The sequence below is a fragment of the Vidua macroura genome, chromosome 20, assembly GCF_024509145.1.
Source record: "Vidua macroura isolate BioBank_ID:100142 chromosome 20, ASM2450914v1, whole genome shotgun sequence".
Taxonomy (NCBI): Eukaryota; Metazoa; Chordata; class Aves; order Passeriformes; family Viduidae; genus Vidua; species Vidua macroura.
In genome coordinates, this window is record NC_071590.1 from 6,975,987 (window position 1) to 7,205,140 (window position 229,154).

At 51.1% G+C, this 229,154-nt stretch overlaps 18 protein-coding genes, 2 long non-coding RNA genes and 2 other non-coding genes across 35 annotated transcripts; 9 read left to right on the forward strand and 13 right to left on the reverse strand.

Annotated features, from left to right (window-relative positions):
* The first annotated feature begins 9,744 nt into the window (after positions 1-9,744).
* FOXN1 (forkhead box N1) lies at positions 9,745-46,355 on the forward strand. Its single transcript, XM_053995655.1, is given in 11 exon segments — positions 9,745-9,789; positions 28,077-28,222; positions 30,370-30,873; positions 33,321-33,431; positions 37,198-37,325; positions 38,091-38,187; positions 43,085-43,292; positions 43,902-44,122; positions 44,124-44,198; positions 44,200-44,431; positions 46,086-46,355. Coding segments are annotated over 10 exon segments (1,962 nt in total). The 5' UTR covers positions 9,745-9,789; positions 28,077-28,102; the 3' UTR covers positions 46,352-46,355.
* On the reverse strand, positions 42,978-52,982 carry LOC128817270 (uncharacterized). The gene is made up of 6 exons (XR_008440144.1): positions 52,273-52,982; positions 50,495-50,570; positions 47,820-47,955; positions 47,184-47,293; positions 43,561-43,659; positions 42,978-43,265 (listed from the first exon to the last, which is right to left on the reverse strand). It is a non-coding gene; the product is annotated as an uncharacterized LOC128817270 (long non-coding RNA).
* Positions 52,983-54,446: 1,464 nt separating this feature from the next.
* Positions 54,447-73,655, reverse strand: UNC119 (unc-119 lipid binding chaperone). Of its 3 annotated transcripts, none has more exons than XM_053995656.1 (5): positions 73,538-73,655; positions 63,933-64,046; positions 62,936-63,038; positions 62,038-62,210; positions 54,447-61,067 (listed from the first exon to the last, which is right to left on the reverse strand). In XM_053995656.1, exons 1-5 carry the CDS (start codon positions 73,653-73,655, stop codon positions 60,955-60,957), a joined length of 621 nt encoding a protein of 206 aa, XP_053851631.1. In that variant the 3' UTR covers positions 54,447-60,954. The 3 variants fall into 3 exon arrangements, with proteins under 3 accessions (XP_053851631.1, XP_053851633.1, XP_053851632.1); XM_053995658.1 differs by lacking the exon at positions 73,538-73,655 and adding an exon at positions 66,157-66,178; XM_053995657.1 differs by lacking the exon at positions 73,538-73,655 and adding an exon at positions 64,450-64,868.
* A 566-nt stretch (positions 73,656-74,221) lies between these two features.
* PIGS (phosphatidylinositol glycan anchor biosynthesis class S) lies at positions 74,222-78,200 on the reverse strand. The gene is made up of 12 exons (XM_053995902.1): positions 78,120-78,200; positions 77,895-78,034; positions 77,710-77,821; positions 77,170-77,259; positions 76,942-77,033; positions 76,604-76,802; positions 76,193-76,335; positions 75,986-76,100; positions 75,670-75,815; positions 75,459-75,559; positions 74,909-75,119; positions 74,222-74,811 (listed from the first exon to the last, which is right to left on the reverse strand). Exons 1-12 carry the CDS (start codon positions 78,160-78,162, stop codon positions 74,536-74,538), a joined length of 1,668 nt encoding a protein of 555 aa, XP_053851877.1. The 5' UTR covers positions 78,163-78,200; the 3' UTR covers positions 74,222-74,535.
* A 442-nt stretch (positions 78,201-78,642) lies between these two features.
* On the reverse strand, positions 78,643-82,470 carry ALDOC (aldolase, fructose-bisphosphate C). The gene is made up of 9 exons (XM_053995872.1): positions 82,361-82,470; positions 81,310-81,432; positions 81,014-81,225; positions 80,869-80,923; positions 80,605-80,765; positions 80,049-80,132; positions 79,792-79,966; positions 79,512-79,711; positions 78,643-79,134 (listed from the first exon to the last, which is right to left on the reverse strand). The coding sequence occupies exons 2-9, from the start codon at positions 81,419-81,421 to the stop codon at positions 79,039-79,041; spliced, it is 1,095 nt and encodes a 364-aa protein (XP_053851847.1). The 5' UTR covers positions 81,422-81,432; positions 82,361-82,470; the 3' UTR covers positions 78,643-79,038.
* Positions 82,471-84,361: 1,891 nt separating this feature from the next.
* On the reverse strand, positions 84,362-93,480 carry SPAG5 (sperm associated antigen 5). Its single transcript, XM_053995913.1, has 23 exons — positions 93,259-93,480; positions 92,966-93,061; positions 90,504-92,743; positions 90,228-90,420; positions 89,589-89,675; positions 89,351-89,479; positions 88,945-89,067; positions 88,612-88,704; positions 88,348-88,482; positions 88,131-88,224; positions 87,954-88,047; positions 87,786-87,867; positions 87,232-87,365; positions 86,772-86,937; positions 86,443-86,620; positions 86,259-86,330; positions 86,010-86,133; positions 85,622-85,733; positions 85,340-85,420; positions 85,112-85,255; positions 84,888-84,962; positions 84,621-84,701; positions 84,362-84,539 (listed from the first exon to the last, which is right to left on the reverse strand). Exons 1-23 carry the CDS (start codon positions 93,280-93,282, stop codon positions 84,432-84,434), a joined length of 4,665 nt encoding a protein of 1,554 aa, XP_053851888.1. The 5' UTR covers positions 93,283-93,480; the 3' UTR covers positions 84,362-84,431.
* A 150-nt stretch (positions 93,481-93,630) lies between these two features.
* RSKR (ribosomal protein S6 kinase related) lies at positions 93,631-97,896 on the reverse strand. 4 transcript variants are annotated; one of them, XM_053995882.1, is made up of 12 exons: positions 97,330-97,896; positions 97,033-97,242; positions 96,253-96,336; positions 96,099-96,167; positions 95,876-95,945; positions 95,135-95,242; positions 94,951-94,991; positions 94,824-94,851; positions 94,630-94,719; positions 94,468-94,556; positions 94,288-94,398; positions 93,631-94,197 (listed from the first exon to the last, which is right to left on the reverse strand). In XM_053995882.1, exons 1-12 carry the CDS (start codon positions 97,552-97,554, stop codon positions 93,976-93,978), a joined length of 1,347 nt encoding a protein of 448 aa, XP_053851857.1. In that variant the 5' UTR covers positions 97,555-97,896; the 3' UTR covers positions 93,631-93,975. The 4 variants fall into 4 exon arrangements, with proteins under 4 accessions (XP_053851857.1, XP_053851856.1, XP_053851854.1 ...); XM_053995881.1 differs by having other exon boundaries at positions 97,033-97,896; XM_053995879.1 differs by having other exon boundaries at positions 94,468-94,719; positions 94,824-94,868; positions 97,033-97,896.
* Positions 97,897-97,976: 80 nt separating this feature from the next.
* BLTP2 (bridge-like lipid transfer protein family member 2) lies at positions 97,977-112,012 on the reverse strand. The gene is made up of 39 exons (XM_053995875.1): positions 111,914-112,012; positions 111,091-111,220; positions 110,775-110,821; positions 110,335-110,497; positions 110,137-110,255; positions 109,732-109,792; positions 109,322-109,520; positions 109,047-109,170; positions 108,547-108,671; positions 108,394-108,461; positions 108,152-108,300; positions 107,795-107,913; positions 107,426-107,589; positions 107,035-107,299; positions 106,708-106,913; positions 105,457-106,552; positions 105,039-105,230; positions 104,758-104,960; positions 104,562-104,680; positions 104,267-104,487; positions 103,962-104,152; positions 103,777-103,876; positions 103,501-103,703; positions 102,919-103,213; positions 102,643-102,800; positions 102,346-102,552; positions 102,140-102,239; positions 101,763-101,945; positions 101,469-101,590; positions 101,236-101,391; positions 101,041-101,162; positions 100,596-100,776; positions 100,432-100,518; positions 100,219-100,329; positions 99,998-100,133; positions 99,378-99,502; positions 98,928-99,029; positions 98,713-98,847; positions 97,977-98,530 (listed from the first exon to the last, which is right to left on the reverse strand). The coding sequence occupies exons 1-39, from the start codon at positions 111,982-111,984 to the stop codon at positions 98,348-98,350; spliced, it is 6,738 nt and encodes a 2,245-aa protein (XP_053851850.1). The 5' UTR covers positions 111,985-112,012; the 3' UTR covers positions 97,977-98,347.
* Positions 112,013-113,257: 1,245 nt separating this feature from the next.
* Positions 113,258-115,219, reverse strand: SDF2 (stromal cell derived factor 2). Its single transcript, XM_053995883.1, has 3 exons — positions 114,934-115,219; positions 114,641-114,837; positions 113,258-114,092 (listed from the first exon to the last, which is right to left on the reverse strand). Exons 1-3 carry the CDS (start codon positions 115,205-115,207, stop codon positions 113,805-113,807), a joined length of 759 nt encoding a protein of 252 aa, XP_053851858.1. The 5' UTR covers positions 115,208-115,219; the 3' UTR covers positions 113,258-113,804.
* On the forward strand, positions 115,153-141,140 carry SUPT6H (SPT6 homolog, histone chaperone and transcription elongation factor). 2 transcript variants are annotated; one of them, XM_053995878.1, is made up of 37 exons: positions 115,153-115,225; positions 120,567-120,698; positions 121,141-121,293; positions 121,457-121,527; positions 122,046-122,241; positions 122,922-123,006; positions 123,405-123,678; positions 124,865-124,966; positions 125,216-125,329; positions 125,800-125,889; positions 126,350-126,492; positions 126,736-126,887; positions 127,366-127,464; positions 127,638-127,767; positions 127,869-128,019; positions 128,408-128,562; positions 129,041-129,236; positions 129,451-129,590; positions 129,669-129,786; positions 129,883-129,959; positions 130,088-130,223; positions 130,624-130,761; positions 131,076-131,243; positions 131,897-132,024; positions 133,014-133,221; positions 133,658-133,805; positions 134,050-134,192; positions 134,935-135,075; positions 136,153-136,348; positions 136,482-136,720; positions 136,955-137,068; positions 137,181-137,305; positions 137,745-137,857; positions 138,248-138,325; positions 138,414-138,580; positions 139,762-139,946; positions 140,101-141,140. In XM_053995878.1, exons 2-37 carry the CDS (start codon positions 120,590-120,592, stop codon positions 140,285-140,287), a joined length of 5,169 nt encoding a protein of 1,722 aa, XP_053851853.1. In that variant the 5' UTR covers positions 115,153-115,225; positions 120,567-120,589; the 3' UTR covers positions 140,288-141,140. The 2 variants fall into 2 exon arrangements, with proteins under 2 accessions (XP_053851853.1, XP_053851852.1); XM_053995877.1 differs by lacking the exon at positions 115,153-115,225 and adding an exon at positions 115,251-115,384.
* Positions 141,141-142,880: 1,740 nt separating this feature from the next.
* PROCA1 (protein interacting with cyclin A1) lies at positions 142,881-145,151 on the reverse strand. The gene is made up of 4 exons (XM_053995676.1): positions 144,801-145,151; positions 143,736-143,868; positions 143,518-143,652; positions 142,881-143,440 (listed from the first exon to the last, which is right to left on the reverse strand). The coding sequence occupies exons 1-4, from the start codon at positions 144,970-144,972 to the stop codon at positions 142,936-142,938; spliced, it is 945 nt and encodes a 314-aa protein (XP_053851651.1). The 5' UTR covers positions 144,973-145,151; the 3' UTR covers positions 142,881-142,935.
* An 851-nt stretch (positions 145,152-146,002) lies between these two features.
* LOC128817333 (adenine phosphoribosyltransferase-like) lies at positions 146,003-147,332 on the forward strand. 2 transcript variants are annotated; one of them, XM_053995767.1, is made up of 6 exons: positions 146,003-146,096; positions 146,224-146,373; positions 146,507-146,600; positions 146,685-146,831; positions 146,912-147,007; positions 147,108-147,332. In XM_053995767.1, exons 2-6 carry the CDS (start codon positions 146,251-146,253, stop codon positions 147,233-147,235), a joined length of 588 nt encoding a protein of 195 aa, XP_053851742.1. In that variant the 5' UTR covers positions 146,003-146,096; positions 146,224-146,250; the 3' UTR covers positions 147,236-147,332. The 2 variants fall into 2 exon arrangements, with proteins under 2 accessions (XP_053851742.1, XP_053851743.1); XM_053995768.1 differs by having other exon boundaries at positions 146,715-146,831.
* Positions 147,333-147,552: 220 nt separating this feature from the next.
* Positions 147,553-150,649, reverse strand: RAB34 (RAB34, member RAS oncogene family). Its single transcript, XM_053995764.1, has 11 exons — positions 150,580-150,649; positions 149,605-149,709; positions 149,430-149,521; positions 148,999-149,064; positions 148,714-148,815; positions 148,580-148,644; positions 148,443-148,494; positions 148,218-148,299; positions 148,047-148,137; positions 147,850-147,960; positions 147,553-147,763 (listed from the first exon to the last, which is right to left on the reverse strand). Exons 2-11 carry the CDS (start codon positions 149,656-149,658, stop codon positions 147,696-147,698), a joined length of 783 nt encoding a protein of 260 aa, XP_053851739.1. The 5' UTR covers positions 149,659-149,709; positions 150,580-150,649; the 3' UTR covers positions 147,553-147,695.
* Positions 150,650-150,778: 129 nt separating this feature from the next.
* On the forward strand, positions 150,779-152,782 carry RPL23A (ribosomal protein L23a). Its single transcript, XM_053995766.1, has 5 exons — positions 150,779-150,871; positions 151,282-151,462; positions 151,697-151,873; positions 152,241-152,310; positions 152,721-152,782. Exons 1-5 carry the CDS (start codon positions 150,847-150,849, stop codon positions 152,733-152,735), a joined length of 468 nt encoding a protein of 155 aa, XP_053851741.1. The 5' UTR covers positions 150,779-150,846; the 3' UTR covers positions 152,736-152,782.
* LOC128817506 (small nucleolar RNA Z17) lies at positions 151,556-151,626 on the forward strand. Its single transcript, XR_008440219.1, has one exon. It is a non-coding gene; the product is annotated as a small nucleolar RNA Z17 (small nucleolar RNA).
* Positions 152,104-152,169, forward strand: LOC128817505 (small nucleolar RNA SNORD42). The gene has a single exon (XR_008440218.1). It is a non-coding gene; the product is annotated as a small nucleolar RNA SNORD42 (small nucleolar RNA).
* A 2,682-nt stretch (positions 152,783-155,464) lies between the features above and the next one.
* On the reverse strand, positions 155,465-157,514 carry TLCD1 (TLC domain containing 1). The gene is made up of 4 exons (XM_053995598.1): positions 157,298-157,514; positions 157,072-157,154; positions 156,664-156,746; positions 155,465-156,231 (listed from the first exon to the last, which is right to left on the reverse strand). The coding sequence occupies exons 1-4, from the start codon at positions 157,492-157,494 to the stop codon at positions 155,836-155,838; spliced, it is 759 nt and encodes a 252-aa protein (XP_053851573.1). The 5' UTR covers positions 157,495-157,514; the 3' UTR covers positions 155,465-155,835.
* Positions 157,515-158,490: 976 nt separating this feature from the next.
* NEK8 (NIMA related kinase 8) lies at positions 158,491-169,782 on the forward strand. Of its 4 annotated transcripts, none has more exons than XM_053995594.1 (15): positions 158,491-158,776; positions 159,507-159,712; positions 160,665-160,897; positions 161,512-161,643; positions 161,830-162,038; positions 162,441-162,520; positions 162,790-162,971; positions 163,182-163,332; positions 164,389-164,465; positions 165,644-165,761; positions 166,041-166,191; positions 166,306-166,469; positions 166,672-166,830; positions 166,937-167,095; positions 168,679-169,782. In XM_053995594.1, exons 1-15 carry the CDS (start codon positions 158,640-158,642, stop codon positions 168,705-168,707), a joined length of 2,187 nt encoding a protein of 728 aa, XP_053851569.1. In that variant the 5' UTR covers positions 158,491-158,639; the 3' UTR covers positions 168,708-169,782. The 4 variants fall into 4 exon arrangements, with proteins under 4 accessions (XP_053851569.1, XP_053851571.1, XP_053851570.1 ...); XM_053995596.1 differs by lacking the exon at positions 158,491-158,776 and adding an exon at positions 158,786-158,807; XM_053995595.1 differs by lacking the exon at positions 158,491-158,776 and adding an exon at positions 159,000-159,233.
* A 3,893-nt stretch (positions 169,783-173,675) lies between these two features.
* TRAF4 (TNF receptor associated factor 4) lies at positions 173,676-179,421 on the forward strand. Its single transcript, XM_053995914.1, has 7 exons — positions 173,676-173,841; positions 176,637-176,688; positions 176,997-177,101; positions 177,176-177,337; positions 177,600-177,761; positions 177,835-177,990; positions 178,356-179,421. Exons 1-7 carry the CDS (start codon positions 173,699-173,701, stop codon positions 178,986-178,988), a joined length of 1,413 nt encoding a protein of 470 aa, XP_053851889.1. The 5' UTR covers positions 173,676-173,698; the 3' UTR covers positions 178,989-179,421.
* A 4,668-nt stretch (positions 179,422-184,089) lies between these two features.
* Positions 184,090-220,359, reverse strand: FAM222B (family with sequence similarity 222 member B). Of its 3 annotated transcripts, XM_053995671.1 has the most exons (3): positions 220,286-220,325; positions 194,393-194,520; positions 184,090-188,294 (listed from the first exon to the last, which is right to left on the reverse strand). In XM_053995671.1, the coding sequence occupies exons 2-3, from the start codon at positions 194,472-194,474 to the stop codon at positions 186,730-186,732; spliced, it is 1,647 nt and encodes a 548-aa protein (XP_053851646.1). In that variant the 5' UTR covers positions 194,475-194,520; positions 220,286-220,325; the 3' UTR covers positions 184,090-186,729. The 3 variants fall into 3 exon arrangements, with proteins under 3 accessions (XP_053851646.1, XP_053851648.1, XP_053851647.1); XM_053995673.1 differs by lacking the exon at positions 194,393-194,520 and having other exon boundaries at positions 220,286-220,359; XM_053995672.1 differs by lacking the exons at positions 194,393-194,520; positions 220,286-220,325 and adding an exon at positions 209,172-209,344.
* Positions 220,360-220,472: 113 nt separating this feature from the next.
* LOC128817070 (uncharacterized) lies at positions 220,473-221,548 on the forward strand. Its single transcript, XR_008440094.1, has 3 exons — positions 220,473-220,513; positions 221,155-221,244; positions 221,463-221,548. It is a non-coding gene; the product is annotated as an uncharacterized LOC128817070 (long non-coding RNA).
* A 74-nt stretch (positions 221,549-221,622) lies between these two features.
* On the reverse strand, positions 221,623-226,761 carry ERAL1 (Era like 12S mitochondrial rRNA chaperone 1). Of its 2 annotated transcripts, XM_053995166.1 has the most exons (11): positions 226,674-226,761; positions 226,343-226,495; positions 226,127-226,254; positions 225,961-226,038; positions 225,780-225,826; positions 225,350-225,411; positions 224,846-224,958; positions 224,045-224,425; positions 223,459-223,608; positions 223,144-223,224; positions 221,623-222,881 (listed from the first exon to the last, which is right to left on the reverse strand). In XM_053995166.1, the coding sequence occupies exons 1-11, from the start codon at positions 226,759-226,761 to the stop codon at positions 222,759-222,761; spliced, it is 1,404 nt and encodes a 467-aa protein (XP_053851141.1). In that variant the 3' UTR covers positions 221,623-222,758. The 2 variants fall into 2 exon arrangements, with proteins under 2 accessions (XP_053851141.1, XP_053851140.1); XM_053995165.1 differs by lacking the exon at positions 226,674-226,761 and having other exon boundaries at positions 226,343-226,635.
* Between the last annotated feature and the right edge of the window lie 2,393 nt (positions 226,762-229,154).

Consider the following 229,154-nt stretch of genomic DNA (forward strand, 5'->3'; position numbering starts at 1 on the left):
TCCTGTCACAATAAAACATCGGGGTAGGGGACAGAGCTGAAGAGTGTCCCACCTCTTTAACTCCTCAAACCAAAGTACAATTCAGTAAAATCCATTTGCATTAATTGTAGCAAATTTCTGTGTCTGGTTTTACTGAATAGGATTGTTTGATATTCCTGGGCAAATGGAGAAGAAGAGAGGGGTATCTATGAAAAGAATAAATTAATTTTTTCATCAGAATAAATTAAATTTTGTCATGAGAATGACAGAGAGAGTTGCTTTGTGTTTGTTAAGACAGCAGCCACGTGAGTAACAACAGCTCCTGCTGCAATGTTGATGGAATCCAAACAGGGAATCACGGAATTGTTTAGGTTGGCACAGACCTTTAGGATGACCCAGTCCAACCGTTAACCCAGCACTGCCAAAGCCACCACTAACCCCTGTCCCCAGGTGCCACATCCACACTCTGGTAAATCCCCCAGGCACGGTGACTCCACCACTGATGGCCCTTGCAGTGAAGATGTTTTCCCTGAGATCCAATCTCGCTGAGGCTGTCCCAGCTCCTCACCCAGACCACTGATGAAGGTGTTAGCCAGGACTGGCCCAGTCCTGAGCCTGGGGAGCAGCACTGGTGACCAGCCCCAGCTGGGTGTGACCCCATTCCCCACCATCCTGGGCTCCAGCCAGTGTTTCACCAGCAGTGCACCCATCCAAGCCATGAGTTTCCCCAGGAGAATCCTGTGGGAAGAGGTGTCAGAGCCTTTCCTGACGTCCAGGCAGGCCCATCCCAGATTTTCCCTCCCCCTCTGAGGGGTGACCCTGCCAGGAGGAGATCAGGTTGGTCAGGCAGGACCTGCCCTTCGTGGCTCTCTGCCAGCTGTGCAGGATCACCTGGCTGTCCCATCCGTGCCACGTGATGGCATTCCAGGGGGTCTGCTCCACAGCCTGTCCTGGCACCAAGGTCAGCTCTGTCACTCCCTGGATTACAGATTTTTTTTTTTTGGAGGTGGGTGTCACATTTGCTGACCTCCAGCGAGCTCCAGGCAGCCTGAGCTGCTGGTGGATGATGGAAAGGGGCTCAGGGAGCACTTCCAGCAGCTCCCTCAGTGTCCTTGGTTGGATCCAGCTTCCTCCTTGTCTGTTGTCACTGTGCTTCCCCCTACAAACAGTAAAGGAGGGAGAATCTCCTTTGCTCTTCCTCTGTTACTGATGTTGTATTCATAGGAACAGTTTTATTGCCTTTTACAGCAGTGGTCAGATTCAGTTCTAGCTGGACTTTGGCCCTTCTAATTATTGTCAGTTGGGCTATTGAAACCATCAGTGAATAAATCAGTTTTATTTCTCTATTGCTTTTGAATTCACTTCTCTTTAGAGGCAGTGTAAGGTGAAATCATCCAGGATTTACTGGATAAACAGTGTGAAACTGCTTTAAGAAAGTATATTTTGCCACACAATACCAGAAGAGTGCATAAGGCACAAATTACACAATTTATCATGGAATAATGGAGTGTTTGAGGCTAAAACCATTAAAAACCATCTCATCCCAACACCCTGCCAGGGGCAGGGACACCTTTCACTGGATCAGGTTGCTCAGAGTTTTATAAACTGCTCTGCACAGGTAGCAGTGGGTAGAACTGGACTGGGCTGCTCAAGAGGGATATTAAGGTATTGCACCAGCACAGAGTATTTATATCATTCTTATGTCTTTAATCTGACTGTGTGCAACCCCACGGAGCAGAGAAAGTCAAATCTCTGTGTTCAGGAACCCAGATCTTCATTGGGAAAGGGATATTTAGTATTCTTAGGCAGTGATTAACGTGAACTCTGAGTTAGAGTTTATAAATATGATGAGTCTTTAATTTGCACAACAAGGAGAGTAATAAAGATTAGAGGAAAGAACTTGAGAGGGAGGGAGGGAGAGAAATCTCCATATCTAACCTAGGCTGCTAACACACTCTAATTACAATTGGTCTCACAACAAAATCTTTCAGGAGTCAGGATGTTTAAACTTGAGATTTGAAAATAACCAGGACACCACATTAGTGCAAAGAATTATCCAGCACATACAACAGCAGAGCACCTGGTCTTCCTTTAAATCTTACCCAGGTTATTTTTTCATCATGAAAGAAGTACCTGCATCTTTGGCAGTTGTAAAAATATCATGCATGGCACCACCTGCCAGACTAATAACAATAATTAGAAATGTAATAAACTGTTCATTGGCAAGGGAACAAATTGTCTTATCCTTTGAAAGTCACACTGGCCCGAGGCAATTCCTCACAGACATTCGCCACTGATGTCACAAGAGCCAGAGTGAAAAGCACACAGTGCAGAAAAACAACTGAGGAGGGCAATGAGAAAGGGAAAAAAAAAAAAAAAAAACACTGACAAAGACATTTCAGCAGTGTGGAGTAGCTGCAGAGTATTCCCATTTCATTGGATAAACCATTAAAAACTCAGGACTTCCAGAGGGTTGGCAATGAGGGAGAACTGATCCTGTTGCTTCCTGAGGAACTTTTTGGACTGGAGCCTTTGGAGAATCATATGAACTCAAAACACTTGTTTTAAGTTGAAAGATTTTAAACTGAATTTAGAATGGAAACCTCAGGGTTGCAATTACTTCCTTTTTATCGTCCTTGGGTCTTTTCATCTTTTGTACAATGATTTTTCACAAAATAATTAGGCTCTTCCACTGCATACTTTGCACTGAATACCTTCTAGAGTGGATTACTCTGACTCTTGTATCTCACACACTTAATTTTAAATCTGGCAATCTGAGATCAATATTTCATTCTAACTGAAGCTCCTCTAAGTGCTGAAGCAATCTTGGTTTGGCTGCCAGATAGGAATTAATGGCCTGCTGAGGATTTTTACCTCCCATTAAAACTCTCCATTTGAACAGACCACAAGATTTCACATTGCCTGTTTTCTAAGAGCGTGTTTAAAATCATCCTCAGCAATAAAAATGTGGTTTCATATTTTCATGACCTTTATAATGTTTATGCCCCTTCCTCCATGCAATGTTTTAGCTCTAAAAAACCCATTGTCAGCCTCTAAAATGTAAAAAGCATCCAGAATTCAGTGAGCAGTAAATATTTGCCTTCCTCATCCACCTCCTGGACAAGAAGCAGGAGAACACAGTGAGCAGGTCCACACTCACAGAGGACTGAAGAGAAGAAAATCAAGTTATAAACGCTGCCTAAGCACTTCTTTCTGAGGCTTCTGATGATTTCACAGTCCCAGTAAGTCATCTAGGAGGGGCCCATGCCAGGCAGCAGCCTGCTTTTGTTCTTTGCTTTGTACTCAGAAGGGAGGGACGTTGCTGAGGTACAGCACTCGGGGTATTTACGTGATTCACTCCTTCTTTCATTGAATCATTTTCTCATTTTTAAGATAATACCTCTGGGATGATTTCAGTGGCTCTTTGAGGAAGCACAAAGTATTTGTGTTTTCCACTATTGGGGGTGAAGGGGAAGATGAAGATGGTCCAAGAAAGATGGGGAAATGGTTTGGACAGGACGGGGAGAAGCTGGGAATTCTGATTATTGACCTGATGGCTGCAGAGCCCTGAACACTGGGAGGTCAGCTCAAAGCCTGACTACAGACAGCTATAACTCCATGACCTTCCTGCTGCACATGCTGCTTATTTCCCTAAATCCAGGCACTCCTCTAGTCTAGGTCAAATAATTCATCCCAGGCTGTGTTTGCATTATAATTGGTCAGGAAAACCCAAGTGCTTTCCAATGTCCCAGGTCAACTCTTCCCAGTTCTCCTTTCTGTTTCAAAATCAATACAATAATGGCTGGTAGGATTTGAGACAACACCTTGGAGGGGTGATATCACACACCTGTCAGTCCTGCAGGTATAACTGTGTTCTCTTCATGAGCTCACAAGAAATTCACATTTCAGCCTGGTTAATGTTTGGGTAGGGCTTGGAATGGGATGAGCTCTAAGGTCCCTTCCAACCCAAACCATCCTGGGACTGTGATGATGAGAGCTAAATTTGAGCTGTGCTCCTAAACCAGTTTTTCTGCAATACAACCCAGTTCTGCTGATGCCTCTGTATTTCTCCCATTGATACTTTGGAAAGCTTGGAAAAAAATTCCCCCAGATTCTGTGGAAGTGGAGAAACACCAAAAAAAAAGGGTGTGCATGTATTGGCACTGGCTCCTCATGGAGCAGTCAGGAACATCCAAGCACATACTCCAAGAAGGAAAGAAGACAGACCAGTTGTTCTGGTTATTAGACATGGTTAAGGGGCTAAAAAAAAAAAAAAAAAAATAAAAGAAACACCAAACCAACACACACACACACACACACGTTTCTGCCAAGCCAGTTATAAGAAGATAATCATGTGCTAACCTAAGCCTCTGGCAGGAGTAAAACACTGTTAGCTGGCTTCTAGCTGGCTAAATATTAATCATCCTGTTTAGAACCAATCATGTCACTAACTGGAGAGAAACTTGGTTAAAGGTTGTGGTACCAAGAGGGTTTAGTGTCTTATCTCGAGCTGAAGGATTCCCTGACTTCTACAGAAAATATGTTGAGCAAGGCAAAATCCAGAGCAATAGTCCTGAATTCATATATTTTTTTTTTTTTTTAAGGGATTTAGGAGGCTCTGCAAGCTGAGGATATGGAGAGACAGACCTCAATTCAAACAAGATTCTCTTCTGCTGCTGTAGAGGAACAGTGCCAGAGCACAGTGTTTCACCTTGGGTTGTGAAGTGCAGTGAATTGCAAACATTTTCATCTGAACCACCGAGCAACATCTTATTCACAAACTAATTCTGCTTCTGAGCTCTGCCACAGCTCCAGAAATGATGCTGCATGTTCACCACAGAGCATCAGCAAGGAGGAACAGGGAAAAAAAAAAAAACAAAACAAAAAAACAAGAACAAAAAGGGCATAACTGGGGGAAGGTGTGAGCTATTCAACACCTCTGAACTCACCACTCAGCCTAAAATAAGTGGAAAATAAAAAGAGCGGGCAGCAAGCCTTAGGAACACCAGAATGAAGTCATGGATGAGTGATCATTTCCCTGCTCATGCCTGGGCACTAAGTGGCCAAACCTGCATGACATATCCAGAGTCAGGAGTGTGACAGGACTGGGTTGGGAAGACTCATGTGGTTCAAAGGTCTCCCTTTGGAGATCCACATGTTCTTGAAACTCCCACAGTCCCTCAGGGCCTTAAAACCAGGATGCAGCAGCAGCATTCTCCTCTGAGTCTCCTGTGGTCTGACCTTCAGCAGATCCTGCTCAGACAGAGGAACAACCCCTCCAATGTCAGCAGCACTGCTGGGATTCCATCATTGTCTGGTGACATTGGCCACATTCTTCTACACCCCTGGCTTTGACATCCATCCAATTCCCATGCTCTGGAAGCTGGTGGAAGGCAGGATCTCTCCTTTCCTTGTCATGTCACCAAAACTCCCCCGACAGCCTCGCTCCGCACAGCTCTGTGATGTTGGAAACAGCCTGGCAGCCAAAAATGCAGAAGCCATAAGACCAAACAAACAAAGACAGCCTGCCAAGCTACCACTTATCCAGCAGCTGCAGGCTAGGAAAGCCTGCTCCCTTTCTGTTAACCTCGTAACAAAAAAAAAAAAAAAGGGGGAAAAATCACAAAAGGTTTTTTCTGAAGTGCAGTGTCAACAAAAAAGGGAAAGTTGACAGAATGCTGCCAACTCTTCACTATTGAGGTTCTGTGAGGAGAGAAGGAGGTTTATGATCTGTTACAGAGCATTCCAACCTGGTTCTGAGGCCTGAAATTTTGTATTTCTACAGTGATCAGCTCCAAGGAGGAACGGGAATTCCTCCCTGAGGACAGGAGAAGGATCCAGCTCCAGCTACCCTGGAACAATGCAGGGTCCTGCTACTGAATATAGAAGGACCAAATAACTGAGCGCGAGACAAAATAAACCTGTGAGGGCAACCAGAGATTATTACTCCCAATTATTAGCCCAATCTCTCTCTCTCTTTAATTAATTATCTCTCTTCTGCACTGAAAGCTGCACACTAAGAGCAGTCTTGTCAAAAATGCTAAGCAAAGCCCAGTGCTGGTGACACAATGACTGTAACACATGTCTAGATCACCTTCCTGAATTTCACCTAGAGCAGAAAGGCACAGAGTCAAGTCTAACACCATCTTGAGCTCAGCCTCATTTCCAAAATAACAAAAGAACACCTTACAGTGGCTGCCACACTGCTCCTCACGCTGTGCTTTATGGGCAGCACTAAATCACTGGTCAGGAAATGATATTTCGTGTGTAATGATGGTTCTTTGTATTTTAATTTAAGATTGAACAATTAGCAAGCTGAAAGTTCTGCAAATGCCAACAAAAGAGCAAAATCTGGGTGTGCCAGATTTGGAGGCTGTAATTCAGATCTCCCTGGCGAATTTTATCCTTCACTCTTCCAGCTCACAGCTCCTCTATAGCAATAACAGGGCCAAAGTCAGATACATTTTGCCAAAAGAAGAGGGAATGAGAACTGTACTCTCTTAAATCCTTGGAATTGTTCAAGTCCACGTTGGAGCAACCTGGTTTAGTGGAAGGTGGGACAAGACGGTCTTCAAGGTCCCTTCCAGCCCAAACCATTCTCTGATTTGGTGAAATATTTGGGATGCTGCCATTGCCAAGCTCAGTTTAACCAGTGTGTTTTTCTTGACACATCAAACTGCCAGATAAATGCACTTGTGATTACTTCTGAGGGACAGAAGTGGACTGAAGTGTATGTAGGTTAAACCAAGGTGTGTATTCCCTAGGGATATCTCAGAAGATAAAAAGCAAGTCCTAACTACTATTTAAAGGCAGCCCAGCAGACGGGTAAAGTTACACCCAGGTGTGTCTTCCCTCAGGTGATCCCAAGGGAGAGATGCTGGGCCACTTTTCCTATTTAATGGTGGCAGAATAGCTGGTTAGATTACGTCTTAAGTCATTTTGTAAGCTTATCATCCAAATGTTAGGATACAAAAATTGTAAGCCTACAAAGCTATTTATGATAACAAATGCTGCTGCCATCACTGCATAATAAAATTTAAACAATGTATTAAAAATAAGCAATTATGCCACTGCTAAATTAAGCAGGAATATTGAATTAAAGGGATTAATTTATGCTTTGGCTGGGCAAAAAAGTGAAGTTCATAGGGAGAACTACTGGTTGACAAATTTCCAGATCAACAAGACTGTTCTTGTCAATTATAAATAGCAGGAGGGGTTTATAATGAGGTCAGCAGTGCTTTTCCATGTCAAGGAATCAAAGAATATTTAATGTTAAAATTGATCAAACGCTCTGAATTGCACACATGGTGTCATGCACAGCTTTGAGCTCAGCTTATCCTCTTCCTTTGGAAAGCAGAAAGCACCAGTCCAGGGAAAACTTCTGGGACAAAGCTCAAACTGGGGAAAGCAAGGAGCCCTGGTGGAAGAAGATAGGAATTATTTCCACCTGACATTGTTACTTCAGACTGAAGACACAGTCAGACAGCACTGAATTGGTTCCACTGACTCGCATTTTGAATATTTATTTTACAACTTTAATGGCTGCAATTTTAATTCCCCCCCCCCCCCCCTCCCAAAATTAAATATCAGATTAGGGAACAGAATTTAACAGTTTAGCATAGCTGCCAGTACAGCAAATCAACAGCTCAGTCTTTCCACAAGAGCCCAGACCTAGGAGAGATATAAAGTTATCACATTACAGTAGTCTAGTCTGCATCTGACAAAACCAAGGTTGTTCTGATTTAAACATCTTGATCTCTCCTGTCGTTCAACTTCATCTCCAGAAGAACAAACTGCCTTAAACAAAACTCTCTAAGGGAAAAAAAATGACTGATTTTAAATGCCACAAAACTGTTTTGCCACTGGAAAGGAAGCAGTGCTGGGCTGTGCTCCTCATATCCACAAAAGTGGGTGTTGATCCAAGGCTGTGACCCACGCTGGCAAGAAAGAGAAAAATCTGCAGCAAATTCTGACACCCTGCTTTCCTCTAGGTGTTTCCTCCTGATACTTGTCCCGGGAATGAAGAGATAATGCTCTCCAGTCAGTGGTTCACTTTCATTCCGGCTCTTATCTCTGCACTGCAATCAGCTGGAGGGAACACACCCACCAGGGTGATGTTAAAACAGCCAGCTTAGGGACCAGCAGCTCCCTGGCTGCAGCAGCTGCACCCCAGGAGCCTGGGGGGACACCCAGGCCAGGGGCTGGCTTTGCCTCTGGGCTGTCAGCACAAAAAACATCTCAGATTTGTCTGTGCCAGCCACGGCAGCGAGAACTGGAGATTAAAGGTGGTGCAGAACCTGGGAACAACGGAGTGGAGATGTGGGGTGTCATCCCTGCCCTCTCAGAACCTTCCCTGACAGCTTTAGACACACAAATCTGAGGAACTTCAAACGTGGAAAAGACAAATCATTACCCAGCACTATCTTTGGGATCTTCCAGACAGGAAAGAGCATATCCACCAACACTCCACATTACTAGAAGATTCAGCAGATAAATTGACAAAGTCTTCATTTCTAGTACCAGAAGTCTGATAGATTTAATAAAATCAAACTGGCAAATTCGTGAGAGGAAATAATTCAGCACAGGTGAAAACATGGATTTTCCTCCACCTGTTTTCATGGTGTGTGGATGCCCTGGCAGAGCTTTTCTATCTCAAATCAGTGTAAAATATTCTCCAACAGGCATCACAAATAAACGCTTCAGGAATAACATGAACTTAACATGAATTTAAATACATCCTCCAGAGCAGAGAGGGAATTTTTATCAAAGTTTCAATACCTTGTTCAGTATCTGACCATAATTGTGGGAGATAAACATGGGTGTACCTATACAATGACCTGGGGGCCATGGAGATGTTTCTACTGTTTTGTGGAATGACGATAATTATATTTAGCACTCATTCAGGGCTTTTCATCTTCAAAGCACTTTACAAACATTAATTAATCCCCACAACACCCTATGAGGTAGGTGAGTATTATGACAGTAGGTGTGATCAGGGGATTGGGAGAGTGTGCACAAAGCCAGGTAAGGGCAGCAGGAACACACATTCCTGCAACTGCACATTTCAATTCCTGTTCCTCTCCACGGATCTGCACGCAAAAAGGCCTCTCCACATAAATGTATGTACAAAACCAGGCCCACACTAACCTGTTCCTCTGATTTAGTCCTGGTTTTATGACTGTGTAAGGCACTCTGGTTTTGGGAAGGAATAAAATCTTGAGTGCCCTGGTTTTGTAGTGCTCCTCTGATGCTTTAAACTGTGCGAGATGTTTTGACATTCCAACGTGGAGCCACGGCTCCTTTCCATGCTGAGAGTTCAGGCTGAACAAATGCAAGAAAGGCACCTATTTCTGGGAGCTGGAGGCTTTGGGATCCTCTGGCAAACTCCGTGCCAGGAAAGAGTGTTTTTAATAACCACAGGTGGATAATAGGTTTGCAAAACACGGTAACAGATGGGTATTTTAAATCAAAAGGAAAACAGAGAGGTGGAGAGGGAGCGCTCTCTTTCCAGACAGTTAGAGCTCAATACCTGCCCAACTTCTCTGAGGAATTACCAAGAGAACAAGGAAAAAAAATGCAGCTTAGTCATATTTGTATTCTTATTAAATGCAGGACTGCCTGAGGCGAGCAAGAGCTGATATCATAATTATTGGCTTGCCCAGCCAGCTGCCTTCTCTCACCTGATGTAAGATCAGATCTTTCCAGCCTTTGGAGCCTCTGTACCGCTGAGCTCCACTCTCTCTGCAGGGCTGTTTGAATGACCTAATCCTGTCCTGGAGCAGCACCACGCCGTTGTGCTTCAGTAAAAAGGTAAGAGGAAACCTCTGACAGCTCCATGCAGCTTTTTAGAAGTCAGCCGTGAAAGCCAAACGGAAGGGGGAGCAGAGCTCTCCTGCCTTGGCTCCTCTATTTAATGTGAAGTCCCTGAGGCTGACTTTGAAGAACTCCAGGCTGAGGGAAGGGAAGGTCAGCACCTCCATCCTGTTCCTCGGCAGCTCCTGTAGGTATTTACCAGTCACCAACACAGAGGAGCAGGAGAAGGAGCCAAGGAAAGTCCAGGTAAGTTCATGGATCCATTGGTGCTGGGAGAAAGGAAGATTGGAGGTGACTTCCCAAAGGACAAAAGTCGCTTTTCTCGTCTCGGGTGAAGCTTAATCCAATCCTTCTGCTCCATAATTATAAAGAAAGCTGGAAGTGTTTTCATTGCCTGAAAGAAAAAAACAAACAGGGGGAATCAAACAACAAACCAAGAAAAGTATTGCTGAAAAAATATGGGAAGCCTCATGTCTCACCAATTCTTGAAAGATTTGTATCAAACTTTTCCAGTGGTGAATCAAAAACTTGGGAAGGTCTGTGTTTTGAAACCAAGCTTGTTTTTACTGCTGTTTTAAATCTGGTGCTTCTGCCTCGTGTGGTTGGTAGCAGAGGATGAAAACTTTGTTTAGATCTATTCCCATATGGAAAGGTGGCTGAAGTGACATCCAGAGAGAAGCCAGGATGGGTTAAGGGCAGGAATGGCTGAATTTGAGCACTGCAAGTAGAAACTGAATTCTTATTTATTTATATCACTTTCTTTTCACTTTTTCATTTCAGACTGTTAGATTTACAGCAAGAAAGGGACTGTTTGTGTTACAAACACAATAATTATCTAAACCTATAAATAACAACCATCTGTCATTCAACTCTTGACCCTCTTGCCTTCCTGGACAGCAGATTAGATTTGGGGGAATTAGACTTTATAAATGTTTCAGTTTGGTTTATCAGGATCATATGTTTCTAATTTGAATACTATATGAGACATGTTGAACTGGGTGAGGTGTAGGCTGAAAATGCATTTATTTTGTTAATAACTAATTATGGATATAAAGGGAAAAATATTGGATAGGTAAAGTGTATTTCTGAAGGAGCAAAGGATTGTGAAGTTTTCTGTCAGATATAATATATGCAGCCAAAGAAAATGCACCATTAAAGCAGATTGTTTATCCTGGTGAGGGGAGATGGGCACTGGCAGAAGAAGGGTGAATATAAATCAAATAATCTGAGCTTCAAATGTAAAAGTAGAGTGTAAGAAAGTCCTGGCTTGTACAAGAAGACAGCTTGTGGTGTGATATTGCTGAGTTCCTGGGTGTTACTGCAGCCACGTGCCAGAGACAGGAGTCAGTCCAGCACTCTGGGGAGTAAATGGAAACAGCTGTAAAATGCCACTGTGGTTGGTGCAGCACAGGAACCTGCCAGGAACACATAAAACATTTGCTTTTACTGGCCTGAAAGAGGAAAGTGTAGAGAGAGGGAAGATTCACCTACATGGAGCAAAATCCTTCAGATCCATCCCTGGTCACAACAGGCTTTCCTTTTTTAGGACAATAGTTTGCAGCTCAGGTACAGGGGATAATGAGAAAAATACATTTAAAAAAACATAAAATGTCCTTTCAATTCTCTGTCCTTTCAGAGCATCAGTGTTGTAAAACAGAAATTAAAAGAAAACACCATTTTTTAGGATTTCTGGAAACTACACACTAACCACAACAACAATATTCTAATATTTTTGGCCACAAAGTTCCAGATATTTCACACAAGAAGTGGTGTCAGAACTACTTTCACTCATGAAAGCACTCCCATAACCTGATTTCATGTGCTGGTAAATGACCAAGGACAGGGAGGCAGAGATAAGGCCTCCAAAAAAACCTGAAATAGAAATTTCCAAGCCCGTGTAAAAAATATTGATAATTGATTCATGTTAGAACCAAACTGATCCTTTGGTTACAGCCTAAAGTGACCACGATAGGTTGGGAGGCAGAAGCCCTGCATTAGTCCATGCAAGACATTTTAAAAAGCATAAAATTTCAAATAAACCCGAAGAAAGTGAAAAAAAAAATTAAAACCACTACATGTATTTACCCTTTAAAAAGCAGGGACTCAAAGCACTGAAGTGTCTCATGAAGGATTTTTGCAGCTACTGCTTACAACCCAAACAATTACACATGCAAATCACTCCAGCCTGGCTCCTGCTCCAGTTTTGGAGCTGGTTCCTGCTGCCTGTGCCCCCTGGAAAGTCTGGAAAATTTGGGTTGGATGTGAGGAAAATTTGGTGAAGCAGCAGTTGGGGCTCAGTGTCCCTAAGGCACAGGAAATGTGGATTTTTTTCCAAGCAGAGAGGATTTGCTGGTGGTGGCCTTTGCCCCTTCTCGTTCCTCAGACAGCCCCAGCTCTGAGATTTGGGTCAAACACACCTCCCTGCTCTCCTGCACCTCAAAAATCATTAGCTCCAAAGACAAAGAGATTAATTATGGAGATAATGCAGATTAGGAGGGAGCTACAAATCACATCCTCCTCTGCTGCCTCCAGCCTCCCAAGGAATTCTTCATGGTGGAATGCTTGAGAGCAGGGTGGGAGCTGCCAGAGTAAAGTGATTTACCCTGAGTAAATCACCACAACCTGCTCTGGGGGAAGGTTTAAGCTTTAAGGTCCTTCCCCACCCCAACAATTCCATGGATTTGTGGGTCAGCAGCTGTGAGGTGCTGCTCTCCCTCCTGAGTCACTCTGGGATCAATGCCCTGATGTGCTGCCAGCCACAGGATGCTGCTTGGAATATTGGGAACTAAAAGCAAAGTCTTGGACAGTCCTATTGATCAGAGACACTTTGCCACTTCTAATAAGACTGGGGCAATAATTAACTCTTCTGCCACACTTCAGACATAAACCCAAGTCATGCCCTCAGTAGCACATCCTCTGCTACTTCCCCAGCTGTCTCCTCACCCCATATACAAACATCCTGCTTATTTTCTTTAAAATCAATTAAGTCCTGTCCATAACATTGCCCATTTTGGGGTTTTTTTCACCCATCTTGTGCACCCAAGTCTCCTGGTCACACATGAGATAGCAGCAGTGGTTGTTTCCATCATGCCAAGGGAGCTGAGACCTGGGTATGACCCAGAGCTCTGTGCTTGGTGGGTTTTTTTTGCAAGGAAAAAAACCAAAAACAACCCTTTTTGGGGAAAAAAAAAAAGTCCCCCTTCCCAGGGGAATATATGCCACTATTATTCCTTATAAAAGCAATTAAAAGAGCCCACACAGAACCATAAAATCACAGGATGGGTTGGATTGGCAGCAACCTTAAAGCTCATCTTGTTCCATGGCAGGGACACCTTCCACTAGACCAGGCTGCTCCAGACAACTGTGATAGAACATATTATTCTTTATTTTATTCAGGATGCAAGGGCTTGGAGCCATCTGGCTTGGTTCCTCTTTTTTGCATTCTATGAACAAAATAACAACACTTCAGGCACTGGTCATTATATGTCTTTTACTTAAATTCTCTACATTTTCAAACTTGCATTCTCTGGGCCCTGCTGAATGTTTGCTGAGGACTGCAGGGAGCTGCTCAACATGTGGTTAGCAAAGCAATCCCTGTGCAGCCTTTACAAACCTCAGCAGTGCCTTTTGAGGCTCAGTAAATATATGTAAAATCATTTTAAGATGTTTGGATGAGACAGGGCTACTGCAATGCAGAGCATTATTATCTTTCTGTTGGTGAAGTGCTCAGAAATGAATGAAGCATCGAGGGTGAGGTTCCATCAGAGTCATGTAATGAAGCTGAACATGCTGTCATTTTAACCCAATTTGTTTCCCTCTGTACTGCTGCCTCACCAGTTTGTTAGAGCCTCTCAAAGGAGCTCATCCAGTGTCAGCTTACAACTTCCACACCTATCCAGTACTTTACTCCTGGAATGGGTAGGTATCCCTGCCCTGCAAACTCTTAACTGCTGGTTCAACAGACCTGCCAGGACAGGTCCCTGCAACATTCCCCTCTGTGGGCAAATGGTAGGATGCCAGAAATATTAGACAGGAACCTGTTCTCCCAGGAATGCAAGTAATTCATAGAAGGAAATAATTTACTATTTTCCCAGCTGGAATAATTAAACAGCGAGGCACTGTCCTCCTGAGCTGCTGCAAAGAGCAAGTAAGAGGGGGGTGAAAAAAAGAGCTGGAATGTCTTGCAGTATAAATTCTCCTCCAGACCAAACAACATTAATTCTGTGAGCCTTTCCTCACAAGCCAGAATTCCCAGGGCTCTGACCAACCTCCCTCCTCTCCTGTGGACTCCAAACTGGAGGGCAACCTTTTGAAACGCCCTGACCAAAATCCCAAACTTCAGCTGCCACTTGACCAGGAGGATTTGCCTTCCCAGGTCTCACAGAACACGTTTGTGCCAGCACCTCAGCCCTGCCAGCCTGGCTGCCTGCTCCATTATGCCATGATCTGCCTGATTTAGGCTCAGCTTCCAACCCTTTAAGCCCCCAAGATGTTTCCATGCAGAATTGTTGCTTTCTCCTCACTCACTGTCTGCAGGGTTTCTTATTCCTGCCTGGATGCTGAGCTCAGTTATCACTGGACTGTATTTTGCTGTCTGCAGACTCTTTTTCCTGGCTCCTTTTGAATATTAATCCTGCCCTCCACCTAGATAGGCCAAGCCTCCCATCTCCACTTGTCTCCAAATCTGATTAGAGCTCCTCTCCAGCCTCTCACTCAAGTCATTAGTGAAAATACCAAGTAGTGGCAGGCTCTTGAAGAAATCCACTCCAAATACCCTTTCATTCTGACAGCAGCCAGTCTCTAACTCCTGCTAATGCTCTGTTCCACCCAGCTTTACCTCCTCTTTGTTAGAGTTTTATCTCAAATACATTTTCTTAGCTTCCTTATGGGAGCATCACAGGCAAAAGCAGAGCAGCCTCACTAATACCCAGCTGTATAATCTGTATTATTCTGTCCTTGCAAGGTGACTATCCAGGGAAATTATACTGCCAGGACAATTCTTCCTTAGCAAATTCACAATAGCTTCTACTTTTGCCTTTTTTTTCCCCTAAACTTCGGTGAGTTTAAGATTTTGTCCTTTTCTACTTTTGCCTTTTTTCCCCCTAAACTTCGGTGAGTTTAAAATGTTGTCCTTTTCTACTTTTCCCATTTCCGCCCCCCCCCCCCCCCATTAGTTTGGTGGGTTTAAAATTTTGTCCTTTTCTGGGAGTTAAAGTTAAATCTGCCACCTGTAATTCTCTCACCTTTTCTACTTTGATGACAGGGAGTGATTTACCTCCTTTCAGTCTTGTAAATCCACTCGTACCCAGCCAATTCTCAGACCTGCAGCTCTGCAGTAATTTCAGCTGATTCTCTAAAATTCACCAGAACTAAATTAATTGGGGCCACTGAACCTGAAGACCTCAAAAAGCCCCAGCCCTGTCCTCTGGGAGGTGAGAACACAGGTATTCTTCCACAGGAGGGTGAGATCATAGGCAAGCATCATTAATATTCCAGAATTTCTCATCCTCTGACTTGGCAATGCCCCGTTAGTTTTCCACTGTGCTTTAAGGTCAGTAATTAATGTTTGCCCTACTTTTCCACCCAGGAATAGATTTGGGATGGGTTCTTTTTTTGTTTTTTTTTTTCCTTTCTTTGAAATGCAGAGTGTCTAGAGAGCACGTGTTCTACCCTCTGGATTTGGGGTCAGCTTTGTGACACCTGGATTCTGTTTTGGGAACATGCAGCAAATATTATTGTCCAACATCTTTTATAAGAACCTTTCAAAGGACTCAAAAATTATAAACCAGGACCAACTTATCCAAGATTAGCCACTCATGCAAAGTAATTTTTTTTTTTTGATAGTCTGCACACAGTCCTGTGGGGTGTTGAGCAATAATACCACTTATTTAAATCTATGGAAATTTACTGTTTGTGGGTATACATCACTTCAGCACACAGCATAAAATACCTGTATGGAAAAGCTCTTTGCCTCAAAAAAAAAAAAAAAAAAAATTCATTTAATGGTTAAAACACTCTAGAATTCTTCCTTAAAAAATGTAAAATTTCCTAGATTTTTGCCCATCCTCACTGAGGTGAGAGTGCCCTACAGCTCAGTGTTCAGCAAATTTAACAGCTAAAACTCAGCATAATTCTGTCACTTGCTCCTTTTCCTCTCTGACTCTACAAAAATACAGCAGGGAACTGTTTTCAACAGGCAAAATAAGTCAGGTTTATCCATGCAGAAATGCTCAACTGGACTGCAAAGGAGGCTGCAAAATTTGGCTTAAACTGATGATGTTCCTCATTGTTGAAAGCCTCCTCAGAAAAAGCCATTCTTAAAAATCTGTCCAACAAAAATAGTAAAATATCAGGTATACAGAAATAGAATATTTTCCCACACATAAACACATTGTTAAGGTAAAAAAAAAATGAGAAAGAAAGGCAAAGTGGAATTTAAGAGAGAATGAAAATGTGGAATCTGTGAAAACTGAAAGTGAAGGTGGGAAGTGTCAGGAGTGAACTCCATGAAATTAATATGGATTATAAAATTGAACATCTTAAAATTCTGAGAAATAAGCATGTGATGTGTCTATGATTCTTGCCTGTGGTTTTACAAGAAACCTGTAAGAATCAAGCTTTTATTTCTTAACTGCCAATGCAAACATCTGCATTCTTGATGAGATAAAAATTACAATTCTTGCACACTCCCTATTCCAGCAGCATCGAGTTTCCCAAAAAAACCCAAGATACCAGGGATCACAACAAGCAAAATGACAATTGGCATTTTTTTTTAATTTGGAGAGAGAGAAGAAAAGGAAGACTGTAAGAAAAGCAAATGAGAGAACCCATAAGAATTCCTTTACCCTGGCTGAGCAAGTTTGATGTTGGGCTCATTAGGGATGTTAATGCCCAAACATCATGCACAGGTTTGGAGCAGACACAGGGCCTGGATTTCCCTGACAGGAGGAACCAGGCACGTGCTTTTTATTTTTTAACTGTTTTCCTGCTCTTGTCTCCACTTTAACCCAGCTGAGCTGGCACTGAGCAGGGAGAGCTGGACCAGATCACCTCCAGAAATCCCTTCCAGCCCAGTTTTCCTGAATTTCCCCAAGGATATTTCTGCTCTGTAGATCTTGGTATGAATTGGAAACCAAGGCTTTGAAAACCAGACACTTTTTAGCTCTGCTCTAAAGGCTCCCAGCCATGGAGGAAAATGGGCTTTGACCGTGGAGTGAGATCTTCTGTCACCAAAAAAAAAATGTTAACAAAGGAAGCAAAGTATGAGGTTGCTTCCACATAGAAATTTGTGCCTCTTCACCAGCAAAGAGCAGCCAAAGCTGACAAAAATTCACACAGAAATTCCTTTACAACAAACTCAGATAAAACTCACCCCAAGCACAAATCTCCTTGGCTGTAAAACATTTCCCACTTAATAACTGCTAAGCTGCCACAATATAAAATAGTGGGTTTAACAGGAAAAAAAATATTAAATCAGAGGGTGTAAATATGTGAATGCAAAAGGTCTTAAATAAAGACATTTTCTTTAATTTCAAGTTTATTCATTAACTGATGAATAAACATCCACAAAGTCTCTTTGTTCAGGTTTCTACTTTCCCATGTTGACATCTTTTTTCTCCTACTGAATCCATGACTCCTTGTTCTGGTTTCCCATCACTCTCTATAATGCCCAAAATACCATAATATTATAAATTTAGTCCTATAGTTGTTTAGAAAATCCAAGAAAACAAAAACACTGGAACAAGTGAAAATTTGATTACCCACAGAGATCTGTAAGAGGAGGCAAAATGTTGAGCTGTTGCCATTATCAAACTTGATACAGATTTGTGAGCAGATTTTCTTTATATTATTTAATAATATATTAAAATATCTATTCTTTTTTTCTCCTGAAATTGCTTGTCACAGGACCTCGTCAGCAATAACACAAAACTGCATTTCTAGTCTCTTAATGAATATTCTTTATCAGCTGTGCTTTATGTGTTGAAAACAAACACCTATAGAAAGTTTAATTTGCATGATTTTTTTTATGCATAAGAAAACAGAACAACTTTTGTAATAGGTTTAGTTTTATGTCTCGGCCTTTAATGTGGTAATCCCCTTAGATCAGTTAATTATGTTTTATGTATCGCTGAAATTTAATATTTTAAGAGAAGAAATGAGCATAGTTTCAACCTCTTTAGAGCCAGCTGCTCCCCAAAATTTAAGATTCTGTTACAATAAAAGAGTTAATTTTCACACTGAGGAGAGAATGGACAAAATCCATGTTCAGATGGGGAATGAGGTTCCCAGAAAGAATCTCTTGGGCTTCATAAACTGCACAATGGTACAGGAAAATGCAGGACTTGGATGATTCTTCTTTAATTTCAACCATTTTCTTGCTTCCAATTTTCATCTCTATGAAGAATTTTGTAACAGCTTCAAGGTCTTGTACACAATTCAATATTCTTGCTTAAATGATGTTTCCTCAACGAAACAGGGACTACTTATTGAGTGTTTGTTGCAAAAGTGTTTTTGCACACACAGTTTGGGGATGTTTGCTGTTTCTGTGAAATTCCTGTCCCTTATTTCAAGGGTGTTATTGCCTCAGGTTTTGTGGTGAAAGAAATCCCTGGGTTTTTTGGTTTGTTTTTTTTTTTTTTTTTTTTTTTGGTTTTCCTGTAAGTGAGAAGTGTTCATAAATTCACAGAACTGAATTCCTCCTTTGCATTTTCTAGTTAATTTAATCTAGCTGTTATTTCTCTTTATTCACACTTTGCCACAAGATATCTTCAAGAACCATAATTTGGGATGGAAAAAAGTAAAAGCACATTTGTTGTCTCAGTTATCAATACAGGGGACATGCTCAGCCTGAAGGGATTCACTCAGTACAGGGAGACACAAACCAGATGGAATTTGGAATTTGCTCAGAAAGAGTAGAAAGCAGAAGGGCTATTTTGCACACCAACAGAGCTCTTGAAGGATGTTATTGCTTCAGATATTCATTAAGAAGTTGAGATATTTAAGCATGGAAAAGGCTTTTATCATGGTCTCCATTTCTTAGCTACTCTTGATAAAATAATTTCCAGACTGAAGCCCTGAAGAGGTTCATTTATCCCTCAAACAAGGGTCTGCACATCACAAACTTTGACATTTTCCCCTCTGTGGTTCTGCTGAGGAAAAATTAGAATGAATATAAAAGCCTCTGACATTTCACAAGGCTGGAAAAATCCATCCCAGATAAACAAATTTTGCAAAAGTTTTGCTTCAAACATTTCAATCACATTTCAATCATTTCAATCACATTTCAATCCCACTGGCTGGAACAATCTGTTTCCAAACACTCAGGAATGAAGAGAACTGGGGAAAGAACCAGCTTTGTTTTGCTTTTCTTTTAGGAGAAACAACTTTCACAAAGAATTTTCCCAAAAGAGTTAAAGCAGATGAAGAATAAAATGAAATTCTCTTCTAAACCAAACAGCTGTTCTTGGTATTGTTGCTGTTCATGGTGAGGACAGTGAGACAGAAATAGGCTAGAGGAATAAATTAGGCATTGGGAAAACAGGTGGGTGTAGCAGAGGTGGGAGTGCTTGGGAAGTGGGCAGGGAAAAGGGGAAGGACCAGCCTTGGACATTTGGCAGTGAAGGCAGAGAAGGGTAATTGGGGGAAGGGATGATGTGGCCACAACTGACAGGTTTGAGACACTCTCAGGACTGTAAAAACAGATGGGTTTAGCTGTGCCTATTTCATATTTTCCCTCATTTTCAGATCTTCTCCTGAGAATTTCCTTTGTACTTATATTTACAGCAAATATTAAGTTTTCCAATGCTTACAAAACCCTTCCTGGGGAGTTTAATGCCTTTATGCACAACCTCTGCTTTTATCCACAACATAAGATTTGCTTTTCCTTCCCCCTCCCCACTTCTTTTAGTCTTCCTAATTTCAAGTCACTTCTATCTCATCTTCTTCCCAGCAGTTATTCCTCCCTAAAGGATTAACATATTTCTATGTTACTCATTTTGCAAAACAATGTCAGGCTGTATTTTCCCATAAGGTTATTTCATCTCCAAACTGGCCCTCATTTATTCCTCAGCCTGTCTGTCTCGTGCTTCTCCTGGAATCCCAAAGACAATGCTTTAAATTACAAAACTGAGTTCTCAACTTGATGCTGGGGTTGCAATGACTTTGTAATTTTGTGGGGGAAGGGAGACAAGAGTGTTGGGATAATCAGACATTTGCCTTTTTAATTTTTTTTTTTCACCCACAATTTTGTTCTGTCTCTCCCTTTTCCCTAAGCAGTGTTTGCTCCAGCTGTAGCTGTAACTTCTGGGATTATGGCACTTTTTACACTGCAGAGAATTCGTGGCACTGAAATTGAAATATCCTGTGGGTTTATGTGTTTAAATCAGACCTCTCATATCAGAGCTGGTGCAGAACTGCAGCCCTGTTTTGGTTGACAAGGTTTTTTCACTCCTTTTTAACCTGTCAGGTTCATGCCCCATCTATGAAACTCATCTTCTTTTTTTTGCTGTTCCTCCCACTTCATCTTCATCATAACCATTCAGAACAACACCATCACCTGCAAATTCTGTCATGTAGCTTTCCACCTCTCTTTTCCAGCTTGTTTGGGAATACTTTAATCCCTACAAAATCTCAGCAGACCCCCAAAGGTCACCCCAGCACATTTTACCTTCTATTTTCTCTTTCAACCAAGTATTCATCCATGCAAAGAGATTTTCTGTCTATATTCAGGATTTCAGCGGATGTTTGGTTCCTTTAAAACCTGGTGAGGAAGCATCTTGTCCAAAGCTCTTCCTGCTCACCCAAGCAAACCATCAGCCCAGTTTCCCCAGTAAAACTTAACATGAGAACCAGTATGGACCAGTGGGAAAAAACAGCACTGTAGCTTTGTGGACAGAGAGGTTCTTGCTAGGAGTGGAAGGTGAGGAAAAAATGTCCCTCCCCATGACCTGTTCCTCCATTTTTCCTGCTCTAGATGCACCATTTCTCATGCATGCCTAGGAAGAGGTGTCAGCAGAACACATCACTCCACATCAGCTGTGCTCCTGTCAGTGGCTGGATTAGCTACTGGTTGTTGCATGGATGCTGAAAGACCTTTGATCTTCTGAAGTCAGAGCAGGGCTTTAGTCTTGGGGTTTGCGTGGATTTATTTTTTTTCTCCTTTTTCAAAGTTTTCCCCCCAAAAAATAAATGCTTGAAGAAGTGCTGCATTTTTTTTTTTTTTTTCCTGAGAAGTTCAGAGGTTTTTTTCTGAGTTCAGGTTTTTTTTTTTCTGAGAAGCTCAGAGGCTTGTGTAAACTACACTGCACAGCCCAGAGTAAACATGTAAAACATGCACAAGCTGTAGTTTGAGCTGTTTCCATTCAATTCCGTGTAAAACCAACAGAATCTGTTCCAATGAAAACTCCAACTCAGGGCAGCTCTGCCTGCTGACATTGGGAACCCAAAACAGGTGAAATTCTACATGTTTACGACTATTGTAGTCTGACATTTCCAAAGAAAAACTCAAGCAAACAGAAGTTAAACAGCCCCTGAACTTGGTTTTTGGTGTCTCTGATGTTTCTGCACTTAACACATCCCTGCTCTGTGAATCAGCCATCCAAAGGGGGCTTCTTGTGGTTGGGGGTTTTTTTTCTGTTTTGTTTTGTGGGGGTTTTTTTGTGTTTTGTTTTGTTTTTTTTAACATACTCAGCTTACGACCGTGCTGAGTAATAATAAGATTCCCAAATCCATTTCTCAGATCAAATAAAGGTAATTACAGAGCTTACTGTGGGCGATTCCCAGTGGGAGGGTGGGAGTGGCCACGGGTGGGGCTGTACATGCACAACAGAGAAAATGGGAATGTACCACACCCGTCATAAAACATGCTGCCACAGCCAGCAACAGAAACCATTAGGGTGGATCATCATCCCCACCTTCTCATAAAGACAGAAAGATGGCATGAGATCCCAAGATGAACTCTCAAGTCCCAGGGAGATGAGCGTGACTCACCCGGGGAGAAAAAGGAACCTAAAACAAATTAGGAGGCTCCCAAAAGTCCTTCCCCTGTGTGTCCCCCCTACACCCCGTTCCCCAGAGAGGATTAATGGGGTGCATCGTGGCACTCAGAGCCCTTGAGCTATCAATAGGTAATTCATGGGAACAGCTGCTCATTATTCATCTTTTATTACGCACAAGCAGCAAGGAGCAGGGCCACAACTTGTTGTGTTTTGGGTCTGGAGGAGCTGACAATCCCTGACCCACATTATTTATTAGATCATTCAGTGCTGCTCACATTTTTGGAAATGCTAACCAATGTCCACTCGTATCATCTGGTTTTAAAACCAGCTGGTATTTGCCTTTTCATTCAAATGTAGTGGTGGGCTCTAAAAAAAAAAAATAACCTTATACAAAATGTTGTGGATACAGAAAATATTGTGGATAGCCCATCAACTGCTTTGGAAACTAGGAACCAAAATAGCCACAGAAAGGAAAGGGATACATTGGAATACATTAAAAGACTTTATAATGTGGTAGAAGAAAGTAAAGTGACCCAGACTGTCATTGCAGGGAGAGGAAAGGAAAGGATGGATGAAGGAATACGTGGGAGACAGAACACGTAATTATAGGAGAAAGAGACACTGAAGCTCACAAATGATGGTGTGAAACAGGGCTGTAAAAAAGGTAAGAGTGAAGCACAGGTGCAGGGACTGTGAGGGATGCCTGGAGAAGGACAAAGTGCTCATTCCCTGCTACATTCTCCCAGCTTTCAGTGGGATCTGAAAGGTGACGTGGGATCAATCTGCAGGTGATGAATTCCTGAGCCAAAGGAGGCACCTCCTTATCTACCATCCCATTTATTGGCTGTAGCTGCTTTTAGCCTTTCTTCTTCCTAGGAATTTTTTTTATTAGTCACATGGTTGTGTTGATAGCTTTGCTCTGTTTGTGGTATCTCTTCACTGGCACTGCCCAGACCCAAAATTCGGAATTCAGCCCAGAGAATTCAGTTACAGATTTGCTGCCATCAGTGAACGCCGTTATCTCCTGTGCTGGTTTTTCCTGCCAACCCAGCTGGTTATTCATGACAGAATCACACAGTTTCTGTATCATATTAACTGCTCCCAGCCCTTGGAACCGTGTCTGACTTCATGCTTAGATGTCTACAATAAAGCAATGAAATTTCACACCCCTCCTTCAGGAAGCAGCAGAACCATTCATCCAGAAAACAGGACAGGGTATGCAAAGGATTGGGTTTGAAAATACTGCCAGAGTTGCAGGGCTGGCAGGGAGAGCTGACATCTATTTTACAGGTTAACTGGTGGAGTTGGAAAGGTGTTTCAGAGTTTAGGATAAGGAGGGAAAAGGTGAGGGGAAAACCGAGTGCACCTGACAAACTCATTCACCTTCTCAGCTACATTTTTCCATGCCTGGTTTCTGTTCAGGGCTGAGTTCCTTCTTTGCTGGGCTGATTATGCAAGTTCAGCACCTGTGAGGGACTTTTCTCTATTTATAACTTCCCAGATGATGAGTCTGCCCAGTCTACAAGAGGGACGTCCTTACAGTGTTATTTCAGCCACAGTGTGTGAATTTTTGTCAGCCTTTCTACTTCTGCATCAATTAATACTTTAGAACTAGAGGTAAAATCCATTTCCAGAACAAACAGGACCTGCAATGAAGCTGAGAATAAACCCTATAATCTGCTTTTCTCTATTTTGAGGGAATTTCTGTGTACTTGGAGAGCAACCACCATAGTGTGCCTACATCTTATACACCACAGGTGGTTTTGGCCTTTCCATCCCAGAAAGGTGTCAGCAGAGCTAGAATTCCTTCAGGAAATGGCTGCAGTATAATCTAGGGTGTGGAATGGCTTCAGAATGAGAAATTACTACATTTTATCCAGGAAAAAAGTGGGAAAATAAGAAAAATTTATTAATTCACAAAGTTCTTTGCAGGGACAGACATGGCCCTCTGTCCTCACTGTTGGTATCAGAAGTAAAAGTTGCAGGATAAAATATAAGTAAAGAAGAAAACTTAAAATGCTGGTGTAAGGATGGGAACCTGGGCCAAACACCACAGTGAAACACCACCTGTATATTTTCTGCAATGCCAAAAAAAAAAAAATCTGCCTCTAAATTTCTTTTTTCCTATAAAATAGATTTGGGATAAATGCCTTTTAGAGGGTTTATTTTTACAGAGAGTTGTAGTTTTTTATAAATGTGTTCCTAGAGCAGATTAAAAACCTGCTGCAAACACTCTCCCCACCTCATCCAGGAGGCACCTGGATGTTCCAGAGTTCCCAAGCACTCCTGCTGGACAGCACACCTGGACATGGTGGCAATTAGTCCACAGTACTCACCTGGTATTCAGCCTTGCCTACAGGTAGCCCTTAATGAACAAGCCCTGATAGTTCAGGAGTGATTTAATTAAAAATGCCATCCTTCTCTTACAGGAATTCAGTACTTTACTACTTAGCTGGCAGCAAAACACATCCCATGTTGCTGGATGCAGAAATGGTCTTATAATTGCAAATTTTTTTCACTCATCCTTGAGATTGTCACATTAACCTTATTCTTCTCTAAATGTGAAAAATGTAAATAAATATCTAAATATCCAGAGGTGGCGAATTATGGGCAGCAATCACAGCTAACTGTGAGAGAAATTGAGCTCAGAACCCTTGAATAAGAAAGCAAAAATAGCATTTAACTAAATGAAACAAATTCACTGGCACATTTAAATCCAGAAGAAAAGAAATTACAGTCCTTAGAAGCTCTGTAAAGTTATTCAAGTATCCTGTAATCAAGGTCCAATACATCCTGTAAAGAGGAGCAGGGAAGCAATGAGGAATTCATGTGGCCAAACCAGAGTTTAGTGCTGGGCTGTGCAGGTTCCAATCCTGTTCCTGAAAATGTCTCCTAAAAACAGGGCAAGCCTCAGTGACAGGAACGTCAGGGATCAACAAAGCAGTGACAGCTTTGATGAGCCAGCACAACTCCCAGTGTCAACCTGGCAGGAACAACCTTAGAAAAGTCCTGAATTCATTAAAAGGTTTTCAAAAAACTCCTGATTCTTATTAGCAAATCCCTTTTCTGAACGTTTTCCATAATTAATTATGTGTAGAAGTATTCCTGTCTGCATGACAAGTGTTAGTCACAACATTGTGGGCACTTCTGTGATATTTGGCACACGACATCATTGACTGACATGTGATGGATTTTTAACTGTAAAAGGAAAAATGGGACTCTGAAACCTCGTGGCTCCTTTTTTCATAAAGACTTGAGGGGGGGAAAAAAGATCCCACAGAGTTATTTGGGAAACATCAGCATGGTGTGGAGGGGAAAAGGATGATTTAGGGGTTTGGGCAGGGATGTGAGCAGGTCACACAAGCTGGTGTCAAACCAAGCCCAAGGAGCTGCCTAAAGCAGGCACAGGGGATGGATGAGGATCTGGGCAACATCCAAACACCTCTTGTGAAAACCAATCCCAGCCCCAAGGGCTGCAGAGGGCACTCACAGCAACCTCCAGCGAGTTCAGGTGGCTGCAAGAGGCAGAGGAGACACAAACCCAAGGATTGTTCAAGCCATGGATTTCTGCCACGGGGCTCAGTCATGCAGAGCTAATAGATCAGCTGCTGCTGCCTTGCTTACCCCAACACCCAGCTGAGGTTACAGTTTCTCACTCTTTTCTTATTTTAGAGGTACTTATCTTATCACAGGAGCCTGCATGGTCACGCAACATTTACAGCAGCCAAAGTGACATGAAATGGTTCCAGCTGCATCTGGGATAATCAGATACCTCTTTCCAAATCAAAGCATCATTGTTTGCTTTAGCACATCCTACATCCAGGCAACCCACAACTTCTTTAAGCTCTGTCTCCCAGGAACAGTTTGTTGCGAATGATTTATTGTAATCCTGATTATTGGCAACCTCCCCTGGCTGTAATTTCTGCTCCTTAAGAAGATTTGTCAGTGAGTGTTGTGATTTCTGTTTGCTTAAAATCTATATTAACAATGCAAAGTGGTTTTGAGTTGGTTTTTGTTTTGGTTTGGGGTTTTTTGTTGGGGTTTTTTTTTTGTGGGTTTTGGTTTGTTGGTTGTTTTTTTGTTATATGTTCTCTTAGAACATATATATAACATATAACATATATAACATATAACCTATAAACTATAACATATAACATATAGCATATAACATATAACATAGTGTCTCTAAGGGACATTTTAAAAAGATTTAATGAACAGTGACCGCAAAAAGATTTTTCAGTATGTTGATTTGGCAGCTTAAACTGATGTGCATTTGCAACCTGCTGTGAGACACATCAGTGAGGCTGAAGTTGCAAATGGCTTTTGAAGCAAGAAGTTTGGACTCCAAGAATAAAATGAAAATCAGAAGTACATGGCCAGAGGTTTTTCTCTCACAGCAAGACACATCCACAACGTTGCAGGATGAGGAGAACCTGGAGCTGCAGCTCTTACTGAGCTGCTGGTGCCAGTGTGAAAACTGAAAACAGCACTGGGATTGTAGCCTTGGGATTCATCCCCATATGGGAGATCCTCCAGAATGGATTCTTGACAAAGGCATTCAATAACCACCACTGAATACAGATTATCAGCCCAACACTGCTGTGGTATAAGGCTGCTTCTCATTTAACAGTAAAAAAAAAAAAAAAAAGTACTTTCCCTATGGCTGCTTCTCATTTAATAAAAACAAAACAGTTTCCCCACACAGGGGGAAATTTTTATAGTCTAAAATGTGACTAAGACTCCTTTCCTACCAAAATGCAATTCAACAGAACCTGGCGAAGGTCTCAGATGGGACAAGAATGATTTGGTTTTTCTGGACCTTTTGTATTGATTTTCCAAACAACCCTGACAAATTCACTTTGCTTTCAGAAAGGATTTGTAAAAATTCTCTCACAATGCAGAAGCCACCGGCAAGAACTGTACCTGTGCAAAGGCTTTTAATAAAACTCTAAATACTCCAGACCACAAATGAGGCAGCTGGGCTGAAAAATTGCAGTATAAAAGAGAGGTCAGAGACAGCTTGGTATAACCTGAAGATAAGTGGGGAAGCAGCAGTGGGAGGGCAGCCAGTGTGGAACACTTACAAATTACAAGTAGACACTCACACATCCTTCCCAGCTGACAGTTTTCCCACCTGCTTCTTTCAAGATGAGGAATCTCTCTCCTCATCAGCCTCCAGTTAAGCCACTGGGAGAAGAGCCTGTGCCTGAGACACTTCTGAACTCTATCTCACATCATTTTTTTTTTCCTGATGTATTACTACAGGTCTCCTGCTTGATTTCCAAGCCCCATTGTGCTCCATCCCCCCAGGCAGTGCAGTCTTACTCATCATAAATACAGATTTCTCTTTGAACTATAAAGGCAAAAAAAGGTTTCCACATTTTTAGGTGATATGTCTTTGTTAAGCAAACCTAACAAACCCCTTAGATATTTACCTAACAGCTATTTTAACACGTGGCAAAAACCTGGCAGATTAACTCTTGAATTAAAGTGGCTTTTTCTTCCCCTGATTTGTTCACCTGAAATCAAAATTTTGAGAATGAACACCTTCATGCAGCCACAAACTTGGTGCATGACATAAAAGGATGCATGTTCTACTTTTGTTTTACTCTAAGGTTACAGTGAACAAGGAAAATAAAAGACCAGAAGATTAAATTTATTCCTTTTAATCCAAAGAACACCATCAGATATGGCTCCTATATCCAAAGATCAAAGATTGGGAACTTGAGAGGAGATCCAACTAACAAAAAACAGGGATGGAATGATGAAGTTATTTACATATCTCAGATACATTTAAGTCATGCAAAACAGAACAGAAAGGCGGAAGGGATTGGGACTAATAAAAAACAAAAGTGAAAATATAAGTGTGTTGTAACCATTAGTCTGAGTAATGAGAGAAAAATATCCTTTTTTTTAATATAGTCCCTCTGAAAACAACTGGAGTGCATTTATATCCCAATCTCTCAATAAAGTGACATTCCTAAATTTGCATAACCCCAAAACAATACATTTTCATTAATTTATGATCCTAGAGAAAACAAAGAAAGTGCTTAGTTTATAAAATTTGTGTGGTGAATCCATAGAAACCCTGCACCACATCTTCATTGGAATTGCATCTACAGAGCATTTCTTTAGGAGCTAAAAAATAATTCCACTGTATCAGGAATTCCTCAGGATGGCTCCAGCTGCAGATCCAAGCCTGTGCAGTCACCTGCACCCAACAAGGGGTTTGTGTCGCAGTTCAAGTTTTAAGAAGTGCTTATTGTAATTTGATTTTTGCCTTCACAGGATTTCTGTCCTTCGTGGGTTTGGTGATGGTTTCGCTACTCCAGGACCAGTCCAGTATTAAATTTTCTCCTTCGGACACTCTGGAAAGGGACCAGCAGGACCTCATGAAGGCACAGGGGGATTCAATATCCCCAGTTCAGCAGAGTGTGAGTAAACTGGCCCAGGCCTGTTCTCTTTCTTCATGGATCAGAATCAGCATTCAGCTCTTGCTGAATCTCACCAAACCTACTGGTGACAAAGCAAATACTGGAAGTTTTATTCCTGAAGGGTAGAAACCTGAGTTATCCTGCTCAGCTAGTCTTAAACTCCAGCTAAATGTTCTGTTGCATTCCTAAAAATGACTGGGGAAGCTGTGCTGTGTTCCACTGCAGAAAGAACTGGGTTTATCCTGATTTTCCTTGTAGGATTTCTCGGATTTGTAGAGGGAAGGAGGGAAGGGAGCCCTCAATCATCTGCTCTGCCTTTTTGTGGCGCACAGGACATTCCATTTCCCCCCTCCCTGAGCACAGCACCCTGATGTGTGTCCTCTCAAAGGCTTCCCACTAATTACTCGTCCCTGATGTCAGGGAAGGAAAATATGCATATTTTCAGTGCCAGGATCCAGACTGCAGCCCTGCTCCAGCCTTTCTCCTCCAGATTAAAGAGCACTTCAGTAGCTGCTGTTTTCTCTTTGCTGGAGTGCAGAAGGGAGGGGAGGAGATGAGACAGGGAGGTTGGAGTGTCTGCCCAGAGCCTGTCTTGTGTCTCCAAATGAGTGTGGCCACCTTAATGAAGGGAAGTGATGTAACCACCAACAAATCTGGAGCCTGGAAGCCCATCAGGGGATGAGATCAAGCTTATTTGACTAAACTTGCAGGCGACAAGACTTGCACTTATCACATTCCTGCCATTTAACCTTTCATCACTTGATCTTCCTCGGCTTTTCCCTGAAATGGTCGGACCAGAGAGTCAAGGTGTCCTTGTTTTTCAAGGACAGTTCAGTTTTCTGAGTGGTTTGGCTTGGAAGGGACCTTAAAGATCATCCAGTTCTGTGCCACTGACTGCCCCAGGCTGCTCAAAGCCCAGTCCAACCTGGCCTCGCTTTTATTAATTAATTGCTGAATAGTTTTGGATACCAAGCAACCAGAAAACCGCCGAGATCTTTTAAGGGCTTCTCTGCATGAAGGTGGTTAGAACTGGTCATTTCATACTTACCATTAAAAATGCATTTGTAACGTAATTAAAATATAAATTTTATATTTTAAAATGTCTATAAATAAATAACTTAGATAATGAGAATGATAACATATTTGCTCAAACTTAAATCCTAACGTTAAATAAATAAATGTCAATATTCCATCACAACTTTTAACATAATTAAAATATGAATTTTGTATTTTAAAATTTTTATAAATAAATAACTTAGATAATGAAAATAATTACCTATTTGCTCAAACTTAAATCCTAACATTAAATAAATAAATGTCAATATTCCATTGCAGCTTTCAATGTAATTAAAATATAAATTTTATATTTTCAAATTTCTATAAATACATAACTTAGACAATGAGAATAGTAACACATTTGCTCAAACTTAAATACTAACCTTAAATAAATAAATGTCAATTTTAAAATTTGTATAAATAAATTAGATAATGAAAATAATAACATATTTGCTCAAACTATAATAAATAAGTGTTAATATTCTATCGCAGCTTTTAACATAATTAAAATATAAATTTTATATTTTAAAATTTCTATAAGTAAATAACTTAGACAATGAGAATAGTAACACATTTGCTCAAACTTAAATACTAACCTTAAATAAATAAATGTCAATTTTAAAATTTCTATAAATAAATAACGTAGAGAATGAAGATAATAAGATATTTGCTCAAACTTAAAAAATAAATGTCAATATTCCACTGCAGCTTTTAATGTCATGAAAATATAAATTTTGTATTTTAAAATTTATGTAAATAAATAACTTAGACAATGAAGATAATAAGATATTTGCTCAAACTTAAAAAATAAATATCAATATTCCACTGCAGCTTTTAATGTCATGAAAATATAAATTTTGTATTTTAAAATTTATGTAAATAAATAACTTAGACAATGAAGATAATAAGATATTTGCTCAAACTTAAAAAATAAATATCAATATTCCACTGCAGCTTTTAATGTCATGAAAATATAAATTTTGTATTTTAAAATTTATGTAAATAAATAACTTAGACAATGAAGATGATAAGATATTTGCTCAAACTCAACTCCTATCCTTAAATAACTGAATATCAATATCCCATCACAGGATAACCCCAGTTACAGCTGCCCACCCTATGAGGCAGACACCAGGCCAGGAAGGACGAGCTCGGAATCCTCTCACAGCCCCAGCCCCGCTTCCCCATGCCAGGACCCAACCCAGGGCAGGTACCCTGCCAGCCAAGGGATCCCTTGTGGCAAGAACAAATTCAGGGCGTCCTTCAGCACGGAGAAATTCCGGCGGTGCAGCTACGAGGAGAACAGCGCCGGGAGCTACGAGCGCTTCCTCAAGAGCAGCAGGAACCCCTTCCACCCTTACAAGAGGCAGCTCAGCGAGGATGTGTTCCAGGAAGCGCACCAGGCCCTGCCGCCAGAAGCTTCTCCTTTCAAAAGTCACAGGAGCATCGATGGCTTCGAGGCTCTCCCGGGATCTGCGGGCGCTGAGGAGCCGGAGGCGTTTCCCACCCACATCCCAAATATCTCCGCGGAGCAGCCGTGGGGCAGCAGCCTCCAGTACAGCGGCACGGGGCAGGAGCACGGCTCGCAGGTCATGGTCAGTGGGGTTTTGTTGTTGTTTTCCCTGTTTTCAACGGTAAAAATGTGCTTTTGGAAGTATTTTCTCGTTATGGCTATGTTGGTGTTTATCGGAAAAGCAGGTTTAGACATATCCATGTTTATTTGTCCAAATTCTCTGTTTTCTGGGCTTTTCCTCAAAACAATCCTCAGAAAGATGCATAAGGACAAATGATTTTCCATTCGACGGGGTACAGGAATCCCAAATATCCAAATGCTCCCTGACAACAAGATTTGTCATCAGCTGGGGTTTTCTAGAGACAAAAGTTCACAAAAAGGTGTTTTCGAGCATGAGGCTGGAGCAGATCTGGTCCAACACTTCAGCTCTCCTGCACTTTTCTCAGTGCAAATAGAAGAGAAAATTCTAAGACATCAGTGCCACCAAAAATAAAGATCAGCTCTGACATTTGTATGTGCAGTGCAAAGTTACCTGAGCTAATTTCAATACCAGATAGAGGCAACTGCCTATTTAGGGCAGCAGAGAACCCTGAAAAGCAAATTAAATTACCCTCCAGTATCTCCACAATATCTCTGCTGTGGTCCAAGGTGTAAAGTGTATCTTGATCATCTCCTGCAGCCAAAAAGAACAACTCCTCCTGCCAGAGGAGAGCCCTGAGCTGGTTCTAAATGGCTGGGAGAGGAAGAATTCAGGGCTACCAAACGAAAGAGGAGTTTAAAAAAAAAAAAAGTCTTAATTGGATTAAGACCAGGGAATGGAGAGATGTTGTCAGGGAACATACCTGGGGATTGAAGCCATCCAGGTTAAGGAGGAAATTGATCTAAATCTCTTATTTCCTGGATAAACACTCATCTAGGTCAGAGGAGTTCAGTGCTGCAAAACCTATGAGCAGCTGGCAAAAAAAAAATTCCCATTTTCTTCCCAAATCCCTGGGCTGCAGGATGTGCAGGATGCAAAGGCAGCACTGCAGGAGCCCTTTACAAGCAGGTGTAGCTACTCCCTGTTGGGTCCTGCCAGCACCCAACTTCCCACTTTTAAATCACTTCCATGCTGCTGGAAAGTTGGGATTTCTGAAAATCTTCATCTGCTGGTCACCAAGGTAACACTGATAGTTTTTAGTAGTGAATGTCAAACCAAGTCTAATTTGTGCTTCTAATAATATAACATAAAAATATTGAATATTTTTATATTTATTAGATATACTACATGCATGATATATAAAATATATATCATATAAGAAATAATGTGTGTATATATATATTTATTTATTATTATATTTTAGACAGACTAAAATGCCATAAAAGCTGGCCATGTTTTAAAACAGAAGGATAAGTGCTATTGGATTCTTGAAAAAACAAGTTTCTCATGGAATTCCTCCATTTTTACATATTTCCTGCATCTTGGCTGAAGCCAGTAGCCAGCCCAGTCTGATTTTTCTCTGCCACCTCTTTCCTGTACATTACAGACCTCACCCTCCAGCTAATGCCAAAATTCCAGAGGCAGCTGGAGGCACTGCCAGCCAGCAAGATAAAATCAGGGAGAATAAAAAACGAGGGAGACACTTGGGCACACTCAGGAATGAAAGCTGGAGTGTGTGGTTTGTGTGTGCAGGGAGGAAAAAAAATAAAAATATAAACAGAGCCTGACGTTTTCTGAGTTGCTCTTTGCATGGAATGTGGCCTGGGAGCTCCTTTTTTCAAGTTGTAATTACAGAAATGCAGGAGTTGGTTCATGTCTTCGTGGAATCACGGGGGGGTTGGGTTGGAGGGGACCTTCAGGATTATCCAGTGTCACCTCCTGCCATGGCAGGGACACTTTCCACTGTCCCAGGGTGCTCCAGCCTGGCCTTGGCCACTTCCAGGGATGGCTCATCCCCAGATTTGCACCATTAAAACATAAACCAACTTCTATTTATTTTATATATATATATATATATGTATATATATATATGTGTATATATATATATATATATACGTATATATGTATATATGTATATATGTATATATGTATATATATGTGTATATATATATGGGTATATGTATATATGGGTATATATATATATGTATATGTATATATAGATGTGTATATATATGTGTGTGTGTATGTATGTATATATAGATGTATATATATATATATAATATATGTCTATATATATACATATGTATGTATGTATATACATGCATATATTATATATATATTATATATAAAATATTATATATTATATATATTTTAGGGTTATATATTCTAAGGGTTATATATTCCAAGGGTATTCTATATATATTCTAAGGTTTATATATATATATATATATATATATATATATATTCTATAACCCTTACTAAAACCCAATGAAGCCCCAAAAAGTCATCCTAATGAAGGCAAATCCAGACAGCGACTAACAGAATCATCCTGTTTCTATGAATAAATTCAGCTGTTTTCTCTAATGACTCCTTCCTTGCCTATTTTGCAGCAGGATTCAGACATGAAGCTCAGGACATCCCCCCTGGAAGGGCAGCCTGGTTTGTATTGCTACCAGCCCCAGGTGCAGCAGATGTATTGCTCCTCACACCCTTTCCATCAGGTCAGTACAGCTGGTGCACCAAAATCCCTGGATTTTTAGCACCCAAATGGTACAAAAATTGTGGTAATAATCATTTTTTAAAGGATTTTTAAATAGCTTTAAACGTGTGGGTTTGCAGAGCCGTGTTTATATGCCTATATTCAGTTTATGAGGATAAGATCTAAAAAGAATCACAGCTAAATGCAATTTAAGGTGGTCATTAAGAAAAAGAAGGAAAAAAACCCAAAACTTGTGGAAATGGAATCTTAGTACTGCATATTTATATTTTCACCATTACACATGAGAAAATTTGCTTTGGAGCCAGGTAAATTATTAATATAACTCTTGATATTTCAGGATCTTAATTAACTGTGCTTTAACTTCAGGAAAAAAAAACTAAATAGATTGTTAAAATTCAGACAAAATATAGAAAAATATTTTAAAGTAAAATTGGAACAGCAAAATGATGTTCACTTTCCTTGTGCTTGATGGCACACGCATCTCTTTTGAAGCCTTTTGCCTCTTACATCATCCCCAGAGAAAAATCAGTCAGCTGAAGCATAATTGACAAAAATTAAAATAAAAATGAAAATGAAAATGAAATTATAGATGTAAATATAAATATAAGAAATATAAATATAAATATAAATATAATTTAAATATAATTTAAATATAATTTAAATAGAATAAAAGGAAATGTGATCTTGCACTACCATCCTAACTTACAAATCCATTATTGTTATTTTAGAAGAAAATGGTCCCAAAATGGTGCCAAAAAAAAGCTCTGCTGCAGATACAACCCATTGTGGATATATCACAGCTCCATATATCTCACTCACTATAAAAATGCCATTTCTGTGTGCAGAAACCTCACTTAGCTTGTGAATTCATGGAATATTCTTAATTTCTTTATCCATTCTGCAGCAGGCACCTTTCCCCTGTCCCTGCTGATTTGATACCAGCGCTGGTTCTATACTGATCACATTCCAAAAAGCTCCAGGTTTAAAGCTCCTGGGAGCTGCCAGGCAAGATCCAACAGGCAGCAAGAGGAAAATCCTCCATCCACCTGCAGGCTGGCACTGGGACAAATCTCTGAAGTGCAGCAGGTTTCTGTCAGACTTCTCAATACCTGTGCTTAATGTTAATATAGAAAAAGTCTGGCAATGTGTTCTACTGCTCAGGAATAAAATAAAATTTTTAAAAATTATTTAAAAAAAAAATTATAAAAACCCCAATAGGTAAAAGAGGTAGAATTGCTATCCCTGTGCCATGATCACATGCTGGAAAATGAAAAGAGCACAGGATGCAGCTGAGAAAAGTGGAATAACCTCCCCTGCATGGAGCAGCCCCATTATTAACCCTTTACATTTCCAACTGGAATGGGGCAGTGCAAGTTCAATCACTCCAAGGAAGTTCCACTCTGGAGAACGGGCCCTGGAGTGAAGGATGTTCCAACTGAGCCTCAGTTCTCATTAGAGGGATGAGAGGGATTCAGTCCCTTCATTAATTTTGTCCAGATGATAAAACAGCCTCACCTTCCCCTTTGCTGGACACAACAGAAGTGGTGACTCAGAGGAAAAATGAGTGATTATTGACCCGACTGAGCAGCAGACACTGGCTGGAGTCACTCACCCACCCACCATAAAACACCTTTCATGCCATGGGAGACTGTCAAACCAGCTCCAGCCTGTCATTCCAGCCCATTCCCCAGCCTCCCTTCCCTCAAAAAGGACTCGTGGAACCAATAAAACAGAAATAATCCCTAAAACGCCCAGCTCTGGCCTTTCATGCTGACATCAAAACCAGCCCTATCTTAGAGTTGTTTCCTTTCAAAGAGCCACCCAGACCAATAAAAATCAGAATTGTTGTAGGAATTGCCTGGTTTTCTAGTCTTGGGAAAAAATCTGCAGCCAGTGCACAAGGCAGGGAGCACCACACTGCACACAAAAATTAGTTCACAGCTGCTCTGGAGACTCTAATTGTGCCCAATATTTGGTTTAACAAGGCAGGACATGATTAATTATGTACATTTCATTTCTTTCACCATGCAAACAACTGAGTCTATTCAGTCTGGTTTTCCACATTCCATTTGAGGCAGTTCAGTGTTAGAAAGATAAAAGCAAACAGGCAAGAAAAACTCCAGCAGCCAGCATAAAATTACAGAGGAAATTACATTAATTATTCAGAGTACAGAACAAATAAATAAACTGTGAATCTTTTGCTGTTTTAAGGGGACAAAGACCAAGAGCAATCAAAACTATTGATCCAAAAAAATAAAGGAATTAGAATTAGAAACTGAAGAGATGTCCAAGGGATTTTTCCCAATGAGTCTTGAGAGCTACATGATCATTTCCCAGAGGAACCACACAAACCTCATGGCACAGGAGCTGAGCAGTGAAACACCAGGACAGGGCTCAGCAACCTTTGAGTACCAGGGAAGGCAGCCAGGTAGATTTTTTAACAGCAGGTGACAGGACTCCTAATTTTGGCCATGTCCTCACCCCTGGCATCTGGAAAGATTCATCTGGAAGAGGCAGAAATTCCTCTCTCCCAGAGAGCTGATGTTATCTTACCTTACCATCATGTTCCTCTTTGCTCCTGAAAGTCTCTTTGCAGCAGGTTTAAATGTAATTTGAGGGAGAAAAACGTGGAATATTCAGGAAAGAAAAAGACCAAGTGCTGCGTTAAAAAATTGAGAACAAATCTATGGAAACTCTGGTGCAGTCCAGGCTGTCTGTGTGGATCATCTCATCTTTCACCTGGTTTTTTATCCTGGTTATCCCATCACTGTCATGTGTCTTGGGACAGGTTTAGAGATCTGCTGGAGAGTTAGGTCAGCATTCCTCAGGGAGCTTCTGTGGCTGGTCCCAGGGAAGGGCAAGAGTGGCATCAATATTGTCTGATTTTAGGGGTCCTGGCTATTCTTTTCAGCTTTCTGTTAGAGAAAATGGAGTGGAAAAGTCACTTGAGGTGGTGGTTAACAGCACATGAACTCCTGGCCATGTGGAGAAGGCTTTTCCTTGGATTTGACTGTGAAAGGAACAGACAGGGAACAGCCCAACAGCTTCAGCACGAGATAGGCAGTGTGAAACCACCCCAAAAATGTCTCATGTGCTGCTCTCCTGACCCCTGGAATGACATCACTGACTTATTCCATAATAATACATTCATCTTAAATATATTCTGGTGCATCCATTAAAGTTCTTGTTGTTGTTTGATGGTTTTTTCCCTGCCTTGCACAGTAACAGTGATTTTAACAGAGATTTTGGGATGCTATTCCCTTAGGAGCAAATATTATATGCTTTCAGTTTTTGCCTCTCCACCTAAAGAAAAAAAAAAAAAGGAAAAAAAAAAAAAAAAAAAAAAAAAGCACACAAACCCAAATAAGGCTCAGGCAAAACCTCCCTGTTTCTTCCTTCATTTTTAGCAGATTTACTTCCTCAAATGGTTTTTCTAATGTAAACATTGAAGTTTTTTATTCTGGTGGTTTGGGGGTTTAATGTCAATAAAATGACATCATTCATTCTTTGTGTGCATGTTCAGGGGAGGCTGAGCAGGCTGAAATACTTCAAAAGAGATGGCTGGAGGGAGATAAGCTCTAGGGCTATAAAATTAAGAATTATCTGGGGACAATTAATAGGACACAGCTCCTCACAATTTTCACAGAGCAGGCAGTAAAGAAGAAAATACCCTTTCCCATACAATATCCTCAGAAATAACGCTGTTATTAGGGAAGATTTTTGGGAGGTTGTTGCTAAAGTAGATAACATTTCTGCTGTCCCCCCAGTACCCCTCAGGAGGCAGCTACCCCGTGACTTACATCGCTTCCTCGCACTACCCCTACCAAAGGATTGCTCCTCAAAGCAGCCAAGAATCTCAGCAGCCTCTGTTCCCCAAACCCATCTACTCCTACAGGTAATCCAATATTTTTCCAAGCCCTCACCTTACAGGAAATACCCTGTTCACCCCTGGCCTGTTTCCAGCATCGTTTGCAACAACACGTTTGCTCTATTTGTCTTGTTCCCGGGGTGTTCTGTCCTGTCCCTGTGGATCACAAAACGTTCCAGACTCTGGGGCCAGCCAAGGCACAGAGAAATTAAGTGTTGTAAAGCAGGGGAACAGTCTTGATCACTCCCCAAAGAAAGAAAAAGTGAGACGTTTCTCTAATGCAAAATTTTAAGTGTGGCGAATTTTATCAGCACAAGACTGGTGCTGCTTAGTTGTCTATCCTGTATTAAAACTGATTTTTTTCCCTGGTTACTTGAGCAAGGAAATGCCTTGAAAACGTATCAGCTATGGCAGTTTAGCCCCCAAAGTAGATCAGACAATTAAATTGTAATTATCACTCTGTCACTGTCAGTTTGCTTCTCTTTGTGGCCTTCAGCAGTCAAACAAAACCTTCAATAACTACACAGCAGCAGGATTGGAAGGTCTTGATTCTACTTTCTATGTTCTTCTATTTTAAACCCAGGTTGGACCTTCTAGATGAGCTTGGAGAATTACCTGTAGGAGTTAAGGAGATTGTTGTAAACAACAGAGTGGAAACATAAAATCATCTTTGTACTTGTGCTATGGCAGTGAAAGTCAGAGTCACTACACACAGTGCAAAAAATGATCTACTTTTGGTTGTGAGGAGTCAGGCAGAAGAGGCTAAAATGCTTTTTTTTTCTCTCCCTAAAGCATCCTGATCTTCATGGCTCTCAAAAACAGCAAGACAGGGAGTTTGCCAGTCAGTGAGATTTACAATTTCATGACGGAACATTTCCCTTACTTTAAGGTGAGTTCCACAGGGATAGGGAGGGGAATGTCCCTCTAAGCTTATCTGTCAGCAGAGGCAATAAGGGATGGGATTCCAGCTATGAAAAGGGATTATTTCTTGGGAGATTAATACCAAATCAATTACACACTACATACTCTCATGATCACAAGCTACCCAGCCTTTTGCACCTAGGCAGAAATGTGAGATGTGGTCAATATTTAACTCAAAAAGATATGAAGAACTGTTCCAGCTGTGAGCTTGGGCGTGTAACACTGACCATTCCTCACCAGCAGCCCATAAAAAGGGTAAATAATTTTAAAAGCACATTCACTGCTTCCTCTCAGATCTCAAATACAGGCAGAACTGGTCTTGTGGCTTCCTCTGCCACCAGCAGCACCTCCAGACTGTGGAAGCAGAGGATTCCAGGTTATCTCACTCCATCCTGGAGCTGGGATATTCATCTTGGGCAACAGCATCCCATGCATGCCCTGCACAAAGAAAAGTGTCATGTGTGATAATGGCACTAAGCTCATAATGACATGGTGAGCTGGGGAGGGAAAGGGTGGATGGTTTGCAGCAGCACTGCTGAAATTTGGATCCCTGCTAGGAGGGAATGGCTCCTCACACTTGGAATGGCACTGGGAAGTGCTCAGTCAGCACAGGGATCCAAGAGCAGGAGGATTAGTTAGGATTTTTGAAAGAGCTGTAATGGAATCATCAAGTGCTGCTCCACTCAGGGCTTTTTTTCTGCTGATTCTTCAAAAGCACCTCACTGAAGTCCACAGTGGGTGAGCTCAGCTGTGAGCAAGGCCCAGAAATGAAAATAAACCCAGTGAGTCTGTCCTGTTTCCTATTGCAAATAGCCCTGCAGCAATCAAGGCAAATTTAAAACAGCCATAGCAGGGCAGTTCAAACATTTCTAATAAAGGAACACTGAGAATAACAAAAAATAAATGTTCCAATACAATTTTGCAGTGGTTTTGGACACTGAGGATAAATAGAGCACACACACACACACACAAAAAAAATAAAAAATTGAATGTGTCAATAATCAGAGAAAAATACACATTATCACAGAGGAAGAACTGTCAGGATCCACACTCCTGTACTCCCAGGTTTCCTTCCAAAGGAATCACTAACTACTCCATCATTTTTTACAAGCAAGAGAAGGGAGAAAAAAATAAAGAAATCTACCATTAGAAATCCCAGTGGAATCCACAGGAAAATAGCAATAGTTTCAAGCAGAGAGGTGGGAATATTACTGATAATTTTTACAGGCATGTTTATTCATCAGATCAAACTGAAATGAATTCTCGGTTGCCTTACAACACAACTGATTATAAAATTTACCAGCAGCTTTAAACCAAATGCTGCTGCTGCCAGCATGGGCAGAATCCCTCAGACTCAGGACTGTGGCTCTGCCAGGTGTCACCATCCTGGTCCTTCCTGGTTTTTCAGAACCTCATGTATTTTTTTTAAATTCATTTAAAAACTGATGAGAATGAGGTTACTGCTGTAGGAAAAGAATTGTGCAGCGGGTACTACCCAAACATTCCCTATTTTTTAGCACTTTATTTTTGCATTTTACTTACAAATGCAGCCAAATGTATTTGACTGTAACGTCCTTAAAATAACCAGGGGAGAATGAGCAATCAGATATTACATTCACAGTCATCAATCCCTGTCTGCCTCTGGTCTTTACAGCAGAGAATTACCAATATATGGCAAAAAATAATATCAATATCCTCCATCCTCCCTGTTTTTGGAGAATCTTCAGCAAAATAAAATGACATAAAAATCAGGGAAGAACATTGTGCTGCTGCTACCAGTGCTCACTAAAAAGCAGGATACAGCAGGGAGAGGGGAAGCAATTTAGGTTGGAGAGAAAAAGAGAGCAAGTGCACACAGAGCCTTGCTGGGAGACATGACAAGCCGAGTCAAATTAACTGGGATTCGCTGCCACAGCAAATTTAGTTTCTATGATGCAACAATCTCATTTCTAGTTGAAACAGAGCAATCCAACTCCTACGTCCTTAAAAAAAAAAAAAAATCTACGCAGCTAAAGTTGAATTAGTCTTTGATGTACCTCTCCCTTCTCTTGAGACCTAGATTTAAAGAGAAAGGGTTTTGCAAGATCACTGAACTCTCTAAACTTCAAGAGCTGGTCAGGATCAGTGGGGCTGGACAATAATTTTCTCCTTTTTTTTTTTTTTTTTGTAGTGATTAGTGAGTCTAACAGAAAGCTTTAATCTTTTTAATTGGAGTTATTGCCAGTGGGCCAAGGGGGCAGAAAGGTCAGTGGTGTGATGGAAGTGCTCAGGTGTTGTGGATGTGGCACCTGGGGACATGGATCGGTGGTGGCCTTGGCAGTGGCTGGACTCGGTGACCTCAGAGGGCTTTTCCCACCTCAGTGGTTCTGGGATTCCCCAGCTGATTTCATGATTCTGCACTTGCATCCCCACCGTGCTGAACGCAGTGATTGCCAAAATCAGCCACAGCAAGGAGATTCCAGCTACTCAAGAGCAGCCCCAGCAGCCAAAGTTCGTTCATTTAACAATCACACCTGCTTTAAAAACTGGTGGTTTTTTCTCTTAACACACTCAGGGTGTTAAGCCCTACCTGGGCAAATGAATTCTCACAGCTCAGCGATCCCAAGTTTAATGCAAGAACCTGCTCAGCTCCCAGCAGCAGCCTCCAAAATCAATCCATGTACTTTTTGCTTGTACAGTTTCTAAAACCATCTCCTAATTTACACCCCCACACGTTCTGAAAACCTCTGAGAAGCCCGTGCCGCTCCCATCTGAGCAGAAACACCAATTATCCTGTCTAGGTACACAGGGCTGTGTGGAACCTGTGTGCAGGGCAAGAAACAAGAATATTCTTCCAGGTCAGCTTGCTCAGTAGCTAAATACACAATTTACCTGGGAGGAACACTTTTATTCACTTTTGGAACTACCAGAAAGTTACTTGAATATTATCTGCAAGGGAGAAAAAACTGATTTGTCGTGTTCAGTATGACCCTGTGGCAGAAAAGGTTTTAAAGGTTTGAGGTGTTTTTCTTTCTTTTCTTTTCTTTTTCTTTTCTTTTCTTTTCTTTTCTTTTCTTTTCTTTTCTTTTCTTTTCTTTTCTTTTCTTTTCTTTTCTTTTCTTTTCTTTTCTTTTCTTTTCTTTTCTTTTCTTTTCTTTTCTTTTCTTTTTTCTTTTCTTTTTCTTTTTCTTTCTCTTCTCTTCTCTTCTCTTCTCTTCTCTTCTCTTCTCTTCTCTTCTCTTCTCTTCTCTTCTCTTCTCTTCTCTTCTCTTCTCTTCTCTTCTCTTCTCTTCTCTTCTCTTCTCTTCTCTTCTCTTCTCTTCTCTTCCCTTCCCTTCCCTTCCCTTCCCTTCCCTTCCCTTCCCTTCCCTTCCCTTCCCTTCCCTTCCCTTCCCTTCCCTTCCCTTCCCTTCCCTTCCCTTCCCTTCCCTTCCCTTCCCTTCCCTTCCCTTCCCTTCCCTTCCCTTCCCTTCCCTTCCCTTCCCTTCCCTTCCCTTCTCTTCCTTTCTGTTACAATTTGTGTTGTCTCACCCATGAGACAGGATAGTGAAATGCTGACATCAGGTGGGCTGAAATGGAAGAAGCTCTGATGCTCTGAAGGGAAATAGTTTCTCTTTTAGTAAATAGTATGTATTTAATCCCACACCTATTTATTTTTAATGAAGAAAGTGAGTATTAAATTTGACCCTCCTCTCATCAATAAGGCTTTTAGTGCCTTAATCCACACAATAGTTCTTTACAAGCTACAGAACAACAGGTTTTACATTCCTTATAAAAGCATGTACCAAAAAATTAAATCCAGATGAAATAATTTCATCAAAGTATGTTCAGAATTCACAGTCTGCCAGGTGAAAGCCAAAATGGGCTCAGATCCATTAATAAAAGATGGTCTAAGAGGAAGTCTGATGGACTAGGCAATGATTAAAGAAATTATCAAATTATCAAAAATCTGGCTTTCTATGAGGGAAGGATCCTAGTAATAAAAGGTAAAAATGGGGAAAAAAAAAATGAACCTAAGAGGGAAATTCTAATTTTTTACATTTAAAAAAATACTGTGCAAGCCCACATTTATTTCCTGTGCTCTCTGTTCAATAATTCTCTGCTTGATATAAACAGTTATGATGACAAATATTTGCATCCATGAATATGAATCAATGGCCACAGACAACTTCCCCACATTTCAGGAGCTGTTTCATTTCCTGCAATTCTTAGGAGAAACTGAAAAGAAAATACGAGGATTTTTTGGCAAAAAGAAAAGAATCATTTTAATGATCCAGTTTAAGGAACCTTCCAGCTTCTACTGCTGAGTTAAAAGTAAATGCAAAGCACAGAGATGAGTGATCAGCTGTGGAAACCTGTATCTCATCTGGAGGGCTTGTGATTAAACCATCTGGTTATGTAATTGGCCAGCACACAAAGTTACACCTACAGTAGCATGAGAAATCCCTTTGAAGTCTGCCTGGACACTGAATTTGAGCCCAGGTAGGACACAGTACTTTAATGAAGAGCTGGAAATATTTCTAGGTGTTCTAAAATAGATTCTGATCGATTTCTGGTTAGTTCCAGAACACGAATTTTTACACACTTAATTCTTGTGATGTGCAAATTCACTTTTAAAGATCCAGCAGGTCTCTGACAACCTTTTTTGCTTAGAAGATCAGTTACTATTTTAATCTGATCCCTCTCTTCCCACACAACATGACTGTAACATTCTTGTGGCTTCCCTCTAACGTACAAGTTTCTCACTGCAGAAGGTACAAACTTAAACAGCATTTCTTGTAACCTCACCAGTCAAAACAGAGTTATATTTATATATACGTACATTTTTAATTCTATTTTCTTTTTTAGCTTGAAGTTCTGTTCTTACATTGGGTTTGTTTCTCCAGACAGCTCCAGATGGTTGGAAGAATTCCGTGCGCCACAACTTATCTTTGAATAAGTGCTTTGAGAAAGTTGAGAACAAGTCAGGGAATTCTTCTCGAAAGGGCTGTTTGTGGGCTCTGAATCCAGCCAAGATTGACAAGATGCAGGAGGAGCTTCAGAAATGGAAGAGGAAAGACCCAGTTGCTGTGAGGAAGAGTATGGCAAAGCCAGGTCAGTCATTTGTTGGTGTTTTAGCTCTCAAACAGTTCTCCCCAGAATTTTTCCTTTCACCAAGATCCGTAAGAGAATTTAAACATGATTTAGGAAAGCATTTAAGGATTTTTTTTCCTGGTTAGCAAGACAAGTAAAAAAATTAAAAAGCAGAATTAAAGTAGGCCTAGTTTTGTAGGTGTTTCCAAATTCACCAAGAAAATATTCTCTCTTGACATTTCATTAAACTTTAAGATAAAAAACAAGGTTGGATGGGGATTGGAGCAACCTGGTGTCGTGGGAGGTGTTCCTGTCCATGGCAGGGGGGTGGAATGAGATGATCTTCAACACTCCTTCCAATCCAAACCACTCTGTGACAAAAAGAATGCTGAAATACAGAATATCAAATAAAATCTGAGATTAACTGCTAAGTATCCAACCTTTAAACCAAAAAGTGGAATTAATTATATACTCATTTGGCAACGATAATTTAAAAGAAACCATTTCAGGCTTTGGAGCTTTTAATATAGAAGAACTAGCACTTCTGTTTGCCATTTCCTGTGACACCACAATTCCTGCTGCAAGCTTTGCAGGGATAAGTCAGCCACGGACTTTCCCCTTGTTTTCCAGAAGAGCTTGACACCCTGATAGGCGACAAGAGCGAGAAGCTGCGGTCCTCCCTGGTGTCCTGCAGCCCGACGGGCGCTGCAGGTGCCTCCCTCTCCAGGCAGATGGCAGCGCAATCCCATTCCTTGTGCGAGCCCTCGCTCTCCTCGGGGATCCCGCAGGGATTACACGGCATCCACGCCTCGGCATCTCTGCACGCCAAGAGCCCCCTGCCCGCTTTGCTGGGGGGGGCAGCAGCCCGGATGCTACACATCCCCCCAGGGCTTCCCCCAAATCCCCACCGCGCTGCTGCAGCACACGCCCCGACCCTCCGAGCCTGTTCCCTGCTGGGGAGGCTCAAAGCCAGCTCCGGACTCAGCCCAGCATCCCTCAGGATTCCCCAGTGCCGGCTCAGAGCCCCCCGAGCTGCGGGATGAAGATGCTGCCCGAGCATTCCCCGGCCAGGACGGTGCAGGACACGCTGCTGCAGGAGGGAGACCTCAGCAATGACATCGATGCTCTTAATCCATCCCTCACTGATTTTGATCTCCAAGGTATGTGCTTGAGGTGTTTTTATCTTGGTTCGTTACCTCCCATCCCATCCCATCCCATCCCATCCCATCCCATCCCATCCCAACTTCCACAGGATCCATTTCAGTCCCTTTTTTCACATCTCCACGCCGCTGTTACAAGCCCCACCTTCTTGGGTTACATTTTATATAAACACGCAATTTTGCTTTAAATCTTTAAAAGGTTTCCCAAGGAAGCTACAGATTTGCATCCAGGAATGTAAAAAACGTTCCTGCTTCCCCCCCCCCCCCCCCCCCCCCCGGATAAAATTGCTGATATTAAATACTGCAATACAGTTTTTAGAATGTGTTCTTTAAATTCAGACCTATTTTCACCTGAAAGCTACTCAACCACAACTATTTAGTGTCATTGTTATAAGAGAATCGTGGAGTGAAAGGCACCAGGAGAAGTAAATTTGATTCAATTAACATGTTAGCATTTTTCTTTATCAGTATTGACTCCACATCTCTGCTAAAAAGGATGCTCTTATCCTCTTCCCAAGGCATCTACACCCCAAACAATTATATTTCCTGAGGTGTCTTCTTATATTCTTCATAAATACACATTTCTAACAGAATTTTAGAAAGAACTTTCTTGAGTTAACGCTGTTTTCTCCCAGATTTAAATTTATGGAGACAGACAAATAATAACCATCTAAACAACCTCTTCCCTTCCTCAGTCCCAAGAGACTGGGATCACCTACACACAGATGTTTAATAACCAACATCTCCTGCAACACACTGATTCAAAAGCAAATATAAAGAAACATATGGAGAGAAAATATAAAGAAATCTGAATCAATCTGTGTCAATTCTTGAACTTCTGCCTCTGTCAAGGTCAGGACTGAAGATGGGATTTCGTGTTCAGGCTCAAATGTTTATCATTTCTTATCTATATTACAGTCTTACAAGCCATGAGTTCTACAGCATTCTACTAACAAGCTACAAAATGGCTCACTGTCTTTCTCTACAAGATCTTTTAAGGCTAAACTATCCAATTAAGAAATGACACCCAAATTATTTTTACTTTTAACCCAATAACCAACACCCGACCTTTTTTATCCAATTACACAAAACCACCCAAACCCATGGAGAAGAAGGTGAAGAAGAACAACCACCCTAAAACCTCCATCTTACCGTAGATAGATAGATAGATATAGATATAGATATAGATATAGATATAGATATAGATACAGATACATATTTAGATATAGAAATAGATATATTCTATAGATATTGCTATATATATATTGCTCTCTTCCTATATTGCTATATATATATGTATGTAAATATATGTATATGTATATTTATATGTATATGTATGTTTATATGTATATGTATGTATATATATATATATATATATATGTGTGTGTGTGTGTATATATATATAAAACCTTAAACTCTAAGTTTTCCACCCTCTCACATTACACACTTCTATTCAAGCTACACACCCATAATCTCAGTTCTGTCATTCCATTTAGGAGCCCTTCTCCACGGCCTCAGGTCAAATGTAGTGTTCTCTTGTGGGTCTGTGCCTTTCAGCACAGAAAGTTGAAAATTCTCAGCATCCAGGATTCCGGCAAATCTGCTAACCAACATGGGGGTTGTTTTGTTTTGTTTTGTTTTTTTATTATTGCAGGGAATCTTTGGGAGGAGCTGAAAGACGACAGCCTGGCCGTGGATCCCCTTGTCCTCATTTCATCATCCCCGCAGTGTTTTCCCTCGCACTGCCAGCTGGAGAGCGGCGGCAGCGTCCCCAGCGCGCACGGGAGCGCGCACGGGAGCGCGCCCGGGAGCGCGCCGGAGCTGCAGCTCACCACGCTCTACTCCGCCTTCATGGAGCTGGACACGGTGTCCCCTTCCTACCTGAGCAACCCCGGCTCCAAACCCATCGCCTTGATGTGAACCACAGCCCGAACGCATCGCCCTGGCTCGGTGATGGCAGTGCCAACGGGAATATCAATTTTATCTTTTTTTTTTTTTTTTTTTTTTTTTTTTTTTCCCAGAACTTGCCCGCAGGATATGTAGCTTTACTATGATGATTTTCTACAGACAGATATTAAAAAAAAAAAAAAATAGAAAAAAAATTTAAAATATTATTTAAAGAGAATATGGTTAACAGCTGAACTTGTCAACGCCATTTTATCAAGCTACTCATCTTCTTCGTCTTCCAGAAATAAGAGGAAAACAAATTCTTGGCCTTTTTTTTTTCCATTTCCTTTTTTTTTTTTTTTTCTTTAACAAAAGCTGCTTGCAAATGAACACAGAACTCACAGCACACAACAATTTAACTTATTTCTTGGAGCCACTGATGGCAACAACATCCACCATAGACCACTCAAAATATAAAATCTACCTATTAAAACATTTATAGTCCCCTTGAAAGAAGTTCTGGGTTTTGGTAAACGTGAACTGAAAATTCTGCAAGTATTAGAAGATAAAGGACAAGCTGCTGACAGACTAAACCAAAGCAACAAATATACTTCAGTGGAAAATATCAAAGTTTTACTGTATTTAAAAAGAAATTTTAAACTCTGCTTTTGTAATAAAAAAGAACAAAACTATTTAGTAGAATTTTTACTTGGCTGGAAATTATTCCCATTCATACCTCTTATCTTTTGCCACATAAACTAAACATTAACATGAATTATTCAGCCATATTTTTTTATGGTAATAAAAAAGAAGAGAGAAATTGCAGTTGGCCAAATCCAGAGAGCATCTGTGTTTTAACTGATACCTCCAGGTTTCTTGTGATGCTGAACCAAATCTTGCAGTAGGTTCCTACTGTGAGCTAAACTTTAGGCCAGTTTTTCAGGAACAACCTTCTCCCTCTGATTGTCCACAAAGCTGGAATAAAAAAGTAGAAAAATAGAGTAAAATAGAATAAAACAATTTTGGTTTAAGTGATGCAATATAAACCCAGAGTAAGCTGGAGAAAGAAGTTAACAGCCCTATAGAAAATAGTCTAGAAATCCAAAAAAATATCAGGTTGCCCAGAGAAGCTGTGGCTGCCCCATCCCTGGAAGTGCCCAAGGCCAGGTTGGATGGGGCTTGGGACAATCTGGGACAGTGGAAGTGTCCCTGCCCATGGCAGGGGGTGGCACTGGGTGATCCTCAAGGTCCTTTCCATCCCAACCCATTGTGGGATTCTCTGATCTCTATTCACAGATGATGTAAACTCAGACTAAACCAAGGAGGTTAAAACTTGAGTCAGCTTGGGTGATTTAGACCACGAGAAAAGCAAGGAGGGATTCTCAAGGATGGAACAAAGGAGATGGAATTGTTAAAATAAAGACACAGGGGTTTAATTGGCCGCTGTCTCCGAGCAAGGTGGGAGCTCTGCCCAAACCAAGGCCTAAAGCTACACCCTCACCTTTCCTACTAGTCCAGACTTAAAATCAGATTAGGGGCAGACGGATAAAGGAGATTTAGGAGGAACACACGTGGTGCAGCTTTGTAATCCCTCACGTAACCACCAAGAAATCCTCACTTGACTCCAACTCCTCTTCCTGCAAAGAGAACAAGGAGCAGAAGAAATGCAGCCAGGTTGGCCAAGCTGCTCCAGAAAAAAAAAAAAAAAAAAACAACAGGGTGAGAGTTATGCAAACATATTAGAGGTGGGGGAATCAGTTTTTTGCCATCTTAAGATTTGGATAAAGAAATGCAGAAAAAGTTAAGTATGACACATTATTAGAAATGAGAATATTATGGTAAGTGTAAAGCATGTAGTGAATATAAAGCTGCTAAACAGTATATAACTATAACTACATAACTATAACTATAAATTTAAACTATAACTATAACTATATAAAATTATAAATATATTTCTAAATATAAATATACATATAAATATAACTGTAAACATACCTATACATGTAACTATAAATTAAAATATAACTATACATATAACTATAACTATAACTATAAATATAAATATAAATATAAATATAAATATAAATATAAATGTGTGTATAATATATACACAACATATATAAAGCACAGTATGTGTATATAAAACTGTATAGGAACAGAAAATTATATGTACATATGATATTATATGTACATATAAAATACTATTATAAACAGTGTGTGCATATATGTAACACTAAAGATATATTAAAAACACAGTATAAATACATATATATATATAGATATATTCAGTGCAATTTAAGAGTCACCAACTCACAACTAAATACACAGTATTTAGAGTAGATATTATTACAAGGATATTATTACCCTAAGTGCCTTTTAAAAAAAAAATATCACATTTTAGTCCAATAAATACACATTTTAATACAGACATGCATTGAGGAAAAGCAAAACCAAAGCAGCCCCTGTGCTCAGGCACTGTTTCTGTACCACTGTGAGCTACTCTGATGCCTTAAAATATGTCACCATCACTCTTAAGCCCAAAATAATAAGAATAATTGGTAAATATTGTTCTCTATGAATATAGACACAGGTCTAGCTCATGGAGGGCGGGTTCCCTCGACTCTGTGTGCTTGTGAGCTCTGACTTCAACAGAAGATCCCAGTCTTGGACCAGCACTCCCAGTGCTGGGCAGCACCAGGTGTCCAGACCCTCCAAACTCCTCAAATTCATTTCAGGCACTTCAGTCCCAGTGGGAATTCTGCACACCTCCATCCTCAAGGAATTTCCAGATAAAACTCTCCCCGTTTTGCAGGTTTTCTCTGCAAACACCAAAGAGTTGGCACATGGATTTTCTGAAACATTTTCAGCACCCCGAGGGAGTGAGATGCTCGGTTCCCCATGACTTTCAGTCACTATTTGCACCAAATTCTTGTTAAATATTTTTAAACTCCTTACAAATTCCCCTCCTGAGTAGCACACAGTGAACCACACCATGGCCACAACACCACGGGCTTTTGCAAGATATTCCTGGCAGAATGAGCAGCATTGCCAGTGTTTTATATTTGGTGGAGGGAGACAACAAAAAAAATGCATGAGAACACACCAGAGGAAGTGCAGTGGGATGGCTCATCACTCTAAAAACATGACAGAAATGTAATAAAATATTTATGATTAACGCAAACCCATGGCACGTGAAAAAAATCCATCAAAACTGACACTAGGAATCTGGACAACCTTATCAAGCAGAGTTAAATATCTGTGAAGCTCCACATTCACAGATTTGAAAGCGAGAAAAGCAAAACTGCTTTTTGTGAGTCAAAGATTTATCATTTATGGGCACAACAACGCATCCATGATTTGTTAATTCCTGTGTGTCACTCAGGTCCTCTGTGGCCTCAGGCTCAGCCATTCCCTCAGAGGCACCAATATATTCCATGCTTGTGACCACACACATGATCACAAGCTGGAGGGGGAGGAAGAAATAAAGAAATCAAACTGTCAGACGTTATTATATAATTTTTTTTGGTAATGAGTCTTTGAAGAATGATCAGACATAAAGAACAAAAGGGAAAAAAAAACACTTTTACATGTTTTTTCTTGTGCTTTCTGGAGTTTCTTGTATCCACACCAGAGGTTTGTCCTCCCTTTATGAAGTTCTTTATTTCAAGCACCTAAAAGTATTTTCTCTGATGCATTCCATATTTAATGGAATTAAATTAATGGTTGGACATTTCACAGAAGTTATAAGAAAAGTCCTGTAATAACTTTTATTTTAAAAAGTTCTGATTAAGATAAACAAACAAACAATCCTGCAAGTTATTAACTAATATAAATTGTCTGGGTTTGGATTTCCATTCCTGCTCCCCTTCAGGTTCCTACATCTGAAATTTTATTGTCTTGCTTCAGTTTAGCATTAGTGATCCTGGTAGACACAAAACCAACTCATTGAAACTCATTCCTCATATGGGTTCATGAGGAAAGTTATATTATAAATTACAATTCCAGAACAATTACTAAAAACAGGTTTGAAATTATGTTTATTTAACTACTTTTATAAAAATTTATATACAAGAATAACCCTCAGCTTGTGCCTTATTTTGATTATCGAAATAACTTGACATTCTGATAGCACATAAATATTTCCTTAGAGCTGGTGACACCTTATTTTGTACCTACCATAAAATCAGTTTTTTGCACACACTGCAAATCTATTTCAGACACTTCAGCATTAAATTCCATTTTAAGCAGCACTCTGAAAAAAGGGAGAGAAAGAAAGGAAAGAATGAAGTTTTCCCAGTCCAAGGCTAATGCTGTCTGCTTCATCAGCCTCTTCCAAAGAGATTATGCAAACCTGTCTTGGAAAAAAAATAACCTTAAGTGTAATTACCATAAAAATATCTTATTACCAAACAGAAAAAAGTGCTCACAGCTGCCCTCTCCAACATATGATTAGGAAAAATTTGCACTCTAAAGTTTAGGATTTATTAGCTTAACCTTTTTTTTATTGCAGGTTTCATTTAAACTTCAAAACATTCAAATAACCATTTATATTGGAATTATGTTTTGAAGCTCTTTTCTCTTCTCATGAGGCCAAATTATTACAAGACTTCTGCCTCCCATATATGCATGTCCTTGGTATGAAAACATCACCACTGAACATTCACTTGCTTTTGTTGAGATAGGAACTGATATGAGGAGAATTCTCTCTGCACAATCTTTCAAACCCCAGGCACAGCACTGAGCTACTTAAACCCAGCAGTGATTAACTGGAACTATGGAACAGACAAAACACTGAATATCACATGTACACAAAGCTTCAGAAGTGCAACTGACTTGCTGGCACTTTCAAACACATTTAAACTACTGGAACAAATATTTGGATTCCAGAATTTAGTTTACCAGGGCTGCTGCTCCATTTTTGTACTTCAGGCTTCCAGGTCTGTGTGTAAATGTTTGTGTTTAGACTATTGGATTTCAAAGCCAGCAAAGACTTTTACATGAGCTTTTCCTGACCTCCTAAATCATTTCCAGTCTTACACAAACAAACCCAAAACCCTCAGTAGTGGAAGATGAGCTCTCTGGTTCACTGTGCATTCCCTCCCTGCAATGATATAAATGGAAGTTTTGAAGAAGCATTTTCCATCTGTGGTCACAGCAAAAATTGAATTGAGAACTACTAAAATAATGAATGCTGGAGTTGTCATAGAACAGAATTTAAATGCAGTCTGTGTAGAAGCAGAAAAGGGCTAATTTTTTAGTTCAAAGAAATAAACACACACAAAGAATATTTGTTTGCATGGAAAATACTGAAATTACTGAAAATTACAGCAGTGGGAAGATCATTAATGCACATGGCACTTATTTCACCCAGGGGTTCTTATTCAAGCAGCACATTGACGACAAATACCAGGTATTGGATATAATCATAATAAATGCTGACTGAAGTATGAAACTGATGATTTTTAGGTCTTTTTTTAATCATAAAATCACAGAATGATTTGGGTAGGAAGGGACATTCAAGAGCATTTTGTCCAACACCTTCCACTGGGCCAAGCTGCTCCAAGACTGACGCTGAGCCACAACTTCCATGAGCTTCACCACCCTCACAGCCAAAAATGTCTCCCTCATATCCCATCAAAGCCAAAAATTTCTCCCTCATATCCCATCTAAACCTCTCCTCTCTCAGTTTGAAGCCATTTCCCCTTGTCCTGCCTTCCTAAAATCCCCACCCCAGCCCTTTTGGAGGCCTTTTGGACATGTAAAGGGCACAATAAATTCACCCCGGAGCCATTTTGCTGCTTGGATGAATGGGAGAATCCTGCTCTGGATCGATCCAGCTGTGACCTGGGCACAGGAGAGGCCAGAGCAACCATTAAAGATTTATTCCTGACAAAACCAATTAGGCCTGGCTGTGCAGCAAAGGCCCTCGTTAGTCACATGAATTAATTACTTACTCACGCCATCGGCACCAGGAAATTCATTCCAGCAGCAGCAGCCCAGGCTGGGTGGGTGAGGGAAAAAACCCACGGAGAGCTCAGGCAGAAGCACATCTGTCCCAAAAAAACCACTGGAGAAGGGAATTCACATTATTTGAACACAGAATTCAAGATCTTGCTTGTCCAGGAAGCTGCTGAAGAATTTAAATTCAAGTGCATGAATAGGCCCAGCGTGTTCGGGCCTGCTGGAGGCACCAGGCCTGAACGATCTCTTAAGGCTTTTATTATCCTTGCCTTTCCCTCTAGAACAACTTCAGAACATTAAAAAAAACCTCCTAAAATATACAGAAAAATATTTCCTACCAAATATCCAGTTCATCTAGGAGAAATCTGCAATGTTTAGTTGGCACTGAAGGCATAAAAAAGTGCAAATTTTTGCTTTAGTTGGAAATTATCTTTCTCATTTCAATATATCTTACAGAAATTTAAACACTGGCTGAAATAATTGCTCTTAAAAGTTATCTGAGTGGTGACACTTGTGCTTGTGTTTCCTTCAAGCATCTCTTGCCACAGGAAGCACAGCCCTGTGTTTGTCAGCTGCAAGGAACATTTCTGCACTGCTATTTCAACTTTAGGTGATGAGCAATGCCAGCTGATGAATTCCAGTGGGGAAATACATCTGACATCATTTAAAATCTGACATCTCAGTGCTGAAGGGCCTTGGTGTGTCTGGGGCAATGCTGTTCCTCTGACCTTGTGCTCAGGCCTCTGTGCACACTTTAATTTTAGGGGTTACAGTGAACCCTCTGTTCTCCTGACTTAGGAGCCTGTGCAGACATCAAAGCAGGCAGCAGGTTTAATTAGACACTTAATTACAGATCAGGATGGTAAGGAATGCATTTGGGAAATAAAAACATTATTTTCAACCCCAGTCAAATGCCAGAGAACAGAGTAACACTGGCACAACATTGGTGCACTGTGTCCTTCACGTAACTCAAGAAAAATAAAGTTTGGGTTGGAGTTTTGTGTTTGGTGTTTGGTTGTTTTTTGGGGGTTTTTAACCCAAATAGATTCTAAATATTTTTAGCTTTCAGGTCTGACACATGTAGTTCTCTGGGCAACCTCTGCCAGGGACTCACCACCTTTACAAGGAAGAATTTCTTCCTCATATCTAATTTAATCCCAATTGTTATTCCCCTCACAAGGATTTATCCTCTCATTCCACAGGAAAGGAAGAACTGAAGGTGTTTGGAACTCTTCTCTCCTGTCTTTGTTATCTCCCTTTCATAACGTAAATTCAATTATGTGTTTTTCTCTATTGCTGTTTGTAAATTCCCTGGCTGTTTTTATTTCTTGCCACAGATTACTTTCATATGCAGTTTCATTAACATGGTTTACGCCCTCCACTAGAATAATTAAATTATTATTAAATAAAACAGGCCTTTGTTATATAAGGTCCCAAGTCAGTTTTCAAAATAATGGCTGGGAATCATCCAACTGCAATTATGTTCTACCTACCTAAATTCTCTTTGTAGTTTTAATTAAAATACATTATCCAGGATGATTTCACCTCCTATTTTAAGTTCTTGTACAGCACTGGTGAAAGGAAAAAAAATTATCTCTGTAAAGGAATTTCTCTATTTTGTTGACTCAGATAGTGAGAATAAATAGTTTTGGGTTATCCTAGCATGCAATGAGAGATTTCAGTAATCTCTAAAATTATCTTTAAAGTAAGATCTATTGTGTTAGAGGGGAAAAACTGGGAAATCTGGAGTACTTTATCACTTAGAAGTGTTCCTCCTACAAGTGAAAAACATTAAGGGAATGCTAGGCAGAGACAGATGAATGCCCTTGAACAATGACAAATAAAATAGGAACATGGGGTAAACACATAAGATTTGCCACAATAACTCAGCAGCTGAGAAATGCCAAAGGAAATAAGAATCTGAGGAGAAGCAGAGAACACCTCCAGAATGATTAGGCATATTTATTAATAAATTATAAACCACCTAAAGGGTGGGGGGAGCACTGGTAATGCAGTGGATTTTTGGCAGACATTTAACACCATGGAGTTTTCATGGGAATAATTTTTTTTTTTTCTCTTAAGGTTCTTTGCAATCTCAGAAGATTTCTAAGCAAGTCCAGGTAATCAGAGAGACTGTTTAACCTGCTTTTTTAGCTATTAGCACTGATTTTGGTCTTTTTTTTTTTTTTTAAGATATTCTGTGAATCAGCAACCAGTCCTTGCAAGAATTCCAAGTCACAATCTAAAAGGCAAACCCTTGTATTAATAAATTCCTCACTCAAATTCCAGCACAAAATGATGTCCTGCAGGATATTGTGTCAGTGAGGAGTCCCCAGGAATTCTGTGGAATCAAAATGAGTTATAGAAAATATTTGCACACAAAACCATCCTACTTCTCTTCTTCTGACAGTTGTTCTGCTCCCAGAGAAACACAGAGGTGTTCCCAGGAATTTCTGAATAAAATATCAAAGCCACCAAGATGGAATTACCACAGTAAAACTCACTTCAGCCCGAGCAGCTGGTTCAGCTTTAGTCAATAAGGCAGAGACAGCAATTTTCACATTAATTTCCAAACTGGATCCTCCAAAGTGCAGCCAGAAATCCTTCAGAAGCACAGCCTGGTGCATAAGAGTGATCCAGGGATCTCTAAGTTTCTCTTAATGTACTTTGGAGCTAATTTATTTTTAATATTTTTCATTTTCTCAAATTCTCAAATTGACTTTTCAAACTTGCTTTTTTTTTTCTTTAAATCACAACCTGGTACACAGCTGTGATCTGTACAACTCCATTAATGTAATTGGTACCAATTTATTTTAATTACACCCCAAGACATATCCCAATCTGAAAGTTAAATCCCACTTGAACACCTTTAATGTGATGGTTTTACCCAGAGAACTGCCCAAACCACTGCAGAGTCTTTCCATCAATCATCAAAAAATGAAGCTGCTCACACACATTTGCACAAAACCTGGAGTTAGAATATTGATGGAAGAAATCTGAAATGAAAGTTTGAATTTTTTTTCACAGAAATATTTAAATAAAACAGACAATCACCCTCATTTCTAGGATCAATAATTTATTTCCTTTTTTTTTTTTTTTTTTACATTTTGCAATTTGTTACAGGAGAAGAAACACTTGCTAATGGAAGTGACATGTTTTTGAACCATTTTCCAAGGTAATGGGAAAAGTTAAGCATATTCCCTAGGATGCACATCAATGACTAAGCTGCCAATATCAAACCAATTGAAGCAAGTGCAGTCCCTATTTAAACCTTGTATAAATTAATTCAAGGACTCTCCTTCTCCTACAGGAAGACTAAATTATAGCATCTAATTTTCTTTTTTTTTTTTTAATCCTGAAGTCTCAATCTTTTTCTCTCTCTCTACTTAATCTGCAAAAAGTCAAACAGGCTGAAGCCAAAGCCACAGAACAGATTCTGTGCCAAGGTTTCTTCTATTCCTGGTGATCTCCTCAGTTCCCTCCTGTCCCAAAAAGGAAACAAAGGATTCCCAGTTTTCTGAAAACCAATTTCTCTGCATGACAGTGCATTGCATTGCCACAGGATGGGCCACAGTGGATGTTCTCCTAGCAAACAAATCACTACCAAGGTACAAAGAATTAGAAATTAACTCAGTAAAAATGCTCCTAACATTTTCCCAGTGGTATAGTAACCAGAATCCTACTTTCCTTCCACAAAAAATAGATTTTTTTTTTTATAAATACATTTTAATACAGACAATTCTGTTTCTATGCCAGGAAAAAAAAAAAAAAGTCACATTCAAACAGGTTTGCTGGGTGTATTAAGATACAAGCAGACACTAGAGCAGGCAGGAGCACAGGGGGTTTTTGGGGGGCTGCAGACACACAAACACCATTTCAACCCACTGAACAACTGAGCTGCAAGGTGAGACCTGGAGCATCACAGCCCTCAAATAAATCAGCAATTTCCATGTAGGTTAAATGAGATGAACTCTCAGTGGTATTTAACATGAATACTGAAAAGCCTCTATAAATTTAGGCAGTGTTTAGGCTGGGGGTAGAGAGAAGAACCATGAGCAGGAGCTTCCAGCTGCCTCAGACCCAGGAGAAAATTGAGTCACTCACCATGGCCTTGAAGCTCTTGGGTCCAAATAGCTGAAATTAATGCTTTTTTCTGTCCTTGTCCTCCTTTCCCTCATTTTCCCCCCAAAAATGCAGACAAACCTGCCCAAACTTTGTGCCACACACACAGATCCAGCTGCTGCCCCACAGCCCCAAACGACAGCAATGATTGCTATGGTTTCCTTCCTAACCAGATCTAATTAAAACTGAGATGTTAACCATCTTTTATGAATAATTAATAAATAATTTTTATAATATTTGCTAAATATGATGGTTGGGTATTAGCATTTTCTTATCTTAAATAGCCCCAAATCTTTGCATGACTGAAAGTTCCCTGTAACTTTTGTCATTAAGTTTGGGGTTTATTTTTTATGGGTCAATATGTAGGATAATTCTCAATATACTTTAACAGGTTTTTCTCAATTTGAAGGGATTTTGGAAGTAGCCTGCATGTTTCACACACAGCCAACCACCACTGTGACACTACACAAGATTTTGGAATAAAACTCAGAGGACAGAGGTGGAAAATAGAGCATCTTACTGACCTGCTCAAGAAACAAGACATAGAGAGAGATTATGAGCAAGAACTAAACCCCAGAAGATTGTTTTCAACCCTGGAGAGACTTTCTACATTAAAATAAATAAATAAATAAATTCTTCTGAGTCAGGAAGGGTGGATCATTCAGTTATTTCAGAAATGTCACCACATAACGGATAATTCACAGAAACAATTTTGGCTTTTGCCACTGAACTGAGAGCAAAGTTTCTAAATTTTTCAACCACAGCTGATGTGTTAATTCTAAAAAAAAAAAAAAAAAAAGGGTTCTCTCCTTGCCACAGAAGTGTGAGTAATTAGAGCATGCAGCTCACTACCAATGTATTGCTACTTTTCTTAAAAACCCTGACTGTGAAAGGAATCCAAGACTGACAAAGTGAAAAAATATGTCAAATTATAATTTCCCTGGAAGAATGTCTTGAGCTGTAATTTCCCTGTCTCTCAGAAAAATTATGTCACTATTAGCACTCAGGGAGATTTTGTTTCTTTTTCCAAGATTAAGTCACTGTGTAAAGCACACACTTAATCCTGTTTTATGACAGGAAACAGAAGGGCATTATTAGCAGATAATCTTGGTTAGCTCTTGGATGTTTTCTTTCACTTTCAAAAAGTCAGATCCCAAATTGCTAGACTGGCTTGTTAAAACAAAGCTGTAGTGCTAATTAAAGTCATGTTTAAAATGAGATCAAGGAAAAAAATACAACAATTCTTTTTTTTCCCAGAGCCAATATTTGGTGATTTCGCAATGAACTTCCAAAGTAAACCCAATAATGATGAATGCTAAAATACAAAATAATAGCTAGTCAAGAAGATTAACAAATTCTTCTGTGAACAATGCTGCTAAGACTTCATTCTCAACTGGTTTATAATAAGAACCAGCTGCCAGTTTAAGGGAAAAAAATGTGGGTTTCACAACTGGGCTGCAAACTCAGCTCCCTCTCAGAAGGAAGTTGAAATTATTGGGTGCTGCACAGTTTGGTCTTTAAATTTTGAAGGTGGTTTTTAAGCAAAACAAGGACAGAAGTGGCATTAAAACAGCAACTCCACAAACAAAGTTTTTTGAAGAAACATTCTTTTAGTGCTGTTTATGTGCCTCATATCAACACCACACGTGATGCTGCTGCATGAGCAGGTGGGAAAGGAACAGAATCTCTCTCCTAGACAGTAATTCCCACGTGTTTGCAGAGATTGTGGATGTAGATGACCATGAGGAAATGCTAAGAAATAATTCCCAAGTCAAACAGAGAGAAATGAGTGAAAACTGCTTCAGTGGGACACAGAAAACAGCGCCTTCCCATGGAAAGTTCTGTTCTTTGCTTTGGTTTAGAAATCAGAATTTGTTACTTGTGGCAAACTCTGGGGATTTTTAATAAAGAGGGAAATTGTCCTAACTGAAAAGCTAAAGCTAGAATTGGTTGAAATTTATTTTATTGAAAATGTCCAACCTTTATTTCTGGCTTAAAATATTCCTAATAATATTTAGGCAACCAGCTCACTCAGTGTAATATCACCCATATGATTCACAGTAAATTTTCTGTGAGACTGGAATTATTACATATATAATTTGAATTATAAAGGTTTTCAGGAGAGGAGCAGCTGATAATTCATCCTCTTGTGTTCAACCTCAAACCTACACTTGAAAATGTCAGAAATTCCATCCACACTCTGCACTCCTGGGCACACAGTGACTTTCTCTTGGTTCTTTTATAAGGGGCATGTCTACCACTCAAATTTCCCTTGATTACAGTAATATTTTTATGGAATTTCTCTTTTTTTGTTAGTCTTGAAAGGAGATAGCATAAAAAAGGAGCAGAACATGACTATTTCAGAGGAAACTCCATCAAATGACCCAAGAGTCCACACCAAAGTACACCTGATCTCATCACAACATATTAAATAGATGACTGGCAATTCTGGGCAAATTCTATTCCTAAAAGTCTTTTAAAAGTCTTATGCACAGAAGCGACTGTTATGAACAGCAGGTGAAAAATAGCCCCCCAAAAACCCCTGTACAGGGTGATAATTATAAACATTCACTCTATTTTGTCTTTAACTTTTTTTTTTCCTGCAAGTTGAAACAAAACTCAGAAATACTTAAAACTTACAAAATGTCATTGGAGATATGATTTAACAGCCCTGATTAAAAAAAAAAAAAGTTGGGGGAGGAGTGAAAACATTTTTGAAACTATTTTCATCTTGAGTAATTATTGTGCTATAAAATTAATGGTCAGTAGCTCAAAGGACTGCACAAATAATGAGGAAATCCTTTGTATCTCTCAAACTGATCAGTCAGCTGTAGGCTACTTGTATGATTTAATACACTAGAGACAAAAACCAGTGATAAATACAAGTCTCACTGTGATAAGAATTACTACAAGCTACTACTTGTGTAAAATCAGTGAACTTGACACACTTTTGTAGCTACCAAGCTTAATAAAAACTGTGCTGTAACCTAAAATCACTGTGTTTTTTTAAAAAAAAAACTGCCTCCTCTCTCAGCAGTCAAAAAAGCCAAGCCAAATACAAATGGTGACACATTGAAAAGTGACCACAAGCCCAGCAGGAGCACAAAAACCCCCCTGTCCTTAGGCTACACTTGGAATTGTTTGCAGTCCTGTCTGACGTAGGCTGCGACTACAGAGATGCTCATCACGACTGGAAATGGTATTTTTAGAAAAATTATTACAATTATTACACCTATCTGAGGCTAACATAGAATGTTCCACTTCAACTCACAGAATTAGACATGGAGACATCAAGTATTTATAGAAATATCTACAGACTGCAACTGTCTTTTATTTTTGTTGGTTTGGTTGGGTTTTTTTTTTTTAAGTATCAGTGAACTGACCTTCAGAGTAAGGGTTTCATGACAACAAGTCATCCCACACTAGTTTATTCTTGGTGTTGCTATTTCTTGGGCTAAATTGGTGTTAAACTTCTTCCAGAAGAGAAGAGAGAACTCTTGCTAATTTTTTTGCTGTGTGTTAAAGTTGTAGATTATTAGATTTAGCTTCACCTGTATTATTATCTGATGAGAAACATTTTTAACAAAGGGGAAACGCTGTCTTAACCTCCTTTAAATGCAGATACAAATAGAAAGTTGGAAATTCCACACTCCCCAGCTGCCCTAGACAATTAAAATGTTGCTCTAACAAGCAGTGCTGAAGTCCTTATCTTGGTATCGAGCAGAGATGAAAAAAATAGACACAGGAAATGTGTGGCATGAAAAGGCTGAATGTTAAATAAAGCAAAAATGTTAAATAAAGCTAAAATCCTTCTGTTTTTCCTGATTATTCTGCAAAAAACTGAAATCAATGGAATGTACTTATGGAGGTTCATAGACCCACAATGCCATTTTACCTTCATCTGAAATGTAAAAGGAATGTAAATGTAAAAACACCCAATTAACACAGCTCTGTCACTGAACTACTGCTCTTCATTGCAGGTTTTGGTGTTTCCAAGGTTAAACAGAATATTACACAGAAGGATGGAAACTAAAAGATGAAATACTCATGGAGAGAGCCAGTCTAAAGATGAAACTTGCCTTTGTGAGATGTTTTGCTCGATATTTTCAACAGGCTGGACAAGTTAAATTGGCCTTTGAAGCATTCACAAAGAGAAACAACCACCCAAACCTCTGCCTTTGCATCCATCCACTCCCATGGTTTCTCTGATTACATTCTTTGGGAAAGCAATCCTAAAAGATACTCGAGGGCAAGAACATAAATTCACAGAATTAGGGCAAAACCCCTCAGGTCCCACAAGGCCATTTTCAAGGCAGACACTTAAAGAAACTTAGGGAAGTGGTATCCAAAGATCATTTTTAGCTTAAAACTTCTGAAGAACTGGGTCTGCTTCAAAGCTCAAAAGAGATGTCATGAAACTCCTACTGTGGCAAAGAGTCCTTGGTTGGTGGATCCTTGTCCAGGTGACACTGCAGGAGCTGGAGGTGTTGGGATCCCTGACGACTTCCAGAGGGAAGGGGAGGCCAGCGCGGGTGGGGCCGCCCGGCCCATGCTCAAGGTCCTCCACTGTATGAATAATCTGCCTTGTTGTGCATCACCAGCTTGTTGTCTACAAAGTAGAAACTGTCCGACTGTGTCTCGTAGGGATGCAGGATCATCTCTCGAACTGCGAGGGGGAAATGGGGGGAAAAAAAACCCAACACAATTAACGGGGACGCTCCGCGCCGGGCTCAAGCGTTGTTCAGCGGCCCCCAAGCAGCTGCAAAATCAGGTGAAAAACCAGAACCCAAATGGGAATCGCCCAAACCACTCCCTGTTGGTGTCTTTTAAACAATTCAAGCATAATCATGGCATTTTTATGTTGGAAGAGCCCTCTAAGGGCTTAAAATCCAACCTGAATTCACTAAACCCTTGTGCCACATGCACACTTTCTTTGAAGAATTTCAGGGATGAAAAATGTTCATAACCCAAATATATTATGGCACCATATAAAGGGAACCTCAGAATAAGAACCCATTACATTTTGGGTTGGGGTTCTTTTTGTTTTGTTTTTAAAAACAGTGATAGAACAGCAAACTCAAAGTAAATTTGTTCTGGCCTGACAGCAGGGCCTCACTGTATTTTCCAGAGACTGCAATATTAGTGCTGACACACACAATTAGGGACTGTAAAGAGGAAAATCACAAAGATTTAGTGCTTGTGCTATTGTGTCTTGGGAGAGAGGAGAGAAAATAAAAGTTATGTTCATACTAAAACCTCTCAAGCTCACAATATAGCACATCAAACATTAAAACAGATCATAACATTTAAGTTATCCATTTATTGGATGTCTTTTTAATCTTATTTTTTGCTTGTTTTATAACACGATTATCTTTTTTTCTCCCTGATATCAAAGCTTCCCTTTTATGAATTAAAAAAAAAAAAAAAAAACCACAAACCCAAGCAAGTGCCTGGTGTGTGATGAGATACATCCTACTAGAAAACAAAATAAGTGTTAACACAGATATAAAAGGATGAATTATTTTACCCAACCCACTCTCTAGAGACAGCTTTTAAGAAAGGGCTCCCCCAAACCACCTCAGATGAACATCATGGTGTGACAACCCAGAAATGAAAGTTTATAACAAAGAGCTTACTGAGATCCTCCGAGAGCTGGGGGAATTCATAGATGTGCTCACAAGTATTTTTACTGCTGGGGATGCAGAAGCCAAATTCAAAATCAAAACTTTTCAGCAGCTGGTCACGGAAGTAGTGCCGCTCAATCATACGGAAATTATTAATGGGTTTGTCTCCTACTGTGAATTCCACCCTGAAAAAGAAGGATAAAACTGATGTGAGCTTTCATGCTTCAGTAAGATCTACAATATTCCTGAAAGGCAGAAGAGAGCTCTGAAAAAAAAAAAAAAAGCCAAAAATATAAAGCAACAGCACTAAACAAATTATTGTTTCCTCTTTCACGTAAAGCATTCTACAGGGACACACCACAGCATTAGATAAACATCTTAAAGCTGCTATGAACAGGGCCACCTTCCTCTATCCCAGGCTGCTCCAAGCTCCATCCAGCCTGGCCTTGGACACCTCCAGGGATGCAGGGGCAGCCAGAGCTTCTCTGGGCACCTGTGCCAGGGCCTCCCCACCCTCGTAGGGAACAATTTCTTCCCACTATCCCATCTGACCCTGCCCTCTGGCACTGGGAAGCCATTCCCTGTGTCCTGTCACTCCAGGTCCTTTCCAGAAGTCCCTCTCCAGTTCTCTTGGAATCCCTTCAGGCACTGGAAGGTGCTCTAAGGTCTCCCCAGAGCCTTCCCACTTGATTTTGCCTCTTTTAGCATCAATCCCTTCAGCACCAGGCCTACCCCTGACTAAACCTAAAGTGACAGAGAAGGCAAGAGATTTGGAGACCCTCATAATAAATGACAAAGGCCCTTGTTCAATCAACTTCCTGGCAGGATGAACATGCAAGAGAGGGGTTTTTATCCCTAAGATTCCAGCTGTTTTCTGTGCCAGGCCAAGGAGCAGGAGGGGGTTACTCACGTGGCTCCCACTTGCCGCAGTCTGAGGAAGGCCGGGGTGAACTGATAGCGCACGAAGCGTCCGGCGTTGGGGTCCACGTCCTTCCTGTCATTGTGCTCCCGCTCTGCAAAAGCCCAAAGAAAGCTCTGTCAGAGCTGCCTGAGAGCCAGAAACTCAGGGGAAATGCTTGTGGTGGTGTTCTTGAGCCACGGAAGCCAGGAAGTCACTCTGGTGCTGAGCTCATCCTCCTCCTGCCCTGAGGTGTCTACCCCTGGTTACTCAGAGGTGGAATGCTGAGAGATGGCCCTTTGGTTTGAGTAATTTCTTATCTTCTGGATTTCTATTCCTCATCTACTGCTCCTACATCACATCAGGACTGCAGAGTGACTCTGAACAAGCCATTTCCCCACAGCATGCTTGGTTTGCTACCTATGAGCTACAGAAAACTTCCTCTCACCTGCAGGGAGGTGGGGAAGGGTTAAAAGTGCTTGGCCAGGAAAAGAACAGCTGCCCTGGGTTTTTATCACCACTGGCAACAGGCAACACTTGGATGCTTACAAGTAACACCTAAAAATTAATCAAACCAAAAAAAAGGGCAAATGTTCAGTTTGTTTCATTTGCCTGTTGGCAGTTTCTCCCCTTTGGAAATATCATTTTCCTGACTCCTCAGTGAGAGATGTTAAACTAACAGCTAAACTATGTACAGGGGGCACAAGCTGAATAACAGCCAAGAAAAAACCACCCAGTGATCTCCTCCTCCTCCTCTGCTCCTGTTTACAACATCCATCTGTCCCTTCTCATCACAGATGGCAACAGGAAGAACACAGCAGCAGTCAGCTCTGCTCACCCTGTTAGTACAAAGAGACACCTGAAAAACACTCCTGCTGCAAGATGGGGCTCCAGCCCTCCTGCAGCGGAGAGATTCTGCCACTTTTGGGAAATATATGGAGTAAAAGGAGGGGGGAAAGGCAAAAGAAAGCATTTGTTCATGGAAACCTTATTCTGTGTGTGCACTCACCTGAAGCTGCTGGCTTGGTGATTTCAAACAAGACTGTGCCAGACTCCATGTCCCGGATTTTGAACCTGGTGAAGTCTATCTTGTAAACATTTTCCTCTGGAGTGCACAAATAATCTGCAGGGGGAAGCAAATTTAAATGAAGGCTGCCCTGAAATACCAGGAATTTCTGCTGCTCTCTGGAGGCCACACCAGCAGTGAGAGCAGCCCAAATGCATCTCCACTACTGCCTGTTTTAATTCAAAACCGGTGTCTCTGAAGACAGTGTCAGTTCTGGAGGATCACACTGCCCTGCTCAGACAGGACAGGGGAAAGAATTCTCTCCCCCAACACACAGAGGTCATCACCTTTTTCCAACCCTGTGCCAGTAACTTCTGCATCCATTTCCTCCCAGACTAGTCAGCACCTCCATGAAATCCCAGCCTTTCCAGTGTTAAGAGGCTTTGCCTGTTTTAAAAACTGCCCTGTGGCAGAATGCGAGGGCTAAGCAGCTTTGGGAGCTAAGCTGACTGCACTTAACTGGAACAGGAGTGTCCTCCCCTGTGCCACCTCCCTGCTCCAGCCCTCTGCAGACAAAGGGTGGCCTCTTCTCCCCACACCAGGGCTTGTTTTCCTCAGCACTGAGAATGATGTTGAAGCCTTTCCCTGTGTCAGGAAAACAGGGAGCAGAGCCCTTCCCAGCTGTGAGGATCTTGGAGAGAAAGTCATGGAAACACAGAATGGTTAAGGTTGGAAAAGCCCTCTAAGATCATCAAGTCCAACTTTTCACCCTGCGCTGCTGTGTTCACCACTAAACCATGTCCCAGGTGCCACATCCACAGGCCTTTTGAGCACTTCCAGGGATGAGGATTCCACTACTAAAATCCCCACAGCCTTGGCCTTCAGACTTGCTGTGCCCTAGCCAGCTCCTGGCATAGGAATCATCCTCCTCCCTGGGGAAGGAGCACATACAGCACAGATTGAATGCAGCTCCAATAACTCACTTTACCCTGACAAATCTAAAGAAATGCTCTGTGTAGACAAGCCAGGTCAGCTTTCAAACAACAGCACATTTGATTGATGTAGGAGACTGGTTCTGGAGGTTGCAAGGTGAAAATAATACTTTAACATTCTAATTCGAAACACTTTCTCAGCTACTAATTCCTGCTGTTAATCTGAGCTAATCACTTATTTCTGTCTGCTTTCCTATTTCTGAAACTCCAACAAATCCATCCACCTGAGGCTCAGTCACTGACTGCATAAAAACAAGTTACAAGTGCTCAGAGCTCAGACCTGCCCATGCCAACCCAACTTCAGCACAGGTCTAAGAAATCCAAGACCACTGTGAGAGACTTCTGAGCTCCTGGGCACAAACACCTGGCACCAGCACCTTCCTAGAAGCCTTTTATTCCTTCCAAATCTCCATAACTTGGAGAACTGTCCAAGTAAGCTCAGTAGAAGGAACAGAGGTGTTAAATGTTCTCCCTGGACAGTTTTACTGCTCTCCAACAACCCCATATGGTGAATTCTCAAAGGAATGCCAGAGAATTTGTAGATGCCCCATCCCTGGAAGTGCTTAAGGCCAGGCTGGATGGGGCTTGGAGCAACCTGGTCTAGTGGGAGGTGTCCCTGCATGGCAGAGGGGATGGAAGTGGATGATCTTTAAGGTCCTTTCTAAGCCAAAACACTCTGAGTTTCTACTCAGAGTAGTATATTCTATAAATGGGTGTGCAGGGAGAGGACAGTGTTCAAGGCATCCCTGGCATTTGGCAGGGATTTTCCCTTCCCTATCAACGCAGCACAAGGAAAAACTGACACCAGCACCCAAACTGTCAGGAAGAACAAGCTAAAAGCTCGACCTTTTTACTACCACAAGAAAATATAAGCCTGTGTTTGGTCAAATATCCCAAGAACTGCACAAAAATCTCCCTTTTGTGTCTTTAACAGTAGCCAAGAAGACAGGACAGGAATTTAAACCCAGCCCTTGCCTTAGGCCCTGATGTTTAGCATTCCTCAGGGAGATGTCCTGCAATTACACTGTGATTTTAGGCTCTGACACATCGGCCACCCCAATTCCTAACCCGTCCCACAACTTCCCAGCTCGGAGCACCAGCATGCAAAACACAAACTGCTGGAAGCAGGCACAGCTTGCCACAGCCCAGCTTCCCCTCTCTCAGCCCATGGCCACTGGCTGTTCCCTGGGAAGGCTGTTGGGAACAGGCAGCAGTCGCCCGGGAGCCCAGAACACCTTCCCTGGAGCACGCTGGCGAATCTGGAGCCGCGTTTGTCTGCAAGTTAATTATTAAGTGTTTCTACTCCTGCAGAATTCCTGCCCATCCAGCACCATGGCAACAGCTTTATCCCCCTCCTTGGCAGCAGCGTTGCTGCAGTAACAGTGTCCATGACTCATCTGGAGCAGAGGAGAGCCAAGCAGAGCCTCCAAAGAGGAGTAAAACCCGGGTAGAATCCCCACCAGGCTCCTGCTCATTGATGTTTGCACCCTCACACTGTTATTTTCCAATTCTTTTTGCCCTGATAATATTTTAAACCCTTTTTTTTGGTTGGTTGGTTGTGGTTTTTTTTTTTTTTAATCAGCATGCCAATGTACAACTGGATGCCATCCGGGAAGATCAGCTGCCAGAATACTGCAATCAAGTGGGTTTTTTTCCTCCTCTAGCAGTGCCCAGTCTCCTAGAAAGGAAAAAAAAGAAAAAAAAAAAAAAGAAAAAAAAACCCAGAGCAATATATATCCCCCTCAGTCTGTATTACATTTGTTATCCTGTTCAAAAAAAAACAAAGTAGCCACGTGCTGGTTTTTTCCCCCCCCACACGTAACAGGAGCCTGTGGCTGCACTGGAAGGTCTTATTGGGAATGGGCTGCTTGCAATTGGCAGATCCTTCTGCTTAGCTGAGCACTGTCAGATTTGCTAATCTCATCCCATACACACTTATTTTTAAATTACTGTAGGGCCCAGTTGCCCACACTTCCGTGACTCACTTAAATGTATCATCTGCTTCCCTTATCCTAATTCAGCGTCGCCACGATCTGGGGAAGGGCGGCAGCAGCCGTGGTTATTTTAGCTGGGAATGAGGCAGATCAAACCTCCATGGAGGGGATTGTTACAGAGAACGGTGGGTTGGTCTCTCAGTATTTTCTTGTTTCTTCCACTTCCCCTGAAGCAGGTTGTGCTGCCTCCCTGTTAATAACTGAACCATCACGGTGTGTCCCTGAGCCTTCAGTACTCACCTGATTTAGGGATGAAGGCATGGACACAGCAGCACTGCCATGGAAAACCCATCAGAGTAGTTTTTATCCTTAAGAACCCACATTTAATAGTGTAAAAAAAAGGTCACAAAAGAGGAGTACTTCCTACCCTTTCCTAAAGGCCAGGGAATTGTCATATCCCAGACCTCCATGCCGAAATCCTTCCTGAAAACAATTCACCTGGTATTAGCAGCCACTTCTCACTCACACATCACCATTCCTGATGGTGCCTCTCCAGCTTCTTTCCCATAACCTTTGGATCATGCCCAAAGGTCTGCAACTCCCCACTTTTAGAGACAATTTCTATCTTAAAACCTATCACAGCTGTGAAGAGTTTGGATCACAACCAACACCACTGTGGTGGTCTGAGGAAGCAGCAGAGGTGATTGGCTTCCTCAATCTGGCTCAATTAATTCCTTCCCTTTGTAGGAAAAAGTGATTCCAAAGTGACCCCAAACAGTTCAGTGGTCTCTAGCTTTGCTCTCAGAATCAGCAGGTGCTCCTTCCCCTGGTACAGTTCTGAGGTGGTACCTCCACTGCCTAATCCAGGGAAGAGAGTTTTTATCCAGGAAACCTTCCTGCCCTCCCAAACCCAACCAAAATTACAAAATAAACCAGCAGAACAGCCTGGACAATGCCAGCAGGCACTGCCTGTGAACACTGGCACATCCTGAACCCTGGTGCACAATTCCAGGTGTGTATTTTAGCAGCTGGTGTTACAGAGGAGCACAAAAGGTGAGGATAATGCAGAGCTAAATAACACAGGAAAGCAAACAAAGGCACTTTCTCCTTGGACCTCTCCCTGTCATTTAAATGCATGAGATCAGGTTTGCTCCTCATCACAGAAAGCTAAAATTTGATCCTGCATTTCCAAATTCCCTTTGCAACCACCCCACCAGGCCCATTTTATCACAATTTCATGGGCAATAGGATTCACACTCTTTGTTGTGCTCCTTTCAAGATCCCTTCTCCATCTCTGCAATCAGGAGGAAGCACGTGTCCCCTCTCACAGACACCAGGGATATTTCTGTGCTCATCAGAGTCTAATCTCAGATGGGGCAGCTCCTATTTTAAGGCCTTAAGAGACCACTAAGGAAAGCAGAGTGCACCTGGGGTAAGAAAAAAACTGAAAATTTGGTCCTGGAAATGGGTGTAAATCAGGAGGATGCTGTACAGGAGACCGAGGCAACAGCAGTGACTTGGAACAGGAATTTCTCTCCCCAACACAGACAAGAATTTAGGGAATGGATGAGAAGGCTCCTGTAGTTATGCAGGCCTATTTCCTAACATGCATTAACCAACAAGGTCAGGAACTATTTTGAAGCCAACTCCCAAGACATAAGCCAGGTATAAAGCCAAGACAACTGCAGAGGAATAGCCAGGAGCTGGAGATTAGGAGATTATCAGATTGAAGAGTCTCAGGAGGAAGCAAAAATAGCCCAGACCCCACGAAGAGGCCGAGCAGTTACGCAGGACACGGAGCAGGCCCTGAGGGCAAGGCAGGGCAGGTTTCAGGTGCTAGTGATATACCTGCCCAGACAACATGGGTTCAGTTAAAGAAAAAAATAAACCATTTCCCTGCCCTCTGCCTCAGCAGTTCAAGCCTGTGACACCAAGCCAGCCAGGAAACAGGATCTACTCCTGTAAGACAGATCCCTCCAACCCAAACCACGGGGTTTGGAGAACCAGAGACCAGGGGGGCTGCACAGGCAGGGAGCAGCTGCCCTCTGACCTGGCACTAGAATTAGGCTGCTGCAGTGTCCCAGAGGGAAAATCCTGCACCAGAAGGATCCCACAGGGGTTTTTCCACAGCAGCACATTTACTGTCAAGGAAGCAGAGGGATTTAGGGCAGGAGGCCCCAGGCTGAGGCACTTCCCAAAGTCCCAGAGCCCCTCAGTTGCCGAGTCCTACTGCACAGCTTTGATTTTTGTGGCAGCCTGCTCATCTCTTTCTTTCTTTTTTTTTTTTTTTAATTTTAGCTAGAGCTTTCCAGACTTCACCCTCTCACAATTAATTTGATCACAGTCCTGCAGCCTGTGGATGGAGATGCTCTTCCCCCATTTCCAAGGCACCCAAACACTTTCTCCTGCCCCCTTTTCATGCTGATTACATTCAAAGTCTGAAAAACACATGCACAACATCAACTAAATCAGCTATTTTTGGGCTGAGCCAAAGCCAAGCTCTGCCCAGACCCTCAGGCTGACTCCCTCAGCTTTCCTCTTACCTTTGCCACTTCCACCAGGGATGGCCCAAACCCACAACCCTGTGAGAAGGAGGAATCCCACACCACACACACACCATGTGTGCTGCCCCTGGGAATCCTACCAGCTCATATTGTGCTGTGAGACTTCAGGAAACACAGAGCCCTGGAAAAGCTCACAGCCTGTGTGGGATGCTGAGGGAAGGGTCGTGGGGAGAGCAGCTTGGCACAGCTCTGGGATATGGCTCTGCAACAAGAAATCAGCACATCAAAGCACAGCCACACATCACAGCCCTGGACAAGGCAGAACAGGGATTTATTAACCTCACAGACACTCAGAGTTCCTAATAAAGTACATTCTCCCCATTAACTGGGGAGGGAAGTCATGGTCCAGGAGCAGCTTTGAAGATGGATCCACACACACCTGCCTCACATTCCTGTTAGTGCCTCCCTCTTTCCTTGCCTATCAAAACCCCATGGATTTGGAAATTGATTTGAACATGGATCCTGGACGGTTTAGCTTTACAGGACTTGAACTGCTGAGGCAGAGGGAAGGCAAATGTTTTATTTGGGTTTTTTTCTTTAATTGACTGCAGGAAACTGGTATGGAAGTCCCTCAAGAAGGGTCTGTCCTGCCTAACCCACTGAGGCAGCCCTGTGCCAAGCTGGCCTTTAGCTAAAGCTGCCTAGAGAAGTCTCAGAGAAATCCCAAGTGACAGCTCAAGGAAGAGATTACTTTCAGAAATGATTACGTGTGTGCTCCTTATTTTTAGGGTTGGTTTTGAAACTGTTTCCAAGCATGTAATCAATGATTTAACCCCTTGGTTTCCTAAAATAAAATCAGTGTTAGAATAAAATGTAACATTTGATCTGGTATTCCAGGCAAAGTGTGCAGACGATAAGCAGGGCAGCCTCAGAGGCTGGAGCTTGTCTTTTGTTACACATCTGACTCCTCTGATCCTCTGGCTGCCTCAGTAATTAATTGCAATTTGAACTGAGCTCTGCCCCACTCCTTTGCTAATCTTAAATTAATCACGTCATGAGCTTTTTCCGCTTTTCCCAACCACAGTTGTGTGAGCGAGTGACAAATCTCACTAATTGCAAAGGAAATGGTTCTCCAGCCTTACACCTGATCCAGCTGGAGCAGAGCCAGAACCAGCCTGGCCAGAAGGCCCAGATATCCCAGGGCAGCATCCCAGATCCACCAGGCTGGACCCAGCATGCCCAGAAACGTTGTGGGCCCGGAGCTGCCAGGGAATTTAACATTGGAAGGACACAGAATGTGCAGGGCAGTTCACACAACTCCCCAGTTAAGCTTATTAGAAGCACATTAAGAGCAGAGCCCAGCTGGCTCCTGTGGCTGCCCTCAGAGCCACATCCTGCCTCGCCACCCTCCAGCCCGGCCACCTCACGTTCAGTCAGCTGCACCTACTGGGAGAGCAAAGTCCAGCTGTGCTGCCTGATGGAAAAGATTATTAGGGAGGAATTCTTCCCTGTCAGGCTGCTGAGGCACTGGCAGGGGTTGGGCAGAGAAGCTGTGGCTGCCCCATCCCTGCAAGCGTTCAAGGAAAGGTTGGATGAGGCTTGGAGCAAGCCCATCTATTGGAAGGTTCTTGTGTTCCTGTTCTGGGTGAAGCAGTTGGAATAAGGTGGTTTTTAAGGTCCCCTCCAACCCAAACCATTCTGTGCTACAGCCGGAACTCCACCTCTCTCTGGAAACATGGAAGGCTGCTCAGAAACACACAGCATCTGCTCCTGGTGTGAGCATTCCTAAAACACACCTTCACGTGGTACCAAGCCCTGCTGGGCTTTGGCTGATGAAGCAACCCTAAAACACAGGCAGCCCTCCCCAGGTCCCAGGCAGGGACAGTTTAATGCAGTCCAGTTCAGTGTGAGCTGAAGTGCTACTGGCCCACGAGTTTGGATAAAGATGGATTATCCTCTCTCTGGAACAACAAAGGGCATCCAGGGCACCAGGACATTTCTGCTGCAGCCCCACCACCAACTCCTCCTTCAACTTCAACCTGTCAAAGACAGAATTGCTGCAACAGGGTGTGGTGTCTGCCCTGACACCCAGCACGTCCAAAAGGTTGGGGCAGCTGTGAACTTCCCTCCCACAGCCTGGTCCTTCCTCCTCCCCTACCTGAAGCAGAAGAGTGGAACAGTTTCACATGGCTATTTTTGGCCATCTGTTAAGGGTGTAGAAATTAGCAAGTGCCACAGAATGCTCCAAATAATCATTAGATTAGGTGTTAAAGATCTGAAAAATATCCTTTGCTTTCTGTTAAACCCACCAGGACAAAAACAGAGCTTGAGAAGGGGAGTTGCGAAGTGTTCCCGGGTGATAAGATACAATATGCTCAACATGGATGTACTGTTGTTTACCTGTATCCCCAAACTCACCCAGGGTTTCAGGTGTGGAGAGCATTTCCTGGCTCCCACACATCCAGCAGGACAGGAAGCGTTTCCCATGGTAAGCCTGGGACATCATCACAGTGCCTGGCTCTGACCCATCTGCACCCCTGCTAGCAGCAAGTCTCACAGCAGGAGGGGAACACAACATTTTCATGCATTTCACATCCTCCCTGTGCTCCAGAGCACTCTGACCTGGGCTTGGAAGAGGCAGACAACAACCAGCTCTGCCCCAAGCCTGGCTCACCAGCTTAGCAATCCCTGCTCCCTGGGAAGGCAGGAGCTTACCAAGAACGAGCACCGTCCATCCCCACTGATGCCACACGAGGTGACAGCAAGGGTGTGGGTGGCCCTGTCCCCTCCAGACAGCCCTGATGAGGGCAAGGACACGGAGGCTGCCATGAAGTGAGCACACAGTGCTTCACACGGCCACGGCTGGGATTCACCATCCAACTGAGGATGCTGGCAGGATGCTTCAGTGCCTGCTGTGTGCTCTCCCTGCCACAGGCAGGGGATTTCTGGGCAGTGAATCACACAGCTGCACCAGCAGAGCAGCTCAGCTCGCAGAAGGGCACCCAAGGGTCCCCATCAACAGCCCCTATCAGAGGAGCCTCTGTAAGCCCTTCCTGAGGGTCCCTGCCGGGCTGGCCTCCTCCCATCCTGCTCACACAGCAGCCCCACGGGGCTGCCTGCACGCACCAGCACCCACAGCCGCATCCTTCCTCTCCAGGGCTCGTCACAGCCCGGCCTGTGACACAGAGCTGGCTTTGAGGCCAGAGTGCTGCGAGGCACAGGGAGCACGGCCAGACCCCAGGCCAGCCCCTCTGCCCTGACAGCCCAAGGAATTTTTGGGACACCAGGGCAGATTGTTCCTGGGCATTGCTGGCCTGAGGTACAGGCAGTACCATGGAATGGTTTGGGTTGGAAGGGACCTTAAAGGCCATCAGGTTCCAGCCCCTTGCCAGACGCAGGGACACCTTCCACCAGCCCAGGTTGCTCCAAGCCCCTTCCAACCTCATCTTGAACAGTTCCAGGGATAGAGCAGCCACAGCTTCTCTGTGCCAGGGCCCCACCACTCTCCCCAGGGAGGAATTTCTCCCTAATATCTAATCTAAACCTGCTCTCTATCAGTGTGAAGCCATTCCCCCTGTCCTGGCCTTTCCCCAGCACTGTGTGCTGCTGTCCCGAGCTCTTCTGCCAAGCACAACAGCCCCTCCAGCCACACACTCCCACCCAGCGCCTCCAAGATGCCCTCAAGACCACGGGTGCTAAACTGGAGAGGGGGAAAATGGGTTGGGGGGCTGCTATGAAGTCCCCCCATGCTGTGGCCAGGGATCCATCCCATCCCATTGCCGTGGGCACAGGGTGGGAGCAGACACAGGGAATGGGGTGATGGGGAGAGCAGTGAAGAGCAGCATCCCAACAGCGACCTTCGAGCAGAGTTGGGGGGCTGCATCCCCAGCTCCGGGCATTCCTCTCTTCTTCCGATGGTCCCCAGCCCCCCGGGGTGGCACATCCCGGTGCGGGCTCTGTCCCCTGCCGTGCTGCATCCCCACTTCTTGTCTCCCGGGAGGGGGGACCGCTTCCCCTTCTCCCTCTGGGTTAGCCCCCTTGAAAGGGGGACCGGCTCCTCTTTTCCCCCCGGTTTAGACCCCTCGGAGAGTCGGACCGGCTGCCCTTTTTCCCGCGGGAAAAGCCCCAGAGGGACACGGTCCCCATCCTCCCCCCCCCGCGCCATCCCCGGCACGCACCGCTGGTGACCCGCTGCAGCCCCAGCACGTCGTCGGGCCCGATGAGCGCCTTTCGGCCCAGCTCCTCCTCGGTCCTGGCCGCCGCCGCCCCGGCCCCGCCGCTCTTCTTCACCTTCATGGCCCCGCCGCCGCCGCCGGTGTGAGCGGCCCCGGCCCCGCTGCGCGCCGCCGCACCGGGAGGGGCATCGCCATCACCGCCCCCGGCCCGCCCCCGGCCGCGCAGCACCGCCCGGCTCCGCGGGAAGGGGGAGGAACGAGGGCAGAGAAGGAATCGGCCCCTCCGCGCTGTTCCCAGGGGCTCAGGGCAAACCCTTTCTGCTGGAGGAGGCTGGGGTCTCCCCTCCTGCGAACCCCCCGCCATGGGGGCCACCCCCGCAGGTGAGGTGAGGACAGACCCCGCACCTGGCCCAGAGCAGGGGGACACCCGCCCCAACCACCCTGACCGACACACGACCGACCCCCGCTAAGGTGGGCTGCCCCCGGGGACTCCGCACCCATGGACGGGATGGATTCCATAAACTGCCCCCCAGGAACTGTCCCCCCTCTCCAACTAAGTATCTTTGGCTAAATACCCATAAGACAGGAGCCAGAGCCCACAAAGCAATGGAGTGGGAGCACAAAAGCTGGGCCAGGGGAAGGCAGGGCAATAGGTACCCCCAGAAGGCTAAAGGAGGTTCACACAGCCCCACATCAGCCCCCCACAGAACAGGGGCTTCTTTATTTACACAGCAGCTTCTTCTGATTGCAGCACCAGGCTGGGAGTGTACAAAGGCAGCACCCTCCCTCCCCGCTCCGCCTCTGTGGGTGCAGGAGGGCTCAGCACCCAAAGTGAGACCCCTTCCCACCTCCCAAAGCAGCCTCTCTTCCCACTCCTGCATCCTGGCCCTGGCACACCCAAGCCAAGCAGCCAAGCCTGGACCCCGGGGTGCCCTTCTGGGCCATGAGTCTGTGACAACACCCCACAAGGTGGGGACAGCCCCAAGCCAGGGCACCATTGCTCAGTCCATCTTGGTGGGCTCCTTCTTACGCAGCCTGGTCTCCCGGACAATCTTGGCCAGGGATAGGAGAATTGGAACAGCCATGGGCAGGAAGAGCGGGATGTAGATGGCAAATTTCTGGTCATCAGGGAAGTAGAGGAGATGGAGGAGAGATGGGTCAAAGAAGGCCCTCTCTGAGGAGGTGACAGCCTCCTTGCTGGCCTGGAAAGCTGCGAGTAGGTGGCCCAGGGACAGCTCGGTCACAGCGCTCTGGACCGAGGCCACTGCCCTGTACACCTGTGTGGGCACAACACCAAGGGTCAGTCCCTGGCCAGGGAAGGCAACAGGGACACTCAGCTCCCTCTGCTCCCCCCTCAGGGTGCCCCAGCCCTACCTCAGAGGCAACATCATCCTTGATGACGATGTTCCCGATCTTGTCCAGGAGCTGGGCCAGCGAGGTCAGGGTGGTGGACACGGTGGCAATGTTCTCCACGGTGTGGGCCCACAGCAGGTGGTCCAGCTCCCAGTCAGCCAGCCCCTCATTCCCTGGGCTTTCCAGCAGGAACTCAGGGGGCACCTCTTCCCAAGACAGCCCAAAGAGTAACCTGGGAGTAGAAGGGATGATCCCAGCCCACATCAGAAGCCTTCATTCCCATGAGCTCCCTGCTCTTCTTCCCTGTTGTGTTTCGTCCCAGTCCTGCTTAATTGTCTCCTGGAAGTGTGGCATGATAAGCCAAGCCTCCTACTTGGGGAGATGAGAGATGTGCCAGCACCCCTGGCCACAGAGCAGTGATGGCTAGTAGGCAGTACCTCAAAGGCCACAAAGAGCCACCCTCAGCCTCCCAGAGCCCACGGAGAGAGGAATGAACAAGCTGTTTGGGTATAGCCTGTTCTGACCCCACTGATTTCCACAGAGGCCTGGGGAGGGAAGAGCACATCCTCACCGGAGCTGGGCCAGGAAAACCTCCATCACTCGTGCCATGTCCACATCCACATGCAGAGGGAGGGAGGCTTGGGGGGAAGCAGGGCCTTCAACGTTGTAAACCTGCAGGAACCCATGTTAATGAGGCATAGCCAGGGCCTCAGGGCCAACAGATGGGAATGGGGAGCCACCACCTTGTCCCAGCACTGCCAGCACCCCCATGGTTCCCATACCATGATGCCACCCCAGCGAGGGCTGTGGAAGGCGTTGGTGCTCACTGGGGCTCCGTCCTTGTCCTGGATGTACAGAGGGGAGTGGGAGCGCTCTGGCACATAGAGCAGGAAGTTCAGCACGGGATAGAGTGAGGCAGCACTGGAGCCTACAGTGGGACAGAGCCACAGAACTCTTGTGGCTGGCAGGGACAGCAAGAGCAGCCCACAGCCCAGATCCTCCTTCACAGCCACCCCAGCAGCTCTCACATGGGCTGGGGGGAAAAGGAGCCACAGTCCCATGAGACAGATCCCAGTGGGCCACGAGCACAGTGCTCACCCAGCCGTGCCTCCACGGGGTTGATGACATGTGGGAGGCTGTGAGCACTCAGGAGGAAGCTGGAGGACTCCTTGTCATAGCGTGGTGTCACTCCTAGGACAGCGTAGTACAGGATCTGCAGGCACACAAGGGACACGTTGCTGGCAGAGAAAAGCATCCCAGAGAGGTCAGGGCTGGGCTTTCCCTGCCATCTCTCCCAGCCCTCACCTGTGAATCCACAGAAAAGTTGGCCACCAAGCTCAGTTTGTCCAGGACAGGCTTCACGAAGCGGTTCACAGCCCCCTCGATGTCCCAGTCCACGGTGTGGGACTTGGGGTCAGGGTTCAGCAGGCTGAAGGTGATCTCATACCCTGCAAGGACCTGCAGCCTGTGAGCCACCGAGGCTGTGACAGAGCTCCCAAGAGCAGCAGGGCCTGTGCTCTCCTCCCTGGCCCACCCCAGTGTGAGGTGACACCAACAGAGCAATCACAGCCCAACCCTGGCCCAGAACAACGGCCAAGGGATCTGTTAGCCCAGGAGACATCCAGGGGTGCCACAAGCAGAGCAGGAATGGCACTTCCCCAGGAGCAGGCGGCTTTCCCGAGGCCAGGGAACAAGGGATGGAGAGCACACCCATACCCAGGCTGGATTTCAGGTTCCGCCGCGCGTCAGGGCTGAGCTGACCGTCGGGCACGCGCTCCGAGAGGGCGGCGGCGATGGAGCTGGCCGTGAAGGACATCACCTGTGCCACCTCCCGCAGCCGGGCCTGCAGGGCAGCCAGGCTCCCCCCAGCCCTCACCAGGGCGCTGCGGTGCTTCCCCACGTACACATCGATGCCCTGGGGATGGCACGGGGTGAGGGCTGGGAGCAGCGCCCTGAGAACAGCACAGTGCCACCTGTGACAGCCACCTGTGACACGTGCCACCTCCCAGGGGTGAAGCCCGCAAAGGCTGGCTCCACAGGGTGCTGCTCCCTACCTGAGGCAGGAGAGAGGAGGTTTCAGGGACCACATACATGGTCAGAGAGCCCAAGGTGGTGTCCTGCAGCGGGTACAGAGCAGCATCAGCCTCTGGGGAAGATGGAAGCACTGGCAGGGTTGGGAATTTCACTCCAATCCCTGTCTCACTCTGACACAAAGCAAAGCGTGTTCCTTGCTCTGCCAGCCTCAGAAAAAGGAGCTCCCCAGCAATTCCCCACTCCAATACCTCGTGCAGTCGCTGCAGCCAGTGCTGCCTCCTCCTGAGCCGTGGTGCTGCGATAGCGCATCTCATAGCGGGACGTGACGCTGGTTCTCACTGTGGGGCAGAAAACCTGAGTGAATCTGCTGATCCCAGGCCCCTCAGAGGAGCCTGGTGCTCAGAGGGACAAGGGACAACCCCAGGGGGCCACACGGCACGAGGTCCTTTGGGTGCCAGTGGGATGAACCGCTATGGGATGCAGCATCACTGGTTCGTACTGGTAGTGAGACAGCCCCACACCAGCCAGACTCATCCCACCCTCCGAGGCCTCCATCGTCCCCATCCCCAGGAGATGGAGCTGGTCCCTTCCCTGCAGCACCCTGGGACCTCACTGTCCCAGCCCCTGCTCCCGGCACTGCCAGCTCAGGGCAGGGTGATGCTGGTGAATGGGGCTCGGGGTCCCGGGAGCTGCCGGGGACTGAAGCCACGGGCAGGGACCCCCACGAAAGGACGAGGTCACCCGTGAGGAACAGACAGGGCAGGGACAGACAAGGGGGAGTCTCTCACGGTTCACGGAAATCTCCATCTCCTGCACGTCCCTGAAGGGCAGCGGCCTCGGCAGGTCCCCGGGCACCGATCCCGGGCCGAACACCACGGCCATGGGCACCACCAGCTGAACCTGCACAGGGACAGCGTCAGCCCGGGCTCCCGAGCCCCCAGAGCCGCCACCCCCGGGCCCGCCCGGCGCTCACCGGCTGCTGGCCGAGCCCATCGATGTCCGCGTAGGGCAGGGCAGCGCGGTAGGTCTCGGTCGTTTTCCACCACAGCGGCAGTCCCAGCACCACGGCGATGGTGGCGAAGGACAGGGCGGCGCGCCGGCCCCGCGCCCGCTCTGCAGAGACAGCGCTCAGCACCAGCCCGGCTCCTCGGGGACCGGGGGACAGCGAACAAACACCGAGCACCGCGCCCACCAGTACCTGCCTCATCCGCCGCCATCGCCGCCGCCGCCGCCGCCACCATCTTCACTTCCTGGCCCAGCCGAGGGGGCGTGCCCTGCGCCAGCCCTGCCAATCAGAGCTCAGAATACCTAAAGCACCCAATGGGCGCGGCGTGCGCCGCGCGGCGGCACAGACGGGCGGGCAGCGGAACCAATCAGGGCACGTATCAGCCGTGAGGCGGCGAGCTTTGCCCCCTACGAGTGCCGCGCAGGGACATGTGGCGGCGCCTCCCGTGGGCACCGGGGCAGCGCCGAGTACCGGGACCGGGAGGACAGGAGCTCCTCACCCGCCCCATCGCGCTTAAAGGGAGCCCACCCACCCCCTGCCAAGCTCACGGAGCCTCACGATGTGTGTGCGCGGGCTGAGACCCAGCACAGCTCATTGCGTAAGTGAGCACAACACGCTGCCGGTGATGCCCGGAGCGGGCGAAGGGACGCGGCGAGAGGGGGGGGGGGACAAGAGCTCCGGAGTGCCCCGCGGCGAGGAAAGAGGCGGCACAGCGCTGTCTCTACCATTTATTCGTTGTTAGGCTATTTGGTACACGGGGTGCACACGGCGAACACGACACAGGCGCCCCAAGGGCGGCAGCGACCAGGACTGCAAAGCTACGGCAGGGCAGGGGCACCCCCAGGCCTCCCCTCCTGCCCCCCACGCGGCCTGCCCTCCTCCCCTCACGGCCCGGCCGGAGCCCCCGGCCAAAGGGGCACCCGGGTGGCCCCCCCCCAGGGCCCGGCTGAGCCGGACCCCTCATTCCATCTGCGGACATCCCGCGGGGCGCTCCCCCCTTCCCCTCCCCGCGTGGCGGCTCCCCTGGGTGCCTGGGGTGGAAGCGGGGTGTGAGCGGTGGCGGGCAGGGGCCGGGGCGGGGGCCGGGGCCGGTGGGGTGCCCGGCCGGGGCTCAGTACGCGTGGTTGGCCACGTAGAGGGACTGCCCGGCGGCCCCCGAGTTGTCCCCGCTGCCCTCGTACTTGCCCAGCGCTGCCAGCCCGTTCACCTGTGGAGGAAGGGAAGGTCAGTGGTCACGATGGGGTGTCACTCAAAGTCCCCAAGTCAGTGGGAACACACCCTTCAGGGTCCCCCAGCTCATGGGGACACCTGGGGGGGCAGAGCCCAGGGATGTGGCCCTTGGCACCCCTCATTCCCCTATGGGACGCAGCTCTCAATGTCCCCCCCACACAGACAGAACTGTGTCTCTTCCATGGGAACCACGGTCCTTGCATCCCTTGTCCTACGGGACACAGCCCTTGGTGTTTTCTCCCAGCGTGTGGGACACAGTCCTCAGCCACGCCTCCTCCCATGGGCACAGAGTCCATGGTGTCCCCACCAGCCCAGCCCTTGGCACTCCCCTCCCAGGAGGGCCACCCCCATCACCTCTGCACGCTTCACAAACTCCTCGGTGGCAGCATCAGCGTTGTCCTTCTGCCCACGCCAGGCGCTGAGCGCCGACGCCTGCAGCGCCCGCCCGTAGGAGAAGGTGAGGGCCCATGGCCGCACCAGCGGGCACGTGTTGATGGCATTGAGGTTGATGGAAGCCTCCTCCTCACTCTGACCGCCAGACAGGAAGGTCACACCTGTGGAGAGCAGGGTTATGGCACAGGAGGGGACACAGGGTATCGCTCTCCTGGTCTCTGCCACATGCCACGGCTGGTACCTGGCACGGCTGGGGGCACGGTGCGGCGCAGAGCGGTGACGGTGGCCATGGCGATCTCCTCCGGGCTGTACTTGGTGGGGCAGGAGTGCCCAGGGGTCACCATGTTGGGCTTCAGCAGGGTCCCCTCCAGGTAGATGTGGTGGTCACTCAGTGCCTTGTAGACAGCTGCCAGCACCTGGGGAGGACAGGCAGCATGGAGTCCCCTGGCATGGCATGGCACAGCACGGTGCCCACCCCGCTGCCACCCCACCACTCACCTTCTCCGTCACGTACTGGCACCGCTTGAGATCATGGTCACCATCAGGCAGGATCTCCGGCTCCACGATGGGCACGATGCCGTTCTGCAAACAGCACAACAGCAGTTGCCATCACAGTGATGTCCCTGGGCACCCCTCAGCCCCATGGCTACGTGGGACAATGCTCAGCCTCGAGGCTCAAGGCCCTCCTTGGTGGTGATGCCCAGCCCCATGGGGGGATGCCCAAGCTGGGAGGGTCAGTTCTGGGCCCTACAGGGTAATGTTCATGTTTGTGAGGTGCACATAGCAACGCCTGGCCCCGTGGATTGACGCCTGACCCTATGAGTGATGCCCGTGCCACGGGGCAATGCCCCATGTCCACCCACGTGAGGTGTTACCCAACACGGGTTATGTCCAGCCACTGGGGATGATCCCCAGGGATCATCAGCACTGCACAGGCGCAGTGCTGAGCCTCACAGATGTGTGCCCACCTCCATGGGGGAATACCTGCCCACACAAGTCAATACCCATCCTACAGGTCACTGCCCACCCTGTGGGGATGGCAGCAGGTACGTACCTGCTGGCAGATGCTGGCGTAGCGGGCCAGCACGTTGGCGTTCTCCATGATGGCAAGCGAGGAGGGAGTGTGCTCGCTGATCTTCAGCACGCAGCGCCACTTGGCAAAGTCTGCCCCATCCTTCTTGTACTGGGCACAGCGCTCCCACAGCCCATCCAGACCTGTGGGGCAGCACGTCAGCCCCACAGCCACAAATCCCATGGCCCCAAACCCTCCAGCCCCAAAGCCCCTGGCTCCAAACCCCACAGCCCCTGCTACGCCTACCCTGCGTGGTGGTCTCGCCATCAGTCCCGGCCAGAGGCACAACACCCTTGTCCACCTGTGGAATGAGAGGAAGGCGTCGCTGAGCCTCACCAGCACCCCCAAGCACCCTCAGCAGCCCTCAAACCCACCAGGACACCCCCCACACCTTGATGCCCACAACGATGCCCTTGTCCTTGATCATCTGGACGAAGGGGGTGCCATCATCAGCCTTCTGGTACATGGTCTCGTGGAAGAAGATGACGCCCCCGATGCACTTCTTCACCCGGCTGTCGGCGCTGAAGAGAATCTGGCGGTACAGCCGGCGATTCTCCTCCGTGTTTTCCACCCCAATCTGGTTGAGGCGCTTGGCCATGCTCCCTGCAGGCACCCAGCACCCTCGTCAGCCTCCATCCGGCGTAGGGAAAAGGGGTGGCGGGACAGATTTCCCCCCCCCACACTGACCTACGGACTCATCGGCCGCCAGGATGCCCTTCCCCGGGGCCACGATCCGCTGCGCGATGTCCGACAGCTCCTTCTTCTGCTCTGCCGTCAGCGCGGGGTGTTGGTGCGTCATGGTGGCGGTGGCTGCGAGCGGACGGGGACTGAGTCACGCACCAGCGGGGCGACACCCCGAAACCACACATAGCCCCTTCCCCGGGGAGCGGGGACCCCCACGGGGCTGGCAGCCCGGCCCCACCAGCCAGGGCACGTTGTATAAGCCTCGTGGCAGGGATCGTGGAGGATGCCGGGCAGCTCCCAGCCATCTTGCTGCCTGCCAGCCCGCCCCCAGCCCAGCCATCTTGAGGGAGCGCAGCTCCGCGGGGACCCGCGCAGGACACGAGGGGACCGGGATGGGGGTACCCTGGGGATGGGAATACCCCGTGAGGAATGGAAACAGCCCGGGGATGGGGGTGCGGGGGTGTGGAAATACTCCGGGAAAAGGGGAAAGAGAAAGCCCAGGAAGGCACTACCTGAGTCTGGAGTTACCCGGACATTGGGGTACCCCGGAGACGGAGATACGCCATAGTCGGGAATAATCCGCGGGGAGGTTACGCGGGCGATGACGATAACATGGGGTTGGGAATACAGGGGGGACGGAAATAGCCCGGGAATGGGGGACGGAGCCGCCCCAGGGCGGCACAACCCGGGGATGGAGGTACCCAAAGTTTGGGGTACTCCAAGAAATGATGATACCCCGGGGCTGGCGCCGTCGCGGGGCCGGTGATGCCCCCCAGGAGCCGGGGCGCTCGATCCCCCGGCCGGCACCGTAGAAACTCGAGCTCCACCAGCGCAGGAGGAGTATCCTGGGTACCCTCAAATCCCCAGTACCCCCATGCCCGGGGGGTCTCTCTGCCCTGGAGCCCCCCAGCGCGGAACGACCCCCGGGATGCCGCACGGAGACACCCGGGAGGCTCGGCGGGGCTGCCGCCTCCTGCCGCCGGGACCCCCCGGCTGTCCCCCCAGCAGCTCCTCCCGGCCCCCCGGCTCTCCCCGACCCCCGGCTCCCCCGTACCGTGTAGGGCGGCGGAGGCGACGAGTACGGACTGCGGGCTGTGCGCTCTGGCCCCGCGGTAAATGTGGCTGCGGTGCCGCAGAGCTACGTGACCGGCGGGGCGGCACCGGGCAGGACCGGCCCCATGCCCCGCCCCGGCCCGCCCCCGCCACCGCCCGCGCCCCCCGCCGCCTACGGCCCCCCCCTCCGGCGGGGTCGTGCCCCCCGCTGGCGACAACCCCCGCGCTCCTGGCGACCCTAAGGTGACAATCCTAGGCTGGGGAGCCCACTGTATCACCCCTTTGCAATGTTTTTCTGGTGATGGGGACCCCTCTGTGCCCCCCCTGCCACCGCCCAGGGACACAGCTGAGTCACCCCCTGTCATTAGAAGGCCCTCTCATGCCAAGCACTCCACTGTGCCATCTCCAGTTGCTGCTGGAGACCCCTCTGTCCCACCACCCCTGCTTGGTTATGGGCAGGGACCTCTGACACCGCCCTGCTGTACCCCCCTATTGCTACTGCCAACTAAAGACAGCGACCCCTCTGTGTCACCCCCAGGCTGTGCCCTGCTATTTCCACTATTATCTAAAAACAGACTTCCCCTTCATCACTTCTGGGCCAGGGACCCCCTTGTCCCACCCCCAGGCTGGGGACACTGTTACTGTGCAGGATACCCCGTCTGGGTCACCTCTGTGTCCAGGAGCCAGCAGCACTGAGCCCCAGACCCTCTAGGACAGAGTGGGGACACTCACAGGAGACCAACCCCCCCTAAGAAACCACCCGCAGCCGGCACAGGGACAATACCAGTGTCCCCACTCGCCCCACGGGGACGGCTGCCAGGGCCCCGCTGTGCTGAATCCCGCCGTAAAAGGAGGCTCAGCCGCCCTGCGTGGCCCTAATCCAGGGAAGGGAACACATTTCCCTGCATCCCAGAGCCGGGGCCCCCCCACTCCACCGCCGGCCTTGCACCTTGGGAGGCTGTACCCGACCCCGCGGGGTCACAGGGCAGGGAGGAAGGCAGTGCAAGGGAGCAGAGAGCACTGCTTCCCCACGAGCCACCCACGCACCCAGGACATGGAGGCACGGCCCCAAACATTTCCCGGGTAGATAAATCGGTGCCAGCGCCTCACGTGTCACGGCACCCGCCCCACGCAGAGCGGCAGGGCTGTGGCAGAGGGCAGGGGAAGGTGATTTCCATCCCCCTTGGGCAGGAGAAAGAGGCCATTAAAAACCAGAGCACTTGTTGAAATCCTGCTATTTTGGGCCATCGCAGGGGAGGGAAGGTACTGCGTGGTCCCCGTGGCGGTGGGGAGCATCCTTGGGGTCAGGAACACCGGGAGAGGGATCCCGCAGGAGCTGGCCCAGCAGGGAAGAAGGGAGGTGAGGTTGGAGCTGTGCTGGGAGCTGGGGAACCCCTAAGGGAGCCCCAGCCGCCCTCCATGCAGCAGCGGTGACCAAGGGGGGTTGGGAGCAGGAGCTGGCAGAGCTCCCGGCGCTGGCTGAGCCATGGGATGCTGCGTGCTGGAGCCAGGCTGGGAGGGGGAAACATCCCCGTGCAACAGGCGTGTGCCCACGGCCCCGTGATGAGGGTGCAGGATCCAACCTCTGGAACCATCCCTGTGATAAGATGAGGAATCCAGCCTTTGGAACAAGTCCCACACAACAGGCTCGTGCCCGCAGCCTCGGGATGGGGTGCAGGGTCCAGACAAGCCCCTGCAGAGCAGGGCACAGAGGGAATCTAGGGCAGGAGGAGGAGCAGGGAGCAGGGGAGGGAAGCTGGCTCAGCCCGGGCACTCTGGCTGCTGCCGGGGCCACAGGGTGGGAGCCTGGGGAATGCAGTCCCTTATTGAGAGCAAGCAGTGTCAGAGAGGGGGGGACGTGTCTCCTGCCAAGGAGAGGCCCTGGGGTGGCAGGGAGCTGTGCCCACGGGCCCGTGACGGAACAGGAGCAACCAGCACAGGCTGGACAAGTTGTCCCCACCCATAGCATCAGGAGCTTCCTGAATGCACGCAGCAGGCAGGGTATAAGCCAACACAACTTTATTGAATAAATAATTACAACATTAACAACAGGAAAGGTTTCAGGCTACAGGCTACAGCAGCTCAGCAACTTCCTTGCTGGCTGGCTTCAGGCCCAGGCAGTGCATCAGGCTCTGGAGCTCCTGGCAACCCAGAGCCACCTCAGGGACAGCAGACAGGACCTGGGGACAGCAGCAGCAGTAGTGTTTGAGTTGGTGACCTCCTAGTCACAGCAAGGGTGAGAAATAAACTGTAAATCTCACCTCTTTTATCTTCTCCTGCATCTCCTCGTGAGTCCTCACCATTTTCTGGGTATGATGGAGCTCCATCTCCAGCCCTCGGACCTGTGGTGGTGGGAGATGCCCGTCAGGACTCTGCTCCAAACTTGGGCAGGGACCAGCCCAGAAGGGAGAGGGGACCCCTGCCCATGTCAGGAGGGTTGGAACTAGGTGACCTTTGTGGTCCCTTCCAACCCAAACCATTCTGATTCTTTGACTGGAGCCAGGGCAGCCCCTTGAGGGTCCCCATACCTGCTCCAGGTACTTGTTGGTGAGCCGCTTGTTCTCAGCGTCTTTTTCCACGAACAGCAGCCGCAGTTTATCCACCTGCAAAAGGAGCAAGCTCTGCTGAGATCCCTGTGGGGGAAAGCTCTGAAGTGGGGGACAGGGTGTGAGGAGCAAGGTCTGAAGAGGTCTCCTTGTCCATGGTGGGGTGACATGAGGAGCCCTCAAGCCCTGCAGCTCCCCGGCCTCACCTCCCGCCGCAGCATGACCCGCTCCTGGAGTTTGGCAGTGTCCACCTGGTGCTCCTTGCCCCTCACCTCCTCCCACAGCACCTTGGCCTCTGTCTCTGCGCGCTGGAGCAAGCGCTGCAGCTCAGAGACTTCTGTCTTCAGCCTCTGCAGGGGAAAAAGGGATGCTGGGAGGGGTCCTGTGCCCGACAGCCTCCCGAGGTGCTGCCCACCCATGCCCCCATCACACACCGTGACTTCCCCACTCTTGTCGATGAGTTGCATCATCTTCTCTTCCTGCTGTTTCACCACGTCCTGCAGCTCCTTCTCATTCTGACAGGGAGGAAGAAGTGGGGTCAGGCAGTGCCTAGCCCTGGCCACCCTCAGCACCCAGAGCGGGTTTTCTCATGTTGGAAGAGGTCAGACAAGCCAGGAATACCCATGGGGCATCACCAGATTTCTTCATGTCCTAGATCAGTGCCCGTCCCAGTTTGGCTCTGCCTTGGGGTGAGCGCTGGCCCACTTCTGGCTTACCTCAACCTTGGTCCTCAGTGCCTTGTTCAGCTTGGCAATGGTGGCAGCTTGGGCATCCACCTTCTCCTGGCTCTCAGCTGTCATTGTCTCCAGGCAGCGCTGCAGGTCAGAGCTGGGAGAGGACAGGGGTGGTGAGTGGGTCGGGACCACAGCCAAGCACAGTACCAGGTACCAAGCCCCCTCCTGGGCATGCCCCTGGGCCCATGGTGAGAGAAGACATCTGGTCCAGCCCAGCCAGCTGGAAAAAAGCCCATCTAGCCATGACAGGGGAGGTCTAATCCAGGGCAGACCCAGGCAGGCTGCCTGCAGGAAAGGCCATGCCCTTGACATGAGCCTTGACATGAGCAGTGATGCCCCTGCCCTTGACATGAGCCCGCTCTGAACTCACATCTCCATCTGCAGTGCCCTGAACTTGCTCTGCTCCAGTTCCTGGATGCGGGAGCTCAGCATGGCAAGGTTGGAGACCACAGCTCTCAGCTCCTTCACACTCTCCAGCAGAGCGTCCTCGGGATCTGCAGGCAGGAAAGAGCCACATGAGCAACACAGAGGGAACATCAGCCTCAGGGCACACAAAAGAAGCCTCATCCCTCTGCACAAACAGCCCTGCAGCTTCAGAGCAGGGTCCCAGCCCCAATACCTATTGGCTTTGGCACAGACGCATGTTTGTCCTTGGCAATTGTACTCCCACTTCTGGTGGTTTCATTGGCATCTGTGAGAGGAAAGGACAGCAGCTGTGCCCAGCCCTGCACATCCCCCAGCACAGGAGGGAGCAATCCCCATCCTGGGACTCCCCAAAACCCACAGAGGGGGTGCCAGCTCACCTTTCCCTGCCACAGCTTTCAGGACGCTGCCCACGAAGGAGCTGCCAGCACGGTGTGGGATGCGGCACACCGGGGTGTGGAAGGCTGGGGTCCAGGCACGGCGTGGGGTCTGCCAGCCCAGGGTCCGGGGGCCTGGGGTCCAGGCTTTGCTTCTCGATGGAGCATCATCATCATCATCCTTCAGAGGGGAAGGAGAGTACAGCACCAGAGTGCAGCTTGTGACTGTCCCAGCAAGCACAGGATCTCAAAGCCATGCCATGGAGAGCCACAAATGTGTGACCCGCCCCGGGCCATCCTGTCGTCCTTGCCCCCAAGCACAGGGCTCCTACCTGCTCTTCCAGAGCAGCCTTGAGGCAGTCAGCAAGCTCCTGCAACCACATCTTGCTCTCCATAATGTCCATAGAGCACCAAGAAACTTTGTCCCTCTTTGTCTGCAAGCTGAGGAGCTCAGCCTTGGTGCTGTCCAGCTCCTTGCTGAGGGCAGCCTGCTCTTCCCTGTGGGATGGCATCAGCCTCAGCAGGAGCAGCATTTCCCTTCCTCGATGTGGGATGGGGACACGCCTGCCTCTCACCATGAACCAGCAATGGTGCAAATCCCACAGATTTAGGCAGCTTCCCTCAAGATGGAATCTGCTGGCCTTCCCCACAGCCTCTCCTCCCCACCTGGACCACCACGCTTGGCTGGAGCAGCAGTGGCCATGGTCAAAATGTCCCCTCTGACATCCCAGGAAGGGTTTGATTTCCCAAAAAATAGAGGGGTTTAAGTGGAGCTGGTGAGTGGGGTAGTACCGTAAGTGTTGGTGGGACTCCATCAGCTCCTCGTGCTGCAGGACACGCTCCTGCAGCTTGGCCAGCGTGGAGTTCAGTCTGGCCTCCACCTCCACCACCTGTGTGCGGCACACTTGGTTCTCCTGATCCAGGAACTGTAAGGGGGTGGGGGGACACAGTCACAAGCAGCCAAGGAGAGACCCGAGGGGGCTCATTGGGACCCCCCAGCACAGACCCTCCCATGCCTCAGGGTGCTGTTTCTAATCAGGGGCAGCTTTATCCCAGCAGCCCAAACCCTACAAACCAGTTTACTGGAGACATAGGACAGGCTGGGGGACAGCTGTATTTCCCTGCAGGGGAAATTTATCTCCAGGAGCTGCCCAGCCCCCTCCCTGGGAATCCCTGCCGGGCAGGATGAAAAGCTGCGCTACGTGCGGGATGTCAACCGCCCTCACGAGCTCATCCCCCTCCGTAGGAGGGCTAATCCTGCTCCTGGCCATCTGCCAGCCTTCCCAGAGAGGCCATGACGGGGGCCAGCAGCACGTGATGCACGGGCAAGGTCAGGCAGCTCCTACCTCCCTCCACTCATTGGCCTCCTGCAGATCCTGGCACAGCTCCTTGCACTGCTGCTTCAGGGAGTTCCTCTCCTGCGCCAGCCTGAGGGGATGGGATGGGATCAGGGGGTGCTGTGTTTTGGGGGCCAGAGGTGGGATGGGGCTCAGGACATCAGGGCTCAAACCCACTGGGCCATCTCCTCCCACTGCTTCTCGTTCTCCTGCTGCAGCGCATCCCGCTCCTGCTCCATGCTAGTCAGATTTATCCCCATGGAGATCAGCTCTGTGAGGGACAGACTTGTTAGCAAGGGGGGACAGAGGCAGTGGGGATGGGGCAGCTCCAGCCCCCACATCTCCCACTCCTACCTTTGTCCAGGAGTGAGTTGTCCATTGTCAGCTGCTCCAGCTGAGCCTGTGTGTCCTTCAGGGTCACCAAGGTCTGCTCCAGCTGGCAGGATGCCTGTGGAGACACAGTACTTGCTCTGGGGTGCTCTTCCCCATGGGGTATTCTCACACCAAGGGGTGCCCCAAATCACCCTGCACCTCAGACACCTCATAGCACCGAGAGGATGCACCCCTGTACCTCCTCCTTGGCTTGAAGAGCTTCCTCTGCTTGTTTCTTTGTGGCAGCCAGCTCCTCCAGGCAGCTCTGCAGCTTGTCGTGCACACGCTTCAACAGGGCATGGGACTGGGACGCCAGGGCACTCGTCTGCTCCCGCTGGGAAGGGAGACAGCACCAAGCAGAGCTTAGCATGGCACTGCCCTGCTGTATGACCAGGGACAGGTCATGGCAGCCAGGGCACTGGCAGGGCAGCAAGGGGCTGAGCCCCCTCGGGACACCCCTCACCTCCTCATCCATGGCCTTCCTTTCCTTCTGCAGATTTTCAAAGGTGACATCTAAGAATTCCCGAAAAGACTGTGTCTCAGCAGACAGGGATGCCTGTAGGGTAGGAGGAATGAGTCAGCAATTTTGTGGTAGCAAAGCCACATTTAATGGCCATGAAGGGAGGCAAGTACCAGCCCTGAAGCCAAATCTGCAGCAGTTTCCCAGCAGCAGCGCCAGAAAACCTCTGGTGCACCCAAGCCCATCGCAGAGCATCACCCAAGCTCAGGATGTGGCAATGCTCTTCCAGCCCCTGATCCAGTTTGGGGTAGCTGGGGATAGCACCACACTCAGTACCTGCAGGCTCATGGCATGGGCCAGCAGCGTGCTCAGCTCTTGCTGGGAGGCCAGGCTCTGGTCACGGGCACTGATCTGGGCGCTGGCATGGGCACAGAAAGCCTCCAGGAAGAGATATCCCTGCTGAGGAAAGGATGCTGCTCCAGCCACACTAGGGAGCACAAGGGAAACTCCCAGGAGCCATCCCTGCACCAACCTAGGACTCCTGCTCCCACGGGAGCACAGCCCGCACCAAAAATACATCCAGAGAGCTCCATCACACAGCACTCCTTGCCTTCCACATTGGGATTTTCTTCCCCTGGGATGCCAGGGAGAGTCTCATCCCCAGAAATGGGTAGAGATGCAGGATGCCCCACCAAAGGCATGAGAACACTGAGAACACTCGATCCCACAACTGCCCCCTTACCTCGGCTCGTAGGGCTTCATCCACTCGCTGCCTGATGGCATCCCGCTTTTCCAGGCAGCTCTGCACCTTGCTGGGAGCAGTCTCAAGCACAGCCTGGCACTGGGACACCAGGGTCCTTTCCTGCTCCCGCTGTGGGAGGTGACAGCACTGTGAGGCACCAGGTACATCTGCTGTGTGTGCCAACAGATCTCCCAGAACCCAGGAGAAAGGGGAAGCAGAGTGATGTGCAGGACCTCACCTTCTGCACGAGAGCTCCCTGCTCATCCTGCAAGCTCCGAAAAGCAGCACCCGCAAGGCCCTGGAACAGGGGGCTGCTCCAGATGCTCTGGGGAAGGGACAAGGACACTGGTGTTATGGCAGCTGGCACAGGCAGCACCGGGCACATGCGTGTGCCCTGCAAGGCTGAGATCTGGCACACTCATGGCCAGTGACAGCCACCAGGCATCCAGCTCCAGCTGCAGATCCCACTTGTCTCCCCACTGCCATTGCACAGCCTCTGCTTTCCTCCGCAGCTCGAGGTGGAGCTGCCAGTAGATCTCCTCCTCCCAAGGACATCCACCAGAGCAGAGGGCGCTTCACACCCGCCCCGCTCCACCCTGGGGCCAGCAAGAGCTGGCCAGCCATGACACCTCCCCTCCTTCCACCACGTGCACCAGGGATGCTTCCCCCCACGAGGGTTCAAATCCAGCAGACTCAGCAGGTTGATCTGGGCACGATAATGCAGCACCAGGCACGTGATGCCGTGATGCAGCAGCCGCGCTTTACTTCCACTCCACCAACCCAGACGGGGTCACTGTCTTGCCAGCGACACAAGGACACTGTCACAACACCGAGGCTGCAGGGGACAGGGTGGCATCGCCTCAGAGAGGACTCTTACCCCTTCAGGGTGGGTGGTGTCAGTCTGTGTGAACGCGTCCCTCTGCTTGGCCGGCCCCACGCCAGGCCACAGCCGCTGGCTGTTCTGCCAGTCACGTATCTGCAGCGAGAGGGCTTCCATGATGATGAGGGTGCTCTCCAGCCTCCCCTCTAGCTCTGCCCGTGGCAGGGTCTTCAGCTGCTCCCGGGGACAGCTGGGGACAAAGAGAGGGGCTTAGGGCAAGGATAGCCCTCAGGTGCCACAGCCCCATCCAGGGGGGCACGTCCTCATACTTACTGCCAGAGCAGGGAGTCTGTTTCCGCAGCGCTGTCCTTGGCACAGGGGAAGCTTCCACTGGATGTGTTCATGCTCCTCTCCCGCATGTCCTGAGGTGTCATGAAGGTGCTGGTTGCCATGGAGAGCACTGGGGTCATGCTGGTGCCCGTGGCCATAGTGGGCACTGGAGTTATGCTGGTTCCAATGGCTCTGGTGGGCACTGGTGTTGTGTTGGTGCCAGCAACCGCAGTGGGCACTGGGGTCACGCTGGTGCCAGTGACCACAGTGGACACAGGGGTTGTGCTGGTGGCAGCAACCGCAGTGGGCACTGGGGTCACACTGGTGCCAGTGACCATGGTGTGCACTGGGGTCATGCTTGTGCCAGTGACCACAGTGGACACAGGGGTCGTGCTGGTGCCAGTGACTGCAGTGGACACAGGGGTCGTGCTGGTGCCAGTGACCTCAGTGGACACAGGGGTTGTGCTGATGCCTGTGACCGCAGTGGACACAGGGGTCGTGCTGGTGCCAGTGACCTCAGTGGACACAGGGGTTGTGCTGATGCCTGTGACCGCAGTGGACACAGGGGTCGTGCTGGTGCCAGTGACCTCAGTGGACACAGGGGTCGTGCTGGTGCCAGTGACCTCAGTGGACACAGGGGTCGTGCTGGTGCCAGTGACCGCAGTGGACACAGGGGTTGTGCTGGTGCCAGCGACCACAGTTGGCATAGGGGTCGTGCTGGTGCTGGCGACCACAGTGTGCACAGGCGTGACACTGCTGCTGGCATCCTGCTGTGGCTTGCGGAGGGGCAGGCTGTGCCGCAGGGATTCCACCAGGAACGAGGAGTTGAGGGTCTTCTCCAGCCACACCAGTGGTAACGTCCAGGACACAGCACCCAGGGTCGATTCAGGCAAGGTGACAGGGGTGACAGTGGCTTCTGACTCAGCAGGCTCCAACCCACTTGCGTCGATGGGAGGGAGGCCAGGTGGGCTCTGTTCTGGGGGGACAGGGGCAGGGAACTCGGCTCCCTCAGGGGTGCCTTGGCAATGCAGATGATAAGCACTCCCTTTTGCAGATGGGGGGTCAGAGGCCACAGAGCTGCAGGAAAAGTCTGGAGGTGCTGCTCGCCACCTGTGGAAAGGAGTCTTCTGCAGAGTGGAGCTGGTGCCAGGGGGCCCTGGGGTGCAGGAGGCTGTGCTGGCATTGCCAGGGGACCCAGAGCTGCAGGGGGGTAGAACAGTGGTGCCTGGAGAGTTTGGGTTGCAAGACACTGAGCTAATAATGTTGGGGAGCCCTGGAGTGGTGCTGCCAGGGGATTCCAGAGTGCAGGGCCCCAGGACAAGGCTGCACATGGGGCTGCCAGGGGACTCCAAGATGCTGGCCACAGGGATGGAGCTGCACGAGGAAACTGGCACAGTGTTGCCAGGGCACTCTGGGCTGCTGGATCCTAGGATAGAGCTGCACAGGGCATCTGGAATGGTGCTGCTGGAGGGCTCTGGGGTGCTGGGCACAGGGATGGAGCTGCACAGGGAAACTGGCACAGTGTTGTTGGAGGGCTTTGGGGTGCTGGACACTGGGATGGAGCTGCACAGGGAGACTGGAATGATGCTGCTGGGGGGCTCTGGGGTGCTGGGCCCCAGGACTGGACTGCACAGAGGGGCTGGCACGGTGCTGCTAGGCGGTTCTGAGATGCTGGGCACTGGGATGGAGCTGCACACAGAGGCTGGCACAGTGCTGCTGGGGGGCTCCTGAGTGCTGGGCACCGGGATGGAGCTGCACACAGAGGCTGGCACAGTGCTGCTGGGGGGCTCCTGAGTGCTGGGCACCGGGATGGAGCTGCACACAGAGGCTGGCACAGTGCTGCTGGGGGACTCCTGAGTGCTGGGCCCCAGGACTGGACTGCACAGAGGGGCTGGCATGGTGTTGTCAGGGAGCTCTGGTGTGCTGGACACTGGGACAGGACTGCCAGTGGCCTCTGGGCTGGCGCTGCTAGAGGTCTCCAAGGCACCAGGAATAAGGGTGGCATTGCTGGGGGCCTCAGAGTCACCAGGCTTAACGATGGGAGGAGTCCTGAGGTCACGGGTGGAGGTCCTGGGGGACTCCAAAGTGGTGCTGCTGGAGGGCTCCAAGATGCCAGGCACTAGGGTGGTGCTGCTGGGGGGGCCCAGGGTAGCACTTCGTGGGGGTCCTGGGGTGCAAGGCGTCGTGGTGACACTGCTGCAGGGGCCCTGGGCACAGGACACTGAGGTGGTACAGTCATGGTCCTACAGGACATTTTAGGGGGAAACGAGGGTCAGGGCAGCCCTGCCCTTTCCCCCCGCACCCCGCAGCCGTTTGCCCCAGTCTCATTTCCCCAATGCAGGAAAAACGCCCGTTGTCCCATTGCGCCAGCACCATCTACGCCCACAGTATTCCCAGCTCCGGTACACCGCAGCCCTCCCTCCCCGTTACCCGCCCCGTCCCGTTCGTTATCCCCGCACACGGACCTTGAGCCGCAGCCGGCGGAGCAGGGGGGTCAGGCCGGTCCGGTCAGCGTCCGACTGCAGCTGCAGCAGTGGGGTGCGCCGGGGCCGCTTCTGCGCCTGGGGGGAACCGGGGTGGGGGGGGGGTCACCGGCGGCAGCACCGGCAGATCCCCCACCAGCACACACGCACACAGAGATACCGGGAGCGCTGCGGACCGCGCCGCACCCGCCACCCCCTCGGGGACCCTCCCCGGGGCTCTCCCCGCCGCCCCACCGGAACATCCAAACCGAACCCCAGCTGCGGCCTGTACTCACGGCGGGGATCGTGGCGCGCTGCATGGCCCGGCAATGCTCCTGGTTCCGCTCCCGGTCTAGACTACAGCTGCGGTAGCTCTCAGTCTCGGCCCCGCTCCCGGTCTGGGCTTCGGGCCCACCGAGCTGGGCTCGGTCTCGGCCCTGGTTCCCGGTCGGGTCCCGCCGCCACCCGCGCGCCGCCAATTTGAAAACCACGCGCGGCTCTGATTGGCTGCGCCGCGCGCGCGTCACCCCGCGGGGCGGGGCGACCGTTGGGGCGGGGCCACGGTCAGTGATGGGCGGGCGTGTGGGCGTGTCTTCATCCGTTGGCCACGCCCCTGGCGCGCCGCGCAGCGCCGGTGGAACGGACGGACGGACGGATGGACGGAAGGACGGGCAGGCGGATTCAGCTCCTCCCGCATCGCCTGCCCCCGGGAAACCACCCCACACGGTCCTCCAGACCTGCTCCAACCCCGCCCCGAGGGAGGGCGTCCAGCCCCACGCCCCCACTCCGCTGGTCCCGCTTTCCCCACCACGAGTCAGGGCAGCGCTCGCAGCAGTGCCCGCGGCTCTCGGGTTTATTGCTCCCGCGGGGAGAGGTACAGAGTTGAGGTACCCGGGGATGAGATCGGGGGGTACCCGGGTAACCCCTTAGGGGACCCGGCCCAGCAGGGTCCGACCCGCTGCCGGGGTGGGGGGATGTCCCTGAGCGATGCCGAGGGTCCCAGCCGTGGTGGCTCAGCCAGGCCAGGGCCGGTCCGGGGGGGCGGCGAGGTCGTAGTCAAAGTCGGCGAAAGTGGCGGGGTCGGGTGGGGGCTGCTCGGGGGGTCGCGGGGCCACTGCCACCACCACCGGGTCCTTCTGCAGCAGGTCAGCGTCGAAGGCCACCCCGCGGAAGAAAGGGTGGCCCTGAAAGTGGTGGAGGTAGCGCAGGCGGTACAGGGGGTTGTGGCACAGCAGCTGCGGGCAGAGAGAGGACAGTGAGAAGAGAAACCTCAGCATCCAGCCCAGCGCCTAGTGGGGACCCCAAAATCCAGGCAGGAGGGTTACCTCGGCAAGCAGCCGAGCCAGCTCGGGGCTGAACTCAGGTGGGCTCTCGTAGCTGCTCTGTTTGACACGTTCCAGCATGGCCACATGGTCCCCCGCTGGAGCCACAGGGAACTGAGGGAGCATAGAGTGAATTCAGGGTCTCCCTGAGGTGTCCCTGTCCCCCCACCCTGTGGTCCTTACCTCCCCACTGGCCAGAGCAAAGAGCAGGACTCCCAAGGACCACCAGTCGGCTGCATGGCTGTAGGGCCCCCCACTCAGCACCTCTGGGGCTGTGGGGAGGCTGGGTGAGCACCTGGGGGTCTGCACCCCCCGGAACAGCCCCCCCAGCACGGCCCCCCTTACCCATGTACTGCAGGGTGCCACAGATTGTGTGGGCTCGCTCGCCCCACTGCAGGTACCGGGAGAGGCCGAAATCAGTGAGCTTGAGGTGCCCTGTGGGGCCAGATGCCACATGGGAACCCTTAGAGAGGGTGTCCCCATTGACAGGGTGTTCCCACGCGTGGGATGTCCCCAAGGCAGTGCCACCAGGCTCTTACCTCTCTCATCCAGGAGGATGTTCTCCATCTGAAAGGAGACAGGCACTGAGGTGGCCTCTCCATGCTGGGGGTTCAGAGACCCCCCCCTCCACCCCATCCTCCAGCCCCCAGCCCCACTGCCACCCACCTTGACGTCTCTGTGCATGATGCCCAGGTCGTGGAGGTACACTGGGGACAAGACAGAGCCATCAGTGCCGCATGTCCCCTCCCAGCACAGTGCCCACTGCCGCCCCTGGGGGTGGCTGACCCTGCCTGCAGGGCTCCGCTGGTGGGGACACCGGCGGCTGTCCCCGGCGCGGAGGGTCACTCACCCAGCACCAGCACCAGCTCAGCAGCGAACAGGCGGACGGTGGCCTCGGCCAAGCAGCCGGCCGCGCGCCACAGCGCGTGCAGGTCCCCGGTGCTGCAGTAGGTGCACACTGCAGGGACAGGTGACAATGCCTTACTGACGGGCTGGGCTGGCACGAGGGACGCTGCACTGGCATGGGCACAGGGGTGCAGAGGGGTCACTGCAGCCGTGCACCGAGGTAGTGGAAGCGCTGGGGTTATAAAGGCAGCAAGGTGGCACAGGCACCAGGGCAATATGGGCACCAGGTCACAAACTGAGGTGACACGGGCATGAGTAAGGTGGCATGGGAACATACAAGTAGCAGGGTGACATCAGCACCAGAGCCCTGTGGGCGCTGGGAACACACAAGCACCTGGGACCACATGAGGTACGGGGCGGGGGGGGGGGTCACACAGCCACCGGGAACACACAAACTGATGGCTGAGGTGACACAGCCATCAGGGCCGGGCAGGCACCAGCGCTGGGGTGCTCTGTTCACCCCCACGCTGATCCCTGCCCCGCTGTAGCTTGTCCCCATCCGTGTCCCCCACCCGCACGCCCGCGGTGGGTGCGGGGTGGGAGCCGGGAGCCGGCAGCCAAAGCGCCCGGATCCCCCCGGGGCAGCGGGGGGAGCGCGCGTGTGCGGGGACACGTGTGCGGGCGGCGGGGACACGTGCGCGGGCGGGGGGGGCCGGGGCGAGCCCGCGGGCAGATGGTCACTCACTGATGAAGAGGTGGCGCTGGCCCTGCCAGCTGTCCCCCAGCCCGTGGACAAACGGGTGCCTGACCTGCCTCTGGGGACACAAAAGCACAGAGAGTGAGCGGCCCCCGGTGCTGGGGACCCCGCTTCTGCCACCTTCCATCCGCAGCTCCCACGGCCTCCTGGTGTCCCCGCAGCCACCCTAAACCCCTTCACGGGCTGGGGTCCCTCCTGGGCCCCCCCTCACCTGGATGCTGACTTCTTCTTTGCACTGTTTGAGGGTGTCACGGCGCAGCACCTCCACTTTGGGCACAACCTGGGGGGGGGGGGGCGAGGTACTGTCAAGGGGGGGGGACAAGGGCAGGTGGGGGCACCCATGGGACCCAGGGGCCAGCACCCACCTTCACGGCGCAGACCTTCTCCCTCCCACAGTCCAGCACTTTGAGGATGGTCCCGAAGGAGCCTTTGGCCACGAAGCCCAGGATCTGAGGGGAGGAGCAGGGGCTGAGCACGCCATGGAGATGGATTTGGGGTGCTCGGGCTGGGTCCTGCATGGGGTAAGGTGAGGGGCACAGAGCACCCAGAGCAGATGCTGGGGACATATGGGGACCTGGAGGATCCAGCAGAGACCCCAGCAGGATTCATGGGGACCCAGTATGGCGCACAAGGGACACGGGAGACTGGGACACAGGGATCCCAAGGCGGCAGCGGCGGATTTTGACAGAATGCACAGGACCCCCGGGGGTACACGCGGGACCTCGGTGGGATGCCACGCTCCGGTGGGGTGCAGAGGAACCCCGGTAGAACACACCGAGACCCGACACGGGCAGCTGGCGGCAGCGGCGATAGAAGGGGACCGGGCGGAACGGCCGGGGACGCCGGTGGGATGCGCAGGGACCCGGGAGAGCGTGCGAGGGGAGCTCGGTAAGGCAATCGGCGATGCCGGGATGGCGGCACGGGATGCACGGAAGGCGCGGGAGGATGCTCAGGGCGCTGGGGGACCCCGGTAGAGACGTGCAGGAACCCCGGTAGGACAAGCAGGGTGCGAGGGGACCCGTTAGGGCGCCCGGGACTGCCGGGGCGGGATGCACGGGCAGGACGCGCCCGGGGGAGGACGATCGGGGATTCCGTTCGGATGCAGCGGGACCCCGATCGGAGGGTGGGGGTCCCCGGGACGGCACCTTGAGCTGCTGCTGGCGGGCGGAGGGGCGGACGGGGAACTCCGGCAGGAACAACGAGACGAGCTGCGGCAGCGGCCACCCGGGCAGCGGCGGCTCCTCGGCGGGGCCCCGCGGGGCCAAGGCGAGCCCCGGTACCGGCACCGGTACCGATACCGGCACCGACCCTGCTCGGCTCAACAGCGCCCGCACCCACGACCCCACGGTGCGGCCCTGCGGAACCGGGGACAGCGTCAGCGAGAGGATCCCGGGGCGGGAGATGCCCAGGGGGATCCCCGGGGCTGATGCCGCCGCACGCACCTGGGGGGGCCGCACCGGAGCCGGGGTCGAGCCGGGGCCGCTGCTCGTCGCTCCCATCGCGGCGCCGCCCGGCCGCGCCCCGAGCCCCGTCCCCGGTAATCGCCGCCTTACATAACCCCGCCGCCCCGCCCCGCCCTGCCCGCCGCGACCACCCCCCGCCCCGGGGCTCGGCGGCGGGGCTGCCCCTTGCACGGCGACACCCACCCGTGACCGATCCCCGCCCATTCGGGACCCCCGCTGCACACCTGGGGGTTGCTCACCCACCCGTGACTGATCCCACCCCCACACCAGGACCCCCGGGGCTGATCCCAGCCCCTCTGCGGGACCCCCTCATTACACACTCTGGGGCTCCCCCTTCAGCCTTTCCTTTCCTCTTTGCACCCCACGTGCTGCAGCCCTGTGGGGGTGCCTGCAGTCCCTGCTGAGCCCTGGCTCGGCCCTGGGCTCACGGAGAGCACTGCAGAGGGGTAAGTGCACAGGCTGAGCCCAGGGGTGCCCTGAGCCCCAAATCAGGAGCCCTGAGCAACTGCTGGGGAAGAGCAAGGGGTGAAGCCCCCAGGGATGGGGGACTGCCGGGCTGAGATGGGGAGCGGTGCTGAGCCCAGCACTGCGGGTGAGGCAAGAAACAAGCCACTGGCCTGAGCCTGTTCCAAATTAAAAACTCTTTATTTAAACTCTCTCCCGTTCCCCTTTTTCCCAGCCTGGAGCGATCCTGCTGATTCACCAGGCCCAGGGGCTGGGCCCAGCACCCGCACAGCAGGGAGGGGGCTAAGCTCGCAGGGGCCCTTGGCACGAGGGTTCTGCACCCCACAAAGCTGCCCCGGAGCACCCTGTGCCCCACATCCCCGTGCTGCTCCACCCCTGCCCCACAACAACGGGGCTAATGAGGGCCTGCACGTGGCTGAGCCCTCCTCGGGCACCGCCGAGCAGCACAGCCCCCCTTTCACCTTCGGGGTGCCCCCCCAAGGGGGAAGCACGGGGCACCCCAAGTCCCTTCCCGGCCTGCCGGGTGCTGCCGTCATTTGCGCCTGCCGAAGATCGACTTCTTGCTGGGGTTCTTCTCGCCCACGCTCAGCCCGATGAGCAGTCGAGCCTTCTCGTCCTCCTCCTGCTGCTGGATGGTCCCATCAGATTTGTTCTCCAGCTTCCCCCGGGCCTCCGCGCCCGCCGCCGGCTTCAGGCGCAGCTTCTCCTTGATCACCTGCCCCGGGAGTCAGGGGGCTCAGCAACCCCCCATGGCCGCACCCTGGGTGACAGCCTGAGCCGCTGAGCCAGTGCAGCTGCTTCCCACACTGGGGAATGTGCCTGGGGTTACCATCTCCATCCTGGGCAGAGCAGCTCTGGCAGCCTCCGGAGCGGGAAGGGGGATGTGGTCCCACGTACCTGTGCCACCAAGGCTTTGCGGCTGTCCCTCTTCACCGCCATGGCAAAGTCCAGCCATGTCCACGTGTTGTTGTGGTACTCCAGGCATGGCAGCACCAGGTTCAGGTCACCCCAGTCCACGCTGTTCTTCTCCCCCTGTGCAACAGAGGTGTCAGGCAGTGTAGGGACGATGGCCCAGACCACCCCAAGCACGCCCTGTCCCACTGGTCCCACACCTTGTAGCTGACACAGAGTGGCACCTGCGGGATCTTGATGTAGATGAAGGAGTTGTTCATGGCTGCACGCTCCTTCATCTTGTCGATGTCATCCACGGGATGCTGGGGACAGAGCAGAAGCCATGAGCAGAAGGGAAGGAGAAGGGACACAGCCAGGAACCAGCAGGGAAGGGACAGCCGGGCACTAGGCCACAGCATTGCTTCATCAGGGAGAGGTGAGAGCTGCTCTGGCATGGTGTTGGAAAAATGAGATACAGGGATCACATCAAGCGTGCAGGCGCCTGGTTGTAAAGGATGCAAATCCTCATGGTGGGAGGGAGCAGGAGAAAGCAGACAAGCATGGGAGGGAAGTGTGGGAGGACATGGCTACCCAGCCCTGCAGTTAAGGGAAACAGACTGGCACCACAGCAGGGCTCTTGCAGTTTCCCCCCTCACAGCAGCACGAGGTACCTCAGGTGCTTTTCGGAACGATCTTCTGACCCCTGATGTCCGGTTCAGTCCCTGAGCAACTCCCTTCCCTGAGCCCAGCGAGTCATCGGCCCCGATCAGCTGCCGCGGCTTCACCACAGGGATCCCTGGGGCAAACACGGTGTTGAAACAGAGTAAAAATATAACGGGGTAGAAAATCCATTTGGATTTAGGTGAAATGTGCCGCTTCGAGCTTGCTAACATAAGTAAAATATGCTGTTTAGTCTGGTAACTAATCTGCAGCACTAGCAAAACTGCCCCAGCTAAGGAGAAAGAATGCAAATTTCCAAGCTAAAGAGAAAAGAAAGACTCCTCAGACCTTGAAACAGACTAATAAAAACCATACCATTCCCTACAAATCTCTGTTGGAATTGGGGGGGTCTTGATTTTTCACCACATTTCATTGTGAGGTGGTGGTGGTGTCCAGCCAGGGGTCAGCCGTGACCCCAACCTTCCCACCATCTCCCTGACCACAGGGGAGACCACAAATCCCTGTTTCTCAACTCATGGCTGGACAGCAGCTGCCCATAAACATAATCCTGGACACACAGCTAGAGCTGCTCAAGGACATCCAGAGAGGAGGGTGATTACAAGCCTCTCACCTGTTGTCACCAGCTTGGACTTATCTTCCTCATCCCCCACTTCCTCCTCCTCCACATTACGGCCAGGGAAGAAGAAACCCATCATTCTGTGGAAGAACTGGTGGGTGAGCTGGATGGTGAGAGGCACCACGTTCACCTGTGGGAAAGGGACAGGTCAGAGCCAGGCACACACTGCCTGTGCCCCACAGAGACCCTGGCACCTCCCAGCCCAGCCCTGGCACCTCAAAATGCTCCTTGATGGAGATGCCTCCCACGGGAGGCCGGACCTTGCTGAAAATCCTCAGGGCCAGCTGCCGGCCAGACTGGCAGGAGCTCTGGGGACGCAGCACCACCTGCAGGGAAGAGGACGAGTGGCTGGGGTGAGGACAGGCCGCTCTGCTCATGCCATGCATAGGTCCCCAGGATGCAGAGCTGCTCCCTCAGCTGCCACTTGCCTTGTAGACAGCGTTGGGCAGCAGGTTGTTCATGGTCACCCAGCCCAATTCCAGCAGATGCTCGGCCGTGTCATCAGACTTGTTGACCTGTGCAGAAAAAGCCATCAGCTCCCAATGTCCCCGTCCCCAGCTCAGGGGCTGTGGGCACTGTCCCAACTCCACACCTTGCTGTAGAGGAAGCGCTGGAGCTCCAGCTCAGCAATGCCCAGCTGTCCATCCTCCTCTGTCAGGCGCCAGCGTGCCTGGGCAAAGTAGAACTCAGTCCTCCGCGCCACGCTCACGTCCTCCGGCTGCTTTCGCAGCTCCATCTTGTTGGCTCGCTGCAGCTGGAAGTCCTTGAAGCACCTGCAGCACAGAGGAGAGAGCTGGGATGTGGGAGTCCTAGAGTAAGGGGGGCACAATGCTGGGGAAGGCTGAGATCATAGAATCAGAATGGTTTGGGTTGGACTGTCACAGGTTGCTCCATCCAGCCTATCCTTGAATACTTCCAGGGATGAGGCAGCCACAGCTTCTCTGGGCAACCTGTGCCAGTGCCTCACTGGGAAGAATTTCTCCCTAATATCCAATCCAAACCTAGTCTCAGTTTAAAGCCATTCCCCCTTGTCCTACCTGATCAGTATGTTCAGCTCCTCACTCTCCAGCTGCAGGTCAGCTTTTTCCTGGCTCAGCTGCTGCTGCAGCCGGTGGTTCAGGTCAAGCAGGACCTCATTTTTGCTGTCATCCTTCAAGGACTGAAAGACAGACAACCCTCAGTACCCTCTGCCCTGGAGTGGGGATTCCAGGGAGCCAGGGATGTGGGCTCACCTTCATGTTGGAGTACATCTGCTTCTCCAGCTGCCGGATCTGGGCCACATGCTGCCTCACAGCCTCCTGCAGGTGTAGGATACTGCTGCGCTGCTCCTCAGGGTTGCTGGAGATTTCCAGCTGGAAACGCACCCGCTGCTTCTTCTCGCTGTGCTCCTGGACACAGGAATAGGGCAAGGTTAGGACTGCCTGGGTGCAGCGAGTGGCACACGCTCCGGGAGCCCCGTGGGTACCTTGCGTTTGGGCTCCACGTGCAGCAGCAGGTTGTTGACTATGTCGAGGATCATGGCATACTGTGCGGGGTTAGTGGAGATCTCCAGGTCGTGGTGGATCAGGGTGAAGGTGTCCACAGCTCCTGCAGGGACACAAAGGGCAAGTGGGGCCTCAGCATGGCCAGAAATGTGTTGAGGACCTCTCCTGTATGCAGCCCTCTGACCCCAGCAGGGCCAAAAGGGAACACCCCTGGAGTTAGCCACGGGTCAGCCCAGAGCTCTGTCCCCCACAGCACACTGCCTGGCTGCACCCACCCTCCTGCTTCTTCAGCAGATCCTCCTTCTCCTGGTTGGCAGGGGTCTCAGGGGGCTTTATCTGTGTGGCCAGCTCGGGGTCGATGTCGTGGCTGTAGCTGATGTAGTACATGCGGCAGCTGCAGCGAGAGATAATCCTCTGCACCTGCTGGGTCTGCTGGGCTTCCGAGGGCTGATTCCAGTCTGGGGACAGGCAGAGGGACCACAGTCAGAGTGCCAGGTCCCAGCACAGTGGGACTGCACAGTGCAGGCCTTGGAGCATCAGCCACCTCCTGGAGCCACACAGGGACAGGACAGGTGCTCTCGGCTCTACCAGCCTTGGGGTCACACCCGAGTGGGACTGGGGTAGGCACAGCAGCCAGGGCTGTGGGCAGTACCTGTGGTGGTGCTGACCATGCCCCCCACTGCCTGCCCACTCTCCATCAGCTCCTGCACCGAGTCCAGGCTCCGCTGACGATGCTCCTCAATATTTTTCACCTGGGGAAGCAAGGAGGCACTGCTGGCTGTCCTCACTTTCCCTGGCTTGGCCAGGGCACTGACAGCACTGCCTGTCCCCCACATAGCTCACCCACCACATGCTCACCTCCAGCCAGAGCTGGCCATGCTCCCCCTCGGAGGGGCTGCTCTCTGTCGTGGCAAAGTACTGCATGCCATCCAGCAAACACGTCCAGGATGTCTTCTGCTTCAGAGTGTCCCCATACCAGGCAGGGTGGTGCTGGCACTGCAGCAGCTGTGCCTTCGCAGCGGACACGATCACACAGCCCTCTGTCTCTGCACCACGCAGAACCATCTGTGGGGGGAGAGACCCCAGGGGTCTGATGGACCTTTCTGGGGCAGGCACAGCCCCTGTCACAGCCAGGCCGTGGGGACAGGCAGGTACCTGGCAGTTCACCAGCTCGATGAGGCAGTTGCGGTTGTAGATGTCGTCGGTCTGGCAGGCGGCGATGCCGCAGAGCTGCTCGCTGGCCCCTGACTCCTCTTCTGTGAAAACCACAAACTTGTCCGTCTCCTCAATGAGCTTCTGCAGCATGTAGGCCCCTGAGGAAGGAGAAAGGTCAGTGCAAAGCTGTGGGGGGATGTCACAAAGGTACAGAATGAAAACAGGCACAGCTTTGAGCTGTGGGCTTCCCCTTGCTCCCCTCCCCGCTGTGCTCACCCCCTGAGGAGGCTCTCTCAGGACGGCCACTGGTGATGGGAGCGGTCACTCTGGCAGGGATGGAGTGAGCAGAGAGTGGGCCCCGCTTCAGCTTCTTGGCCTGCAGCTGTGTGTCGATCTTCAGCCCCTTCAGGGCCTCGGTGGACAGGTTACGCTTGAGCACAGCCGCTTTCTTGTAGCCATCGTAGAGGCCGAAGGCGATGTCCCGGTTCGTGGTGGTCCAGGACGCCCGCAGGTCCACCAAGTGCAGCTGATGCGTGTGGAAACCGTCGTCCCCATCACGCAGAGGCAGCTCCTGGGCACAGAGGGTCAGTGCCTCAGCACAGCAAAGCTACTCCTGGCCCTGCCCAGTGGGCTCATGCATAGGGAGTAGGAGCCCTGCCAGCCCTTCAGGCAGAGCGTGGGGACTAGAGCTTGGACCACAGCATGGGCACAAAGTCAGGTGCTTGGTAGATTGGAGGCCCTGAAGTTCTCTCTCTTCCCCAGGCAAATCCCTTCCCCAAAATCCAACAACCAACATCCCCTTGTCCTGGCGTTGCCACCAGGCCAGCACAAGCTGCTGTGCCCTGTCTGCAGCGGTACCTCCTCAGCCGTGCGGTTGCTGTGCCGCTGGTAGGTGAGGGAGGACAGGCTCAGCAGGTGGGTTTTCTTCACCAGGGTGTCGAGCTGGTGGTCGGCATTCTCATCACAAGTGGAGGCCATGAGGTGCACGGTGACCTGGCTCAGGTCACTCACCATCTGTGTGATGCTCCACTCCGAAATGAGGCGCCGCATCACCGTGCCGGCTGGGGGACAGGGACAGGGGTAAGCCAGGGCCCTGCTGCACCTGGAAGTGCTGCTGGCAGGATTCCCACTCACCTTGTGGGATGAGCCGCTGTGTGCCCCGAGTGAAGATGTGTCCCTGGCAGCATTCCACCTGGATCCCCCGCTGCTGGGCAAAGGAAGCCCAGTAATGCACCTGAGAGGGAGCAGAGAGCAGGAGCTGGGAGTCCAGCAGAGGCAGAGCAGGGAGGAAACACCAGATTCCCAGCTCTGGGAATTACCTGCAGCCGGGGGAAGAGGGCAGTATAGGACAACTGCTTGTAATGCTGCCCCAGCTTCTTCTTGCTGGGTTTCATGTTGTTGAAGAGCTTCCCACGGCAGATGGGCCGTGTCACACTGGTCCACGTGGCCCAAAAATTCTGCATCCAGCGGAGGGTGCTGCTGTAGAGCAGGATCCGGGGCTGGGAGTACTCTGAGAATATACCCACCATCAGCTAGCACCATGGGGCCAGAACCCAACCCACAACCAGCATGCCCTGCCCTATGGTCCTTGTCCCCAAGGGATCCCCAGGACGCTGTCAGCCACCTTTACTGGGTTGTGTCAGGTCCATCCGGATGGAGAGGTTGAGGTTCTCGGAGCGGAAGGCACGGTAGGAGTCATACTGCTGCCCCACTGGCACCTCGGGCAGGAACTCGGGGGAGCGCAGCACCACACCATGGTGGTCGTGGGGGTTCCCATGGCACAGCCACTGCAGGTCCAGCGTCATGCACAGGTCAGGCAGGTGCAGGAAGCAGCAGTCGTCATATCTGAATGAAGAAAGAGACCCCAGTCACCCCCCAGCACTGGTGAGGGCCCCCCATGCTCACGGCCCCACACTCACTTGGAGGCTGTCCGGACATTGATATCCAGGTTGCCCTTGAAGACAAACTGCCCGGGCTTCCAGTGGAAGGAGAGTTGGCTCCACTCCCAATGCATGTTCTCCGTGGTGTTGTAGGGGTCCTGCAAGGGCAGGTGTGAGGAGTGGCAGGTGTGAGCTGACCCCACACCATGTTGTTCCCCAGTCCAGTAGCACCCACCTCGGTGGCCAGCTGGTGCAGGTTGGCCTGTTCAATTTCCATGTGCCAGTCTCCGTGGAAGAGAAGGCGGCTCTTGTCCCACCAGGGCAATGGGGCACTGGGGTCTTCTGAGGGCTTGGTGAGGAGATCCACACACTGGCCGATCAGGGTCCAGGCCGGGTCCCAGCAGGGCCCCCAAACGATGGTGTACTGGGAGATCACAGCTGGGGACACAGAAGTTGGCTCAGCCATTTGCCCTGTCCCTACCCCACCACAGAGCCCCCCATTCCTCCAGGCCTTACAGTGAAAGTCATGGTAGAACTTCAAGGGTGGCATGTTCCTCTCCACCGTGGCATCGCCCCAGGGCAGCCCCAGCTTCAGGACCTGGCGGCGCCGGGAGCAGGCCTGGCCACACTGCTCGGCTCCGATCAGCCGGCCCGAGAGCTGCCAGTTCCGGATCTCAAACAGGTACCGGGGGTAGTCACGGATCCGCACTGCGGGTGGAGGAAGGGCTGAGGGGTGGGGCAGCAAAGAGACAGGCAGTCCCCCACTCTGGGACACAGTAGGAGCCATCGTCCTGTCACATCTCTGCTTCCTTCCCACTCCCTTTGAACCTCCAAAAATCGTCTTCCCTCCCTGGTTACACACCACGTGGTACCAGCCCAGGCCACATAGCCATCGTGCTGTTGGAAAAGGGCACCATCCCACAAAACAACTCACCAAAGAAGCTGCCAACTGTGCCCTTCATCATGCGGCACCACTGGGTGACCATCTCCAGACCCTCTGGGGGGAACGGGCTGACGTCATCCATGTCCCTCATCTGCTCTAACACACGCTCCGTGCCATGGAAGGACTCATCGGCCATGGCCACCAGCTCCAGGTGGGCCAGGGTCCAGGTGAGGAGGGCCCTCCGCATGGGTGTGTTGGCATAGAGGCGCCGCGAGCGCTGGATGTAGATCTCGATGTTCTTCTTCTCCAGCGAGGCGTAGAGCTCCTCGATCTTGCGGGCAGGCAGCAGCTCCCCGTGCTGCTTGCGCAGTGCAGCCACCTTGGCGTCCAGCAGCTGCAGGCGCTTGGCGCTCTCCTTGCTCTCGTCCTTCATCAGCTCGTAGTTGTCTCGCAGCTTGACCTCAAAGACGTCATCCAGGAAGACCCAGGAGAAGTGGGTGACTTTGAGCAGGAGGTCGGGGGGCAGGGCCGTGCTGGCGGGGCGCCCAGGCCGGTGCAGGCCCTTCAGCCACTTCTGCACGCCCACGGCAGCGTCCAGCGTGCGGGAGAAGTCGTACTGGTAGGGGAACTCGATGGTCACGCTGGCGAAGGAGAAGGCCCAGCCGCGGTTGCGGAGGGTGCGCAGGGTGGGGAAGGCGTCGCGGTGCCGGACGACCTCCTCCAGCTCTGGCAGCAGCTTCACCTCCACCTCCTTGAAGCTGAAGATGCTGTGTCCATCAAAGCCGGCGGCCAGCTCAGGGCAGTAGCCGTGCAGGGCACCGCCGTGCCAGCTGACCGAGGTCCGTTCCGCAGCCAGGCTGATGTAGTTGGCCTCAGAGACAAAGGCTGTGAGCTTGGCAGAGCTCAGCTCCAGGGACAGCGACAGGAGTCTTTTGGGAGGGGGCCCTTTTGGCTGGAAGGGCCCTGGTGACCCAGTAGGGGTGGCTGGGTGGGACATGGGGCTCTCTGGGGGCAGGGAGGGAAGCGTCCTGTGGCCGAGGGCGCTCCGCAAGGTTTCGTGGCACTGCAGGGTGGCCAGGGTGTGATGGTACAGGTGCATGTGGTCAGGTGGGCTCCAGAGCACTGCCAGCCCCTCGCCGCACTGCACCTGCACCGGAGAGAGTGAGCAGGCACCACATCACTGCCAGGGCAAGCACAGCAGAGCCCCGTCCTCCCCCCAACACCTTTCATGCCATCCAATCCTCCCCCTGCCCCATCTATCCCCAGAACAGGACAAAGCAGTGGCCCAACAGCCAAACCAACCTCCAGGGAGCGGATGCTGCTGTGGTAGGTGACAGAGAGCACAGAGAGGCTGGCCACCGGGTTGGGGATGGCAGGAGCTTTGCAGCACGGCTGCATCTTCTCAGTGATGCTCTTCACCAAGGCCAGCACCATGCCCTGGACGCTGAGCGTGCAGCTCTCAGCACTTCCCAGGACAGTCAGCGTGTCCAGCCGCAGCTCCAGGGCACCTGGAGAGACAGCATGTCAGTGCTCAGAGGCACAGAGGAGGCACGCTACAATATGCCAGCTTCCTCTGACTGCAGGGTTATTCCAGGACAGCCATCTGGGATCAGTTTGGATGCTATTTACCCACTACGGCCGAGAGCGTGAAAAGGTTCACGTCCTCCACCTTCAGATCCACCTTCCAGAGCAGCCCCCAGGGCTCACTGGAGGCAGAGGGTGGCTGCTTGGTAAGTTCAGCCCCACCAGGCTGCAGGCAGAACAGGGGCAGGACTCTGGCCAGGCACTCAGTGCAGGTGTCAGACGACTCCACTTGTAGCCCCCGGATGGTGCAATCCAGGAAGAGCGTATCCGACTGGGCACTGGACATGCCCAGGGGCTGGTTGTAGCTGCCCTGCAGGACAAACAGGATGATCACTCTCAGGCTGCAAGACATCTCTGTACCACCACATATCCCTGTGCCACCCACATGGAGTCTGAGACTGAAAGCCACCCCTTGGTCCCTTGGCTTGCCCCTCACCTGGAGGTTGAAGGAGTCGAGGATGAGGGCTTCTCCCCACACATGCATGTTGGGGGGATGTGGGGCACGCTGGATGTGGGAGTCATTGCCCACTCGCCAGCACAGGTGGTCCACGGCCAGCACCGCTCGCTGGTGCACGCTCTGTGGCCGCAGGTGCTGATAGTCTGTGGGCACAGAGGAGGGGGGAAGTGCAGGCAAGGCTCACCCAAACATGGGCACCCCAGACACAACCAGGCAGGGATCCACAGCCCCTGGCCACGCACACACACACAGGCAGCACAGCGGCAGCACGACCCTCTCCATTCCCATCCCGCTGCCTCTCTGGCAGACCCCAAGAAGAGCCCAGCACCTCCCTGATCCAGCCTGTACCTGCAGAGATGGAGTTGAAGCCCAAGGCGAAGGGCGGCGTGTCCCCCAGCTGCACGGACACATTGACGTTGGACAGCGAGGCACACAGGATGATGGGTGCTAGGATTTGGGGATAGCTCCTGCACAGGACAAGCAGGGATGGGCTGTTACTGGGAGCTGTGTGCCACAGAGCCTGGCAGGGAGCAGGCCCAGAGGGATGTCCTCTCTGCAGGGGCTCCCTGATCACCTCCTGACCAGCCTCCCCATCCCACAGGTGGTGCACAGATAAGGTGCTGAGTGCTCAGGCACCATGCCAGAGTGTGGCCAGCAGGAGGAAACAAGCTGTGATACCAGCAGCTGCACTGAGGCCAAGTTTACCTTCCCTTGTGCCCTTGGCTGGGGACAGGCACCGCCCGGCACCTGTATTCCTGTGCCAACAGGCCCAGCCAGTGCGAAAACTCTTGGTGACGGTAGTGGATGATGCAGGTGTTGAGCAGCACAGCAGCTGAGAGGTCAATGGCTGTGACCTAGAGCAGGGAAAGGGCCAGGTGGCAAAAAACTCATGCCAGGAGCCAAACCAGCCACCCCCAGGGGACAGAGTGTGCCCAGCGCTAGCTCACCTGCACACTGGTCTTCAGGGAGTTGAGGCACACGATGCGCTGGCGGCTCTGGGACAGGAGAAGGCCATCTGGAGGGACAGAGGAGGACAAATGAAGGGTGGCAGAGGGCAGTGATGGCAGCCCTGTCCCATCGGTGCCCTCCTGGCTACTTGCCCTCTAGCTGGAGGTCTACACTCATTTGGTCCAGGTCTGAGGTGGGCGTGAAGTTGCGCAATGGGATTTGCTCCTCTTCACGATGATATAGAAACTGCAGCAGCTTCAGGCTCCAGGTGAGGTGCCTAGAAGACAAAGGGAGTCACTGCCAGGAGGGAACTGCACTGTCATGTCCTCCATCTCCCTGTCTCTCATCACCAGCTGACCAGAATGCTGGCATGGACAAACACAGCAGCCAGTGCCCAGCTGCAGCACAGCCCAGCGCTCTCACCCCATCGCCTGAGGATCCTGTCAGCTGTCCTACTGGAGAACCAGCTCACGTCCCTTCCTCCCTCCCCACGAGCCCATCCCCAGGCCCAGCTCAGTCCTTCCCACTGGAGTAGGCTCTAGGACTTGCTCTCTGCAGTCTAGCAGAGCCAAGGGACGAGAAAGGAAAGGCACAGTTGTCCCCAGGTCCATGTCCCCAGCATTACTTTGGACTCGGACAGCCTGCCCCTCACCTCTTCTGGCTGTTCATGGACAGCACCATGCTGGTGTTCTCCAGCTTCATCTCCACCCTCCTGGGAATGAGCTTCAGCATGTCCCTGCTCAGCAGAGACAGGGATTTTGAGGGCTCCCCTGGGCCTGGAGAAGGACAGAGAGAGTCATGGGAAGGACTTGTCCAAGCCCCCACACTCGGGAGTGATCCCACAGCCAAATCCCTCTGGCTCCAGTGTAACTATGGGGGCCACCAGCCCCTGCCCTGCGCAGAGCTTGTCCCTGTCCTTGTCCTGACCTGTGCTGGGCTCTTCCCCCACGCTGCTGTGCTGGGCCCCAGCAGTGACGTGGTGCAGTAGGGGGCTGCAGAAAAGCCCCTCGTGCAGCTCTGCCTGCAGCGTGCGGACGCAGAGCCGGACGCCCACCAGCCACCGCTTGCTGCTGATCTCCAGGGAGAGGGAGAGCGCCAGGGCCAGCTCTGCCAGGCACATGTCATCCTGTGCACAGGGGACACAGCAAGGAGCACAAAGGGAGTCACACAGTGCCCTCCCAGAGCGTGCTGCAGGTGGAGAGCTGGGCACAGCAGAGAGCCCAGCAGCCGGCAGCATCACCCAGCCTCAGGGACACCCTGGGACAGGTCCTCTGTGAGTCCCAGAGAGCCAGTGCCCAGGCTCCAAGTGTGGAATTTTTCCCTCCTCCAGCACTCACCAGCTGGCTGCTCCGGAGGACTTTGCTGTTCACCTTTGTCAGGCTCACCTCGCACGTCAGGCTGGGGAGAGCAGAGAACAGAAGGAGGATGTGGGTCCTGCTGCTGCCAAAACAAGTTCCTGCCCTCTTTCCTGTGGGACACAGGGACCTCCAGGTCCCTGCTCCAAGTGCTCCCAAAAGCAGTGCATGCCCTAACTCCATGCACACCACATTATTTAGAGAACGCACAACTCAAGCTTCCTGTGACAGGAAAAGGAACCAGGCCAGCCTCAGAGGAGGTTAATGCGTCACACCACAGGTGACAAGGGATGCTGCTGAGTGGGACAGAGAGAGGACAGACACAAGGCTGGGGTCAGAGTAGCTTCCCCACCCTGGAAGCAGACAGGGGTACGAGCACAGCATTACCTCTTCCCATTGCCATTCAGGAGGAGACGTGTCTGGCTGGCCTGGATGTGCCAGAGAGACTCTGAGGTGGCCACGTGCAGAACCATGATGTTGATGGAATCCATGTGGATGGAAAAGAGCTGGAGGGAAGGTGCTGCTGTGAGGGATATCCGACAGCAGCGCAGCCCACAGCAGCCTCTCACTGAGCCAGTGCCTCACCTGGCTAAGGAGCCTCAGCAGGGAGGGTTTAAGGGTCAGGTCTGTCCTGCTTTCATTTCCATCAGCATCTCTGGGAGCCTCTGGGACGGACGGCCGGAACGCAGGGCCTTTCTGGAGATCCGTGCGGATTCGCACCTCGCCGAAACACAGCTCAAAGTAGCGCCTGGGGAGCAACAGCACAGGCAGCTCTGACAAGAGCTCGCACTTGGCACACCTGGCCCTGTCACCAGGGATTTCCCCTACCCCAGGGACATGCAGGACCAGCACAAGGGCACCCACAAGACACTGTCACCTCCAAGCGTGGGTCACTCCCTCACAGAGCTGACCACAGGGCAATAAGGATGGCAGAAAGGTGTAAAGGCAGCAGGATGGCAAGCAGGGCGAGGGGTGAGCCAGACCCCCAAAGGGAGCAGGCAGGGAGCTGGGGTGGGGGCACGTACGGCAGCTCCCGGCTCAGTTTGCTGGAGATCCAGATGTTGTCGATCTCCTGTAAGGACACACAGGTGGGTCAGAGAAGAAACAACTTGGCTCTGCCTTGTGATGCTCATCTCAACATTCCCACTCCACTCCCAGTGCCTGGGACCATGCAAGAAGCAGCCAAAACCCCAAGTCTGGCCATGAGAGGAACGGCCTGGCACCAGCCATTGGGGTGCTTAACAGGAGAGTGGCTCCACGGATTTGCTGCCAGCCTGGAAGTGACAGCAATCACCCTCCCTGCCTTGTCTGCCAGCGACCACCCCTTGCCCAGGTACCCACCACAGTCTGCTGCTCCCGCTGGAACTTGAGGCTGATGTTCTGGGCCCAGAAGAAGCCAAAGGAGCCGATCTTCAGCTCTGCATGAAGCTTCTGCCGGCACCAGGTGACAGCCAGGCGACATGCCAGCCATCTGTGGGGACAGGGGGAAAGCCAGGGTCAGCCTCCCCACTGGGGTTGGGGTCTAGGGATGCTCTTTGTCCTTTGAGCACCAGCTCCAGCACCCACAGCTGGATAGGAGCTCACAGGAACTCACGGTGGGGAAGAGACCCTGCAGGACCACCCCTGACAATCCCTGACAGCCCCCTCCCAAGACCAGAGGCCTCCACACCCCCCTGGCACCCTATGCCCACCCCTGTGAGCTCCTCTGAACTCCTCCAAGCCCCCAAGCCTCTGACACCAAGCTCTACAACTCCCCAGTGCTCTGCAGGCTCCACTCCACACCTGTCTCCCAGCCCTGTGAGCCCCCCAAATTCCTGACACCCCCCCCCAAGCCCTCTTTGTCCCCCTTACCCTCTGCTTCCCTCCTCCCAGACCCCCAACACCTCACCCTCAGCCCCGCGGGGCCCCCCGCACCCCTGACACTACCCCAACCACCCTTACCACCCCCAAAATCTCCCGTGGGCCCCCCAAAACACCCGCACCCCCCACTGCCAGCCCCTCGGGCCTCCCCTTGACCCCGGCGAGCTCCTCCCACCCCGGCAGAGCCCCAGCCGCCGCGCTGTCACCCCACTGCCACCGCCGTGCCCCCTCCCCAGCCCTGTCACACCCCCCCGAGCCCCCGCGGGGTCCCCCACGCCCCCAGACCCGCCCGCCAGGCCCTGACCGCGCCAGCAGCCCGGCGAGCAGCGCGATGAGGACGATGCCGAGGAGCGCGGCGGGCAGCGGCGGCGGCATGGCGGGCACGGCCCCGGTGCGGGCCCCGGCCCCGGCCAGACCCCCTCCCTCCCGCCCGCCCGCCCCGGCCCCGGCGCCGCCGCCGCCCGCGGGGCCGCCCGCGCACCCCGAGTGGCCGCTGGGAGGGGCGGGACGGGGCGGGGCCGAGCGGCGCCTGCCCGGGGACAGCGGCCGCCGCAGCGCCCCGCCAGGGCCGCGCCGGCATCGGGACAGCGGGACACCGGCATGGGGACGGGGGACACCGGCATCGGGATAGGGGACATCGGCATGGGGACAGCGGGACACCGGCATGGGAACGGGGGACACCGGCATGGGGACAGCGGGACACTGCCATGGGGACGGGGGACACCGGGATCGGGACAGCGGGACACCGGCATGGGGACAGCGGGACACCGGCATGGGGACGGGGGACACCGGCATCGGGATAGGGGACACCGGGATTGGGACAGCGGGACACCGGCATGGGGACAGCGGGACACCGGCATGGGAACGGGGGACACCGGCATCGGGACGGGGGACACCGGCATCGGGGACAGCGGGACACTGCCATGGGGACGGGGGACACCGGGATCGGGACAGCGGGACACTGGCATGGGGACAGCGGGACACCGGCATGGGGACGGGGAATACGGGGATTGGGACAGAGGGACACCAGGATGGGGACGGGGCCGCACCGGCATCGGGACAGCGGGACACCGGGATGGGGACAAACGGACAGCAGGACCGCACCTGCTTGGGAAGAGAGGGACACCGGGATGGGGACGGGGGGACACTGGGATGGGGACAGATGGACAGCAGGACCACACCTGCTTGGGGACAGAGGGACACCGGGAGGGGGACAGGGATGCACTACAGCGGCACCGGCATGGAGACAGCAGGGACACCACAACAGCACCAGCACGGGGACACCGGGATGGGGATGGGGGTGACACCGGAGCAGCACTGGCATGGGGACAGCGGGATGGCACCGGGATGGGGAGACAGATGACACCAGATGGGGAGAGGAATAACACCAGGGATAGATAGGGACAGGAGTGACACCGGGTCTGACACTGGGATGGAGTGAGGGGGGGTGACACAGCAGGTCCAGCATTGAAATGGAGTGAGGAGCAAGGGGGGGGGGGGGGTGGTGACACCAGGTCTGGCACTGGGATGGGGTAAGTGGGTGACACCAGGGGCAGCATCAGGATGGGGCAAGTGCAGAAGACACCAGGTCTGGCCCCCAGTGCCAGAGGTTCCCTGCATCCCCCACACAAACAGCCACACCACAGGGCAGAGTTCAGCACTTTTATGGCCCCAGGTCCTTGCAGGGCATGAGGGGCAGTTTGGGCTACAGTAAGGGGTACAGCTCCCAGGGACAGCAGTCCTTTAAGGGGCAGGTCCTTGGACAGAGTGGGCTGCAAAGGGACAGGGTGGGAGCTTGGGAATTTGTTTTGGGTCAGGTCTGGATGCTGGCCTTGGCTTTGTGCTAATTTGGGATGTTTGGACATGCTTTGTGCCGATCTAGGATGTTGAGTTCTGTTGTGGGTCAGGTCTGGACACTGGGATCTGCTTCGTAGTGGTTTTAGGATGTTGGGAGCTGCTTTGGGTCAGATCTGAAAGCTGGGGCCTGTTTAGTGTCAGATTTGGGACAATGGAATCTGCTCCACATTGAATTCAGGACATCAGGATCTGCTTGTGCTGGGGCCCTGTGTCAGTGGTGTGTGTCAGTCCTGGGTGTGTGCCAGTCCCAGGGCAGGGACAGGAGCCATCCCCTGGGCTCAGCAGTCCCAAACACAGCAGGGCAGCACCCACAAGCTCCACATCAGTCTGTCTGTCCCTCACAACTCGGCGTGGTACTGCTCCATCTGGAAGGCCTCGCTGGGCTGCATGAAGATGCCCTCCATCACCTTCCAGTAGTTATTCTGGCTGGAGGTGGCCATGCCGTGCACCTCCTTCTGCCCGTGGATGGGCCGGCCGTACTGCTCCCCGGTCACCGAGAGGAAGACGTCGGTGGAGGCGTGCTGGAAGCGCACCTCGTCGTCCCGCACCCAGTAGGTCCCGCTGCACACCACTGTCCAGTCGTCCAGGTAGTCGCCCTCGCCAGCCTCCCCAAATGCACTCACCTCCTGGGGGTGAAGAACAGCTCGTTTGGGCCGGGATGAAAAAAGGGGAGGGTTGAGGTGGGCAGAGGGATCTGGTTGTGACTGAGGCTCTGTTAGGACTTTGAGGGTCTGGTTGGATTCAGGCAGGGGAGGGCAGGGCATTAGGGACTTGGGAGGGAGTGGGGAACAAGGTGGGACTGGCAAGGACCCAGCTGGGACCAGGGAACAAGGCAGTGCTGGTAGGGACCCAGCCTAAGGAGAGACCCAGTCTGAAACGGGGAACAAGGTGAGACCGGTGGGGACATGGGGGACACATCTAGGGCCAGGAATTAGGAAATGCTAGTAGACATATGGGGCATCTGTTGGGGGAACCTAGGAGACTGACTGGGGAGTGAGGTGGGGCTGGCAGTAACGTGAGGGACGAGGAGAACCCAGACGGGAAGGGCAGGGACAGGGACAACCCAGCAGGGACTCGGGGGACGCGCCAAGACCCGAGTGACAAGGCGGGCCCCGTCACGCCCAGGGAAAGACACGGAGCCCGGGGACCAGGGCTGGTGATCCCCGGGCGGTACCTGGTTCCCGGAGAGCGGCGAGGTGAAGCGGTGGCTGTGCAGGTTGCGGCCGGTGCCCAGGTGCGTGAGGCGGATGGCCTGCCCGCAGCGCACCGGCGTGCCCCGCTGGCACACGGCGGCCGTGCGGCCCCGCACCCGCCAGTAGCTGTTCCCGTCATCCGCCGCCGACACCCCGGTCACCGACTGCTGCCCGCTGCCTGCGGAGGAGGGAGAAGCACCATCACACCCAGCTCAGCGCACCGCGGGAGCCGGGGGAAGCGCGGAGGGGGGTGTGGGGGGGGCGCGCCCGTTACCGGAGCCGTAGCGCACATCGTGCGAGTGCAGCCGCACGTTGTGCCGCACGTTGAGCAGCTTCACCACGGAGCCGCAGGTGACGGGCCCGGGCTCGCCGCGCCCCGCCGCGCCCAGCGCCGCCGCCAGCAGCGGGAGCAGCAGCCGGAGCGGCAGCGGCGGCCGCCGCGCCGCCTCCATCCCGCAGGAAGCGGAAGCGCGGCCGCTCCGCCCGCCGGGAGGTCGCGGCTCGCCCGCTCCGCCCCCCGCGCTCGCCGCCGCCGCCGCCGCCTCCATTTTCCCTCGGCCCCTCGGGTAAGGCCGCGCCGGGCCCGGCGGGGCGGCGGTGGCGGGGAACGGGGGTCGCTTACCGGGGGAAGGGCGAACCCGCGTTTGTCCCGGCCCGGGCGTCACACCCGACCCGGCGCCGCGGCGGCTCCGAGCCCCGGTGGATGCGGCAGGGACGTGCCCGAGGTTGGTGTCGGGCTGCGCCGCGGGCCCCGGTGCGGGGTGAAGCGGCGGCGGCGGCCGCCCCGGTGGTGGCCGTGGGTGGGGCTGGCGGCAGCAGGAGCCTCCCGGGGCGGCGGCGGGCAGGGCCCGGAGGAGGCGAGGCGGTGGCCGGGGCCGAGGGTGGCTCCCCCGGGGCCGAGGGTGGCTCCCCCGGGGCCGGGAGGTGCCGCAGCCCCCGCCCTCTGCTGCAGCGGGCCCGGGGCTGCGGGGTAGCGCTGGCTCGGTGCGAAGAGCTGTGGATGTGAGGCGGTGGCGTGGGGAGCATCGGGATGCTTTCCTTGCAGTGGGAGAAAGGGTCTGCCCTTCGTTTCTCGCCATGCTGGCGGTGCTGGAGCCTCCTGCTCTGTAGGTGTGATTCCCGGACCTCTGCTCCGCAGGTGCGGTTCCCAGACCACCGCATTAGGCTTCCCAAAGTTCTGGGAATTTGGGTGAGGTGCTCCCTGAAAAGCCAACGGCCTGGGAAAGCCCTTTTGGGTTTAATAAATGACTGAAAGGTAGCAAATGATTGGTGCTCGTAGGGGAGTGAGGTTATTGTGGAGTTTCGCCGTCATTTCTGTTGCTTTCTTTTTTTCCTGAATAGGATGAAGTGGAGAAGGAAGGTTACTCCTAAATTACTTAGAATAACTAAATTGTGAGGAGTTGCAGAGACCAGATAACACCGGGTGAGAATGCTAGTGTGGTAAATGAGATATGGCAGAAGGTGTAAGGAAGGTAACACCACAAAATTGTCTCTACATCAGCTCTTCTTACTCAGGGAAGAGCAGTAGGTGTCTCAACAATTGTTTCTTTTAAAACGACTTCAACACCCCATTGTAGCTTAAGAGGGATATTTTGAAATTACTTTAAAGGAGGAGAGAATGAAATAGAAAACATTGTTACGCTGCTGAGTAAGTGGTTGGCAGTTTGTGTCCTGGCAATTCTGGTTAGACCATTCCAAAAAGGAAGTGCTGCAAAACGCAGGAGCAGAGCAGGTTTTTGGGCAAGCAAAGCCTTCATGTCCTCACCTTAGGGGAGAAGCTTGCTGACAGGAGACATGATCCAGGTGCCTGAAGTCATGGGCAGGTCAGAGAAAGCGAGGAGGGAGCATCAGTTTTCTGTTTCTGAGCGGAAATTATGATGCAGCAGGGCTAAAATAAACAGGCGGAAGTGCTTTTTCACACAAGGTGCTATTAAATGTGTCACCCTGCCACAGGACGTGCTGCCACCTGATAGCATCGGGGGCGGTGGGACCAGCAGCAGGATTAAAACCAACAAAGCAGGTATGGGAAGTTCCTGAGCTGTGGTGGCTGCCTGGACTTTCCCCATCATTGGTCCCCAGTCATCACTTCCCGCTGTGTTCCTCCCACTGAGCAGGGTGGATTAGATGCAGACTTCAGAAATCTGCAAAAACAGCTGTAAAAGCTAAACATAAAATGATATATTGCTGCTGTCAGGGCTGGCAGGCCCCAGTAGCCATCAGAAGTCCATGTGGATACCAAGAAATGCCTGTGAGGAAGAGCTCAGCATTGAGGTGCCTGTGAGGGTAGTTTCTCATGGTGTGAGTGCCTTGCAGTGCTTCACAGGGATGTTTCTGTTAGGCTTATAAGCTTCAAATCAAAAGATGCCAAAATGATTTTGTCTGAGTTCTGTGGTGAGACATAGCCTGAAGATCTTTGCTTAGTTATTGGTGTTAAATCCACACATTCCAGGTCAACCATGGCTTACTTTTTTTTTAAAAAAAAATTATTTTAAGAAAACTGATATTGATTTAACTGAGAAATTCACCGAGAGCTTCAGGGGGTGAAAGAGTGGTGTTATCTTTGCAGTTCATTTGGGTTTTTCCTAGTCAGACATTTGTTGCCAGTCTTGGACTCCTGTGGATGTACTTGGACTGTGCTAAAATTAATTTCATGAGCTTTTAATTGACAAAATTAATAGATTTGGCTTCTTTAGGCTCTGCATTTTGAGTCGAGTTCCCCGGCTCTCTTATTCTCACAGAGCTTTCTGAATCCTCTGGTTTGACCCTTTGAAATGTGGCCACGAGAGCTGATGTTCAGTGGTGGCTTTGGCAGTGTGATTCCCTGGATCTGTGTGATCCCAAATGGACTGTGAGTCGAATCATGAAGTGGCAGAGGTTAGAACCATTCCTGCCCAAGCACTCTCCCCCACCAAGGAGTTAAAACAAGTGTTAATGTGGGATTAAAACAAGTGTTAATGTGTGTTTGATGTAGTTTCTTCCACAAAGGATGGGGAGAAGTCAAGGACTGTCTTTGCTGCACCCATGCTGTCCTAAAGCCAAGGTGAGCACCTGGCTTTGTTGGTTTGTGTATTCACGCTGCTGTCCTGAGGTTGATTGCTGAACAATAAATACATCTTGCTCTGAGGACACTGCTTGGTTATTCTCTGAACACCACTGAGGTCTCCTGCCTTAGGTGGCATCCCTGTAGCTGGAGAGTGTCAGATGTTTCTGTTTTCCCTCACCCCACACCTGCTCAGGTGAAACTCTTGAGGGACTTTTCTATTCCCAATGTCCATTTGCACACTGGATGTGTGAATGATTTCTGAAATCCTCAGGTTCTCACAAAGCAGCCCTTGTTCTAAAGGCCCTGCCTCACCTCACGGAGTCTGCGGCCGATGTCCATCCTGCTCCCGTCCTGCTCAGAACTCAACGGTCCCAGTTAAAAGGAGCTTGTGGACTCTGGATCAGTGCCACTGCCCTTGAGCTGAGCAAAGTGCAGACACTCCTGATCAAAACAGCTGGGCTGGCTCAACACTCCTTGGGCCAGAGTCTTTAAACCCTCCTCAGGTCTCTCCCTGTGTGACCCCACCAGGTTCTGCCTCTGCACCTCTGCCCACTTCCCTGGCCTGTTTTGTTTCAAATTAAGGCCTCCCTGGCACAGAGGGTGGGAGAGGCACCTTTAATCAATATCTGGTTTAATATCTTGCTTCACTTTTCCATGCTAAGTGACATCCCTGCTCTCCTGAGGTGAATTTTGCTGGAGCTGAAAGCACCTGGGTTTGTGAGTGGTTGGCTCGTGTGGAACCTGCTTGGCTGGATCATTAAATAAGATGGTTTTCTCAAGTCCTATTTGTTCCCCATGTCCAGACAAATTTGAATTGACGTGGAGTAAAATTGCCAGGAAATTTTAGAGCAAGTGATGAGGAAGAAAGTTGGAATCGTGAGTTAAATACTCACTGGCAGAGAATGGTGAAATTGGATGTGGTGCTTTGACGAGGTGGGTTTGTGTATTGATCATGGGCAGGAGATAAACGAGGTTATTAGACTTGGAAATACTCTAGGAAAAGCCACTCAGCCTGCAGGTTTGTGTATGTTAATACACCCTGGTGAATACCTGGAGCAGGAGGATTGGTGAGAAACTGTGAAGTTGACAGAATATTCATACACAGGCTGGTAAACATAATCCCTGTTTCTGTATTGTGTACTCACATGATTCATCAGTGCCATTTGCATCAGGAACACGCATTTAACTGGCATCAGTGCTGCCCTCTGAGGTGTTATTTCTGAGAGGGATGCTTAAATACAAGTGTTTAACTTCTAAAGGGTCCTCATGAGCATGAGGATCCCACACTGAACCAGAGCAGCCACGTCCTGGCTGGATGCAGAGCAGTAGCCTTGGCCTGCTGTGATTTCTGCTTGTGTGGAGCATCCTGCAAAAAGAAGCTGGCCACAGCCACATATTCTGCAGCCAAGGAGAATGAGCTGCTCTCTCCACTCGTGTCTGGAATCTGGCAGATGTCTTCCCCTCATCTTTGTTGTGGGTTTTCTTTAATGAGATACGGATGACACGTTCCTTCGGAGCTGCTCGTATTTTAAGACTTAAAAGATCAGCCAAGATCAGCCTTGGACCCTTTAACTCTAACTGAGCGCTAAGTCCCTGTTTTTCCTCCAGGTTGTTGTGTTTGTGCAGCAGATGTGTGGATCTCAGGGCAGAACAAGAAATCCTGCACACGAGAAGTGTCATGGCAAAGCCTTGATCAGGCTGTCCCGTATGGGACTGATTCCCTTCAGCATGTTGTTTGCAGTGGGGAAATGATTATGGGAATGTTTTAAAGTGTGTTTTTTTAGGTATCATTCCCTGCCATGTGGAATTCTTTTCTCATCTTTTTTTCTCTGTTGTTTTTGCATGTTTGTGTGTTAAATTACATCAGATGTAATTTTAACATGGAGGTTTTGGCTTTAGATCTGACACCTCTGAACTGCTTTTTGTACTGCTCCTTCCCAAAGGCCTCTACTTCTTCCTGGGCTGGCGTTTTCATCCCCTCAGCCATTTGAGGAATTGATTTGGTTTTCCTCTTAGCTGACTCTTGTAAGGTTCAGTTGTTTTGATGTATGTAAAAGGGAGGTAAAAAAAAACTTCCTTTGAAAATTTCAAAAATATCAGTGAGTTTGCAACCACCAGAAGTGGAAGGCTCAGAGAGACAGAACTTGGCAAACACTTTCCTTTGTGCCAAGTTTGATTTATGTTGTGTCCAGAAACCCCAGTTGGGAAAAGCATCAAACAAAAGGTTCTGGATATTAAAAAATGCACTGGTTTTGTAGTTTTCTTGTTGCTTCCTCAACTCTGGGTGGAGGCTCCTGGCATGGAACATCCTGGCTGTGGCTCTGGCTTGTGGGCAGCCACAAACCCCCTGCCCCAGCCCAGGACCCCCAGCCCTCTCTGCAGTTTGCTCTGTGGGCTCTGCAGAGTCTCACAGCCAGCGATCGCGGCTCACTCGAGGCCCTTTTCAGGGTCACCCTGGCTTCGTTAACTGAGTGAGGATTAATCATATTAAGCTCTTAATGAGTTGGGCTGTGTGCCTGACACCGTGCAGCATCAGTGGGAGCCTTCCCAGCGCATGGGAGGGTGTGGATGGGATGGAGGCTCTGGCTGTGTGCACGTTCCAGCCGCAGGAGCCGCGGGTGTTGCTGTGACAGCTCCTGCCCTCCTCACCCAGACACGGGTTGGCAGGAGCTGGCAGCTCCTGGCTGCTGCCTGATCTCTGGTGACAGGGATGTCCAGGCAAGGTGGACACTGGGTAATTCAGGGCCTCTGTAGCTAATTTGAAACCCTTCTTGCTTTAGCTGCCTTCTCTCCAAAACCTGAAGGGGGAAGTGCTCTCGTTCTGCTTGCTCAGCTGATGCCAGGGATGTTTCCTCTTTCCCCAGCTGCCGTGTGAGAGGTTGCAGCCATGTCTGACTTTGTGGAGAGCGAAGCAGAGGAGTCAGAGGAAGAGTACAACCAGGATGGGGAGGTTGTACCCAGAGTAACCAAGAAGTTTGTAGAGGAAGATGAGGATGGTGAGTTTGCTGAATTGTCTGTGTTCAATGCTGTTCTATTCTGCATTCTGTGGCTCTGCAGATGGAGCGATAACTGTGCTGTAACAGCAGGGCCATCTGTAGTCAATAATCTCAGCTGTTTGAGTGCTTCCCTTCCTCCAAGTGGTATTTATAATTGGCAATAAAAAATACGCTGCTTCACCCTCGTGGGACTTGCAGTCACACAGTTTGATAGTAAATGGTAAAAGCAGAGGAATTCTCCCAGTGTGACCACTCCACCTGTTCCCTCTACAGAGAGAGCACGAGACAAGAAGTGGGGATCTGGCAGGAGCAGCTGGCTGGGTTCTGTGTCAGTAAAAGTGTTCAGTTAAAACTCTGTGTGGATGGTGTGGAGGAAGATGCTGCTTGCACAGGTCCCAGTGATAACCAGTAAGTGTCTAACACGTGCTGCTCTCCATCCCAGATGAGGAAGAGGAGGAGCTGAACCTTGATGATCAGGATGAGCAGGGGAACCTGAAAGGATTCATTAACGATGATGATGATGAGGAAGAGGAGGAGGAAGCCAGTGACTCTGGAGACTCCGAGGATGATGTTGGCCACAAAAAGAGAAAGCGCAGTAAGTTTTGTGATGATTGTTACTAGCAGGGCAGGGTGTAATGCTGGCAGAGAGAACCCTCTGCCCTGCTCTGCATGAGCTGGGTAAGCTGTACCGTTTTGGGTTTAGTGCATTCCCAGGTTAGGAAAATGAGAGTGTAACTTAGCTCTGCTGTCTTCTTTAGCTTTTGATGACCGCCTGGAGGATGATGACTTTGACCTCATTGAAGAAAACTTGGGTGTTAAAGTCAAAAGAGTGAGTTGTGCTTCCATGCTGCTGTTAATGGCGTGGTTTGTTTTAGCACAGAGGGGGGGTGGGCTTCAGCCTGGCATGAGCAGACAGTGCCTCCCATCAGCTCCTGCCCTCTTGGAAAGGGAGAGCTGAGTGCTTGAAAGAAGCACTATCCCTGCCCAAGCAACTGGGACCTGGCTTCCCAGAGTTTGCAAAACACTTTTTTTCTGGTGCCTGAAGTCTGCTGTGCTCCTCCCTTTCCACCTTTTCAGGACAGTCTTATCTTCCATTCCATTGTGGTGCTAACCTCAAGGTCAGCACAGGCTGTTATGGGCTCTAAAGCTCTTTCTGAAACATTAGAGTCACATCAACCAGGCCAGCACTAGTGGTGACAGCATGCAAGTGACACAGCTCCCAGGGAGGTGGCTTCTCTCCCCTGTGTGCCTGTGCTGTGCTCCATCCTGCTCCCTCCCAGGTGCCTGCAGAGGAAGTGCAGTGCTGAGCCAGGGGCTGTGAGAACTAACAAGGAATTGTCCTTGCAGCAAAAATTCAGGCGTGTGCGAAAAATGTCTGATGATGAGGATGATGAAGCAGAAGATTATGGAAAGGAAGAACATGAGAAGGAAGCCATTGCTGAAGAAATCTTTCAGGATGGTGAAGGCGAGGAAGGAGGGGAAGCTGTGGAAGCTCCTGTTGCTCCACAGGAAGAGGAAGAGGAGGAGGAGGAAGATGAATCTGGTGAGTGTGGATGATCAGTTACATCCAATGTTTGTCCTAGGATTAAAGCACAGGAACAAAGTTCAGACTTTGTCTGAACTAGAAGTATCCAAAAGGCTGTGACCCTGTCATGGTGAAGCTCTTAATTGTTCTGATTAGTACAGTCCTTAGAATTAAACATTTCTGGGTGACAGGTTTACTTTGTCTGTCTGAACCACTTTGTGCAGGAGCACTTTATGTGTGCTGATGTCTTGAACACTTCCCCTAAGCTGCCTCAAAAATGAAAATGCTTCAGAGGAAGGCCCTCAAGGCAATGTTTAGTACCTCATAGCACAGTGCATGCCTGCCCTACCCCTCTTCAGCATCAGCCTCTCACTGCTGCTACCTTACCCAAAAAGTTTCAAGAATTCTTTCTACTGCCCAAAGCAGCCAGGCCTTTCCTGACTGTATTTTCAGTGCACTGAGCTGCAACTCAGATGGCTTTGCCTGGAAGTTTGTCTGGAAGTTTGTTCCAGCTTGTTAGTGTGGTTCAGGCTCCTGGAATGTGTGAGATTGGTGTAGGAGATGCTGTGGGGAGCTGGGCAGCCTAACAGCAGCAGCAGCCTAAGTCTGTGGTGGAGGCTCATAGTTGCACTGTCTGAGCTTTGTCAGAGGTTCTATATCTGAGTTCCCTGACCACTGAATTGTTTCTCAATGTCCAGACATTGATGACTTCATTGTGGATGATGATGGACAACCTCTGAAGAAGCCAAAATGGAGAAAGAAGCTTCCAGGATACACAGATGCGTAAGTATTGATTGGAAGTTGGCCTGGAGCCTTGAAAATAGTGCTCAGCTTATTTGGATCTTACGACTGCAGAGTGATTCAGCTTGTGGTTGGGCACTGCTGGTCTTTTTCCCAGAAGAAACCTGGTAAATTTAGACATAGAGCTTTTAGTGTGTGATTTCTGAAATGTGCGACTCCTTCCTTTTTTCTTTTTTCCACTGGGTTTTTTTAAAGGGATACCAAAACCAGGCCCTTAAGAGAAATATTTGCAATAAAGTTCAGAGTTTGTCCACGATTTTTTAGCCTGGGTGAAAAACTAAAGCTTAGATAGAGCCCCTGGCCTCCTTTGTGTGGCTGTAAAGATATTCTGTGAACTGCACTGTGGGGCTGAACAATAGGGTTTTTTTTTTTTTTTCCAGTGCTTTGCAGGAAGCCCAGGAAATCTTTGGTGTGGACTTTGACTACGATGAGTTTGAGAAGTACAACGAGTACGATGAGGAGATGGAGGAGGAGTACGAGTACGAGGACGAGGAAACCGAAGGGGAGACGCGCGTGCGGCCCAAAAAGACCACCAAGAAACGCGTCAGTCGCCGCAGCATCTTCGAGATGTACGAGCCCAGTGAGCTGGAGAGCAGCCACCTCACAGACCAGGACAACGAGATCCGCATGACAGACATGCCTGAGAGGTTCCAGGTGAGGCAAGGGGCTGCAGCTCTGCAGGCAGAAAGCATTTTGGCTCCCAAGCCTGCGACCTGCAGGCTGGCAAGCTGCTGGATGGATTTTGGAATATCTTTTTCCCTCTTTGACGACCTTACCTGTCAAATGTACAGGCTAAAACTGCATTCAGACGTATCAGTGACACGGGAGCTGTTGTACGTGTGTGAATCTGGGTTTAGCTCCAGTCACAGCTTCCCTGTGGCCACTGGGTGCCAGTGTTGCACTGCTGACGTGCAGGGCTTGGGCTCTGCTGAGATGGTTTTGTGCTGGATGATGGTAGGAATCCCTTGGGTTGGATAGATGGAGAGCAAGATGCAGTGCTAGAGAAGACATGGGAAGGTTTCTAGCTTACCTGATTGCCAGCCAACACATAACTGCTGTAACCAACTTTACTCAAGGTGATGAGACTTACACTGCTCTCAGTACAAAGTGCTGTTTGTGCTGTGAGGAATCCTTCTGGTGTCTCATATTTTTCTCTTAATTTTACTCTATTTTCAGATTTTCACAGAAAAATCCATCTCCCTTTAGTGTATGTTAATGTAATTCCACGCAGAGGTTTATTATCTTTCTCTGTGAAATGGCATGTGTGAAGCTGCCAGTTTTTCCCCATGCCAGTCTGTGCCACAGAAGGAAATGCTGTCTGTGATGTCTTGTGGCTGTAGGTGGCCTGTCCACACATATTGTCCTCTTCATGGATGTCAGTGGTGATTAGAGCAGCACCTCTGAAAGAGAAGTGGCTGAGAATGGGTGCCCAGAGAGGCTTTGGAGCAGCTTTATTTTTTATTACTCTGTGGCTGCAGCAACAAAAGTGGTAACAAGGCACAGATAGATTGGAGCAGAGGACGTAACTGAAGAAAATCTGGGAGTCTGGTGGGAAGTGGAGGTATCCTCACTTGATTTTCACAGCAGACTTTGCACCATTGCAGGCCTTTCCACAAGCCTTTGACAGGATTGTAGCTGCCTTTATCTAGTGTAAAGCTGATGCAGTTTCCTGTGTGCTCAGAAGGTGCAGACATTGAAGTGATACCCTTGGCACCCCATAGGTGGGGGTCCCCAGAGGTAACCTGTAGCTCAAAACAATAATTTCCAGGCTTCTTGGAAACGTGGCAGTGCAAGCCCTGGTGTTGCATGTGCCTGTGCTCATGGTGTTGTCTCTTCCCAGCTGAGATCCATCCCAGTGAAGAATGCTGAAGATGATGAGCTGGAGGAAGAAGCTGACTGGATTTATAGGAATGCATTTGCAACGCCCACCATCTCCTTGCAGGTAAAGGGCTGTGCCTGGGGACTTGTTCCAGGGGTCTGCTGATAGGAATGTAGTGCCCAGTACCACCTTCATTTCTGGCTTTGAGCAGGTCATTTGACGTGTGTGTCTTCGTTTTTGCATCCACGAAACAGAGCAAAAAGGAACACAAAGAAGTTGAAAGAACCACAATTTCTTAGCCTTAACCTGGGGCTGCTCTTTTAGGGGTTCAGCTCAGGAACAGAGTGAACACAACGTGTTTCTCCTTTTCAGGAAAGTTCTGACTACCTTGACCGTGGACAAGCCAGCAGCTTCAGCCGCAAGGGGCCCAGCACCATCCAGAAGATCAAAGAAGCCCTGAATTTCATGAGAAATCAGCATTTTGAGGTAATTTGCAACTTTTCTTCATTACCAAGGTCTGTCTCCTTTTCCTGACAGGATTAGCAGGGCTGATGGAAACATTTAGGGCACATAGAAGGGGCTGAGATACCATCCCTGGCTGCCTCTCCTGTGATGAAATGATGCTTCATGGGGAGCTGCAACTCATCTTATGTGAGCTGTAGCAATGCAGGTTTTTAAGGCCTGTTTGACAGAGCTGCTGTCATTGTCTTTCCTTGATTTGTGGACAAATTGAGCCTGAATGAGGTTGGGGAATTTCTCTTGAGCCTTGCTTGGTCCTTCCAATCTGTTCTCCAAAGTGTTGCCTGATGTTGCAGAAGTTTTTTGGCCTATGTGGTGTATTCTTTGGTGAAGTAGGTTTGTTGTCCCACATGGAACAGGAGCTCTGTCTGGGCTCCTGGCTGCCAGGAACAGCCCAGTCCCCTCCACAGGGGTGATGAGTCTCATTTCTGACCCAGGTCCCGTTCATCGCCTTCTACAGAAAGGAGTATGTGGAGCCAGAGCTGCACATCAACGACCTGTGGAGGGTCTGGCAGTGGGATGAGAAGGTGAGGACTATTTTCATTGCTGGTTCTCCCGTCAACATTTGTCCTCCTACTTAGCCTGATACTTTCAGCAGTTTGTTTTGGCCAGGTTTGGGTTTTTCCCCATGTCTTTTTGCATTTTTGCTGTTGTATGGTGGTAAAGGGATATGTGACAAAATAGAATTCCAAAAAATCCTTCCCCTTCACTGAGTTCCTTTTGTGTAGTGACATTTCCTGCCAGCAGTGCAGGTTGCTTCTCTGCTATCAGATCCAAACCTGAATTTTGGGGTTTTTCTGTTATTATAATACATCTCTGAAATAAGACCTACCGCGTGTCACATTTGGCTTTGGCTGTGGATGAGGATTTTAATGATCATTTTTATATGGCAAATATCCCAAAATCCTGGAAGTGTCTGGGAAGGTAGGAGACAGATCACACACTACAATGGGGTGTTTCACTGGAATTCTTTTGTTCTCGTGTCAGTGGACCCAGCTGAAGATCCGCAAGCAGAACCTGACTCGACTGTTTGAGAAGATGCAGGCCTACCAGTATGAGCAAATCTCTGCTGACCCAGACAAGCCCTTGGCTGATGGAATAAGGGCCCTGGACACTACTGACATGGAGAGGTAGAGTGCCAGCACTTCTATATTCATTCCAAAAGTACTTAAAATGTCCGTTGAGTTGCCCAAACAGCACAGGCACTCTGGCCACTGCAAAGCACCCACAAAGCCAATAATGAGAAATACTTTAAATTCTTTTGGGAGATGAATCCAAGGGCTCCTCTTCCTGACCTGAGTCAGAGCAGGTTCCTTGAGTGTTGTGAGCATGACCAAGCTGCAGGCAGGGTGTAACATGCTGGCTTTCTGTAGGCTGAAGGACGTGCAGTCCATGGATGAGCTGAAGGACGTGTACAATCACTTCCTGCTGTACTATGGCAGAGACATCCCCAAGATGCAGAATGCTGCCAAGGCTGCTCGCAAAAAGCAAAAGCGTATCCGGGAGGATGGTGAAGAAGAGGAAGGTTTGTCTCCTCACATTTCATAGTTTTCTCCTTGTGGGTTGCTTGAAAATCCTGGTTTGAAAGAACTGGAAGGAAGTTTGGTGAAAAACCCATGTGTTTGTACAATGCATCTCTGCTGGTCATTCTGTCTCAAGTTAGTTCCAGGTCTTTCAGGCACCTTTGAAATTGTTTAAGGTTTGCCACACAAGGTTCTTTCCAGTGGAATATGAATGCCACACCTTGTGGCAGAGATGGCAACAGCAAACTTGATGTATATTCTAATGTGCAACCCAGAGATAACTCCTATTAAAACTGCAAGAGTGACACTGAAGATAGTGTTTCCAGGGTCTTTTTCCAACCCTGAATAACTTTAAGGCCACTGTTAGCTTTGTGGGATTTAGGGGCTCTGTTGCACAGTGTAGGTTGTGTTTAATCTCTTTATTGTGCTTCTGACACTCTCCAGCTGTCTGGATGCCTGTCTAATGTATCCTTCCTACAGGTGAAGGGGAGGATGCAGAGGATGATGAGCAGAAGGGGCCTGAGCTGAAGCAGGCTTCCCGAAGGGACATGTACACCATCTGCCAGGCAGCTGGGCTGGGTAAGGCTCTGCTCTGTCCTGCTGAATGTGCAGTGGCCTGGCCCACATGCTCTGCTGTGCCTCACCTGTGGCTCTGCTGTGACTCACCTGTGGAAGGAAGACTGGTGGGTTTGCTCACTATTAGCTACAATACCCATGTCCTCATTGGTGTTTTGTTTTATTTCTTTTACCAGATGGCTTGGCTAAGAAATTTGGTCTGACACCTGAGCAGTTTGGAGAGAATCTCCGAGACAGTTACCAGCGTCATGAGACAGAGCAGTTCCCTGCAGAGCCCCTGGAGCTGGCCAAGGATTATGTGTGTAGGTTAGTGTGGGGGGGTCTTTGTGGAGTTACTGTGGGTGTAACACACGTGAGAGGATCTGGGGACATTGTTCTAAGCCTTCATGTTGCCTTTTTGCCTGCAGTCAATTCCCAAGCCCGGAAGCAGTGCTGGAAGGAGCTCGGTACATGGTGGCTTTGCAGATCGCCAGGGAGCCCTTGGTCAGACAGGTCCTGAGACAAACTTTCCAAGAACGAGCTAAAATCAACATTTCACCAACCAAAAAGGGGAAGAAGGTAAGGAAGGGAGCTCTGACTCTGTGGGTCAGTTCAGGGAAAGATCTAAATAACATACAAATGCTTGTTCTCCCATGTCAGTGGCAACTCTGAATAAATCTCGGAGCAGCAGTGAGCTGGGCTGCTGCAGAGCCCAGCTCAGCAGTGTGCTGCATGTTTTGTCTCAGCATTTTACCAGATGAGATGTTGCCTTCAATTATGGAAACAGTCTGTATTTCTCTGGGACTGGAAAGCAATTCCACTGTGTCCTGTTGGGGAAGGAAATGCAGACTGGCAGGCATAGGGCTGAGGGGGTATTGAATAAAAACCATTGTCTGCTGTGGCATTCAGAAGGATCTTTCTTCATGAATGCCCTGTGTGCATGCTGACTGTCTCTCCTCTTTCCCAGGATATTGATGAAGCCCACTATGCCTATTCCTTTAAATACATGAAGAACAAGCCTGTGAAGGAGCTGAGAGATGACCAATTCCTGAAAATGAGCCTGGCAGAGGATGAGGCACTGCTCACCATAGATATCAGCATTGACATGAAAGGAGTGGAGGGGTGAGTTCCCACTGGCTGTGCCATCCCTGACTTGGCAGAGCTCATTCATGCAGTGCTCTTCAAGTACCTCTGTAACCCAGACTACTTCTGAAAGTCATGGCCTGGTAGTTTCCTGCACCTCAGAGTCAGGCAGCCTCTCAGGGTCTTGCTTTTTTCATCATCTTGTTGAGTACTTTAGCAGACTTTTATCTGTCTTACGCACTTGAAAGCAAACTCTGAAACCTTGGGATTTTTGCAGAAGATGATGCTTGTTTCCCAGCCAGCTTAGCTCCTTCCCTGCACATCTGAGTGGCCACACTGTGTTGTATGGCTGTGATCTGTCTACAGCATCACTTCAGCAGCTAAAGCAGCATTGGATGGGATTTTCCCTAATTTTTCCAAGCAGCTACCCGAATCTGAGATGTGCAGGAATCTGCCAGTGATGGATCCATGCAGGTGTCTAGAGCCTTTCTGTATCTCCCCTTCTCCTTTCTTGCAGTTATGGCAGTGACCAGACGTACTTTGAGGAAATCAAGCAGTTCTACTACCGGGACGAGTTCAGTCACCAGGTGCAGGAGTGGAACCGGCAGCGCACCATGGCCATCGAGCGCTCCCTCAACCAGTTCCTCTACGTGCAGATGGCCAAAGAACTGAAGAACAAGCTCTTAGTGGAGGCCAAGGAGTACGTCCTCAAGGTGAGATGAGGCACAGATTTGAGGCAGAGCTGGGCTTGCAAACACTGGCAGCCCTGCAGTGTTCTGGGGACAGCTGCTGACAGCTCATACACTTCTTGGGGAGGAGGAGGAGGCAGGGGTTGAGTCTGGTTCAACTTCTCCTCCAGAGGAGGGTTCTGCCAGGCCCCTGCAGTGGATTTTCTCACTCCTCTTTGTCCTTTCTCTGCTCTCCCAGGCTTGCAGCCGCAAACTTTACAACTGGCTGAAGGTTGCTGCCTACAGGCCAGATCAGCAGGTGGAGGAAGACGATGATTTCATGGATGAGAACCAAGGGAAGGGGATCCGCGTGCTGGGCATTGCCTTTTCATCAGCCAGGTAGGAGGGAGGGAATGGTGTCTGGAGGCACATCCAGCTTTACCAGTCCTCCATGTCTGAGTGATCTCTGTTTGACAGGGACCACCCTGTGTTTTGTGCCCTCGTTAATGGAGAGGGTGAGGTGACAGATTTCCTCCGACTGCCACATTTCACAAAGAGAAGGAATGCCTGGCGTGAGGAGGAGAGGGAAAAGAAGGTGAGCCTTGATGCAGCTGTCACTGAGATGAATGTAGGTAGCTCAGAACAGAAATCCTCCAGCTTTTCTACTCTGATTTTCTATTTTCCTTTCCAGGCCCAGGATATTGAAACATTGAAAAAATTCCTCCTGAACAAGAAGCCTCATGTGGTGACAATTGCAGGCGAGAACAGGTCAGTCTTTGTGCTGCTTCCACCTGCCAGTTTCTTTGCAGTCCTTTCCTTGTGCCTGTCTACATTTCACTGTTTCCAGGACCCAGCTCTGTGCTCTCCCCTCAGTCCCCTTGGCTGTCTCTCCCTAGGGATGCTCAGATGCTGATGGAGGATGTAAAGAGAATTGTTCATGAGCTGGACCAAGGGCAGCAGCTGTCCTCTATCGGAGTGGAGCTGGTGGACAATGAACTGGCCATCCTCTACATGAACAGCAAGAAGTCTGAGGTGAACTTTCTGCTCCTCCCTTAGTCTCTCCCTTAGTCTGTTGCTCATTTTGCTGTGTCATCCTCCATTTGTTGTGCTGGCCTTGCATCATCCTCTGTCTCATATGATCCATCTGGACAGTCACGTACTGATCTTTGGATCAAGGCAAAACATCTTAGGCTTCCCTGAAGAAATCAGCACCAGCAGATGCACAAAATGGATATTGATGTAGTTGGAAATTAGTGAGATTCTTCCATTACTAATTGCATCAGAGCTCCTGGGAGCCTTTGACCTCAGCTTTCTTTGCCCTGAGCACCAAGTGCTTCCTTGCTGCAGTCCCTGTCTGATGTGTCTTTGCTGCTTGTGGTACAAAGTGTGAAAACACCACGAGGGTTTTCCCTGACTCTGTGTCCTGTTGCAGAATGAATTCCGGGATTATCCCCCTCTGCTGCGTCAGGCCGTGTCCCTCGCTCGCCGCATCCAGGACCCCCTCATAGAGTTTGCCCAGGTCTGCAGCTCTGATGAGGATATTCTCTGCCTGAAATTCCACCCTCTGCAGGTAAATTTTCCTTGGGCAAGAAAGATCCTTCTCTGCAAGAGAAAGCAGCCTGTGAGGCTTTGCTTTCAAATAAGAGGTTTCCAAGTTAAACTTGTGCAAGTTCTGCCTGTTCTGTGCCATATTCAGGCTACACAGCACCTTCCTTTTTTTTTTTTTTTTTTTTTTTTGCTTCTTTCTCATCAGCCTTTAGGCTGTTCTCAGGGGTAGCTGAGGTGCAACACAGCTCCTGGGCCTCCAGTGTGTTGTGTTTGGCTCGTGGCAGAGGGTTGCACAGTCCCATCTTTTCCAGGGCTAACACCTCTTCTCTCTGCCAGGAGCACGTGGTGAAGGAGGAGCTGCTGAACGCGCTCTACTGCGAATTCATCAACCGTGTGAACGAGGTGGGGGTGGATGTGAACAGGGCCATTGCTCACCCCCACAGCCAGGCTTTGCTGCAGTACGTGTGTGGCCTGGGACCACGCAAAGGCACTCACCTGCTGAAGGTAAGGAGGCTTCTGAGCCTGCACTCTGTGAGTGCTCAGGAGGTGAGTCGGGGTCCGTGTGCCAGGTGCAGGTGACAGCTCTGGTGATGTGTGTTTTTACCTCGCCGTGCCTCGCCCCGAAGCTACACGTGGACTTGTGTCCTTGAGAGACCCAAACAGCTCAGCAGATCCATCAATCCCAGCCAGCTCCCAAACCCACAGGAATAGATGTGCTGTCAGAGTGTCAAGACACCTCCACAGTGTAGAAAACACGAGGCAAGAAGCCAACGCTTTTCCTGAGAGTTGGAGCTGTGATGATGTAGAATCATCATCTTTCACACAATGTTGAGACACTGGCAGGGAGCAACAGCTTAAGAGTTGTGATGGGCATGTGTCAGATGCTTTAAACACTGCAGTGTGCAGTGTGAATCCTCTGCTTTTTTCCCAGATAAAAACAATTTGGGTTGGAAGGGGTCTTAAAGATCATCTAATGCCACCACCTGGCCATGGCCACAGACATCTTCCACTGAAGATTACTCAGAGCCCCATCCAACCTGGCCTTGAACAGCTCCAGGGATAGGAAGTCCACAACCTCTGTGGGCAATCATGGGTTTGAATAGCAGGGTTTATATTCTTGCCACTCTCAAGGTTTATATTCTTGCCTCTCTCTGCAGATCTTAAAACAAAACAACACCCGTCTGGAGAACAGGACCCAGCTGGTTACGATGTGTCACATGGGACCCAAAGTGTTTATCAACTGTGCTGGCTTCATCAAAATTGACACAGCATCACTGGGTGATAGGTGGGTATTGGGTTGTGTTTGATGTCCTCTGGGGTGTGGGGTCAGTGTGAGTGACAGGGTGACACAGTGACTTTCCCTGAGTCAGTGTTCCCCAGAGTTTCTGTGTGGCCCCTCTGACTTTAGGCCAAGTTCAGGTATTGCTGGTTATTAATCTGATTCTAAACTTGCACAGCAGCAGTGTGAACTGCAGAAAATTAATTACATGGCTTGTTCTGGTGTGAAGGACTCTTTGTGGTCAAGAAGAACTAAACTAAAACCAATTGTTCCCTAAAATAGTTGTCATGGAGTCATCAGTAACCCATGGGCACTTCAGCTTAGTTTCTGCCTGGTCCTTCCAACAGTATTTTATTTTTCTAAAGTTTCAAACTTGAGAAATAACTCAGCAATTTGGCTTCCTCTTAAACCAGTAGAATTACTGGGAAGTTTATAGAGCATTAAGTCACTGGCAACTGCACAAGAGGTATTTTGAGGACAGCTGTAACCTTGTTTCTGAACATGACTGCTTTGCACAAAGGGTCACTTACTAGAAATGTGGTTTCTCCAGGGTCTTTTGCCTTTGTAAAGCAATGTGAGAAAGAACACCTGTCTGAATCCCTACACTGAGTGATCCAACCCCACTAGATCCCTTGATTCTTGCAGGATACAAATCCCAGAGATGCTGGGGGCCAAGTGTAGCCCATCCAAACAGCTCATGGGCAACACTGAATTCGTGTGAGGAGAGAAACTGCAGAGAGCTGTGTGCACATAGAGCAGCTGTAGTATGCAGGGATCAAATCCACCCAGCATCCAAAATACCTGGCTGTGTCTTTGGAGCTGCAGGCTGGAGTTTGCCAGGTCTTGCCTTGGCTCCTGTTGGTTTAGCAATGAATAATTGTCCTTTTTGGAGTACTTTGTTCCATGGAGGGTAGCAGTGGTGCTCAACAATGTGCTTGGTCACTGAGCTGCAGGAACACCTCAGAGCCCTGATCTGAACATTGGTTTTGTTTCAGCACTGATTCCTACATTGAAGTCCTAGATGGCTCTAGGGTCCATCCTGAAACCTATGAATGGGCCAGGAAAATGGCAGTGGATGCCCTGGAATACGATGAGTCAGCTGAGGATGCAAATCCTGCAGGAGCTCTGGAGGAGATCCTGGAAAACCCTGAGCGCCTGAAAGACCTGGATCTTGATGCCTTTGCTGAAGAACTGGAAAGACAGGTGCACTGGGGGTTCCTGGTGCTGAGAAACAGAGGGGAAGCTCTGCTGCCCAGCTGAGATTTTCATATTTTATAGCTTTATCCTTTTTGGGAGCTGGGCATTAGCTGTGCTGTTATAAAATGTATAAACAGCCACGATGAGCAGTCAGTGTCTGACAATGGCATGCAGTAAATGCTTGCAGAAAGTACACTTGGGGCAGGGAGGAGTAATTAACCATTTAAGCTCTTCTCCCTGAATTTTTTTCTAAATATGTTTGTCCTTTCGACTTCCTCAACATCCTGTGACCGAATTTCACCATTTGTTGGTACCTGCTGCATTCCCCCTTTTTAAATTTGCTATTTAATAAGTTGCTTGAGTTCTTCCAAAACTTACACTGGATTCCCTACTGACCTTCTTCCTGCTGCTCGTGCCTTTATAACCTCTGGATCCCACACAGGGCTATGGTGACAAGCACATCACTTTGTATGACATTCGAGCTGAGCTAAGCTGCAGATACAAGGACCTGAGAACCCCGTACCGTTCTCCCAACACAGAGGAGGTCTTCAATATGCTGACCAAAGAAACTCCAGAGACATTTTACATAGGTATATCCCTGTTCATATCCCTGCTTTGTGTCCTCCTAAGTTGACACAGAATGTGTGAAGGTGGAGCAAAGGGATCTTAGTGAGCGTGATGCTGGGACTGTGCTGTGGTGGAGTGTGAAGCAGCTTTTCAAGTACTTGGCTGACCTCCTAACCCCTTCATGCATGAATAACAACCTTAGATGGAGGGAACTGCCCAGCTCTGCAGTTTTTCATTCTTTCCTTCCCCTCTCCCATCACCCCACAGGTAAAATGATCATCTGCAATGTGACTGGGATTGCCCACAGGCGCCCACAGGGAGAGAGCTACGACCAGGCAATCCGGAATGATGAAACTGGCCTTTGGCAGTGCCCTTTCTGCCAGCAGGACAACTTCCCAGAGCTCAGTGAGGTGGGGCTGCCTCTCCTGTTTTTGTCAGGGGCCTGCTATCAGCAGGAGTGTTGTGTAGGGTGCTTGGGAGATGAGGAATCAGAGCCAAGATTGTGTTCGCAGTGCTCCACAATCCCAACCTGATGTGGCCTTTGGCTGTAAATAAAATCCGTTGCACTTCTGACTAATTGCTTCAGTATAGATTTGACAGGTCTTTTATGGCTACATTATGGCTTTTAGAGTGAAATGGACCTGGAGCTAAGCTGACCAGTTCTTTGCAGATACATAAAGTGCTCTTGTTTGTGGTCTGGGATTGTGCTTTATGCAGAGAAATTGCCCGTGACACTGAGAACAGAAGGCTCTGCCACCTTCTCAATTTTAAGAACTTATCTGGACCACCTGCTGCTTAATGCAGCTGTACTTTAGGTCCCTTCTAAACACTGTGAATTCCAGCCTGGGTAATCCGTGACTTTAAACCCTATAGTGTTCATTAGAGACCAGCCCTGGCTACAGTCTGGTGTTCAGGGTCTAAAAATGTTCTGACCTTCCTGGCTGCAATGTCCCCATAAGCTGAGCAGAACTGGAGGAGGAAGATTGCATTACTGGGTAGCATTTGTTGAAGTCTTCTGTCCCCTGCCCTTCCACAAGTCTCTTCTGGCTGCACCACTTTGCTGACACAGCTTTTGGACTTGTTTTGAGTATGAACTGCTGGGGCTATTTTGTTTCCATGCTGAATGATTTATTTACTTTTGCCTTGCTCAAGGTTTGGAACCATTTTGACAGCGGTTCCTGCCCAGGTCAGGCCATTGGAGTGAAGACACGTCTGGATAATGGTGTTGCTGGCTTCATCCCAACAAAATTTCTTAGTGACAAGGTGGTCAAGAGGCCAGAAGAAAGGGTGAAGGTATGAAAGCAGTGGATTTTCACACTCCCAGTGAGAGCTGGAAGAACCTGGAGCCAATACCAAAGACTCAGAGTTTGGTTAATAACACTGTTCTTAAATGACTTTTCCAACCTTATTTTCATGTAAGGACTTAAAATCAGCAGGAAGTTCAGGTTCTGGTTAGTGTCCTTGTCCCACAGGGCAAATCTCCCTTGGCAGCTGGTGGGACCCTGTTAATCAGTTAACACATTGTGCTGCAGGAGGATTTATTGTTGTCTGGCTGGAGTCTGGGTTTAGGAGACCAGAAGGCATTCTAATGCAGAGCTGCCCTTTGTTTCTGGCTTTCTAAAGAGTTCACAGAACTCTTTTTGGATAGGCAAGGGTCATTTTCCTCTTGTAGCTTTTTCTTCCCTCTCCATTAATTTGTGGAGGTCATCGTAGTTACTGCTCAGGACAAGGATTGGGGGTTCTTAAAGAAATGGAATAACACCTTTTTATCACATACTAAAATACTGGATTAACATCTTTGCTGTCTTTTGGGGTCCCCAGCAGGCCATGCAGGTGATGGATAATCCTGTAAGCTCAGAGGTCTCAGCATTTCTTTAAAGAGTTATTAATTAACTTCATCATGGTTAACTGAACTAAGACATTGCAGTTTTTGTGGGGGGGATTTTCTGCCTCGCATTTTATTAGAGCAGTCCTTTAGGTGGCTGCTTCTGAACACACTCAACTGCTTCCTTGCACGTCTTGAAGTCCAGTTTTGCTGCTCCCATTGTGAAAGACATTTGAAATAGAAAAGGTGATTGACCTCACCCTCCAGATGTGCAGTTTTCCATGTGGTGTGGGTAATAGGTAATAGATGTGCTGCAGAACTGCCCATTTTTCTCTTAATCTCTTTTGATTCTGGTCATTTTTGGGACCAGTTGACTTTCAGTTTGTGTAGAAAGATCACTTTTAAAGGTTGTATCAGTCTGAAGTAGCTGAGGTGATTTGTACCTCCTCAGTGTCAGCAGGATGCACATGGATTGTTCTGTAGCACAGGGATTCTGGTGTATCTGCCAAACCTGCTGCTCACCTTGGCCTGCACCTCCTCTGCAGGTGGGAATGACCGTCCACTGCCGCATCATGAAGATTGACATTGAGAAATTCAGTGCAGACCTGACCTGCAGGACCTCAGACCTGATGGACAAGAACAACGAGTGGAAGCTGCCCAAAGACACCTACTACGACTTCGACTCTGAGGCAGCAGATCACAAACAGGAAGAAGACATGAAAAGAAAGCAGCAGAGGACAAGTGAGTTCTCTTAATTTCTCTCTCCCTTGTAATTCCAACCTTCCCAGGCTGCTTCAGGACAATCAGCACAATTAGATACAGTTGCATTAAAGCAGTTCCTCGTGGAAGGCTGAACGTTCCCTTTGTTCCCCAGCGTACATCAAGAGGGTAATTGCTCACCCATCATTCCACAACATCAGCTTCAAGCAAGCAGAGAAGATGATGGAGACCATGGACCAAGGGGATGTGATTATTCGGCCGAGCAGCAAAGGGGAGAACCATCTGACTGTCACCTGGAAGGTCAACGATGGCATTTACCAGCACGTGGATGTCCGGGAGGAGGGCAAGGAGAATGCCTTCAGCCTGGGCTCCATGCTCTGGATTAACACAGAGGTAAAGCCCTGCAGAGCACACCTGGGAAGGGGAAGGATTTATTTTACAGGTTGACACAGCCCTTCTGTCCTTGTAGCTGCTTTCACACTCTTGGAGAGTAACTTCCAATGCACTCTCTGGATGCTTAGACAATACTTGTCTCTTTTTTTTTTTTTTTTTTTTCCCCAAGCCTTGCTATGCAGAGTGTATGACCAAATACACCCTAAATACCTCTTTAAATGTGTTTATTCAAAGGAGTTTGAAGACCTGGATGAAATTGTTGCTCGTTATGTCCAGCCAATGGCTTCTTTTGCCAGAGACCTGTTGAACCACAAATACTATCAGGACTGCAATGGTGGAGACAAGAAGGTGAGAAAATCCTAGGATGTGGTAACTTTTTAGGAAGATATCCATGGGCTCTGTGTGCTGCTGAGAATGTGGGCTCCTCTGGAGCATTTATCTTCTTTCTCTTTCTAATTAGAAGCTGGAAGAGCTGCTGATAAAGACCAAGAAAGAAAAGCCAACATTTATTCCATATTTTATTAGTGCCTGTAAAGACCTACCTGGTAAATTCCTCTTGGGATATCAGCCTCGAGGCAAACCAAGGTAAGTGAGAGGCAAGCCCAGCACCTGCACTGAGTACTGCCAGTACCAAACCTCATCTGACTGCTGCCAGGTTTTCTTCCAGCTCTGTCAGAATCCCTGTAAATCACGCCTCCTCTTTGCCAGGATTTGGCCTCCTGACAGTTGGAGGACCCAATTCCAGCAGTAAATCTCACCCAGGAGACTCCCATGTTGCTTAACTCTCTGGCTGCCACGAGCAGCATTGCCCTGTGTTGTGGGAGTGTAGGCAGGGAATGATGGATTTTTCATGGAAAAGCAGGGTAGTTCAAAGCAGTTGTTTGAAGATAAAGTGCCTTGGGTAGATCTATCTGTTCATTATCATCCATTGCCTGTGGTTTTAGTCCATGCCTGTTCTGAGTGTGACCTGTCAGTGAGTGGCTGAAACAGCCTGTGATGTCTCGTGCTGTCCCTGCTCTCCCAGGATAGAGTATGTGACAGTGACACCAGAGGGATTCCGCTACCGGGGCCAAGTCTTCCCTACTGTGAATGGACTTTTCCGATGGTTTAAGGATCATTATCAGGACCCTGTTCCAGGTGAGCAGCCTAAAACTTCAACTGTTTGTTTATCACACAATATCAGGGACAGTTATTAAAGGACAGTTCCATCTTCTTCGTCCTGAAAATGTGTCCTAGGATTTTTCTTTGTGTGGGAAGTTCCCGAGCAATGCTTGAAATGTTTGGCTCCATGCACCAACCCACTGAGAGCTCTCCTGAGAGTTAATCTTTCATCAAGTGGGCCATGCAGCAAAGTCTGGACCAGTCCCTTTCCTCTCCTTTGTCTCCCCCACCATACAATCCAGCACACGCACCATTCCCATCGTGCCGGAACAACTGTTGACTCCATTTTTTTCAAATCCTGAGTTTCAGACCAATGGCTCCTCTTCCATGAGAATTAATCTCCCTCTTGGTTGGTATTTTACACAGGTATTACCCCCAGCAGCAGCAGTCGGACCAGGACTCCAGCCTCCATTAATGCTACTCCAGCTAACATCAACCTGGCAGGTCAGTGCAGGCCGTTCCCGGCTGGAATCGGGATGGGAGCTGCTCCTCCAGGCTCCACTTTTCCTAATGCAGTGTGTCTCCCTTGCAGACCTGACACGTGCAGTGAATGCCCTACCGCAGAACATGACCTCCCAGATGTTCAGTGCCATTGCTGCTGTGACAGGCCAGGGACAGAACCCAAATGCCACCCCAGCACAGTGGGGCTCCAGCCAGTACGGCTACGGAGGCAGCGGAGGCGGCAGCAGCGCGTACCACGTAGGTGTCACTTAAATTTCTGCTGGCTTCTCCTTGCTGCTAGAAACCACTGGGAGCCTAAGGAATCCCTCATTGCCTGGGGTCCCCGAGTCCTAGTTTTGTCCCCGTGGTGCTGCACAGGCTGGATTCTTGAGCCAGGTTTCCTTTTGCCTCCCGTGACTGGAGAAATGAGGCATGTAACACAGCCCTGCTCCGGGGGGAGTTGGAGCAAGGAGCAAACTGGTCTAGCCCCCAAGGAATGTGGCAGGGTGGAGAGGGGGGATCCAGCAGTGAGGGCACACAGCCTTCTGATTGTGCCCCTGAATTGGCAACGTGAGCTGCCAGTGGAGGAGATTAGCTGGGAAGGTATGCGCTGAGTTTGCAGGGCTTTTCAGCTCAGCGCTAATCTCCGAGCTGCACCGGCGGGGAACACCTCAGCCTGACCCAACACCCAGGGACTTTGCAGGGAGTAAGAGGGAAGTGGACAGTTTTGGCTCATGGTGAAGCCTTTCTTGATGTGTGCCTGCTCCCAACCCACTCTGCAAGCTCCCAGCTGGCATGGAGGCAAATTCCAGCTGCGGAAGGACTGAGGAGCCTGGGTACAAAAAACACACCCAGCTGTTGCACCTGAAGAAGAGATGCTGCAAGACAAGGCTTGCAGGGAGGAGTGATCCTCCTTCAGAGCACCTTGGGAGGCTTTCAGGAAGTTTGGCACAGTAAATGCTGAGCTGAGGATAGGCAGAGACTGTGGATAACCCGATGTATTAATCATCAAGACATCTGAAAAAAAAGGGAGGTGAACACCGGGAGGCAAAGACAGTAAGCTCTTCATGGGACAAGAAGCCAGTTGGCTTGGGATGTGGGAGGGAGCCATCCTGAGAGCTGCTGCACCTTCTCTGCAGCCTGCAGGGGAAGAATTTATCTGTTCTTTGTGCCCACTGCCGGATGTCATTGCTGCTGGCTTGCCCCAAGTATCTCTTGTGCCCCTTGCCTTTGCTTGGCTCCAGCATCTCCCCTTGGGCTGAGCAAGGAGGGCAGGCTGTGCAGGCCCAGCTCTCAGGGAAGCAAATGTGCTGTGCTCAGCAGGGCTGGGGGCATGCAGAGTGGGGCTGGGCACCCTCCTGGGCGAGCAGGGCAGTGCAGAGCCCCCCCAGCCTAGCAGGGTCCATCCTCTGTCCCCTGACAGCCTCTGCTCTCCACAGGTGTTCACGACTCCAGCACAGCAGCCCGTGGCCACCCCTCTGATGACCCCCAGCTACTCCTACACTACTCCCAGCCAGCCCATCACCACGCCCCAGTACCAGCTCCAGGCCAACACCACACCCCAGTCCACTCAGTCCCAGGCACAGCAGCCGTCATCCAGCTCCAGGCAGAGGCAGCAGCCAAAGTGAGTAGCTCTGAGTGCTCATATCCCTGTCCTGTCTCCGTTGCTTTTCTTGGTTTTTGTGGAAGCAGCGTGATGGGATTGCTTCCCCCGCGGGGAGGGAGGAGCACAGGGAATCTTTCCTGTCACATCTCACGCTGTCCCCGTGTCCCTGCAGGACCAACAGCCACGCTGCCATCGACTGGGGCAAGATGGCCGAGCAGTGGCTGCAGGAGAAGGAGGCTGAGCGGAGGAAACAGAAGCAGAGGTTGACCCCTCGCCCCTCTCCCAGCCCCATGATCGAGAGCACGCCCATGTCCATCGCCGGGGACGCCACGCCTCTCCTGGATGAGATGGATCGATAGGACCTGACACCCGACACCTCCGCTCTCTTCTCCGAGGAAGGGGGAAGGAGAGGGAACAATTGGAAGCGACTTCCCTTAAAAACATAACTCCTGTTTTCTACGTCGTGGGATGGTGGGAAATGACTCTTGGTGATGTGCACCTGAGCGAGAGAATAGACTTGGCAGGGCTGGTTTGAAAATATATACTATATATAAAAAAAATATATCATAGAAAGGAACACTGCATCGGCCTCTGCGTTCTAGGCTCCGGTTTTGAGGCACCTTGGAAAGTTAGCAAAGCAAACATGAGGTCAAAGGAGTCTGTCCTTGTACATGCACAGCACTCTGCTTTCACCCCAAAGACTGGGAAGCAAACGGAGCTGAAAGTGCATTGCCCTGGAGTGAGCCTGTTTCCTTTGGATTCTCCAAAACCCTGACTGTCACCTCTCCTCGTCCCGAGACCACAAAGCAAAGTCGTGGGGGTTGTGACAAACGAACCAGAGTTCTCACAAAGTTCCTGTTGTTGTTTGCTCCATGTTTTCATGCGTGACAGGCTCAGCAGAGCCTGTGCCAACCCCAGCTGTGTCTGGAGGGGTCCAGCACAGCAGCTCGGGGTCTTGCTGGAGATGCAGCTGTTGTACCAAAGGCTTGCTCTCTCCTCTGGCTTCTTTTGGAACAATATTTATTTAGTTTTGATTATTTTTTTTTTTAATCAGACTGCGAAATAAAGCGCCAGCCTGCGGCAGCTTCCCTGAGACAGACACGTGGGATAAAGCACCACGGAGCAGCCCGGAGTGCATGGCCTCCTCCTCTGTACCCGCTTCCCCTGCCCAGCTGTAACCAAGAGGGGTGAATAAATAGAGTTTTTACTGAATGCTAGTCAGAGGTTTTCTGCCTGCACCTTGCCCTTCCCTTAGGATTTCCTCAGAGCAGAGTTTTTTGGTGGAAGTCGATGCTCCTTCTTCCTTTGTTGCTTGGTGTTGCCCTCTGTGTGCTGGAAGTTTCACAGAGAAGCTGATTTCTGTTGTTAACAAATAAGGTTTTGTTAAGGATGCACCACATGGAGACATCACACCGACACGGGGGCACCTTCCTGTGGCTATGGGATAGGGAGAGACACTGGGAGAGGGATAAAGTGGATAAAGAAGCAGCTCAGTGTGCTGCTCCTGAGGGATTGCCCGCGATGGGAGAGACATTTCTGAGAGGGAGAGTTTCTGCTGCACACACTCACCCCTCTCTTGCTTTGTTAGTAGGGATTTTCTATGGAAGCAGAGTCTTTGTTCCTTCCCAGTGCTCCTGGTCAGCCTCCTTTGCTAGGAAATGAGCAGGAACAGCAGATCTTGGGAAACAAAGCTCTTCTTTGCATGTAAATGCTCCTGAAGAATGGCAGCGACCCGGGAGACAAAGCAAAGCTTTTTGCACAGAGAAATGCAGGTCCTGGCTTCAATGCCATCCCCTCTGCAGTGCTGAGGGGCTGACAGGGTCCTGTTCCTCCCAAAGCCACCCAGGCCAGTGGGGAGACCAGAGCTCCGAGGTCGCAGGTGGATGAACCTGGCGCTATTTTCTCATTTTGTGAGACTGGACTATAGGAATTTGACTGGGAGCAGCTCCTTGCTGGTTGGACCTGAAAGGGGAGGCTAGTTCTGTGTTGTTGCCTCCTTTCTGGCTGTCTTTGTTTTTAGTTTTCCCTTGCTGTCAATAAAAGTTCTACTTTTGGGAAGCCGGTCCGCCTGCCCCCTGTCCGTGCTTCCTGCCGGGATGCTGTGGCTGCCACAGGGGCTTTGCACCCAGAGAGGAAGCAATGCCTTCCTCCACCCTCGGTATTCCCCCCTGGCCTCGTGTGATCCGCTTATTTCAGGGATTTGGGATTGCACTGCACACTCCTCAGTGTGGGGTTTGCCGTCTGCTTGGCTCCTGGCACTCCAGCTTTTTCCAAGCCTGGTATTTGGTGCTGGTGCAGGAAAATCTTTCCACCACCTCACCAGGACACTGGGCTGAGCCATGCTCCACCCTTGAAAGCACTTTGGAGGAGTTGGTGGCCATGCCCTGTTCCCTGGTCCTCGCTGCAGGGGCCCAGACAGGATCCCCACCCACCAGGAAGAGACACAGGCAGCTCTCTGTGCCCCAGCTCTTCCCAGGCAGCTCTGCCTTAGTCCCAGGGCTGGAAAAGCATCTGTTGTCCCACTGTAAGGAGCCTTGCAGGCATTTGAGGAGCCTTCAGGGAGGGCCAAGCCCCTTTCCTCCCAAAGGAAGGGAGAAGGAATTGATGTTGTTGTGGGAGCATGGGAAAGGCAAGGCATTAAGAGGATGAGAGAACTTGGGTGGTGCAATTCAGAGAATTCCCAGAGAAAATTACATGCCTGGGGAGCTGGAATTTAACCCTCTAGCAGGGGAGCTAAAACTGAGCTCAGCCCTGCTGCCAGCATGTGGCCAGGAGCTGTGTCCCCAGTGCCAGGACAATGACATGAACTGAGGGGAGCAGTGAGGAACAGCTCAAACCCCTGGATACCCACCCAGCTCTAGGTGTTCCCCTCCCATGGGATCAGCCCCAGGATTTCCCCTGGACACAGCCCCTGGTGCCATCCTTTCCCCCAGAGACAAAGCCAAGGATGCATGAGCAGATGTAAATTTATTTCACAGCCAGGACCCATGCAGGGCCCAGGGAGGACTCAAAGCTGCAGCTCTCGTGCGGGCTCAGCCTCAGTTTTACTTTTCAGCCTCTTCTTTCTGTTCCTCTCCTTCCTCCTCCTCTTGCTAGTGGTGGGGACCGGGGAGGGAGTGGCTGGCACTGGCTCCCTGCCCGCTCCCTCCCGTGCCGGGGCATCGCTCAGGATGGTGTTGGATGCTTCCCCCAAGGATGACAGCAGGGCCTGGGGATCAGCAGGGGCAGCAGCTGCAGGATGGCTCCGTGCCCCATTTTCAGAAGAGCCTTTCTTTTTCAGACCTTTCCCTTTTTCTTTCTTATCTTTCTTTCTCTTCCTCTCTTTCTTGACTGCCCCGGGCGCTGTCCCGATGTGATGATCCACTGGGAGGGCTCCTCCCCCTGTGCTGCCCCACGGGGGGCTCAGGGGGACTCCCCTGGGCCTGGCTGCCCTGTCGATGAGCTCCCCCCCATATTCATACAGCACCGGCTCTCGGGGCACCGCCACGGCCACCGTGTTGTACGTCTTGCACCTGCCAAAATTGAGGAGGCACCACAGGGTGGGACAAGCCCGGGCAGGGGACGGTCCCCAGGGCAGGGGGGCACTCACCAGACATAGAGATAGGGCTCCACACACTCCTCCCTGTAGGTGAACTCGAAGCAGGGCACCTGGATGACGTTGAAGAAGGCCTGGCCCACCACCCGCGAGGCCGTGTCGTTCACCCGCCGCAGGCACTCCTTCAACCTGCCCGGGGCAGAGCCGGGCTCAGGGGGCTGCCACCCCCGGGGGGACGCCGGGCTGCCCTGGGGCGCGCTGGGGACGCTCACCTGCGGTCGCAGTCGCAGTGGCTGATGGTGTGCCAGCGCAGGTTGCGGTAGCCGTAGCGGGCGGTGAAGGGGTGGATGACGTGCTGGCAGTGGTCGTGGTCCCGGCAGCACCGGTCCGTGTCCCGGTGCTCCCCTGCAGGGAAACGGGGGCTACAGGCAGGGCTGGGGGGCCCACGTGCAGGGCTAGGGTTGAGCTAGGCTAGGACTAGGATCAGGATTAGATTGGATTGACACATGCGTGGAATCATACTGGGATGGGTAAGGATGGATGGGTAGGGGCTCAGCTGGATCAGCACTTGGGTGGGGACGAGGCTGGCACTGGGTTGGGGACTGGGCTGTGCCAATGCCACACTGGGGATGAGACTGGGACTAGAATGGAGTCCTGGAGCAGGGCCACGAGAGGGTTTAGGCTGGGGTCAGGATAGCAACTGGGAGTGGACCAGTATTGGGATGGGGACTGGAATGGCAGCAGGATGGACCACGGAGTAGGCTGGGGACAGAGGGTGGATCAAGAGTGGACCAGCACCAGAAAGAATTGTGACAGGGACTAGGCAGAGGTGAGCTGGGATTGGACTGGTTCTTGGGTGGGGATTGAACTGGGACAGACAGGGATTGAATTAGCATGGGAACAGGGGCTGGAGTAGAGCAGTACTGGGATGGACTGGATTAGGATTGGTGGGGACTGACCCAGCACTGGGCTGGGCTGGAGTAGCACTGGGTTGGGGATGGGATGGGGATGGGGATGGGGATGGGGATGGGATGGGGATGGGATGGGGATGGGATGGGGATGGGATGGGATGGGGATGGGATGGGGATGGGGATAGGATGGGGATGGGGATGGGGATGGGATGGGGATGGGGATGGGGATGGGGATGGGATGGGGATGGGATGGGGATGGGGATGGGGATGGGATGGGATGGGATGGGATGGGATGGGATGGGATGGGATGGGATGGGGATGGGGATGGGGATGGGGAGAAGGGATTTGAGGAACGGAATTGGAAGGGATGGAAGGGAGTGGGATGGGATGGGAAGATACATGTAGCAGCATCCCTGCCGCCCTTACCCAGCTGCTCGTAGCTGTCCGCATTGCTGCCCGCACCGCACCACAGCGTCCCGGGGTAGGTGAGCCCGCGGCGGGCGCGGGCCCGTCCCGGCGGGGCTGCTCCGGGTGCAAGTGGCAGCAGGAGCAAGAGGAAGAGGAGGAGGAGGCGGCAGAGCAGCCCCGGGGCGCACATGGCACCGCGCCGCTCGCCGCCGTGGGGCCGCCTTATAGAGTGGCGCAGCCCGCCCACGCGGGGCGGCCCGGCACGGCTTGGCACGGCCCGGCACCGTGCGGAGGGTCCCGCAGAGCCGGGGTGCTGCAGCCGCAGCCGCGGCACGTCCCGCGCCGGCAGCCCGCGGGGAAGGGGTCACCCCTCCCGGTGGGACCGGCCCCGTTGCTGTGGCAGCCGGTGGGGTGATGTGCCGGGACCGGTAACGAGCCGGCCCCAAACCCCCGCCCCGTGACGCACCGGCCCCCGCACAGCCCCCGGCCCCGGAGCGGCCTCCGACGGGAGAACGATGCTCCCTGCATCCCTGGCGTCCCACCCCCTGGATGCTCCGTGCAGCCCCGGCTCCCAGCCCACAGATGCTCCCTGCATCCCCGTGTCCCTTGCCGCGGATGCTCCCCACATCTGCACGTCCCACCCCATGAGCGCGTGCTGCATCCCCGTGTCCCATCCCACGGACGCTCCCTGTGGCGCTGCATCCCATCCCGCAGATGTGCCTGTCACAGGACAGCGCAGAGCCCGGTGCCCAGCCGGGCTGGCAGCCCACACCGGCATTCCCAGAGCGCTGCCAGGGCTGTCCCTCCTGGCCAGCTCCTGCCCTTGGAGCCCATTGACAGTCAGGACACAGCCCTGGCTCACTGGGATGCTGTGGGAGCCAGCTCTCAGCGGGGCACAACAGTGCCTGGACACCCCAACAGGGACGTGAGCGGCCTCAAAAAAATCCCTGCACTGCCCAAGACCGCCCAAAGCTGCAGGACATCCCCCTGAGCATCGCCCTGGCTCGCTGACCCTTGCATCACAGGGTGCCACACCACTGCGGCACCCACACTGGCACAGGCTGGGGACACCCCCGTGGGGTGCAAACACCACAGCCCCGTTGCTTCCCACCGCAGCACGGCCTGGCTGGGACAGCAGAGCCGGTGGGGGGACATCACTGGCCCATGGGAAGGGTTCCTGCCTGGCACTGTCCCAGCGTCCAGCTGGCCGAGGGCGCTGGCCCAGTGCCACAGGGGCTGCCCCCGCTCAGCTGTCGCTGTCTGTGACGCTCCCGTGACGGTCCTGCTCGGCTCAGCCCTGCCACCAGCACCCAGGTATGGAGCCAGAACGGGAACCCTGGGCCCTGGGGTGCCACGTGTGGGTGTGGGTGGGGGGGCACCAGGCCGTGGGGAGCCCTGTGGAGAATGGAGGTGGGGAAATCTCACCGCCCTTCATGCTCAGTGCTTGCAGCGCCTGCAGTCCCCACGCATGGACCTGTGCCATGTCCCTGCCACCCGGGAGAAGGGCTGGTACCTGGCACTGATGGCCCCCAACGTCAAAGGTCCCAACTATGCCTGGCTGGACCCCTCCCGGCTCTACTGCCACCCGCAAGTACCCAGTGCCCGGGGTGGATGGCACCCGCGGGGTGCCAGGGAGGGCTGCATCCCCACGGGGCTGCTGGGGCACCCCGCTGTGGGTGCCCGTGGTGGGCTGCGGGCACCCAGCCCCTCCACTCTCCCCCCAGGGCTTGCAGGACTGCGTGGCCGACCTGCTGCAGCCCTTCCAGGGAGATGCCATCGACATGGTGGCCGGCATCGACGCCATGGGCTTCATCCTGGGTGAGCAGGACGCAGGTCACAGGCGAGCGCAGGGCCTCTGCCCCCTGTCCCTGGGGGTCCTGACAGTGCTGTGCCCACCTCCAGGCGCTGCGGCCGCTGCCACTCTGCGGAAAGGCTTCCTGGCCATCCGCAAAGCCGGGCACCTGTGTGTGCAGACGGTGGCACAGCCCTACAGCGACTACTCGGGCCGCCAGAAGGTGATGGAGGTCCGCACCGACGCCATCTCGCCGGGTGAGCCAGCGGGGTGCTCCCCTTCTGGGGGGCTGCAGTGTGGGCACGGGGCACTCACCCACAGCCTCTCCCCCCTCCAGGTCTGCGCATCCTTCTCGTGGACCAGTGGGTTGAAACTGGGGGCACCATGAGAGCGGCCATCGAGCTGGTGGAGCGGCTGGGGGGGGTTGTGGCAGGTAGGGGAGGGCACCCCAGGGTGCACCCATGGGTGGAGTGGGACCACCGTTCCCATAGGCTGTGGTGGCCAGTGCTGAGCCCCACTGTGTGTCCCCACAGGCGTTGCTGCCATCTGCATGGAGAACAGCGAGGGAGGGAAGTGGATCCAGGAGCGCTACAAGTGCTCCCACTGTGTCCCCCCCCGCCTGCAGCCCTGCTTCGACCAGCACCACTTTGGCTGGGACTGATGTGGGAGTGTCACCTCGTGTGTCCCCTGCAGCCCCCCGAGGGACACAGGGCTGCTGGCTCTGCAGGACAGGGATGCTCCTCGGTGGAAGAGGAACTCATCCTCAGTGGCAGCCATCCATCCTCCTGCTTGCCTTGAGCCTGGGGGGCTGCACCCAGGGACAGGGAGACCCACAGCCAGCCCCAGCCCCCTGCCCCCAGCCCCACACTTTTCTTACAAAGCATAAAAAAGATTTTATTACGAGAAAAGGGAGCCTGAGGACATCTCCCCCTGCGAGCAGTACCTGGGTTTGCATAGCTACAGGAGCCACACGGGTGCTCCTGCCCGCCCCAGCCAGGGGTGCCCAGGCAGGCGAGGGGCCGGGGGGGGCTGGGGGTGGCAGGGACGTCTCCTCGGGGCCGGCCGGGGTCGCCCCTCTTTGGTCCAGGGGTGTGAGCACGGAGCGGGCTGGGGCTGTCCCCTCACTGGCAGCACTTGGGTTTCTTGCGGGGCGTTGACAGGTACAGGTCGCTCTCCTTGCTGCTGATCCCTGAGGGACAGAGGAAGGAGGGACGGTGGCTGGGTGGGTGCGGGGACAAGGGGGACACCCACGTAGGGCTGGCCAGGGCTACTCACGCACGGTGTCGCCGATCCTGCGGGTGCTGCTGCCGCGCTCCAGCTCGGCCAGCACACTGCTCTCAAAGGTCAGCGCCGCCACTCGGAAGAAGAAATCCCGCACGTTCTCCCCTGCCCCACGGGAAGAGACCCCCTGAGTGCCCCCTGACCTGGCTGATGCTGGGATCTGCATCCCTCCCCAGCCAGCTGGGACTCACCAGTGAGAGAGGAGACAGCCCAGTACTCTGCCTGCATCTCCTGGGCCACCTTGAGCGCGTCCTTCTCCATCAGGCTGTACTGTGCAGGGGTCTGCCAACCGAGCCGGACGTGGGTGGGTGACAGGGACAGCCAGGGCGCAGTTTGCCCACAGGGAGGGGGGGCACACTCACGCTCAGATCCTTCTTGGAGCCCACCAGGAAAAGGATCACGTTGGATGGGTCGTTCTCCTTCAGGGCGTCAGCCAGCCACTGCCTGTGGGAGCCACTGTCACCAGCTGCTGGCCGAGCACTGCCCTCGTGCTCACACACCACAGCAGCCCCACAACCCCTCTCTGTCCAGCCCTTAAGGCCCCCACGCTCATCCCTGGCCCCACTGCTGGGCCATGTGTCACCTACCGTGTGTGCTCCAGGGACCCCACGTCGTTGACATCAAAGACAATCACGATGGCTGGGGAGGAAGGAGGGGTGAGACGGGGACAGGGACAGGGACAGGGACAGTGGGGTGGGCAGCTGGGCTGCTGTGGGGAGCTCACCCTGTGCTCCCCGGTAGTAGGTGGAGGCGATGCACTTGAAACGCTCCTGGCCGGCCGTGTCCCACCTGAGGGGGGGTGTGGGAGGTGAGGAGGGGTTGCAGGGGTGTGTGGGGAGGGGGCTGGCACCTACTCACAGCTGCAGGCTGAAGGGCACGCCCAGCACCTCAAACCGCTCCATCTCGAAATCCACCCCGATGGTCGCCTTGTAGTTCTTATCAAAAGTGTCCTTGCAAAACCTGGGGGGGAGTGAGGGGGGTATCAACATCCCCTGACCCCCTCATCCCAACCCCTTGGGGGCTCAGCGTCCAGAGTCTGGCTGGAGCTGGGCTCAGCCCAAGGTGCTGCTGCCCTTTGGGGGAGAGGGGTCACTTCCCCCCCCCTCGCCATCCCCCTCCAAGCCTCTCCGGGGGTCCCGTTACCGGTTGATCAGGCAGGTCTTCCCCACAGAGAGGTCGCCCACCACGATGATCTTGGAGATCTTGAACCTGCAGCGCGGGGGACGCGCGGCTCAGCAGGGTGGGGGGCGCACCCCCCCCCCCCCACGGCTGACCCCGGGGGCAGAGGGGCTCTTAGGGTGGGCGGGCATCACCCCACGGCCCCTCGCGTCCGCGGCGCTCCGCATCCCGGCCCTGCCGCAGCTCATCCCGGACCCCCGTGCCCGCCCCGGCCCCGTGTTCCCCCCCGTGTCCCCCCCGCGCCGCATTCCAGCGCCGTGACGCAGGGCTCGGCGTCGGGCAGCGCCGGCAGCCACGCGGCGCCCACGCTGGGGACCCCCACCCGCGGCTGGCGGGCCCCTCGTCACCCCCCCCCCACCGCAGCAGCGGGGACCCCAAAAGCAGGCGGGACTGACCCCACAGTGCCCGTCCGCTGCTCCTGGCAGGCGCTGGCCGCCGTGGGGTGGAAGGCGGCGCGGGTGTGCAGGGCGGCCTCCTTCCGAAAACACTGTGCGGGGGACAAAGAGGGACAGCGGGGTGACCGCGGGGCTCGGCCGGGTCACCCCCGGGCCGGCGTGTCCCCCTGCTCACCGGGGGCAGGTCGGCGATGACCCTGTCCCTGCGGACCGGAGCCAGCACGTTCATGGTCCGTGGGTGGCCGCGGGAGCAGGGATGGGATGAGGGTCACCGCGAGGTCTGGGGACAGAGAGAGCAAGGAGTGGCGATGTCCCCGCGTCACAGTTGTCCCCGTGAACAGCATTTTGGGGCATGGTTGTCCCCGTGCCCCCAGGTGGGGCTGTCCCCTTATCCCAACAGTCTCCACTTCCCCAGGACACGGCTGTGGCTGTGTCCTGATTCCCCACGTCACCAAGGATGGCTGTCCCCACATCCCTGCCACCTTGAGCCGTGGCTGTCCTCACACCCTGGGGCACAGCTGTCCCAGTGCCCCAGCCATCCCCGCATCCCGAGTGTGCCATCCCAGGGTATCAGCGTCCCCCTGCCCTCAGGTGTGGCTGTCCCGCAGTGTCCCACACCCCGGGACACAGCTGGACACAGCTGGACACAGCTGGACACAGCTGTCCCCGTGTCCCACCGCCCTCACATTCCTGCGCACCCGGGTACCACTGTCCCCATGATCCATCCATCCCCGTGTCGCAGCTGTCCCCAGGGTATCACTGTCCCTGCCCCGCAATCTCTCTGTCCCCAAATCCCACCCAACCCCATCCCCGTGTCCCGCCCGTGTCCCGCCCGTCCCCGTGTCCGCCGTGCACAGACCCCGCCGTCCCCTCGCCTCATCCCAGTCCAAGATCAAGCTCTCCCCGCCTCGTCCCTGTCCCCACGGCGAGGGAATGAAGCGGGGTGTCCCCGTTACCGCCAACCTCACAGCGCCGGTAGCGGTGCTCGGTGCTTCGCGCCCAGTCCCGGAGTAACCGGCGTCCTGGCCCCTCCCACGCCCCCGAACGGGGGCGTGGGAGGGGCCAGGACGCCGGTTACTCCGGGACTGGGCCATTGCGCTGCTACCACCGCGGTGGGACCCCGGTAATCCCCCGCCACCCCGGGGCTCACCCCGGTCCCGCACCGCCACGACGGCGGGAAGGGACAGCAGCGCGCCAGACTACAACTCCCATGACGCCCCACGGGGCACGGGGACACCGCTGCGCGTGCGCGCAGGAGCCCGTCAGTGAGTACTACCACTACCGGCATGCTTCGAAGGTGTCGCGAGAGTTGGGGCGGCGGGGCGATGGGGGATTCCGTCTTGCTCCCGCGAGATTTGGGGGTATAAGCCCGTGCAGCGCGGCGTGGGAGACCCCTTTCGGCTTCCGCCTGGCCAAGATGGCGCCCAAGGCGAAGAAGGAGGGTGAGGGCCCGGGGCGCTGGCTCCGTGTTGGCGGCGCGGGGCGGCGTGTGGGGCCCCGCGGGGTGCTGGTGTATGTCGAGAGAGGGCCCGAGCTGAGCGAAACGGGGAGTAGCGCAGGGTTCCAGCGCTGTGTTAGGCGCGGGCACGTGTAGGTGGCGGGACAGACCTGCCGGGTTGTCTGAGGGAGGTGGGGGATGTTCCCATCTCGATGCTGGGACTCGTGCGTGGGGAGGGAATAAGTGCCTTTTTCCGCACGGAAGCGGGAGGCTTTTAGCTCAGTTGGGCGTTTTGGGGCTCCTCTCGGTTGGATGAGGGAGCGCGGGCCGCTGGGTGAGGTCCTGCTCATGGAGCGGGGGAAGCGCGCCCCGACCCTGCAGATCCCTGTGGTGCTGACTGAGCTCTCCTCGCAGCTGTGCCTCCGAAGACAGAGGCTAAGGCAAAGGCGCTGAAGGCCAAGAAGGCCGTCCTGAAGGGGGTCCACAGCCACAAGAAGAAGAAGATCCGCACGTCGCCCACTTTCCGCAGGCCCAAGACGCTGCGGCTGCGGAGGCAGCCCAAATACCCCCGGAAGAGCGCCCCACGGAGAAACAAGTGCGTGGGGGGTGTGGGGCTCTGCCCTGCGGGGGGGTTTGGAGGGTGGGAGCAGCCCCGTGAATGGGCTGGAGTGGGGACCTGGTGCCTTGGGATGCAGGTGATGATTTTAAGCGACCAAAGCCTGAGAGTTTGTGATTATGACCTTAGGTGACTGATGCACCCCAAAGAAAGCCCCTGAAATTCAGAGGAGCAGCCGCCAGCCCTCTGTTAATCACAGGGCTTCTCTTGCAGGCTGGACCATTATGCCATTATCAAGTTCCCTCTGACCACAGAATCAGCGATGAAGAAGATTGAGGATAACAACACTCTGGTGTTCATCGTGGATGTCAAGGCAAACAAGCACCAGATCAAACAGGCTGTCAAGAAGCTGTACGATATCGATGTGGCCAAGGTCAACACGTTGATCAGGTGAGAAGGGGGAGAACGGGTCCCTGGTGGGTGTGAGGTGCTTCTTTTTAGCAGAAAATGGGAACACGTGTGTGAGATTCAGCAGATGTGGGATAAAGCTCCATGGATAAGTGCAGCTTTTGACTGAGCACATCTTGGTGGAAGTGGGAGATGTTGGCAGGCCAGAGGATTGGTTTCCTCAGGGGGCTCTTTGCCTCTTCAAGGAGCACTTCTGACACCCAGGGAGTCCTGTGCAAGTGATGTAAACTTTGATTCCACTGAGTAATGTGATGCTTCCAAAGGAACCACTGATGCACATGGGAGTTGCAGGAATGTGGAGCAGGGGGGAGGAGTTGCCTCTGTCCTGATGCCTCCTGTTCCTCTCTAGGCCTGATGGAGAGAAGAAGGCTTATGTCCGACTGGCTCCAGATTATGATGCACTGGATGTGGCCAACAAGGTGAGATGTCTCTAAAACGTGGAAGCTTTTTTTTTTTTTTTTTTGCACCTTGTCTCGTGTCTCCTCCACTGATCGTTCTTCCTGAGGTACTTGAGTGGTGGCACTTGTGTGGCCTTGTAGCCAGGCAGGATCTGGGTGCTGAGGAGCCACGCTCTCAGTCAGTTCAAGGTGGTTGAGGTAGGCAGGAGGCAGAGGTGGTACAGAGCGGAGTAGGGAAATGTACAGCACAAGGATCACTGTGGAATAAATGTACAAAGTGGATGTGCAAAGCTCTTGGGCTGGTCTGGGAGGAGGAAGCCTTGGAGGACAGGAATCCTGGGGAGATGCAGCCATGGCAGTGATGTCTGTGGTGGAGGCTCTGCCTTTCTGCCACCATAACATCTGTTTTAACATCCTTTGCTTCTTTCCAGATTGGAATCATCTAAACTGCATCTGCCGAGGACTGTACAGACTAATAAACATTGTGACACCACTGAGGGCTCTTGTGTTTTGTGACAGCAGAGCCCGTGTGAAAGAGAGCACCCAGCAAACTTCTGGGCCTTCACTTCATTACAGGGGTTCCTCCTTCCCTTCCTGGCAGTGGGTGGGCAGAGCTGACTGCACCACGAGAGGGTTGTGCAGGGGCAGTGCTGCCCTACTCAGAGGGTGTCTGGGATCCTGTCAGCGTGAGGTGACACCTAAATCTCAAGTATCTCTTCATTTTCCCCCAGACCTGTTGTGTCTTGCATTTTCTTGCACAGGGTAATTAGGATGTGTTTGTGATCAGTGTTTTGGGTGTCCTGTGTCGCTTCCTTGTGGAGCAGACCACGGGTGGCCACAACAAAAACCTGTCAGTGGCTCTGATGTGACACAGGTGACCTGTCACACCATTTCCCCAGCGTATCAGCTCCCTGCTTATGCTGCAGGTTCACTTGGAACCCTCCTGCTAATCCAGCAGTGGAGGCTTTGTGGGTTTTTCTGGCACAATCTCCACTCCATCTGCTTGCAGCGTGAGTTTCCCTGTTGCTGTTCTCACAGGGTTCACTGTCCTCAGGGTTGTTTCCAAATGCTGCTGTTGCTGCCTCTGCAATGTTTGGCTTTAAGTGTCTAGATGAAACCAGGTTTTAGAGTGTTTGGAGTCAGGAGACTGTGGAGCACTGGGTGAGAAGGGAATGGGGGAATTATGGAAAAGTCTTCAGGCTACTTGACCTTAAGTACCTACTTAGACTTGACTGAGAAAGATGATGAAAGCCATGACCAAATATTGATTGGGGTATTTGGGCTCTTGAAGGGTGGGACACTGAGTTCCTTCAGGCCTCTTGTGGAGGGTGGTGGATGAAAAGCAGGAGCTGCCCTCAGGACTAGGGTGGAGCTTTGTGCTGGGTTGTGTGGCCCTGGCTTGACACCCCTCCCCTTGACAGCCCCCTTGGGCTTGGGGGAGGTGGGCAGGAGGTGCTCCCTGCCTGCTGAAAGGGATGAAGAACTGCCTGGAGGGAGTGCTGCTTCCCTGGCACCACCAACCCAGCCTCTTCCCTGTGGATGCATAGCAGCAGGGTGCCCTGACCCCCAGGCACCTTTTTACATGTAGTCACATGTAAGAAAGAGGTGGGAGAAGTTGCCCCTCTTGTAGCAAAGCTGCTGTCATTGCTGGACAAGGATTGGGTCTGGAGAGCCTGGATGTGCTGCAGCCAGAGGCTGGAGGGATTCCACATCAGCATGACTTGCAGTCAGCCTTAGCCTTACCTCAGCTCAGCCCAGTGGTGCTGCCCTGGTACTTCTCTTGCTCCTGGCTGCCAGCCTGCCTGATGCACAGCTGCACTGCTGGGGGATGCTCCAGGAGGGGAACAGCAGGGAGCTGTGCTCCCTCCTTCGGGCAGCTTTGTCATGCCTGGCCTTCCACACTGGTTTAAGGACAGGGGAAGTGTGGGCTGGTCTAAGCCTGTGACCTGCTGGGACAGAGCTGTGTCTGCTTCAAGTGGAGAGACAAGGGAGAATGTGTGCAGCGATAGGGGAAAATTAATGTTTGGGCCTAGCTGTGATTGCAGATGCAGTCATCTAAACTGCAAAGAAGCCATGAGGCTTAAGCTACAGCTGGAAGATGCACACAGCTGTTGGGATGTGCTGCTGAGAGCAAGGCTGGGCCCTGCCGGGGCTGCTGAGCTCTGCTTCGAGCAAGGAGGGACGAGGCAGCAGGTTTGGAGCTGGTATCGATCCCTGCCCACACTGTCCCAGCTATCACATCTCTGTTCCAGCTGCCAGGCTGTTCCTGGCACTGGTGTCAATGCACACCAGGGAGTCCCACCAGCATCCAGATCCTGTGGGGTGTTCCCTGGCTCTCTGGTGGAAAGGTGATCCCCCACTGCCTCCCCTTAATCACCGGCTTATTTCAACCGCAGTGCCTGTCTCTGCCTGAGCCGGGCAGGTGCTGGGGAGGGTGGGACAGATCCTGCCCGGAGCAGGATCCTGCTGGGCAGGAGTCCCTCTAAGCCCCGCTGCTAACACTGATCCCGGAGCTGTCACATCAGCGGGATTTGCCTCTCTGGTGCTCCACAGGACCGGCTGGGCCAGTTCTGGCCCTACTCTCCCAGGGAGCTGAATCCCCTTCTGCAAGAGCTGCTGGAACCACCCTGGTCCTGTGGCTGCAGGAGAGGGGCCAGCATGCTCACGGGGCTGCAGCTGCACTGCGCGAGTGAAGACTGCTCCAGGGGGATGCAAGCATGCAGCAATCTTCCAGGAAGAGCCCTTGGCCTCACATGGCTTTTCCATGCCAGCTCCACTTCACGTGGCTGCCGGGTGAGTCACACAGGCCAGCCAGGCTCCTCACCGCCAGGCTGGAGACAGGCAGGTCAGGCACTGCCACAAGGCTCGGTACCTCTCCTGGTTCCCTTCAACTGTTCCCTGCACAACCCTGGGTCTCTGGAAGAGCAGAGGAATGAGGAAGAAGAGGGGAACCCATCCTCACAAGAGACACAGTTGTGCTGTTCAACGCTCAACTGGGTTGGCAGGACCCAGCAGGCTGAAAGGTCCCTAGAACAAAGCGAGCAGCAGGAATGTGCCCTGTCCCTCCCTGAGAACTGCCAGCCCTCCTCTGGGAATGGAGCACATCCTTTCCCAGAGCCCTGGCCCAGGGGGAGTCCCCGACCTGCTCTGCCCCACAGAAGAGCCAGCCCAGGTGTGCTGCGGCAGCAGTAAATAGACCGATTTTAATGCACATAACACCCAACATCACCACGGGAGGGACTCGTCCCCTCCCTCACAACCCTTCCAGGCATCAGCTGCAAAGCACAGCCACCCCTGGCCCTCCAGCTGCCTGCAGGGAAGCTGGCTTGGGCTGCTTCTCCATCGGCCGTGCCTCTGGCTTCAGCAGCATCCCTGCAGCTCGGTGAAGCTGTCGGGCTGGTCCGGCAGGGAAGCGCTTTTAGGCAGCGGAGCGGGTGAAGGCAGGGCCTGGGGCCAGGGAGCGAGCCCTAAGGCACATCAGAGCAGCTTTGGAGGGCCCAAAACTTCCAGGAGCCGGGAGCCCGGGTCCCCCTTGGCGCGCACGTCTCAGTCTATCAGAAACTTCTCACCGTCTACATCTCTCCCCGCAGAGCCCTTGCGCAGGGAGGGGAAAAAATCGGAGCGGAGGAGGCGGGAGAAGTACATGAGGATCATGGCGTCGAGCAGCAGGAGGTTGGCGGTGAGGAAGGCACCCTGGCCCTGCACCTCCACGTAGCGGAGGAAGTACCAGGTGAGGTAAGCCTGGGGCGCCAGGCGGAAGGCGAAGTACATCACCAGGTTGATGTACTTGTTGGCCTCGTAGAGCGCCGGGGAAGGCACGTTGCTCATCTTCAGCAGCATGCGCACCGTGAGGAAGATGTTGCTCACCTCCACCAGCAGCAGCAGCACCGCTGCCACCAGGAAGCGGCCTGTGACGATGAGCGAGACGAAGGCAGAGATGGCCTGGGACACACACACACACACACAGAGCAGGGTCAGCTCACCTTGCCCTAGGGAAGGCGAGTCCTTCCCTGCCCTCAGTGAGAGCGCACAGCTCTGTTCCCCCCACCCAGAGATCCCAGCAGGCACCAGAGCTTAGAGAAAACCAGTGTGGAAAGCCAGATCCCCCTAGGACCAGTTACACCTCCCTGTGCTGGGACGAGCCTCCAGCTCTTCCCCCTCCCAGCTCGGCAGCCTGTCTGGCTCCAGGCGCTCGGAGCCGATGCTGGCAGGCGTCCTGCCCCGCCAGGCGCCCTCGCCTTGTTGATGCAGAGCCTACCTGGCAGCCAGGGCAAGACACAGAGAAGGGCTCCAGCTTGCCCTGCCATAGCCCATGAAACCTGGGTGGGCTGAGCCTCAGGATGTGTGGTAGCCCACCGTGCTGGCCATACTCACCATGGCATGGTGCACCAGGTACTCCCAAGATGAGCGGGACTGATGGTTGAAGATGATGTCAAGGGTGTCGTGGATGAAGTAGCCTGTGGGATGAAGGAGAGCGTTCAGAAGGTCTGGCTTGTGCACCGTGACCCACTGTGGAAAGGAGGAGCAGCAAGGAGGAGGAGGGTGGTGTGACTGCTCTTCAGGTGTCAGAAACACCTCCACCCCGTCTGGGTATGGAGAGACGGCTATTCCCTGGGGGTTGGCAGCCTGTGGGCTCCACGCTGTGATTAAGGCAGGAGGCATGGAGCTGCCCAGCCCTTGAGCCAGTGGCTTGTCCCGAGCCAGCATACCGGGCGAAGCTGAGCAGGGAGTGGGCAAAGTCCGGCGGGGCGGCTGCGGCCACTGCCCTGCTTGGCTCCTTACCTGAGGAAAAGCAGACCAGCAGGTGCCCTGAGACGCTGTAGCCGTCCTGGATGTCGGAGAGCAGCTCCGGAGAGTGCCAGAGGCTGGAAGTGACGAGAGGAGAAAGGGGGTCAGCCTAGGCTCCGGGACGGGGAACAAGGGGACCCCCTACCCCCTGCCCAGTCCCCAGGAGTGCCCAGTTCGCAGCGTGAGCACCGTGCCCGCCGCTCCCCGCGCTGCCCGGTACCTGAAGAGGGCCCATAGCCCGGCCAGCACGGAGTGTGCGAAAGAGACCAGGAGATTCCTCCAGCGCCAGACGCGGCCGGGACGGCTCCGTACGGCGGCGGGCTGTGGCACGGCCAGGGCCAGCCGGCGCAGTGCCCCGAAGATCGCCACGCTGCCGCCCACCAGCGCCGCCGAGGCCGCCCGCCAGCCCGGGCCCATCGCGCCCAGTCCGGCGGCGCGCGGCCGCGGCGGGCGGGGCCGCGGGGCCACGCCCCTCCCCGACCACACCCCAGCACCGGCCACGCCCCCCGCATGCGCCAGCGGGGGCCACGCCTTCCCATTGGGCGCTCCCCCCGCCCGCGCTGGCCACGCCTCCCGCGCGCGCGCCTGCGCGAGGTTGGCGGGCGCTGAGGGGCGTGGCCGCGCCTTTCATTGATAAGCGGCGCGCCGGCCACGCCCCCCCGGCTGCGCGTGTACGCGCGGGGCGGAGCGCGCACGTGTGCGGAGCGTGGCGCGGAGCGCGCCGTGCAGGTGTGCGGTGTGCAGGTGTGCAGTGTGCAGGTGTGCAGTGTGCAGGTGTGCAGGTGTGCAGGTGTGCGGTGTGCCGGTGTGCAGGTGTGCGGTGTGCAGGTGTGCAGGTGTGCGGTGTGCCGGTGTGCCGGTGTGCCGGTGTGCAGGTGTGCGGTGTGCAGGTGTGCAGGTGTGCAGGTGTGCAGGTGTGCAGGTGTGCAGGTGTGCGATGTACAGGTGTGCCGGTGTGCAGGTGTGCGGTGTGCAGGTGTGCAGGTGTGCAGGTGTGCCGGTGTGCGGTGTGCAGGTGTGCAGGTGTGCCGGTGTGCGGTGTGCAGGTGTGCAGGTGTGCGGTGTGCGGTGTGCCGGTGTGCAGGTGTGCAGGTGTGCGGTGTGCGGTGTGCAGGTGTGTGGTGTGCCGGTGTGCAGGGAGGGTGGGGCGCAGCGTGTGCGTGGCAGACGTTGCACATCTGTGCTGGGCCCTGCACATCTGCCACAGTGGTGCACAGCTGGCGTGGGCCTCGCACATCTGTTCTGCGCCGTGCGTGTGTCCCCGGCACGGTGTGGCTGTCGCCGGCGTTGCGGGGAGGATGCCGGGGGAAGCAGCGAGTTTGGAAAAGTAGTGGGAGCAGCCACAACCGCTCACCTCAAGACATGGGGAAGGGGCCTGGGGCACTCGAAGTTGCTCCCCAATACCAGGTTGCGGTAGGGTGAGGCCGAAAACGCGGCACCGAAACGCGGCGAGGTGCTGCTTCCTGCGTGGGGGTCCTGCCCCATCGCTGCCCCGCGCTGCACCGGCTTGTGCGAGGGGGGCTGACCCCCCCGCCCCGGTGAGCCGAGCTGGCTGTCGCTAGATGGCAGCAGGGCCACGTGGCAGTGCCACCACTGCCACTGCTGTCACCGTCCCCACTCCAGGACAGAGGCCGCCACTCCTGGGTGCAGGGCAGGACCCGCTTCCACGCTATGGCCGCCATCACGGCCGGCCTCAGGGGTGCTCGTGGTTCTGAGGGGGTCTAAAGCAGGTCTGGGGGGGCATGGAGGGGACTCGTGGCCCTGCAGCAGCGCAGCCCCCCGCAGTGGGTGCCCCTCCAGGCTCGGGGCTGGAGGCTGCTGGAGCCACCGCCGCTCTCTGGGGGTGCGGGGGCTCCTGCCGGCATCCCCCAGTCGGGGCAGGCAGCCCAGCGCACTCCGACCCTCTCTCTCTGGTCTCTCAGACCCAAGAGGGCCCGGCTCCCGGTGGCACTGGGGTGTCACCTGAGCGGGGGGTGGCGTTATCCCCCGCGCCCCCCGCCCGAAACACAGAGCCCCCGGGCCGTACACACGCGGCGCGGTTTGTCCGCCCGCGGACGCCGTAGCAGCGCGGAAGTGTCTCCATGGAGACGGGAGGAGCCGGGCCCAGGGATGGAGAAATACGAGCGGATCCGGGTGGTGGGGAGAGGGGCCTTCGGGTGAGGGGGCGCCGCAGATGGGCGATGGGGAGGCCTCCAGTCTTTCTGCCTCCGGACGGGAGGCCTTTAAGCCGCGTCGCCGTGGCAGCGAGGCGCTTGTGGCCACGGCAAAGCGGGGTCGGCCGGGGTGTGGCACCCGGGGGGACATGGCACAAAGTGCGTGACACCCCGGGGCGCGGGGATTGCGGGCGACCTGTGTCACCCCAGGGTGATGGCCAGGCCCCGTGTTGTGTCCCCTCTCCCCGCGCTGAGGCCCCGTCCCTGTCCCCGCAGCATCGTGCACCTGTGCCTGCGCAAGGCCGACCAGAAGCTGGTGATCCTGAAGCAGATCCCGGTGGAGCAGATGAGCAAGGATGAGCGGCTGGCAGCGCAGAACGAGTGCCAGGTCCTCAAGCTGCTCAGCCACCCCAACGTCATCGAGTACTACGAGAACTTCCTGGAGGACAAGGCGCTCATGATCGCCATGGAATACGCCCCAGGTGGGCCCTGCTGTCCCCCAGTGCCTGGAGCTGGTCCCCTGGCAGGTCCAGGGCATGCCAAGCACTTGGCTCTCTTTGGGTCAAGCTGCTCTGGTCTCACGTTGTGCTCCTTGTAACGATCCTGGGCTTTGCATGCCCAGGAGTCCAAGCACATCTCTGTTGAGGAGACATTTTTGTAGAAGAGTATCTGTGGTTCTTGGTGGACACCAAACTGACCATGAGCCAAGTGACCAAGCATTGATGCAGCTTGTGGAGTCACCATCCTTGAAGATACTCAAAAGATTCTGGTCCTGGACAACCTCAGTGGCTCTCCTTAAGCAGTGACCTCAAAAGGTCCCTTCCAACCTCAGCCACTCCGTGATTTACACCGGCTAACCATATCCAAAACAAGGAGATTTCCAACCTCTCTGTCCCTGATCAGCATGTTACCATCTGCCCTTGACTCAGGTTTCAGGCACATTTCCCTGTGTCAGCTCTGTTGGCCCCACATTTCTAACAAGATTTCCTGTGGAGTTTCAGATGAAATCAACATTTGCATGAGGGTTTGCTAAAAGCTGTATGTGAGCCCTGAATCTGGAGCTCCCCTTCCCAGCAGGGGCCTCTGTGTGCCACGTGGCCTCTTGGACTGCAGGAATTCTCCTCTGCAGAACAGGCTGATCTTGTTCTGCCATGGAGGTTTATGTCCTCTTCCAAGAGCTGTAATTTTAGTGTTTCTTTTCCTGCTGCTTTTGATAATGTGTCAACGGTAACTTCTCTCTGGCTGTTTCTTCCTCCCACCAACTGTGCTGCCATTGTTCAGGAGCATTGGAGGATGTGCTGTGTATCCCACCAGGATGTGTTTTACCCACATGCTTGGCTTGTTAGGATGCCAAAATGGCAAAATCCACCCTCCCCCAGTTTTAGGCCAGGTTTGTGCTGTCCTGTGCCCTAAGCCCTTTGTTGTTCCTTGCAGGGGGCACTCTGGCAGAGTTCATCCACAAGCGCTGTAATTCCTTGCTGGATGAGGACACCATCCTGCACTTCTTCGTGCAGATCCTCCTGGCCCTGCACCACGTGCACACCAAGCAGATCCTGCACCGTGACCTGAAGACCCAGAACATCCTCCTGGACAAGCATCGCATGATCGTCAAGATCGGGGACTTTGGCATCTCCAAAATCTTGAGCAGCAAGAGCAAAGCCTACACGGTGAGTGGCAGCTTCTTACCCCATGGCAGCAGGCTGGAAACTCTGGATTTGGCTCACAGTAGTCTCTGGGAAGTGGCTGTAGGCAGTGCTGCTTTGTTCCTTGGCTGTTATCTTCATGCCCGAGTTTGCTGTGGCTCTGTGGGCTGCAGAAAAGTAAGAAAGACCTGCCCAAAGCTGGGAGAGGATGAGGTGTCTGGACCCACTGGTGAGGGCAGGCAGGGTGGCTCCTGCTGAGGGTGGTGTTTGCAGACTCGTCTGACACATCCTTAGCAAATAAATTCCTGCCTGTGCACTCCCATCCTGCCTTAATCTCCTTTCTCTGCTTGACATTTAGTGTCTTTCCCCACCTGTGCTAATCTGACCAGACGTTTGTATCACGCTCTGGGCTCTGATTCTCTCAAGTGCATAGAAGCAAAATTAGAGGCAATCACTGTATGTGTCACTGGAAAGGCTAATCCTCTTGTTTTTCACTGAGATTGTCAGGCAGCTGTTGATGCCAAGAGAACAAAAGCCCAGCTCTGTGGAGCTTTGCTTGGTGGTGTTCAGCCAGCTCTGCACCAAGCCTCCCTCTTTCCAGCTTTCACTGCACTGTGGTAAATTTTTGTCTCTTGTAGGTGGTGGGAACGCCGTGCTACATCTCCCCGGAGCTCTGTGAAGGGAAGCCTTACAACCAAAAGAGTGACATCTGGGCCCTGGGCTGTGTGCTCTACGAGCTCGCCAGCCTCAAGAGGGCTTTCGAAGCTGCGGTAAGAGAGATGCGGTTTACACGTAGCACAGGGAGCCGCGGCCTCTCACAGAGGTGAAAATGTATGCTGGGATCACTTCTCAGCGAGCCGGGAAGTGTGAAGGCAGAGGGCAGTGCTGAGAGCTCCTTCCTCCTTGGCCTCGCCCCTGACTGTCCAGCCACTGTTTGTGTCTTGTTTTCTCTCCAGAACCTTCCTGCCTTAGTGCTGAAGATCATGAGCGGGACGTTTGCCCCAATATCAGATCGATACAGCCCCGACCTGCGCCAGCTCATCCTCAGCATGCTCAACCTGGATCCTTCCAAGCGGCCCCAGCTGAATGAGATCATGGCCCAGGCCATCTGCATCCGGCCCCTCCTGAACCTCTACACAGACGTGGGCAGCGTCAAAATGAGGAGGCAAGTGACACTGCCACCTCAGTGTTCCTTGGGAAGGGCTGCCACAGCCCACAGCATGGCTGACCGGCTCACTGCCTCCCTTCTGAGCTCCAAAGGGGGCATTTTCCCAATGCAGCTCTCCTGTGCTGCCTAACGTGCAGCTGCTGCTGGCTGAGCTTGGCCCAAGGGCTCAGAGCCAGGCAGGTGCCATGGCAGGTGTGGGCTTGTCATCACAGTGACAACAGAGAGTTGTGAGCACAGGGGGAAAGTGAGCTGGTGCCAACTCCCCTCTCTCAGGTTGTTTAAAGCACCGACAAAGCAGTGCTGTGAGTGATTCACCCGTGGCTTCTGCTGTAGCTCTGCCCAGACGTTCTGTGATCCAGGGCTCTGCAGGACATTAAAGGCTGGATTTTGGTTTGGCAGGCCTGAAAAACCCTTGGCTCCGGTGCCCACAGTGACCCACAGCCGGACAGGGGGACGGGCGAGCAGTGCCAGGCAGAGGGGTGAGTTCTGGCATGGTGTGTTCAACTCAGCTCCATTTGGAAGGACCCTTTCCTTTGGATGACACAAGTCACAGAGACACTCAGGGTTCTGGAGAGAGGAACTCCAGAGATGTCACCTGCCCTGGGCTCTGGAGGAGCCCTGCAGCCCCTCGGACCAACACTGGTCTGGCTCTGGCAGCTCTGCTGACACCCAGACTGGCTGGTGCTGTCACTTTCCCTGTGGGAGGAGAGTCAGGGATCCACGTTAATGATTTCTCTGTGCCCCACAGGTGTCCGACGTGGTTCAGCCAGGACAGGAATCCCACCTCCACTGTCATCCATCTACACGTGGGGCAGTGGGATCACCACCCCTCTCCGCCTGCCCATGCTGAACACCGAGGTGGTGCAGGTCTCTGCTGGCAGGACACAGAAGGCTGGGGTCACCAAATCTGGGAGGCTCATCCTGTGGGAGGTGAGTGACAGGGAAGCTGGGGCAGGAGTGGCTGTGGAGCCTTGGATGTGTAATTTCTGTGAAGAAGGCATTTCTGCTCTCTCACAAACCCTGGCACTGCCTCCTCCAGGACTGCAGTCCCAGCCAGGGTGTGGATAATGCTGATAAGCCCATGGGAAGGGGTTCATCAGTGTTCTCCAGCCTGGCTCTTCCATGGCTTCTCTCCATCAGGCTCCTCCCATGGGTGCTGCTGGGGGTCCTTCTCTCCCAGGAGCCACTGAGCAGCTCCAGCCTCAGTTTGTGTCCCGCTTTCTGGAGGGCCAGTCTGGAGTGACCATCAAACATGTGTCCTGTGGTGATCTTTTCACAGCCTGCCTCACAGGTGAGCTGCTGCCTCCTGCCAGGTGTCTGGGTCCCAGAACCCCCTAAAACCCAGTGGGACTGCCTGGGGAGCCTGCTCAGAGAGGAACCAGAGAGATGCTCTGGGCTGGGGTGACACAGAGGCCACTGTGGCCTCTCATGTAGCATCATGTAGGAGTCAGAAATGGCAGACATGGTCCTCCTGTGATGCCACACTGGTCAACTTGGTCCCAAACTGTCTGGTGTGCGGAGGGCCACAAACAATTGGACTTAGGGGATCTTCAAAGGTCTTTTCCAACCTAAGTTATTCTATGATTCTATGAAATCTCCTGTTCTTGTTGTCCTGGTTGCATTGGTGTCACCTGAAACCAGAGCTGACAGTGGGGACTGCAGTGGGAGGAGAATCTGTCATATACTCTGTGAGTGTGACATGGGCACATGCAGTGACCAGCAACGACTGGTGTCACAGTGAGGAGTCAGCCTGAGCTGCTGCAGTGCTGGTTGTCCTCAAACTGCAGGAAAGCAGGGTTTGAAGCCCCTCAGAGCAGCCCAGGAAGTGTTCCAGATGGAAGTGGAGCACACACACCAGTCCAAGGCCATGTTTGTGGAGCAAAGCCCTCCCAGTGGTCCTGTGGGAGCTCTGTTTGCTCTTCTGCTGGGGGTCAGAGTGGCAAACAACAGATACAGAGTGGGCAAGCTCCATGGGCATGTGTTTATCCTACCTCCCATGGTGTTTCCTGCCACCCTCTGCTGGGCAGCTGCTCAGGGAGTGCCTCTGTGACTTTAACACCTTGACAGACCGTGGGGTTCTCAGCTCCTGCGTACACAGCTGCAGCAATGTTATCTCAGTGCTCTTATCACTGCTGTTTGTTTGTTGAGCCCGTTGCAGCATGGTGAGGCTGCAGCTCTCTGGAAGCTCCTGCAGCTCCCTGGAAGCTCGCTGAAGGCTTTGTGGCCCCTGCAGCTCGTTCAGAGTCAGAGTGGGTCCAATGTCCTGGGAGCCATGGCCACCCCTTGGCTGTGTCACCTTGCAGGGCCTCACGTGTGCCACTGACAAGGCTCCTTTCTGCTCCTCCAGACAGGGGGATAATCATGACTTTTGGCAGCGGCAGCAATGGCTGTTTGGGGCACGGAAACTTCACGGATGTGAGCCAGGTTGGTGGAGAGGGTGCTGGGCGTGCTTACCCTGCTTTCCCCCAGGGTAAAGGATGGATCGTGGCTTCTGCACCACGTGAGGGGGCTCATCCCAGCTCCAGGGATGTGCATCCCAGGCATGCTCTGGCATTTGACTCCCTCCCCCTCCTCTCCCTGTCACTGTGGGTTTTAAAAGACCCAACCTGCCTCTCTCTTTCTCTCCCCCCCTACACAATGATCCCTTTGAGCGTGGGGGAAGTCAAGAGCTGCCTTGTGGTTGCTGTTGGCAGGCTCCCAGCTTGGAGCCTGCCTCCAATCACACACCTGCCTGCTTCACTCTTGGCCTGCAGCTGCCAGGGTTCACTGAGAAAAGTTATTTTTCAAAAGAGCCAGTATTTAAAGAAGAGCTGTGTGTTTCCGATTGGCTCAGAACACTGGGGCAGAGGGCTCATTGCTCCCTTCCAGCTTCTTCCTCGCCTGCCCTCGGATGTGGCAGCAGCCGATGGCTTCCAGCCGAGCCCAGGGACTGGTGCCATTTGTCACTGTGGTCAGCTGGCCCGTTTGTTCCTGCTCCTCCCAGAGCTGAGCTGCTCCCTGCTTACTTCTGGGGAGGGGAGACCAGTTGGAAGCAGCAGCCAGATCCCAACAAACGGTGCTTTTCACTTGAGGATGATAATGAGTACGAGGCGAGGTGTCAGATCTAACAGCAGGTCACAGCAGGGGCTGGGTGAAATGTGGAGATCCTGGTCCCTCCACACCCTAATGAATCTGAGCTCTTAACTCACAGCTCCTCTGCACAAGAGCCTTTGAGCCAACACATCCTGCACCAAGCCCCTGCGTGCTCGGAGCAGGCGTTCACAGCCCCTGGCACTCCCCACATGGGCAGGGGGGCGAATCCCAACCCTTGCTGAACCTCTCCAAACTCTCATGCTGGCTGCTTTCTTCCACCCCAGAGATGTTTGCATTATCTTCTGTGCTGCATGCACGTAGTCTCTTATCCCTTTGAAGACTGTTTGGAACAAAAAAAAAAAAAAAAAAAAAAAAAAAAAAAAAAAAAAAAATTCTCTGTTGTTTGTGTTGGATGAAAACTGGGATGCTGCCAGCACTGTGTTGAGTCTGGGGGGGCCGGGTGGGAGGGATGGGAGCAGCCGGGCAGGCTGGGAGGTCTCGGCTGACGGCTGCTGCTCTTCCCCTGCCAGCCCAAGATTGTGGAGGCCCTGCTGGGCTACGAGATGGTGCAGGTGGCCTGTGGTGCGTCTCACGTCCTGGCGGTCTCCAACGAACGGGAAGTGTTTGCCTGGGGCAGGGGGGATAACGGTAAGAGAAGTCTGTTTCACAGAACAGGGCTTGTGCCTGTTCCCACTCCCTTTGCTGGCCCTGCTTGCCCACAGTCCCCTCCAGATGTGCCAGGGTGGGTGGGTGTGGAAGAGCTGCAGCTGTTTTGCTGCATACCATGGCCCCTGTGCTTTGGGTTTTGCTGCTTTCTGGGATCCTGGGCTGAGCTCTTGCAGCAGCTGTGTCAGTGCTGCTCTCAGTGGGGCTGTGCTCAGGGTGTGTGTTGCCATCAGCTGTTCCCTGCTCTGTTCCTCCTACCAGGTCGGCTTGGGCTGGGCACCCTGGAGTGCCACAATTGCCCCCAGCAGGTCACAGTCCCTCCGGAGCATGAGGCTCAGAGAGTCATCTGTGGCATCGATTCCTCCATGGTCCTCACAGTGAAGAACCAGATTCTTGCTTGTGGGAGCAACAGGTAAGAGGGGTGAGGGTCTGTGCTCCACATTTTACCCTCCTGGGCCTGTCTGTATTGTGACCAAGGGGCTCCAGAAGACATCCCTGTGTGATCCTAGAGATTTTCTCTGTGCAGGTGTAACAAGCTGGGCCTAGACCGGATCAGCTCAGCAGAGGAGCCTTCCCCAGAAGACCAGGTGGAGGAGGCCACTGTGTTTGTGTGTGCCCAGTCAGCCCCCTTGAACCAAGAGCCCATTGTGTGTGCTGACATTGGTACAGCACATTCAGCTGCTGTCACAGGTGAGGGTGTGTGCCCAAATTCTGAGAGGGGGGACACCTGCATTTTCCCTGTCTTCCTTCTGTTTCCCATGGGCAGTCTCTCAAGAGACACCCTGCTCCCAATGTTGAAGCTCTGTGGAGCAGAATGCTCAGCCTGGAGACAGCAAGGGGCTTCAGTGTGTCCCAAGTGACACCCAGTTGTGTCTCTCCTCTCTGCTGTCAGCCTCTGGCCACTGTTACACCTTTGGGAGCAACCAGCACGGGCAGCTGGGCACCAACTCCTGCCGCAACAGCCGCGTGCCCCACCTGGTTGTGGGGCTCGAGACGATGAAGGTCACTGTGGTGGCTTGTGGAGATGCCTTCACTGTGGCCATTGGAGCAGGTGAGGCTGAAGCCCCCATGTCCTGGGCTGCAGCAGGCCCTGGCTGGCCTCTGCCTCTGCTGTGGCCAAGGCAGGTGTGCAGTGAGGTGTTTGTATCCCTCTGCAGACGGCGAGGTGTGCACGTGGGGGAAAGGAGCCAGGGGACGCCTGGGCAGGAAGGATGAGGAAACAGGAGTGCCAAGGCCAGTGCAGCTGGAGGAGACACATCCATACCTGGTGACCTCTGTTGCCTGCTGCCACGGGAACACACTGCTGGCAGTAAAGCGTGAGTAAAGGCTTTGTCCCTGTGATTCCTGCCATGAGGACCCAGCCAGACACAATGCCTTGTGACCGGAGCTGTGCTGAGTAACCCTGGCATGTAAGCTCACTGTTATTCTAGTCCTTCTTGAGCTGTAGATGAATAGAAATAACTTCAAGCCCAGAATAATTCCCCTGCTGCTCTTTAGCTCTGTGACACTGCCTCTCCCACTGGGCAAGGGGAGCAAAGGGATGGCAGAGGCTGTCTGGTGCACTCCCAGACAGGTAGGCTGGCCAAGCTAGCGTGCCAGCGGTCCACCGAGTATCCAAAAAGAGCAGCTCTCTAATTGATGCTGCTGAAATAGAAGCTGAGATTTGAGGCGTCATTTTGGCTGCTGCCTTTCCATTGTGGTTTGGAAAAGATAGCAATGGTTTTGTGGTTCCTCTCTGCTCGGGCCAAAGGCAGCATCGTGGCTCGGTTAAAACGTGCCCGTGGCGTGACCTGCCCTTCCGTTGCCTGGATGTACAACGGGAGCCTGGCCCAGACTGCTGCAGGGGCCTTTCTTCCTCCTGTGCTGGGCTGATTATGGCCTCAGCCTGGGCTGAGGGATTCCAGCCCCATCCCACTTCAAGGAGGCTAATTACAGCCCGGAGGGGAGGAGGCCCGGCTGACGGCCCCAGCAGAGCGGAATCGGCCCTGGCTCTGTTCCTCCCCTGCCAGTGCCCAGCTCTCATGTGATGTGCTCTGCCACGTGAAGGGGATGGGGAATGGCCGAGTCCCCAGGCTCAGGAACAAGTAGGGCATTTGTCATGGGAGTAAAAGGGTTTTGTCTCTGCAGGAAGACTGCAGGCTGCTCTCCCCTTCCGCTGCTTGAGTTGCCCTGCACTCTGTGGCAGCTGGTTTGTGGGCTCCCACCTGCAGCACTGTAAGAGCAGGGACTGAGTGTGTAGCCCCACTGCTGTCCCTCTGCCCGAAACCTTGTCCTGTCCCAGTACGAGGAGTGCAAACTCAGCGGTGTGAGGGCAGCAGCCTTGCATGCCCCAGCATCCCACAGCAACCAGCGTGCAAAAAAGCACCAAGAGCTCTGTAAAGAGCTGAGATTTGGGCTTTCACACAGCTCAATCTGCCTGGAAATTTCTCCAGCGAGAACACGAGATCTGGTGACACATGTGATGTCATTGCTGCTGTGATCTGGCCCGGGAGGGTGCTGGCACAGGCAAGCTGCCCTCTACCTTTGGGGCGGCCGTTCTGCTCCTCCCATTGGGCCAACTCCACTTTTGACTGGCTTGGGCTGCTGCCCAGGTTATCATGAGCTGCTGCTGCTCCCTTCTCTCAATCCCACTGCAAACAGAATAACTGAGAGAAGCCAGGCTGTAGAGGAGAGCACAAACCTCAAGAGACTGCATTTTGTCCTGCTTGGGCTCTGTCTGCTGGGCATTGCCTTGCTTGTGCCACTACTGAGGTCTTGCAGTGGCTTCCTGTAGGGAAGGGGACAGGGATTTTGGTGCCCATCTGTTGGATATCATGCCTGTGTGGGGTAGAACACTTCTTGTAGCTTTATCAAGGTGGGGCTTCCAGCTAAATCTCGATCTTTACTCTTTTTGTTCCAGCTGTTGTGGAGGAGTCGCCTTCCCAGTGAGTGAGAGCAGCCACATCCTGCTCTTCCTGCTGCCCACGGTGGCCTGGCTCAGACACACTTCAGGCCCCAGAGCTCCTCAGCTGCACTCTCAAGGCAGCAGTCTGGAAACAGAGAGCTCCTAACGATGGTTCCCAAGGAACCAGAGCTGGTCTCACTTATTGAATCATCACTGTGAACCTCCAGTGCCTGAGAGTCACCGCCCTGGACATGCCCAGAGCTCTGGTGCTGCCTTCAGGGGGTCACACCGTGGCTCTTCCCCTCCCTGCTGGAAGTGCCTGTGTGGAAGGGTGAGGAGCACAGAGGTTGTTTTCCTCTGTGGAAACTGTTTCTGGTTACAAAGCCCAGGCTGACAGCTCCGTGTCTGAGAGAGCTGTCAGCCTTTGCACAGCAGCGTCTGGAGTCAGGGCCCCAGGCGCTGTGCTGGGTGACTAAATGCAAACCTCTTTGCTAATTAGAGAAGTCTGTCCTTTCCCATCCCCCCCCTAAAACGTTTCACCCATTTATTGAGCACACTTTGGAGGGTCCTGCCTGCACGGCTGCACGAGCAGCCTCCCTGTGCTGCGCAGCTCTCCCCAAATGCTGCCTGGAGCTTTCCAATTACAGCCTCCCTTGGCCCCAGGAGCTCGCTGGAGGATCCTCCAGCTGACATTTATCCTCAGGCCCCTCAGTCCTGCTGCTGACCGGCTCACTGGCTCCCAGCTGAGCTAGGGAAGGCAGCAAAACACAGCCAGTGATCGTCAGTACTTGAAGTTTTTTAACCCAGATTTGTCCAGGGAGCTGATGAGTTTTCACCAGGGGTCTTTGCAGGCAGGAGAAGCACATACATGTGTTATGGACAGGAGTCACATTTTTTGTCTCCAAAAGGGTTGTTTCCTTTCCTTTATTTTTTTCATCTTCTTTTCCTTTTTTTAAGTTACATTTGCCCTGGGCCATTTTTTGATGAGCTTCTGACTCTGATCTGTCTGACATTGCAAATGCTCTTGCCTTTCACATCCATCTTTGTGCTGTTGCCAATCTGTTGTGTATAAAGTCAGTGCTTTCATAAGCTGGCTGAGATGAAATCTCTCTAATTATTTTTGTGATTCTTTCCTGTTTTCAATGAGGGAAACCTCGACGGGCTCTGGTAAAAGCCAACTGATCCCTCTGTCATGTGGAAGGTAATGAAATTCTGCAGCTCTCCTGCCCGTCCTTCCCCCGCCTCCCCGGCTCCGGCTGGGGAAGGGAGCAGCTCCCGTCCGGCCGGGAGAGGCGTGTGCAGCCCTGGCTGCAGACACAGCCTCCCTGTTTGGCTCCTGGCAGGGTGGGTGCATGGGTTTTTCCCTGCCTTTTTTGTTTCTTGTGGAGCTGCCTTTTCAGGCGGTTACACCCTGCTATCCCAGGAAGCCGACTGGAATTCAAAGGCTCTGCCAGTCCTTTGGCACTTTCCCGTGCTGCAGGTTACGGCGACGGCTCAGCGCGGTGTCGGGGAAGGTGCTTTCCCCTCCCAGACCAACCTGGGCACCAGGGTGGTGGCAGGGCTGGGTTCAGTTGCCTCAAAGGCCCTCTGGGCCACTGCCTCTCCTCCCTATGTGGAGCTGGCAGCCGCTCCAGCTCCTTCCAGCATCAGATTTCTCTTTCCTGTGTTGTGCAGAGCTCTCGGGGCTCCCTTTGCCCCACACCACATTTAAACACAGCCCATAAGAAGGGGCTGGTGCTCCTCCTGCAGCCTTGCCGGGGCTGAGGACAGCAGCAGGCAGGACAGAGGTCTACACCCTTTGTTTTGTCAGTAGTGGCACCAAAATGCCACTGCTTCAGGAGCCAAGCTGTTCCTGCTCTAGCTGGGCTGCCAAATCCAGGGGTGCGGGCCCCCCACCTGCTTCCTATCAGTGTACTGGTGGATGATTTTATGGCTTAATGGCACCTTTGCACTGCAGTTCTGACGCTGGAGGTGTCACCAGCTTGAATATTGGGATCCTTTGCTCGAGAATGGGGAAACCAATGTGGAGCAGTGCCCTTTGTGCTGGGCCAGGGGCTCCGGGGAGGGCTGGAGCCCTCGGGATTTCGCAGCCTGGGCTCTCCACACAGGAGTTCAGCTGTGAAGCCCAGCGAGATCATTTGAATAATTTAATACCGGGCTGTGACCAAGCCTAGCGAAAGGGTAAAGGAAACAAAGAGGCCCCCAGCCCCGAGCAACAAAAGCTCCTGGAACGACAAGCCGAGGCATGTCCGTGCTGCCGGAGGCAGAGAGCAGCCCGGGCAAATAGGCCACTTGCATTCCTCACGTCTGCTGCTTTGTTTCCCTGCAGAAGCTCCCGGTGAAATCTGCAGGTCTCGGGGCTTCTCCCTTTATCCTTTTTTTGTTCCTGTGCTGTGTGGAGCTGGTGGTGGATCAGAGTCCCCGCGGCTCTTCCTGCTAAGGAAAGGCAGGGCCGGAGGGGAGCGGGAAGGGGAGGCGATGTGGGATGAGGCTGCCTGGTCCCCGCTTCTGCATCCTGGTGCGGGTCCCCTGTGGCCATTGTCACCCAGGGAAAGGCTGTCCCTGTTCCAAATAAGATCCTGCTGACCTGGGGCCGTTACTGTAGCAGGAAACTGCCTGCTGACCCCGCAGCTGATTTATTTTGATTCCGGCACCTCTGTCGAGGTCGTATCCTCATTCCCACGAGGCTTAGGCAGGAGGTGCGGCTGTTGTCCCTCTGTCCGTCTGCCTGGATCCCTTTACCCTGCCCTCCCTGGGCACGAGGCCCCAGCAGCCGGGAGAGGACTCTCCCCACTCCTATCCCTGGGGCGAAAGGCTCCACCTTAACTTGTTTAGAAGCCGGAGCGTCGGTTTTCCGTCCCTCCAGTTTAGGTTAAATAGAAGGCGGAGGGATGGAGTAGCAGGGAAAGGCTGGGGAAGAGAACAAGAGGCCTCTCCGAACTCAGATGGTTTCAAGAAGTGACCCATCATGGGAGACAGGGAACATATCACCTCCACAAAGGGAATTGCCCTGAGTGTCGCCTTTGTGTGAGACAAATGCCTGGCTGTGATGTTGAGGGCGGGGAGGGCTTTGCTTCGGGGAGAGGGGAAAAGGAGGGATCTTTGTTTGCAGGGTCTGACACCTCCCAGCCGCCCTGCCGGCACAGCCAGCACCTTCTGATGGCTTTGTCAGCTCCTGGCTAATTAGCAGAGATGCTCTTCAGTGAGGTTAGGGAAGAATAATTTTAAAACATCAAAGAGAAGCAGTAAATAATGATAAAAGTCGGCTGTTTCATGGTTGTCATCGGAGGCACAGGCTGCCTGTGTTTACAGGACTGATGTGTCCTGTCTTTGGAGTCCCATCAACCCCCAGGATACCAAGGACCTGTCCTTTTGGCCTGAACCTTGTCCCAGAGTCGTGTCCAGGGACAGCTTTTAGTCGGGGCTAGGTCACAGCCTGTCAGGGGCAGTGTCTGGGTTGTGCCTATCTCTTGTTGGAGACAGCCTGGCTCCGGGCTCTGCTGGCAAAGAGTGGCAGAACCAGCTGGACCGTGGGGCTGCTGGTAGATCCTGCCCTGGGGGTGTCACAGCCCTGAGCAAACCCGGCCGGGGAGCACCTCAACCCCAGCTCAAGGTGGCTGTTGCTCCCCACTACTCCCTGTACAGTTGCCCACTGTCACTTGTTTTTACCTGTCGGGTTTCCAGTAGCACTGGGAGCTGGTTAAAGTTTAGCTCAGTGCTCTCCATCATCTGAAGCAGCGACTCACATCTCCTGGTAAATCCCCTGCTGATGGCAGCTCGTGCTCAGTACCCCAGTACAAGGTTCCCTGATGTTTGGGAGCCCCAGTGCAGCTCAGAACAACCTGCCATCCCTCAGGGTAACCCCAGAAATGAGCCACCCATCCCCTCCCTGGCAGCTCTGGCAGCGAGCAGGCTGCCTTCCCCCGGGCTGCTGCAGGGTTTTATTTTAAGCAGAGCCTCTCAGGGAGAAGGGTAACGTGAGCTCCTTGAGTGACAAGTGATAGAGCTCGACTTGCTCAGCGTGTCCCCCAGGAATCCCTCTCCTCTGCCATTTGCTAATTGAAAACTGCTAACATTTGGGTCTGGAGCAACTGCCGCCCTTAATGGGAAGCTGGCTGGAGTGAGCGTTGGTGGGACTAACACATGCTCACAGCCTGTCATCTGCTCGGCTCCATCTCTGGGGAAAGGGGCAAATACTCCCATATGCTGCTCTGATTTCTGAAAGAGTGACGAGGGGGCTGGAGCCAGACAGATTTGCTTTTATTCTCCCTCCTCCAGGCTCTTGCTCAGTTACAAACCGTGGCTGGAGGGAGGCTGTTGGCTGCAGCCTGGGGTGTGAGTTCCCAGCAAGACAAAGCCACAGGAGCGCGTGTGCCCCTCGTGCCTGTGGCGTGGAGGACTCAGGGCAGCTCCTCCATGTCCTGCTGTGGGTGGTGGCTGGGACACGAGCTGCTCTCTGTGGTAGGAGCAGGACTGGGAGCTGTATCCCACCTCCAGCCTCGCTCAGGGGCACAACCTGCAGGAGTGTGACACCCCTGGGACACCTCTGAGTCAAGGAGGGCACGTAGGGTGAGGGAAGACACCGCAGTGTGTGCCCCCAGAGCCCAGCCCTGCGCCAGGGGAGGCTGCAGTGGGTGAGGGGACCGTGTGTGATGTGATGTTGATGCTCCCCAAACTCCCGCGGTGGCTGTTCCCAGCGTGGTGGGTACCAAACCCCCCCAGAGGGCTGTGCCCGCTGGGGTGCTCCCCAGGTCCCCAGGGCGCTGTTCCCATGTGCTGCACCCCAAACCCCTTGGAGGGGCTGTCGCCGGTGTGATGCTCCCCGAACCCCCGGGGTGCCGGCACCGCTCCATCCCGCCCCGTGCGGGGAGGCGGGGTCCGGGCGGGGGGCGGTGGCGATGGCGGTGCCGTCCCCCATCGCGGGGCGGGCTCAGGCCGGTCCCACCGCCCCGTCCGGCCTCCGGGCGGAGCCGGCCGCGGAGCGCGGAGCCGAGCGGGCGCGGGGTGGCGGCGGCGGGCGCGGGGCGGCGGCGGGATGCCGGGCTACGACTACAAGCTGCTGGAGCGGCCGCGGCGCCGGGTGCTGTGCCCGCTCTGCGGGAAGCCCATGCGGGAGCCCGTCCGCGTCTCCACCTGCGGCCACCGCTTCTGCGACACCTGCCTGCAGGAGTTCCTCAGGTGAGACCCCGCATCACGCCACGGCCGACCCGACCCGACCTGACGTTACTCCCCCTTCCCCCGTGGGGGACCCCGGTCGCGCACCCCCGCGCCGCCCGATCCGGGGTTCCGCACCCCCGGCGGCAGCGGGTGCTCCCCGCCATCGCCACCCCCCATCCGCCGCCGGCCCCGGGGTGCGGTGTCCGGGGCTGCCCCGGAGAGGGGTGCGGGGTGCCCTGGGCCGGTGTCGGAGTGCGTGGTGCACGGGGGTGCGGATGCCCCAGGCCCGGGAGGGAATGCGGGATATGCCGGAGAGGGGCGCGGGGTGCCTGGGTGTGTGCGGGGCTCCTGGGGAAAGATGCGGGGTGCCCGGGGGTGCTCCGGGCCGGGGAACGGCTGCGGTGTGCCCCGGGAGAAGATGCGGAGTGCCACGGGAAAGGTGCGGGGCGCCCAGGGATGCCTCGGGCCAGGGAAAGGTGCGGGGTGCCCGGTGGTGCCCCGGGGCAGGGAGGGGGTGCGGGGCGCGCCCAGCCCGTGACAGCCGCCCCGCGGGTGCAGCGGCCCGTGGCCCCTTTCGCTGAGGAGGAGGAAGAGGAGGGCTGGGTGAAGCCCGGAGCGGCGAGTTTCGAGAATCGAGCTTAACCCCTTCCTGCCCCGGCCCCGGCGGAGGAAGTGGCCGGGGGTGTTTTTGGGGAGGGGTGTACGGCCACCCCGCTGTCCCCGCGACCACGGGTGAGCGCGACCCGGCCGTGTGCGCTGGACGAGAGCGAGGAGCCGGGGCCTCTTCCGACTCCTGCGGTTTGGAACCCCCGGTACCGGCAGCCAGGGCTCACGTGCGGGGCCGGTGCTGCCCCGGTTCCCGGCCGCCGCACTCGGCGCGGTCCCGGGGGTCCCGCGGGGCACGGCGAGGGGGTGCCCGTGCTCTCTCCGGGCGGTGACAAGCGTCACCCCGGGCCTTTCCCCGCCTTTCCCAGCCGGAGCGACCTTCGCCCGGGGACAGCTCACGGGCACCCCCGTCACCGGGGCCGGTTTCTGTGAAACCGGGCGTTCCCCGGGGCACGTGTCAGAGCGCATCTGTTCCCCCCCCCCCCCCCGCTCCCCCGCACTCTTCCCGCCGGCACCTCCGCTCTGCCGGGGGGAATGGCCTCGGGGGTCCCCCCGAGCACAACGTGTTTGCCCCGGATCAGTTTGGGGCTCCCATGGGCTGAGCCATCCAGCCGCACCGCGGTGCTGGGACGGGGTGCCGGGGGGTGCGGGGGGTGCCGGGTTCCCCGCCCCATCACCTCGCTGTGCCCCAACAGGCCGTGAAGGTCGGAGGCAAGGACGGTCCCCCCGGGTGCTGCCTCAGCACATTCCCTGCCCGGCCAAGCGTGAGGAATGGGGAGGCTTTGTCGGGGATTAGGCGCTGGCTTCGGGTCATCGTCCCACTTCCCCGCCAGCCCCAGCACCCCAACACAGAGCACGGGGTGCCGGCACAGCTGGCAGCCCTGGAAAGGCAGCAGAGTGATGCCAGCCACAGGGCAATGCCAGCCACGAGGCAATGCCACGGGCTCCCCGGGAAGGGCCGGGTGCCTGGCCCTGTCTTGGAGCACCTTATCTCGGTGGATCCCTGATGACTCCCACAAAACCACCTGTGACAAACAGAGTGGGCACGTGGCAGAGCTGGTTGCAGCTGTTCCTCATGTGGGTCACACCCCTCAGGGCTGTGGTTCCTGGGGTTCACTTGCACTCCCAGCACAGGGTTGGTGGCCGCAGGGGACGTGACCGTGCCATGGCCAGGCAGCCCAGGCTGGCGCGTGCCCGGCGGCACTGCTGGCTCTGTCCCGGCGTCTCACATCCTCTTGGCAGCTCCGGTCGAGGCCACACCAGTGCCTGCCAAGGGCTTGCAGTGATTAGATGGGCACAAGGGCTGTCCAGGCAGGACAGCCTTGTTCAGTGTCACCTCAAAGACAGCAGAGCCACAGGGTCCCTTTGTATCCCTTCTGCATGTCCCTGCAGGCAGCACCTGTGGTCTCCCACCCCAATGTCCATCAAAAATCATGCATGGACACCCTGTCCAGCCCCTGGGCGCAGTGATGTGTGGACCAGAGGTGATGGTGACTCCTGGCCAGCCTTGTCACAGGCCAGGCTGCCTCTTTGGCTGGGTCCCTGTCTCCACTTCATGCTGCTCCTCTGCATGGCAGGGCTGAGCAGGGCCCTTCCCTCAGGGACAGCTCTGGGGAGGAACACCCCATCCTGGGGGCCCAGCAGGATGGGGACCCCTCCAGGGGGGCTGCGTGTCCCCCTGTCCTGACTCACTGTGGTGGCTGCTGGGGCCATTTCCTGTGGAGCAGGAGTCCCAGGGCCACGCATCAGGGCTGCACATCTGGCGCCCAGCTGTTGCCCTCCCCCACCTCCCCTGGGCCCCGGCACCTGGGGCTGCGGACGCCCCGGCCCCTGCTGGCCCCCTCCTGGCCAGCTGCCGGCACCCTCCTTAATCCCAGGGGACGGGATGGCCCAGGGGCTGCCGGGGCTCCAGATGGTGCCACGCTCACGGCGGCTGGCCCAGGCCCCTGGGGACTGCGGCCGCCGTGCCCGGCCGGGGGGTGGGGGGCTGCCTGGGGGGGGTGTCTGGCGGGGGCATTTCCCAGCTCAGACAGATGGAGCAGGATTAGAGCCGTGGCTCCCCCAGGGTGGCGGCTGGATTTGGTACGGGGTGAGCGCTCAGCAGTGCAGGGACAGCACCAATGTCCTGGGGTGGGGATGGCAGGGACCCGGTGGGACATCGTGGCTGTGTCACCAGCCCCGAGTGATCCCGAGCCTTCTGTGTCTTGCAGCGAAGGCGTCTTCAAGTGCCCAGAGGACCAGCTGCCCCTGGACTACGCCAAGGTGAGCCTGGCACACGGATGGGTACCCTGCTCCAAGGGGACATCCCCACCAAGGGGCCGTCCCCAGCTCTGCACAGCGCCTGGCACAGCCACGCCGGCCTGGCACGGGCGCCCGGGCGGAAGCAAGAGCCCTTTGTGCCGCGGGGCCGGGGAGCGGAAACCCGCTCCCGACAAAGGGCGCTTGTTGGTGTGCCCGGGGGGGATCCGGCCCCGGGCAGCGTGCCCAGGGCTCCCAGCCAGGCTGTGCCAGGGGCTGTGTGCCCCCACAGCCCGCTGCAGGATGCTGATACCCCACTGCTGCCCCTCCAGATCTACCCCGACCCCGAGCTGGAGGCGCAGGTGCTGAGCTTGGCCATCCGCTGCATCCACAGCGAGGAGGGCTGCCGCTGGAGCGGGCTCATCAAGCACCTCCAGGTAGGGCTGTGAGAGGATGTGGGGGGCAGAGCTGTACCCTGAGGCCTTCCTGTCACCGTCCCTGTGTCCCCCAGGCCCATCTCGGCACCTGTGGCTTCAACGTGATCCCCTGCCCCAACCGGTGCAGCGCCAAACTGAGCCGCCGTGACCTCCCCGAGCACGTCCAGCACGGCTGCCCCAAGCGCAGGGTCAAGTGCGAGTTCTGCGCCAGCGACTTCACTGGGGAGGCCTTCGAGGTGGGCAGTGGGGGGGACACTGTGGGGGACACCGCTGGCCAGGGTGCTGTGGTGGGCATGGCTGTGCTGGGGGTGTTGTGGGGGTGTAGCCATGATGTGTGGGCACCCCAGTGGGCGGCAGGGGCAGCCTTGGGGGGGGATGTGGACATGTGGGCTCCTGGTCATTGTGCCCTCTGGCTGTGGGGGCACCGTGCGTCCTCATCCCTGTCAGGGCTGGCTGGTGAGGGCAGCCAGAGGGTGATGACGCTGTCGTGGTCCCCAGGGCCACCAGGGCACGTGTCCCCAGGAGAGTGTGTACTGTGAGAACAAGTGCGGGGCCCGCATGATGCGGCGCCTGCTGTCCCAGCACGCCCTGGCCGAGTGCCCCAAGCGCACCCAGCCCTGCACCTACTGCTCCAAGGAGTTCGTCTTTGACACCATCCAGGTGAGTTGGAGCCCATGTGGACCCTCACCCTGCCAGCTCCCAGCCCCAGCTGACAGCCTCTCTGCCTCCCCAGAACCACCAGTACCAGTGTCCCCGGTACCCCGTGCCGTGCCCCAACCAGTGTGGGACACCCAGCATTGCCCGGGAGGACGTGCCCACCCACCTCAAGGAGAGCTGCAACACTGCCATGCTGCTGTGCCCCTTCAAGGAAGCTGGCTGCAAGCACCGGGTGAGTGTTGGCCCTGAGACCAACCTGCCCTGGCATCCTTGGGCATGGGGTGCTGTCCCTACCGTGTCACGCCTGTGCCCCACAACACCTCCACACCGCTTCTGCCCTGACGTCCATCCCATCCCTTGTGCTCAGTCCCATCCATGTGGCTCCATGATCTCACCCCTGTGTTTGCCACCCAAGTGTCCCCCTGCCACCCCAACCAGGTGTCCCTGTGCCACCCCTGTGTCCCCATGACACCCCTGTGCCAGTACCCCCATGCTCCAATGACATCTCCATGTTATTCCCACGGTACATTCTCTCCTGTCCCGTGTCCCCACGCTGTCCCTGCCACCCTCCTGCTGACGGTCCTGCTGTCCCCACAGTGCCCCAAGCTAGCCATGGGCCGGCACCTGGAGGAGAGCACCAAGACCCACCTGGGCATGGTGTGTGCCCTGGTGAGCCGGCAGCGGCAGGAGATCCTGGAGCTGCGTCGGGACGTGGAGGAGCTGTCGGTGAGCAGCGACGGGATCCTCATCTGGAAAATCGCCGACTACGCCCGCAAGCTGCAGGAGGCCAAAGCCCGCAGCAACTACGAGTTCTTCAGCCCCCCGTTCTACACCCACAAGTACGGCTACAAGCTCCAGGTGTCGGCTTTCCTCAACGGCAACGGCAGCGGGGAGAGCAGCCACCTCTCCGTCTACATCCGCGTGCTGCCGGGCGAGTACGACAACCTGCTGGAGTGGCCCTTCTCCTACCGCGTCACCTTCTCCTTGCTGGACCAGAGTGACCCCTCGCTCTCCAAGCCCCAGCACATCACCGAGACCTTCCACCCCGACCCCAACTGGAAAAACTTCCAGAAGCCGGGAGCCTCGCGCAGCTCCCTGGACGAGAGCACCCTGGGCTTCGGCTACCCCAAGTTCATCTCCCACGAGGACATCAGGAAACGGAACTACGTGCGGGACAACGCCATCTTCATCAAAGCCTCGGTGGAGATCCCCCAGAAGATCCTGGCCTGAGCCCCGGAGGGGGACAGGATGTGACCGGGGTGCCCGCCCAGGGGTGCCCCAGGTGGTGCTGAGCCCCTGCCCGCAGCCGGTGCCCCTGGCTTGGGGACGCTGCCGTGGCACCGCGGTGGCTCTCAGGACAGGCAGGGATGGGGCTGCTCCCACGTCCCTCCTGGGGCTGGGACTGTCCGGCAGCCCCAGCTGCCCCCTGGGGCAGCCCCTTCTCAGGTGCCCGGGGGGTGCCAGGGGGCTGGGCCCCCTAAGCCCCTCCCCGAGGTGCCCAGCAGCCCCCACCAGCCTCGCTGGGGACCCTGCAGGACCCCACTGGCCAGAGCCATATTTTGTAAACTGGTGCTCCCCAGGTTGTTATTTATTACCCCGGGCTGGGGCTGCTGCCCCCTCCCCACATCTTCTTCTTTTCAATAAACTTTTCTTGTATTTATTACGGCCGCCTGAACCTCCTTCCCCTGCCTGCCGGGATCGGGATGGCAGGACCGGGGGATGCTCCTGGGTGCTGGGGACGGGGAGAGCCGGGACTGGGCTGGGGGGCACGGAGAGGGGTAATCCCTGACCCACATCCCGGCGGCAGACGGGCTCAGATGGAGCCGGTTAATTCGGTAATCACCGGCAGCAGCGGGGTTGTGCCGGGCTGGGGGAGTCGCCAGCCCCGGGGGGCTGTTTCCCTTCAGGTCTCCCAATGACCCATCAGCCCCTCGTTAGCGCTGGGGTAATTAACGCCCCGGGGGAGGGCGGCATCCCGAGCAGGGGGTGGGCGATGGTGGGGGGCACTGGGGCAGACTGGGGGGGTCGGGCTGGATCAGGCCCCATGTCCGTGCGTCTGACCCCCCTCCCGTCACTCCGGCAGCAATGGGGGGGGTCGCTGTCTCTGCAGGATAATCCCACAATTGCATTAGTGCTGCTCCGGTTTAATGCAATTAGCCCCTAATTAGCTGCACCCTGCGGTCCTGGCTGGGCGGGGGGGGGGGGGGGAGCACTGCCGGGGGTGTCCCCATACCCCGCTCCCACCCCCTCCCCCCAGGAATGTCCCCCCTGAGCAGGTCCCAGCCCGGTGTGGCAGCCCGGGGCCCTGGGAGCTGGGCAATACTCCTGTCCTTGCTGGTACCCAGTGCCAGCCTGTACTGGTGCCAAGTTCCTGCTCAAACTGGTGCCCAATACGAGCCCACCCCACTGCCCAGTGCCAGCCTGTACTGGTGCCCAGTGCCATTCCTGCAATGGGGCGAAGTGCAGGTCCATACTGGCGCCCAGTGCCAGCCTATAGTGGTGTCCAGTGCCAGTCCATACTGGGCCACCAAACTGGTGTCTAATGCCAGCCCATTCTGGTGTCCAGTGTCAGCCTGTATTGGTGCCCACACTGGCACCAGTGTCACCCCATGCTCGTGCCAAGTGCCAGCCTCATGCTGATTTCTGATGCCAGCCCCTAATGCCGGACAGCTCTTGCCCTTACTGGTGCCTGGAGTGTCCAGTGTCAGCCTGCGCTGGTGCCCAGTGCCAGCCCAGAGTGGTGGCACTTCCAGCCCACACTGGTGATCCATACTAGCCCATACTGTTGCCCAGTGCCAACCCAAACTGGCAACTATTGCCAGTCTATTGCCGGCCCATACTGGTGCCCAGTTTCAGGCTGTACTGGTGCCCAGTGCCACCCGTGTGTTAATGTCCAGTGCCAACCCATACTGGTGACCTGTGCTGGCCCACACTGGTGCCCGGTTCCAGCCCGTCCCGGTGCCCGGTTCCAGCCCATCCCGGTGCCCGGTTCCAGCCCGTCCCGGTGCCGGTTCCAGCCCATCCCGGTGCCCGGTTCCAGCCCATCCCGGGGCCGCTTCCAGCCCATCCCGGTGCCGGTTCCAGCCCATCCCGGTGCCCGGTTCCAGCCCGTCCCGGTGCCGGTTCCAGCCCATCCCGGTGCCCGGTTCCAGCCCATCCCGGGGCCGCTTCCAGCCCGTCCCGGTGCCCGGTTCCAGCCCGTCCCGGTGCCGGTTCCAGCCCATTCCGGGGCCGGTTCCAGACCGTCCCGGTGTCGGTTCCAGCCCGTCCCGCTGTCCCCGTGTCCCCGTCCCCGCCCGGTGCTCGGCTCAGTGGCGCCGCCGCGTGGGGACCGAGGGGAGGGGAAGATGTTAATAGAAATTTATAGCCGTATAATTTATATAAATGAATAATAATTATCATTATTATTTTAATCATTATAATTGCTACGTTAACAAATTGTTATAATTCGTATTAAATATACGTTTTATCCTTACACATTTTATGCTTATTTTTTATTTTATCGTTAATATATGTTTTATATATAATACTTAAAAATTAAATGTAATATTTCATATATTCATATATTTATATTATTATATCAAATTACATATATCAGTAGAATTGCATTACATAATATTTTAGTATTGTATATTATAGAAATTCTAGCTGTATATTTACACAGCTTCCATCCTTCATATTTATAATAATATTATTTGTATTTAATAGCCATTTATAATTCTTGTCCTTATATTTTATATTTTTCTATTTTATATTTATTACATACATTTTATTTCTATATTTTCATTTGTGTGTATATATACACACCCCCTATACAGAGTACAGGGACAGCCCTGTCCCTCTGACCAGCCCACACGCAGGGTGTTGGCAACCCTTCGTTCCAACCAGCTGCCTTAAAAAAAAAAAAAAAAAAATCAAAATCCTTATATAATTTGTGAACTAAAAATGGGCAGCGGTGCTGGAGGAAGCCTGGATGAACAAAACAACTCTGGGAGCTTAGAGTTGTCCCTGTCCCCACCTCAGGGACCAACTCCCAACTCCGCTTTCTCTTTTTGGGTTGATTTTCCAGCCCCTTTCCAGCCCTGTCTGTGGGATGTGCTGGTGGGTGCTGCAGCTCCGTTTACCTGGGCACGTCTGGAAATGTCAGCCGGATCTTGGAGCACCTCTTAACCTTCAGCGTGGCAGCGATTCCCCGGCACGGCCTGGGCTGCAAGAAAAGCAGGAGGGGGAGATGCTCTCAAATGCTCAAGGAGGAGAGGGAGACAAATCGATTTTTGCTACTAAATTTAGCCTCAAGTTTAAAAATAAGCTTCCTGGAAACTTGGTGGTTTGAGGGTTTATTCTAAAGGTTTGTGCTGCCAGCTCACTCCCTGCTCCGTTGTCCCAACATCGCTGGGACACCGGAAGGACCTTCAGAAGATGCTGAAATCACAGAGGAAAATCTTATTAAATACCCAAAAAATCGAGGAAGACCCCACCTGGAGGGCCCTTTGCCTGTGTAAGACCCCCACCACAGTGGAGATGCTCCAAATAACCTCAAACCTTTTTAACCTCTTTGGGATTGCAGACAGGGAGGATTTTTGGGAAAACCACTTCATCTGCTCACACCATAGAGCCCTGATTTGTGCTGATTCTTGATGCTTCTTCTCCGAGACAATGAAATCAGACATTGATAGTGTATAGGGAGAAAAATGTGAGAAAAAATTCCTTTGCACATCCTTTATTAAAGACCCATCTGAGCCCCTTCCCTCCCCATTTGCCCCCTGGACTGGGGGATTTGAGGGCAGTAAAAATTGACAAGATTTCACAGCAGTTTTTTGGTGCAATCTCACTTCACTCTCCGTACATCTCTCAGGCTTGGAGCCACCCCAGCAGAATCAACAGCCTGAAATTAACAACAGCTTTGAAATTAACTTAAACTAAGCAGATAAAACACTCCAGTAATTTTATTGCAATTTGCCTCTGTTGAACACTGAAGAGCATCCGAAAGGCGGCTCTTGCCTGGAGGGTGTCCAATGTATGCTCCTCCAGCAGCTGACCACAGTGTGCCACTTTCCTTTGGTTCCTCCACCCTCTGGAGCTCCCAGGACCCCATAAGGATTTTTTTCAGGATTTTTTTCAGCTCTGAATTTTTGCAGCATCCCCAAGGTTGCTCCTCTCTGAACATCACAAGCTGCCGGAGCTGCTGGAGTTCGCAGAGAACATCTGGGCGTTGCCTACCTTGGGTCAAAATCCTTGGAAGAAAAACCCATTTGGCCCAAAAGATGGAGTTTTAAAATGTTGGATTTTACTCAAAGCCCTCAGTTTAGCTGTGGCTGCAGGTGATTCCTCGGTGGAGGCAGCAGCTGCTCACACCAAGTCCCTGCTGGATCGTTTTTCACCAGATCCTTGCTCCACATCCAACTGGCTGCAAAGAGGATGAGAAAGTCTCCTGAGAACTCCTTGCAGAAGAGATTGTTCCTGTTGGGGGGATGGATGAAGAAACCAGATACCAAAGAAGCTTCGAGTCAAAGGAGAAGAGGATCCTGAAGTTCTGCTGGATGGAGTGGCTGCTGTTGGAATTTCTGGATGCTGGAGAGGGATGCAGCAGTGCCTGTGGGCAAACAGCTCTTCCTGCCTAAGCTCAGCCAGGCTAAGCTGCCTGGTTTAGCCCAAATTCCAGGAAAACCATGTGGGAACCAAATGTCCATAGTATTTGGGGAATGGAAGGAAAGAGGGATTTTGATGCTAAGCTTTGCAGTGAGATGGGGTTGGAGTTTTGTCCTTCTGAGAGATGGAAGCAAAGACTAAATGAGATGTACAATCCCGAGAGAGGGGAGGAAACCCTGGCAGGTCCCATCTTCTGGAAGGTGACCATTAATGTTACAAATTCCCTTTAAAATTTTGGCAGGATTCAAACCCTGAGAGGCAAGAGGAGCTGCAGTGTGAGCCCCAAAGGTTGGTGACCACCCAACAAGGGGCTCCTGGGAGAGCCCAGGGGGAAGGAACATTCCCGGCCTTCTGGTTCCTCTTAATTCTGCACTGGGCAGAGAGAAAAAACCACGGGAGGTTTTTCCACATTTCCAGGAGAGCAGGGCATAGCTCCTACCACACAGGGCACCACAAGGCTCTTCCCTTCCTCACCCTGGTGGCAGTGCCACAGCCAGACCCCCACCCTGGGCACCTACACCACGGATCCAGCCTTTGCTCCCAACATCCCACCTGGGAATGAGGCAGGACAGTGCTTCTCTTGAGGGGTGAGCAGGGAAGGATGGAGTGCCCATCACAACAAGGGCTGCTGCAGAGGTGAAAAGGGTTGGTTCAAAGAAAAATCTCACTCCCAGACCAAAAGGAAAGGTTTCAGTATATTTTAATAGTAAAATGATTCTTATTTTTTCAAAGCAATGTCCCACCTGGATGAGTCTCAGCAGGATTTTTGCTTCCCGGTCCTGCTGTACCGGGGCAAAGCCTCGGAGGTCGTGGCTGTACCTGTGCAGAACAGTCCCCAAAAACTCACAGCGTGCTGCCAACACCACCAAACACCTCCCAGGCAACCACCACCACGGCACAGGACTCTGCTCAGGCTCTCGGGAGAAGAGCAGGAGTTAAAAATTAGCTTTTAATAACAGTCTGGGTTAAGATTTGGAGCAGGCTACAGAAGAGAGGAGAGGCCAAGGTTTTATTTAGTAAAAAGGAGCAGAACACCTTACAGTGACTGACTGGGCAGGGAGGGGTGAGGTCAGAGCACAGCCCTCGCTGGGGTTGGGTTTGGGACGGGGAAGACGACGGGGTGACTGTAGGGAAAGCAGCTTCAGACTCGAACTCTGGCTCCAACAGAATGGATTCAGAAAAATATTGCATGAAAAGCCTCAGGATTTTCGTTCTTTCATAGATGTATATTTACCAGTTTTCACAAAGACTGCAGGAATACGATTATAAACAATAAATTAGGACTTCATGTTGCTATCATTTGGCATAACACAATCAGGCAATTTTTCCTTTTTTTTAAATATAAGGCAACACAAGCCAACACATAATTTAATCCGTCTTTAGTCAAATTGCTTAACTTTGCTCAGGAGTTACCACTAAAGAACGGGTTATAGTACACTTAAAAGAATTTAAATAATGACATAAGTGTACTAACTTACGCAAGGAGTCAGAAACGTACTCTGCTAAGCTTTGAAACCTAAATATTTGTTACAGCCCAGGACTACACATTCTAAATTAAAAAAATACAAATAAATGTTTTCTAATTTTCCCATTTACGAAAAACTTTTAAGAATCTCTAGCCAACTATGACGTCACTTCAAAACTTTTTTTTTTAATTTTTTTTTTTTTAATTTTGTATGATGTCTTTAAGATTTTTTTAAACCATGCTCATTAAGGAAAGTTCAAGGAGCAAATACTTAAGGCTTTGTTTTTCCAAGGGCTGTGAGGGAGGCCAGTGGATGGCAGAGGCCAGTGGGTTCACCCATACACAATGCTACTCAAACCCACACTACCAGGCGACATTCATACAGAAATATTACACTTAAAAGTTACAGTGTAGAGCAATATTTTTTTAGCCAGTGTACATAGAAAGAATCAATGCATTTATTTTTTTAAACTTTTTCTTGCTTTTTTTTTTTTTTTTTTAATTTCCAAACTTGATTGTGATCATTATGTTCAAGTATTAGTCTCGTGAACAGAGATAAGGAATTTTCTACTTACAATAAATTCGGCTGTTAGAAAGGAAAGGGATGTTTTGGTACACAGAGGAGAACAAGATGCTGAGGTTACCCAGTAGTTAGTGTCCTACAGTCACTGACTCAACTGGCTGCTGGAAGTGACGTGGGGAAGGAACAGAAGGAGTTAGGCACCGAGACCCTGGGAAAAAGGGATGTTATAAACAGCTTCGCTAATTCCCAGGGAGAAGAATTGTTCCATTAAATCCGGGGTGTTTTGATGGAGAGGAACAGGGGACTGTCAATCCCACAGTGGCTTGTGAGAGGAGCTTTGATTCAGACCAACTGCCTCCCATCCCACAGCGGGACCGCGCTCGCTGCACCGGGGATGGGCTGAGCTACATCTCGTCACCCTGACAGTAATTCCAGCTTCCAGAGAAGTGGCTGAACCCTTTTTGGAGTTGTCAGTGGGTCTGGATTCCCTTCACACAAGGCTGGCCAGACTCCTAGCAGCGAGGGATTCAGACAACATGAGCTTTGAGGCTGCTGGAAGAGCAGTGGGGAGGGGGAACACGAAGAAAGGCAGCTCCATGTGGCTGCCTTCATCCCAAACCTGCTGTTCCCCCTCCTCATACCCTGTCCAGAAAACAGAAAGTGTCAGAAAAATCTGCCAGAGACTTTTGACTTTGGATAAAGTCTAAATGATAAAGGTGGGCAAGAAACAGCTGAAAAGCTTCTCCCTCTATTAAAGCCTAAATACATACCCCTAGCTGGCTCTTTTCAAACGTAGGCTCTTTTTCAATTACACAGGCCTCTAGACAGTGCAAATGGTCAATGTTTAATGCATTAATGAAATGGGCTTTTGAGTTGAGAACAAGCCCTACTCCCTGACAAAATTCTGTTGCTCTTAATCTCGTGAGGAAATTGAGATGGAAATGGAAGCAGCTACACTACCTCGCTCTCGCTGGAGCACAGATGCGCCTCCAAAACCCTGCAGCAACTCAACCTCAGTCCAGCAAGGAGCTGCTCAGCAGAAGGCAAAAAAAAAAAAAAAAGCTGCACAAAGGGGAACTCTGCGGTGAAGAAACAGCTGTGGCGTGAAGTAGTGTAATGAAATTCTTTGACACAAAAGGCATGTTAAATATTTGATGCATAAAGGAGAGAGATAACATGTAAGCAAAGCTCTTTAAATATACAGTATGTCTTCTTCCAATGGGTACTATAATGATCACACAAGTTTGCAAGTTAAAAATGCCTTGCTTATTAATTAAAATTAAGACTAAAACCTATAATTTTTTTTTTTTTTTGTCTGTGAAAGTGACTGCAGCCTATCTATACCCTGGGTGTTGAATATGAAGATTTCGACTATCGGTTGGTTCAGGTGCTCGGTTCATGGGAGGCCGATGGACTTTCCCCAGCACGGCCATGCTCTGGTCTCGGAAGCAGGACTGCTGGAAGTCCCCACTTAGGTAATCCATGGTCTGCATCACATTATTCTGGCTGGATGGGCCAGCTCCAGCTCTGTAATGAGTTCCTCCTGCACAATCCAGCGTCGCTCCTGCTGGCTGTCCCCCATGGAAAGGCATGGTGAGGTCCTGGGACCCAGAGCTGTCACTGTTGGGCGTGGGCAGAATGTTATTCCAGAGGGGCTGGAAATAGTGCCCATTGGTATATGGCAAAGGTCCCTGCAACCCGTTCACAGGCGGAGAAGGCGTAGGCTTCTCGATGGGGGGCTTCAAGCTGAAGGACTGGCCCATGCACAGTTCTTGAGGGTAGTTGGAAGTTTTGCCAGGGAAACTCTGCCCTGCAATCTCTCTCTGAGGGTGCTTCCCTGCGAGTCCAGCAGGCCCAGCAGCATCCCCACACATTTGCTGCAGATGTGCAAGCTGGTGCTGGTTCCACGCAACCGATTTGATTTCGTTCTGGTAGGCGGGTGGCACCCTGTTAATATTGACCATGGGCACATTAACAGAGGCAGGAGGAATAGCAGCAGCAGCATGGTCGACAGGGTTTACTACACAGGAAGGCATGGGTGTAGGGACATTGTGAGTAGATACCCTGGTACTTGCATTGATAAGCAGGTTGCGACTTATAGGGCTGGGGTTTGCAATCTGTCCCTCACACACTGAGGTAGTGCTAATGCCAGCTCTGGCCTGGCAGAACTGGTTAATCTGGTGCACAATGCTGCTCAGGTCCGGTGGCTGGTTCTGCTGCAGGGTGGCAGCCATAGAGAGGGGAATGGTTGAGGTAGACACGGTCACATTCGGCGGCGCGTCTGCATCCGGCATCTTTCTGCCTCCATGTAAACCCGGCTGCAGCAGCGGATTCGGGGGGTGCTGCAGGGTCTGGTGTGCCATGGTCTGAGGGTGCTGCAAGCCCTGCGGCTGCTGCATGTTCTGCGGGTGCGGCAGCGCCTGCGGGATCCCCTGAGGGTGCGGTAAGCTGGGTGGCTGTGGAATACCCTGAGGGTGCTGCGGGATGCTCTGGGGGTGCGGCAAAGTCTGTGCATGCTGGAGAGCCTGCTGGCGAGCGAGCGCCTGCGGGTGGGATAAAGTGCTTGGTGCAACGTACGGCGTGGAGGGGGGGTTCATCATCGCCTCCGGCAGCAGGCGCGCGCGCGTCCCGTCAAAGTCCTTGATGATTCCTTTCGCTGGGGATTTGACTATGGCCAGCAGGCCCGTTTTCGTGGTGGCCTGAGACGGGTAGGGGCTGTACCTCTGGCCCGAAGTATCGAGTCCGTTCACAGTACGGCGTATGTGTTTCCTCTGGGGAACCTTGACGCTGTTCGGGAAGATTTTTATAGTCAGTGGATTGTTGGCGACCTTCTTAGCATAAGCATCCAATTCTGCTGGGGTAGGATACTGTGCAGATCTCATTTTCTGTGTAGTGTCCCCTGCGGAGAAAGGAAATTGGTCAGTTCTGGTAAGCAAGGGATCAACCCCAGGGCAAGACAGTCACATAACAAGGGTAGAAAATCTCCAAGGATTCAAGAGGCAAGGAAACTTCACCCTGCCAGACCAGCGGGTCATGTAGCAGATGCCTCATTCCCTTTATTACCTGGTGACCAACACAAGCCCTAGTTCAGCTTAAGGCAAGACCTGCCCAGGGGAGCAAAACAAAACCATGTTCTCATCAGAGTATGTTTGCAGTTGGACAAAAACAGGTAACGTGTTATAAACATCAGATTGTCTCCAGCTGAAATATTCCCCACAGCTTGCAGTGGTGGGCTGGTTTTTATTCTCTTAATTTAAGCTGCCTCCCCCTCGCTCTTCAAACCATTCACAGTATTTTTACCATGGAATTCAAAATCAGAAAGATATGAATTAAACATGAAGCCCCTGTGAATCCTGAGGTGGAAACCATACTATGGCGGGCTGACCCTGGCTGGGCACCAGGTGCCCCCAAAGCTGCTCTGTCACTCCCTTCCTCAGCTGGGCATGGAAGAAGAAACACAGGGTCAAAATAAGGAAGGGGAGATATCACTCACCAACTACTGTCATGGGCAAAACAGACTTGGGGAAATTAGGTTAATTTATTACCAATACGATCAGAGTAGGGTAATGAGAAATAAAAACCTTTTCCTTCCACCCCTCCCTTCTTCCTGGGCTCAGCTTCACTCCTGACTTTCTCCACCTCCACAGCACAAGGAGATGGACACAGCTGCCTGACCATGGTCTTCCCCATGAGCTGCATGGGAATCTCTGCTCCAGTGCCTGGAGCACCTTCTCCCCCTCCTTCTGCAGTGCCCTGGGGGTCTGCGCAGAGCTGTTCCTCTCACGTATTCTCACTCCTCTCTCCAGCTGCAGTCGTGCAGGTTTTCCCTCCTTCTTAAAGCTCTTGTTCCAGCGGTGTGTCCAACCTGGAGCCAGCTGGCACTGGCTCCATCAGACATGGGGGAAGTTTCTGAGCAGCTCCTGCATCCCCCAACTACCAAACCCTTGCCCTGCAAACCCCATACACATCAAAGCTTCAGCTCAAGCCTCCATTTACACCCCACTCCTTTCCTAGGTGCTGACATCTGAAAGCACTGAGCGTCTTTCTGTGCATTAGGAAGCTCTTGTCAGCCCAAACTCAGCAAATGGAAGGAGGCTGATTATTTTATGGCCTGCAATTATTTCTTCAGCTGGCTTTTCAAGGTGGCACCTTGCTAAGGACAACATCCCCACATCACATGGCAAAATGATGTGATTACCTCACAGGATTAAAAACATGCTACTCCCCAGACAGAGATAAAAGCCTTCTGGAGACAGAGGTGTGGTTTCACTTCCTCTGATTTACCAGATACCTACCTGGCTCACAAGCTCCAACTGCTTCTGCAAAGAACTTCAGAAATGTAGGGAAATGCATGTGTGTCTCTTGCCATAATCGCATTCCAAGCAGAGAGTTGGGCTGTTTCCCACCACAGCTCTTCTGCCTAACTCCTATGGGACTCCTGCTGATTTTATAATCTTCAAATAATGGCTTGCAGCTTTGACAATCCAATTTAGCTTTTGCTTGATTTTCCCTCCCTCTTACCTTGCAAACATTTCACTGGAAAAAAATGTCCCTCCTTTTTCCTAAAATTTTCAGCATCCCTCTGCTATTTGCTGTGCTGAGAGAACAGGGAATGTGGCAGCCACCCAAGAATACCCCAGCCCCATATCTGGCCCTCTGACCCAAGGAAATTTAATGCTCCAGCAAAGAGCTTTCTGCTCCCAGGCAAACAGCCCTTCCTCTTGAAAATCCACCTCTGATTCTTTCAAGCAAATTGCCTCCAAAAGATGAGTACCAGGCACTTCTCTCTTTGCATCCTGCAGCTTCCTGTTGTCACAGGTGAGGGAGAGCAGCTGTGCTCTAAGAGCTCTCACTTTCAGAAAAGAAAGGTCAGAAAATGGAAAATAGAATGGATACCAAAAGAAAGGTTAATTATGGAAGTATTAAAAATATTTTTTGTGAAATGCTTTATGAGCAGTTTGTCTCCCATCTCTAGCACAGCTCGTACCACGGCGCCAGTTATACCTGCACTCCCTGTGCTGTCCAGACACTGGCACATATCATCCCTTTCTCTTAATCAAAGGAAATATTAACCCAAACGTCTCTCTGTGCACATCCCTGTACCTGTCTCTGCAGGCAGGTGGTTTATGTCTGCCCTTTTGAGCGGGCTGCTGTGCTCTTAACAGAGAGGAAAGCCTGCAAATGGCATTTGCCAGTACTACCTTGCCTCAAAAGCCAAGGCCTTTGTGAACTCCCAACCTTTATTTTTAGCATTGCCCACGCTCATTAAGGTCTGTTTCTTCCCCAAGACATGACCCTGGCAACCCCCCATGAACCAGAGAAGAACCAAAGGACAAAGGACACCATATCTGTCTGTGTTATGGTTTATGTTATGCTTGCAGACACTGTCACATTCTATTTTCAGATGAAAAATTAAGGAAGTAAAGGAGATACTTTAAGACACCTTTGCCATCAAAATTTCCCAGCCTGGTTTACATTTCTATAGGCAAACCAGCAAATTAAACACTGACCAGACACACTGAGTATTCTTTTATCCAATCATCTGATTTTCTGTCACACAGAAGTTTCAGGAAGCAGCTAAAACATGGATGTTTGAACAGGCTGCAGCCATCAGTCAGTCAGACACACCTCTACTCCCAAACCTGGAAGAACACCTTCCTCTGAGAGAAAATAACCCCCCCAGTTAAACTTAAATGACACCCCAGCATCAAGTCTGGTATCCTACCAAAGGCAAACCACCTCTTAAATCCCTTGGATGGGATCTCCTGAACCCAACCACATTCCAAACAGCACCTGGTTTATGTACAGGTAAGATGATGCTCCCTTTACTCCAGGCTAACTCAGCCATGTTACTCAGGCCTGAAGGTGATGTGTATCTGAGTGCCCCAAAGTGCTTTGCTAGTAGTTCCATAGGCAAGACTCCATGACTGCAGTAATTAAGGCAGTAAAATATTAGAAGAAAGGCATTACACAGTGAGCAAGAATCTGAAAATCCCATACAAATACTCTACAAACCAATAAAGAACAATTAGTTCTGGTAACTAAGCGAATGGAAAACATGCTAGAATACTCTGAAAGAAAATGCTGGTATTGGAATATCATCATTTGTGTGCAAGAGCAAGAATTCCAGATCAGGCCATAATAAAATGATGAGGCAACAGCAGAGGAAGAAGCTTCATTAGGAAAACAATGGGATGAGCTCCAGGAAGCTCCCTAATGGTGAATGCAAGGCACAATACTTTTATTGAAAAGTAATTATTTCATGTTTATTATAAGGCAAAGCTGTGCATGTGAGCAATTACCCCAATAAACTGGTGAGCTGCAAGTTCACAACTCCTGCTAATCCCGTGGCAACCGATTCCTCTGGTCACACTCCTGGTCTCACCACTGGAGCTATTTTTGTCATGGAATGAGACAGATTTCCCTGCCTCACCTCAGCACTAATGGAACATCTTTTAGAGTGCATTTCACATTAAGACTTTAAAAACCCCTGCTTTTAAAAGCTGCCTATGGTTAAATTTTCATTATCATTAAACAAAATATAAACAGGCCTTCAGATTGCTACCCTAATGAGAGCTCCTGCACTGTGACAAGCCAAGACCAGCTGTGTCCACCTTCTGCATAAACCCCTCAATTTTAGCAGTTTCTCTAAAGGCTTTACAGAAAGAACCCTCCCAAAAAGACTCAGTTTAGCTGATGATCCCATATTCAGTCCAATCTCCTCTTCTCTGATGTCCCCTCCTAACAAAATACTTCCTAAGAAGCACCTTTCACTTGATTTTGCACCATTGTTACAGAAAAATTACCTTTTTTCTCCCCAGAAGGTTTGGCACTGCTGTTATGCCCAACAGCAGCTGCAGACACAACCTGAACAATCTTACCTCAAATATCCCAGCTGACCAGTCAGGTTTACACTGGAATCACTGGGAGGAAGGAGAGAATATCAATACTGGCCCAGTGAGAAATCCCCTGTGTTGAAAAGGAATTCCAGGATTAGCCTGAACTCAGGCTGGAATTCAACAAAAAATACTGAAATTGGAAGTCTTTTAGTCATCAGTTTCTAAAGGAAAAAATATGTGCATGTTAATCTACCAAACTCATACTGCATGGACCACTTGTAAGAACAAGCCCCTTATTAGAGAGTGAATATGGAAAAAAAGGTAATTGAGCTAATATGGATTTTTAAGCACTAATAAAAAGTCTGATCCAGAAAACTACACTTAAAAATTATTAATACAAACACTGTAAGTCTGAAGAAAGGCAATCCTGTGGAATTCTGTACCTTTTATAAAAGCAACAGCACTATTATTATAGCCTGCCTCCACCCCCCATCAAAAGTCTCAAGTCACTGTTCATTAAAAAATGCTCATTAACTCAGCTCTGCCCTGGCCAGGGGCTGGGCTACTCATGCATCTCCAGCAGAAGAGAAATACACCAATTAATTGTGCCCACATCTACAGCGAGGTCTGTACCAGCAGCCTCATCTTCCAGAAAAACAGAACAAACCCAACAGCTGAGCATTACCACTGCCAGCCCGTGCCTGCCAGCTACTTTATGTCCTAAATTCTTTGAAATGCAGTTCCCAAAGCTCTTCACTGAGCAGGACACAGCAATGCTTTCAGCACATGGATCTGCAAACCTCCAAGAAACAGCATCAGGTACCGTCAGGTGAGGAAAACTGCCCAACATACCAGCATGTTGCCTTGTAAAACTGTAATTAGCAAATAACTGATTTATGCACAGCTGCCCTCACATGAACCTCAACATTCTGCTTTCAGAACTAAGCTCTGACAAAGAAATCTCACGCAATGCACAGACCTGGGCACACCCTCACCCCACAGGCTGTCAGCAATGCTCATACTGGAAACAGAAACAAGAAAGGAGGGGATGCCCAGTCTGATGCCATCACCAGTCCTTTGGTGAATGAAGATTTTTATTGTTGCTGAGTGATATTACAATTACCAAGCCCATGGAGTCAGCAGAAATGCTGTGGGGGAGCTCAGGTGTGGATGTGAACCGTGTCAGTCACTTCTGGCAGGAGCACGACCATGAGCAGGTCACTCTTAAGTGCAAAATTATCTTCCCTGTTTATTTTCTGTAGCATCACAAGCCTCACTGTATGAACAGTTTAGCTACAAGTGGACTGTAAATCACTTGGGTTTAAAAAGCAATGAGTGCATCAGCAAACTGAGATCTCTCAATGCACATTTTGAACACAAGAGACAGGTCACAGCCCTAAGAACCAAGTACACAGACCTTACACAGAAATCTTGGCATTTCTGAAATTTCAGCTGAACAATCAGTGTGCTACTTCAGTGATAAAGAGGAGAGACAGAGTTAAAAAAAACCTCAAGTCAGTAAACTTACATTCCCAAGCACAAGTTGTTCTTAAAAATACCAGTACAACTATGAAGAAAAAATGACTGAAGTTATCAAAAAAGAATTATCAGAGCACTCTGCAGACATATTTTCAGAGGCACCAAAGAGACATCAGAAAGAAGACAGAAACTTTGAACTTTAGTAATTTGGGCTAGCTCACTAATATTTGCAGTATAAGCCCCAGGTATGTAGAGCAAGAGCTGCTGACCTCAAAAGGTTTGCATTAGTCTGATCTAACTTTTATTGGTGTCTACGAGTAATTGCACGAAGGGAAGCGAAAAAGACTGAGGAAAAAGTTGTGCTGAGAAGCAAATCAGCTGGCACACTTTTAGCACAAAACCTTTTCAGCAGAGAGGCACGAATCTCACAGGAACCTCACTTGCTGCATCCTGCTGTGATTAAAATTAACCTTTGCAGAGCCAGGAACAGAGGAGCTGCACACATGTGAACCTCTACAGCCATTTCTCAGAGCCTTTATTGACAGATGCCTTGAAGGCATAACAAAAGAAAGACTCTACATTAAACAATTTTCCCACTGTATCCTAAATGTTTATGTCACAGTGGTACCAGAGCCAGATTTAACAGTTAACCACATCCTGCAGACAAAACATCACTCACATTTCTGAAGTCCAGTGTTCATCTGCGTGTAAGAAAGAAGCTGAAAGGAGAGGTCGCCTGGTCCTGGCAGACAGGCCAGCATGGCAGACAGGCACTAACACAACATGGGGCATTCACTCCTCTGCACACTGCAACAACAGAGAGACAATTCAAAGTTATAATACAAGGAGGAACAGAGAAAAGAAAGTGGCAAAGAGCCATCCCTGGGTGAAGGCCTGACCAAGCACAGATGCGCAACCGCTGCTCCAGTCCTGACTGCATCTCCTAACGGCAACGGAAATACTTCAAGAACTGGGTCATCTGCAGGGTTAAAACCAAAATAGCTGCCTCTCTCTCCTCTGCTGCTTGACATACAGAGAATAATCCATAGCTCTGTCCTCACATTTCAAAGGTGGTTGTTATGAATGGTAAAGAAACCACCATCACTCATTTTGCTATGTTGAAATGCACTGGTATCCACCAAGGCAACTTCTCTGGAGAAACCCTGTCAACTGCTCTTTTGCACTTAACAAAAAGGCATGGCATGCATAAATTGAAGGCAAAGTATGCAGCACTCTGCCTTGTGGCAAGATTAAGCTGCATGCTACAGCTTGTAATTTCTGTGGTCCATTAGGCTGAAAGATGAATGGCTACAACTTCCTTCATTCCAGCAGTGACTTGCTAACCTGAGCTGCTGTGGGGCAGGTAACAGCAAGATGTGCACAAAGGGGCTGCAGAGGTGCCACCATCCTCTTCTGTTTGGTCCAGCATTTAAGAAATCAAACCTCAAAATGGAGCACTAAAGCTCTTTGTATATAAACATGGCACAACTCCCCTCAAATCCCACCACTGCTGTGCAAAAGGAATACCAGCAACAAGGCTAACTGGGGCTCAAAGTGTCCAATGTTACTAGAATTATAGAGATTTAAGCTGGAACAAGATTTCTAGAGGCCATCTGGTCCAAGCCCCTGCTCAAATCCTCCTGGCTGCAGCACTTTAGAAAGTTCTGGGAAACAGGGTGACAGAAGCAAGCTGGAGAAATCAGTAGATTTTTTTTCTCCTTGTCCAGATGTCCACAAGCTTCAGTGCTGCTATACAGAGCAAAACACCTAAGGAGCAGCTAGAAAGGCTTTGGGACGTGTTATATGACCTCCAAAACATGGGAAGAGTTGAAGGATTCAAGACGTGTAAGCTGATTTAATTTTAGTTTGTTTCACAAACCCCAATTAAAACAACTGAGAAGGAATTCAAAGATTAAAAGGGGAGAAAGCTCGAGCCCAGACATGAGAAGCCACATCTGCCAAAACCTCTAAGAGGCCACTTCTGAAAGAGTCTCACTGCTGAGATGGCACAAACAATGCGATGACAGCGATGTGACACTGTCAGCACGGCCACCTTCATGCTCCAGAAACCTCCAACAGCAGATTTCTGCAGAGACCTTTGAAAGACTCGAATGCAAAACCTCACCTCAGACCACCAGCACAGGTCAGACTGCCCATGGAAGGCTGGCACCAACGGAGTGAACAGCGTGGACTCGAAGCCTTCCTGCAGCACAGCAATTACTCACTGTGTACAGCTCATTAGCTCCATGTTTATGCATCTCCTCAGCTCAACACGCAAAGGTTGATTAAACCAACGGCCAAGAAATCTCATGCAAATATTAATTTATGAGAGTTTCTGCATCTTCTCTGAGCGAGAGCTGCCCAAAGCTGACCGAGTGTGGCTGAGTGAGACTGCGGGGTGCTACTGTGACTAACAAAAACAGTTTTGGGCACTGAATGTCAGTCTGACAATCCAGGCTGTTGCCCATTCACCCTTCCCACGCAGAGTAACAGACCTGGTGCCGTGAGAAACACACACAGCACCTCACCAAGGTGCAGGGCTGACAGCACAACCACCAACAGAGCACATTTGTATCATCCTCCACTTAAATCCTAGGAGACAGCAACAATCTGCACTGTTCAAAGTCCAAGATATGTAAAACCTGGAAAAATAAATCTAAACCTGGATTTTCTTCTGATTCTCTGAAGGAGATGGAATTCTTGGAGTCTTTCAGAAATGATGACTGAAGACCTGTCACATCCACAACATCAAGGAATTGCTTGAGGAACTGAAAAGTTGCTCAGCCTTTAGAGATGAGATTCAGTCGTGACTGTGGGTACACAACATTCAGTGAAACTTTGCAAACAGCCTGTGGGCAGCAGTTCCTCATCCCAAATCATGCCCAGCAAGACCAAAAAGATAAAACAAGAATCCAGCTCCTTTTAATCAGAAGACAAAACCACTGTGAGTTGTCAGAGCTTTACCTGAGTAAGCAACAGAAACACCCACAGTCAGCAAGAAAAAAAAAATAATTGTATTTTCCTTTTTTCCTCATTTCATCAACTTCAGAAGGCTGGCACAAACAAGACCTATTTCTCAGTGAAAAGCAGACAAACAAAATTAAGAGCCTTCACTGTAGACAGAAAAACAGATCACACTATTGCCATATTCATCTGAGCATCCACCTTTTACTCCAATAACGTTTGACACCAACCAAGGATTCACTTCCCATCCCTGCAGGCCCAAAGGAGGTTGGTGTCTAAAACATTATTTAATTGATGGCAAGTTTGTGTGCAGCCCTGGAAGAGCACAGCCGTGCTCTGACTGAGGGAGCAGCATTTCTGGCAGCACGATGAGGGGAGGGTTTGCTCACCTGCTCCATCATTAACGCTCATTAGAGCCTGAACTCTCAGAAAGCCTCTTGCTGAAGTGCCCCAGCGAGGTGCACACAGCAATAAACAGGATAATGGCACATTAGGAGAGAGAACAAGTGATTAGGAGTGGTCACAGCATTCACCTCGGAATAGCCAGGCTCCTGCTACATGACAGCAGTGCTTCCTTGAAGGTCAAAACATGTATTTACAGAAGCTTTAGCTCCAGTATGGAGAGCAATGTTTTAGAGAGAGCTATAAAGGCAAGTTGTTCCCGCAGGCAGATAATCGTTTTAGGTAATGCCAAAGGTTCATAAAAGACTGGGGTGGCAATAATAATTTTAAAGGAAATACTGGACTTAGAAGAAATTATTTGAAGTGGAAGCCTAAAATCGCTCTTTTAGCTTGATTTGCAGTAAACAAATTGGTGACATCTAGGTCACTGCTGAGCATTAGAAAAAGAAATTCAGACTTGTATAGAAGTGCTAACCATAACTCCATAGCTGAATTTCTTATTATAATTAAAATCCTGCTTCAGTTTTTCTTCTCTATGAAACCAATACCGGTTTTCATAATCGAGATCTCAGTATTTGAAAATAAATGCATTTGAAATATCTTGACAAGCACCCCATTTATTTTTTCTAGTTAGAAATTAATTAACATTTATTCCCTTTGAGATACTCAGCACCTGACTACTACTTTCTGACCTGACTCTTCCCCAGCATGAGCTGGCATGGACAACTCCAGCTCACCACCAGCTGAATTGAACTGAAATCCCTGGCATGGGCTGTATTTGGGATTGAGGTGAGCACTACTGGCTGTCTCAGGATTGGCAGCATCAGCCCCTCCTGCTTGGGTTTATTCCTTCTAATTAGTCCAGAGCAGGAGAGGAACTGAACTTGGCATATCAGGACTTTTCACCAGCAGATCTGGCTCCAGGGTGGCGACTTGTGTGGGCACCAGCACCCTGCAAAGCTCCAACCTCTCCGAGAATGAATGCTGTGCTACTGGGGGAACTGGAATGGAGAGGGTTTTGCACTGTACCAGGGTCAGTCACGCTGTCATCTAAACCAGTCAGCTGCAAACTGGAGAGTGATCTCGCCAGTAGGCTGTGGCACCCAGCCATGGAGGGCTGTGAACCATGAAAACTTCAGTTTTAAAAATGCATTTTAAACAGTTTCTGTACACTGGCAAACGCAGCACAACGAGCTCTGTCTTGAAAAAATATATATAAAAAAAGATAAAGCATATCTCTAGAGGAAAACAATCATTAGACTGGAATAAATAAATAAATACCCCTCTTTGAAGTGATTTTAATCTAATCTGGCTGCGGGATATAATCTTAACAGCACACGTACTGCAGGATGCTCCACAAAATAGCAGGTTTAGACATGTGAACAGATTTTTTTTCTCCCAAGATTTATTAATAATTAAATCAAAGCATGTTAAGCTTAAGAGGGATTTGCAGTACTTGGGATTTGGGGGTAATTGGCACATCTTCACAATGACTATTACCTTCAGCCTTACTTGCACATCAGGATGTTTTTTGGTTCAGGCAGCACACTGTCCCCTGTCACCACAAGGCTCACCAGGATGGAAGAACCCACTGCCCAGGGACACCCCTGCAGAGCTAGGAACCAGCTCCAGTAGAAGTTACCAAAATACTGCCTTTCTTGACTTAAAAATTTATCATTTTCTGAATTATATTCAACATTTAGTATTTATCACCTCTGTGCTTCTCAGACCAGGCGGTACTTTTACAACCTAGAGTAAAATCTAGATGTCAAGCAACTACTAGGAAATTTCTAACACAATTTTATCATCACATAAATGGACCACATATACAGTTATTGCCAAGTTTTTAGATACGCCAGCCTCTGAAGCGCCTGAGAGGCCTTACAGGGTGAGAACACAAAGGAAACAACTCCCCACAAACCACCTCTGGCCACTGAAACACGGGAAACTGAGTTGGTTTAGAGGAAAGCAAGCTGGTAAAGTCTAAAGTTAGGTTCCTGAAAGTAAACACACATGTTTGAAATTCCATGATTAACTGTAGGCTTGTTCACAAACCCCGAGGCCAGAAGGAAGCGGGAGCATCCACCCACACACAAAAGGAAAACCTCCAAACTATTCCAAGTTTCCAGCACCCTGGGGTCCCGAGAAAGCCTCTGTGTGAGGGTTGTTAAAGGCTTGTGGCTGCTCTGCTTTGCTCCTCCTCTGCTCTTCAGTCACAAGGTAGTTCCATGAAGTTCCATATCCACCGTGAAGCTCCAGAGCCATCGGCGGGATTTGCGGCAACCCCCCGAGCGCACGCAGCACATGCCAAGTTCAGAACACATCAATGCTGCAGGCAACAACAAAAACTAACCCGGGCTGTGAAGTTTCTTTGGTACAAATGTCTGCAAGAGCTTGCCAGGAAACGTAATTGAATCCAGGCCAATTTTCATGCTCCGAGGGAAACTCAGTGTCTCATTTACCCCCCGGCAGGCTGCTCAACACCAAGGAGAATAATTCCTTTTTCCTCTCCCAAAGTAACCTAAAATGTAGGGGTTTCAAAGACTTGTTCATGTCAACGGCAGACATTGAACCCTCCTGCCAACCTCAGCATTCAATACAACTTCTTCCAGGCAGCCATGCTTTGCTTGACAGTGTCTAGACCCATCCTGCAGGCTTCCTGCCTTTTTCCAGCTCTAAAACTGCCCTTTATTCTTGGGCACTTACCAGAATGGCCCTTTCCCAGGACTGCTGAAGAGCCAGAGATAAATCTTAGCGTTTCCTGGAAGAAAATTACCAAACTAGCACTGTATTAATCACTGGCTGGTATCACATCCTCTTAATGCTTTATAAATGGAAAACTGCAAAACAGTGGGCAGAGAAGTTGCCCTCTGAAATGGCAATAAATCACAATAGCATCGAGTGGACTTGGGGATAAATAAATAGGAAACTGAACAACAGAAAGTCGCCTTTTGTAGCACAGGGAGTGCACTGTCAGCACAGGACCTTTGGCTTTCTGCATTCAGGTGGACCTTTTGTGGAGCCCTCACAACAGTTTCGATCAAAATCAATTTTTGCTTCTTGCCATTTAATTAACTATGATTTTGCTTGTAAACCACGTCACCTTTTAGGCTGACCTCCATTTATAATGTTACTCAGGCAATAAAATTAGTTTGCTGGGGAAGACAGGGAGAATTTAAATGCACAGCTCTGCTCCTCTCTCCGAGCTGGGATGGCAATGCCCAGCAGGGAAGAAAAGGAAGCAGCTTTGGGATAACAGCACTTAAATGGAATATTGCTCATATCACACTTATGCCCAAGGGCTACTACTGAAGGCTTCTAGGTGAGCAATTTGGAACAGGATGCAGTGCACTAAAAAAAGCCAAGGAGGCGGCTCTCAGCTTCAGGTATTGCCACGTGTGACATCAGCTCCATCAAATTCACTCCTCGGATAAAGCCAGCTCAAGGTTATGATCTTTGAGTTTAAAAAGCCTTTTTTTAGGTCTGTCCCAAGAGATTATTTTAAAACACAATACTACGCATCTGCCAAGGAGTAGAACAGTTGGCTTTAATTGTAAGACGGATTTTTACATAGCTTCTGACCTTTCATCTAATTGAGGCCTGAAGAAGAAAAAAAAGAGGAAAAGCTATACGTCACTTCAAGTTATTAAAATCCATCAAGCTCAGACTTTAGCCTTGGGATAACCACAGCCAAAAAATTGACTTGCAAGTAATTATCACTGCTATCTGCAATAAAAGTTAATTGGACATAATTGAACTAAAGCCCTAATCTGAATGAAGCTGTTGCTGGCAAGAAGCCTGCTCCTGCCTGCACTCTGCAAATGGAACTGCTAGCAGGAAAATGGACAAACACGAGGCTGCTTTACAATCTGCCCACTGCAAATCAGAGCAGTTCTGCAAACAGCTCGTTAGCTGGGCCAAGATAAAGCCATTATGAGGGCCTGTCCTCACCAAACACACCCTTCAACTACACCCAAACAGGGCGATGGCACAGAGTTTCAAAAAAAAACAAGTTTCAGTTTTATAGACCTCTTAATTACAGGCACTGAAACACAAGATTCACGTCACTAGACGCCGGTTTTATCAGCCCCCGAACGCTGTCAATACCAGTACAAATAATGTACTTTTTGAGCACGTAAAGATACTGACTCAAAAGGTTTTCAGTGCTGATAATTTACCACCTTCATGCAGTTCAATAGCCTTTCCTGTTGTAGGACCAGCTTCTTTCATCTCTGCAGCAGAGCAGACAATTAGCTGCTTTCTGTGCTCAGCCCATGCAGGTGGCTGGGGGAAGGGAGCGCTCAACTCAAATCCTGCTGATTCGTCCATTTATATTTTGCATTTTTGTTAACTAACAGACCAGAAAGCGGTTGTCAAACCCCATGCTACTCCAGAACTTCTTTACAATTTTAATTATTAACACTCTGTCCTTCGCCAAAGCATATCAAAGCACTTAACAAACATTACTGAAGCCACATAACCACCCTGACACAGGCAAAAATTGCACACAACTCCTTTTACAGTTGGCTTCAGGTTTTTTGGCCCTATTTATGTTAGAACAATGGTCTCCTGATGATGGACTAGTCTATGACAGGAGAGATGGAGGGAAGTATCTGGCTCACCACAGGTTCCTGACATAATTTTGGATGAAGCATTTAATCACCTGATGCCATGGTCGCTCTTTGTTTAAAGGACAGCAGTGGGTGACAGTTTTCTACCACTGAAGACTGTGAAGACAAATGAAACTGCAAAGTATTTAACACCACCTTGACTCTTCACATCAGGCTTACAAGGTCACAGTCTGGGCAGTCTCCTGAGGACAAATGGACACAGATCACCTTTCCCTGTCCTGAGCACCACTTGCTCACCCCTGCTCCTCTGCATCTTCACAGCTCAGAACAGAACTTCATAGATGAAGAAAGCTGCAACGAAACACCAGTGACTTCAATTCCCTTTCATGACCCAAATCAGTGGCTTACTTTACTTTGCTCAAAGCCCTCACCTCTTTTTAGGAGTATTTTTAGATTTAACTCTGTATTCTGCAACGTGGCAGGAGCTGACAGACAACAGAGGTGTAAAGTAGGTCTTGCCAGGTGTTGCAAGCCACTCCTAAGGTGAAGGAAAGATGTAGAAAAGACAAGTCAGGACAACTGTAGGGCCTGGCCAAAGCTTCAAATGAGGATTTCTGGCTGTGCTTGAAACACAAATACTAGTGGCCAGTTGTGAGACAGATGAGATACTACTTTTACCATGGGAACATATGAAAGAAAAAGGAAAATCGACCTGCCTGAAGTCAAAAGCTATTTGAATAACTTTGTATCTGCCTCCTCTCAATTTTCACTACACTAGAGCACTCTGACCTTTAATTAACTTTCTCCTTTTATATGGTAACTTTCAACTTCAATTTTTTCATGCTGTTCTGGTGGGAAACAGGGATGAAGACACAGCCTGGAATGTATCTTAGCTGTGTGTCCATGGGTGTATATGGCTCCATGAATATTTGGGGAGGGAGCAAAGGATGCTACAGTTGAACTACAGCAGCTAAGAGCACAGGCCAGCATTGTCATCAAAATAACTTGCCCTGGATATCAGGCTTACATTTTTATTTTCAAAATGCAAAACAGACTCCCTACCCACAGCTGTAACATTCACAAAAGATCTCATTTTCCTCAACAAGATACTGTCAGGCACAAACAAATATTTCTTCCTCCAAAGCACCCATTATCCTCGGGGCAAATTAAAACCAACTTCTTCCTGCATGCTCGAGCAGCATCTCCAACATCACAGCAGCTCTGAAATACAGAAAGACTTACAGAAACGAACGTGCCTGTTCTCATGTGAACACGAGGGAAAATTAAGGTTAGTTGAGATGACTTCCATCCAAAGGAAACCCAGAACAGCCCAGCCTCTACCAAACTACAGGATGCTGCTCACACATACCCCAGTGGAGGTACCATGCATTCCCACCAACAGACATTCTCCATCCTTTATGCAACTTCCTTCTGCCTTCAAGTGATAAGAAACCAAAATACACACTGACCCCTTTCCCATAGGGGACAGCCTGCAGTTATAACCTCAACATCCTCAGCAGGAACAGGGTTATGTGCAGCTTTCCTACGTGTTCCATGTGCGGGAGAAGCATGAGGCTATAATTCTGGGCTTTACTTCACCACACAGGACATGCAAGAACTGTGAGCTTCCTCATGCCACTCTTGGGCAGAATTCCTCCCTCTTGGCTTTCTTGCTTTGCCAGACCTGAAAAGGAAGTTTTTCTTAGGTACAGCAAACAGCTGCCTAGGCAAAGGGGAAAGGAAACATGAAACAGTTCCCTCTCCTGTGGCTGCTTCACAAAGATCACAATTTTCATTATCTCTTCTCACTCCACACTTACTCTGTAAAAGCCCTGAATTAAAGACTTAATCGTGACTTACAGAAATCCTTGTGGCTGCACATGACAGAAGGAAGACAGTCTTTCCTTCTAAAATATTGTTAGAAGTTACGGATTACGACAGTTCCTGGGTAGGAAAGCAGCTATCTTTCCCTGTTTATTCCAAGCTGATTATTTAAAAAAAAATCAGAGCTAACTTTGAACAAATTTTACCTCTATTCAACAGATAAACAACAGAGCAGACATTTGTTAGCTATTGAAAAATATGTTTTGAGTCCTGTTTTAAAAATAGATCCACTTGAAAATGAGAAATATTTGCAAATAAGATGAGGCAGAATTCATTATACTTCGTAACAAAAGAAAAACCGAACTTGTACATAAAGGAATAAAAATAGGAAATGACTCACTTTTGGACCAGGTGTGCTGGTGGTGCGTGAACATGGGCTCACGGGGAGGATGGATTTTGGTTTGCATTGGTCATGCATGTGAACCATTCTGACCTGTACAATCACACTGACAGTTTGGCTCAGTATTTCTCTCTCTGGACACTGAATTATGGTCCCACACGTGGTGAAATTTTAACAGTCCATTTACAAAACCAGCAGTGAAAAATACATTTTTAAGATCCAAAACTGGAGATCTCTGTCTGATTATGCACAGCGACAGAGCTTCCTGTTGGACCACAAACACATCAGCTCTTGGATACACATCTTATCATTTGTAAGGGCAAGATAAGACCTCCTTCTGTAGCTGGAGATACCGTGCAGCCAGCTGCAAAGATGAAAAGCATTTTAAGAACCTCAAACAGAAGCTGCAACACATGAACAAAACACCCACCAGCAGAAAAGAGAAGCCATCAGGTGAATACCAAAGAGCTGGACGAGACACTTGGGGTGGTGTTTTCCTGTCAACCTTCACAACGAGGTGCTGGTGTCCTGCTGGCTTGTCCTGACACAGACCTAATGTCCTTATCAATCTCCCAGGAAACTCAAAGGCCACCTCGTAACAACTCCATAGAAGAAAGGACAAGAAATAAATTAGTTGTGAGCTACTGTAAAAAGTCTCTGCTATTCTCACTGCTTTCCTGAGAAGCATGAAAAACGGCCACTTGCACAGCTGGCAGTTCAAAACAGCCACAGGGAAAGCAACACGAGTGTGCAAGGTGCCTTCAATGCCTCTGCACACCACAAGCACCAGAGGTTTTTGTCTGAAGACCTGATAAAAAACACTTCAGCACAAAATCACCTGACTCCTTCAGCAGCTGCCAACACACCACCTTTACCTGAAGTTTATATTCATGAAATATTTCTTTTTTCACAGAAAGTTTTAGGATGTTTTTGTTCGCTTTTGTGCATCTTTCCTCCTCTGCACTTGCCTTTGCCTTCAAAAAAAAAAAAAACCAACACACACAGAGGAATAAATAAATTGTACAGGCAGGACACAGAGGGAGCTGAAACTGTACCACAGGCAGGGAGATTCCTTTGCATGGCAAACACAGTGTGGCTGTGTGGGAGAAGAGAACACTGCTGCAGCAGCCTGCACCTCAACAGCAGACAGAGCACAAAGGTGAGCTTCTGGTAACCCATCTCCAACAGCCCTGACCTCCACGGTGCAGCTCCCACTAAAAGTATCCCCAGGTTTTAATTTCCAATTTGTCTTTCCAGCCACGGAATTGCTTCAGTCAACAAATTCAAAAAGGTAAATTTTTCTACCTTCAATTAACTGCATTAGTAGTGTTTATAACTACGTGATTGATAAATGCTCTACAGAAGCTTTAATTAATGTATTTTTTCCTTGGAACACACACCGAACCCCTTGGCGCTCAGACGCTTAATGAAAAGCAATTTATCAACTTGCTTTGAACAGCTGAATCTGACTCCTTAATGCAGAGAAGTAACACACTTTGCTTTAAGCACCACCACTCTGAGAAAGGAATGAGCACCGCGACATTCCGAATGCCATCAGACACCGCTGGGATTTTGATCGGGATGACAGCGACCAGAGCGCTCATCTCATCTCCCTGGGTATGATTCAGTCTGGCTTAACTGGGATCCTTTCCTCCCGGGATGCAGTCGAGCAGGAGATTTGTGCAGATGTGCTTTTGCAGGCTGAGGGGATCGGGAGTGCCTCTTCAGGACACGGGACAAAGTTCCAAATTCTCCCATGCCTGGCACGCGCACGCCGGGAAGCAGCAGCAGCAGCTCCGAGTATTTCAGCCTGGACATGTGTTCAGCTGCTCACAAAGCAGACAAAAATAAAGTGCTTACAGAGTGTTTGAATGCTAATTTCTCTAATTGAGAGTTGCTTTGTATAGCTGACATATGGAAAAAAAAAAAAAAAAAAAAAAAAAAAAAAAGAGGGGGAAAAAGAAGCATAAAAGAAGCATTTAGGAGGAAAAGTTTGACATCACAGAATATTTTATGTAGGTATTAACCACTGGAGGAGATTAACTGGCCTTCAAAGCCTAAAATCTAAACTCCCATTTCAGAGAGTATAGGCTAAAGATTTCCAGTATAGGAACTGGTCTGTACTCCATGTGGCAGACTGAATGTAAGGATTATATATTTCCATTACACATGTAAGTCTGTTTCCCATTCCTGCAGGGTCCTGCTCTCTTCCATTTGTCTTTTGATGCAGATAAAAGCTAATGCAGATTGCAACTGCTGATACAGAGAAAGGCACAAGACACAGCGAGCCTTTGGACTAAGAAAAAAAGGGACTCAGGTCCAGACTGCTTGAGCACGTCAAGAGATTGTCTTTGAAACTATAAAACTAGAAATGAAAGCACTGCGTTTTTATTTGATTTGATCAAAGAGACTAGAAAGGAGGGGGAAAAAAAAATCACATCTTATAGATGCAGGGTAGCATTTAACTACTTCACACATGATATGGGACCAGCTGATCTCATACAGATATGAATTTGGAGAAAAAACAAAGAGGTAAAGTCACTCCAGCTCTGCAGACACTGCCTGCACAGATCACTGCTCCAGGCTCTGCAAAGAGCAACAGGAACCTGTTTCAAAGCCAGAAAGCCACTGGAAGCACATACCCAGCCCTCACCACGGGCACGGGCTTTCAGTCTCCAGTGAAGAGCAGAGGAGTGAGCTCCTGTCAAATCACAGAAAATAGACTCTGGATCTAACAGCTACTTGAATAAATCACTGATGACTCCCTGTTCCAGTGCTCTGACTATGGGATAGCAGCACACCGTGGCAATCTTCCCAAGGAGGGCTTTGGACTGCAAGCTGCATAGGGACAAGACCGAAATTCTTGAACGGAGCATCTGCTCCAGCATGTGCTTGGCACCAGGAGAACGAGGCTCTGCAGAAGTACAAATGGCACTACAGGTAGCAGCCCTGCAAATTCCAAATTGCAGCATGGAAAAAACAGATACCTATCGCTGCCACATTCCCTAAGAGAACAGATTTTAAGTATCTGCTCATGGAAATTTTTAACTGCAGAAGGGGAAGCATTTAGATTGCCTCTGGGCTGAAACCATCTAGGTCTTTGCCTTTCACTAAAAATTAAGCAGAAGTCATTTTAACGAGGCAGGCAGACAACAGTCTTGCACAGGAGATCAAAAAGCTCTCCAGATGTTTATTTTAAATGAAATTCAGAAGCCAGTATAAACCAGATTTTAAACACTGAATAATCCTTACCATAATTTGCATGAGAAAAACAGGCAAAAGGTTCCATCCTACTGCTCTGAAACTCTCCAAGAACATGTAGGGTTGGATTTTGCTCCTAGACTCTTCAGATAAGAATGTGAAATATGAACAACTCCAGACTGCAGTCTGATGGCTGTTAAGAATGTTTTTCCCCTGTGCTGTACACTTGGATGCTCAACACATACACACGGGGGCAACCCATGTGAAGGAGGTCTCTGACCTTCCTCACCAAGACTGTGCAAAATTATGGATTGAAAAGTGTCTAAAAATGTCAGTCCTAAATCTTAAACTTTTTCTCCTCTTGCTACTTACAGTGAATGCCTCCTGATTGTGCAAAAGCAGAATATTCTGGCGTCAATCTAAGTAGTTTGGGTGTTACGCTGACAATGTCTCTGGAGAGGGGAAGAGAAGAGAGGACAGATTTCCAATAGCTCAGACACTTCCCTGGAAGCAAAGCTGCTACACAGAAAGGAGATAAATAAAGAGGGAAAGTAACACACCAGAGAACTTTTCACCAAGGTCATGTCAGGATGCTGAACGCTCCCCATCTGCAGGGGAAGATTTAGATGCCTGTTCCACCACACATATCCACTCCCCTGTTGGCAACAACAGCCCTCATTAAACCAAACCGGTTCTAACCATGAAAGAAAGGACATTGGGAAGATGATATTAGCTAACAAATGCAAAAGGAAAACCCAGCAGAGGCAGTTCTGGATGGGTGCCTTCTGCAGCAAAATGCAGCCCCATGGCAGGTGCAGAGCCCCTGCACGACCTGGGAATGGGCAACACAGGCTATCCCAGCCAAAAGGATGGACAGCTCTGCTCTGATCAATGCTAACAGCTCCTGGCTTGCAGCAGAGAGGAGATTCCCTACCCATGCACTCAGAGCTGAACAGGGATCCCATCAGGAACAGGAGCTTTTAGGACTTTGCACTCAGGGCTGTGGACATGTGGCAGAACCCTGCAGACAGACCCTACCAAGAAACAACAGCCCTACCCCCCAAATGTTGTATCAGCTACTGCTGCGCCCTTAATAAGAGTGTTTCTTGCTCGTTTCAGCAATCTGAAAGACACGCTGGGCAAAATTTCAAGCTATGACAAAGTGATCTTATCACTTCTGTGCTGTTCTCGCTACACAAGCCCCTGATTCAGCAGCACGTAATAAAATCTTCATTTGCATGAAAAGCACTCTCTGATCACAAAGTCTTCTGTTCGACAGCCCTCTTCCCATCCACAGCGTAAAGATGCAAGCACCACTGTCATTCTGCCTGTGACTGAGGTGGAATATTTTATTTATGTTTTATTTGGACAGGCTCTCAATGCTTTAATGCCATCTTTTCCTAAAAAAAAACCCAGTATTTTTGAATAACACAAAAGCTGCACACATCCCAACTATGCAAGTACTGTGAAGTTCACTCAGTATGCTCACACCTGTATTTTTAATAACTGTGTCATGTGAAGGACATTTCATATCAGCACAAGGTGACCATGAACAGTTGTAAAATGCCTTTTGTATTCAACAAGTCCAGCCTTTTCCAGTTTGCCTTTAGAGTGCTTGGTGTCATGACACACAGCACTCAGAAGATGTATTTCAAAGGAAAGGAAGGTGTAGCCATGCAAAGAACAATGCACTGCCCGCAACAAGATTAATCGCTGTCATGGGAAACCAATAAAACCAGTATCTTGTTATCTTTCTTTACAAAGGGACTGTTAAAGCTTAACTATATTAGGAAACTTTTTCCTTTGGACTAAACCATGAGCCTAATGTATGTGGGCATGCCACATGCCAGCATATGCGATTAATTGGCTCTCGCCCGACGCCGCAGGAGAAAGTCCAACGTTCCAGAGGCAACGTGGAGCTTTCACACAACCAGCCTGTGCTCTCTCCTGACTACAGCTCTCTCACCAAGGCCAGCCCCAGCTCCCTGTCCCACGCCAGGTGACACCACCTCCCATTCCCACCTGTTAACCGTGTCCCACGTACGCACCCCAACATCGCACCCGGCTCCGAGCGAACTCAGCCAAAGCAGAAATACCTTTCATCACGTCAGCAGTGCGGTCCCCATTTAGAAACGCTTTCTTTCACGTTAATCCAGTGCCAAAACGTGGTGGTGTGGGCTGTGCTGATCCAGAAACGGTGCTAAGGATGCTGCTGCCTCCTGTCTATCACCGCACGCCTCATCTCGCGCATGGCCAAGCAGTGACGGCCCTGCGACAACAGGCACTTTAAATTGGGCAGCTCAGCAGCACATGTACACTGAATTTTTGAACAAGCTATTCTAAGCTGCTTTGCTAGCAATTTCTGGCCTGTGCAGTTTGAAAGCGCACGGTTCTGGCCCTCACAAAGAGCAGACCTGTAAATGACATCTTGAGGATTAAGCTGATTGAGATGCAATTTGCCTAGCAACCATTCATTAAGCAGAGTTCAGAAACAGGCCAGCAATCTATTCCACCTCCTTATCTGAGCAGTAAACAGATAACAGTCTCTACTGTGTCCTCTAAGCTCCAGTTCAGACACACTGTAAACAGATTTTTCAGAAGTTTAAACTCCTACGGTAAATCTCCGAGAACAATCCTGCTCTCCAAACACGAGGGATTCAGCTTTACCAAGTGTCTTACAAGCGAGAAACAGCTCTGGAAGGAGGGTAATGTAAATCAAATTGTGAATGCATTTGCAGTTCTTGTGCCTCCAATATTTTCTCACATCAAGCACTAAGAGCCCATCGCAGTTGTTAAAAAAAAAAAAAAGTTTAAAAAAATCTTAATCACACAAGCATTTGGCATTGCTATTCTGATCACTGAAAAAACTCAATAAAAATCTTATTCCCTTCCTTCATCTTCAGCAAGGAATCGATTGACACTTCTGAAGTCTTTGATAAAGGCTCCCCTGCTGCAGAGAAGAAAACAAAAGTCACGTCCTCCCTCCCATTAAGCATTTTTTCCTCATAAAATAAGCAAGACAACGCAAACGTCATCAGTGGAAATCAAACCAGCTATTTCAGCTCGAAAATTTCAGCTGAAAAGATTAAGCGAAATCATGATTTTGCATAATTGTTTCTCTGCAAGAAACATCTGACAGTATCCCATTCTGCTCCAAAATTAAACAACAAAGATTAGCACGGATATATTTAAGACTATATACCTGAATGGTTTGCCTTTGGTGTACAGTTCTTCTGGGAAATCACTGTGACATACAGCATGCTATTACAATTAAATATGCAAGAAAGAAGAATTAAACTGACTATGAATAATTAATACCCTACAATACTACTTCATAAGGGAAAGTCTGGCTGAATATTCCCGCAGATAAGATATACCCAAACACGAGGCACAGCAGAGCTGGCAGCTTTACTTTTATGATGGGGTTTAAAACACCAAGCAACTTTATGGCTGCTACTCAATTCTAGAGAAGGTGCCAGCCATCCAAGCCTTCTCCTCCTGGATTCCCATCCAGCTTCTGAAAAATGGGATAAATGCAACTGTTGCAATAGTTGCAGCACCCTTCATCTGTGTCCCAGAGGTAAAAGGCTTCCCAAACACTTTCCATTAAAAGGTATAAAGCAATTATCTGACATCCCAGCAGGGACAATAAAGCAAATATGATGCAACAATTACTTGGGTGATAAGATCAGGCTAAGGTTGTGAGAAAAAACAATTAAAAAGGGTTGCAAGAGCTAAGGAATGCAGCTTACTTTCCCAGAATCTCTCTTAAGGACAAAGATACCATCAGCTCCAAGAGTTGACCTTCCTGTTTCAAGTTTACTGTTCTGGAGGCTGCAGAACATCAACTGTAGCAAAGCTGAAAATGGCAATTAAAAATATGGGGCTTTTTGCACAACATCACCCCTAAACTGCATAGATTAATATTTACTGAAGTCCTTGTGAAATTGATATCCAACTGCTGGCATTTTCCATCAGACTCCGGTCGGGTCAACACAGTGATGAGAATTGACACAAACACATTTGTTGCACATTTTTAGCTGGAAATGCCCAGTTCCTCTCAGTTTATCCATGCATGGCACACCCAACACCCCTTTTGGGGAGAGAGATTTGAAATCCAACCAACATTTGTGATCACTGAGGTGGAACGTAGCAGTGCTACTGCAATTGCTGAAGGTGACAGCATCCCTCTGCTCCTAGCCCCAGATTGCTCCAGGAGGGTCTTGGAGGATCCAGGAGGATCCAATACTCCAAACCAAACATGAGCTGAGGGTCTTTCTGAGCACAGGCAAAGCCATGTTCGAAGTATGCTGGCTTAATATTAATTTTCTATTAAAAATTAATAGGATTAAATGAAGCTTGCAAGCCTATGGGCACCAAAGCAGTTATTTTGCTGACACACTCGTTGCCCAGAGGAGCGGGTTGTGAGGGAAGGGCTGCAGAGTTCCTGCAGGATCCATGTGGCTCCTGGGGGGAACAGGGGGCTCTTCCCCACACCCCCAGAGGGACCCTGGGTTCCATCAGTGCTGTGTCACCCCGTCCTCCTGCCCAGAAACTGGTGGGGAAGATGAAACCCTGATGAGATCCCGGTGGAAACCCTGGTATCTTCCCATCTGAGATCCAGCCTTGTCTGGACACTGCCTCCAATTCTCACCCACGTGCCCCTTTCCCACTTCCCAGAATGAATTCCCTTGCCAACAAGAACGCTGCAAATATCTGGAATTTACGTAAGCTTAACCTTCAGTCCCTATTAATGTTAACGGAATAGGAAAAAATTAACCATGGTGCAAGTAAAAAGACTGTATCTGCATTTCTAATTATACAAAAAAACACACCACGTGGCAGTATTCCCAAGCACCTTGCTGGGAATAAAATAGCCAATGGACTGAGGCTTCCATTTGGAGTGGTGGATGCAAGAGCAACCAGCACTGAGGCTGTCACAGTTAAGGGATGAGGACACGAGAATTAAGGGAAATGAAGTGACATATGTGAACGATGATAACAAAAATGTTAATAATTAGAAAAACAGTCACCTTAAAAATTTAAAATTTCATGATCTCTCCTACTTTTTAATGGCTTAGCCTACTTTTTCCAACCTAATTTGCATGATCAAAATAGGCCTCCTGCCAGGAAGCATTAAAATGGCAGCCCCCCATCGAGACAAAACTCCCTTCACCATACGAGACTGAAGGACTAATAACTATTCCTAAAAACATTTTAAATCCATTAACGTTGTTTAGCAAACACTTATTTAGAATTAGTGCCGCCATCAGAATTTGATTGTGCTCTACTAAAGTGTTTTATAAAAGCCTTTGAGGGAGGAGCAGGTCCCTCCCAAACACCTGTGCCATCTCCAACCCTCTCCAAAAAGCTGTGCACCCTCACACTCACTCCTACACGCTTTCCATTCCAAAACCCCAAAGCATTCTCCAAGATCAACCAGACAATTCCCAACAGCTCTGCAGAGTGCCAGGCTGGGCAGCTGGAAGAACCCTCCAAGATACACAGAGCATCCAGAGCAGAGTACCCCATCCCCACCAACCTCTACAAACAGCAATTAATTCTATACACCAAAAAAACCCCAGGTTAGTACAAAAATATAAACCTCAATATTACTGATGTACTGAAGATTTGAATTCTAGTAGAGATATATGGGTTTATACAAATTTGTCCGAGCTATGTGCTATCCTTTCAGTGCCATCTGCACAAAACCAGAGTTTTATCTAAGCATTGGATACTAAAATAAATCATTTTCTCCGTATCTATAATCTTGTTGGAGACAGACGCCACAAACCTGAGAGCTGGCTAGTGCAGGCTTGTCTAGTCACAAATAAAATTACATCCACATCAATATGATTTATTTTTAATAAAAAAATAAGGCAAACCAGGCTCTTCATATTGAAACAGGCTCAGCCAGCACCCTCCATGCCCACAGAAGATATCATGTACAGTGTGAAATAGTCAGAATAAAACTGGGATTTGCACTGTCACTTCCCCTAGTAAGAAACACCACTACCAAGAGACACATTTTAATTGCCACACGTAATGAACGGTACCTGCTCATTCTCCACTTGCTGTATTTATTGCTATTTAAATTCAGGACTACAAGTCTTGGCAGGATATTTTCTGGAGTTTTTTGGAGTGTCCATGCCCCAGCAGATTTTTCAGAGTGAATATGGCTCTCCAATACAACACTAATGACCCATCTCTGTCCATGCATGAATGAGGTTCTTGGGCTGCACTTCTCAAAGCATCTCGTCCTGAGTGTCCCCTGTGAGCAGGGACCTCACAGTAATTAGCACAATCTGATACTGGAAACTCAACTAATTCTAACATTGATCCCTCAGGACAGCACAGCCCATGATTTGAGAAACATTTGTCCCAAAAGACCCTTTGTTTCTACCTTTCAAAGTCACCAAAGGCTGGTAAATAAATTATATTCTCCAAAAGCTTTGCAAATTCCTTTCTCCTGGCTGGATACATTCTCCAACCAGCAGCCACAGCTAATTATACAGGATCACTGAAAACACCAAACCTGTTTTATTTTCTTATACAGAGCAACTTCTAACATCTGCAGTCACTGCTGTGAGATTGCAAAGGATTTTATTTGCCAAGCCAAGCTGTTGAAAGGACAGATTATAAAAAATAAACACTAACCATTTTTAGATCTAACTTTCCCCCACAGACTGTGTTTTATGCCCTTTCACTGGAAATGTTACATTAGAATAAAATCAGATTTAATTGGCTCTTAAATAACTGAACAGCCACTTACATTTTATTTCAATAGCAATAATTCATAAATCAAGCAGCTGAAATCCTAGCACGGAGTGACAAGCAAATAGAGCAGAACACAGTGAAGGAGAGCACCAACACCACATGGTGAAAGGTGATTTTTTCTCAAATTTCACACGTCACCATTTTATGGACATCACAAAGGTACGACCACATAAATACTCAGATCTCAAACCTATCAGTTCCTCAGCAGTAACTGCTTAACAAAGACCAGCAGATGATGATCCTTGCCCAACTGGAACTGCTAGAACGGCTGGGATTTTAGCCATGGATGCAATTTCCCTCATGCACACTAGATGGAAGTATGGAAAAATCTTAATTCTTTCCTGTCTCAACTTAAATCCAAGTGGTTGAGATGTTATGTTGGACTGTCACTCTGAGAATAATTTTTTTTTTTTTGTTCTTCATCAGCAACTCCACTCATTGATAAGCTCTAAGTAAAAAGAGGCCCTGAAATATTAAACTAAGCAGTGCTGGAAATTAATACTAAACATAAGAGAATATACAACAGAAATACTAAATCTATTATCCAGGCTAATTTCTAAAGTACATACATTCAATTTCAAATAATTCTAATTATCACTAATGAGATCCTTCAGAGACACTGAAGTTACATTTTTTAAACCTCCAGGTTATTATAAGAAACACCACCTTGTCAATTAATAGAAACAGGGAATAGAAAAGGTATAAAAGAATTCATAAATGCTGCTGCAGTTTTGACTGGAAAAAAAACCCAACAGATTAGTAGAATATAGAGGGAGAGGTAGAGGGAAATAGAGAACCTGAAGTCTTGCAGAACAAGCAGATCAGAAAGCAGCAAACCTGAATGGGATTAAATTACACACAAATCTCCTGGAAATGATCTTAAAAGTGACTTGTTCCAAAACAATCCATTTCTAAATTTAAACACTAAAGAGTTCACAGACACAAAAACTAAATCAGGCAATGGTGTGACCAGGAAAAGGTGCTGGAAGAGCTGTTTTCCCTCCCCTACTCTGCCTTTTTCATATATTGATTTTCCTCCACACTCATTCACAAATGCTCAGCAGAGCTGTGAACAATTTAAAGTCAAGGGATGCACAAATTACCAGCTCCAGGAATACATCACCCAGTCGAGGCAAAAGCTGAGGGCTTAGCTGAAGAAAATAAAAACCAACTCAGAATCAGAACACGCTGATGAGCTGGAAGAGAAGGGTGAGCAAATCCCTAATTTTCCTTGTCCACAACAAAGCCAAAGCACATGACATTCCTTCAGCTTAGAAGACAACAAATTAAGAAAACCAGTGCCAGAATAGAAGGATGAATGAAGAACAATGCTGGATAAAACAATACAAAGTAGGCATGAAGGGCTCCCCTTTCCAGATGTTAAGAAGACATGCTGGTTTTCATTCCAGGTTTAAAAAAAAAATAAGCAGAGGAGGAAGTTTACTTCGGAGAGTGGGAGCATCTGCATAATTTTTTGAAAAAGGTTCATACAAAGATTTCCTTCCAACAGAATTTAAACTAGATCTATACATATATACACAGATATATGTGGTATTGGCTCAAGACAGTTACCTTACAGTATTTTTCAAAGTGTTTTCCATGCAGCAACTGTCTACAGAGAGGAACAAAATGAGTGGCAAGGGACAGCCACAGGAAAGGGCAGGACTGTGAGACACACATCCTCCAACATGCACACTCCAAGTTTAACAACATGAAGGCAAGGAGAGGGACAGCAGGATACAGCAAAGGATATGCTGGGGCCAGGAAATGAGAAAAGAATCCACAGCGCTCAACACTGACTTATGGGATATTTTACCAACAAAAACACATAGGAGTATTTTTTTTTTTTTTTGCATGTGTGGCTCCCACCTTAACCAGCCCAGGGAGATTGTCTCAGTATGAGGAGGGAAATTACAGAGAACAACTGGATGCTGGATCACTCTGAAGAGCAGAGCACAGCGTTTCACCTATTTCCATTGCTCTCGCGTGGTTCCCAAATTAGAAACAATCAGAATCCTGCTGGAAACAATATATGGCACCTTAATTGGGTTGGCTGCACTACAGACGTCAGCAATGTATCACTTAGTAGATCATTTTCTGACTGTTTTTTTTTTTCCTTTAAAACTAAAAATAGCTGCACTTTCATGGTTCACCTTTTCTACATCACCTTTACTACAGACATGGTAAGAAATTAAATGTTAGCACTCGCTGCCCACCAAAAATCCTACAGGACTCACACCTGCTGCAGGCAGGATCTGTCACCTCATTCAGCAGAATTGTACTTAAAGGTTTGTCTCAGACATGGTGTTTTTATAGAGAACCTGTTTTCTGAAACACTTCCCCCTAGTACACCCATCAGTGCATCCATCTGAAAGCCTGGAACAGTTCACTTATCTCTAAACACATCAAGAACCCAGTGCTCCACGCAGTCCAAGCACTCCAGAATCCCTGCATGGGACTTGGGAACTCACATGAAAAACCTTTCCCAGTTTTCATCCCCAAGTGTTACACCCCCACTATTCCCTACCAAATCCATGCTGCAGCCAAACTACATTCCTGAGAAATTATTCCAAGAATGAAGTATCACCATTTTCCTCATAAACCCTGGAAACTTGGACTAATCTTCACACACAGCATAAACAAGTTAAGCAATGGGAATACATAAATGAAAAATAATTCTTAAGCACAATGGGGGAATAATTATAGCAAACATATAACAAATACAAAATGAGTGGGGAGGTGTGGAGAGACACCCAGACAGAATGTGCTGAAATAAGGAAAAGGCACCTATAGGATCTATGAGGTTGGATCAGCCATGAGCTACAGCTGCTGGCTTTTTAAGTGTTCATTTAAATCAAATTACTAAAAACATAGGAACCAGCAGTAGCTGAACACAGAGGTCTCTGTCAGCTCCAGGTGTAGGCCAAGCTATGCCCTGCTTGGACAGTAAAATCAGCTTTTGAAAGATTACAACCCCTCGGAAAAATATCTTTAGGTAAAGTTCAGAACAACTTTTCTGGATGTCAGCCAGCAGAATGCCTGTTCAGGAGCTCTGTTCCTCAATCAGTATTTGGAGAGTTTGGGTTTTTTTTTTGAAGTAGAAAGATGAATAATGTGACAAACTCATTTTAGCATTCGCAGTCAAAGTAACAATCTGCAATTAAAAGAAAAAAACTGCTCCAAAATCTGTGTGGTAAAGATTTCAACACGAGTCACAAAATACAATGGGAAAATGGGAATGTGGCATACCACACAAGAAATAAAAAATTCAATTACTCACTTCACTTCCTAGTTTGAGAATGTTTTAAATTGTTTAAACATCTCAAATGCTGAAAATTGGAAAGGGTGGGGTGATAGAATCATTACAGATGCAGAAAATTGTGAAAACTTTACTCATCCTCAGGAGTATCTTAGCCCAAAAACAGCCTCTGAAGAAGACAGCAGGCCCTGGATGCAGTGTACTACTACACAACAGAGTGACCTGTTACTCACCTGCTGGGTGTAGCATTTCAGTGAACTACGTGTTCTTAAAGCAATTATTTAAAAGTGCTGATCATCTGTTAAATAACTTAAACAAATCAGGCTCTGGCTACGTTCTGGGTGGTGTATTTAGCAACTCCATAAATCCCAGAATCCTGCAAGTCACTTCATAAATCTGTGACTCTCCTCACTGTTACCTCACCAAAGATGAGTGAGCCAGGAATATACAGGATATAAAATGTTTTGGTGATGGAGGTTGTTGGGGTGAGGCCAGCCAGGGCAAAACTTTCTACTTCCTCCTTTCCCCATCATGTGCTGGCCAGTAAGAAGTCACGGTCAAAAATGAAGAAGAGTAAAAGTGAATGGACAAACCAATGTCAAAAAGTAAAATATTGCACTGGAAACACTGATAAAAGTTTCTATCCCACATCCAGGCATTTCAGCAAGTGCAGCAGAGGACACAAGCTGAGGTTCCTGCAGATTGTATGAGCTTCTGGGAAATAGAGATACTTCAGTCCTTGACAAAAATCCTTACTTCTCTTGATCTGGTAACAGTTCCCAGAAGCAAGCACAGATACAAAAACTTATCTATCAGAGGACAACTTGAAACAAATACAAATAAGGCTTAAATGAAGGCAAATATCCAAGTTGCAGAAAACAAAACGGTTTCTTAATTTCACATTTGGAGAAAAAACAATACTATGTGGACATTCTCCAACATATTTTTAATGTTATTAACAGAAATAGCACCCCAGGCTGTACTCAAGCTGAAAAAGTGTGAAGCTGTTTGCAATGTGAAGTGAAAGGGGGATCAAAAATACCATCTTATTAAATGGCATTTATTTGGTGATAAGTGAATTATTTATTCAACTGAGAAGTTCACAAAATGACAGGGGGGTAAATGCAAGCGAGGTCACTACTTCATGTCAGTATCAAAGCTGATCCTTAACAGAATTTAAGCACCTGCTTTTTCTTTTATCTCAGCACAAAAAAATGAGATTTCTTTTTTTTTTTACACTTCAAAAGCCATGTAACACAACAGAATATATGCCAAGCATGCAGAAACAGAGCATGCCAGCATCTTTCAGCAATCAGCTTTCCCTTGTCATCCATTATGTCAGATTTATCTATTTTTGCTTAATTCTTGCTCCAGCAATATGCATCCTTCCTCTCTCCAGACTATCAGGCTGGTTGGGCTGGAATTCAATACAGCTTCTTAAAATAGTTGAGAAATATTGAAAATATTTGAAGCGATGCCTGCGAATTACAGCCAATTCATCAACTCCTCTTCCAGCTCCTGCTCGACCTGTGCTCCCCCAGACAAGGGGCAATTCTCATTTCTTCACCTCAGAAATTCTACCCAGTGTAAATATCATTTGGAAAACAAATAGCCTTTCTTTCACGGAAGCATTTCTCCATGAAAGCTTAGATTCTGTGCTAATTGCAAACCTTACCCTCTGACTCTGACTCGCTTTTGATGCAAACCTTCCTCTGCTGAAAATTAATAGTGAATGCATTTGCTTTAAGTTTGCTTTCTATTATCACTGCTTTTCCTCTCCAAGTTTCCAGACCCTCTGGACTGGCTTTACAGGACACCAGACCCACCTAAAAGCTCTCCCTGAATCCTTCACTGTGCTGCTGGCTGCAAAACTCTGCTCTCCCCACCTGCAATACCTGTTAGACGTTTGAACAGCATCTTTCCCCACTGCTTTATGCACCCACTTAAATGAACAGACTCCAACAAGTTCAAATTCTTAAAAAGCCCTGATCAGAAAGAAATAGGCTGAAAGGAAAATGCAACTCTCATCATTCTATTCCCTCACTAGGGAGCACAGAATTTTCTCAGCCGGCTGCTGAATCAGACGAAGTTTCCACAGTGCACACACACACAGAGTCACAAAGCCCCAACGCATCCAGGAGGATTTATTCCATCACAAAGTCACTACCGTTGCTCCAGCACAAATGACATCACTTAGGAACCCAACCTTATCTCCTGAGAGCTCCCAGCTCCCTCCTCTCCCGCAGCGACCGGAGCAACAAAGAACCGGGTTTGTGCAATAAGGAGGGAAAAAGTATTGCTGCAAAAAGTTTTCCAGAAAAACTTGTATTTTTCTTGAGAACGCGACTGTGGAAAAATAAAGGACCGTAGTAAGAAGCGAGCAGAACAAATTCTGGTTGAACTAATTAACCTGCATCTGCGATTTAGCCTAAACTTGTACCTAGTGCTACCAAGGGAGGGTGAGGGACGTCTGTGAGCCCTCGCAGGTGTTGGTCGGGGAGGTTCACACGCTGCAGCACCAAAACCATCGCAGTACTTTGCTGCACGAGTGGACTGAGAACTGGAGTCCAGCTCTGCAGTTTTCTTCTTCTTCTTCTTCTTCAGACACTTGAAAATTGGTTGGTAGGGAATAAAAACGGCGGATGATTTATTGACGATACCTGCTCCCTGCCCATGGGGCTTTGAGGTCCCTTCCAGCCCAGACCAGCCTGCGAGTCTCTTGCAAAAAGACACTTTTCTTGGGGAAGAATCACACAAAGGATGTGCTCGCACTGCGACCGCAATCCCCCCTTCCCCCTGACGGCACTTCTGTCGCGATGGCTGACGCACTATCGCGATCCGGGCCGTGTGCGCGGTACCCGGGGACAGGTAACGAGGGCTACCGGGGCTACCGGGGGGCCTGGGAGCTCGGCGCTGAGCGGGGGAGACCCCGGGGAGGCGGGATGGGAGCGAGTGTCGCGACAGGCGGCGGGTGCCGCGACAGGGGGCGGGTGGCCACACCGGTGATGCCTCAGCGGGCGGGGGGAGGGGACACCCGGGAAGGACAATGGTTGGGGGGGGGGGGGGTATGAACCGCGGCGGTCCCGCCGCGCTGTGAGCGGGACTAGGAGGATGATGACGAGGTGGAGGTGACGGTGGGGCCGCGCCCCCGCTCCCGCCGCGTGCCGCACTTACTCTCGGTGCCCCTGCCCGGGCCTCATGGCGCCGCCGCCGCTGTGCCCGCCCGGCCCCGCCGCCGCCGCCGCCGCCCGCCCCGGCCGTGCTGGCTGCGCAGCCGCCCCCGCGCACGCGCGGCCCGCGCGCCGCCCGCCCCGCCCCGCGCACGCGCGGCCCCGCGGCCACGGGAGCGAGGGAGGGGAGGGGGGGAATAAGGGGGGGGCAGCGCCGCGCCGCCCCCTGCCGGTAAGCGGAGGTAGTGCAGAGAACAGCGGGGATGGGGGGACATGGGGGGGACACTGAGGGGACATGAGGGAGGGACATGGCGGGCACACACCATGGGACATGGGGGGACACTGGGGGGACATGAGGGAGGGACACTGCGGGCACACACTGGGGGACATGGGGCGGACACTGGGGGGACATGAGGGAGGGACATGGCAGGCACACACTGGGGGACATGAGGGGACATTGCGGGACATGAGGGAGGGACACTGCGGGCACTCACTGGGGGACATGAGGGGACATTGCGGGACATGAGGGAGGGACACAGTGGGCACACACTGGGGGACATGGGGGGACACTGGGGACATGAGGGAGGGACACGGCGGGCACACACTGGGGGACACTGGGGGGCATGAGGGGACACGGAGAATGTGAAGGGGACATGTGGGGAACAGGGAGGGACACGGCAGGGACATAGGGAGGACATGGGGTCATGGCAGGGGCACAGGGAGGACATGAAGGGACACGGCGGGGGGGGACAGGGAGGTGCAGGTGGGTCAGGAAGGGGACACAGAGGGGGCTCTGCCACAGCTCCGGTGCTGCCCACACTGAGGTCTCCCCCACACACCTGGGGCCAGTCCTTCATGGAGTTTTTCCTACAGGGACTTGATGATTGGCACCCCTGCGATGGGCTTGCAATGGGTTAATTAATCTAATTCTCAAAGCTCATTAAGGAGCCGCAGCTCAGGACGGTGAGACACTTCATCCCTTGCCATGCCAAGAGCATTTCCACTGCCCCCAGGAGTGGCTGCTGCTGTGGGCACTCGGCTCCATCCCTGGAAGCAGCCTGGGATGAAGCTCTGGGGCAGCACAGGGTGATCCTGACCCCTCCCATGACACAGCCACACAGAGGGGACAGCTTCCCATGAGATCCCTCCAACCCTGCTTACCCAGCTTTTCCCCCCACAAGGTGCAACCTTCAGAAGCCACAGCTCAGAAAACAGGATCTAAGCTCAGCTGGGAAGGAGGAATGACATAAAAGTGCCCTGGTTTGAGCTGGAATAAAACAGAGGGAAGGTGGTGGCTGTGAGGTCAGGCTGCCAGGGAGGAATAAAAGAAAGAACAATCACTCATGCTGGGACCTCATTTTATTGCAAGGGAAATACAAAAGTTGGACAGCAGCATTCAAGGGACCACAGCACCCCCTGCTCCTGGGAAACAAGAGGACACTCGGTGCAGGTTTCCCAACCGAGTTTTCAGTTGATCTCACATTCCAGATAGAATTCTTCAGCAGAAAGGTAAAACATCTCTTTCACAGTGCACCAGAGAAGAACAAGGGGGGCTGAGAGGGTTTGGGTTCCAGACCCTTCCCAATCTCTTCACTGCTGGGGTTTTCTTCCCTCAGGGATGTTGATTTATGGATTTTTACCTGGATTTCTGGCAGGAAGGTAGCCAGTGCTCCAAATGCCTGGCAAAGAGATGGAACAAGCCCCAAACACCAGGTCCAGGCACACACATGAGGTGCCAGGCTCCACCATGCCAAGGGTTCTACAGAGCCAGCCCTGCTCCTCCAGCCTCACCTGTGCCAGGTGCTCTCTGTTACACCTGAGCTGCAGAACCTGCTGCTCTTCCCACTTTGGGGTTTTCTTTAACTCTGCAACAGCTGCTGTGCTTGTATCTGTGACCCTGGTGCAAAGAGTGAGGACTTGGAAATAAGTGATGCAATAAACTACTCGAATTCCTAAAATGTGGGTCCATGCTGGTTTGCACGACAGACAAACATGTCAGGCATTACAGATGTTCCAGCTGCCAGCAAACTCCTAAAACTGACTCCCTACTCCCACCAGCTTCAACAGGGAAGGGAGAAAAGTCAACATGAGACTATCAGGTGGGCTGGGGTGGCCTCATCCTCCTGTGTGACCATGATTCAGCCTTCAGAAGAGGTTACAAACACGTGCTGACGATCCTTTGTTTGCTACAAGGCAGGAGGTGCTCCTGAACCTCCACATACAAACACCTGAGAGCAAGGACATGAGACACAGCCCAAAAGAAGCGGGTGGCAGCTCTGGAAATGCAGTACCAGAATCATGGGTGCAGCTGATTCTCCAGTGTCTGTCCCCAGGTCAGATGCCATAGAAGATCTGGAATAACTGTAGTAACTCCATCATCCTCATTTTCTGCATTCAACAAAGGTGCCAGGATACCCCCAGGAGTGGTTTCTCCACATGATCAGAGAGTTCAAGGGCTGTTAAAACACACCAAGTGCTCAACCCTTCACCTCCACCTTGAGCTTCAGGCGGACCTCACACAGGAAAGCGTTCATCAGGTCCTGGCCAGCCTCCCGAGCAATCCTGCTGATGACCCTTCCTCCTCTTCCAATCAACATCCTCTGTGTTAAAACCCAGAGAGAACATCATCAAACTCACCCTTACATTGCCCAGGAGAAACGTGCAGCCACAGAAGGAATGAGGGAAATTCTAGCATTAAATGGTGAGACAACTTCGGGAAGGTGTAAGTTGCTACTGAACAGTATTGGGTACGTGGCTCTTCCCAAAAGAGAGGGAGAGGGGAGCACAGCAAGGATGCAGGTGTTGGACTTGGGGAACCTCCCTTCACCCTCCCCAGCATCCCATCTTTCTTCCTTCACTCACCTTATGAGACTCCCTTGGCACCAGGAGGCTCTGCACGATGAGGAGCTCCCCACATTCTCCTTCCTCCCATACGTCCGTCACCTGCCACAGCAAGCGAGCCCTCAGCAATCCTGGAAAATCCTCAGGAACCCCCAGCACCACTCCCTTGGAGACACCAGCACACAAGGGTGGCCCCTCCACACACAGAAAGGATCTTAGAGCACACCTGCAAGTACTGAGTCACCCCACAGATCCCAACAAAGGGATTCTCATCACACAGCCCGAAATTCCCAATAAAACAGCGCATGGCCAAGTCTGCCTGGGCACCCTTCCCACCTGAGTCACTCCATAAGGTACTTCCAGGGGCAGGTACTCCAGGACCTTCTCCCTGATGATATTATCACAGATCTCTTGAGGTGACTGGTTGGTCAGGACGTCGCTGTGGAATTCCCAAGGGCCTGGCTTGGCTTGCATCAGGAGGTACCTCTGTGGGCACAACACACCCCCAGCAGCTGCCACATGTCACCCACACAGTGCCAACACCCCTGTGCTCCTCCTGCAGAGAGGGCACTGCTGCTGGCCTGGCAGCAGGGCGGTGGTTTGGTGTTTTGGGCAGGGACAGGAGAAAGGGAAGCTCTGAAAGCCCTCCCTGGGGCTGTGTGTATCACACAAAAGCCCACAGAAGCCCTGGAGCTGAGAGACAGCAGTGGGTGGATTCCTTGCTGTGAACAAGCTGCTGTTTGGAGAGCCCCAGGTAAGAGTTTTGTACAGAAAACTCTGCAGGTGCAGCAGGGACACATCCCACGCTGACTTGTGACACTTTCCCCCCCTCCCAGGCCAGGAACAGAAGCTGAGGCTCTGTATGAAGTGCTGGGGTCCCACCCCAGGCTCCAGGTGTGACACAAGTTCAGACTGGAGTTACCTTGAGTGTATCCACCTCCTCCCCACGGAGAGCTGCCAGCATGAAGATCTCCTGGAAGTGTGGCCAGCCTTTCATATCTTTTAGATCCTTGTGTCCATGGTGCTTTGGCCCTTGGGCTTCCCCTGTGCCAGCACCCCCAACATCACTGCTCTTCTCCAAACCAGAGCCTTCCTGGGCCTGATTCTTTTCCTGCCCAAAGGGAGACCCTGGGACCTTGCTTTCAGGTGGAGAAGCCTGAGTGATATGAAGGGGAGACTTTGCTGAAGAACTGGAATCCTCTTTAAGTGCAGATTTCACTTCCAGCTTCTTTCCATTTACAATTCCTTCTGTCAGGTCAGTTGCTATTTCCAGCAGGAGAAACTTCTTCTTCAGTATATCCACCTGAAGTCAGAGAGAGAGAGAGAGGTGTCAGGATTTATCCCAAATGAGGTGGGCAGCTGGGCTCTGGATCTGAAGGAGCCAGAGGAAACCACTCAGGGAAGCAGCTGCTGCAGGGCAGGACAGTTTTGTGACCAGAGGCCAAAACTGGCAGAGTTTTGTGTCAGCAGTGCCAGCACTGTTTGCCCAAACACTGAGAACCTGTCAGCTCTGCTGAGATTCTCCCTGGCTGACCTGGCTCCTCTTCCCAGATGGATTTAAACTCCAGACAGCAGCACAGCTTCAGGGTACACACACACACCCCTCAATATTCTGGAGCAGAGGGGGAAACCTGTGTCCTTTAGCACACCAGGGACACAAAAACCCATCACTGCTGATGCCAGGTGGTGCCTGAAGAAGGCAGGAAGAACGAGCAGGATTTACCTTGTTCAGGACCAGGACACTGGGGATGTGGGGGAACTGAGACAGGCACTTGAGCACCTCCTTGCTCAGAGAGTTCCGTGTCCAGTGATCCGACACGTCCACCAGGACCAGGACTGCCAGGAAAGAGGGAGGGAAACGGGATGAATCCACATTTTCCAGAATGTTCACTTGCAGCTTTGGAGTCTGTGGTCACTCCCCTCCTCAGGAGGGGCACAAAAAGAAGATTTTTATTGAAAACACTAAAAATGCAGCTTACCCACATCACATCACACGTGCTAAATCTCAACATCCAAGCCCAATTATGAACCCAAAGTGCCTCCCCTTGGCACCAGGCAGTTCTTATCCCCTCCTCAGCTCGATATTCCAGATCTTTTCTCTGCTTTTCCTTCCTTGTTCACACTCCCTGGGCTGCCTGTGCTGCCAGCAAACACCCAGATACCACAGCTGGGAACTTGTGTGGCAGAAAAGGATTTGGTGAGATCCAAAAAAGAGTTGAAAACCCACCTAAATCTGCACGTTTCATGCTGTCCCATGGGTCTGTCAGCATGGCTTCATCTAAATTATGCCTGAAAGACACATAAAAATGAGTAAACCAGACACATTTCACTATAATTGTGTTCCTCTCTCTCAAACTAGAGGGAAACCAGTGTCTTCCCTCATTCCAGCTGCCACAAAGCTGCTTTAAGGGTTGTGACATCCCTTGTCATGTGCAGATACACAGAACCACACACAGAAAGGCTCAAGGGAGCTACTCACAGGCTCTGTGTGCTACTGAAATTGCAACAAAAAAAAAATATTGGAAAGCAAAATAAGGTTAAAAATATCCATTTATCTCACTCCTGTTTTACAGACTTTGCACAGTGAAAATCACATTCCTGTTGTATCAACTCTTGCTAGGCAGCACACGCCCCCCTCCCCACCCCAGTGGTGGTACCTTTTGGCTTTTAAGGGATTTGTGAGGCCAGGTGTGTCCAGAATGATCTAGGAAAAGGAAAAACAAACGTTTCAACTTGGCCAGCAGTGAGAGGCCAGGGGAACACCCTATCTTTGTGCAATGAGAGGTGATCCCACGGGACACAGATGAGCAAATGCTGCCCTTGGGCTCCAGGGCTCACCAGCTGCGTGTCCTCGTGTGTGATGACTCCCCAGGCCTTGCAGCGGGTGGTGTGCACCTTCTTGGAGACTGGGAAAACCTGCAGGAAATTAACCAAGCACGTTACACGGCCAGGACACGCCAAAAAAAACCCCACGGGAACAGCCTGAGCTCCACCCCAGCTTCACCTTCCTGCCCAGGAGCTGGTTGGAGAGCGTGGATTTCCCGGCGTTGGGAGCGCCGATGATGGCGATCCTCAGCACCTTGGGCTGCGGCGGCTGCTCGGGCCGATTCTCCAAGAGCCGCTTCTGCTCCTCTGCCAGGGAAAGGAGGAGCTCGGATGCCGCCAAACCCTCCGCGGGTCACGATCGCCCTGGGGCGGGGCGGCAGCCGCCACCACTCACCTTTGTCGGTGGCCACGGGCGGCGGGTGCTGGCCCAGAGTGGCGGGCGGGGCCTCGGCGGGGATGCCCAGGAGGCTGCCCAGCGCCGAGCTGCTCCCGCGCCAGCGGCTGGGAACGCTCAGGATCCCGCTCAGGCGGCTCCCCGGGAGGCGGGCTGGAAAAAAACACCGAATATACCAAGAACACACCAAGCTCGCGTGGGCCTCTGCCCCCACACGCAGCGTCCGGGCAGAGTTCACCTCAACACAAAGCCTCTCGGCCGGCCCCGCCGTGCCGCCCGCCACCTCCCGCATCCAGCCGCCCCCCAGAGCACGCCCGCGGCCCCAGCGCACCTGCTCCCAGCCGGAGCGGCCCCGCCGCGGCGGCACCGGCGGCCCAGAGCGCGGCCCGGGCGGCGGCCGCGGCCATGGGAGCCGCCATGTTGGCCCGCCGCGGGGCACGCCGGGAAGGCGAGCGGTGCCCGCTCCCATTGGCGAATAGCGCGGGGACATAGAGAGCGCGAGAGCGGGGCCAGAGCGCCGCTGTGCCGCGGGGAATTGTGGGATGGAAACGGCCGAGGAACGGGCGGCGCGGGGCGGGGCGGGGACGTGGGAGCGCCCCCTGCCGGTGCCACCGCGTGGCGCAGGTGGCGGCCCCGCGGGGCCCCCAGCGCTCCCGGTGTCACCAGTGTCCCCTCAGTGTCACCAGTGCCACCAGTGCCCCCAGTGTCACCATGCTCCCGGTGTCCCCTCAGTGTCACCAGTGCCCCCAGTGTCACCATGCTCCCGGTGTCCCCTCAGTGTCACCAGTGCCCCCAGTGTCACCAGTGCCACCAGTGTCACCAGTGCCCCCCCAGTGTCACCAGTGCCACCAGTGCCCCCTCAGTGTCACCAGTGCCCCCAGTGTCACCAGTGCCCCCCCAGTGTCACCATGCTCCCGGTGTCCCCTCAGTGTCACCAGTGCCCCCCCAGTGTCACCATGCTCCCGGTGTCCCCTCAGTGTCACCAGTGCCCCCAGTGTCACCATGCTCCCGGTGTCCCCAGTGCCTCCAGTGCTCCCTGTCACGCAGCCCAGTTTGTCCCAGTGCACCCCAGCTGTGCCAGGCCCGGAACCCCCAGGGGATGCGGTGAGGAAGGAGAGAGGAGCCCATGGCTCTGTGACTCTTTATTGTCCTGTGCCCGTCCCTCCACTGTGTCCATGCAGTGCCATCCCATCCCATGCCATTCCCGTGCCATTCCTGTGCCCATCCCATCCCGTGCCATCCATCCCGTGCCATTCCGTGCCGTTCCTGTGCCATTCCCATCCCGTGCCGTGCCGTGCCGCGTTGCCGGCCGTCGGCAGAACCGTTACCATTACTAAACTCAGTAATGGTAACGGTTTCCCCGCCGGCCGCGGGCCCCCGGCCGTGTCCGGCTCCTCCCGCAGCCCCGATGTCCGAGCCAGCGTCGTGTCGCTCATTGCCGGCGCCCCGGGCCGCGTCGCGGTCGCTGCGGGCGGGAGGAGGTCGGTGCAGCCCGGGGAGTACATCATCTATACTGTAGTGTCTCATAGCCAACTTACAGTATACGATGATATCCTGCCCGGGACAGCGCGGAGAGGAGAGCAGAGCCTGCAGGGGACGGGCAGCGTGGGCAGGGAGCACAGCCCATTGCCGCCCCGGTGTCACCCTGTCCCCCAGCCCGGCCCTGTCGCCTCCTGAGCCTTCTGGAGGCCTCCCTGCCCCAGCACCTCCCCACCTGCTCTTTATCCCTCCCAATTCCTCCACCCCAGAGCAGGATAGAGCTTCTCAGTGCCTTCCCTAGCCAGGTGTCCCCCCTAATCCCTCCTTGTCGCCCCTTTCCACCACCCTGGAGAGGAGCAGAGGTTCCCAGTTGTCCCTTCACCCCAACACCCCCCTACCCCATCTTTGCCCCCCAGTCCTGCTGCCCCAGAGCGGGATTGAGGGCTCTCAATTGCCTCCCCACCACAGCATGCCCCTGACCCCTCCTTTTATCCCAGACCCCCCATCTCAGAGCAGGACAGGGGTTCCCAAAGCCCCACCTTTGTCTCCCCAGTCCCACCGTCCCCGAGCAGAACAGCAGCTCCCAGGTGGTGGCACCTACCTGTGGGGGTGGCACTGGGGCTTTGTGGGGTGCTGGATCTGCACCCGCCTTATAAAACCTGCTCTGCCTCATCTGCATATCTCACATCTGCACTGCACAGCTGGACGGGGCCCTTAACCCCTTCATTGCCAGGGGGGCACCGCCCCGAGCAGCTCCCCCCACCCAGCCTGGCATTGTCCATGGGGGGATGTGGGGTTTGAAGGGGCCACCCCCTGCATCTTCCGCTTCAGGGTGGCCCCACAAATGCCCCATCCTCCTGTGGTGACCAGGGTTATCCCTTCCCATAGCTGACCCTGAACTGGGAGCTCCTCACTGCAAACTGGTTCCCAGTTGCTGGACAGTGCTGTTGGACAGGGCAGGGTGGCAGCCCGTGGGGATGGGGCCCAGGAGGGACATCTGGGACTGAGGGTCACCCTACACAGACCACCCTGCACCGGCACCCTCAGGTGAGGTACAGGGTACACGTGGGTGCAGGGAGCCTGTGTCCCCTGGGGTGGGTGACCTCTGTAGTGCTGTGTCCCTGGCCATATTTGCTCCCCTGAGCGACATGACCCCTAGCAGTGTGTCCCCAAAAAAAGGATTTGCCCTCCTGCCTTTAGGGACACTCTGGAAACATATTCCCCCACCCACGGGGATGTGACCCTTTGAGGGATGCATCCCCCAGTTAGGTGTCCCCAAAGGACACGCTCCCCTGGCCATCTGTGTCCCCTGGAGGGATGTAACCCCCAGCTG

Bases quoted from the DNA above. Each gene is read 5' to 3' on its own strand.
- UNC119 (XM_053995656.1), bottom strand. From the start codon at position 73,655: ATGAAGGTGAAGAAGAGCGGCGGGGCCGGGGCGGCGGCGGCCAGGACC. The intron at 64,047-73,537 runs GTGCGTGCCGGG...TTCCCCCTGCAG, and splicing joins GCTGCAGCGGGTCACCAGCG to ATTATTTGTGCACTCCAGAG. The intron at 61,068-62,037 runs GTAAGCTCTTTG...TCCCCCTCGCAG, and splicing joins CCAGCTCTCGGAGGATCTCA to TTCGAGAGATGATCCTGCAT.
- PIGS (XM_053995902.1), bottom strand. From the start codon at position 78,162: ATGGTGGCGGCGGCGGCGGCGGCGATGGCGGCGGATGAGGCAG. The intron at 78,035-78,119 runs GTACTGGTGGGC...CTGTCTCTGCAG, and splicing joins GATGGCGGCGGATGAGGCAG to AGCGGGCGCGGGGCCGGCGC. The intron at 77,034-77,169 runs GTATTGGAGTGG...CATCTTCCCCAG, and splicing joins GGCTGCAGCGACTGCACGAG to AGGCTGATGCTGCTCTGTAC.
- ALDOC (XM_053995872.1), bottom strand. From the start codon at position 81,421: ATGACGCACCAACACCCCGCGCTGACGGCAGAGCAGAAGAAGGAGCTG. The intron at 80,133-80,604 runs GTACGTACCTGC...TGCTGTTTGCAG, and splicing joins ACGCCAGCATCTGCCAGCAG to AACGGCATCGTGCCCATCGT. The intron at 79,967-80,048 runs GTGAGTGGTGGG...TGTCCTCCCCAG, and splicing joins GCCAGTACGTGACGGAGAAG to GTGCTGGCAGCTGTCTACAA.
- SPAG5 (XM_053995913.1), bottom strand. From the start codon at position 93,282: ATGCAGCGCGCCACGATCCCCGCC. The intron at 93,062-93,258 runs GTGAGTACAGGC...GGTTCCCCCCAG, and splicing joins AGCGCGCCACGATCCCCGCC to GCGCAGAAGCGGCCCCGGCG. The intron at 89,676-90,227 runs GTAAGAGTCCTC...TCCCTTCCCCAG, and splicing joins ACACCACCCACCCTGAAGGG to AGCATCTGGAGCAGCCCCCT.
- RSKR (XM_053995879.1), bottom strand. From the start codon at position 97,554: ATGGGCGGGGATCGGTCACGGGTGGGTGTCGCCGTGCAAGGGGCAGCC. The intron at 96,337-97,032 runs GTGCCGTCCCGG...TCCTCCCCTCAG, and splicing joins CCCGCCAGCAGCAGCTCAAG to ATCCTGGGCTTCGTGGCCAA. The intron at 95,243-95,875 runs GTGAGTGACCAT...CTGTCCCTGCAG, and splicing joins CCAGCGCCACCTCTTCATCA to TGTGCACCTACTGCAGCACC.
- BLTP2 (XM_053995875.1), bottom strand. From the start codon at position 111,984: ATGCCGCCGCCGCTGCCCGCCGCGCTCCTCGGCATCGTCCTCATCGCG. The intron at 108,462-108,546 runs GCAAGTAGCCAG...CTGTCCCTCCAG, and splicing joins TGTAGACCTCCAGCTAGAGG to ATGGCCTTCTCCTGTCCCAG. The intron at 100,330-100,431 runs GCAAGTGGCAGC...TCTTCCCTGCAG, and splicing joins TGCCCAACGCTGTCTACAAG to GTGGTGCTGCGTCCCCAGAG.
- SDF2 (XM_053995883.1), bottom strand. From the start codon at position 115,207: ATGGAGGCGGCGGCGGCGGCGGCGAGCGCGGGGGGCGGAGCGGGCGAG. The intron at 114,838-114,933 runs GTAACGGGCGCG...CCTCCTCCGCAG, and splicing joins CGATGTGCGCTACGGCTCCG to GCAGCGGGCAGCAGTCGGTG. The intron at 114,093-114,640 runs GTACCGCCCGGG...CTTCACCCCCAG, and splicing joins CGCCGCTCTCCGGGAACCAG to GAGGTGAGTGCATTTGGGGA.
- SUPT6H (XM_053995878.1), top strand. From the start codon at position 120,590: ATGTCTGACTTTGTGGAGAGCGAAGCAGAGGAGTCAGAGGAAGAGTAC. The intron at 130,762-131,075 runs GTAAATTTTCCT...TCTCTCTGCCAG, and splicing joins TGAAATTCCACCCTCTGCAG to GAGCACGTGGTGAAGGAGGA. The intron at 131,244-131,896 runs GTAAGGAGGCTT...CTCTCTCTGCAG, and splicing joins AAGGCACTCACCTGCTGAAG to ATCTTAAAACAAAACAACAC.
- PROCA1 (XM_053995676.1), bottom strand. From the start codon at position 144,972: ATGTGCGCCCCGGGGCTGCTCTGCCGCCTCCTCCTCCTCTTCCTCTTG. The intron at 143,869-144,800 runs GTAAGGGCGGCA...GTTTCCCTGCAG, and splicing joins GGACAGCTACGAGCAGCTGG to GGGAGCACCGGGACACGGAC. The intron at 143,653-143,735 runs GTGAGCGTCCCC...TGCCCCGGGCAG, and splicing joins CACTGCGACTGCGACCGCAG to GTTGAAGGAGTGCCTGCGGC.
- LOC128817333 (XM_053995767.1), top strand. From the start codon at position 146,251: ATGGACCTGTGCCATGTCCCTGCCACCCGGGAGAAGGGCTGGTACCTG. The intron at 146,374-146,506 runs GTACCCAGTGCC...CTCTCCCCCCAG, and splicing joins GGCTCTACTGCCACCCGCAA to GGCTTGCAGGACTGCGTGGC. The intron at 147,008-147,107 runs GTAGGGGAGGGC...GTGTCCCCACAG, and splicing joins GCTGGGGGGGGTTGTGGCAG to GCGTTGCTGCCATCTGCATG.
- RAB34 (XM_053995764.1), bottom strand. From the start codon at position 149,658: ATGAACGTGCTGGCTCCGGTCCGCAGGGACAGGGTCATCGCCGACCTG. The intron at 148,495-148,579 runs GTGAGCTCCCCA...CTTCCTCCCCAG, and splicing joins CTACTACCGGGGAGCACAGG to CCATCGTGATTGTCTTTGAT. The intron at 147,764-147,849 runs GTGAGTAGCCCT...TCTGTCCCTCAG, and splicing joins CAGGATCGGCGACACCGTGC to GGATCAGCAGCAAGGAGAGC.
- RPL23A (XM_053995766.1), top strand. From the start codon at position 150,847: ATGGCGCCCAAGGCGAAGAAGGAGG. The intron at 150,872-151,281 runs GTGAGGGCCCGG...CTCTCCTCGCAG, and splicing joins GCCCAAGGCGAAGAAGGAGG to CTGTGCCTCCGAAGACAGAG. The intron at 151,874-152,240 runs GTGAGAAGGGGG...GTTCCTCTCTAG, and splicing joins AAGGTCAACACGTTGATCAG to GCCTGATGGAGAGAAGAAGG.
- TLCD1 (XM_053995598.1), bottom strand. From the start codon at position 157,494: ATGGGCCCGGGCTGGCGGGCGGCCTCGGCGGCGCTGGTGGGCGGCAGC. The intron at 157,155-157,297 runs GTACCGGGCAGC...CGTCACTTCCAG, and splicing joins GGGCTATGGGCCCTCTTCAG to CCTCTGGCACTCTCCGGAGC. The intron at 156,232-156,663 runs GTGAGTATGGCC...TGTGTGTCCCAG, and splicing joins ACCTGGTGCACCATGCCATG to GCCATCTCTGCCTTCGTCTC.
- NEK8 (XM_053995594.1), top strand. From the start codon at position 158,640: ATGGCAGCAGGGCCACGTGGCAGTGCCACCACTGCCACTGCTGTCACC. The intron at 160,898-161,511 runs GTGAGTGGCAGC...TGTCTCTTGTAG, and splicing joins GCAAGAGCAAAGCCTACACG to GTGGTGGGAACGCCGTGCTA. The intron at 162,039-162,440 runs GCAAGTGACACT...TTGGTTTGGCAG, and splicing joins GGCAGCGTCAAAATGAGGAG to GCCTGAAAAACCCTTGGCTC.
- TRAF4 (XM_053995914.1), top strand. From the start codon at position 173,699: ATGCCGGGCTACGACTACAAGCTGCTGGAGCGGCCGCGGCGCCGGGTG. The intron at 173,842-176,636 runs GTGAGACCCCGC...TGTGTCTTGCAG, and splicing joins TGCCTGCAGGAGTTCCTCAG to CGAAGGCGTCTTCAAGTGCC. The intron at 177,102-177,175 runs GTAGGGCTGTGA...TGTGTCCCCCAG, and splicing joins GGCTCATCAAGCACCTCCAG to GCCCATCTCGGCACCTGTGG.
- FAM222B (XM_053995671.1), bottom strand. From the start codon at position 194,474: ATGCTGGCCTGTCTGCCAGGACCAGGCGACCTCTCCTTTCAGCTTCTT. The intron at 188,295-194,392 runs GTGAGTGATGTT...CTTTCTCCGCAG, and splicing joins GAACACTGGACTTCAGAAAT to GGGACACTACACAGAAAATG.
- ERAL1 (XM_053995165.1), bottom strand. From the start codon at position 226,634: ATGCGGGAGGTGGCGGGCGGCACGGCGGGGCCGGCCGAGAGGCTTTGT. The intron at 226,039-226,126 runs GTGAAGCTGGGG...AATTTCCTGCAG, and splicing joins ACCAGCTCCTGGGCAGGAAG to GTTTTCCCAGTCTCCAAGAA. The intron at 223,225-223,458 runs GTGGGAAGGGTG...TTGCTGTGGCAG, and splicing joins TACCTTATGGAGTGACTCAG to GTGACGGACGTATGGGAGGA.